A 288,358-nucleotide genomic window follows, 5' to 3' on the forward strand; every position below is an offset into this window, starting at 1 on the left:
CCTACCTGGAGATTTTGGCCAAGAACCTCCGCTCCTCCATCAAGGATCTTAAGATGGGTCGTCATTTCATCTTCCAACAAGACAACGACCCAAAGCACACAGCCAAGAAAACCAAAGCCTGGTTCAAGAGGCAAAAAATCAAGGTGTTGCAGTGGCCTAGTCAGTCTCCTGACCTTAACCCAATTGAAAACTTGTGGAAGGAGTTCAAGATTAAAGTCCACATGAGACACCCAAATAACCTAGATAACTTGGAGAAGATCTGCATGGAGGAGTGGGCCAAGATAACTCCAGAGACCTGTGCCGGCCTGATCAGGTCTTATAAAAGACGATTATTAGCTGTAATTGCAAACAAAGGTTATTCCACAAAATATTAAACCTAGGGGTTGAATAATAATTGACCCACACTTTTATGTTTAAAATTTATAAAAATTTAACTGAGCAACAAAACTTTTTGGTTTGTAAGATTTATGCATCTGTTAATAAATCCTGCTCTTGTTTGAAGTTTGAAGGCTCTAACTTATTTGCATCTTATTAAACCTGCTAAATCTGCAGGGGGTTGAATACTACTTGTAGGCACTGTATATATATATATATATATATATATATATATACAGTGCCTAAAAGTAGTATTCAACCCCCTGCAGATTTAGTAGGTTTAATAAGATGCAAATAAGTTAGAGCCTTCAAACTTCAAACAAGAGCAGGATTTATTAACAGATGCATAAATCTTACAAACCAAAAAGTTTTGTTGCTCAGTTAAATTTTTATAAATTTTAAACATAAAAGTGTGGGTCAATTATTATTCAACCCCTAGGTTTAATATTCTGTGAAATAACCTTTGTTTGCAATTACAGCTAATAATCGTCTTTTATAAGACCTGATCAGGCCGGCACAGGTCTCTGGAGTTATCTTGGCCCACTCCTCCATGCAGATCTTCTCCAAGTTATCTAGGTTCTTTGGGTGTCTCATGTGGACTTTAATCTTGAGATCCTTCCACAAGTTTTCAATTGGGTTAAGGTCAGGAGACTGACTAGGCCACTGCAACACCTTGATTTTTTGCCTCTTGAACCAGGCCTTGGTTTTCTTGGCTGTGTGCTTTGGGTCGTTGTCTTGTTGGAAGATGAAATGACGACCCATCTTAAGACCCTTGATGGAGGAGCGGAGGTTCTTGGCCAAAATCTCCAGGTAGGCCGTGCTATCCATCTTCCCATGAATGCGGACCAGATGGCCAGGCCCCTTGGCTGAGAAACAGCCCCACAGCATGATGCTGCCACCACCATGCTTGACTGTAGGGATGGTATTCTTGGGGTCGTATGCAGTGCCATCCAGTCTCCAAACGTCACGTGTGTGGTTGGCACCAAAGATCTCGATCTTGGTCTCATCAGACCAGAGAACCTTGAACCAGTCAGTCTCAGAGTCCTCCAAGTGATCATGAGCAAACTGTAGATGAGCCTTGACATGACGCTTTGAAAGTAAAGGTACCTTACAGGCTCGTCTGGAACGGAGACCATTGCGGTGGAGTACGTTACTTATGGTATTGACTGAAACCAATGTCCCCACTGCCATGAGATCTTCCCGGAGCTCATTCCTTGTTGTCCTTGGGTTAGCCTTGACTCTTTGGACAAGCCTGGCCTCGGCACGGGAGGAAACTTTCAAAGGCTGTCCAGGCCGTGGAAGGCTAACAGTATTTCCATAAGCCTTCCACTTCTGGATGATGCTCCCAACAGAGGAGACAGGTAGGCCCAACTCCTTGGAAAGGGTTTTGTAACCCTTGCCAGCCTTGTGACCCTCCACGATCTTGTCTCTGATGGCCTTGGAATGCTCCTTTGTCATTCCCATGTTGACCATGTATGAGTGCTGTTCACAAGTTTGGGGAGGGTCTTAAATAGTCAGAAAAGGCTGGAAAAAGAGATAATTAATCCAAACATGTGAAGCTCATTGTTCTTTGTGCCTGAACTACTTCTTAATACTTTAGGGGAACCAAACAGAATTCTAGTGGGTTGAGGGGTTGAATAATAAATGACGCTCTAAAAAAACTTTTCACAATTTAAAAAAAAATAAACAAAGAAATAACATTCTTTTTTGCTGCAGTGCATTTCACACTTCCAGGCTGATCTACAGTCCAAATGTCACAATGCCAAGTTAATTCCAAATGTGTAAACCTGCTAAATCTGCAGGGGGTTGAACACTACTTGTAGGCACTGTATATTGATGGCTTCAAGCTAGTAAAAGCTTAGCAATAGCTACATACATTACAGCATGTCAACAAGTCTTCTTCCTGTGTTGGAAAGTTCTCAAAAAACAAAAAACATTTTAGAACTTATGTTTTTGTGAAAATGGTACTTCAAGTGACAGAGAGAAATTAATTTTAATACTTACCTCTCCTCAGCTTTACCATAGCACTTCCATTGTTACGTAGCCGAGACAGCTTATCTATCTTTTCTCTCTTCTGTCCTCTCTCTACTGTCTTCTTCTATGTTATTCTACCACCAGATCTCCTGCACTGCTATTTTCACTTAGTCCTCCATTACGTAGGGTTGTAGGTAAGATAAACAACTTCGCTCTCACGATATCTTGAATTTTAGATCAATAAGTGAGTTTTATTCATGCAATAGGCACAAAACAAGAGACGTAAAATGTCAAGGCAAATACGATGACACAGGGAACATTTTGACCCTTCACGAGTCTTTGTCACAAAGTCACCGGAGAAAACAGTTAAAAAAATACATATAAAATTGCTGTTCAGGACTTGCTGTGACTGACAGATACTTACTTCTTTGCCCTTATACTGGATATTGCTTGCAATATTTTCTGGACAGTATATACAGTGTACAAGAGTATATTGCAGTATTCAAAAAAATACAATATACCATAGAAGTGTAAAGAACTAAGCATCTGACAGCCACAGCATGTCCTGTACAGCAATTTTATATGTATTTTTCCCTGTGTTGTTGCATTTACCTTCACGTTCTACGTCACGTATTTTGTGCCTATTGTATGAATAAAAATCACATTGATCTAAAATTCAAGATATTGTGAGAGTGCGGTTGTTTATCTCCTCCCTAATATTTGGGATAACCACACAGTCTGACCAGCACCTCCCAAGAATACCATGTGCACACCATATTATTTTTGCTATTATGTGGATTTGGACACACATCATTGAATTCAATGACAATCGGCATATCACATGAGCTGGCATGTGGTGCGACTTTGCGTCATTAATGTGTCACAATGCACATGACAGCGTGGGGCATAGTGACGAATGGCAGCATCAGAGACATGGAGAGCGACAGTAGAGGAGCCTGTTGGAGGATCAGAGGACATGGAGATATGCATTTTTTTTAACCTCTACCCATCCCTTACAATCTATCAAAATTGTGACTAGCTGGCTGCACAATTTGTACAAATTGTGAAAAGTTTTTTTGGGGAAATTCTAAGAAAATTAATTGTGTTAAGAATCGTTTAGCTCATCTCTAGTAATAAGATATGAAATTAACCTCATTATTAGCATTCTTTACTTCTGAACTACATTTGTACTCCAGACCTGCATTATTAGCCAAATTGTATCTACCACTTTAATAACAGTACAGCCGGATATAAGACAATGGATCAAGTGACGCAAAAGGAACTTGATATTTGCTTCTTTTTGAAGCACTAGTTATCATACAGACAGCAAGAACTATGAATTAAGAACTGTCCCAAATAAATAAATGTTATATTGGAAGGAAGTTATTAATTTATTAGCAGAGTATCTCGTTCACTTACAGACCTCATCAAGTATAGATACCCCCTTACTACTCAGGTCTTTCAACAATGAGCAGATTGCAGAAGATCTTAAAACAGTTCTTTTAATTTATGCAATAGAGTTGTGATTATTTATGTATTATTGATTTTGTATGATAATATATATATATATATTACTTTGATTTGTAAAAATTGGTTATTGTATTTATTTTGCTATAACTTGCTATGAAAAATATATAAATTATATAATAATCTATCATAAAAATCTTTTTCCTAATTTTATGTAGCTGAATGCTCCAAAGTAGCTCCAAGTTGCAGCTTTACCTAACAAGTTGCATTGTGCTTTCATGAGTAGAGCTTTGAAAGGCTTATTTTTCTTTTTACATAATTGCAATAAAATAAATTATGCAGAACTACCAGTTTTACTGAAACATTTTCATCCCAGTAGAATCTGTATTTGCGCTGTTTAAACGTTACAGAGAAGCTGGCATAATCAGGAAGTACAGATGACTAAATGACATTAGGAGATGTCACTACTGTACCCTGTTCTTTTATTGACACTACGGAAAATGACTCACTTTGAAAGCTTATTGTGCACTTCTGATTTGTCTTTTATACCTACACTTACAGCTTGCACTTATTTGAAATGACCTTATTGAGACTCATCTCTGCCTAGTCACTGTAGAAACACTTGTTTTCTGTCCATTATGCCATTACTACACTAGAGAGATTCTTAAATCAAACAATCTCTCATTTTACAATAGTTAAATGTGCTCTAAAGGGCATTGTAATCGATAAGACCATTAAGTATCAGACAAATATTCATTATAATCTAGAAACACACAAATAGTCATATTGCATTTATGATCGTAGTATCTATGTAAGTAGTGTCTTTAAATTCATCATTCAATACATTAACCAAAATAGGAATATGCTTCCGGTTAAGAAATAATGTAGTTGATGTAAAGTTTAAATTTTGATATGGTACCCATAGTATTTTTCTTATTTGTAAATTAGTGTTATCATCTTAGTTATAAAATAATAATAATCACAATAGTTAACCTGTTTATAAGAGCCAAGTACATTTCTGAAAACGTTTCACTGTACGGGTTAAAAAAATAAATAAATAAAATAAATAAATATATATATATATATATATATATATACTTATAGACAGCCAATAAACATAGAGTGATAGCCATATTGACTACTGGCATTACTGTGGCCTGCCACATTGCGTCATCAGATCTTATATGCTGATCATACGCACCTCTGGAAGAAGTTCAGGGAAGCATGATCTAAGAGGGAGTGACTAGATTAAAGCTGGCATAAAGGCAGTGTTTAATTGCTATTGCAGTGCTTGTATACCACTGTTGCATGATTAAAGCAAAAGACTACAGTGGGTACGGAAAGTATTCAGACCCCTTTAAAATTTTCACTCTTTGTTTCATTGCAACCATTTGGTAAATTCAAATAAGTTCATTTTTTTTCTCATTTATGTACACTCTGCACCCCATCTTTGCTGAAAAAAAACAGAAATGTAGAAATTTTTGCAAATTTATTGATAACGAAAAACTGAAATATCACTTGGTCATAAGTATTTAGAACCTTTGTTCAGTATTGAGTAAAAGCACCTTTTTGAGCTAGTTACAGCCATGAGTCTTCTTGGGAATCATACAACAAGCTTTTCACACCTGGATTTGGAGAGCCTCTGCCATTCTTCCTTACATATTCTCTCCAGTATCGGCAGGTTGAATGGTGAACGTTGGCAGACAGCCATTTTCAGATCTCTCCAGAGATGCTCAATTGGGTTTAGCTCAGGGCTCTGGCTGGGCCAGTCAAGAATGGTCACAGAGTTGTTCTGAAACCACTCCTTTGTTATGTTAGCTGTATGCTTAGGGTCATTTTCTTGTTGGAAGGTGAATTTTCGGCCAAGTCTGAAGTCCAGAGCACTCTGGAAGAGGTTTTCATCCAGGTTCTCTTTATATTTCTGTTCAGGATGCAGGCCTGGATGCCTCCTGCCCTCCACCTGTCATTGAACATTCGTAAGCACCATTAGCAACCATATCCAATTCTGTGTCCCTACCCCAGGCCTTGGAATGCAAAAGCAAATACCAATTCACTCACCCACAGTCCCAAACACTAAACAGGCATATTTACAGACTGCTTGACCTGGAAATATTGCTGTTTAGGCTTGTGGACACTGAGGCTTTTGCAACTTCATGGCGGCGGCCTCCCTCGGTACTCAGTCCCCAACCGCTACTATTTTTCTCCCTTGTGCCATCCCACCTTATACCCATAACATCACCCATACCCTGACCAATGCAGTTTCTTTGAAGGTACACTTAATGGCTGACCCATGGACAAGTTCTTGTGACCAGGGACGCTACATCTCCCTGATTGCACACTGGGTGAACCTTGTGATGACTGGGACCGAGTCAGTCCCTGGGATGGCACACATGATATCGATGTCAAGGATCATGGGCCTTAGTTCCATCAGGGTTTCCTCCTCCTCCTTCACCAGTTCCTGCATCCCCTCCTCCTTCTCATTATCTATCTCCACGTCATCCATATCAGTTGCAAGCTGGAAGTGCAGCAGCAAAAGGCTGTGCTGAAACTAATTTGCTTTGATGACAAACACCAAACTGACACAGAATTGTGAAAAAGTATAACAGAACAGGCAGATCTGTGGCTGTCACAGCTGAACCTACAACAAGGCATGGTCATGTGTGATAATGCCTGTTCCCTGAAAGTGTCTCTAAAGCTTGGTAAGCTTGCACATGCACCATGCCTGGCCCACGTGCTGAACTTGTTGGTTCAGCATTTTCTGAAAACCTACCCAGATTTGCCTGAGCTACTTGTGAAGGTATGCCGAGTGTCAGCCCATTTCTGCAAGTCAGCTACAGCTGCCACTGGTCTGGCAGTGCTGCAGCAGTGCTTGCAAGTGCCACCTCACCAACTGGTGTGTGTCATGACCATGCACTGAGATTCCACAATACACATGTTAGCAAGGCATTTTGAGCACCAGAGGGCAGTAGTTGAATACCAGCCACAACATGCCTATCAGTATTCTGGTCAGCCTCTGCACATAACAACTGATGAGTGGGCATGGATGTCTGACATCTGTGAGGTTCTACAACACTTTGAGTAATCAACCAAGATAGTGAGCTGCGATGACACCATAATCAATGTAACAATTAAAGAGGAAGCTTTGCATGCGGACCACGTGGAGATGGAGGAATAAAATACACAGGGTGATACTATCCATCCCAGCCTCAGGTGGATATCCTTTCCATCTTATAAGATACTGAAGACAATTTCTGTGGATCCTTGAATCAATGATTTCCTCTACCAAGAATTGTTCTTGCCCATCAACCAGTACGGGTCGTGGAGGGAGCACAATGCATCCCTGAAAGCTATTGGGAGAAATATGCTTCAATAGAGAGACATGAAATACTGGGTGTACCTTCATAGTCTTTGTCAGCTTTAGACGGCAGGCCACAGAACTCACGATACCGTTGATCTTGAAAGGACCAATGAACTTCTGTCCCAGTTTCTGTGAAGGAACATTCAGTCTTAGATTCTTAGTAGATAACCATACTGAATCTCCTACCTTGAACATGGGCGCTGGTTTTCGGAATATATCTGCTGACCTCTTGTAACGTTCCCTGAACTGAAGTTAAGGATTCCTTAAGGACTTCTAGATTTTCCCTCAAAGCAGTGAACTTCTCCTCAACTGCCGGAACTGGAACATCCATAGGAGATCTAGGAAAGATGGTTGGGTGATAACCTAGATTAGCGAATAAAGGTGTCACCATTAGTGTTGAGCATTCCGATACCGCAAGTATCGGGTATCGGCCGATACTTAGCGGTATCGGAATTCCGATACCGAGATCCGATACTTGCCGCGTATCGGATACCGGAATCGGAAGTTCCCAGATTCAAACTGCACAAATTCAGCCAATGAGAATGATTCCAAGTGTGGGCACATCCTGTTCAGCATGGAGGGCATGAAACTACTGGCATGGCTGTGATTGGCTGCTGAAATGATGTCATGATGCAGTTTAAAAGTCGCTGGCGCCATTTTGCGCTCACTCTGCTGTGAATTCAGTTAGTGACAGGACGCTGTTTGCTGACTGAGGGCCAGTTTAGAGATAGCGATTTGCTTCTTTGTGCTTTTCAAAGGCTAATTTAGCAACCGCTGTGCTTGCTTTTGCCTTGTAGGGCTGTTTTCACAGCGATCTGCAAGGTCTGTGTGTGTGTGTGTGAGTGCAGCCCACTCTCTAGTCTGAGTGCAGCCATAGGCCATCTATAGCTGGTTGTATTCAGTTCAGGGAGGGTGGTTCATTGCCTCATACTGTTTTTTTTTTTTTTTTTTTTTTTCAAGTAGTGTAGTCTGCTGCTCATTTTTTCCAAAAATTCCTATTAGTGTCTTTCCACCCGTCTCCAGCTAACTTGTGGAAAAACACTACATAGGATAAAGTAGAGGAGGGTTTTTGGGCCTTGCAGCGCCGTTTACGGCTGTCTGCACGGTCTCCGTGTGACTGCAGCTCGCCCTGTAGTCTGTGAGCAGCCATAGCCTGGTTGCCTCCAGCTCAGGGTTCTTCACTGCGTCACACCGTAAAATCAATTTTCCTTTTGTTTTAAGTAGTGCAGGCTGCTGCACATTTTTTCAAAAAATTCCTATTAGTGTCTTTCCACCCGTCTCCAGCTAACTTGTGGAAAAACACTACATAGGATAAAGTAGAGGAGGGTTTTTGGGCCTTGCAGCGCCATTTACGGCTGTCTGCACGGTCTCCGTGTGACTGCAGCTCGCCCTGTAGTCTGTGAGCAGCCATAGCCTGGTTGTCTCCAGCTCAGGGTTCTTCACTGCGTCATACCGTAAAATAAATTTTCCTTTTGTTTTAAGTAGTGCAGGCTGCTGCACATTTTTTCAAAAAATTCCTATTAGTGTCTTTCCACCCGTCTCCAGCTAACTTGTGGAAAAACACTACATAGGATAACGTAGAGGAGGGTTTTTGGGCCTTGCAGCGCCGTTTACGGCTGTCTGCACGGTCTCCGTGTGACTGCAGCTCTCTCTGTTGTCAGTTCAGTCCCCAAAAAATAAATAAATAATAAAGTTCACCAAACACACCAGTGACACCACTTAACATTTGTGTAGGCCACATTAGCTCATATTAAAGTCTAGTCCACACTTTATAAAATTAGTGTTTCTTATACCTGTTAGGAGGAGTTGTTCAGGAATAAGCACACAAAGCCGTTAGTACTTTTCTGCTTATCTTTATCAGTCAACCAAGATGAAGAAGGCAGTGAGTAAGGCACGTGGGCGTGGGCGCGGAGCAGGGAGAGGACGTGGGGATTCTGTGCCTGCTGCGGGCACCGGTGACTCATCAGCACCCACTTTCACCAGGGAACAGTCCTTCATGCGCAGCTTTGTCGCAGAGCGCCGTACACCGCTGCTGCGTGAAGAACAAATTGAAGCCGTTGTCGGATGGATGGCAGCTAATGCATCAACTTCAATTAGTGCCACATCCTCTCAGACACAGAGCACTGGAGAGCAGCCATCTGTCTCTTCACCACCTGCCAAATTGCCCAGGCAGACAGAGAGCCCAGGACAGGAGCCGTCTCTACTTCTGTTCTCTGAATCTCTTGGCTTGGAAACAGGGGGCCAGCCAAGCAGCATTGGAGAAATGGAAGAAGAGGCAGGGTGCAGTGATGCCCAACAGCTTTTTCTCTCTTCCTCTGAAGAGGCGGGTGGGCCAGTGCTTCCGGTCACCACATCGCAGGCCGCATCCGCTGATGATGACACTCAGGTGCCACTTTCTGGTGCGTGCTCTGCTGCTGAGACTACCCAGGAGGAGCAGTTGGGGGCAGAGGGTAGTGTAGATGATGAGGTCCTTGACCCATCTTGGCGTGAGGGACAGGAAGGTGGTGGGAGCAGCTCTGAGGAAGAGATTCCCCGTACGGCCCTAAGAGGGAGAGGGAGGGGGAAGACTGCGGATCCTGCAGCCTCCGCTTTGGCACCCGTTAGGAGCATGTCTCTTCCAAAAGCCAAAAAGGGCGCTCCCAAGACTTGCAGTGCCTGGGCCTTTTTTGACACAGTTGCAGATGACATTTGCTATGTCAAATGCAAGGTGTGTCATCACAAAGTCAAAAGAGGTCGAAATGTCAGCAGCCTCAATACCTCCAACATGTGGAAACATGTGCGGACCAGGCACGCGGCGTTGTTAGAAAAACACACTGAAGAGCTAGGCCAACCAACAGCGGCAGCTACCACCTCTTCAGCTCGTGTTGCCTCTTCCTCCAGCTCACACGCAGCTGGTTCGGCTTCCTCCCAGGATCGCCGTGGAAGAACCTCTGGCCTGTTGTCCAGAGACCCGCTGTAATTCCACCCGCAGCACCACTTTCCCAGTCATCCACACACTCCCAGCCCAGTCTACAGCCATCGGTAGTACAGGCATGGGAGAAAAGGCGGCCTTTCTCGTCAAACCACCCACGAGCACAGGCTCTGACTGCAGGCATTGCCAAACTTCTGTCACTGGAAATGCTGTCATTCAGGCTGGTGGAGACTGACAGCTTCCGTGACTTGATGTCATTGGCAGTCCCACAGTACAATGTGCCCAGCCGCTTTTACTTCAACAGGCAAGCCGTCCCTGCCCTGCACAAGCATGTGGAGGGACACATAAAACACGCGCTACTGAATGCCGTCAGTAGCAAGGTCCACCTCACCACCGATGTGTGGACCAGTCAACATGGACAGGGGCGATACCTTTCCCTCACTGCCCATTGGGTTAATGTCGTTGAGCCGGGTACAGATCGTGCGAGTGGCGCAGGACGTGTCCTGCCCACTCCAAGGATTGCAGGAATCCATTCTGTACGCATTGACTCCTCTTACACCAGTTCCTCAGAATCATCGCTGCAGGAGCCGTCACAGTTCACCTCCACATGGACCCGTGATGAACGTTTACCTGTTACGACCGACATGAGCACAGCCGTGGCCAAATGTCAACAGGCCGTCTTGAAATTAATTTCTTTTGGGAATCGAAGCCACACAGCGCAGGAGCTCTGGAATGCCATCAAGCAGGAGAGCGATGTGTGGTTTGTGCCAGCGAATCTCCAGCCAGGCATGGTAGTGTGTGATAATGGCCGAAATCTGGTGGCAGCTCTGGGCCTCGGCAACCTCACTCACATCCCATGTCTGGCACATGTGCTCAATTTGGTCGTGCAGAGTTTTTTGAGGGACTATCCGGATCTTGATGCACTGCTGCACAAGGTCCGCCTAGAGTGTGCTCACTTGCGGCGTTCCAGCACGGCAAAAGCGCGCATTGCGGCTCTGCAGCGCCGACACCACCTGCCGGAACATCGCATCATATGTGACCTACCTACCAGGTGGAATTCGACATTACATATGTTGGAGCGGTTGTGTGAGCAGCAGCAAGCTGTAATGGAGTACCAGCTGCATCAGGCGCAAAGAAGTCGCACTCCGCGCCGTTCAGACTTCACAACCACAGAGTGGGCCACTATGAATGACGTCTGCCAGGTTTTGCGTCCCTTCGATTATTCCACGCGGAAGGCGAGTGCAGATGATGCACTAGTCAGCATGACTGTCCCCCTTATCTGCCTGCTTGAAAAATCACTGCAAGCGCTAAGGGATGATGTTGTGGAAGAGGTGGAGGATGAGGATTCAACATTTCCACCATCTTCTGGACAGTCAGCTCCACGTGGTTCCTCACAAACGCGTAGGCAGGGGACAGTTTGTGAGGAGGATGAGGAGGAGTCAATGGAGGAGGAAGACATCCATCCAGAGGAGGGAGTTACACAATTGTCCAGTACTCAGTGTGTACAGCGAGGGTGGGGTGATGACGAGCGGGCAGAGATCACGCCTCCAGCAGGGGACAGCATTTCTTGGGCAGTTGGCAGTCTGCAGCACATGGTGGATTACATGCTGCAGTGCCTGAGAAACGACCGCCGCATCGCCCACATTCTCAACATGTCTGAATATTGGGTGTTCACCCTCCTCGATCCTCGCTACCGGGACAACGTAGAAAGCCTCATCACACCGTTGAACCGGGAGTGAAAAATGCGGGAGTACCAAGACACACTGGTGAATTCCATCATCTTCTCCATTCCAACTGAGAGAAGTGCTGCTAGTGCATTACAAAGCAGCTCAGTGCGTCCAGGCAGTGGTGGAGGCTCTGCACAAACAGGGAACAGAAGCAGTGCCTCTGCCCAAGGCAAGAGCAGTATGGCCCAACTGTGGCATAGTTTTCTGTGCCCGCCACAAAAGTCAACACCATCACAGACGGCTCCAGTCAGCAGGAGGCAACGGTTCCGTCAGATGGTGACAGACTACATGTCTTGCCCTCTTGCAGTACTCCCAGACGGCTCTTCACCTTTCAAGTTTTGGGTCTCAAAGCTGGATACATGGCCAGAGCTAAGCCAGTATGCATTGGAGGTGCTGGCTTGCCCTGCGGCTAGTGTATTATCGGAACGCGTCTTTAGTGCTGCAGGTGGTGTACTAACTGACCGTCGTGTCATGGTTCCCAATGGCAAGGGAACGTAAGAAACATATAAGTAACGAACGAGCTCTCGGGTGATGGAAACTCGAGTTGACCGTGAGCTAAATCTACCACACAACTAACAGTAGCCAGGGAGCATACCTACGGCTTCCTAGATGCCACGCGCCAGCCGGAGGACTAACTACGCCTGGTAGAGGAAGAAACAGACCTGGCTTACCTCTAGGGAAATACCCCAAAAGATGATAGCAGCCCCCCACATGTAATAACGGTGAATTAAGAGGAAAAGACATACACAGTATGAAAGTAGATTTAGCAAAGAGAGGTCCACTTACTAGATAGCAGAAGGATAAAAAAGAGGACTTCACGGTCAACTGAAAACCCTTTCAAAAACCATCCTGAAATTACTTTAAGACTCCTGTGTCAACTCATGACACAGGAGTGGCAATTTCAGCCCGCAAGAGCTTCCAGCTACAGAGAATTACAAAAACTGCAAACTGGACAAAAGGTACAAAACAAAAGGACAAAGTCCACTTAGCTGATCAGCAGACTAGTAGCAGGAACATGCAACCGAAGGCTCTGGTTACAATGATGACCGGCAAGGAAATGACTGGAGAGCAAGGCTAAATAGGAAACTCCCAAACACTGATGGAAGCAGGTGAACAGAAGAAGCAAAGTGCAAACAAGTCACCAGTACCACCAGCAACCACCAGGGGAGCCCAAAAAGCGGATACACAACAGTACCCTCCCCTTAAGGAGGGGGTACCGAACCCTCACAAGAACCGCCAGGGCGATCTGGATGAGCCCTATGAAAGGCACGAACCAAATCCGAGGCATGAACATCAGAGGCAGTTACCCAAGAATTATCTTCCTGACCATAGCCTTTCCATTTAACCAGATATTGAAGTCTCCGTCTGGAAATACGGGAGTCCAAGATCTTCTCTACGACGTACTCCAATTCACCCTCCACCAGCACAGGAGCAGGAGGTTCAGTAGAAGGAACCACCGGTACCTCATATCTCCGCAACAACGACCGATGGAACACATTATGGATAGCGAAAGATGCCGGGAGGTCCAAACGAAAGGAAACAGGGTTAAGAATCTCCAAAATCCTATAAGGACCGATGAACCGAGGCTTAAATTTGGGAGAAGAAACCCTCATAGGGACAAAACGGGAAGACAACCACACCAAGTCCCCAACGCGAAGGTGGGGACCAACACGACGACGACTGTTAGCAAACTGCTGAGTCCTCTCCTGGGACAATTCCAAATTATCCACCACTTGTCCCCAAATCCGATGCAACCGATCCACCACTGCATCCACTCCAGGACAATCCGAAGATTCAACCTGACCAGATGAAAAACGCGGATGAAACCCTGAATTGCAAAAGAAAGGAGAAACCAAAGTGGCAGAACTAGCCCGATTATTAAGAGCAAACTCCGCCAACGGCAGAAAGGCAACCCAATCATCCTGATCTGCAGACACAAAACACCTCAAATAAGTCTCCAAAGTTTGATTAGTTCGCTCTGTCTGGCCATTGGTCTGAGGATGGAATGCAGACGAAAAGGACAAATCAATGCCCAACCTGGCACAGACTGCCCGCCAAAATCTAGACACGAACTGGGTACCCCTGTCAGAAACGATGTTTTCCGGAATACCATGCAAGCGAACCACATTTTGAAAAAACAGAGGGACCAACTCAGATGAGGAAGGCAACTTAGGCAATGGCACCAAATGAACCATTTTAGAAAAACGGTCACACACCACCCAGATGACAGACATCTTCTGAGAAACAGGGAGATCCGAGATAAAGTCCATAGAGATGTGCGTCCAAGGCCTCTTCGGAATAGGCAAGGGCAACAACAACCCACTAGCCCTAGAACAACAAGGCTTGGCCCGAGCACACACATCGCAAGACTGCACAAAAACACGCACATCTCGAGACAGGGAAGGCCACCAGAAGGATCTAGCCACCAAATCTCTGGTGCCAAAAATTCCCGGATGACCTGCCAGAGTAGAAGAATGAACTTCCGAGATAACTCTAGTGGTTCACTCGTCAGGAACAAACAGTCTACCAGACGGACAACGATCAGGTCTATCCGCCTGAAATTCTTGCAAAGCACGTCGCAAATCTGGAGAGACAGCAGACAAAACCACTCCATCCTTAAGGACACCAGCAGGTTCAGAATTCCCAGGAGAGTCAGGCTCAAAACTCCTAGAAAGAGCATCTGCTTTCACATTCCTAGAACCCGGTAAGTACGAGACCACAAAATTAAACCGGGAAAAGAACAACGACCAACGTGTCTGTCTAGGATTCAGGCGCCTGGCAGACTCCAAATAAATTAAATTCTTGTGATCAGTCAAAACTACCACCTGATGTCTGGCACCCTCAAGCCAATGACGCCACTCCTCAAATGCCCACTTCATGGCCAAAAGCTCCCGATTACCAACATCATAGTTTCGCTCGGCGGCCGAAAATTTTCGCGAAAAGAACGCACAAGGTCTCATCACTGAGCAGTCGGAACTTTTCTGCGACAAAACCGCCCCCGCTCCGATCTCGGAAGCATCGACCTCAACCTGAAAGGGAAGAGAAACATCAGGCTGGCGCAACACAGGGGCAGACAAAAAGCGGCGCTTAAGCTCCCGAAAGGCCTCCATGGCAGCAGGGGACCAATTGGCAACATCAGCACCCTTTTTAGTCAAATCCGTCAGAGGTTTAGCAACGCCAGAAAAACCAGCTATAAATCGACGATAAAAATTAGCAAAGCCCAAGAATTTCTGGAGACTCTTCAGAGAAGTAGGCTGCGTCCAGTCGTAAATAGCCCGAACCTTGACAGGGTCCATCTCAATAGAAGAAGGGGAAAAAATATACCCCAAAAATGAAATTTTTTGAACCCCAAAAACACACTTTGAACCCTTTACACACAAAGAATTCTCCCGCAAAACCTGAAAAACCCTCCTGACCTGCTGAACATGAGACTCCCAGTCATCAGAAAAAATCAAAATATCATCCAAGTACACAATCATAAATTTATCCAAATATTCACGGAAAATATCATGCATTAAGGACTGAAAGACAGAAGGTGCATTAGAAAGGCCGAAAGGCATTACCAAATACTCAAAATGGCCCTCAGGCATATTAAATGCGGTCTTCCACTCATCCCCCTGCTTAATTCGCACCAAATTATACGCCCCACGAAGATCAATCTTAGAGAACCACTTAGCCCCCCTTATGCGAGCAAACAAATCAGTCAGCAAAGGCAACGGATACTGATATTTGACTGTAATTTTATTCAGGAGACGATAATCAATACAAGGCCTCAGAGAGCCATCCTTTTTAGAGACAAAGAAAAAACCGGCTCCTAAAGGTGATGAAGAAGGACGAATATGTCCCTTTTCCAGGGACTCCTTAATATACTCGCGCATAGCAGCATGTTCAGGTACAGATAGGTTAAACAAACGACCCTTTGGAAATTTACTGCCAGGAATCAGATCTATGGCGCAATCACAATCCCTGTGAGGAGGGAGTGAACCAATCTTAGGCTCTTCAAAAATATCACGATAATCAGACAAAAATGCCGGAATCTCAGATGGAATAGATGACGAAATGGACACCATAGGAGTGTCCCCATGAGCCCCCCGACATCCCCAGCTTAACACAGACATAGCCTTCCAGTCAAGGACTGGGTTATGAGACTGTAGCCATGGTAATCCAAGCACCAAAACATCATGTAAATTGTACAACACAAGGAAGCGAATCACCTCCTGATGGTCTGGAGTCATACGCATAGTCACTTGCGTCCAGAACTGTGGTTTATTACAAGCCAAAGGTGTAGAATCAATACCCTTCAGAGGTATAGGGACTTCCAGAGGCTCTAAATCAAACCCACAGCGCCTGGCAAAGGACCAGTCCATAAGACTCAGAGCGGTGCCAGAGTCCACATAGGCATCCACGGTAATAACTGATAATGAACAAATCAAGGTTACAGACAAAATAAATTTGGACTGTAAAGTGCCAATTGAAATGGACTTGTCAACCTTCCTAGTACGCTTAGAGCATGCCGATATAACATGAGCAGAATCACCACAATAGAAACATAACCCATTTTTACGCCTATAATTCTGCCGCTTGCTTCTGGACATAACTCTGTCACATTGCATTTTCTCTGGCGTCTCTTCAGAAGATACCGCCAAATGGTGCACGGGTTTGCGCTCCCACAAACACCGATCAATCTGAATTGCCATTGTCATGGACTCATTCAGACCTGTAGGCGCAGGGAACCCGACCATAACATCTTTAACGGCATCAGAAAGGCCCTCTCTGAAATTTGCCGCTAAGGCGCACTCATTCCACTGAGTAAGCACAGACCACCTACGAAATTTTTGGCAGTATATCTCCGCTTCATCTTGCCCTTGAGATAGGGCTATCAAAGCTTTTTCAGCTTGAATCTCCAAATTAGGTTCCTCATAAAGCAACCCTAATGCCAGGAAAAACGCATCCACATTGAGCAACGCAGGATCCCCTGGTGCCAATGAAAATGCCCAATTTTGAGGGTCACCTCGCAGCAAAGAGATTACAATCTTAACCTGCTGGACAGGATCTCCTGAGGAGTGAGGTCTGAGAGAAAGGAATAATTTACAATTATATTTGAAATTCAAAAACCGAGATCTATCTCCGGAAAACACCTCTGTTGTAGGGATTTTAGGTTCAGAAATAGGAGCATGTATAACAAAATCTTGTAAATTTTGAACCTTCGTAGCAAGATTATTTAAACCTGCAGCCAAACTCTGAGGATCCATCTTTAAACAGGTGAGCTCAGAGCCATTCAAGGATTATAAGGAGAGAAAGGCAAAGGCTGTAATTAAAGCTGAAATACAACAGATCCAACTATGGAACAAGCATAGAGGAAAAAGGGAAAAAAAAAAAAAATTACAGACTTCTTTTTTCTCTCCTTTCTTCTGCCAATAAGTTTAACACATGGCCGGTCATACTGTCATGGTTCCCAATGGCAAGGGAACGTAAGAAACATATAAGTAACGAACGAGCTCTCGGGTGATGGAAACTCGAGTTGACCGTGAGCTAAATCTACCACACAACTAACAGTAGCCAGGGAGCATACCTACGGCTTCCTATATGCCACGCGCCAGCCGGAGGACTAACTACGCCTGGTAGAGGAAGAAACAGACCTGGCTTACCTCTAGGGAAATACCCCAAAAGATGATAGCAGCCCCCCACATGTAATAACGGTGAATTAAGAGGAAAAGACATACACAGTATGAAAGTAGATTTAGCAAAGAGAGGTCCACTTACTAGATAGCAGAAGGATAAAAAAGAGGACTTCACGGTCAACTGAAAACCCTTTCAAAAACCATCCTGAAATTACTTTAAGACTCCTGTGTCAACTCATGACACAGGAGTGGCAATTTCAGCCCGCAAGAGCTTCCAGCTACAGAGAATTACAAAAACTGCAAACTGGACAAAAGGTACAAAAGAAAAGGACAAAGTCCACTTAGCTGATCAGCAGACTAGTAGCAGGAACATGCAACCGAAGGCTCTGGTTACAATGATGACCGGCAAGGAAATGACTGGAGAGCAAGGCTAAATAGGAAACTCCCAAACACTGATGGAAGCAGGTGAACAGAAGAAGCAAAGTGCAAACAAGTCACCAGTACCACCAGCAACCACCAGGGGAGCCCAAAAAGCGGATACACAACACCGTCGCATGCGACTATCCTCCGATAACGTTGACCGGCTTACTTTCATGAAAATGAACAAGGCCTGGATCTCGCAGGAATTTGCCACTCCTCTTCCTGATAAAATAATTAGGTGACTGTCTACGTTATCCAGGTCTCCTGTTGTGTTCATCTTTCTACCACCTGAACTTAAATTCCTGGGCTCCAACACCGCCAGTTGAGGCTCAGAAGTGCCGTCTGCACAGTCAAAACATACGACCCAGTGTTATTGGGTTTCAGTAACGTCAGCTGATCCCCAGCTGTGCAGCCGGCAATGTGTCCTGCGACCACCACGCTGACACAACAACTGAAATGTAAGGGAACCTGTCCCCCCCCAAGGCGTTTGTTACTGAAAGAGCCACCCTGTGCAGCAGTAATGCTGCACAAGGAAAATGTAGCTATTTTTGTTTAGCTCCTTGCACACGCAGAACTTAACACTTATAAAATGTGTCCACTGATACCGTAAAACCATCCCGGAGGTGGGACTTTCCTTCGTAATATGACGCAGCACAGCTGTCATTCCTACCCCCTTGGCACCGTGACCCGGCTCCTCAGCTTTGTTTAAATCTGTCCCGGAGCCTGCGCTGTTATGTTATCCCTTGGCCAGGCACACATTTTGCGCTGCCCATCTTCTGACATCATTTGGTGTCAGGCTGGCTGCGCCTGTGTGGCCGCGCTGGCCGAGAGCCCGCCTCGCATTGTCTTCTGATTTCATCCCACTGGGGGCCTGAGATCCATGGACATGCGCAGTGCATATCTGAACCTCCGCCTCTCACTCATCTCCCTACGCCTTCTTCAGACTGTGCGCCGTCAGCTGATCCCTAATAGCATGCCACAGCCGTGACGCCGCACAGTCTGAAGAAGCCATAGGGAGGGGAGTGAAAGGCGAGGATATGCACTGCGCATGGCCACGGATCCCAGGCCCGCGGTGGGATTACATTAGACGACACTGCGAGGCGGGATCTCATCCAGCGCGGCCGCACAGGCGCAGCCAGCCTGACACCAAATGATGTCAGAAGATGGTCAGCGCTAAGTGTGCCTGGCCAAGGGATAACATAACAGCGCAGGCTTCGTGACAGATTCAAACAACGCTGAGGAGCCGGGGCACGGCGCCAAGGGGGTAGGAATGACAGCTGTGCTGCGTCATATTACGAAGGAAAGTCCCACCTCCGGGACGGTCTCACAGTTTCAGGGGACACATTTTATAAGTGTTTAGTTCTGTGTTTGCAAGGAGCATAATGAAAAGAGCCACCTTTTCCTTTTGCATCTTTTGTGCTGCACAAGCTGGCTCTTTCAGCTATAAACGCCTTGGGGGGGGGGTTAAAGGTTCCCTTTTCGACTTTCTCCAATCAGGCTTCGGCCTACATTGTGTTCCTCTGCTTCTCCTGCTGTCCCTGGGCTCCATCACCGCTAGTTGTTGCCTGGTAGTGCTGTAAGTACATTCCCAACAGTCCTTCCTCTGTTATTGGGGTTCAGTAATGTCAGCTGTTCCCCAGCTGTGTGTGTGGCAATCCCTCCTATCTCCTCCACCTCCTTCTCCTCCTCCTGTCCCTGGGCTCCAACACCGCTAGTTGTTGCCTGGTAGTGCTGTACGCACAGTCCCAACAGTCCCTCCTCTGTTATTGGGGTTCAGTAACGTCAGTTGTTCCCCTGCTGTGTGTGTGGCAATCCCTCCTATCTCCTCCATCTCCTCCTCCTCCTCCTGTCCCTGGGCTCCAACACCGCTAGTTGTTGCCTGGTAGTGCTGTACGCACAGTCCCAACAGTCCCTCCTCTGTTATTGGGGTTCAGTAACGTCAGCTGTTCCCCTGCTGTGTGTGTGGCAATCCCTCCTATCTCCTCCACCTCCTCCTCCTCCTCCTGTCCCTGGGCTCCAACACCGCTAGTTGTTGCCTGGTAGTGCTGTACGCACAGTCCCAACAGTCCCTCCTCTGTTATTGGGGTTCAGTAACGTCAGCTGTTCCCCTGCTGTGTGTGTGGCAATCCCTCCTATCTCCTCCACCTCCTCCTCCTCCTGTCCCTGGGCTCCAACACCGCTAGTTGTTGCCTGGTAGTGCTGTACGCACAGTCCCAACAGTCCCTGCTCTGTTATTGGGGTTCAGTAACGTCAGCTGTTCCCCTGCTGTGTGTGTGGCAATCCCTCCTATCTCCCCCACCTCCTCCTCCTCCTGTCCCTGGGCTCCAACACCACTAGTTGTTGCCTGGTAGTGCTGTACGCACAGTCCCAACAGTCCCTCCTCTGTTATTGGGGTTCAGTAATGTCAGCTGTTCCCCTGCTGTGTGTGTGGCAATCCCTCCTATCTCCTCCACCTCCTCCTCCTCCTGTCCCTGGGCTCCAACACAGCTAGTTGTTGCCTGGTAGTGCTGTACGCACAGTCCCAACAGTCCCTCCACTGTTATTGGGGTTCAGTAACGTCAGATGTTCCCCAGCTGTGTGTGTGGCAATCCCTCCTATCTCCTCCACCTCCTCCTCCTCCTCCTGTCCCTGGGCTCCAACACCGCTAGTTGCTGTCCAGAAGTGATGTCCGCACAGAGCCAAACACCTCGCCAATGTGTTAGTGGGGTTCAGCACTGCCAGCTGTTCCCCTGCTGTGTATACGGCAACGTGTATTGCGACCGCCACGCAGGCACAACAAGTTAATTTTAAGGGAACCTGTCCCCCCCCCCAGGCATTTGTTACTGAAGGAGCCACCTTGTGCAGCAGTAATGATGCAAAGGGAAAAAGTGCCTCTTTTCGTGGTGCTCCTTGCACATGCTGAACCTAACACTTATGAAATGTGTCCCCTCCTACCGTGATACCGTCCGGTAGGTGGAACTTTCCTTTGTGATGTGACGCAGCACAGCCGTCATTCTTACCCCCTTGGCGCCGTGCGCCGCCTCCTCAGCGTTGTTTGAATCAGTCCCGGAGCCTGCGCTGTTAGGTTAGCCCTTGGCCATGCACACATTTTGCGCTGCCCGTCTTCTGACATCATTTGGTGTCAGGCTGGCTGAGCCTGTGCGGCCGCGCTGGACAAGATCCCGCCTCGTAGTGTCTTCTGATTTAATCCCACTGGGGGCCTGAGATCCATGGACATGCGCAGTGCATATCTGAACCTCCACCTCTCACTCATCTCCCTACGGCTTCTTCAGACTGTGCGGTGTCAGCTGGTCCCTAATAGCATGCCACGGCCGTGACACCGCACAGTCTGAAGAAGCCGTAGGGAGGGGAGTGAGAGGCGAGGATATGCACTGCGCATGGCCATGGATCCCAGGCCCGCGTTGGGATTACATTAGACGACACTGCAAGGCGGGATCTCGGCCAGCGCAGCCGCACAGGCGCAGCCAGTCTGACAACAAATGATTTCAGAAGACGGGCAGCGCAAAATGTGTGCATGGCCAAGGGCTAACCTAACAGCGCAGGCTCCGGGACTGATTCAAACAACGCTGAGGAGGCGGCGCACGGCGCCAAGGGGGTGAGAATGACGGCTGTGCTGCTTCACATCACAAAGGAAAGTTCCACCTACCGGACAGTATCATGGTAGGAGGGGACACTTTTCATAAGTGTTAGGTTCAGCATGTGCAAGGACCATAATTAAAAGAGCTAAGTTTACCTTTTCCAGCATTAGTTCTGTACACGATGGCTCTTTCAGCTACAAACGCCTGGGGGGGGGTTAAAGGTTCCCTTTCAACTTGCTCCAGTGCAGGCTTCGGCCTACACTCTGCTCCCTCTCCTCCTCCTGCTGACCCTGGGCTCTGACACCGCCAGTTGGGGCCCAGATGTGCTGGCTGCACAGAGAAAAACACCAGCCAAAGTGTCAGTGGGGTTCAGCACCGCCAGCTGTTCCCCTGCTGTGTAGCCGGCAACGTGTCCTGCAACAGTCACGCAGACACAAGAACTGAAATTGAAGGGAACCTGTCCCCCCTCCCCCAGGCGTTTGTATGTTTCACAGCCACCTTGTACAGCAGTAATGCTGCATGTGTGCAAGGTGGCTCATAAACTTACTCCCCTTGCACACGTGGAACTGAACACGTCTAAAATGTGTCCTCTGTGACCATTAAACCGTCCCTGAGGTGTGACTTTCCTTTGTAATGACACGCTGCCACCCCCTTGGTAGCGCTGACCATCTTCTGGCATCATTGTTTGGCTGCCTGCGCCTCTGCGGCCGCCCTGACCCACACAACGCCCCTCGGAGTCTTATTTATTTTGACTGCGAGGGTGTGATTGACGGGCATGAGCAGTGCATATCTTCGCCAGGCTGTCACTCATCTCCTTCCGCCTTCTTCAGACTGTGCGGCTTCATGGCCGTGGCATGCGATAAGGGATCAGCTGACACCACACAGTCTGTAGCAGGTGTAAGGACACGAGCGATAGGCGAACATATGTACTGCGCCAGGCCATGAATCCCAGCCCCGCAGTGTGAAACACTGTAAAGACACTGCGGGGCTGGGATTCATGGTCAACGCGAACCGCACCGGCCGACATGAAATGGTCAGAAGACGGGCAGCGCTAACAGCGTAAGGCCAAGGGATAACACGACAGCGCAGACTCCTGTACAGCAAATAACGACGCTCAGGAGGCCGCGCCAAGCACCAAGGTCGGATTTTTGCCAGCTGTGCTGCGTCTCATTACGAAGGGAACTCACGCCTCCAAAACAGTTTGACTGCTTAAGGGCCTAAATGTTATACGTGTTTCTTTCTGCGTGTGAAAGGAGCATAATTAAAAGAGCAACCTTAGACTTGTGCAGCATTACTGCTGCCCAAGCTGTGGCTCTTGTAGTTTGTAACCCCTGAGGGGAGGTTAAAGGTTACTTTGAAATCGGTTCAATTAGGCTTCGGCCTACACTCTGCTCCACCTGCAGAGCCCGGGCTCCAACACCGCTAGTTGCTGTCCGGAAGTGCTGGCTGCACAGAGCCAAACACCTTGCCAATGTGTCAGTGGGGTTCAGCACCGCCAGCTGTTCCCCTGCTGTGTAGCCTGCAACGTGTCCTGCAACAGCCACGCAGACACAACAGACCTAAAGCTGCCGCCAGTGCAGGCTTCGGCCTACACTCTGCTCCCTCTCCTTCTGCTGACCCTGGGCTCTAACACCGCCAGTTGGTGCCCGGTACTGCTAGCTGCACAGAGAAAAACACCAGCCAAAGTGTCAGTGGGGTTCAGCACCGCCAGCTGTTCCCCTGCTGTGTAGCCGGCAACGTGTCCTGCAACAGCCACGCAGACACAAGAACTGAAATTGAAGGGAACCTGTCCCCCCTCCCCCAGGTGTTTCTATGTTTTACAGCCACCTTGTACAGCAGTAATTCTGCATGTGTGCAAGGTGGCTCAGAAACTTATTCTCCTTGCCCATGTTGAACTGAACACGTCTAAAATGAGTCCTCTGCGACCATTAAAACGTCCCTCAGGTGTGATTTTCCTTTGTATTGACACGCAACAAGATCCTTGGTAGCACTGCCCGTCTTCTGGCATCATTGTTTGGCTGCCTGCGCCTCTGCGGCCGCCTTGCCCCACACAACGTCCCTCGGTGTCTTATTGATTTTGACTGCGAGGGTGTGATTGACGGGCATGAACCGTGCATTTCTTCGCCTGTCCCTCATCTCCTTCCGCCTTCTTCGGACTCTGCGTCTTCATGGCCGTGGCATGCGATAAGGGATCAGCTGATGCCGCATAGTCTGAAGCGGGTGTAAGAACCCAAGAGAGAGGCAAACATATGTACTGCGCCAGGCCATGAATCCCAGCCCCGCAGTGTTTTAACAATGTTAAGACACTGCGGGGCTGGGATTCATGGTCATCGCAAACCGCAACGGCCGACATTAAATGATGTTAGAAGATGGGCAGCGCTAACAGCGCAAGGCCAAGGGATAACACGACAGCGCAGACTCCTGTGCAACAAATAATGATGTTCAGGAGGCTGCGCAAAGCACCAAGGTGGCATTTTTGCCAGCTGTACTGCGTCTCTTTACGAAGGGAAGTCACGCCTCAAAATCAGTTTGACTGTGTAAGGGCCTAAATGTTATACGTGTTCCTTTCAGCATGTGCAAGGAGCAAAATTAAAAGAGCAACCTTTGACTTGTGCAGCACTACTGCTGCATAAGCTGTGGCTCTTCTAGTTTGGAACACCTGAGGGGGGGTTAAAGGTTACCTTTGAAATTGGTTCAATTAGGCTTCGGCCTACACTCCGCTCCCCCTGTCCTCCTCCTGCTGACCCTGGGCTCTAACACCGCCAGTTGGGGCCCAGATGTGCTAGCTGCACAGAGAAAAACACCAGCCAAAGTGTCAGTGGGGTTCAGCAACGCCAGCTGTTCCCCTGCTGTGCAGCCGGCAACGTGTCCTGCAACAGCCGCGCAGGCACAACAGACCCAAAGCTGCCACCAGTGCAGGCTTCGGCCTACACTCCGCTCCCCCTGTCCTCCTCCTGCTGACCCTGGGCTCTAACACCGCCAGTTGGTGCCCGGTACTGCTAGCTGCACAGAGAAAAACACCAGCCAAAGTGTCAGTGGGGTTCAGCACTGCCAGCTGTTCCCCTGCTGTGCAGCCAGCAACGTGTCCTGCAACAGCCACGCAGACACAAGAACTGAAATTGAAGGGAACCTGTCCCCCCTCCCCCAGGTGTTTCTACGTTTTACAGCCACCTTGTACGACAGTAATGCTGCATGTGTGCAAGGTGGCTCAGAAACTTATTCTCCTTGCCCATGTTGAACTGAACACGTCTAAAATGAGTCCTCTGCGACCATTAAAACGTCCCTCAGGTGTGATTTTCCTTTGTATTGACACGCAACAAGCTCCTTGGTAGCGCTGCCCGTCTTCTGGCATCATTGTTTGGCTGCCTGCGCCTCTGCGGCTGCCTTGCCCCACACAACGCCCTTCGGTGTCTTATTTATTTTGACTGCGAGGGTGTGATTGACGGGCATGAACCGTGCATTTCTTCGCCTGTCCCTCATCTCCTTCCGCCTTCTTCGGACTGTGCGTCTTCATGGCCGTGGCATGTGATAAGGGATCAGCTGACGCCGCATGGTTTGAAGCGGGTGTAAGAACCCAAGAGAGAGGCGAACATATGTACTGCGCCAGGCCATGAATCCCAGTCCCGCAGTGTTTTAACAATGTTAAGACACTGCGGGGCTGGGATTCATGGTCATCGCAAACCGCAACGGCCGACATTAAATGATGTTAGAAGATGGGCAGCGCTAACAGCGCAAGGCCAAGGGATAACACGACAGCACAGACTCCTGTGCAACAAATAACGATGTTCAGGAGGCCGCGCAAAGCACCAAGGTGGCATTTTTGCCAGCTGTACTGCGTCTCTTTACGAAGGGAACTCACGCCTCAAAATCAGTTTGACTGTGTAAGGGCCTAAATGTTATACGTGTTCCTTTCAGCATGTGCAAGGAGCAAAATTAAAAGAGCAACCTTTGACTTGTGCAGCACTACTGCTGCATAAGCTGTGGCTCTTCTAGTTTGGAACACCTGAGGGGGGGTTAAAGGTTACCTTTGAAATTGGTTCAATTAGGCTTCGGCCTACACTCCGCTCCCCCTGTCCTCCTCCTGCTGACCCTGGGCTCTAACACCGCCAGTTGGGGCCCAGATGTGCTAGCTGCACAGAGAAAAACACCAGCCAAAGTGTCAGTGGGGTTTAGCAACGCCAGCTGTTCCCCTGCTGTGCAGCTGGCAACGTGTCCTGCAACAGCCACGCAGGCACAACAGACCCAAAGCTGCCGCCAGTGCAGGCTTCGGCCTACACTCTGCTCCCTCTCCTCCTGCTGACCCTGGGCTCTAACACCGCCAGTTGGTGCCCGGTACTGCTAGCTGCACAGAGAAAAACACCAGCCAAAGTGTCAGTGGGGTTCAGCACTGCCAGCTGTTCCCCTGCTGTGCAGCCAGCAACGTGTCCTGCAACAGCCATGCAGACACAAGAACTGAAATTGAAGGGAACCTGTCCCCCCTCCCCCAGGTGTTTCTACGTTTTACAGCCACCTTGTACGACAGTAATGCTGCATGTGTGCAAGGTGGCTCAGAAACTTATTCTCCTTGCCCATGTTGAACTGAACACGTCTAAAATGAGTTCTCTGCGACCATTAAAACGTCCCTCAGGTGTGATTTTCCTTTGTATTGACACGCAACAAGCTCCTTGGTAGCGCTGACCATCTTCTGGCATCATTGTTTGGCTGCCTGCGCCTCTGCGGCCGCCTTGCCCCACACAACGCCCCTCGGTGTCTTATTGATTTTGACTGCGAGGGTGTGATTGACGGGCATGAACCGTGCATTTCTTCGCCTGTCCCTCATCTCCTTCCGCCTTCTTCAGACTGTGCGGCTTCATGGCCGTGGCATGCGATAAGGGATCAGCTGACGCCGCACAGTCTGTAGCAGGTGTAAGGACACGAGCGAGAGGCGAACATATGTACTGCGCCAGGCCATGAATCCCAGCCCCGCAGTGTGAAACACTGTAAAGACACTGCGGGGCTGGGATTCATGGGCATCGCGAACCGCACCAGCCGACATGAAATGATGTCAGAAGACGGGCAGCGCATGGCCAAGGGATAACGCAACAACGCAGACTCCTGTACTTCAAAATGCGATGCTCAGGAGGCCGCACCAAGGTGGTATTTTTGCCAGCTGTGCTGCATCTCATTACGAAGGGAACTCCCGCCTCCAAGACAGATTGACTGTATAAGGGCCAAAATGTTGTACGTGTTTCCTTCAGCTTGTGCAAGGAACAAAATTAAAAGAGCAACCTTTGACTTGTGCAGCACTACTGCTGCATAAGGCGTGGCTCTTCTAGTTTGTAACACCTGAGGGGGGGTTAAAGGTTACCTTTAAAATTGGTTCAATTAGGCTTCGGCCTACACTCTGCTCCCCCTGCAGAGCCTGGGCTCCAACACCGCCAGTTGGTGCCCCGAAGTGCTGGCTGCACAGAGAAAAACACCTCGCCAATGTGTCAGTGGGGTTCAGCACCGCCAGCTGTTCCCCTGCTGTGTAGCCGGCAACGTGTCCTGCAACCGCCACGCAGACACAAAGCTGCCGCCAGTGCAGGCTTCGACCTACACTCTGCTCCCTCTCCTCCTGCTGACCCTGGGCTCTAACACCGCCAGTTGGTGCCCGGTACTGCTAGCTGCACAGAGAAAAACACCAGCCAATGTGTCAGTGGGGTTCAGCACCGCCTGCTGTTCCCCTGCTGTGTAGCCGGCATCGTGTCCTGCAAAAGCCACGCAGACACAAGAACTGAAATTGAAGGGATGCTGTCGCCCCACCCCCAGGTGTTTGTATGTTTTACTGCCACCTTGTACAGCAGTAATGCTGCATGTGTGCAAGGTGGCTCATAAACTTATTCTCCTTGCACACGTGTAACAGAATACGTCTACAATGTGTCCCCTGAGACCATTAAAACGTCCCTGAGGTGTGACTTTCCTTTGTAATGACACGCAACGACCCCCTTGGTAGCACAGCCCTTCTTCTGACATCATTGTTTGGCTGGCTGCGCCTCTGCGGCCGCCCTGCCCGACACAACGCCCCTCGGTGTCTTATTTATTTTGACTGCGAGGGTGTGATTGACGGGCATGAGCAGTGCATATCTTCGCCAGGCTATCACTCATCTCCTTCCGCCTTCTTCAGACTGTGCGGTTTCATGGCCGTGGCATGCGATAAGGGATCAGCTGACGCCGCACAGTCTGTAGCAGGTGTAAGGACACAAGCGAGAGGCGAACATATGTACTGCGCCAGGCCATGAATCCCAGCCCCGCAGTGTGAAACACTGTAAAGACACTGCGGGGCTGGGATTCATGGGCATCGCGAACCGCACCAGCCGACATGAAATGATGTCAGAAGACGGGCAGCGCATGGCCAAGGGATAACGCAACAACGCAGACTCCTGTACTTCAAAATGCGATGCTCAGGAGGCCGCACCAAGGTGGTATTTTTGCCAGCTGTGCTGCGTCTCATTACGAAGGGAACTCACGCCTCCAAGACAGATTGACTGTATAAGGGCCAAAATGTTGTACGTGTTTCCTTCAGCTTGTGCAAGGAACAAAATTAAAAGAGCAACCTTTGACTTGTGCAGCACTACTGCTGCATAAGGCGTGGCTCTTCCAGTTTGTAACACCTGAGGGGGGGTTAAAGGTTACCTTTAAAATTGGTTCAATTAGGCTTCGGCCTTCACTCTGCTCCCCCTGCAGAGCCTGGGCTCCAACACCACCAGTTGGTGCCCCGAAGTGCTGGCTGCACAGAGAAAAACACCTCACCAATGTGTCAGTGGGGTTCAGCACCGCCAGCTGTTCCCCTGCTGTGTAGCCGGCAACGTGTCCTGCAACAGCCACTGTTATGGTTCTCAATGGCAAGAGAACATAGCCCAGCAAACATAAGAACTAGCTCTTGGAAGGATGGAAACTAAACTGTCCATGAACTAAACCTGCCGCACAACTAACAGTAGCCGGGTAGCGTAGCCTGCGTTTTATCCCTAGACGCCCAGCGCCGGCCGGAGGACTAACTAATCCTGGCAGAGGAAAATATAGTCCTGGCTCACCTCTAGAGAAATTTCCCCGAAAGGCAGACAGAGGCCCCCACAAATATTGGCGGTGATTTTAGATGAAATGACAAACGTAGTATGAAAATAGGTTTAGCAAAATTGAGGTCCGCTTACTAGATAGCAGGAAGACAGAAAGGGCACTGTCATGGTCAGCTGAAAACACTATCAAAACGCCATCCTGAAATTACTTTAAGACTCTAGTATTAACTCATAACATCAGAGTGGCAATTTCAGATCACAAGAGCTTTCCAGACACAGAAACGAAACTACAGCTGTGAACTGGAACAAAATGCAAAAACAAACAAGGACAAAAGTCCAACTTAGCTGGGAGTTGTCTAGCAGCAGGAACATGCACAGAAAGGCTTCTGATTACAATGTTGACCGGCATGGAAGTGACAGAGGAGCAAGGCTAAATAGCGACTCCCACATCCTGATGGAAACAGGTGAACAGAGAGGATGATGCACACCAGTTCAATTCCACCAGTGGCCACCGGGGGAGCCCAAAATCCAATTTCACAACAGTACCCCCCCTCAAGGAGGGGGCACCGAACCCTCACCAGAACCACCAGGGCGATCAGGATGAGCCCTATGAAAGGCACGGACCAAATCGGAGGCATGAACATCAGAGGCAGTCACCCAAGAATTATCCTCCTGACCGTATCCCTTCCATTTGACCAGATACTGGAGTTTCCGTCTGGAAACACGGGAGTCCAAGATTTTTTCCACAAAGTACTCCAACTCGCCCTCAACCAACACCGGAGCAGGAGGCTCAACGGAAGGCACAACCGGTACCTCATACCTGCGCAATAATGACCGATGAAAAACATTATGAATAGAAAAAGATGCAGGGAGGTCCAAATGGAAGGACACAGGGTTAAGAATCTCCAATATCTTGTACGGGCCGATGAACCGAGGCTTAAACTTGGGAGAAGAAACCCTCATAGGGACAAAACAAGAAGACAACCACACCAAGTCCCCAACACAAAGCCGAGGACCAACCCGACGCCGGCGGTTGGCAAAAAGCTGAGTCCTCTCCTGGGACAACTTCAAATTGTCCACTACCTGCCCCCAAATCTGATGCAACCTCTCCACCACAGCATCCACTCCAGGACAATCCGAAGATTCCACCTGACCAGAAGAAAATCGAGGATGAAACCCCGAATTACAGAAAAAGGGAGACACCAAGGTGGCAGAGCTGGCCCGATTATTGAGGGCAAACTCCGCTAAAGGCAAAAAAGCAACCCAATCATCCTGATCTGCAGACACAAAACACCTCAAATATGTCTCCAAGGTCTGATTCGTCCGCTCGGTCTGGCCATTAGTCTGAGGATGGAAAGCAGACGAGAAAGACAAATCTATGCCCATCCTAGCACAGAATGCTCGCCAAAATCTAGACACGAATTGGGTACCTCTGTCAGAAACGATATTCTCCGGAATACCATGCAAACGGACCACATTTTGAAAAAACAGAGGAACCAACTCGGAAGAAGAAGGCAACTTAGGCAGGGGAACCAAATGGACCATCTTAGAGAAACGATCACACACCACCCAGATGACAGACATCTTCTGAGAAACAGGAAGATCCGAAATAAAACCCATCGAGATGTGCGTCCAGGGCCTCTTCGGGATAGGCAAGGGCAACAACAATCCACTAGCCCGAGAACAACAAGGCTTGGCCCGAGCACAAACGTCACAAGACTGCACGAAGCCTCGCACATCTCGAGACAGGGAAGGCCACCAGAAGGACCTTGCCACCAAATCCCTGGTACCAAAGATTCCAGGATGACCTGCCAACGCAGAAGAATGAACCTCAGAAATGACTTTACTGGTCCAATCATCAGGAACAAACAGTCTACCAGGTGGGCAACGATCAGGTCTATCCGCCTGAAACTCCTGCAAGGCCCGCCGCAGGTCTGGAGAAACGGCAGACAATATCACTCCATCCTTAAGGATACCTGTAGGTTCAGAATTACCAGGGGAGTCAGGCTCAAAACTCCTAGAAAGGGCATCTGCCTTAACATTCTTAGAACCCGGCAGGTAGGACACCACAAAATTAAACCGAGAGAAAAACAACGACCAGCGCGCCTGTCTAGGATTCAGGCGTCTGGCGGACTCAAGATAAATTAGATTTTTGTGGTCAGTCAATACCACCACCTGATGTCTAGCCCCCTCAAGCCAATGACGCCACTCCTCAAAAGCCCACTTCATGGCCAAAAGCTCCCGATTCCCAACATCATAATTCCGCTCGGCGGGCGAAAATTTACGTGAGAAAAAAGCACAAGGTCTCATCACGGAGCAATCGGAACTTCTCTGCGACAAAACCGCCCCAGCTCCAATTTCAGAAGCGTCGACCTCAACCTGAAAAGGAAGAGCAACATCAGGCTGACGCAGCACAGGGGCGGAAGAAAAGCGGCGCTTAAGCTCCCGAAAGGCCTCCACAGCAGCAGGGGACCAATCAGCAACATCAGCACCCTTCTTAGTCAAATCAGTCAATGGTTTAACAACATCAGAAAAACCAGCAATAAATCGACGATAAAAGTTAGCAAAGCCCAAAAACTTCTGAAGACTCTTAAGAGAAGAGGGTTGCGTCCAATCACAAATAGCCTGAACCTTGACAGGATCCATCTCGATGGAAGAGGGGGAAAAAATATATCCCAAAAAGGAAATCTTTTGAACCCCAAAAACGCACTTAGAACCCTTCACACACAAGGAATTAGACCGCAAAACCTGAAAAACCCTCCTGACCTGCTGGACATGAGAGTCCCAGTCATCCGAAAAAATCAAAATATCATCCAGATACACAATCATAAATTTATCCAAATAATCACGGAAAATGTCATGCATAAAGGACTGAAAGACTGAAGGGGCATTTGAAAGACCAAAAGGCATCACCAAATACTCAAAGTGGCCCTCGGGCGTATTAAATGCGGTTTTCCACTCATCCCCCTGCTTAATTCGCACCAAATTATACGCCCCACGGAGATCTATCTTAGAGAACCACTTGGCCCCCTTTATGCGAGCAAACAAATCAGTCAGCAGTGGCAACGGATATTGATATTTAACCGTGATCTTATTCAAAAGCCGATAATCAATGCACGGCCTCAAAGAGCCATCTTTCTTAGCCACAAAGAAAAAAACGGCTCCTAAGGGAGATGACGAAGGACGAATATGTCCCTTTTCCAAGGACTCCTTTATATATTCTCGCATAGCAGCATGTTCAGGCACAGACAGATTAAATAAACGACCCTTAGGGTATTTACTACCCGGAATCAAATCTATGGCACAATCGCACTCCCGGTGCGGAGGTAATGAACCAAGCTTAGGTTCTTCAAAAACGTCACGATATTCAGTCAAGAATTCAGGAATCTCAGAGGGAATAGATGATGAAATGGAAACCACAGGTACGTCCCCATGCGTCCCCTTACATCCCCAGCTTAACACAGACATAGCTTTCCAGTCAAGGACTGGGTTATGAGATTGCAGCCATGGCAATCCAAGCACCAACACATCATGCAGGTTATACAGCACAAGAAAGCGAATAATCTCCTGGTGATCCGGATTAATCCGCATAGTTACTTGTGTCCAGTATTGTGGTTTATTGCTAGCCAATGGGGTGGAGTCAATCCCCTTCAGGGGTATAGGAGTTTCAAGAGGCTCCAAATCATACCCACAGCGTTTGGCAAAGGACCAATCCATAAGACTCAAAGCGGCGCCAGAGTCGACATAGGCATCCGCGGTAATAGATGATAAAGAACAAATCAGGGTCACAGATAGAATAAACTTAGACTGTAAAGTGCCAATTGAAACAGACTTATCAAGCTTCTTAGTACGCTTAGAGCAAGCTGATATAACATGAGTTGAATCACCGCAATAGAAGCACAACCCATTTTTTCGTCTAAAATTCTGCCGTTCACTTCTGGACAGAATTCTATCACATTGCATATTCTCTGGCGTCTTCTCAGTAGACACCGCCAAATGGTGCACAGGTTTGCGCTCCCGCAGACGCCTATCGATCTGGATAGCCATTGTCATGGACTCATTCAGACCCGCAGGCACAGGGAACCCCACCATAACATCCTTAATGGCATCAGAGAGACCCTCTCTGAAATTCGCCGCCTGGGCGCACTCATTCCACTGAGTAAGCACAGCCCATTTACGGAATTTCTGGCAGTATATTTCAGCTTCGTCTTGCCCCTGAGATAGGGACATCAAGGCCTTTTCCGCCTGAAGTTCTAACTGAGGTTCCTCATAAAGCAACCCCAAGGCCAGAAAAAACGCATCCACATTGAGCAACGCAGGATCCCCTGGAGCCAATGCAAAAGCCCAATCCTGAGGGTCGCCCCGGAGCAAGGAAATCACAATCCTGACCTGCTGAGCAGGATCTCCAGCAGAGCGAGATTTCAGGGACAAAAACAACTTGCAATTATTTTTGAAATTTTGAAAGCAAGATCTATTCCCCGAGAAAAATTCAGGCAAAGGAATTCTAGGTTCAGATATAGGAACATGAACAACAAAATCTTGTAAATTTTGAACTTTCGTGGTGAGATTATTCAAACCTGCAGCTAAACTCTGAATATCCATTTTAAACAGGTGAACACAGAGCCATTCCAGGATTAGAAGGAGAGAGAGAGAGAAAGGCTGCAATATAGGCAGACTTGCAAGAGATTCAATTACAAGCACACTCAGAACTGAAGGAAAAAAAAAATAAAAAATCTTCAGCAGACTTCTCTTTTCTCTCCTTTCTCTGTCAATTAATTTAACCCTTTGGGGCCGGTCAAACTGTTATGGTTCTCAATGGCAAGAGAACATAGCCCAGCAAACATAAGAACTAGCTCTTGGAAGGATGGAAACTAAACTGTCCATGAACTAAACCTGCCGCACAACTAACAGTAGCCGGGTAGCGTAGCCTGCGTTTTATCCCTAGATGCCCAGCGCCGGCCGGAGGACTAACTAATCCTGGCAGAGGAAAATATAGTCCTGGCTCACCTCTAGAGAAATTTCCCCGAAAGGCAGACAGAGGCCCCCACAAATATTGGCGGTGATTTTAGATGAAATGACAAACGTAGTATGAAAATAGGTTTAGCAAAATTGAGGTCCGCTTACTAGATAGCAGGAAGACAGAAAGGGCACTTTCATGGTCAGCTGAAAACACTATCAAAACGCCATCCTGAAATTACTTTAAGACTCTAGTATTAACTCATAACATCAGAGTGGCAATTTCAGATCACAAGAGCTTTCCAGACACAGAAACGAAACTACAGCTGTGAACTGGAACAAAATGCAAAAACAAACAAGGACAAAAGTCCAACTTAGCTGGGAGTTGTCTAGCAGCAGGAACATGCACAGAAAGGCTTCTGATTACAATGTTGACCGGCATGGAAGTGACAGAGGAGCAAGGCTAAATAGCGACTCCCACATCCTGATGGAAACAGGTGAACAGAGAGGATGATGCACACCAGTTCAATTCCACCAGTGGCCACCGGGGGAGCCCAAAATCCAATTTCACAACAAGCCACGCAGACACAAAGCTGCCGCCAGTGCAGGCTTCGGCCTACACTCTGCTCCCCCTGCTGACCCTTTGCTCCAACACCGCTAGTTGGGGCTCTAGGAAGATAAGCTTGAATAGGTCCCCATCCTGGTTCCAGCACCGTCAGCTGGTTCCGGGCAGAGCCTTTGGCTTAGGTGCCTCCTTCTGGGTATCCGAGTTCCACCAATGTCAGGTGGTCCTTGGTAGTGCTTTCAGGCACGGGTACCTCCTGCTTAGTAACCGGGTTCCAGTAACTTCAGCTGGTCCTCGGTAGTTCCATTGGCTCTTGGACCTTCGGCTACCCATCCGGGTTCCAGTACCGTCAACTGGTTCTCGGCAGTGTCTTTTGCTCTTGTACCTTCTGCTCCCCATCCTGGTTCCAGCACCGTCAGCTGTTTCCGGGCAGAGCCTTTGGCTTAGGTGCCTCCCTCTGGGTATCCGAGTTCCACCAACGTCAGGTGGTCCTTGGTAGTGCTTTCAGGCACGGGTACCTCCTGCTTAGTAACCGGGTTCCAGTAACGTCAGCTGGTCCTTGGTAGTTCCATTGGCTCTTGGACCTTCGGCTACCCATCCGGGTTCCAGTACCGTCAGCTGGTTCTCGGCAGTGTCTTTTGCTCTTGTACCTTCTGCTCCCCATCCTGGTTCCAGTACCGTCAGCTGGTTCCGGGCAGAGCCTTTGGCTTAGGTGCCTCCTTCTGGGTATCCGAGTTCCACCAACGTCAGGTGGTCCTTGGTAGTGCTTTCAGGCACGGGTACCTCCTGCTTAGTAACCGGGTTCCAGTAACGTCAGCTGGTCCTCGGTAGTTCCATTGGCTCTTGGACCTTCGGGTAGCCATCCGAGTTCCAGTTCCATCAGCTGTTTCTAGGCATTTTCTCAGCCTTCTTGTACCTTAAGCTACATTTCCAAGTTCAAGACCCTAAAGACGACGACCCGGAAGACCACCCCTAAGATGACGATGACACCAGAGACGACGACCACTGAGATGACGACGACCCTGGAGACGATGACCCTGAAGACCACCCCGATGACGACGACCCCGGAGACGACGACCCTGGAGACGATGACCCTGGAGACGACGACGACATGGGAGACCGAGAAGCAGAAGAACAAGAGGCTGCAGAACAAAGAGCAGAAGAACATTAAGCATAACACTAAATATCAGAGCAAAAGATATTATCTAAATTATAAGCAGAAGAAGACTAAGCAGTGTATGGGGGTGAGTCCATTCCTCCTCGTGGTGCCCCTGGATAAAGCCTGATGCTGCAGGCCAAACTGAACGCGGACAAATGTAACTCTTTTGTGACAGGCAGAACGGAAGGCGTAATCTTCAAACTTTTATAGATAACAACTACGGGAATGCCTGTCACAAATAAGAATATGATGAAGAAGTTGAATATGAAGAAGATGATAGTTAAATAAAAAGAATATGAACAATGTAAAAAAAAAAATTAGAGGTAGAAGAAGAAGAAGATGAATAAGGTGAAGATAGTTGATGTCAAAGAAGCTGATGATGAGGATAATGAAGAAGAAAGTGTGGGAGAAGTAAAAAAGAAGGTGAAGGGCGTGGAAGTAGTGAAACATCAATATCTGACAAAATAAAAAAAAAAATAACATAGTCAAAATCTTTCTAACGCCGAACGTCATAAAAAAAAAGAAAATCCTGCTATTCTATTTGTTTGGGCTAAACCTCTGTGCCTTTAATGTCTCCGCCACCTCCCCCAATACATCCTAACCTACAAGGAAAGAAAGAGTTTATTTTAATTCCGATATTTTCGTCCCATTGACTTGCATTGGGATCGGGTATCGGTATCGGATTAGATCCGATACTTTGACGGTATCGGCCGATACTTTCCGATACCGATACTTTCCGATATTGGAAGGTATCGCTCAACACTAGTCACCATAGTGGAGGCATTCTGAGAATTATTGTAGGAGAATTCCACTAAAGGAAGCAGTTCCATCCAGTCATCCTGAAGATGGCAGACGTAGCATCGTAGATATTGCTCCAGAGTCTGATTGGTTCGCTCAGTCTGACCCTTCGTCTGAGGGTCATATGCGGAAGAAAGACGAACATCAATATTAAGCGCAGAACAAAACCCCTTCCAGAATCTTGAAGTGAACTGTACTCCATGATCAGAAATAACTTCATCTGGGACCCCATGCAGCCAAAAAATATTCTGTAATACTTAGTTTACAGTCTCTTTAGCTGAGGGGAGGCCGGCACAAAGAACAAAATGAGCAGCCTTAGTCAGACGATCAACTACCACTAGAATAGTGTTCATGCCACCAGAAGTAGGAAGATCCTGTTATGACCCCAATGGCGAGGGTCTCAGAGGAACGTGGAAGTCTGCAGAATACAAAAATCCAGCTCATAGGGCAGTGGTAACTGGGTTGACCATATATCTACTCCTAACGCCAACACTAGAAGTAGCCGGGGATCATTCCTACGTTGATTCTAGATGACACGCGCCAGCCGGAGAATCTAGCTACCCCTAGTAGAGGAAAACAAAGACCTTTCTTGCCTCCAGAGAAGGGGACCCCAAAGCTGGATAGAAGCCCCCCACAAATAATGACGGTGAGGTAAGAGGAAATGACAAACACAGAAATGAACCAGGTTTAGCACAGAGAGGCCCGCTTACTGATAGCAGAATAAAGAAAGGTAACTTATATGGTCAACAAAAACCCTATCAAAATCCACACTGGAAATTCAAGAACCCCCGAACCGTCTAACGGTCCGGGGGGAGAACACCAGCCCCCTAGAGTTTCCAGCAAAGGTCAGGATATAGATTTGGAACAGGCTGGACAAAAATACAAAACCAAAACAAATAGCAAAAAGCAAAAGGCAGACTTAGCTGATATAACTGGAACCAGGATCAGTAGACAAGAGCACAGCAGACTAGCTATGATAACCACGTTGCCAGGCATTGAACTGAAGGTCCAGGGAGCTTATATAGCAACACCCCTAACTAACGACCCAGGTGCGGATAAAAGGAATGACAGAAAAACCAGAGTCAAAAAAACTAGTAACCACTAGAGGGAGCAAAAAGCAAATTCACAACAGTACCCCCCCCTTAGTGAGGGGTCACCGAACCCTCACCACGACCACCAGGGCAATCAGGATGAGCGGCATGAAAGGCACGAACTAAATCGGCCGCATGAACATCAGAGGCGACCACCCAGGAATTATCCTCCTGACCATAGCCCTTCCACTTGACCAGGTACTGAAGCCTCCGCCTGGAGAGGCGAGAATCCAAGATCTTCTCCACCACGTACTCCAACTCGCCCTCAACCAACACCGGAGCAGGAGGCTCAGCAGAAGGAACTACAGGCAGAATGTACCGCCGCAACAAGGACCTATGAAATACATTGTGAATAGCAAACGACACAGGAAGATCCAGACGAAAAGATACAGGATTAAGGATTTCCAATATCTTGTAAGGCCCAATAAAACGAGGTTTAAATTTGGGAGAGGAGACCTTCATAGGAACAAAGCGGGAAGAAAGCCATACCAAATCCCCAACGCGTAGTCGGGGACCCACACCGCGGCGGCGGTTGGCAAAGCGCTGAGCCTTCTCCTGTGACAACTTCAAGTTGTCCACCACATGATTCCAGATCTGCTGCAACCTATCCACCACAGAATCCACCCCAGGACAGTCAGAAGGCTCCACATGACCCGAAGAAAAGCGAGGATGGAAACCAGAGTTGCAGAAAAAAGGCGAAACCAAGGTGGCGGAACTAGCCCGATTATTAAGGGCAAACTCAGCCAACGGCAAGAATGTCACCCAATCGTCCTGATCAGCAGAGACAAAACACCTCAAATAAGCCTCCAAAGTCTGATTGGTTCGCTCCGTCTGTCCATTAGTCTGAGGATGGAAAGCAGACGAAAACGACAAATCAATGCCCATCCTACTACAAAAGGATCGCCAGAACCTGGAAACGAACTGGGATCCTCTGTCTGACACAATATTCTCAGGGATGCCGTGCAAACGAACCACATTCTGGAAAAACACAGGAACCAGATCGGAAGAGGAAGGCAGCTTAGGCAAAGGAACCAAATGGACCATCTTGGAGAAGCGATCACATATCACCCAGATAACGGACATGCCCTGAGATAGCGGAAGATCAGAAATGAAATCCATGGAGATATGTGTCCAAGGTCTCTTCGGGACAGGCAAGGGCAAGAGCAAACCGCTGGCACGAGAACAGCAAGGCTTAGCTCGAGCACAAGTCCCACAGGACTGCACAAATGACCGCACATCCCTTGACAAGGAAGGCCACCAAAAGGACCTGGCCACCAGATCTCTGGTGCCAAAAATTCCCGGGTGACCTGCCAACACCGAGGAATGAACCTCGGAAATGACTCTGCTGGTCCACTTATCCGGGACAAACAGTCTGTCAGGTGGACAAGACTCAGGCCTATCAGCCTGAAATCTCTGCAACACACGTCGCAGATCCGGAGAAATAGCTGACAAGATAACTCCATCTTTAAGAATACCAACAGGATCAGCGACTCCAGGAGCATCAGGCACAAAGCTCCTAGAAAGAGCATCGGCCTTCACATTCTTTGAACCTGGTAAATACGAGACAACAAAATCAAAGCGGGAGAAAAACAATGACCAGCGGGCCTGTCTAGGATTCAGGCGTTTAGCAGACTCGAGATACATCAGATTTTGGTGATCAGTCAAGACCACCACACGATGCTTAGCACCCTCGAGCCAATGACGCCACTCCTCAAATGCCCATTTCATGGCCAACAACTCCCGATTGCCCACATCATAATTTCGCTCGGCAGGCGAAAACTTCCTAGAGAAAAAGGCACAAGGTTTCATAACAGAGCAACCAGGGCCTCTCTGCGACAAAACGGCCCCTGCCCCAATCTCCGAAGCATCCACCTCAACCTGAAAGGGAAGTGAGACGTCAGGCTGGCACAAAACAGGCGCCGAAGTAAACCGGCGTTTCAACTCCTGGAAAGCCTCCACGGCAGCAGGAGCCCAGTTAGCTACATCGGAGCCCTTCTTGGTCATATCCGTCAAAGGTTTCACAATGCTAGAAAAATTAGCGATAAAACGACGGTAGAAGTTAGCGAAGCCCAAGAACTTCTGAAGACTCTTAACTGACGAGGGCTGAGTCCAATCAAGAATAGCTCGGACCTTGACTGGGTCCATCTCCACAGCAGAAGGGGAAAAAATGAACCCCAAAAAGGGAACCTTCTGTACACCAAAGAGACACTTTGAGCCCTTGACAAACAAAGAATTTTCACGCAAAATTTTAAAGACCAACCTGACCTGCTCCACATGCGAATCCCAATTATCAGAAAAAACCAAAATATCATCCAGATAAACAATCAAAAATTTATCCAGATACTTCCGGAAAATGTCATGCATAAAGGACTGAAAAACTGAAGGCGCATTGGAGAGCCCAAAAGGCATCACCAAGTACTCAAAATGACCTTCGGGCGTATTGAATGCGGTTTTCCATTCATCACCTTGCTTAATGCGCACAAGGTTGTACGCACCACGAAGGTCTATCTTGGTGAACCACTTGGCACCCTTAATCCGGGCAAACAAGTCAGACAACAGCGGTAAAGGATACTGAAATTTGACAGTGATCTTATTTAAAAGCCGATAATCAATACAAGGTCTCAAAGATCCGTCCTTTTTTGCCACAAAAAAGAATCCCGCACCAAGAGGGGAAGAAGACGGACGAATATGTCCTTTCTCCAGAGACTCCTTGATATATGAACGCATAGCGGTATGTTCAGGTACCGACAGATTAAACAGTCTTCCCTTAGGAAATTTACTGCCTGGGATCAAATCTATAGCACAGTCACAGTCCCTATGAGGAGGCAGTGCACTGGACTCAGACTCACTGAAGACATCCTGATAATCAGACAAATACTCCGGAACTTCCGAAGGCGTAGAAGAAGCAATAGACACAGGCAGGGAATCCCCATGAATACCACGACAGCCCCAACTTGAGACTGACATAGCCTTCCAGTCCAGGACTGGATTATGGGTCTGTAACCATGGCAGCCCTAAAACAACCAAATCATGCATTTTATGTAAAACCAGGAAACGTATCACCTCGCGGTGTTCAGGAGTCATGCACATGGTAACCTGTGTCCAATACTGCGGTTTATTTGCTGCCAATGGTGTAGCATCAATACCCCTAAGAGGAATAGGATTTTCTAATGGTTCAAGAGTAAAACCACAGCGCTTAGCAAATGAGAGATCCATGAGACTCAGGGCAGCACCTGAATCTACAAACGCCATGACAGGATAAGATGACAGTGAGCAAATCAAAGTTACAGACAGAATAAATTTAGGTTGCAAATTACCAACGGTGACAGGACTAACAACCTTAGCTATACGTTTAGAGCATGCTGAGATAACATGTGTAGAATCACCACAGTAGTAGCACAAGCCATTCCGGCGTCTATGAATTTTCCGCTCATTTCTAGTCAGGATTCTATCACATTGCATTAAATCAGGTGTCTGTTCAAACAACACCATGAGGGAATTTGCGGTTTTTCTATCACATTGCACCGAATTAGGTGTCTGTTCAGACAACACCATGAGGGAATTTGCGGTTTTGCGCTCCCGCAACCGCCGGTCAATTTGAATAGCCAGTGCCATAGTATCATTCAGACCTGTGGGAATGGGAAAACCCACCATAACATTCTTAATGGCTTCAGAAAGGCCATTTCTAAAATTAGCGGCCAGTGCACACTCGTTCCAATGTGTCAGCACGGACCATTTCCGAAATTTTTGGCAATACACTTCAGCCTCGTCCTGCCCCTGAGACATAGCCAGCAAGGCCTTTTCTGCCTGAATCTCAAGATTGGGTTCCTCATAAAGTAAACCGAGCGCCAGAAAAAACGCATCAAGATCAGCCAATGCCGGATCTCCTGGCGCCAGCGAAAAAGCCCAATCCTGAGGGTCGCCCCGTAAGAACGAAATAACCATTTTTACTTGCTGAGCAGAATCTCCAGATGAACAGGGTCTCAGGGACAAAAACAATTTACAATTATTCACGAAATTCCTAAACTTAAACCTGTCTCCGGAAAACAGTTCAGGAATCGGTATTTTAGGTTCTGACCTAGGATTTCTGATAACATAGTCTTGTATGCCCTGCACACGAGTAGCCAGCTGGTCCACACTTGTAATCAAGGTCTGGACATTCATGTCTGCAGCAAGCATAGCCACTCTGAGGTAAAGGGGAAGAAGAAAAAAAAAAAAAACTCAGAATCTTCTTTCTTATAATCCCTCTTCTGCAATGCATTAAACATTTAATACTGGCCTGGCAAACTGTTATGACCCCAATGGCGAGGGTCTCAGAGGAACGTGGAAGTCTGCAGAATACAAAAATCCAGCTCATAGGGCAGTGGTAACTGGGTTGACCATATATCTACTCCTAACGCCAACACTAGAAGTAGCCGGGGATCATTCCTACGTTGATTCTAGATGACACGCGCCAGCCGGAGAATCTAGCTACCCCTAGTAGAGGAAAACAAAGACCTTTCTTGCCTCCAGAGAAGGGGACCCCAAAGCTGGATAGAAGCCCCCCACAAATAATGACGGTGAGGTAAGAGGAAATGACAAACACAGAAATGAACCAGGTTTAGCACAGAGAGGCCCGCTTACTGATAGCAGAATAAAGAAAGGTAACTTATATGGTCAACAAAAACCCTATCAAAATCCACACTGGAAATTCAAGAACCCCCGAACCGTCTAACGGTCCGGGGGGAGAACACCAGCCCCCTAGAGTTTCCAGCAAAGGTCAGGATATAGATTTGGAACAGGCTGGACAAAAATACAAAACCAAAACAAATAGCAAAAAGCAAAAGGCAGACTTAGCTGATATAACTGGAACCAGGATCAGTAGACAAGAGCACAGCAGACTAGCTCTGATAACTACGTTGCCAGGCATTGAACTGAAGGTCCAGGGAGCTTATATAGCAACACCCCTAACTAACGACCCAGATGCGGATAAAAGGAATGACAGAAAAACCAGAGTCAAAAAAACTAGTAACCACTAGAGGGAGCAAAAAGCAAATTCACAACAGATCCACAATGAAGTCCATAGAGATTGAGCCCCACGGACGAGATGGAATAGGTAGTGGTTGAAGTAGACCCGTAGGAGAAGCACGAGGAGTCTTATAACGAGCACATACCTCACAAGAGAGCACATAGTCCTTAGTATCCTTCAGGCAAGTTGGCCACCTGAAAAATCGGCTCAGGAACTCTTGCGTCTTCTGTACCCCCCTATGACCAGCCAACTTGGAGTCATGTACCAACTTGAGGATCTGCAGACGTGCAGCCTCAGGAATGTAGATGCGTCAGTCACGGAACCACAAGCCTCCCTTAAGGGCAAGATTGATATCCACAGGTGGGTTAGCAAGAAATACATCATCATCATAGGCCTCCTTGATCCTTGTCCATAGATCTGAATCATGGATTACTCCGATGAATTTGGCATCCGAAAGAATGGTCTTGAACGGGGCTCCAGATACGGAATCCGCAGAATGGATTCAGGACAAGGCATCAGCCTTCCCATTACGTGAACCTGGACGGTATGAAATAATAAAGTTAAATTGGTTTAAAAATAAGTTCCACCGAGCCTGACGTGGAGACAGACATTTAGCAGATCTGAGGAACTCTAAATTGCGATGATCGGTGAGCACTACGATCTATTGTGCGGCCCCTTGCAGATGGTGTCTCCATTCCTTAAAGGCTGCAATAATCGCTAGGAGTTCCTTATCTCCCACGTCATAGCTCCTTTCTGCAGGGGTAAGTCTATGAGAAAAGAAAGCACAAGGATGTAATAGAGCCTTCTCTCCAGTTCTCTGAGAGAGAATGGCTCCCAGTGCCCAATCAGGAGCATCCACCTCCACGATGAAAGGAAGTGCTGGGTCTGGATGAATCAAAACCAGAGCTGAGGTAAAACAAGACTTAAGCCGATCAAAGGCCTCCTGAGCATGTGAAGACCACTTAAAGGATCTTTCCTTCTTAGGCACAGAAGTGATGGGATGGGCAATCTCTGAAAAATTTCTTATGAAACGTCTATAAAAATTTTCAAAGCCGATAAAGCGTTGAACCTCCTTAATTTTCTTAGGCACTGGCCAATCCAGGATTGCTTGAATCTTACTGGATTCCATGTTTATCCCCTGAGGAGAGATGACATAACCTAAGAACTAAATTTCAGAACGATGAAACTCACATTTCTCCGGCTTGATATAAAGATGGTTCTCTTGCAAATGCTTCAAAACCATTTTGACGTGTTCTTGATGCTCCTGTAGAGAGTCAGAAAAAATTAGAATGTCATCCAGATAGATTACAACAAACTGGTCCAGTAAATCTCTAAAAATATCATTGGTGAGATGTTGAAACGTTGCTGGGGAATTGCACAGCCCAAAAGGCATACCAAGTACTCAAAATGTCCATACCGACATCTGAATGCCGGCTTCCATTCATCACCTGGTCGGATACGTATCAGATTATGCGCCCCGCAAAGATCCAATTTAGAGAATACCTTGGCATGACGGATTCTTTCCAACAGTTCTGGGATCAAAGGCAAGGGATAACGATTCCGGATGGTCACCTTATTGAGTTCCCGATAGTTGATGCAGGGTCTTAGGGTCCCATCCTTCTTATTTACAAAAAAAATAGGTGCCCCTGCTGGTGAGGAAGAAGGACGTATAAAGCCTTTAGCCAAATTTTTGTCAATATACTCTTTCAAAGCTTGGAGCTCAGGAGCTGCCAAAGGGTAGACATTACTGAAAGGAATAGCTGCCACTGGAAGCAGTTCAATGGGACAATCATAATCCCTATGTGGAGGAAGCTGCTCTGCCTTTGTCTTATCACAGATGTCAGAGTATTCCTTATATACAGCAGGTAAAGTAAATACCGGTTCAGGGGGTTCCGAATCAAGAGACTTCGGAACAGTTTCCGTTATGGCTGAATCACTCCTGGTTGGCAATGTAATCTCCTTGGTCTCCCTGTTGATTGTTGGATTCTGTGAGCGCAGCCAAGGAATGCCTAGAATCACAGGAAAATGAGGAGAAGAAATTACTAAAAATGAGAGTTGCTCCTGATGGTCCGGTTCCAACAAAATGGCAAGCGGCACAGTCTCCTGATCAACAGGCCCAGAAATTAAAGGTGAGCCATCTACCGTCTCCATAGCAATTGGAGAAGCTCTCTGCTGGATCTCTATGCCGTGTTTCTTGGCAAATGAAATGTCCATAAAATTACCCCCTGCACCGGAATCAATCATGGCTGAGTGTTATGATCCTAGTGGTAGAGGATCTCAGAAGTTGTAGCTAAGTCCGCAAACACAAAAACCAGCTCATAGGGAGGTGGTAACTTGGCTGACCGCATACCTGATCCTAGCACAACAACTAGAAGTAGCCGGGGAACGTACCTACATTGATTCTAGACGTCTCGCACCAGCCGGAGAACTAACTAACCCTTTCAGAGAAAATAAGACCTTACTTGCCTCAAGAGAAAGGACCCCAAAGTTAATATACAAGCCCCCAACAAATAATAACGTTGAGGTAAGAAGAAAAGACAAACGTAAGAATGAACTAGATTTAGCAAAGAGAGGCCCACTAATTAATAGCAGAAAATAGGAAGCGGACTTATGCGGTCAGCAAAAACCCTACAAAAATATCCACGCTGATTATCCAAGAACCCCCGCACCGACTAACGGTGTGGGGGGAGAATATCAGCCCCCTAGAGCTTCCAGCAAAAATCAGGAATCACATTATGAACTAGCTGGATCAAAATAGAAGCAATGCGAAATAACAAAAATAAGAAAGCAGGACTTAGCTTATCTTGCAAAGAACTGGAGACCAGGAGTCAGGAGCAAACAGACATAGACTGACTACATCGCTTCCAGGCACTAGACTGAGTTTCCAGGAAGCTCCACATATGTTCTATGCCAATCAATTGGGCACTTCACAATATCATACACAACTAATCCCACCTATATTCAAGTGAGAGACAAGAAGCGATCCCATATATAAAATCAATATTTATTAATGTTAATTAAAAGAATTCACAAAAGATAAAAAAGCAAAATAACCGTAGGGGACACCATGACACCAGGCAATACATAAAATACAAATGGTTAGCTACTCCAGGACAGCAATTCAATTTATCAATCAATGCCCAGTGACATCATAACACAGGAAGGTGGTCTACCAGTACAGACAATTCCTCACACTTATGTGCTTTCAAACAAGGCATAAATTGATTTAGCACAATGGCTTGTATAAACAGTACCTCATCCAGGAATATCTAGAGACCACCCTGCACAGCCGCCAAGGAACAGTATACACATCCATCCATGAGCATATTAAACATATTAAGCATGTTACCTCGTGACAATGGCATCCCCTCACCCCGACGCGCGTTTCGCCTCCTGCTTCTTCCTGATGCTTAATATGTTTAATGATGTCACTGGGCATTGATTGATAAATTGAATTGCTGTCCTGGAGTAGCTAACCATTTGTATTTTATGTATTGCCTGGTGTCATGGTGTCCCCTACGGTTATTTTGCTTTTTTATCTTTTGTGAATTCTTTTAATTAACATTAATAAAAATTGATTTTATATATGGGATCGCTTCTTTCTCTCACTTGAATATAGGTGGGATTAGTTGTGTATGAGTTTCCAGGAAGTCTAAATAGGAACACCCAAGGCCTAACGAACCAGGTGGGTACCAACCTGGAGAAAGATAATCCAAGTGTCATACCGCTAGTGACCACAAGAGGGAGCCAAGAAATATAGTTCACAACAGCTGAGCTAGAGATCCACTGTCCAGAACATAAGATTTTAATAGGGAGTGAGCAGTGAGAGTCTTTTTCCTTCTGCTCCCTGGAAGGAGTAGTCATAGAGAGAGAATGTAAAACAGCATTCAATGGTAGGCTAAATTCAGAGACATCAGATTCATCGTCATCATTATTGTATTCCCTACCTCTGCTAACACATTGTTAGGCTGCTTCGGACAGTTGATTAAGAAGTGATCAGATTGGCCGCAATAAAAGCAAAGACTCTCCCAGAGGCGGTGCTCCCGACGTGCATTACTCTCACGTCTCTACACTGAGTCAATTTCCATAAGCACTATCTCTGTCTCCTGAGTGGTTTTACCTGCAGGTTCTTTGGGAACAAGGGAATAATTAGACATACGATTAAATACCGCCAATTTCTCCTGTCTACGTTCAGTGAGGTGAATATCAATGCGTACACAATGTTGGATAAATGTTTCTAGCTCTTGTGGTGACTCAGAGCGGGCTAGTTCATCCTTTATAACACTAGACCAGGGGTCCCCAACCTGTAGCTAGGGAGCCACATGTGGCTCGTGGTCCCATGTATTGTGGTTCGCGGCTGTCTGTCAGCTTGGTGAATTTGCTCCAGTTCTAGCAAACAGGTATGAAGAGCAAATCTGAAAATGGTGAATTTTGTGAGGAGCCCTGCACAGAAGAGCAGATTTGGATGCACATATCCTGGTCTTAGGGGTTTTGAGATGATTTAAGTATGGTACGCTGGAGACAAGATGACACCACTTGTCAGAGGAGGTGTTTGAAGCTGGATGTGACAGTGTCTTGGGAGTGCCTTATAGGAGAATACTGAATGGGGGTATTGTGGGAACCCCTGGATCTTGGTATACTGCTTTGGCGTAATTTTTGTGGAAAAGCTTTGGTTAACCATTATGCCTGTAATGGGGGCTTTGGTTGCCACTATTGTGAGGGGGGCGGGAGCTGAATGTGGCTCGCAACCGTATCTCAAGGCTGGATGTGGCTCCCAACCCTCTCTCAGGGCTGACTGTGGCTCTCAAGGTCAGAAACGTTGGGGACCTCTGCACTAGACAGACCTCTCCTAAAAATAGTCAATTGTGCATAAGAATCCCAGTTAGTATCCACAGCTAGCCTTCTAAAATCAGTGGCATATTCAATAACTGAACGTTTAACCTGACGCAAGGACAGTAAGGCGGTCTCAGCAGAGGCGCGAAGGTTAGGGTCATCAAACATTAATGCCATGGCAGCCAAAAAATCATCCAATACATTTAAATGTGGATCACGAGACTCGATCATCGGATTCGCCCAGGCGTGTTCTCATGATGTCAATAGCATAATAATTCATTAACACTTTAGATCGATCTGTGTGAAAGCAGTCGGCATGCACATCAAAATATAACAAACATTGATTTACAAAACCACGAAATTTATCACGATCACCATTGTATCGGAATGGCGGCAGCTTAGGAGGACTGACTGCCTGCAGCTGTCCCGGGGGTAAGACCACTTGTGTGGCCATCTGAGCACTTAAGGCCTGAAAAGCCTGTCCATACTGGGACTCCATGTTTTTTAATTTATTTTCCTGAGCGTCCATTCGAGTACTCAGATCCTACAGAGACTGTCCAAACAACTGTTGATTATGTTCCAAGCCTCCAACCTTACTCTGCTGACTACCCATTTCTTTTTGCAGAGATCTCATCATAGAAAACAGTTGTTCAATCTTCAGTAGCCATTGTCTCAGCAGATTCCTTATTTGGCTTGTGTATCCTGTAACAATTACAGTGGAACACTCAGGAATCTCTTGGCTTGAGACAAATAAGCAGCAGAACCAAATATAGTGATAAGTCTGTATTATTCAAACAAACACTGGTGCAAATCATCAGCAAGTTCAAAACACAGCAAATAAGGTGAAATCAGGATAAGTTCCTTGCAGCTCGGCTGCTGGCAAAGTCTTATGGGTGTAGCACTTTCTGTGGAAATGCAGATGATAAGACACAGTTCAAACCAGGGCTGGCAGTATTAGCAACGAGTCCAGAAGCAGTGCAGAGCTTCAAGTCAAAAACAGTCAAATAAACTAGCAGTGAAAATCAAACAAGCTTAGCTGTAGCAGGATGAGCTTACATGTCCCAGCAGGCAGGAGAAGAATGCAGAGAAATGCAAGAGAACCTCTGAGAGCTGAGAAGGTTAGCTGAATAGGCGGAGCCAGAGAATCTGGAGAGAGGAAGTCTCTTGCAGCACAATTCAGGGATTCAGGCAGAATACACAAGCAAGGAAAATGAAGCAAGCCAGGCTTATAAAGACAGGGAAGTCAGATCATATGAGCAGATTTGAGACAGCAGATGCCATCTTAGAAAATGGCAATAAAACACCACAGATAAACAAGGAATCCAGAGTCCTTACACTGACGTGGTTCTTAGGTTTCACTAGCCTTGACATTACTTGTTGTATGTACTTTTTTATCTTTTTTGAACTATTTATTAAAATGAATATATCTAATAAGAACTTTGCTCTTTGATTCATTTTTTCTTTTTTTGGGTAATATAAAAGTAGGGTCCAAGCAGAATACAAACCCTCATCACCAGACGTTAACCCCCAGGGGTGGAGGTGATCCTGATGAGAGTCAGATACCCTGGGATGATAATGAGGTTGTCGATCCCACTTGGTGTGAACCCAGAGGCAAGCAGCTGAGGAGGTATAGGAGGAGAAAGATGAGGAGGTTATGTTGCAGGTTGCCACACAAACAAGGTGTGATGCAACCACGACAAGCTCTGCATCCTCATACACAACTCTATCTGTGGCCAGCAGTGATCACGGATCTGTAGTTCACAGGGGTGGCAAGGGTTGCCTAGCCTGGGCCTTTTTTAAGACCTCAAGGAATTGACTCAACTCATGTTATCTGCCAACTTTGCAAAAAACTATCCAGTAGAGTTAAAAAATTGCAATAATTTAACTACTACATGCATGCACAGGCATATAGGTGATTAACATGCCTTAGCCTGGGAACCTCGCTGCCCTAAAATGAGGACTAGCGGCCATCCCATCAACTGCTTCTGCTGCTACTTCCTCATCTGTCACCGTGGCAACTGTTCTCACACAGGTCTCCGGTTACAGAACCTCCACTTGTTTACCTGCTACAGTCGAGGTGAGTGAGAGCCCATCAGCTGTTATGGAAGTGGAAATGCCTGTTGTTTTTATTTCACCAAGCACCCCACATTTTTTTCAATCCACCACAACATCTCTACCTGCACTGCACCGCCATCATTTTGTAGTGTTCATCCTAATCCACCCTCTCTCAGCATAGCAGCCAGCCCTTTGTCATGCAGTTTTGATCACGTAAAAGAATGTTTCCTCCTACACATGATGATACTAAAGGCTTGAACTCCATCATTTCCAAACTGTTTTCCACAGAAATGCTGCCTTTCTGCCTAGTGAACACAGATGGTTTCCAAAACCTGATGGCTTTCACAGTCTCCCAGTACCAGTTGCCCAGTCGCCATTACTTCTCTAATAAAGCTGAGCCTGCACTACACCAGCATTTCACAGACAACATCATCTGTTCCTTGAAAAATCTGTGTCTGCCAGTGTGCATTTCATCACTGACACCTGGACGAGCAAAAATAGCCAAGGACAATTATCCAGGCCAAGTTTGAGCAAAATCTGTCTCTACTAAACCTGAAGCAAGGGAAGGTTGTGTGCGATAATGATGTGAACCTGGTGGTGGCCCTACTCTGGAGCAACCTCACACACTTGCCTTGCATGGCTCATGTCCTCAACCTGGTGGTACAGTAAATTCTCTGTCACTATCCTGGCCAGGATGCGCTGCTGGAGAAAGCAGTCGCTGTGTTCTTACCTCTGCTGTTTGCACCCTGTGGGTAATTGACTTGTATTGCTACAGAGGTGTTTTGGCCTACCGGTTAACCGTTTGATACATGGTGAAATTCCATGCTGCACATATTGCGGCAACTGTGTCAGCAGAGATGAACCCTGTGCAGTATGTCCTTTTGCATAGTCTGGATCAACACAGTACGGATGTGGTGCAAATCATGCTAGCAGAGTGGTCACAGATGATGGACATCTGCACCCTTCTGCACAGTTTTGAAATGGTTACATAGATAGTTAGCACTTATGATGCATTCATCAGCATCACTATTCTGGTCATGTAAGTGCTGGAGCACACTTTGAATAGTCTGTGGGAGGAGGTGGTGGTTCCAGAGGAAGAGGTGTAAGCAGAAGAGGATGCGGAAGGGATAACAATATCTCAAAGGTTTGGACTGTCGTCACACAGGTAGGTGCCATGGGAGGGTTGATTACAGCAAGGTGGAGCTCATGGCACTAGATAAACTATTAGTGAAGTTGGAGGAGCTGAGAAACTAATGGAGAAAGACAATTAGGAAGAGGTGATGGGTGCACAACAGTCAGAATATAAAAAGAATAATGATTCCCCTCTCTGTTGCCCATGGTTGTCAGGGGGATGGAGGAAGCAAGCTTGAGTGTTACTTCTCCACCATTACACCATGGACTTGGACCTCATAGAAGCGCCCAACTCATGAACACCTTCTAGCTGCTCTATCTGCAACATGATGCCTGTATTTTTAGGGTTAGAAGTAGTGCTGACTACTTGGTTGCCACTTTGTTAGATCCATGGTTCAAGAGTAAATATTGCTGATGCTTCACCCCTGGAAAGGGACGCATACATGTTGCAGTATTGAAACACACTTGTAGGCAATCTAAGGGGTAGTTTTCCCCAAAACAGCAGTGAGGAACACAGAGTGCGAAAACATTAGCAGCTGCAGCAGTGTATGTAGCAGTAGCAATTTCTGTGAGTAGCTTCACACATTTACAAGTACAAGTCTGACATGATGTGAACGACTGGAGAGGATGGTGCAGGAGTATCTCTAGCTCAATATTATTGCTATCAAGATGAGTTGAACCCTTTTGCATTTTGGCCTTCAAAAATTGAAGCGTGGCCTGTACCCCCTTGCCTGTCACACCTTGGAGGTTTTGTCATGCTCTGCAGCCAGCGTTCTCTCAGAATGTGTCTACAGCACTGCTGGTGGTGTCCTGATGGATATGCACATTATTATTATTATTATTATTATTTATTGTTATAGCGCCATTTATTCCATGGCGCTTTACAAGTGAGGAGGGGTATACATAATAAAAACAAGTACAATAATCTTGAACAATACAAGTCATAACTGGTACAGTAGGAGAGAGGACCCTGCCCGTGAAGGCTCACAATCTACAAGGGATGGGTGAGAATACAGTAGGTGAGGGTAGAGCTGGTCATGCAGCGGTTTGGTCGATCGGTGGTTACTGCAGGTTGTAGGCTTGTCGGAAGAGGTGGGTCTTCAGATTCTTTTTGAAGGTTTCGATGGTGGGCGAGAGTCTGATGTGTTGTGGTAGAGGGTTCCAGAGTAGGGGTGATACGCGAGAGAAATCTTGTATACGATTGTGGGAAGAGGAAATAAGAGGAGAGTAGAGAAGGAGATCTTGTGAGGATCGGAGGTTGCGTGTAGGAAAGTACCGGGAGATGAGGTCACAGATGTAAGGAGGAGACAGGTTGTGGATGGCTTTGTACGTCATGGTTAGGGTTTTGTACTGGAGTCTCTGGGCAATGGGGAGCCAGTGAAGGGATTGACAGAGGGGAGAGGCCGGAGAATAGTGGGGGGACAGGTGGATTAGTCGGGCAGCAGAGTTTAGAATAGATTGGAGGGGTGGTGCGAGAGTGTTTGAGGGGAGGCCACAGAGCAGGAGGTTGCAGTAGTCGAGGCGAGAGATGATGAGGGCATGGACTAGGGTTTTTGCAGATTCTTGGTTGAGGAATGAACGGATTCGTGCAATATTTTTGAGTTGAAGTCGGCAGGAAGTGGAAAGGGCGTTGATATGTGGTTTGAAGGAGAGATCAGCGTCAAGGATAACCCCGAGGCAGCGAGCTTGTGGGACTGGGGAGAGTGGGCAGCCATTTACTGTAATGGATAGGTTCGTTGGGGGGGTCACGTGAGATGGGGGAAAGATGATGAATTCTGTTTTGTCCATGTTAAGTTTCAGAAATCTAGCGGAGAAGAAGGATGAAATAGTGGACAGACATTGAGAGATTCTGGTTAGTAGGGAGGTGATATCTGGTCCAGAGATGTAGATCTCTGTGTCATCAGCATAGAGGTGATACTGAAAGCCATGAGATTCTATGAGCTGTCCCAGGCCAAAGGTGTAAATGGAGAAGAGCAGGGGCCCAAGGACTGAACCTTGTGGGACTCCGACAGATAGGAGGCGAGGTGAGGAGGCGGTGTGTGAGTGGGAGACGCTGAATGTCCGGTCTGTTAGGTATGATGAGATCCAGGATAGGGCCAAGTCTGTGATGCCAAGGGATGAGAGGGTCTGTAATAATAGGGAATGGTCCACTGTGTCAAAGGCAGCCGACAGGTCGAGGAGGAGGAGAACAGAGTAGTGTTGCTTGCTCTTGGCGGTTAAGAGGTCATTGGTGACCTTAGTTAGGGCAGTTTCAGTGGAATGGTGTGACCGGAAGCCAGATTGTAAGCGGTCAAAGAGGGAGCAAGAAGATAGATGGGAGGACAGTTCAAGGTAGACGTGTTGTTCCAGTAGTTTTGAGGCATAGGGGAGAAGTGATATAGGGCGATAGCTAGATACAGAGGATGGGTCAAGAGAGGGCTTTTTGAGGATAGGTGTGATGGAGGCATGTTTAAAGCTTGAGGGGAAAACACCAGTTGTTAGTGATAGGTTGAAGAGATGGGTTAGGGTTGGGATGAAGATTGTGGTGAGGTTTGGGATGAGGTGGGATGGGAGCGGGTCAAGTGCACAGGTGGTGAGATGCGATCTTGAGAGTAGAGTGGCGAGTTGATCTTCTGTAATGGTGGAGTAGTTGGTTTTGGAGGTGGAGGGTAGGGAAGTTGGGAGGAAGGGCTCTGGGGCTTGTTGACCAAAACTGTCTCTGATGTTATCAATCTTCTGCTTGAAGAATGAGGCAAAGTCTTCAGCAGAGATAAGGCTTTCCCCACATCTGGCTTTCCCCTGAAATTGTAGACTGCCAAAATTTTATCAAGATGAACAAGTCATGGATCTCCAATGGCTTTTCCACCCCAGTTTCAAACTGGGCAGACAAAGCAATGGTGTGGTGTAGTGTGATGCCTTGATCTCGCATTATTGCAGTCTGTGACACTTTATCGTGGCTTCTGTGCCTGCTAAAGCTACTGAAGATGATCTTACAAACAATTTTTTTGAAATGTAGTGACTCAAAATTGAGTCTTTATCTGTTGGGTTGCCTGCAGTGGAAGGGGTGTCAGAGCCCCATTATACTATTTATACTCTTTGGAAATTGATGCTACTTTAGTGGTGAGTGCTAATTATTATTTAAAGCATGAAGATTGCAAGTTGGTTCTCCTTCATGTGTGTTGCCAGTAGCAGTAGGACTCCCAAACCGCCAAGCCTGCACTTACTTTTAATCAACTACCTGTGTTTCTAACAATAGTAGTCTAGTATATGAAGCTCATATTTTTGGCACCTGAGAGTGGCGAGCAGAAAAGCAGTTTCAGCTATTGCATGAGTTATCAGGGCTCCCAGCACAGCAGGCTTACATCAGTCCCTCAACCACCTCGTCTTATTTTAATCTTAAATGCAAAACTGTAAATGCTGTCCTAGACCCTGATACCTCATGCATGACCCATGGTTGAATGCTTCTGTGCCATTATCACATTTATACTATGTGTAAAGTGATTAGTCAACAACCTGTGTAACTATCCTTAAATTGTTCTAAAATTAGTGGTCTAACAAGCTGATATTTGTTACCTCTGAGTGTGGCTGATTAAAAAACAGTTTGAGCTGTGGTATGAGGTATCAGTCCTACCAGCACAACAGGCTCATACCAGTCCCTCACCCACTGTTAGGGTTGGCGGATTGCACTAAGTACAATAAATAATAAAGTGCAATCGCAACCCTGGTCCACAATGCAGTGATGTTAAACTGCTGCTAGTGAGCAATGACAGAACACACGGCGAGTGTTTACTTGTACACACGGAGTTTATGCCACTCAGTGTAAACAGGATGCTGAGTTCCAAGCTCAGTTACTCCACAAGAAAGAACAGTACAAATGAGTACTAAGTGCTATGTCCTGTTAAACGTCACAGGGCAAGCACATGAACTGAACTCGCACTGCAGCTGAACCTTGTCAACCGTACACAGGAACGAAATAGATGCTGAGTATAATACCCTGACTACAGGTTGAGTTTGCTCTGAAACTCTACTGTGCTAACCGCCCACATGTAGGTAAAAGATGCTAAGCCAAACAGCTAATTGCCCCCACTGATGCTAGTTGCCTACCTACGTTTACAGTCCCAAAGCTAGGAAGACATACAGCAAATGCAAGAGAAAAAGTCAAATCACCGCACTCATCATGTTGATTTTTGCTAACGTGAACAGTTTATTCAAGATGAAGACGAAAACAACAGGGCAATAGTATTTTTTAACATTTCGGCCACTCAGTGGCCTTGGTCACAAAATAAGTGCCTTTGTGGTTGTTTGTATTCCGTCATGTGATATTTAGATATTCTACTGAATTCATAGGTGGAGATGGCCCCGTATTTCCCAAGGTTGAGAGAATAAGGCCTTTAGTCCAATAAGCGGTTATCAGGGACAGTGTATATATGGTTCTAGTACCTCTGTCAAATGTTAGTTTGGCTTAGTATTAGTCTATATGTCTCATTTTGACTGTAGGATCCGGGACAAACGCAGTAAGAGTTCTGTTTTTAGGAGCAAAAAAGCTCTGAGTTGTGTAGATCCACTTAAACAGAGTGGAGGTGTCCGCTCAGATATCCAGTGTCAGGGGGAGCGCGATCCGAGAGCCTGAAATCTGCGTTGATGGTAAGGTGGGAGACGCCGACACAGGCTGTGTTTTGGCCGTCTTCACTTTTCCTAGAGTCTGCCCGTAACTTTTGGACATGTTTGGACTCCAAGTTGGTTCTCCTTCATGTGCGTTGCCTGAATTCTCTTTTTCTTTTTTATTAAATTTGCAAAAATTTCTACATTTCTGTTTTTTTCCAGTCAAGATGGGATGCAGAGTGTACATTAACGTGAAAAAAATGAACTTTTTTGAATTTACCAAATGGCTGCAATGAAACAAAGAGTGAAAAATGTAAAGGGGTCTGAATACTTTCCGTACCTCCTATATGTTCGATGTACTGTTCAGCGAACATCGAGACATTTACCGATCTGAATCAAGCCTTGAAAGGTTCGCTCATCTCCACTTAAGAACCCTGTGTAATGATGTCATACATGTGCAACCTGATGTGCAAGAGAGGTAGCTGGACAAGTAGAAGCAAGATAGTGCTCAACGTACATTTGAAGTATCAATGGAATTGGTATAATTGAACAGAGCACAAAGGTAAGAAAATAGACTGCAGCAATGCTAACATTCTTTCTCAAGAGTGAAAGTATAAATGTTATAATATTATTCTTGATATCGCAAGAGTGAAGTAACGTGTTTGTTCGCCTTGCACTCAAATCTTGAAAGCAAACTCTTTATGATCATGACATGAGCCCATAAAAAATATAATAACTTCATTACTAGAGATAAGCGAGTATACTCGTTGCTCAGGTTTTCCCGAGAATGCTCGGGTGGTCTCCGAGTATTTGTGACTGCTCAGAGATTTAGTTTTCCTAGCCGCAGCTGCATGATTTGCAGCTAATAGACAGCTTGATTACATGTGGCTATTCCCTAGCAACCAGGCCACCCCCACATGTACGCAGGCTGGCTAGCAGCTGTAAATCATGCAGCTGCAGCAAGGAAAACTAAATCATGAGCAGTCACAAATACTCGGAGACCACCCAAGTGGAGCGCCCCGTCAGGGCAGTGGGGTACTCGGTACCGGGTCCTTCGGTTCACAGGGGGATGTCACGGTGTCTGACCCGGTCCGTGACCCTGGGACGTCCGTATTAAAAGGGAAAGGTCTTTAAAGGGGAAATGTTCGTAATGCCGCCTGTGGTATTCGGTCAGGGTGACCGACGCTGTTTTAAGGGGTCCGCTGGGGTGATGTTATGGCTGCTAGATGGTATACCTTCCCACAGGTGAAGTATGTCCCCAGGGCATCCCAGTGTGTAGATGGTGGATGGTGAGAGGCGCAGTGAAGAACGAGGACACAAGGTTGCAGTCTCTTTACCTTTATTGAAGACTTCAGCATCCACAGTCCAGGGCACCAGATCACAGTACAGGCAGAGTCTGGCCGGTTTGGAGGCAAGTCCAGAGTCCCCTTGTCCAGGTGGAAATCAGTAGCCTTCCTCTAGCACTGCAGTGTTGTAGTCCCTTACTGCTAAGCTTCTCATAAGGTCCTCACAGATATTATAGATGTTATGTCTCTCTCTCTCTGTCCCCCGGATAGGATATGACAAATCCGTGTGACTGGTGGCTTGAAGCTGTTTGTATGGACTCTAGCACGCCCCGGTCTCTGAGGGGTGCCACCGTGCCTCCTGGGTGTAGGTGCGGACAGGTAACCTGCAATTAGCTGTCCTGCCAGTCTCTGAAGTAAAGCATAAAGGTCCTTACTCCCTCGGTGTGCTGGCTACCGGATTTCTGCACCTCAGAAGGAGGCAGCCTGCTCCTGGCTGGTCTCCCTCTGATATCCTCTCCTTTGCTCTGACTTTCTTTACGCTTGCTGCAATATGTTCTGCTTTCTATCCATCTGTTTCCTAGGAGCTGCAGCACTTCAGGCCACAGGATTCCTATGCTTCCTCTTCCTCTGTCTTACTGACAGGAACTGAACCTTTTCCCTCCAGATCAGGATGTTCTTTTAGGGGAGTTCACCTTAAACAGGCTTAGAGCTCTGTTGTGAATTCCATTCTTGGGCTCCCTCCGGTGGTTGTAAATGGCACTCTTGTGAATTCTGCCCTTGGGCTCCCTCTGGTGGTTTTGAGTGGAACTGCTGCTCCTTGGGTTTAGCATTAGCAGCTGCTTCCACTGATCGTCTCTCCTGGCTCTGCTATTTAACCTGGCTCTGGGCTTCAGCCAGTGCCAGCTGTCAATGTTTCTTGGTTGGATTCAGATCTCTCCTTGGATTTCTCTGATTGCCTGTCCATTTCAGCAAAAGATAAGTCCTTGCTTGTTCTTTTGTTGTCCACCTGCTGTGGACTTAATCGCTCAGCTCATGTTATGTTTTTTCTTGTCCAGCTTTTCAGTATGATATATTCAACTTAGCTGGAAGCTCTAAGGAAGCAGATTTGCCCTCCACACCGTGAGTCGGTGTGGAGATTATTTTTGTAAACTCTGCGTGGATTTTTTAGCTTTTAATACTGACCGCACAGTATCCTTTTCTGTTCTGTCTATTTAGGTAGTTTTGGCCTCCTTTGCTAAATCCTGTTTTCATTCTGTGTATGTCATTTCCCTCTCCACTCACAGTCAATATTTGTGGGGGGCTATCTTTCCTTTGGGGGTTTTCTCTGAGGCAAGATAGCTTTCTGTTTCCATCTTTAGGGGTAGTTAGTTCTCAGGCTGTGACGAGGTGTCTAGAGAGTGACAGGAACATCCCACGGCTACTTCTAGTGTTGGTGTTAGGATTAGGAACTGCGGTCAGTACAGATACCACCTCCTCAGAGCTTGTCCCATGTTGCTTCTTAACCACCAGGTCATAACAGAGCTCCCACTTCTGGTCTGGAGTGTGAACATGTTGCATGCATTGTATTACCTAACAAAGAGTTCTCCTTCATTGCCTCCAAACGTAGCATCACTCTCCCCGAGAGGAAAGCAATACCACTGCAACGACCAGGACCCTGGGGCGCCGCACGAGCGTGCTCAGGAAAACCCGAACAACGAGTATACTCGCTGATCACTATTCATTACCAGTACATCTGTCTCAACCTTTCTTAATTGTAAATCAACCAAATCCTAGTAAAAAAACAACAAAATTATTGTGATTCTTACTAAAAGTGCTAAATGAGTGGATTCTAATTATCCTCAAAAGACATGACTTGGGTTTCAGTATCGCAAAAAAATTCAAAAAGAAAATATCGATTTTTCAGCTTTTTTATTCTATTACCAAAACTACAAGTTTGTTATATTTTTAGCCACAGAATTTAAGAACACATTGCATGCATAATATATTTATCTCAGTAGAATATTCAAAAATAAAAACTGAAGACAGTTTTTTGGCATAGATTAATCCTCTTCACTTGAGAAGCAAACATTGTGTCGTTCTAAACTTTCATGGTTGGTTCATTAAAATAGACCAATATGTTAATTTGTGATAACTGCAGTAGCTGTGATACCATTTCTACACATTTGTTTTCTTCTCAGTATATTCCCTAAAGAAAAAAAAATGTTTTGTAGATAAAACTTATGATAAAAAACCTATTATCTTGGAAGCATATTTATGCTCATGATTTGTATGCATCTGCAAAGAGTTATTTTATGTCCACTCACTCAATTTTCCACTTGGTCGTGACTGGGTTCACATATCACAGTTTTCTTCAAAAATCCAAATCAAAACTAAAGTTGGAACTGATCCCATTGTTTTAAATAGGATTGTTCACGCCTGACCAGCCCATAATTTGTTACACGGGACAGGTGCAGGGATCAGAATATGAAATGCAACATTTTTGATCTGGTGCCTATTCAATGCAGTATTTTTCTATACTTGATCTATCTGTGTTATTCACAGAAAAAATATCGATTATAGTCTCTGGTGCTGTTCATGTGTCCATGTATGCTGTGGACTGTTTGTTGCCCCCCCCAAAAAATAATAAAGACATGTCAGGTTTTGATCAGAGTCACAGATCAAAATGACCCATACATGTCTTTGAGACTTTGAAAATCTTGGAAACCATTAGGATTAGGGATGAGTGAGCATGCTTGGTGATCCTCGATTATCACAGGAGTATCCAGGTGCTCGGATGTGCTCGGTACTCGATGAGCATTGTTTTGTGCTTGGATGTAACGCTCGAATCTCTAGCCTGCATGTTTGGTGCCTTTTACACAGTCATTGAACATGCAGGGATTACCTGCGAGACCCTGTAAGGCTGTGGCCATCTTGGTATTGGAAATATTGTGATTATCTGGCCATATGACATAGTCAGGTATTATAAAAGGATAGGCGCCACCACTCTTGGCACACTGATGCCATTGCACAACTCAGTGACAGTTGTTATTGGAGGGAGAGAGTGCTTGACCAGGCATGTGTTTGCACAGTATAACAAATCAGAGTCCTGTAGTGTTGCTACTGGTGCTAAAGCTGAAAAATCATACTAGAAGTCCTTGTAAGGTCTAATCTGTTGCTTAGTTGTTTGAATCACATACATTCTGCATTTAGACTAGGAAGGGAGAGACAGTTTTAGGAACAGTGAGAGTGTCTGAATACAGTCTGTAGGTAAGTGTTAGGGCATTTCAGTCCATTGCTAAATATATAGCTGTGACAGTTGCTTTTTTCTTTTGTGGGAAAAATTGAATGTTTTGTGATCCATCGAGTATGACGTGCTTTGTGGTATATTTTGGTGTTATATAACACTCCAGAAAAGTGTTAAACTTTTTTTGGGAATAAATTACTCACCCATAGAGTATTCCGTGCTCCGGGGTACATTTCTGTGACATACAACATTCCAAAAAGCATTGAAAATTTTTCCTGTATTAAATTTCTCACCTATAGAGTATTCCATGTTCTGGGATACATTTCTATGATATTCAACAGGTCAAAAAGCTTTACATTTCTTGCTGGCTTAAATTACTCACCCATACACTATTCTGTGCTATTGGGTGCTATATAACACTCCAAAAAATGCGTTAACATTTTTTGCTGGATTATATTAATAACCCATACAGTATTCTGTGCTCTGGGGTAGATTTCTATGATATATAGCACTCCAAAAGCATTAATACATTTTGCTGGATTAAATTACTCACCCATGCAGTATTTAGTGCTCTGGGGTACATTTCCATGATATAAAACACTCTAGAAAAGTGATACAATTTATTGCATGGTCACTTACTCATTCATAGAGTAAACGTGCTCTGTAGTAGATTTCTGTGATATAGAATACTCAAAAAAAGCATTAACTTTTTTTCTATATTCAATCCATCCATACAGTGTAACAAACTTAGTGGGCGACATAGATGGCAGAATTAAGTGAGACTCCCAAAGGGAGTGACCATAGGAAGATTGGAATTAGTGGAAGCTGGTGAGACAGCAAAGGTGGTAGGAGCCTGTGGTCCAGATAAGGCCGCTTTCCTGGAACCACCAAGACCTGAGCCAAGACCGCAACCAGCAACAGGAGAACTAAAATCCAGGAACTGGTGAGTAGACAGCGAGGCTCTAGATAAGCCAGAATAAGGGCTAGAAAAATGCTATTGGGCCCTCTGGACGCAAAGGACGAAGAGTTGGCATCCCAAAAGGAGGTCGTTACGTTCAACCGGCAGCGGAGAAAGGGGTCCATCAAAGAGTTTGGGTCCCAACATCACATTTCGTTCAACCAGTGGGTAGTAAAGACTGAATCCTTGTCTCAGAGGCTGAAAGACCTGATGGCTGGAACCAGGGTCTCGTTCCTCAAAATAGAGGGTCAACATCGCTGGTATGTAGTGTGATCCCAGAAGGAAGCAAAATATATTGTTGAGTGCCACGGTGTAGTGCAGAGGAAGAGGGGTGCTGCATGTCGATTCCTGCGCCCGACGAGCGCCGTTTCGCTGATATGCATCTTCAAGCATATCAGAGAAACAGCGCTCGTCGGGCGCAGGAAGCATATCAGCGAAACGGCACTCTTCAGGTACAGGAAATGGCACACAGCACCCCTCTTCCTATGCAACACACCACAGCAATCAAAAATTTATTTCTGCCAGGTAATATTTATTTATACCAGTTTTCATTTTTTCATTTGTTGTGTGCATTGTTGTAATCCATTAGAATCTGGCCGCAATTGATTTATTTATTTGTATTACTCTGACATTGAGATTCCCCTTCATTGGGTGTTACTAAAAATCTTTCTGTTAATTCAGAGATTCAATTTGCTATTACCAGGCTATAGGGATCCCACTCTAACTTTAGCGGTTATTGCTTCAAAATTTCTTCACCATATGTGGTGGCTTATTGTGCCTTTCTCCTGAAATTTTTCTTGGAGGTTCTTTTTCTTCCCCTGTCTTTTTAAATGTAATATTGAATTTTATCATTGCTATTTAATAAAGAATTCTTTTTATTTTACCTCAACCCCTCTTTTCAGTCACTTTTTCACTGTGATGAAAAACTCATACAGTTTTGTGTTATTAACTAGTACTAAAGTGATGGCCAAAATTTTAATAGCATTATGGGATTAATAGATTTAAATCAAGTAGTATGTTGTTTTGCTGCTGAAAAAAACAGGTGAAATGCTTTTTAGCAATTTCCTACTGTTTGCCACTTAATTTCAATACCGTTTTTGTTTTTTATTTGTTTGTTTTTCATGGCTCCTAGGTTCCATTATTCTACATGGCCCTATTGGGTCATTGTGTTTCATCAGTATTACAAACCCAACCTGGAGCTAATTCAAAACACAGAAAGGGGACAACAAATGCTGATGTGATGTGATGCTGCAAGCCATTTTGTAGTTTCTTCTTATTTTGCACTTTTATAAATGTTCTGTGCTAATGCTTTCCAATATTTACTTTAAAATATTTTCTATTTCATATTCAATGTGTGCAGTTTTTTCTTTGCAGTGAGCTCAGCTGAGAATAAAATGCTGACTGGAACTGAGGGAGGGGTTGGGTAACAAGAATTGGTACATAAGGGGTTGGCTTGCATAAATCCCCTCTGATATATGGTATTGCAGAATTTACAATAGAACTCACTCATGTAATGTAAGAAGTAAGTGAAATATTTGGCATTGTACTATACCTATATTCCTCTGCCATATCTGTGCATCATGAATCATGGTATGTGTAAAAAAAACTAAAGGGAACACTAAAATACCACATCTTAGACTTAACTGAATGAACTATTCCAGTTGCAAATATTTATTCATTATATAGTGGAATGCAATGAGAACAATAAACATAAAAGTGGTCAATGTACAGTACATCACAATTAATATCCCATGAAGGTCTGGATTTGGAATGATACTCAAAATCAAAGTGGAAAATCAAATTACAGGCTGATACATCTTCAGTGGATATGACTCAAGACAAGGAAATGATACTGAGCAGTGTGTGTGGCCTCCACATGCCTGTAAGACCTCCCTACAATGCTTGGGCATGCTCCTAATGAGGCGGCGGATGTTCTCCTGAGGGATCTGCTCCCAGACCTGGATTAAAGCATCAGTCAACTCCTGGACACTCTGTGGTGCAACGTGATGATGGTGGATGGAAGGAGACATGATGTCCCAGATGTGCTCGATTGGAATCAGGTCTGGGGAATGGGCAGGCCAGTCCATAGCATCATTGCCTTCATCATGCAGGAACTGCTGACACACTCCAGCCCTTTGAGGCCTGGCATTGTCATGCATTATAAGTAACTCAGTGTCCACTGCACCTGCATGTGGTCTCACAATGGGTCTGAGGATCTCATCCTGGTACCTAACTGCAGTAAGGGTACCTCTGGCTAGCCAATAGTGGGCTGTGGGGTTCTCCATAGAAATGTTTCCCTTCGCCATTACTGACCCACTGCTAAACCGGTCATGCTGGAGGATGTTGCAGGCAGCAGAAAGTTCTCCACGGCATCTCCAGACTCTGTCACATCTGTCACATGTGCTCAGTGTGAATCTGCTCTCATCCATGAAGAGCACAGGGCATCAATATCAGATCTGTCAATCTTGGTGTTCTCTGGCAAATGCTAATCACCCTGCACGATGTTGAGATGTAAGCTCAACATTCACTTGTGGACGTTGGTCCCTCATACCACCCTCAAGTAGTCTATTTCTCACAGTTTAAGCAGACACATGGATGTTAGTGGCCTATTCTAGTTCATTTTTCAGGACTCTGGCATTGCTCATCCTGTTCCTCCTTGTACAAAAGAGGAGGTAGTGGAAATGTTGCTTAATTGTTGCCCTCCTATGGCCCCTTACACATCTCCTGGTGTACTGGCCTGTCTCCTGGTATCTGCTCTATGCTCTGGATACTGTGACGACAGACACAGCTAGCCTTCTTGCCACAGTTCGCATTGATGTGCCTGTCATGTCAGACGCTGTTCAGACCAGGTCGTTCGACAGACAGCGGTAATTCCGCTTTTGACCACTATGTGCTCATTGGCGTCGGCTAGATTTTATCTAGCTGGTCCGGGGTTAATTTACCTGATGCTAGGATTGGAAGCTGGGCCATGCCCAATGCCTTTAAATAGTTCTCCTGAACATTGGGATTCGCCGATTATAGCTTCTGTCTTGTGCGTTGTTATCTCGGTCTGGAGTGGTGAGCTAGTAGCTGGATTATCGTTGCTGGTGGTGTATTTCCCTTTGTCTTATTTACTCCTTCCTATATTTGTATTTATTTTGCCCTGCGCATTTATAGTGTATTCCTGAGTGACTGCGGCATGGTGTATATTTTCCTTTATCCTTGTCTGTGCTAACTGTGGGTATTGGTGTATGATCTTTTCACTGGGTGGTGGGAGGTGGTTTCAGCCTAGGGTTGAAACAGGAGACAGGGCGAGGGTCGAGGCCTAGACATGCACACCATCAGTGTAAACTTCAGGTAGAGGGTCAGTCAGGATTTCCCTAGTCTGAGGGAAATTGCAGGGGCCCGGGTTATTAGCTCTTGCCCACCTAGTCTCCCCGTGACAGTGCCATCATGGATGAGCTGCACAACCTGATCAACTTCTGTGGGTTGTAGACACTGCGTCATGCTGCAGTACAGTACCTCTACGGGTGAGAGCAATGACAAAATGCAAAAGTGACCAATACAACAGCAAAAAAGGATGAAAACAGATAAATTGTCTGTGATCACCAACTGCAGAACTAGTCCTTTATAGGGGTTGTCTTGCTAATTGCCTATCATTTTCTAATTGTTGTTGGTTAAGGTTATCCAACTGATGGATAACAAAAAGAAAGAGACATTTACATGGGCTATTTTGGGACACCATTTATTCAATGTGCACGAATAAGCAATGTAGTCAAACATTATTCTTTTAAAACAAAAAAAATCAGTTTTATTAGATTTAGCGAAATGTTATGTACTTGACATTAATACAATATAGTAATTAGCAATAATAGTAAAATGAAGGTATCTATTTAGTTAAAGAATATTTAAATTACATTTACAGCTAAAATTGTTTGAGATACCACCAACTATATGTTACTTTTCTCTGCATCTGACCCTCAAATATAGCATAATGCTTTGATTTAGTGAGAAAAAACAACTCTACTCTGAATGAAATTGTTGGCTTATAGAGCAAGGGTCCACAAGTTCTCTGCTTCCCAGACAATCATTCAATACAACATATAACTGTAAAATATTCTAACACTGTGCATGAGCCCTAACAGATAAACTCATACTTCTCTTTTTATTACTCCTGTACTATTGATGCTGCATATGCAGCAGTATGCAGCATCAATAGTAATGTAAAAAATAATAAAAATTGGCTATACTCACCCTCTGACGTCGCGATCTCCTCGGCGCTGCAAGCGGCTGTGCCAACAAGGACCTTCGTGACGTCATGGTCATGTGACCGCGGCGTCATCACGGTCATGTGATCGCGACGTCACCACAGGTCCTGTTCGGCACAGCAACTGAGACCGGACGCCGCGGGCAGTGCAGAGAGGTGAGTATAGCATTATTTTTTATTTTAATTCTTTTTTTTACACCAAAATATGGTTCCCAGGGCCTGGAGGAGAGTCTCTTCTCCTCCACCCCGGGTACCATCGGCACATTATCCGCTTAACTTCCCGCAACGTGGGCACAGCCCCATGCGGGAAGTTAGCGGATCAATGCATTCCTATGGGTGCAGAATCGCTGCGATTCTGCACCAAGAAGTGACATGCTCCTTCTTTTTTTCCGCAGAAAAGCCGCGCGGCTTTTTCCGCGGAAATCCGCAGCATGTGCACAGCGGGTTTTGTTTTCCATAGGGTAACATTGTACTTTACCCTGCATGGAAAACTGCTGCGGATCTGCAGTGTCAAATCCGCTGCGGATCCGCGGCAAAACCCGCAAAGTGTGAACATAGCCTTAGGCTCTCTTATTATACTGTAAGTGAGTTATTCTTCCCCCATGGCCAGGAGCTGTGGTATGTGATGACCATGACCTAGAGGAGCACTGCATGGTCAGACACGGCCATTACACAGTACACAGCAGGGGCACATTTATGAGATTATCTCAGCACAAGAAAATTTTTAACACGTCCAATTGTGGAACTTATTATTATTCCAAGATCTATTAGCTAAAATGTACTTTGTTCATATAACATCCTCTTTAAACATATTTTTGGTAAAAATGAAAGCAAGGAACTAAACATGATGCTCAAATAGTGAAATATGATTGTAATTTGGGTTAGGTATCACATAAATATGAAAACTTTTTCATAAGTTATATTTCACTGTGACTAGGAATTCATTAAGCTTTCAGAAACATTTCCTCGTGGGACAGCAGTTTTCTTCTGTGCTCTGCAAGACCTGTAAGAAAAAGAAAGTCAATAACTGTATATGATTGGTGTTTACTAGGGTTGAGCGACTTTCATTTTTTTAAGATCGAGTAGGGTTTTGGGAAACCCGATTTTGTCCAGAGTCGAGTCGAGTGCAGTCGGCCGATTATCGCTAAAAGTCGGGGATCGACCGAAACACGAAACCCAATGCAAGTCAATGGGGAAGCATAGTCGGCAGTGAGTGGAGGCCAGGAAAACACCTACAGTGCCCATTTTAATGCCAAAAACATCCATTCTTGTTTCTGAAGCTTGCCAATCTTAATTAACTGTATAATAATAGTTGGGCATAGGGAATTGGGGGAAAGTTGTGGGGGGAGTAGGGCTGGCTCAAGTTTTTCGTGGGCCCAGGAAATGCGGACTACGTCACGGCGGTGTTGCAGGGAAAGGTAAGTATTTAAAAGTTGCAAGTGCTGTGATCCTGAGCAAGCAGGGGGGGGCCCACTCGTTCGCATTGGCACTGGCACAGGGCCCCTCAAAGTACGGCGGTGTGTTTGCATGGCGGGGGCGCCTCCCACCAGCAGCGACACTTTTGCGTACTCTGAGGGGCCCTGTGCCAGTGACGTCGCCAACGAGTATGCCCCCCCACCTGATGAAGGAACCTGCACTTTCATCTGCACCTTCCTCTTTGTCCTTGTGTAAGGTGGTATAACATGCGGGAAGGGGAACCTTACTTTCAGCAGGGTCAGATTCTGGCTGTGTAGAGTACAAGGGGAATGTAGTGGTCTAGGTCAATGTACCAGCAGACTCATTTAGCAGTGGCTGGGCAATGGGCAGGATGAGGAGGAAACAGATATAGGGCCAAAGAATAAAGTAGGCTAAATGCAGTTCAAAATTGGTAACAGGACTAAACAGGCGGCATTGCTTTGTTCAGTGGAGTAGCAAACCCAAGAGCAGCAGACACTGTTTCAAGGGCCTAACCACACTAGTAGGCCAAATGCAGTTTAATATCTGATAGTATAGGGCGAAAGCCAGAATGTGGAAGCTCAGCTTTGTTCAGTTGAGGACAACACCAGGGAGGGGCAGACACCTTTAGTAGGCCGGAAAAGCCTATTGCATTTTTTAAAATGGTAATTTGGAGCAGAAGGTTGAAGCTCAGCTTTATTTAGTTGAGGACAACACCAGGCAGGGGCACACAGACAGACACCTTTAGTAGGCCGGAAAAGCCTATTGCATTTTTTAAAATGGTAATTTGGAGCAGAAGGTTGAAGCTCAGCTTTATTTAGTTGAGGACAACACCAGGCAGGGGCACACAGACAGACACCTTTAGTAGGCCGGAAAAGCCTATTGCATTTTTTAAAATGGTAATTTGGAGCAGAAGGTTGAAGCTCAGCTTTATTTAGTTGAGGACAACACCAGGGAGGGGCAGAAGCCGTTAGTAGGCCCTAACCACCATTTTTTTTTTAAAAAACCACTTAATGAGAGCCGGAAGGTTGAAGCTCAGCTTTATTTAGTTGAGGACAACACCAGGCAGGGGCACACAGACAGACACCTTTAGTAGGCCGGAAAAGCCTATTGCATTTTTTAAAATGGTAATTTGGAGCAGAAGGTTGAAGCTCAGCTTTATTTAGTTGAGGGCAACACCAGGGAGGGGCAGAAGCCGTTAGTAGGCCCTAACCACCATTTTTTTTTTTAAAAACCACTTAATGAGAGCCGGAAGGTTGAAGCTCAGCTTTATTTAGTTGAGGACAACACCAGGCAGGGGCACACAGACAGACACCTTTAGTAGGCCGGAAAAGCCTATTGCATTTTTTAAAATGGTAATTTGGAGCAGAAGGTTGAAGCTCAGCTTTATTTAGTTGAGGGCAACACCAGGGAGGGGCAGAAGCCGTTAGTAGGCCCTAACCACCATTTTTTTTTTTAAAAACCACTTAATGAGAGCCGGAAGGTTGAAGCTCAGCTTTATTTAGTTGAGGACAACACCAGGCAGGGGCACACAGACAGACACCTTTAGTAGGCCGGAAAAGCCTATTGCATTTTTTAAAATGGTAATTTGGAGCAGAAGGTTGAAGCTCAGCTTTATTTAGTTGAGGGCAACACCAGGCAGGGGCACACAGACAGACACCTTTAGTAGGCCGGAAAAGCCTATTGCATTTTTTAAAATGGTAATTTGGAGCAGAAGGTTGAAGCTCAGCTTTATTTAGTTGAGGACAACACCAGGCAGGGGCACACAGACAGACACCTTTAGTAGGCCGGAAAAGCCTATTGCATTTTTTAAAATGGTAATTTGGAGCAGAAGCTTGAAGCTCAGCTTTATTTAGTTGAGGGCAACACCAGGGAGGGGCAGAAGCCGTTAGTAGGCCCTAACCAAAGTTGAAGGCCAAATGAAGTTTAATTTCTGATACTATAGGCCGAAAGCCAGAAGGTGGAAGCTCCGATTTAGACAGTGGAGGACAATTTGAATTAGGGACTGCAGACAGACTTAGTAGGCTGTCCCCTGTGGACCATGCATCCACCACATTAACCCATTGCGCCGTAATGGACACGTAATCTTCCGTGGCCATGCCTACAGGTCCATGCGTCTGTTGTCAGGTGCACCTTTGTACTCACAGATTGCCAGAGTGCATGGACAATGCGGTCTTCTACATGCTGGTGGAGGGTTGGGATGGCTTTTCTCGCAAAAGAAGTGTCGACTGGTTAGCTTGTAGCGTGGTACAGCGTAGTCCATCATGGCCTTATTAATAGTAAATAAAATATATAACTAGGCTCTATGAACTTTTAAATAGGTTCCAGGGGTACACGGGCAGCATTGGTGTGGTCAGTGGAGGAGTATTGCAAGTAGGGGCCGCAGACAGGCTATCAAAGGCCTAAAATAACAAACAGTAGGCAGTCATGGCAGTTTTACATCGGTTACATGGATACACAGGCAGGCACTCCAGGCAGCATTGTGGTCAGTGGAGGAGTATTGCAAGTAGGGGCCGCAGACAGGCTATCAAAGGCCTAAAATAACAAACAGTAGGCAGTCATGGCAGTTTTACATCGGTTACATGGATATACAGGCAGGCACTCCAGGCAGCATTGTGGTCAGTGGAGGAGTATTGCAAGTAGGGGCCGCAGACAGGCTATCAAAGGCCTAAAATAACAAACAGTAGGCAGTCATGGCAGTTTTACATCGGTTACATGGATACACAGGCAGGCACTCCAGGCAGCATTGTGGTCAGTGGAGGAGTATTGCAAGTAGGGGCCGCAGACAGGCTATCAAAGGCCTAAAATAACAAACAATAGGCTCATTGCAGTTTTACAGCGGTTACATGGATACACAGGCAGCTAGGTGGTGAGTGGAGGAGTATTTAAAGTAAGGACCGCAGACAGGCTATCAAAGGCCTAACATAACAAACAATAGGCTCATGGCAGTTTTACAGCGGTTACATGGATAGACGGGCAGGCAGCTTGGTGGTGAGTGGAGGAGTATTTAACCCTTATCCGGCTGAATAGGTACAATTGTAACTATTCCGTTTTAAAATTGCAATAACTTTTTTTTGAAAAGACGTAGAGGGCTGAAATTTCGTGACATCTCTACATTTTTGGTCCAGAATATATTGGCCAAATTTCAATAAAATATCTCCACCCGCTTCCGAGATAAGGGGTCGAGATCTTTTTGCATCCATAACAAGCTGCATAGGTACAAATGTACCTCATATATTTTGAATGAAGATAATGCAAGGGAAAAAGCATACATTTTTTTTTAATGATAATGCTATTTAACTATTATAAACAAGTAAAAAACTGTTCATTTACATTATAAAAGAAAATGTAAGAAACTTTTTTTTATTGATTTTCTTTGCAAGTAATGCATGTTGGCTTTGCTACAGAGTGTTCATCGCAAATGGGTTTCACACAAACCACACAAGACTTTCTAGTCTTGCGTTGTTTTCGCCTCAGGTCTCTGCAGACATAGCAACTACCAACAACAGGGGAGGGTCCACGACTACCATGAGGTATGTTGGGGCCAGCTGCTGGCTGCGATGCTACCACAATGCATCGTCCAAGCACCATTTCTACTGCACCTCGAAGAAAATGGTTTCTCATTATCATTTTGTTTGTACTACGATCTTCAATTGCAATCATACACAGCTGATTTGCGAGATCTTTCAGGAACTTTCTTCGTTGATCCTTTGCCCTGAAGCTTGGATTGTGTTCTCTGTAGATGATGTAGGATGCTAACCCACTGACATCAATCATATTGTAGAAAAATGCCAAAGTCCAACGTGATGTTCGTCGTTTCACAGTGTACTCTCCCAACATTTTATCCATAACATCAACGCCACCTTTTGTTATGTTGTAGTATTTTATTATCTCTGGCTTGGCTGCTAGTGTCTCTTCAACTTCTCCCGTCATGTGCATAGATGATAGAAGCACGACTGATTTGTTCTTCTTTGGTACATATGAACAGACTGTTGCATCATGATTGTAGGCAAAATTTGTCGAGTTTACAGGCCTTTCTTTGGCAGGCTGCATGTTGTTAGGTAGGAACCTTTTGTTTTTTCTCACTGTACCAACTAGTGTCATGTTCCAGGAGTTCAATACCTTAGCTAGTTCCATGGTTGTAAAGAAGTTATCGGTGGTGACATTTCTTCCAGAGCCTTTATACGAGCTCACTAGGTCCAATACTGTTCGTTCTCCAATGTTTACTTGTCGAGGACCATCAGTTGGTTTCCCAGTGTAGAGCTGACCTTGTAAAGGGTAGGCATTTGATGAGTCACAAGCCCAGAAAATCTTTATGCCATATTTAGCTGGTTTTGAAGGTATATACTGGGTAAATTTAGTATGACCTCTAAATGGAAATAATTGCTCGTCGACGGTGATACAATGATATGGCTTGTAGGCTCTCTCCAGATTACTGTTCAGCATTGTCCAGATGTCCCGTATTGGTGCAGCTTTATCTGTTTGCACACGTTCTGCATGTGTATTTTCGTTGTCAAACCTGATAAATCTGAGTATCATCTTGAAGCGGTCACGAGACATGGCTGCACGTATAAGAGGCAGAGCAGCAACATTCCACATTTCCTCCAGATTCTCTTTGTTGGCTCTGTGCACACCAGCAGCAATCAGTATGCCCAAAAATGCATGAAGTTCAGTTTCAGTAAATTGCTTGAATGTTTTTTGTGGTGGCCGTTTGGAAGAATCAGGAAAACGTTGTACCAGTTCGTTGTTGTAAGCATCACAAACTCTCTTGGCCTTTCGATTCGTTTCCCGTAATATGATGTCACACATCTCGGGAGTCATGATGGACTTGAATAGCTCTTTTGCTGTATATAGGTTGCTGATTGCTGCAGGGCCACCTCTTTGTCGTAGGACATTACGAGATTTTGTTTGTGCATTTGGCAGTGGATTACTGCACCATTGAGTTTCATCCTTAGCAGTCCAAATGTCGCCTGCACTTTGAGGCACAGAATCATCCTCAACACTTTCGTCTGATTCGTATTCATTTTCATGCTCTATGACCATTTCTTGTTCAATGTCTGAATCTTCTTCAGTAACATCCACTTGTGGTACATAGTTTTCATCATCAGATGCAACATATGGTTCATCCTCATGCTCAGAATCAGATTCTTCTAGCATTCGCATTATTTCGTCAGACGTAAATCTGTAAATATGAAAAAATGTAAAATAAATAATTTTCCGAAATACTACATTATTGGCTTTTCACAAAATTATACTAACCTGCAAACACGTTTTCTTGGATTATGGCGGAAACTAGATCCAGCATTACTATCACTCATGATGACTTGCTAGATGAATTTTGGCTTCGTATTTTATGCTGAATATAAATAAAACATCGTAAAACAATATGTAGATACTAATTATTATCCATTTTTCGTATAAAAATTATACCTATAGTGATAAGTTTCATACAAAATATATGTAAGCCAAGTCCAGGCTGAAAGACAATTTGACTGTTCTGTCCCCACATAATGAGAATAAAGGTATAACTGGCTGTTAGATGCTGTGAGACTTTCCTACCTTCGTTTCCAAGAAATTGAAGACTTCACAAGCCTAGAAATGTGTGCTCACAGCAATGAGATGAACAGCAAAATGGCTAATGAGAGGAGGGAGGCAGGAAGACAAGTAGAAGCCACTCCCAGTTTGAATTAACTTAATTGACAGCAACATAAGTGACCAGTAACAACACTGAACAATAGATATCAGCATAACATTTGTAGCTGAATGAACTTTAGTTTCTGAAACCAAGTAAAGTCTTCCCACAGTGGAGGTATATGTGAAGGTACAATTGTACCTATGCAGCCTGTTAAGGTTGTAAAATTATGCAGCCTGACAAGGGTTAAAGTAGGGACCGCAGACAGGCTGTCAAAGGCCTAACATAACAAACAATAGGCTCATGGCAGTTTTACAGCGGTTACATGGATACACGGGCAGGCAGCTTGGTGGTCAGTGGAGGAGTATTTAAAGTAGGGACCGCAGACAGGCTTCAAAGGCCTAACATAAGAAAATGGGCTGGCTGTAGGCACTTTATAATTGGTTCCAGGGGTACACGGGCAGCAGTGGTCTGGCCAGTGGAGGACTAGTGGAAGGAGGGACCGCAGACAGGCTTCAAAGGCCTAACATAAAAAAATGGGCTGGCTGTAGGCACTTTATAATTGGTTCCAGGGGTACACGGGCAGCAGTGGTCTGGCCAGTGGAGGACTAGTGGAAGGAGGGACCGCAGACAGGCTTCAAAGGCCTAACATAAAAAAATGGGCTGGCTGTAGGCACTTTATAATTGGTTCCAGGGGTACACGGGCAGCAGTGGTCTGGCCAGTGGAGGACTAGTGGAAGGAGGGACCGCAGACAGGCTTCAAAGGCCTAACATAAAAAAATGGGCTGGCTGTAGGCACTTTATAATTGGTTCCAGGGGTACACAGGCAGCAGTGGTCTGGCCAGTGGAGGACTAGTGGAAGGAGGGACCGCAGACAGGCTTCAAAGGCCTAACATAAAAAAATGGGCTGGCTGTAGGCACTTTATAATTGGTTCCAGGGGTACACGGGCAGCAGTGGTCTGGCCAGTGGAGGACTAGTGGAAGGAGGGACCGCAGACAGGCTTCAAAGGCCTAAAATAACAAACAATAGGCTCATGGCAGTTTTACAGCGGTTACATGGATACACGGGCAGCTTGGTGGTGAGTGGAGGAGTAGTGCAAGGAGTGTCTGTCCCAGTACTCCCAAAATATAAATAGATGTTAATGTCTCGCAAAACAACCAAAACAAAAAAAAAGGTGGCATACTTAGGTACAGGGGTGGGCTCATCTGCTGAGTTTCTGACATAGTAATTTGGCAGTAACTATTTAATGGTGCCAATATAGGACACAGACACAGACTACTTTAAGTTGCATCATAGATGTCTACAAATTTGTATTGTCAGTGCCAGACATTGAATGATGTCAGCGAATAGACTAAAGATTGGTGGAGCTGTGCGACATAATTTTGCACGTGGTAGAGCACATTTTGAGCTGGGGTAGGGGGGAACTCTCTTGAGGCCGGCGGGACCGCCCCAGGGCCCCTCATGTTACAACGGTGTGTCTGACGTTGGGTGCGTCACCACCACCGCCAGAGACACTACATTGTACTATGAGGGACCCAGTAGCAATGCCGTCAACCAAAAGCGAGCACACCCACCTCTTCAGACAAACAGCAGTCTCACGGGTGCTTGCGCCAAGTCGCGATACCACGGCCCCGTGTGGGGAGTTTGGCCATTTAGGGAGGTGTAAACATGTCGTATGCTGTACAATCAGCTGCAGCAAATTAGACATTAGAAAAGTAATTCACAGGCAAGAGCTTTTCATAGGAAAGCTAGGTGTCGGCCGGGCAAGGTGGGGCAAAAGATTTCGAAATCCAGTTGTGGTTCATTTTAATGAATGTTAGATCGTCAACATTTTGGGTAGCCAGACGAGTCCTTTTTTCGGTTAATATTGAACCTGCAGCACTGAATACTCTTTCTGATAGGACACTTGCTGCCGGGCAAGCAAGCTCCTGCAATGCATATTCTGCCAATTCTGGCCAGGTGTCTAATTTGGAGGCCCAGTAATCAAATGGGAATGACGGTTGAGGGAGAACATCGATAAGGGATGAAAAATAGTTAGTAACCATACTGGACAAATGTTGTCTCCTGTCACTTTCAATTGATGCAGCAGTACCTGTCCTGTCTGTGGTCATAGCAAAATCACTCCACAACCTGGTCAGAAAACCCCTCTGTCCAACGCCACTTCTGATGTGTGCACCCCTAACACTCCTAGTCTGCTGCCCCCTGGAGCTCGTGTGAGAACGATCACGTGCGCTGTGTGCTGGGAATGCCTGAAGCAAACGGTCAACAAGAGTTGATTGTTTGGTTGCTAATATTAGTTCCAAGTTCTCATGTGGCATAATATTTTGCAATTTGCCTTTATAGCGTGGATCAAGGAGGCAGGCCAACCAGTAATCGTCATCGTTCATCATTTTCGTAATGCGTGTGTCCCTTTTTAGGATACGTAAGGCATAATCCGCCATGTGGGCCAAAGTTCCAGTTGTCAAATCTCCGGTTGTGATTGGTTGAGGGGCAGTTGCAGGCAAATCTACGTCACTTGTGTCCCTCAAAAAACCAGAACCCGGCCGTGACACGCAACCAATTTCCTGTGCCCCCGGGAAAGGTTCGGCATTAAAAATATACTCATCCCCATCATCCTCCTCATCCTCCACCTCCTCTTCGCCCGCTACCTCGTCCTGTACACTGCCCTGACCAGACAATGGCTGACTGTCATCAAGGCTTTCCTCTTCCTCTGGTGCAGACGCCTGCTCCTTTATGTGCGTCAAACTTTGCATCAGCAGACGCATTAGGGGGATGCTCATGCTTATTACGGCGTTGTCTGCACTAACCAGCCGTGTGCATTCCTCAAAACACTGAAGGACTTGACACATGTCTTGTATCTTAGACCACTGCACACCTGACAACTCCATGTCTGCCATCCTACTGCCTGCCCGTGTATCCTCCCACAAATAAATAACAGCACGCCTCTGTTCGCACAGTCTCTGAAGCATGTGCAGTGTTGAGTTCCACCTTGTTGCAACGTCTATGATTAGGCGATGCTGGGGAAGGTTCAAAGACCGCTGATAGGTCTGCATACGGCTGGCGTGTACAGGCGAACGTCGGATATGTGAGCAAAGTGCACGCACTTTGAGGAGCAGGTCGGAGAACCCAGGATAAGTTTTCAATAAGCACTGCACCACCAGGTTTAAGGTGTGAGCCAGGCAAGGAATGTGTTTCAGTTGGGAAAGGGAGATGGCAGCCATGAAATTCCTTCCGTTATCACTCACTACCTTGCCTGCCTCAAGATCTACTGTGCCCAGCCACGACTGCGTTTCTTGTTGCAAGAACTCGGATAAAACTTCCGCGGTGTGTCTGTTGTCGCCCAAACACTTCATAGCCAATACAGCCTGCTGACGCTTGGCAGTAGCTGGCCCATAATGGGACAACTGGTGTGCAACAGTGTCATCTGCCGATGGAGTGGTTGGCAGACTGCGTTCTGTGGAAGAGCTGTAGCTTCTGCAGGAGGACGAGGAGGAGGAGGAGGAGGGGGTGCGAACGCCTACAGCCAACTGTTTCCTAGACCGTGGGCTAGGCACAACTGTCCCTAAATTGATGTCGCCTGTGGACCCTGCATCCACCACATTCACCCAGTGTGCCGTGATGGACACATAACGTCCCTGGCCATGCCTACTGGTCCATGCATCTGTAGTCAGGTGCACCTTTGTACTCACAGATTGCCTGAGTGTATGGACGATGCGCTGTTTAACATGCTGGTGCAGGGCTGGGATGGCTTTTCTGGAAAAAAAGTGTCGACTGGGTAGCTCGTATCGTGGTTCAGCGTACTCCATCAGGGCTTTGAAAGCTTCGCTTTCAACTAACCGGTAGGGCATCATCTCTAACGAGATTAGTCTAGCTATGTGGGCGTTAAAACCCTGTGTACGCGGATGCGAGGATAAGTACTTCCTTTTTCTAACCAGAGTCTCATGTAGGGTGAGCTGGACTGGAGAGCTGGAGATCGTGGAACTTTCGGGTGTGCCGGTGTACATGGCAGACTGAGAGACGGTTGGAGACGGTATTGTTTCCGCCGGTGCCCTAGATGCAATATTTCCTCCTACAAAACTGGTGGTTCCCTGACCCTGACTGCTTTTGGCTGGCAAAGAAACCTGCACAGATACTGCCGGTGGTGCGGAAAATGGTGGCCTTACAGTGACGGAAGGGATGTTGCGTTGCTGACTAGCTTCATTGGCCGAGGGTGCTACAACCTTAAGGGACGTTTGGTAGTTAGTCCAGGCTTGAAAATGCATGGTGGTTAAGTGTCTATGCATGCAACTAGTATTTAGACTTTTCAGATTCTGACCTCTGCTTAAGCTAGTTGAACATTTTTGACAGATGACTTTGCGCTGATCAGTTGGATGTTGTTTAAAAAAATGCCAGACTGCACTCTTCCTAGACTCGGATCCCTTTTCAGGGATTGCAGACTGAGCTTTAACCGGATGGCCACGCTGTCCTCCAACAGGTTTTGGCTTTGACACGCGTTTTGGGCCAGATACGGGCCCGGCAGATGGAACCTGTTGCGATGTTGATGCCTGCTGCGGCCCCTCCTCCACCTCCGCTTCTGAACTACTGCCGCCTGCACCCTGTTCCCCCAATGGCTGCCAATAAGAAAAAAAATAAATAAATAAATAGGCTTTCTATAGCCCACTGAATGAGAGATAGCACACACAGCAGTGGCACCCAAGCCCTGACTGAGGCCAATATTTTTCTCCCACTGATTGATGTAGTGTTTTTGTGTTGAGGTAGATTTTAGAACACAAATCAAGGAAAAAAAAAAAAATGCTTTCTATGGCCCACTGAATGAGAGAGAGGTGGCACACCCAGGAGTCAAGACTGGCACACAAGCTGAAAGGGCAATATTACTCTCCCACTGTTTTTTTATGTATTTTTTGTTTTTTAAGGGAGACTTTAGAAACCCAATAATATAAAAAAAAAAAATAAATAGGCTTTCTATGGCCCACTGAATGAGAGGGAGAGAGGTGGCACACCCAGGAGTCAAGACTGGCACACAAGCTGAAAGGGCAATATTACTCTCCCACTGTTTTTTTATGTATTTTTTGTTTTTTAAGGGAGACTTTAGAAACCCAATAATATTTAAAAAAAAAAATAAATAGGCTTTCTATGGCCCACTGAATGAGAGGGAGAGAGGTGGCACACCCAGGAGTCAAGACTGGCACACAAGCTGAAAGGGCAATATTACTCTCCCACTGTTTTTTTATGTATTTTTTGTTTTTTAAGGGAGACTTTAGAAACCCAATAATATTTTTTTAAAAAAATAAATAGGCTTTCTATGGCCCACTGAATGAGAGGGAGAGAGGTGGCACACCCAGGAGTCAAGACTGGCACACAAGCTGAAAGGGCAATATTACTCTCCCACTGTTTTTTTATGTATTTTTTGTTTTTTAAGGGAGACTTTAGAAACCCAATAATATTAAAAAAAATAAATAAATAGGCTTTCTATGGCCCACTGAATGAGAGGGAGAGAGGTGGCACACCCAGGAGTCAAGACTGGCACACAAGCTGAAAGGGCAATATTACTCTCCCACTGTTTTTTTAGGTTTTTTTTTTTTTTTCAGGGAGACTTTAGAAACCAAATAATATAAAAAAAAAATAAAAAAAAAAAATAGGCTTTCTATAGCCCACTGAATGAGAGATAGCACACACAGCAGTGGCACACAAGCCCTGACTGAGGCCAATATTTTTCTCCCACTGATTGATGTAGTGTTTTTGTGTTGAGGTAGAATTTAGAACACAAATCACGGAAAAAATAAATAGGCTTTCTATGGCCCACTCAGTGAGAGATGGCACACACAGGGATGGCACTGTAGCAGAAATGCCAATCTTAATCTCCCACAAAAAAAACAAAAAAAAAACAGGGACTGTCCTACAATTACTATCTCCCTGCAGTAATCTAAGCCAGGTATGGCAGGCAGCAATAGGAGTGGACTGATGCACAAATTAAATAAAAAGTGTGGACAAACAAAAAAGATAGCTGTGCAGAAAGGAAGGAACAAGAGGATATGTGCTTTGAAAAAAGCAGTTGGTTTCCACAGTGGCGTACACACAGCAATACAGCTATCACGGAGCCTTCTAGGGCAGCCCAATGAGCTACAGCGCTGAGGGGAAAAAAAAAAAAAATAGCTTCCACAGTCCCTGCACACCGAAGGTGGTGTTGGACAGTGGAAATCGCTGCAGCACAAGCGGTTTGGTGGTTAGTGGACCCTGCCTAACGCTCTCCCTGCTTCTGACGAAGCGGCAGCAACCTGTCCCTAAGCTCAGATCAGCAGCAGTAAGATGGCGGTCGGCGGGAACGCCCCTTTATAGCCCCTGTGACGCCGCAGACAGCAAGCCAATCACTGCAATGCCCTTCTCTAAGATGGTGGGGACCAGGATCTATGTCATCACGCTGCCCACACTCTGCGTTCACCTTCATTGGCTGAGAAATGGCGCTTTTTGCGTCATTGAAACGCGACTTTGGCGCGAAAGTCGCGTACCGCATGGCCGACAAGCACAGGGGTCGGATCGGGTTTCATGAGACGCCGACTTAGCCAAAAGTCGGCGACTTTTGAAAATGATCGACCCGTTTCGCTCAACCCTAGTGTTTACACAATGAAGACAACTGTACATATAATGTAAAGTTCACAGAAAGGCTACATGAATACATATAGATTTGTTTCCAAAAACAAAAATCAATGTATCTCTTAATATTCCAATAAATATGTATGCATATATTCTACTTAAATATTATAATCCATATGATTCTATGAAAGTTGAGTGATGGCAATATTGGTCCATTGCTTTTCCAAAATATTTTTTTAACTGATCTTTAAAAATAGCAAGCAAGTTGATTTTCCAAAGCTTTCATGATACATTATTTTGAGCTATTCTCCATAGCGGAAATATTTTAATTAAAGTAATAATAAAAAGGATTTAGGAGTGACAGTATATTTGTGCTATATTGGTAAGAATAAAATTACTGAAGTTTTCAGTTGGTTGTACAAAGAATTTAAATGCCCAATTAGGAAGTTTATTCAAAAGAGTGAATGATTATTTCAGGTAATTAAAACCAGGTCTTATCACAACAAATTAGTTGATTGACCTGTTTCAGTTGTAGTTCCAAGATACGTATCATAATTATGTTTCTCCTAATTTCTAAAGCAAAGTTGAACATGATCTTAATAAAAATATTCTATTATTTTAAAGGAGGACATACATTGATGCAACTGACATGCCCAAGATGTAAAGGGACCCACTACCATTTCAAAAGCAGCAAGCATCTTCCATCACAAACATATAAAGAGGAAAATTATCACGAGCTTTTGCACTGTAAGGCTATGTTCCCACAATGAGCTTTTGGTGAGTTTTTGATGTTGTATAACAGCAAGGATTAGACATAATAGATCAATAAAACATAACTTTTAATTATATCAATTACAGTAACTAGTGCAATTAATAAAATGGTTAAACCTCATCTTTAATGATATCAGAGGAGGCGATTCATTGATTTAGGAGGGAACGGTGGCCATGCAGGTATCCCTAGATTCCCTGTCGTGCCCCAAGTTAGGTTTTATTGATCTGTTATATATATATATATATATATATATATATATAATTCTTGCTGTTATACAAATATATACAAATATATGATGATAGGATAATAATGATAATCTTTATTTATATAGCGCCAACAGATTCCGCAGCGCTTTACAGTTAAAATGTTTCAAACACAACAGTCATAAGTAACAGCGTTAAGAATAATATAATGATTAAAGCGAAATAAAACAACCCTGCTCATGAGAGCTTACAATCTACCATACACCCCTAAATTGGGGATATTGCTCATTTGAGTTTTTGATGTTACAGATTTTCTGCAGCATTTCTGCAACTATTAAGTAAAAGAGGTTACTTGTATTTTTCGAAAATATGCAGCATAAAAATCTCATCTTTGGAACCTAGAATCAAGGGCCCATGTCCTTTTCTTGCACAGCGTTTGTTTTGTCTGTGTCCTCCCCTGTATAACTTTGTGTATACCACTACTACTTAGATTTATTTGCACAAGCAGTTGCATATGTATTGATGCATACAAAAAACACTCCACTTAATGTAAACTTATCCTGCAGTCATATATAGCTTCTGTGAATTTTCTTTCTTGTTCTTAATATTTGCTGATCACTATAAATGCATTTGAAGATACTTCTGAGCTCATACCCATGATAGAGATACAGTATCATGCGCATGACCATTTTATGGATTATTGTTTTTCAAATCTATAATACTATATACAGTATAGTAACATCCATAGAAATGTATACACTCACAGTATTCCTTAAAACAAAAGGAATGGCAACATGTTTCACTGCATTCAATGTAGTGATGATTGAATATGCCTAACTACGTAGCTTGTCTCTTCAGAGAGGAAGAGGACTAGAACTCTAGTGCCACCTATTGGAAGTAGCAATCCTAACAGTCAGTGTCGACCCTTTAACGAGCCTTGTCACATGACATAGGATAAGAGCCAAACAAGATCTCAATTTGCAGACACTGTGTTTCAGAGTACTGCCCCTCATCAGTGCAATGTGGAGATCTGGTTTGGCTGATTGAGAGGCGTCTGACCAGGATCCAAGAAGTATAATTTCTCCTTGCGGAGAGTGACATGTTAAGCATGTCGTGGTGAGGAGACTTAACTATGTATCAGCAGACTCCCTCAATATCAGCCTAGAAAATTGATTCAGATCAAATATGTTCTATACAAATCGAATGATCCCCAATTGCTGATAAAAATGCAGTGTATTAAGCACTAAGGTCTTCCAACTCCAATGCATAATAAATGGATAGGCTGGTAAGGGGCTTAAAAATACATTATCATACGCATCTAACCCCTCACCTGACCCTGTTGATGTTGCGCTTTGTGAACACTATGTGCTGAATTTCTAAGCCACTTGTTTCACTCCATCCAGCACCACTCTCCTTGTCAGTCTTTGCTGACAATTCCTATGCTGGCTACGTCTTTACCCATATGCTGATGTCATGATGAACATAATGGAATCAAATGTAAACTTCGGCACTCAAAAAATGTTGCCATGAAAAAGTTTATTAGCAGAAAAAATGACCCAGATGAATTCCAGATAATCAAAATCCCCGTTTCGGCCTAACAACTGTCCTTTATCAAGAGATATCTGTGGGGAAAAGGGTCTCATGAATTGAAATACAGAGGCACCAGAGGTTAATCCAAGTAACAAAAGGATAGACCAAATACTGGTGAGACTACGATGTCCATTGAAGTCATGCTATGAAATGGCGCTGTGACTAATTGGGGCTCATTCAATTTGTATAGAACATATTTGATCTGAATCAATTTTCTAGGCCAAAATTGAGGGAGTCTGTGACCACAGCGCCATTTCATAGCATGACTTCATTGAACATTGTAATCTCACCAGTATTTGGTGTATCCTTTTGTTACTTGGATTAACCTCTGGCGCCTCTAAATTGTAATTCATGAGACCCCTTTTCCCACAGATGTCTCTTGATAAAGGCCGGTTGTTAGGCCGAAATGTTGATTTTAAATATCTGGAATTCAACTGGGTAATTTTTTCTGTTAATAAACTTTTTAATTGCAAATTTTTTTTCGAGTGCCGAAGTTTACATTTGATTCTATTATATCTATTTTACTTCTGAGCACCACCTATTAGGCGGTCGAGAGCCCATTCTCTATTATAGTATCGATGAGCATATCATGAGGAGATGCCTATTCTGATGTCATGACATCAGAATGTACTTTGAGTACTTTGCCAAAGAAAAAAACTGGAACCAGAAGAAAGTCAAAGCCTGAGTGGAATGGTCACCTGAGAAAATCAGTGGAGAACTGTTATGGATTGAAGGTAGCAGGGCCAGATGAGTGGCTAAATGAGTATGATAATTTATTGCTTTTCAAGGCTTTTCTGGACTTATATGGATCTAAAAACTATTTGCGACCGGCTGCCATTTTCCTGGATTTATGAAAATCATTTTCCCATAAATTCGGATTCACTCGAATCTGTAAGGTTTGAGGAATTCTAAAACAATATTATTAGTGAAAATCAATTAGCTTAACTCTAATTCTGTTTTATAAAAGCATTTTGTTTAAGTTCAGTTGGTAAGTGAGAATATAGCCCCTTACAACCTCTTAGGTACATATTATACCACCACACAAGCGTACTTACAGTTTATATGCTGGATAAAAAGGAATAGGAGAAAATGTATTTCAGTGAGAACATCTATTGAGGTATTATCTTTCAAAAGCAGGCATGTCATAAAAAGTAGTAAAGCACAGACCCTTCTAGGTTTGTTGAGTATTGATAATTAATAATTAAAAAAAAAGACCCCTTTCTTCCAATTAAAACAGATTGGGCAGATAAAGTACAAATTAGTAATGATTGTTTAAGTTAGTTTGTCAAAAAATAAATTTTTTGACAGATGTATAAGAAATTAGTAAATATTGTACAGCATAAATAGAAATCTAAAATTCCAAAATGCAACTTATATTGAATCTGTAAAAAAAATGTGGACTGGTCTATTTTATTGGGTATTATGAACTTATGTAATTTGCATTAAAGTAATTTGCTATTTACCTGCAGATTATTACTATATATGCAGGTAAATGGTGTTTTTTGAGGTGCCATGTTTCATTAAGCACCTTTTAAGACTCTATTCATATTATCTTAACCCCTTAGTGACCGAGCAAATTTTGTACTTAATGTCCAAGCCAATTTTTACAATTCTGACCACTGTCAATTTATAAGGTTATAGCTCTTGAAGGCTTCAACTGATTCCACTGATTCTGAAACGGTTTTTTCATGACATATTGTACTTCATGATAGTGGTAAAATTTATTTGATATGACTTGCGTTTATTTATCAAAAAATGGAAATTTGGCAATAATTTTGAAAATTTAGCAATTTTCAAACTTTTAATTTTTGTGCCCTTAAATCAGGGAGTCATGTCACACAAAATAGTTAATAAATAACATTTTCTACATGTCACCTTTACATCACCACAATTTTGGAAACATATTTTTTTTGTTAGGACGTTATAAGGGTTTAAAGTTGACCAGCGATTTCTCACTTTTCAAACAAAATGTATAAAGCCATTATCTTTATGGACAACCTCACATTTGAAGTGAGTTTGTGGGTCAATATGACAGAAAACACCCAAAAATGACACTATTCTAAAAACTTCACCCCTCAGGGTGCTCAAAACCACACTTAAGAAGTTTATTAAAACTTCAGTTGCATCATGAGTACAAAAGCAATGTGGTAGGAAAAAATGAACATTTTTCTTTTTTTACCTTAAAATTTATTTTAGACCCATTTTTTATTTTCACAAGGGCAACAGGAAAAAATGGATCACAAAATTTGTGTGCAATTTCTCCTGAGTACACTGATACCCCGTATGTGGGGGAAAGCAACTGTGTGGGCGCATGGCAGGGCTCAGAAGGGAGGGCGCACCATTTGACTTTTTGAACTCAAAATTGGCTGGAATCAATGGTGGGCACCATGTCACGATTGGAGACCCCCTGAACAGTGGAACCTCCCCCATTCTAAGTCCAATCCTAACACAGCCCTAATCCCAACCCTAACCTCAACACATCCCTAAACCTAATCCCAACCCTAACCACAACCATAGCTCTAACCACAACCTTAACCACAACACCACCCTATCCTCAACATAACCCCAACCATAGCCGCAATTCTAACCCTATCCCCAACTCTAACTCTAACCCAACCCTAACCCTAGCCCAACCCTAACACTAACCCTAGCCCAACCATAAACCTAATGTAAAAAAATACATTTCTTTTATTTTATTATTTATTACCTAACTAAGGGGGTGATAAAGGGGGGTTTGATTTATTATTATTTTTTTTAATCACTGTAGTAGGGTCTATCACAATGATTAAAATTAACCAATAGGAAAAATCTATTGTTCCTGGGTGCCAGCCGGCAGATATCGGTCAGCGCACTGCACATGCACCCACCATTTTCTTCTGGGAAGATGACATGGACGGTCAAGGGTCAGAGCTGGAAGTACCAGGGGGCCTCAGGAGACCCCATTTATCTCTCCTCTGGTATGATAGATCATATCAGAGAAGAGAGAAATAAACAGGAAATCTGACTTTATTTTGCGGTCGCCATTATTCGGTGAATTGTGGCAATTGTAACACTGGGGATGGTTGAAACTGACCTGAATCATTAGAATCATGTTCTGCGTGGTCTCAGCTGCCCCTGTAGCCAAGACTCCAGAGTTTTTATGATGCTGGGGGAGCTGAGGAATAAGGACCCTTAACAGCCACCGTTAAAAGGCATATCGGCGGTCGTTAAGGGGTTAAGTCAGTTTAACCTAATATTCTACGGACTCAATAATATAATGTATAACGTATTTTTCTGATGCTGCCATGACAGATGATATAAGAATAGGTAAAAGTAATCCTATCATTTTGTTCTCCAGGAGATATCATACCACAGAAGCTTTTCTTGCTCTCTTCTTTAAAAACTGTATTAAAATATTATATGAAAAGAATAGTGCTCACACATATTTATTACTATTGGGAACAAGAAATGGAAACTAACAACTGACTCATTTTTGTATCCTATATATACTGTTCTTACCGTGTTTGGAGTAAAGTCAAGAGAATAATCCCAGAAATAAGTATTATCCCAGAAGTGTAAGCAATTATATAAATCACTGCATCTAAAAGACAAAACATCACTGACTGGTTAATAAACACATGTATTATTTAGAATTGTCACTAAAATATTGCTTTTTAATTGTTTAATTTACGTACAGTGAAATTTAACAGAAATTTACACAAACAATCTTTATTCCTGAGACATTATCTTCCATTCTACATGCAGTAAAGTCATCTTTGATTTCTCTTATTTTTCAAGTATCCTTATGAGGTTTTGTAAACAGCAATCTCTGCATGTAATAATAATGTACGTAACTCCCTAATATACTGAGCAGTGACTGAAGCTGCGCCAGCCGCAACTCTATGAGTGAAAGCCAGAGGCTGGAGGAAGGATTAAAATTCATTTAGTCCTGTTAGCTGGGCTTTCAGTGCAGAGGCCAGGAAGCTTTGGAATCCTATTAACCTGCAGATTAACCCTTTAAGGACCAGGGGTATTTCTGTTTTTTTGTTTCCATTATTGCTCCCCTTCCTCCCACGGCCATAACTTTTTTATTTTAACATCAATATGGCCATGTGAGGGCTTGTTTTTTGTGAGACGAGTTGTACTTTTGAATGGATTCATTGATTTTACCATATTATGTATTGTAAAATGGGAAAAAATCCAAATGTGGTGAAATTGCAAAAAAAGTGCAATTCCACCATTGTTTTTTGTATGAAGAGGAACTCCATGCAAATTTAGAGCAAAACATCTTAGCATTTCTTAAATATATCCAAATCCAAGGAAAAACTATTTAAAAAGAGTAATTACATTTCTCAAATATAAATTATTAAAAATAAAAATACAGTATAACACATTTAGGCTGCTATTTTCACTATTCATCCTTCATCGGGTAACAAAAAAACTATATTGACATATTACCATATATATTCGAGTATAAGCTGACCCAAGTATAAGCCGAGGCACCTAATTTTGCCACAAAATACTGGGTAAGCTTATTGACTTGAGTATAAGCCGGGTATGCATTGTCCCTTCATCCCCATCCTGTTATGCATGGTTCCACCGTTCCTGTCATTGTATGCATGGCTCCCCATCCCTGTCATTAAATCCATGGCTCCCCCTTCCCTCTCATTGTATGCATGGCACCCCCTTCCCTGTCCTGGTATGCATGGCTCCTTATACCCTATCCTTGTATGCATGATTCCTGTTAAAAAAAATTCCTATTTACCCAACTGTGCCCCCTTGATGGCAATGCATCTTGTTCGCTCCGGCGTCAGCAGGTCTTCCGGCTGAGCGATCACGTAGGCGCGCTCATTAAGGTAATGTATATCCACTCAACACCTATGAGAGTGGAGAGATGTGCATATTCATTACCTTAATGAGCGGGGCCACATAACTGCTCAGCCAGAAGAGCTGCTGGCGCCGGAACGAGCGAGATGCAGTACTAGCGATGGTGCGCCGGAAGGTGAGTAGATTGTGTGCTGGAAGCCGGTGGCTGCAGCTGGCACTGTGTGCTATTATAGCAGCGGCACAGGCTTTAGTCACAGCCGCCGGCTCCTGCCTCTGTGACCCGCTGCTCCATCACTCCCTCGCCTCCGCTGGCCCTCTGGGAAAATTGGCTCGTGTATAAGCTGAGGGGGCCATTTTCAGTGCAAAAAAAGTGCTGAAAAACTCGGCTTATAAGTGAGTATATATGGTATTTCATTAAGAAAACTAAGTCTCTTTAGACGTAATTATGTAGACATTTGACAGGGAGGAGATTTTGGGTCCCGCCCTGCTAATCCCTGCTGGGAACCTTCATAAACAAGAAAGCTTTGAGGTTTTAATACCACTTTATAGTGCTTTTACATGTTGTTTGTTTTTTTTTTTTTACCTGATGAAGGCTGCATAGTGAAAATAACAGCCGAAACGTGTTGTACTGTATAGGGTGGGTCATTTATATGGATACACCTAAATAAAATGGGAATGGTTGGTGATATCAGCTTCCTGCTTGTGGCACATTAGTATATGGGAGGGGAAAAACCTTTCAAGATGGGTGGTGACCATGGCGGCCATTTTGAAGTCGGACATTTTGGATCCAACTTTATTTTTTCCTACGGAAAGAGGGTCATGTGACACATGAAACTTATTGAGAATTTCACAAGAAAAACAATGGTGTGCTTGGTTTTAATGTAACTTTATTCTGTCATGAGTTAATTACAAGTTTATGACCACTCATAGCAACACTGCAGAAAAAATGCTAGCACAGGCTTCCAGTATCCATTGTTTCAGATGCTTTGGGGTCATCTGAAGGCAATTGTCTATGCTGTAAAGATACGAGATGTGCAGCGTCTGAAACAACGGATACTGGAAACCTGTGCTAGCATTTCTTCTGCGGTGCTGCTATCAGTGTGTCACGAGTGGGAGAAGAGGTTGCATTGACAATCCAACACAATGGGCAGCACTTTGAACACATTTTATAAGTGGTCATAAACTTGTAAATAACTCATGAAAGAAAAAAGTTAGGATAAAACCAATCACACCTCTGTTTTTCTTGTGAAATTCTCAATAAATTTGATGTGTCACATGACCCCCTTCCCATAGGAAAACATAAAGTTGGATCCAAAATGGCCGACTTCAAAATGGCCACCATGGTCACCACTCATATTGAAATGTTTTCCCCTCCCATATACTAATGTGCCTCCAACCAATCCCATTTTATTTAGGTGTATCCATATAAGTGGCCCACCCTGTTCAATATACTGACTGTAGGGGGATGAATAGCTATGCACATCAAAGTTTTCAGTTATTTTGTCCTATTTGATGTTTGCTTCACAATAAAAAGATAACCAAATGTTCAGAGTTGTAGGCATGTGAACTGATGCACTCGCTTCATAAAAAAAGAAAAGTAAAATTCCAAATTGTGAGGTAGCGAAACACGAAAAATGACAATGGGAGTGAATACTTTCCCAAGCCTCTGTAAATAGATACAGATGAAAGACCTAATCTGCCACAAAATCCGCCATTACTCACCAGCATGAAATGTATGTGGACTGGTGCTTATAATTTGCTCCCCTTGTGAATCACTGTATGATGCATGAATGTTTATTGAAGTAAGTCTTTCTGGATAAAGAGATTAGATAAAACAATCAGTAAAGCGTCTCTCTGGTGATTGCATTCTGCTACAAACTCTTCATACAATTAATATTAAAATATAAATAAAAACATAAAATATATATTTTATATAAGCAAAAGGGTAATGATGTTTTGAAATTTTGACTTCAGGCTCCATACTGTACGAGAGACTACCATCATTTTATAAACAATCATCTTGGCTATCTCATACATAAATGTGACTTGCAACTATTTAGCACATGATTACTTATGCAGATTCTTTTCATGCCATTGTAATGACAATTGAATGTTCTGCTCCTAGTGGTGGAAAACATTTTCTTGCTGTATTCTACAAATTACCACCTGTTCTCACATTTCCTAATAGCTCAGTGTGTTTTTAGGTTGACTCCCAAGTGAAAGGTCACTGGTTCGAATCAAGGAGCAGCCATGAAGAAGATTTCTCAAGAAAAGCGAAACCGCGTCATCCAAGTTATTAGCCAAGAAAATAGCAAAACTGCATCATGTGAGTGCCATGACATTTGGAAAAATACAAAATGAGGTCCATTTATCCATTCAAAAGCCAAAAACATGGATGTTCAGGCAAAATATCGGCATCAACAAGTCAGCTCATCATAAGGTCGATCAGTTCTGGTGCGACAGTTGACATGGCTCATATGCTTTGTAATACTGATATCACAGACGTCCCTGCAAGCACTCTCCGATGCATGTTACACAAGTCTGGAATAGTGGCCCGAAAAAAGGTGAAGCTGCCTCGACTACATTATCATCATAAGAAGTGTTGGCTCAAGTTTACAAAAAAAATAGGAATAATTGACAATAGAAGTCTGGAAAAGGGTTATTTGGAATGATGAGTGATGAAATGAGTCTGGAAGAAACAAGGGAAAAATTAGTAAAATGGATTGAGAAATTTAAGGAACTGTCAAGTTCGGTGGAGGAAGCCTCTTGATATGGGGTTGCATCAGAAACAAAGGTGTTGGATACTTGACCAGTATCAATGGTGGCCTCAATTATGATCTATATGTTAGTATGCTACAAGATGAGTTGCTTCATGCACTCGAGTATTATGGGTATGAAAAGGACAACATAGTGTTTCAGCTGAACAATGACCCATAGCATACAAGTATAGTTAAAAATGGTTCAATGACAATGAAGTAGCGGTGCTGGATTGGCCTCCACAGTCCCCAGACCTCAACCCAATCAAATACTTGTGGGTAGAGTTATAGCAAAAGCTGCATACATACCCAAGTGAGTCGATCAGCATGCACCAACTTTGGAAAAGGTTAGAATAGGCCTGTTATCAGATTTCAGTCAAGACATTGCTTAAATTTGATTGAGAGCATGTCCATAAGGATTCAGGCAATGTTTAAAGACAAGGGTAGATTTAGAAAATAACAAAAAATTAACTTAAAATTTAAACATGACACAAAAGAATCTGCAGATCTAATCATGGGCTAAATGGTTGCAAGTTAAAGTTAGGAATGAGATAGCTAAGATTTTTGTCTATAAATTGATGGTAGTCCCACGTGCCTACCTGTATACTAGCCGTACCTGCCTGCACATGCCAGTGCCTGCCTCTATACCAGATGTACCTGCCTGCACCTGTCAGTGTCTACATGTATACCAGCCATATTTGTCATACCTGCCTGCAGTTGCAGTGCCCACCTGTATAACAGCCTTACCTGCCTGCACCTGCCAGTGACTGCCTGTATACCAGTCATACTTGCCTGCGCATACCAGTGACTTCCTGTATACCAGCTGTACCTGCCAGTGTCTGTTTATATACCAGCCATCCCGCCAACACCTGCTATTCCTGTGTTCTTGCTGTGTCAGCCTATACCAACTGAACTTTCCTTTTGGGTCGTTGCAGCTTCTTGCCCCATTGGGGTCAGCTGCTATTAGTCGAGCTTTGTCCTGGTCTAGCACCTGGTGTCTATCTGGAGCCATATCTAACCCCACCATCAGGGGCTCTAGTGAAAAGTCAAGTGTACACCTAGTTACACCTATCCAGGCTCTCTTTGGATCACGGCACAGTGGTTCCACCACTCCCGTTACAAAAAGTGTCATGTGATTACCTCTGATTGCTGAGCACAGCACTAGAATAACTCCAAAACAAAGATTAAAGACCTATTCACTAAAAATCCCTATCCTTTGGATAAAGGATAGCTTAGTGACCATTCATGATCTGATCGCTGGAACCTCCATTGATTCCCAGAACTTAGCATTGGAATTCAAAGAATGAGGCTTTGCAGGCCCATCTTGAATGTAATAGAGGTGCACATGTTCAACCTCCACTTATATGGCACTGCATTAGGCAGTACCATAGGCAATGAATATAGTGGCGGCCAAGCATACGAACATGTGCACATGTGCTCCATTCAGGATTGAACTGCAAAGCCTAGTTTTCACCCCAGCAATCAGGAAGCTATTCACTACCTTGTTTAATAGAGATACTGTGTTAGTTGGGTAACATCATTTGAAAGGGATTGTCTCCATTTAACAAACGTTTGTCCATAGACCGATTGACATGTTAAAAAATCAAGCAGCATTGCCCAAAAAATGTCTACCACTGTTATTCACAAAGCAGTCAATTTCATCACTAAGAAAATGCTCACATGATCTTGGGCATGGCCACAATGGCTTTAATGTACTGAACTGTCGCTATTACATTACATTGTATAGTACAATCAATCAGGAAGAACAACAATAGCCTGCATAAAAGCAGAAGTAGAGAATTGAGCAGCGATTTTGTGATGAATCTGAATAGCTCACAGCTTAGCAATAGAGATAATGAGAAACAAAACATTAAACACTAAATAAATATTACAAATAGTGTGTTTGACAGGACAGCAGGGAAAAACAGCTATCATCTGTTCTCACAAGCAATATACCGTATATACTCGAGTATAAGCCGAGATTTTCAGCCCACTTTTTTGGGCTGAAAGTCCCCCTCTCGGCTTATACTCGAGTCATACCCAGGGGTCGGCAGGGGAGGGGGAGCGGGGGCCTTTCTAATCATACTCACCTACTCCTGGAGCAGTCCCTGCAGGTCCTTGCTTCCCGGCGCTGTATTTTCTTCCTGTAGTGAGCGGTCACCGTTACTGCTCATTACAGTAATTAATATGCGGCTCCACCTCCCATAGGGGTGGAGCCACATATTAATTACTGTAATGAGCGGTAACAGTGACCGCTCACTACAGAAAGAAAATGCGGTGCCGGGGAACAGACGTGCAGCGACGACATCAGGAGCAGGTAAGTATGACAGGGGACAGTGCACGATAGTCACCTGGTCCTCGTTCCACCTTCGGCACTGCTGTGTCAGGGGGCGCGGTGATGCGATTAGTGCGCGCCGCCCTCTGCCCGATCGTTGGTGCAGAGGATGGGAAGACAGCAGCGGTCAGCGGTGGAACGGGGACCAGGTGACTATAGCAAGTGCCGGGGACCTGAGAGGTGAGTATGTGATTTTTATTTTTTTAATCGCAGCAACAGCATATGGGGCAAATACCTGTATGGAACATATTATGGGGCCATGTGCAGTGTATATATGGGGGCAATTATCTGTATGGGGCATCTTATTGGGCCATGTGCAGTGTATATATGGGGGCAAATACCTGTATGGAGCATCTGATGGGGCCATGTGCAGTGTATATATGGGGCAAATACCTGTATGGAGCATCTTATGGGGCCATGTGCAGTGTATATATGGGGAAAATACCTGTATGGAGCATCTTAAGTGGCCATGTGCAGTGTATATATGGGGGCAAATACCTGTATGGGGCATCTTATGGGGCCATGTGCAGTGTATATATGGGGGCAAATACCTATATGGGGCATCTTATGGGGCCATGTGCAGTGTATATATGGGGGCAAATATCTGTATGGAGCATCTTATGGGGGCAAATATCTGTATGGAGCATCTTATGGGGCCAAGTGCAGCATTATATGGGGCAAATATCTGTATGTGGCCATGTGCAGCATTATGTGGGGCAAATATCTGTATGCAGCAACTGTATGTGGCCATGTGCAGCATTATATGGGGCAAATATCTGTATGGAGCATCTTATGTGGCCATGTGCAGCATTATATGGGGCAAATATCTGTATGGAGCATCTTATGGGGCAATAATCCACATTTGTGGAGCATTATACGGGGCAAATGTCTCTATGGAGCATCTTATGGGGTCATAATCAACATTTGTGCAGCATTATATGGGGCATATTTTAATATGGATTATCTTATGGAGCCCATCATAAACTGTATGGAGCATCTTATGGGGCCCATGATGAACTGTATAGAGCATTATATGGGGCTCCTGATTCAATATGGATATTCAAAAACACTTAAACTACTGATGTCTCAAATAATTTTACTTTTATTAGCATCTATTTTTATTTTTGAAATTTACCAGTAGCTGCTGCACTTTCCACCCTAGGCTTATACTCGAGTCATTACGTTTTCCCAGTTTTTGTGACAAAATTAGGGGGGTCAGCTTAAACTCGGGTCGGCTTATACTCGAGTATATACGGTAGGTTCAGGTTACTTTGACATTACTATGGATGCATTTGTGTTAAAGCTTTTGAAAGGAGTTAGATATAATCCTAGAAGAGCAACATACATGTTATGTCATACATGTCACATTTAAGACTTTAAAATATAGTGCTCTCAGTGTGAAAAACAAGATAATCTTGTACTTATAATACATTTTAATGGCTAACAAAAATAAAATAAATGAGGTTACAAAGCAAGCTTTTAGGACTTTTTAGGTCCCTTCCTCAGGTATGGTATAACAAAGTGTCTGAAGAAACACAAATATATGTACAAACAGCAAAAAAAGAGGGGCATGGTATAATAAATTAGCAAACAAACTGAAACTCAGAGACTGAATCCTTAATTGGATTAGATTAGTGGTGGGAAAGTTTTATAGTCCCAATATCCAAGTGAGGCCCGGTGCCCTGAACTTCTTTAGAGCAGATTCCTCAGATTCTGTAGTGAGTCATACACCTGATACATGTTTTCTACAGCACCAAGAAAAAGGTCCAAATGAAAAAACAAACTTTGAGTACACTTACTGAAAACGTACAGCAGAAATTGCAGCATTTCAATACAATACTGCAGTCATACCTAATAGTCAAACTGGGGTGTCAAGGGCCCACCAGTAACACTGACTTTGGAGGGTCCACTTTTAACCTGCAAACAAATATTACACTACCCTCATTCACAAATGTATCTAGATCTCTATGCAACAATAAACTGGGTAGTTTGGTTAATGAATGATGAGATGCTTCTTTTTTCTGCATAGAGTTTATCAAGTGAATTATGCCAAGGACTGTCCATACAGTGGGGTTGGGAACCCAGATCTGCACAGAGACCCATTGGGGGATTCCCCTGTTACCCTATAGGCTAGTCCGAGCCTGCCTAATAGACAACAAAAAAAAATCCACAGACTTCGACTGAAAGCAGGATTCTATTCCTGCACCAGTGAAGTTTCTCATAATCACAACAGCATGAAGTGCCAGAAGTACACAGGTACAGTCAACTGTGTTATGAATTTGTCATCTCACATATCCACCAAACTAGAACTCAGTGTGCTTTCCAGAGGTCTCACATTTTGTCCTATGAAACCTCTAGACAAAACAAAACTTTGTAGTGACATGGAGCAATATTTTGGGAGACTGAGACTTAAGGAGTTATTTGATGTTAAAGAAGACTTGAGGCTTCCAAGCAGTCAAACATGTCACACTAAAGGACAAGAAAAAGTCTGACTGGACACCTCCTTCTGGCCGCAACACCATTTTGTACCAATATATCGACTCATTTAGACATTTGGTGCAGTCCATGATATTGGACAAAGAAAGAAAGGATACTCCTAACATGAGTGTGTGGGAGAGAAGGGTAAATGACAGCCTAAAAAACTACAAGGACATCACTATTAAGCCTGCAGATAAAGGTGGTGCCATAGTACTTCTGAATACCACTGACTACATTAAAGAAGCACACAGACAGCTGACGGACATACAGTACTACACCAAACTGGAAGATGACCCAACTCCAAAATATATGAGGGAGTTGAAAAGAGTCATGAGAAATCTGTGTACAGATTCCACATACCTTCTGGACTTTAGCCCTGAGAATCCCAGGACAGGAATGTTCTACATGCTTCCCAAAATTCATAAGCTAGGTAACCCAGGAAGGCCAATCATCTCAGGGGTGGAAAAACCCACTGAAAAAATCTTAGGATGGGTAGAAAATGTCATAAAACCGCTGGTAAGGAAGACAGCCAGCTATTTACAGGACACCAAAGACCTTTTTTAAAAAGTTATCTACAATCGGCCCTCTCCCTAAGAATACCATCTTAGCCATCATAGATGTGAAATCTCTATATTCAAGCATCTCACATGAAGATGGACTATCCCCCTGCCAAATGTTTCTTGAAGCTAATGGGATACCTTCTGAATCTGTATTAAGACTCACCAGATTTATCCTCACACACAACTTTTTTCTTTCGGACAGGAGTTATATTTGCAGCACACCACAACTACTATGGGCAGCAAAATGGCACCACAGTACACCAACCTTTACAAACTGGAAAATGACTTTTTAGCATCCTGCTCCATCAAACCCTTGGCTTATTTCCATTATATCAATGACATCTTAATAATCTGGACTGAGTCTGAACAAGAACTTCTGAAATTCCATGACAAATTAAATACATTTCACCCCACAATAAACCTGACATTGGACCACTCAAAAATGTAAATCAACTTTCTGGATACCAACATAAAAATTCAAAATGGTTCAATCCAGACATCGGTGTTTCGGAAACCAATTGACTGTCCCAATTTCCGTCAATGACAGAATCACAGACTGGGTCGATAAGGGAAATGCTGTAGATATAGTATATTTTGGCTTCAGCAAAGCATTTTGACAAAGTATCTCACACAATCCTTATTGAAAAAATGACTAAGTATGGAATAGACAAGCCAACTATTAGGTGGATTCATAACTGGCTTAGTGATCGGACCCAAAGAGTGGTCGTACATGGTTGCACATCCAGTTGGAAGCATGTCACAAGTGGGGTACCACAGGGCTCTGTTCTGGGCCCTGTACTGTTCAACATCTTTATCAATGATTTAGATGAAGGAATTGAGAGTAAACTGATTAAATTTGCTGATGACACAAAACCAGGAGGGATAGCTAATACTAGAGAAGAGAGAGAGAGGATTCATAAATAAACTGGAGCAGTGGGCAGCAACTAACAGAATGATTTTTAACAGGGAAAAATGCAAAGTACTACATCTTGGCAATAAAAATGAAAAAAACATATACAGAATGGGAGGAATAGGGCTAAGCAACAGCACTTGTGAAAAAGACTTGGGTATACTGATAGAGCACAGACTGAACATGAGACAACAGTGTGATGCAGCAGCAAAAAGGGCAAATACAATTCTGGGATGTATTAACAGCAGCATACAGTCTAGATCTTGTGAAGTCATTATTGCCCTTTTCTCCTCTTTGGTAAAACCTCATCTGAAATACTGTGTCCAGTTTTGGGCACCACATTTAAAAAAAGACATCAACAAACTGGAGCAAGTTCAGAGAAGAGTGACAAAATGGTGACTAGTCTGCAAACCATGTCCTGTGAGGAACGTTTACAGGATTTGGGAAAGTTTAGCTTGCAAAAAAGAAGACTGAGAGGAGACTTAAAACCTGTTTACAAATATCTCAAGGGCTGTCACATTGTAGAAGGATCATCTTTATTCTCAATTTTATTGCACAAGGAAAGACTAGAAGCAATGGAATGAAACTGAATGTGAGGAGACACAGATTAGACATTAGAAAAAACTTTTCGACAGGGTTATCAATGAGTGGAACAGGCTGCCACGAGAGGTGGGGAGTCTCCTTCAATGGAGGTCTTCAAACAGAGGCTGGACAGACATCTGTCTGGGATGATTTAGTGAATCCTGCTTTGAGCCGAGGGTTGGACCAGATGACCCAGGAGGTCCCTTCCAACTCTAACATTCTATGATTCTATGATTCTATACCTCAGATGGGACAGTTTCCACCCAAACACATTAACAAACACATTAAAATGTCCATCGTCTACAGTCAGGCTCTTAGATATAATTGCATCTGTTCCAGCCCAAAGGGACAGGAGGAACATTTAACACATCTTAAAAAGACATTTTTAAATTGAGGCTACCATCCCACGTCCATTAATGATCAGATCATTACAGCCACAAGGATCCCTAGAAATCAATTACTTCAATATGGAGAAGATGTGGAAAATAATTGTGTGCCTCTGGAACCCACAGCTTGAAGTACTGAGAAAAACTGCTAAAAAACTTCACCAAATCTTACACAAGGATGATTGGCTAAAGACGATATTCAAAGATCCTCCCTTGCTTTGCTACAGGCAACCTCCAAATTTAAGAAACTTCATGATCCAAAGTTCAATACCCTCAGCTACACTGAGAGGAACTTATCTGTGCAATGTGAAGAGCTGCAATACCTGCACTCATGTAGAGCTGGACTATAAGATTCCCTGGATATTTATATGTTCTTCTTCCAATGTGATGTACTTAATAATGTGCACTATATGTCCTGTTGTGGGCCTCTACTGTATATGGGAGGAACAGGACAGAAACTGAGAGCAAGGATGAGGTCTCATCGCCACACAATTGCAGATAAAAAAAAACCCTTTACAGGTGGCCAAACATTTCTGTGGTCCAGGACACAAAATAAACAATATAAAAGTTGACATATTAAAAGGCAATTTTAAATCACAAAAACATCAGAGGGTTTGGGAATACAAACATATTAAAGTCTTTGCTTCCATCCACACAGGACTTAGGCCATGTTCACACTTTGCGGTTTTTACCGCGGAAGCGTGGCGATTTTGATGCTGCGGGTCCGCAGCAGTTTCCATAGCGTTTCCATTTACATGTAAACCCTATGGAAACCGCAAACCGCTGTGCACATGCTGTGGGAAAAACCGCGCAGAAACGCAGCGGTTTAAAACCCGCAGCATGTCACTTCTTTGTGCAGAATCGCTGCGATTCTGCACCCATAGGAATGCATTGAACCGCTTACTTCCTGCATGGGGCTGTGCCCACGTTGCGGGAAGTAAGCGGCTAATGTGCGGGTGGTACCCGGGGTGGAGGAGAGGAGACTCTCCTCCAGGCCCTGGGAACCATATTTGGGGTAAAAAAAAAGAATAAAAATAAAAAATCATGTTATACTCACCTCTCAGCGCTGCACGCGGCCGGTCAGAGTTGCTGTGCGAACAGGACCTGCGGTGACATCGCGATCACATGACCGTGACGTCGCGGTCACATGACCGTGATGTCACGAAGGGTCCTTCTCGCACATCATCTTTGGAACCGGACCGCCGGGTGCAGCGCCGAGAAGATCCGGACATCAGAGGGTGAGTATAACCAATTTTTATTATTTTTAACATTACTATTGATGCTGCATATTGCTGCATATGCAGCATCAATAGTATAGGCGGAAACCAGCAGCGGAAACCACGGAACAAACCGCGATAAATCTGCAGGGATAACCGCAGCGGTTTTGCCCTGCAGATTTATCAAATCCGCTGCGGGAGAACCCGCAGAGGGACGCCGCAAAGTGTGAACATGGCCTAAATCTGTCAGAAAAATTTATAACTCACTGCAGAATCTGAGGAAGTTGAGGGCACCAGGCTTCTGATCTCACTTGGATATTGGGACTATAACACTTTCACACCACTAATCTTATCCAATTAAGGATTCAGTCTCTAAAGCCCCCGTCACACTAAGCGAGGTCGCTAGCGAGATCGCTGCTGAGTCACAAGTTTTGTGATGCAACAGCGACCTCAGTAGCGATCTCGCTATGTGTGACACGTAGCAGCGACCAGGCCCCTGCTGTGAGATCGCTGGTCGTGTCGGAATGGCCTGGACCTTTTTTTGATCGTTGAGGTCCCACTGGGTAGCACACATCGCTGTGTTTGACACCTTACCAACGACCTCGTTGACTACAACGTCACACAGGACGTCCCTCATCGAGGTCTGAATCGTCACAATAGCTGCCATGTGACAGGGTCACAACGACCAATGACATCGTTGTACAGGTCGCTACAGGTCGCCGCATCGCTGCTGCGTCGTTGGGAAGATCTCACTGTTTGACATCTCACCAGCGACCACATAGCGACGCAGCAATGATCCCTGACAGGTCGTATCGTTGTCGGGATCGCTTTAGCGTCGCTAAGTGTGACGGGGCCTTAAGCTCAGTTTGTTTGTTTATTTAAAGGTTCATTTATTATACCATGCCTCTCTTTTTTTTGCTGCTTCTTTCTGCAAATATTTGTGTTTCTCCAGAAAATTTATTATACCATGCCTGAGGAAGGGACATAAGAAGTCCCAAAAGCTTCCTATCTAACATCATTTATTTTATTTTTGTTAGCCATTAAAAGGTATCGTAACTACAAGATTATCTTGTTTTTCACACTGAGAGCATTATTTTTTTCAACTGGCTAACACGGTACCAGGCCCCTTTTTTCTTTTACCATTTAAGGCTTTGTAATACTTACAGTTTTAGGCAAATTGGTTCACTGTGGATTGCATTTTTGGGAAAAATGTGTTAAAGATGGCAAACTCGAATTTCAATAGATTCACTCATCTCTAGTTGCCATTAGTTACAGAATAAATTGATTATGTTTGGATTTCAAGCTAGAAATTGGGTTGATAAGTGTATTTGTTGCATGCTAAATGTTAGGGCTAGTAGAACGCACCAAATAATTAGAGAGATGGTATAAGGTGCGTTCGCAGCCCGGGGTCCACCATGCAGAGATGGAACCTGCTGCTGAGTAATGACGGACTGTATGGCGGAACAATGAGGATACACATGCACGGGTTAGCTTCACCCTGTATGCAAGAAGCAAACCCTGTTGCGTCACAGGGCCGCGGTACCGCACCAAGAGCGCAAGCAAGGAGTCACAGAACTCAATTCCAGGACTCAGGATTAGAGTTCGTCTAGACCACTTGTGCTCGACACCGCTACTAGGTGTCAGAGTATAACTTAAATAATAATTTTTATGCAGAAGAGGGCGTGCAGTGCCGCTCTGGCGGATGCCACTAACCACCCAGACTTGGGTCAGGAAAGCGCCCTAATAGCGCATGGCGCCACACTGGCGGTCACAGCAATTGACGCTGTATCATGTGTTAAGTACTGATGGCTCTGTCGGGCGCTAGATATCAATCATCCTCCTTACACGAGCAGTCATACACAAGGGAGGGGATGATTAATGAGCAACTTTCACACATCCACACACACATGTTTTCAAGTATACACTAGCGCATGGCCAAGCGGCCATGCAAACCTTTCATAGCAGCAGTGCTACAAGACCTTCCAGATGGTCCAATAGGAGCCACAATAGGACCTGAGCATGTGACCCCTGACCTCCAATGGGAGGTCGTCCCATGGACATGCTCAGTATGGGAAAAGCAGGACTTAGTCCCTGAAAGACCTGCTCGCTGCTGAACTTTGCTGGCTACAAGGACAGAGCCTGGAAGGGCAGCAGTAACCAGTCACCCAGTGTCAGCCTGAGCCAGACGCTGGGACCAACGTCTCCACTGAGCAGACTCCACTGCGGCTGGAGAAGAATGGGAGACTGCAGCGGAGATGGTTTGAGATTCTCCCTGTGCAGAGGTGGGAGCTTGACACCTAACACTGTACTTCAAAACTGTTTTTATATTCTAGTTGATTAATAATACTATTAACCACCGCGCTAAACCGAAACTGGAATATCAATGTACTTACTTTTGATATGGCTATTACTATGTTGTCTGGGGTCCCTTGTGAGTGAAGGGTTACACCTGGTTACAGTGGTTTGCTGAAAGGTAAAGTGTGTTGGTTATATGTTCACATCCCAAGTGTAAACTGTACAACCTTATATAAGGAGTAAGTGCACCCAGCTAATACCCTTGATACTTTGTGTGTACAATATAAACAATATACCGAGGTTTTACACACTTTGCCTTCCAGTATCGGTTCACTACACTGTGGAAAGAGAAACTATTAACCCCACATTGAAACACCACAGGTGCAACCTATACAGCCTCATAAAAAGAGTAAGTGTTTGTAACCAACCCCTTTTTTTTTTTTTTTTTTTTATTTGTAAGGTCCAAATCAAATAATATATCACTCTGCTGCACACTTTACCTTTCAGCAAACCACTGTAACCAGGTGTAACCCTTCACTCACAAGGGACCCCAGACAACATAGTAATAGCCATATCAAAAGTAAGTACATTGATATTCCAGTTTCGGTTTAGCGCGGTGGTTAATAGTATTATTAATCAACTGGTTTAATTTTTAACAGAGTTTTGCACAGAACCTGTTTTAACCACCTGCAGCTTCCGTAGCTTCCTACCTCATCCTTCCAGGTGAATAAGCGCCAGTGTATATACGTTTTTATTTTTGTTTTTATATTCTCTTATTAACACAGTCTATTTTTTTTCTTTTACTGTGACAGAAAATTTTCTGTCTACTTTTTTATTAAAACAGTGTGGTAACTTTTGCATTTCATTGTAGGATAAATTACACTTTATATGGGCTTTATGTGCCCTGTGATAAAACAATTCTTCAAAGCAATCTGCTTTCCAACTTACTTAAACAGGATTTGCTGTGCAAAATGTAAGAGAACAATTCACACAAATGGTGTTCCTCATTGTAAAGTCCACTGTTGCACGTGCATGGGATTTGAAGCTTTGTCCCCAGAGTACGGATATATGCAGCACGGCATTCATCACTTCCAGAACAAGTCATGTCTTCTTTGTGTAACCCAAGCAAACAGCTCTTATCATTGCGACATCTGCTTACAGGTTCCCAACATTTCGATTGATATATCCCATATCGTTCTCTGTAGAAATAAAATGAAATATTACATTCAAAAGCATGCTAATTTAGCACACTAATAAAAGCTGCTGAAAGCAAAAGTACATACTATTTGATATATTTTTACAACGAAGTGTAATCAGTAGAATTTATAAAAATTATCTTACTTCACTGCATTTTATCATGTTGGAAATGTTAATAGAAGTACAGCAAGATGAAACAAAATATTCTACATATACAGCTCTGGCAAAAATTAAGAGACCACTGCAAAATGTTCAGTTTGTCTGATTTTTCTCTTTATAGGTATATTTTTGATTAAAATGTAAATGGTTCATTTATTCTATAAACTTCTGACAACGTCTTCAAATTTCCAAGCAATAAATTTTGTATTTTTTTCTGACAAAGAAAAATGGTCAAAATTTAAAAATAACCAGTGCTTTCAGACGTCAAATAATGCAAAGAAAACAAGTTTATAATCATTTACAATAGAAACCACAATATTAATGTTTTAACTCAGAAAGAGTTCAGAAATCAATATTTTGTGGAATAACCATGATTTTTAATCACATCTTTCATGTGTCTTGGCATGCTTTCCACCAGTCTTTCACACTGCTTCTGGTGCAAAAATGTAAGCAGTTCTTCTTTGTTCGATTGCTTGTGACTATCCATCATCCTCTTGATTACGTTACAGAGGTTTTCAATGGGGTTCAGGTCTGGAGTTTGGGCTGCCCATGACAGAGTTTTAATTTGGTGGTCTCTTAATTTTTGCCAGAGCTGTATATTAGCATACTCAAAAAAAGAAACAAAAACAATGGCTACATAAACAAAGTTTTATTCCCTTTTCTTGATCTTACATTATATATTTTTTCTGTAAGCAGTTGAAACTGAACCTTAGATTAAAGAAGTTGTCCACTAATTAGATTAACTCTTTAGAAGCTCTATGTTTCCCTCCCAGTAAAATAAAAACACATATACTCACTTCCAGTGTTAGCGCCATTCCAGTGGTATCGGCACTGGCTCTCGTGGGGATTTATGAGATTCCTATGTCATGCGATCTCTGCGACAATTCAGTGCTGGCTTCACTCTCACCTCATACAGATATAACTGACAGATGGAGGAAGTGAGAAGGCAGCAGTGGCTCTCAGTTCCACCAGATGTCTGTATTTCCCTGAAGGAGGGGAGAGTGATTGTTTTATCATGCGGCCCCTGCAGCCAATGTCAAGAAAGCCATGGGAGAGCCAGTGCCAACACCACTGGAATGGTACCTGAACCAGAGGTGAGAATAAGTATTATTATTATTTTGGGAAAAATAAGAATTTATAAGAAGTTTCCCAAGTAGTGGGCAACCCCTATAATTTATTTCCTATTGCTTATATGCAGTCAGCTTACTCTACAGTGCTATATAGACCTATAGAGACATTTTCAACATTTACTATATATCAGTCTCTGTGCTCCGTTGGGTCGACTATCTAGTACATTCACTTCTAGGGCCAATTGTTTAGGAAATCAATTAACGTATTATTATGAATTTTCAGAAATCTGGAAGGATGGTTCAATCTACTCCTCTCTGCATGGGACCCAAATGCAGAAATTGAAAAATGTTAAGCACTGAACATTATCATGCGACGTTAGTCACATAAAGTAGCCTATAGCTTCTTTCTCTCCTCCCTTCTTTACAATCTGTTTTGAGACAATTCTGGATCGAAATGTCAATGACTTGTGAAATTATACTACTTCATTGAAAACTACAGTTTTGAAGTGCCAAGTTCTTCTTTACAAGAGCTGCTAAGTAATGCTTTCTTATATAAAATGCAAATATTCTTTCTGAAAGGAAGAGGACGGGAACTATAGTGCCACGTATTGGGGGTTGCAATCCAAAATTTCATTATTAACCCTTTAAAGGCTCTTGCTACATAACTTTAGATAAGAAGCAAAACCAGAGACTTAATTTGCCGATGTGTTTAAGGGTGTTTGCCCCTCATCAGTCAAAAGAATGAGGATTGCTTTGGCTGTGTGACAGAGCGCCAAAAGGATGAATCATCTACTTGTGGAGAATGACAAGTCATCACATAGAAATTTATTGGTCATTTTCCTCTGTAAATTTAACTATGCACTCTTCGGAGAGGAAGACAGCGGTAACTCCAGTGTCACTTATTGAAAGAATCAATTCCGAAAATCATTATTGACCCTTTAAAGAGCTTTGTCACATGATAAAAATAGAATAAGAAGCCTAACCAGAAACATCATTTGCAGATACATGTTTCAGAGTGTTTGCCAATCATCAGAGCTAACTAGGATGACTGATTGGGATATGTCTCTCTTTTCACCGGGGATGGTGGTAGATAGGTTCATGTCCAAAAAGCAAGCACCTGGAACAGGTCACTATATTTAGGTGGCATGTATGGTGCTAATATTGGATTATCACAACAAAGAAGTTTGTAAGAAAATATTATTTATAACATGAACACTTTGTAAACAGCTGTGTTTAGATTTCGGGATTAAGGTGACTTTTCTTAATCTGTTTAAAAAAAAGTTAATAAATTATGTATTACCTGTTTCACAAGTCAGATAGCACATTTTCTGTAACACACAAACCTTACTTTCAGGATTTTTGTTTAGTAGCAAAATTAGACCCATAGATATAAACTGCCCTCTTTGTTTGCAGTGTGTGAAGAATAAAAAAAATGATGCCAATCCAGTATATCACATAACAATCAATTCACAACCACACTGACTCTGCAGGAACCGAACATCCCTATCATTTGCAACTTTGGATTATTATTTACAGACTGAAACTACACTTTAATTTCAACGTGGTTCAGCATTGCAGTAGTACACCACAATGAAGCTAGGCCTTCTTATATCCTCATGTGGAATGAATAGTGAACTCTCACCTCCTATTCATATGCTGTAAAATGCTAAACTGGCACTCCCTAGCTGGCTCTCATCTTTTATCATCCCTGTCGTGGTCCCTCCTGAATTAGAGCATGTTATGTGATAGATGCAAACATTATGGTATAACCATAAATACTATAATTAATGCTGCTAGCCAACTCTTTGAGCCTTCAGCAGTGTGTGAAATTGTGGCAGGCATTTAAGTGATTAATTTCAGTGATTAAGAGTTTTAATAATTTAAAAAAATATATCTTGCAACCTTTTTGTATATTCTTGCATCAGACTTTTTCTCAGTCATTACTCTTAGAATTTTATGAATAAATTGACTAATGGTTGTTACTGATTGTAGGTTTAGTCAGACATAGTAGAGTTAGCGCCTCAGATCCCAAACTGTGTACTTTGTAAGACACATCACCATGATAAGGGGAACATCAATATGATAATTAAGGGAATAACAATGAAAAATGCACAATTCAAAATTCTTAGAAGTATTTACTAAAACCGACATGTCGGAATAGGACCTCTTTAAATATTCGAAAAATAATAAAGTAATACTACCAACCTGCATAATTCATTATCAAGGCAGCTTGATATCACATGAAGACAAGACACAGGAACATCAGAATGAGATGTGCATGATTTGCTATGCAGGACATCTCCAGCATGATGACATGTTTCATGAGATTCATTGCAATCACAAAAAGCCAGCATTTGAGACATATTGAAAGGCATAGTTTCATAAAATGACCGTATGGTTCTCTTGCAGTCTTTCACATTACATGCAGTGCCATTGACTTGACAAGCTGTCATTAGGGCAGCCAAGTGTCTATTGCACACGGAATCTATAACACACAATGCGGCAACTTCCAAGCATGATTTGCGACCTCCAAATTCTGTAAAGAAAATAAGCAATGCATGATGTGCATTGTGATTAATTGGAAAGCAAAAGACTGGCACACTGTCCTTTTAAAAGAATTGTGTGCTCAAAGAAAGCAGTCATGGTCCAGACTAATAGAGGTAGGAACCTCAGCACCACAAAAGAAAACAAGACTGTAGGACTTGCTGCAGTCTAAATTTATTTTGATCTGGCAAGGAGTCAAAAAGAGATGTGGTCTAGAGATGAGCAAACCTTTCAAGGTTCCGTTAGGTTCAGACTGGCGAAAGTCCCGATTCTCAAATTAGGGGCAGACACCAGGAAAAGTGGTATCAATTGACCCAGAGTACAAATGGTATAATTGTGCAGCATGGATGCCTCGGACAGGGTCTTGGACAGAGTTTTTGTTCCAGCATTTCTAGCATTAACATTGATCAGTCACAAGTGGATGAGTAAATTAAAAAGAAATGTCCCATATAAGAGAAGGCACTTCATTCACAATGAAACAAAAAAAAAAACCCATACATAAGGTGGAATGGGAAAATAAAAAGAATACCCCAAAATGCAGTAAAATATTACATTTTTATTAAATTGTTTAAAACCACAATGTAAACAAGCAGAGGCAGAAATGCCAAAAGGGGGATGCCAGGCAAAAGAAGATAGGGTATACTAAGTGAGGAGAGAGGGTAAATAAAAGTAAAATGACTTGCTCTAGCCAATTAATTAAACACCATATATCCGTATAAATCCACTTAAAATACCTATGTTATGGTGGCAGACATGCAGGCAAATCTAATGACAATAACACATGAAGATGAAAAAATGCATAATATAACTTCTGATATCGTAGACAGGTGAAGACTGCATCAGAGGTAAGTGTATACACAAATGCAATATTATCAGCTAGATACAGGGCTCATCAGATAAATTGTATAAGATAATTATTACATGTGTGATAAAAAGCCTGCCACTGGAGGTCTGCTCTTTTGTCCCCTCACCCAGATGCGTGATTTGCAGCCAGCTTCTTCCGGGGGCGTCCCCCTTTTTCAGCATTTCTGCTGCTGCTTGCTTACATTGTGGCTTTAAACAATTTAATACAAAAATATTATTTTCCTGCATTTTTTGGTTGTCTTCTTGTTCTTCCATTCCACTTAATGTGTGGGGGTTTTGCTGTTTCATAAGTGGACGAGTGACAGGTGTAGGCCTGATGCTCTGAGAGCCCTGACAAATTTAGGCAACATACATGAAGGAGACCCAACTTGGAGTCCAAACATTTCTAAAAATTATGGACAGACACCAGGAAAAGCGGCATCAATTGACCTACAGTATAAATTTGATAATGGCACAGCAGCAGTCAGCCACAGATCATGCATTAGGTAACATGGTCTGGGACAGCATTTACAGCTTTAAATTTAAGTTTAAATTACGATGAGGTGAGTGAGTGATCAGTGTAAGGCTGTTGTGCTGTAAGCACTGATACCTCATGCAACAGCTTAAACATTTTTTTTGCTCAGCCACACTCAGGTGGCCCAAATATCAGCTTCGTAGACTACTATTGATAGGGCTCATACTCATGTGAGGAAAATGGACAAGTGCAATCAGATAAAAAAAAAATCGGATAGCACGCTGACCAATGCTAAGCTGTGAGTCACAGCTCATCTGCAATTTTTTTCCCAGCTAAAATTGGACTGAGAAAAATATCACAGCATGCTGTGATTATTCTCGCATCTTAGAGACTCGCTAATGCAAGTAAATGGGTGCGAGAAAAAAAATCACATGGCACTTGGACCATGCGAGTGCTGTCCTATTTTTACACACCATTGTCCTTTTAAAAGCTGGCAATTCATCTGTCGCATACAGTAAAATCATAGCGTGATCCAACAAAATAGGACAGAATACATATATTTATATCTATCTGTTCTATGTACATATGTCAGTCACATATACAATTATTACAGTGCTTGTGTAGCCCAGCTTTCTGCCCAGTAATGGTGATTGGGCAACTGGCACTTGGGGACTACGAAGGCAATACACTTTTGCAAACCATCTGTATCCACTAGTCGGAAAGGCAGCATTGCTGTGGACAACAGATTGAACTTAGTTGAGCTCTAAGCTCTTGGTTTTTCCATGGGTAGGAGGAAACATACTTTCATGTGACAACAACTGTGGGACTGAGGGCTGGCTGCTGTGCTAAGAGTGGGTGGAGTATGGTGAACAACCACAAACTGCTGGACTGTGAATGACATGTAGGCAGAGCTATTATGCTGGATTGAGAAAGATATGCTGTGCTTGGTGAAACAAAAACAGTAGGCATCTCCACTTCCAAAACAGCTGACAGGCTCTCACTCACATCAACTGTAGGGGGGTAAACAAGAGGAGGTTTTGCAGCTGTAGACCTGTGTAAGAACACTTGTCATGGTGACAGATGAGTAAGAAGCAGCAGATGTGGTTGATGGGATAGCAAGTTGGTGGCAAGGCCCGCTAGTCAGTATTTTAGCGCAGTGAGATTCCCAGACTATGGCTTGTTGATCGCGCATGTTCTAGTTTATGCATGTAATAGTCAAATTATTGTAATTTTTGCCTCTACTGAGTTGTGTTTTTGCAAAGTTGGCCGTCATCCTCTGCAGTCTCAAAAAAGGCCCAGGCTAAGCAATTCTTGGCACCCTTGTGAACTGCAGACCCATGAACCCTGCTGGCCACTGCCAGAGTTGCGGCTGTGTATGCAAGGCTTGTCATGTTTGTTTCACTCCATGTCTATGCGGTATGCAGCAATGTAACCTGCTCATCTTCCTCCTCCTCCACCTCCACTGCTGAGCTACTCAGCTGCGTGCCTCTGGGTTCACACCAAATTGGATCTACAACCTCGTTGTCATCCACTCTGTTCTCCCACTTTTCGCCCTGAGTCACCCTCCTCTTTTTCCTGCCCTGACAGCACAGTACAGTCCACGTGTGCCTCAAGTATCTGAGTCTCATCAGGATAACCTCCACCTCTGGGGTTAATGTCTGGCAATGAAGGTCTGGATTCTTCTTGGACCCTACTTCCTCCATCCCCGGATCCAACTGAAAAAAAAATTGGACATCGGTGCAGATGCTTTTCTCCTTTTGATTCTGTGAGCAGATCTCATGGAATAGAATGTGTGACGATCTCTGCAGACTCGCTTATCTGTGGTTCCCCACTGTCAGTTGGGTGGTTGGAGAGTTGTGACGCAGGGAGGGAACAAGGGTAATTGGGGTGCCACCTCTGAGGATTGTACTGTGTGTGATGTTAAGTTGGAGGAAGTGGAGGAGATGCCACTTGATGCAGTGCTTGCCATCCACTGGAGCACATGCTCTTTCTGGCCCTTATCTACAAGGTGTACTGCTGTGTGGCAGCCAAAGAAAGGGAGTCGGGTAGCCCGTCTAGTAACAGATTTTGTCTGTTGTCTTTGGATAGGATGATATGGTGTTTGTTCAGTAGAGTTTTCAGTAACATTTCCACCTAACCCATGTACACCCTAAACACCAAGCTTCTTCCCCTTTCCTCTATAACCTCACTTTTTCCCACTCATGTTGGATGCACCCTTCCCTTCTTTTAACCAGCTATTTCACAAGGCCTAGGCCCAGACCTGTCAGCTACCTGTCTCTAAAATAACAAATTTGCTGAAATAGTGTGTCTGGAATACATTATTAGCAGAAAGGATTTAAATTTAGAAATGTGGGCTAGTGTCTGGAACCCACTATTAGCAGAAAGGATTTAGATTTTGAAATGTGGCCTAGTGTCTGGCCTACACTATTAGCACAAACAATTTAAATTCCTAAATATGGCCTGGTGTCTGGCTCAAACTATTAACAGAAAGGATTTAGATCCTGAAGTCTGGACTCCTTCCTGGACCACACTATTAGCACAAATGATTTAGATTCTGAAATATGATCTGGTGTATGGGCCACACTATTACCAGAAAAGATTTAGATTCTGAAGTGTGGTCTGGTGTCTGGCCCACACTATTAGCACAAAAGATTTAGATTCTGAAATGTTGTTTGGTCTCTGGCCCACACTATTAGCACAAATAATTTTGGCTCTGAAATGCAGCCAGGTGTATGGCACACACTATTAGTACAAACAGTTTAGATTCTGAAATGCACCCTGGGCTCTGGCCCACACTATTAGCAGAAAGAATTTGATTCTGAAATGTGGACTCCTGGCTGGACACACTACTTGCAGAAAGGATTTAGATTCAGAAATGTGGCCTGGGGTCTGGCCCACACTATTAGCAGAAAGGATTTAGATTCTGAAATATGGCCTGGTGTCTGGCCCACACTATTAGCACAAACTATTTAAATTCTGAAATGTGAACTGATGTATGGGCCACACTATTAGATGAAAGGATATATATTATGAAATGTGGCCTGGTGTCTGTCCCAAACTACTAGCAGAAACGATTTAGATTCTGAAATGCAGCCTGGTCTCTGGCCCACACTATTAGCACAAAATGTGAATGTGATTGATAGTCAGACGTGTTGGGACACAGAATTCCACAGGATTGGGGATATTCAGAAGAAGTCTTGGAGGCGATTAGATGAGGAGTGAATAAGTGTGGGGAGATAAGGAGGTCTTGCGAGGATTGGAGATTACGTGAGGGAAGATATCGGGAGATTAGGTTAGAGATATATGGAGGAGACAGGTTATAGATGGCTTTGTAGGTTAGTATTAGCAATTTGAACTGGATACTCTGAGGGAATGGGAGCCAGTGAAGAGATTTGCAGAGGGGAGAAGTGGAGGAGTAGTGAGGAGAGAGATGAATTAGTCGGGCAGCAGAGTTAAGAATGGACTGGAGAGAGGCGAGAGTGTTAGCAGGGAGGCCACAGAAAAGGATGTTGTAGTAGTCGAGGCGGGAGATGATGAGGGCATGCACAAGCATTTTAGTAGATTGAGGGTTGAGGAAAGGATGTATTCTGAAGATATTTTTGAGCTGGAGGTGACAGGAGGTGGAAAGAGCTTGGATGTGCAGTTTGAAGGACATGGCAGAGTTAAGGGTTACTCCGAGGCAGCGGACTTCCTGTACAGGGGAAAGCGTGATGTCATTAATTGTGATAAATAGGTCAGGTAAGGAAGATCTGTGAGATGGAGGAAAGATGATGAGTTCAGATTTGTCCATATTGAGTTTAAGGAAGCGAGAGGAGAAGAAGGATTATGAAATGTGGCTTGGTGTCTGACCCACACAATTAGCACAAACAATTTAGATTATGAAATGTGGCCTGGTTTCTGGCCCACACTATTAGCACAAACTATTTAGATTATGAAATGTGGCTTGGCCTCTGGACCACACTATTAGCACAAATAATTTAGACTCTGAAATTTGACCTGGTGTATGGCCCACACTATTAGCAGAAAGGATTTAGATTCTGAAGTATGGATTCCTGACAGGACCACACATTATCATGACTAAGGGTGCTTTGTCACCAGAAACGCGTTGATACTGTTTTTATTCCTGTTGTTGCTGATGTTTTTATCCTCCACATATATTATTGAAGTGAATAAAGGAACAACACGTTTTTTCACTATCTCGTTGAGCTGGATGTTTCCTTCTTCCTTCACACTATTAGCACAAATAATTTAGATTCTAAAATACGACCTGATGTAAAGCACACTCCATTAGTAGAAAGGATTTAGATTGTGAATTGTAGCCTGGTGTATGACCCACACTACTAGCAGAAAGGATTTAGATTCTAAAATGTGGCCTGTTATCAGGCCCACCCTATTAGCACAAATAATTTAGATTTTAAAATGTGGCCTGCTGTAAAGCCTACACTATTGGCAGAAAGGATTTAGATTCTGAAATGTCACCTGGCCTGGTGCTCACACTATTAGTACAAACAATTTAAGGTACCGTCTCACAAAACGAATTACCAACGATCACGACCAGCGATACGACCTGGCCGTGATCGTTGGTAAGTCGTTGTGTGGTCGCTGGGGAGCTGTCACACAGACAGCTCTCTCCAGCGACCAACGATCAGGGGAACGACTTCGGCATCGTTGAAACTGTCTTCAACGATGCCGAAGTCCCCCTGCAGCACCCGGGTAACCAGGGTAAACATCGGGTTACTAAGTGCAGGGCCGCGCTTAGTAACCCGATATTTACCCTGGTTACCAAAAAAAACAAACAGTACATACTCACCATCTGATGTCCGTCAGGTCCCTCGCCGTCCGCTTCCTGCTCTGACTGAGTGCCGCCGTACAGTGAGAGCAGAGCGCAGCGGTGACGTCACCGCTGCGCTCTGCTCTCACTGTACGGCGGCACTCAGTCAGAGCAGGAAGCGGACGGCGAGGGACCTGACGGACATCAGATGGTGAGTATGTACTGTTTGTTATTTTTTACATTTATGATGGTAACCAGGGTAAACATCGGGTTACTAAGCGCGGCCCTGCGCTTAGTAACCCGATGTTTACCCTGGTTACCAGCGAAGACATCGCTGAATCCGTGTCACACACACCGATTCAGCGATGTCAGCGGGACCTCAACGACCAAAAAAAGGTCCAGGCCATTCCGACATGACCAGCGATCTCACAGCAGGGGCCTGGTCGCTGGAACATGTCAAACATAGCGAGATCGCTACTGAGGTCGCTGTTGCGTCACAAAACTTGTGACTCAGCAGCGATCTCGCTAGCGACCTCGCTATGGGAGACGGGGGCTTTAGAAGCTGGAAGGTCAATTTCACACATGATCCTATCTATCTGAACTATCTGACTATTTGGAGCAGCAGCAGGAGCAGCCTCTCTGCGCTGTTACACTGACAAAATGGTGCAAAAACAACATGTTCACTTTTTAAATGGAGCGGGACATGTGACAGGCAGCTAATGACAAAGCCCTTCTGTCTGGAAGTTGTGGATGGCTTCCGCACCTTGATTGATTGACGGAATCTCCACACATTAAGTTAATTTTTAAATAAATACAGTCCGCCGCTACTCTGACCTCTCCCCATCCTCTCTCCTCATCACACACTTCTCCTCTGCTCATCATATAGCACCACTATCTTAGCCAAAGTTCTAATGAAAGCATTAATGAAAACTCGATGATTTACAGAGCTTTGGTAATTTTTTGACAAGTTTGAGGAAAAATGCTTCCAGTATCCAAACACGGATAGGAATGTACAACGGTACAATGTTCGTGCCGAATTTGAGACTGCCAAACATTTTCCAAACAATCTCTAATGTGGTCCACTCCATGCTGGATCAAAATAAAATTTACACTGCAGCAAGACATACAGTCTCATTTTCTTTTGTGGTGGTGAGGTTCCTACATCTGAACATTATGATTAACTCAGTAAAAATACTACAGTAAATGTTGACAAGAAATAAAAATTATTTTATGTAGCATTGCACACAATACTGATTTAAGAGAAAAAATATAGAGAAATATAACAATAAAACATGTTGTATAGCATTGCATAAGTATACAGTTAGTCCTCGGGTTACAACGGTCTCGAGTTACATCGTCTCGTGGTTACAACGCTTTATACGAGGCCTCGTTCCGACTTACACGGTTTGCGTCGTAAATCGAACTACATGCAACTACGTGCAGTGGCAGAAGAATAGAGTCCAGTACTGTACACTGTACCCGGTTACACGAGGAAAACGTTATTATGTAGGGTACTGTGTTAGGATAGGTGTTTGGATAGGCTAAGTGTTTGCAGTACTGTACTGTTATTATGGTACAGTACTGTATGAATGTATGGTCCGACTTACATCGAAATTCGGTTTACGACGCCGTGTAAGAACGGATCAACGTCGTAAGTCGAGGACTACCTGTATTTGATTGAGTTTCATGGCGCTCATTAAGTTTGTGGGTGGGTTAAACAGCATTATTATCACCATGTTGTAGGCACTTTTTTTATACTTTAAATCATTTTTTTACCAAAAGATCAGTTTTAATGACAGTCAAATCTTCTGGCATCCAAGCTTTTAGCCGTTATGCTGCATATAATAATTTGCCTTTTGTATCTGCAGCCATTAAGTTATGGATTGTTGAGTAGTTGATGAACAGATATATTCAGTATTTACCAATGTCTGAGAACATAACTTTACATTTCAATTTTATAGGCTAAAATATAGATATAAAATTTAATCTTTTTAAGTTAACATTAGATAAAAGAAGGTTAAACAGCCACAAATTTAATGATCTATTGATAAAAGATAGTTTTGCTGATGCAACCGTACACATTTTAGTTAATATTGGCACTTATAGTCACTTGAACTGAACAAAATCACCAGGCAAAGGATGAACAATTATTCTGGATATGCTTTTTCAAAGAAAGATCATCCTTGACAGATGTTTCATTATCAGATAAAATAAACTTAACATGACCAATTTGGTTCAAAATGACAACAAAGTGTCATTGATAGGCTAAAACAGTGTAAAATGTCAACTTTAGTATAATGTGTGCAAACACTTTTACTCGTTACAGATAGAGGGACCCAAAAATGTGTTTACCAAAGGATAATATCCAGGTTTTTGCTGAAACTGTGGATAAGAAACCTTACATTTACCGTAGTTAAACTTTTCATAAGAGTATACAATTAAATTTAACTGAATCTGGCATAAAATGTAAGACCTATTGTTGCTGTAAAAGGACTCGATACAGTTAGATGATTTTATAACTCGGTCCTTTTCATAATTATTGCTTTTTTTGTTAAGAAAAAATAAGTTATTTGTGAGATACATTACCCATATTTTTCAACGAGCTCATATCCCAATCTAAATTCATTGTCCCTTGAGAAGAATCTGAAAAAAAAGAAAAATACTATCTATGATAAAATGATTAATATAATACAATTCATGTTTATTCCATTTTTTCAATGTTTTAATCAATTTGTGACCTGTGATTCTGGGGGGTTTTTAACATAGTTTTTTCAGGCCAGTTATAGACTTTGCTGTGCTTTTGAGTTCACAGTGAATTGATTTGCTGCCAATTACATTTTTGAAGAAAATTCAGCAGAGATGGCAAATTTAAATTTCAAAAGATTTGCTCATTTTGAATTACTGCATATTGTCGAAGTAGTTTTATTTAAAATTTGATTACAGAATAAAGGATTGCTCACATTTCATTTTCAGTATGTACCAAGCTGAGCCAGATTAATCAGCGTGCTGTAGTGCACTATAATCAAAAGTTGATGCCTTCATAATGTATGTTTTATTTTCATTGTATGTAAGACTCCACAAGGTCAGAGGCCAGAGCCAGAGGTATGTATAACACATACATACTCTCAGTTCCCAGGTCTGAAACCAGTGAATCCCCACAGCGTACAGTGCTTGTGCTAGGGAAATTCAGAAGTCTGAAGTCACACAGAGTGACTGCAGACTTATCAGTTTTTACTGGACAACCCCTTTAAAGATGGGTGTTTGTAATACAACTATAGTAAAAGTAAAGGGAGAGTATTTTATTTTGTACTGACACATGAATAATACATTTCATTATTCCTATTATAGAAAGCCCATCATTGTCTTCTTTTACTGAAGCATTTGAAGCTTTATACTTTTCTCATTTTAGATGTTCTCTAAGCAATGAAGTCTACTGTAAAATCTATTAGCTACTATAGATGGGCGAACCTGCAGAGTAAAGTTCGGGATCTGTACCGAACACCTAGTGTTCAGACATGGACCCCAAACACAAATTTCTCCAGGACGTCCATATTACTGTTTGGGTTCAGCACCCTGAACACTGAGGGTTTCCCATGATGTCATCTGCACGACAGAGTGAGAAACTCCAGCGGATCTGATAGGTGGTAAGATTGGTAAGATCATTATTGCTGGTCAGAGAGCTGCAGTTCTCACACTGTCAGATGAACATGAGGGGGATCCACTCAATGTTTTTAAATTACTTAAATAAAGAATGAGTGTGGAGTCCCCCCTTTTTTGACACCCAGCCTAGTTAAAGCAGACAGCTGGGGGCTAGTGCTCTCAGGTTTGTTAAGGGCCATGGATATTGGCCCTCCCAGACTAAAAATAGCATCTTGCAGCCTCCCCAGACAGAAAAAGGCGCATCTATTATATGCACAAATTCTGGCGCTTTGTCCGGCTCTTACCACTTGCCCAAGTGGGATAATATTTGAGGGGTTGATGTCAGCTGTTTTATGCCTGCTGACATCAAGCGCACAGGTTAGTAATGGAGAGGAGTCTACAAGACACCTATCCATCACTAAACTCATAGTTAGATTGTAAAAAAGACAGCCAGAATAAAATTCTTTATTTGAATGAAACACACTGACACCCTTATTTTAAATAAAAATAAAAAAGCACAATTATGCTCACCTTACTCCCATTCCATTGAAACCCTTGTCCCCTGCAAAAAAGTAAAAATAATAAACAACCATATCTCTTACCTGTCTGAAGTTAAATTAGCAATAATGTCCCACGCCATAATCCATGTCTGTGATATATGGTTTGCAACCTGAATGGTGCCATGATGCAACTATCCAGGCTACAAAACAATGGTAGAATGAGGTGCTGTGAACGAAGCCTCAGTGACCAGCGGTGATGTCATCAAGGTTACCGCAGGGCACTAAGGCTTCGTTCCAACCGGCACTTCACTGTCAATGTCACCTCAATGAGATCACCATGAGCACCGTGAGCTTCTTATCCTATTCTTATCATGTTCTGGTACCCGGGTTCGCCCATTACTATTAGCTACTAATCAAAAACTGAAAGTCTGTACATTTTCTATAGATTTTCTACAACACATGTAGAGAGATACAGAAGAAAATATACTGTTAATAATTGGTTATCATATTATTTTTTGAAAGCGTAACCATTTTTGCAATTGCCAATAATTACATTGTGTTCAGAGTAAACTGTTAGCGATGAGTGAACGTGTTAGGTGATACTTGGATATTACCCGAGTATCTGAGTGCTCGGATGTGCTTGGCACACTTTCAGCATTATCTGGTGCTAGGATTAAATACTAGCCAAATTAGTTCGCACTGACGAGGGCCAACAGCCTGAAACATCGTGTCTGCGAGTTGAAATACTGATTTGGCTTTTATCCTAAGTCATATTGTGCAGCGCCCCAGAGTCCTGGTCGTTGCAGTACTGTGGCTCCGCCACTATGGGGAGCTATGGTGCGTCTGATGGCACTGAAGGAGTTCATCGGATCAGGTATCACAGACACCAATACATTTCACAGCCGGGCCTCCGGGGGGAGCTAAGGGTGCTATTCATTAGGCCACTCCCCACCATAGTGGGTAAACTGGGGGTCAGGCAGGAAGTTAGATCAGAAAGCTGACTGGGTTGGAACCAGGCAACACCTTGTGGCAGAGGGTGTTGTGGGGGAAGATACAGTAGGGTCTCTGTCAGGGGTGGGATCCTGACAGAGGCTTGGCAACAAGAAAGAACGTAACGGGACCAGGCCTGCTCCGGGTAGCGGCGGTACCCAAGGAAGGATTAGAAGCGAGATAGATTGTGCTGAGTGAGAAACGAGATCACGCAAAGGAGAAACACCAGTAGGAGTCGTGCTGTAAGACCGAAGCAACATCCTACTGAGGCGCACTACCGGTGGCCGGAACGCCGAGGGAGTATCATAACATTCAGCTTCAAGCAATACTCCAAACAGCGGCAGGACAGTCAGTCTAAGGCGGGCTGTCTAACATATATCACCTATGCAGTCTTGGGGGGCAACTTGTGGAGAGGGGCGACTCTAAGGTCATCAGGGAGGGACGGAGGATTAGCAGAACATCATCTAATCGAGTTGTGAGGGAACTTAAGAAACAGACACAACAGTTGTGGGGGACTTTCCGTAAGCACAGCAGGGAAGGACCACAACACATAGCGCTAGAAGGAAGGCACCGATTTCCACCTGTGAAGAGAACTCTGGAGGTGCCATTGGACCGGCCGGACTTGCGCAGCCTGGTGAACCGCATTCCGGACTGAGGACTCAGAGATCTTCAGTAAAGAGGTAAAGAGACTGCAACCTGGTGTCCTCGTTATTTACTGCACTGCACCACTACAGCGTCACCACCATCACCCATATCTATTATTTACTGTGCGCCCCACGGCAGGGTCATGGACCGGGGCCTAGCCGCCGTGACAACCCCAGAGCAGAGACTCTGTCAGGCCCGGTACCGGGTACCCCTCGGCCCTGCGGTGGTGGGGGCGCCGCAATTGCATGACTCGTTAAAGGGTTGATTGTGACTTCTAGGATTGCTACTTCCAACAGGTGGCGCTATAGAGTTTAAATCCTCTTTTTCTCTGAAGAGGCAATTTGCGGATTAAATACTGGAATAGCGCCCCATCAATTTAATACCTGTTACACAATCAATATACATGCATGGATAGCCTGCCAGTCACTGTAATACCGTAACAATCTTGGTATTGGCATTACTCTGATTGGCTGACTGCATTACCTCATCAGAAGTTATGAAAGGACTGAGGCCATCACACTCGGCTCACTAATGCCATTGCACCACTCAGGGACAAATCTGACATGGAGAAGGACTTGGGGATCCTAGTTAATGATAAACTTACCTGGAGCAGCCAGTGCCAGGCAGCAGCTGCCAAGGCAAACAGGATCATGGGGTGCATTAAAAGAGGTCTGGATACACATGATGAGAGCATTATACTGCCTCTGTACAAATCCCTAGTTAGACCGCACATGGAGTACTGTGTCCAGTTTTGGGCACCGGTGCTCAAGAAGGATATAATGGAACTAGAGAGAGTACAAAGGAGGGCAACAAAATTAATAAAGGGGATGGGAGAACTACAATACCCAGATAGATTAGCGAAATTAGGATTATTTAGTCTAGAAAAAAGATGACTGAGGGGCGATCTAATAACCATGTATAAGTATATAAGGGGACAATACAAATACAGGTCCTTCTCAAAAAATTAGCATATAGTGTTAAATTTCATTATTTACCATAATGTAATGATTACAATTAAACTTTCATATATTATAGATTCATTATCCACCAACTGAAATTTGTCAGGTCTTTTATTGTTTTAATACTGATGATTTTGGCATACAACTCCTGATAACCCAAAAAACCTGTCTCAATAAATTAGCATATTTCACCCGTCCAATCAAATAAAAGTGTTTTTTAATAACAAACAAAAAAACCATCAAATAATAATGTTCAGTTATGCACTCAATACTTGGTCGGGAATCCTTTGGCAGAAATGACTGCTTCAATGCGGTGTGGCATGGAGGCAATCAGCCTGTGACACTGCTGAGATGTTATGGAGGCCCAGGATGCTTCAATAGCGGCCTTAAGCTCATCCAGAGTGTTGGGTCTTGCGTCTCTCAACTTTCTCTTCACAATATCCCACAGATTCTCTATGGGGTTCAGGTCAGGAGAGTTGGCAGGCCAATTGAGCACAGTAATACCATGGTCAGTAAACCATTTACCAGTGGTTTTGGCACTGTGAGCAGGTGCCAGGTCGTGCTGGAAAATGAAATCTTCATCTCCATAAAGCATTTCAGCTGCATTGACCCTGCCCTTGATGAAACACAGTGGACCAACACCAGCAGCTGACATGGCACCCCACACCATCACTGACTGTGGGTACTTGACACTGGACTTCAGGCATTTTGGCATTTCCTTCTCCCCAGTCTTCCTGCAGACTCTGGCACCTTGATTTCCGAATGACGTGCAAAATTTGCTTTCATCAGAAAAAAGTACTTGGGACCACTTAGCAACAGTCCAGTGCTGCTTCTCTGTAGCCCAGGTCAGGCGCTTCTGCCGCTGTTTATGGTTCAAAAGTGGCTTTATCTGGGGAATGCGGCACCTGTAGCCCATTTCCTGCACACGCCTGTGCACGGTGGCTCTGGATGTTTCCACACCAGACTCAGTCCACTGCTTCCTCAGGTTCCCCAAGGTCTGGAATCGGTCCTTCTCCACAATCTTCCTCAGGGTCCGGTCACCTCTTCTCGTTGTACAACGTTTTCTGCCACATTTTTGCCTTCCAACAGACTTACCATTGAGGTGCCTTGATACAGCACTCTGGGAACAGCCTATTTGTTGAGAAATTTCTTTCTGGGTCTTACCCTCTTGCTTGAGGGTGTCAATGATGGCCTTCTTGACATCTGTCAGGTCGCTAGTCTTACCCATGATGGGGGTTTTGAGTAATGAACCAGGCAGGGAGTTTTTAAAAGCCTCAGGTATCTTTTGCATGTGTTTAGAGTTAATTAGTTGATTCAGAAGATTAGGGTAATAGGTAGTTTAGAGAACCTTTTCTTGATATGCTAATTTATTGAGACAGGTTTTTTGGGTTTTCAGGAGTTGTATGCCAAAATCATCAGTATTAAAACAATAAAAGACCTGACAAATTTCAGTTGGTGGATAATGAATCTATAATATATGAAAGTTTAATTGTAATCATTACATTATGGTAAATAATGAAATTTAACACTATATGCTAATTTTTTGAGAAGGACCTGTATCTCGCTGAGGATCTGTTTATACCAAGGAAGGTGACGGGCACAAGGGGGCATTCTTTGCGTCTGGAGGAGAGAAGGTTTTTCCACCAAAATAGAAGAGGATTCTTTACTGTTAGGGCAGTGAGAATCTGGAATTGCTTGCCTGAGGAGGTGGTGATGGCGAACTCAGTTGAGGGGTTCAAGAGAGGCCTGGATGTCTTCCTGGAGCAGAACAATATTGTATCATACAATTATTAGGTTCTGTAGAAGGACGTAGATCTGGGGATTTATTATGATGGAATATAGGCTGAACTGGATGGACAAATGTCTTTTTTCGGCCTTACTAACTATGTAACTATGAAAGAGTAGTTGTCCAAGCCTGTGTACATAGCTTTAGGAATCAGAGTCCTCGAGTGGTGATACTTTGCTGAACCATTATACTAAAAGTCCTTCTTAGGGCTACCTTGTGCTTTGCTGTTTCTCTGTGATACATTCTGAATTAAGCCAAGGGACAGCCACTGGAGCAGGGAGAGTGAGGAATTTAGCCTCTAGGCACTGGTGACCACATTTTATTTTGGAGGGGGTGAAAAAATTGACTATATTGTCATCCATACAGTATAACCTTATTTGTGTGAAATTAAGGTGATTTGAAATTTATAAAAACCATTTGACCTGCTACAGGTGACAAAAAAAATTTTATTAAATTTTTTAGTTTCAACTAATTAAAGAAACTTGGTTTCCAGAGACCTAGCAAGTGAAAGTGCTGATGATGGTGTACGCAGACGGCGAGGACGTGGGACATGTGTGACTGCACCTCTTACTGGAGCACAAGAAACACACCCATGCACTACACATAAATTAATTCCCACTTTGCAGAGAGGCATAGGACACCACTTCAGAGGCCACACCAGTGCGAAACAGGTGGTTAGTTGGATAGCACATAACAAGTTGTACTCCTGTGCGGTCGGCGGGCTTGTCAAAACAATGCATCTGCATACATCCGCATACATCCGCATACATCCACATGTCCTGCGTGTTAGGAGGTCTTCCCGTGGGCATGCTCAGTATGAGAAAAGTTGCACTTAGTTCCAGAAAGGCTGGCTTGCTGCTGATCAGTACTGGCTACAAAGACAGAGCCTGGAAAGGCAACAGTAACCAGTTGCACAATGTCAGCTTGAGCCAGATGCTGTGACCGACGTCTCTGCTGAGCAGGTTCCACTGTGGCTGGAGAAGAATGGGAGACTTCAGCGGACATGGTTTGAGATTCCTCCTGTGCAGTGGTGGGAACACAATACTGCGTACCCAATGTTAAAGATAGGTACGCAGTACGCATGCAGGAGTAGCTGGACCTAAAGTATGGAAGTGGGCGGAGATTAACAGAGGAAGTATGCAGCCATCCGCAAAGCACCCGAGCACAAATGTGAACTTAGGCTTACTGCATATACAATAAAACACTTTCCAAAAGATATGTATACACTAAAAATAGCTCTAGTAATTTTCCACAACACTTTTTAACTCTTTTACATCTTATGTCCATCAGTCCTCCTCTTTGTAGTCTACAATATAGAAAACTATTTCATTCTGTTATAGATTCAACCTCGACAGAAGGTGTAAAGTACAGAAGTGGCTGTAAACTAAGCACCATCTGTTGCTTTGGATATATAGTGTATTATAATAGCTTTCAACAGGTTATGTCAAGCCTTTTCCCTTAAAGAGCTGTGCTCATCTTCATTATCTATAGAGGGTAGAGCTTGTAAATGCAAGCAGTTTTGCTATTTACTTCTTATTAAAAAAAATGTAGCTGTTCTAGTGATATTAATCTACTATATAATTGTCTAAGGGGCACTTCTGTCTTTCTGTCTGTCCTTTTGTCTGTCTGTCTGCAACTTCCGTCACGGAAATTCCGCGTCGCTGATTGGTCTCGCCAGCTGCCTGTCCTGGCTGCCGTGACCAATCAGCGATGGGCACAGCCCGGCCGAGAATTAGTCCCTCCCTACTCGCGTCCAGTCAGCGTCTGGCACCCGCTCCATACTCTCCTCCATTCCGCGCTCACACAGTGCTAATGACAGCTTTAACGGACTGCGTTTTGCCATGGGTAACACACTTCGTTAACACTGCTATTAACCCTGTCTGACCAATTTTAACTACTGCTCCTGCCTATACAGCATCAATAGTAAAAAGATCTAATGTTAAAAATATTAAAAAAAACAAAAAACCTGCTATTCTCACCTTCCATCGTCCGCCGAGGCGCGCGCGGCTGCCGCCAGCTTCCGTTCCCAGAGATGCATTGCGAAATTATCCAGAAGACTTAGCGGTCTCGCGAAACAGCTACATCATCTGGGTAATTTCGCAATGCATCCTGGGAATGGAAGCTGGTGGCAGCCGTGCGAGCATCGACAGAGCTTTGCTGGACGCCGGAGGGTGAGTATATAACTATTTTTTATTTTATTTTAATTATTTTTTTAACAGGGATATGGTGCATACACTGCTAAATACTACGTGGGATGTGTTATATACTGCATGGGCTGCGTTATATACTACATGGCTGCTATATACTACGTGAGCAGTGTTATATATTACTGGGCTGTGCTATATACTACAAGGCTGCTATATACTACGTGGCCAGTGTTATATACTACATGGGCTGCGTTATATACTACATGGCTGCTATATACTATGTGGGCAGTGTTATAAACTATGTGGGCTGTGTTATATACTGCGTGGGCTGCGTTATGTACTACATGGCTGGTATATACTACATGGGCAGTGTTATATACTATGTGGGCAATGTTATATACTGCGTGGGCTGTGTTATATACTGTTTGGGATGTGTTATATACTACGTGGCTGCTATATACAATGTGGGCAATGTTATATACTACGTGGGCAGTGTTATATACTGTTTGGGCTGTGTTATATACTGCGTGGCCACTGTTATATACTGTGTGGCCTGTATTAATGCATCAGGTATTCTAGAATATGTCGTGGCCTGTGCTATATACTATGTGGCTGCTATATACATACATACATACATACATATTCTAGAATACCCAATGCGTTAGAATCAGGCCACCATCTAGTAATATTAATATACACTCACCGGCCACTTTATTAGGTACACCTGTCCAACTTCTTGTTAACACTTAATTTCTAATCAGCCAATCACATGGCGGCAACTCAGTGCATTTAGGCATGTAGACATGGTCAAGACAATCTCCTGCAGTTCAAACCGAGCATCAGTATGGGGAAGAAAGGTGATTTGAGTGCCTTTGAACGTGGCATGGTTGTTGGTGCCAGAAGGGCTGGTCTGAGTATTTCAGAAACTGCTGATCTACTGGGATTTTCACGCACAACCATCTCTAGGGTTTACAGAGAATGGTCCGAAAAAGAAAAAAAATCCAGTGAGCGGCAGTTCTGTGGGCGGAAATGCCTTGTTGATGCCAGAGGTCAGAGGAGAATGGGCAGACTGGTTCGAGCTGATAGAAAGGCAACAGTGACTCAAATCGCCACCCGTTACAACCAAGGTAGGCCTAAGAGCATCTCTGAACGCACAGTGCGTCGAACTTTGAGGCAGATGGGCTACAGCAGCAGAAGACCACACCGGGTACCACTCCTTTCAGCTAAGAACAGGAAACTGAGGCTACAATTTGTACAAGCTCATCGGAATTGGACAGTAGAAGATTGGAAAAACGTTGCTTGGTCTGATGAGTCTCGATTTCTGCTGCGACATTCGGATGGTAGGGTCAGAATTTGGCGTAAACAACATGAAAGCATGGTTCCATCCTGCCTTGTATGGAGCATCTTTGGGATGTGCAGCCGACAAATCTGCGGCAACTGTGTGATGCCATCATGTCAATATGGACCAAAATCTCTGAGGAATGCTTCCAGCACCTTGTTGAATCTATGCCACGAAGAATTGAGGCAGTTCTGAAGGCAAAAGGGGGTCCAACCCGTTACTAGCATGGTGTACCTAATAAAGTGGCCGGTGAGTGTATAACAATTTTTATATCTATTGTGCCAACATATTTCGTAACACTTTACATTACAGACGCACTTTTTCCCCAAAAAGTTGTTGCGGCAGAGGTATGGCGATGCTGCGGCGGTGCAGAGTGCACCTGAGCAGGGTCCCTTCTTCAGGATGCCGGCGGCAGAAATGTGGTGGTGCCATGACCCGGTATCCACAGTGAGGAGAGTGCATCAGATTTCCTCAGCTTCAGGAAAATGGCTGCCGAAATCTCAATCTGCGCATGCACGGCCTTCAGCGGCCATTTTCGTGAAGCCTCCGGTGGCCCTGCCACTGGCAGCCTGAAGAAAGGACTTTGCTCAGGTGCACTCCGCATCACCCACTGCAGCAGCATAGCCACACCTCTGCCACCACCGGCATCCTGATGATGGGTCCCTGCTACAGCTCTGCCTCACTGCTAACACCAGACCTGCAGCATCGCACCCCGCGACTGCAGCATTGCCTCACTTCTGCCACTGCCAGCTTCCTGAGGAAGGGACTCTGCCTTCTGTGACCCCGCTGTAACACTGCTGGCTTTCAGGTGAAATACCTTAAATTTGGACAAGAAGACGGACCCCATCTTATAAAAATAAAAAACTTTTTCTACTATTTTCCACCCCAAATTGGGGTGCATCTTATAGTCTGAAAAATACGGTAATAGAGTAGAAACATAATTCAGTAGATACCAAGAGGAATGAGGACCCTGCTCACAAGCGTTCAATCTATGAGGAAATAGGAGAGACACGAAATGTAAGTGGTAAAAAGTGCTTTTATTGAATGGTCCACCCATTAATATAATAAATAGGGAATTCAAATAACGTAGCATGAACCAGTGACCAGCCAGTATGTGTATAAGCATAGATACAAAGTGGTCTTAAAGGGAACCTGTCACCCCCCTCAGGCGTTTGTAACTAAAAGAGCCATCTTGTGCAGCACTAATGCTGCATTCTGACAAGGTGGCTCTTTTACTTATGCGTCCTTCACACACTGAAATAAACGCTTATAAAATGTGCCCCTTCATACCGTGAAATCATCCCGGGGCCAGCCTCGCCTCCTCTTGCTTCATTAGCATCCCTGGCGCATGTGTGACAGCTGTGCTGCATCTGATTAGGGGGGAAAGACCTGCCCCGGGACGATTTTATGGTATGAGGGGACACATTTTATAAGCGTTTATTTCAGCGTGTGCATGGAGCATAACTGAAAAAGCCACTAATGGCTCAGAACGAGCCACAGAATGCTGCATTAGCACTGCACAAGATGACTCTTTTAGTTACAAACGCCTGTGGGGGGTGACAGGTTCCCTTTAAGTGCATGGAGGGTGTGTAAAAGAATGATATGAGGAATCAGATTTGAAAGAAAATTTTTGAAGGGGAAAACTGGAATAGTTACATTAGTGTGGTGAGGTGATACATCAGTGATAAGTTTATATTAGACTCTGTAGCGGATTGACAACTTTTTTTTGTTCACAGCTAATTTCCTTAGAGACCAACCACCACTGCTAACAGCAGAACATGTGCAGCACTTATAAGCTTTCTTATATTGTGCTTGTAAGCACTGATTGGAAGCTAGCCAGGATTACACTCACACCCTAGTGTAAATAAATAAGTGTGTGCATAGCCGTTTAAGGGAGGTGCCAGAGTAGGATCCCACACCATAAGATATATAGCAAAGAAACTGGGCACTCAACTTAACGTGATCGAATGAGGTTTTAATGGTGTCCACAAGGTAGTAACAGAAATGTTTCGGTCCTGATAATGGACCTACATCAGTCACTGTTATAGTATATGTAAAGATATGGGTGGATCCATGAGATCACTTATTGCAAGAGGTAGTCAATCCAGGCTATTTGTGAAATTACTGCCTTTATTGAGGTGTGAGTGGTCAGGATAGGGGCTGACAGATCAGACCATATAGTAGAGCGCTGCCTGTATATAGAGGAGGAATGACCTGTATGAGCGCTAGCCGGTCTCCAGAAAGCCCGGGTAGTGTGCTCCTGCCTGGATGGCATAGGCCCCTATCCTGACCTGGTGTGAGTACACCTCAATAAAGGCAGTAATTTCACAAATAGCCTGAACTGACTACCTCTAGCAATAAGTGATCTCATGGGTCCACCCATATCTCTACATATACTATAACGGTGACTGATGAAGGTCCATTATCAGGACCAAAATGTTTCTATTACTAACTTGTGGACACCATTAAAACCTCACTTCATCACATTAAGTTGAGTGCCGAGTTTCTTTGCTATACACTCACACCCTAGATCTGCTACACCCCCCAAAGAAGCACTATGTGAAACGGCGCTCTTCGGGCGTGAAGGGAAGAAAGCAGAGCCATATTGCCACTGAAATCTGCACCATTGTCCTCCAGGTGCAAACAACACTTGTATATATATATATAAGTTTAATATTTTGTGCAACTATGCCACCATATGGAGTGTTCATGCAAGTGTGAATTTTAGGCAACATTGGAGAATTGTTTTTAATGGGGACTGTACCATTTCCACCTCTATGAACTAACGTCTATTGTCCCTATGTATATATATGTTAAACTTTTGTGCAATTATGCTGCTATAGGGAGTGTTCATGCAAGTGTGAATTTCAGGCAACATACAGTAGGAGGAAAACTATTTTTAAAGGGGTCTGTACCATTTCCACCTCTTATGAACTAACCCCTATTGTCCCTATATTAACAAATGACAGTATTAGCCACACTGATCTAAAATCACCATTTAGGTATATTTCTACCTCAATTGGGAATACTTTTATCCACTGATGTTTCTAATATCGTTTTACTTCTTTAGCAGTGTCTGTGTAATATCCTAATTACACCCCCTTTTTTTCCTCACTTTATTATTTTTCTCACCTCACTTTCCCAACAGCTGTCTTTTTAATGTTTTTTCTTAACGTAAATGTTATTTAATAAAGATATTTATTTTTAATTTAGCTTATAAACACTTCTTGTCTTTATGGTATCCACCCATAATAGATTACTATTTTCACTTTCCAATACAGGCCAACTTCAGCGCAGTGCTTTCAAACTAAACAGCAGAAGTAGTAATCTGTCTCCTAAGCAATGAGCTGTAAAAAATGGAAAATCATTAGTTTTTCAATGGCAATTGCAAATTTTAAGCAGCAAATTAGAAAAGAGACTGTTTTCACAAGCACTATTCAACAATGTCCATATAAGATGATGAGAATAACCATTTAAGCTGAGTAGCCCATCTAACCACAATAACATAGCTGACCATATGTGACTGAATTGACTTTTCTGCAGCAAATACGCTGCAAAAAAGTCAACCTGTATTTTTGCAGCGTTGTTTTACCATCTATTCAAGTCAATGGATGAAAAATGCTGCAAAAACACTGAATGAAGTGACATGCTCTGTGTCAAAAAGACACAGCAAAGCACAAAATCCTGATGACAAAAAAACAAAGCGTGTGCATGATATTTCAGAAATCTCATAAGTTTGCTGGTACTGTAAAAATTGTCTGAAAATTAGCATTAAAAATGCAGCAAAAATGCCCAGTGTGAACATACCATTATATTGGAGTTCCTGTCTAAGGCTACTTTCACACTAGCGTCGTACTCGGCCCGTCGCAGTGCGTCGGGCCGACGTACCGACGCTAGCAGTGAATGCGCCGCACAACGGGGCAGCGGATGCTGTTTTTCCACGCATCCGCTGCCCCATTGTGAGATGCGGGGAGGTGGGGGCGGAGTTCTGGCCACGCATGCGCGGTCGGAAATGGCGGTCCGTCGGCAGCAAAAAACGTTACATGTAACGTTTTTTGCAGCCGACGGTCCGCCACAACACGGCGCAACCGTCGCACGACGGTTGCGACGTGTGACAAAGCATCGCAATGCGATGCTAATGCAAATCAATGGTGAAAAAACGCATCCTGCAAGCACTTTTGCAGGATGTGTTTTTTCAACCAAACGACGCATAGCGACGTGCAGTGCACGAGGCTAGTGTGAACGTAGCCTTAGTCTCAAAAAAATGTGATTCAGACAGAACCCCTGATGGTACTAATCACTGTAATGAGAGAGGTCAAGTCACTTTTTCAGGGTGGTGTCCCAAATTTTTGACATGCAGACAGCGCATTCGACACAGTTTTATGCACCTATAAAAATGGGCATCAGCATTATCAAAACCATATGCAATCCAAAGTGACCCTGTCTGCCAGACATTCTTTGAAGATTTTGATAAAAACAATGCACTCAAACAGTAGATTATGACTACAAATGGGGTATAGGTGTACTCATTAGAAATTGTACAACAAATTATTTGGTCCATTTTGTTATGTTTTTTCTACTGCTATCTTTAAGAAATTTAAAAATGTGGGGTTAAAGCAACATTTTCATTAAAAGAATGTAATTATATATTTTTTATACATTTTGCATTTCTGTGAAACAGTTGAAGGAGAAAGAAAAAATGGTTTGGTACCGTGTTTACCAGTTTAAAATATAATGCCCTCAGTGTGAAATCAAGATACGGTAATCTTGTAGTTCTGGTAACTCTTGTTTTTCACACTGAGAACATCTGAAGGATTAACAAATTTCCTACATAAGGTTTTGAATCCTTTGAGAAATACAATTCTTACAATTGTGTCTTGTTTTGGGATTTTCTGACATACATGTGCCTCTTAAAGTAACTTTGAAAGTAAAGCGGTCTATAAAAAATAGGTTTTGTAAATTTTGTTGAAATGAAAAAATACTTCTAAAATTTCAATCTGTCTAGCATTCTAACAAAGAAAACACATTAAAAAAATTATGATTCAAAAAATATATAATACATTTTATTTTTTAACTATTTTGGGCAGCAATATAACTTTTTATTTTTCCAGCCATATAGCTGTATGAGGACTTGTTATTTTGCAGGACAAGTTGTACTTTTGAATGGCATCATTCAAACTGAAAAATGAGAAAAAATTCCAAGTTACAGTAGTTGAAATTGCAAAAAAAGTTTTATTTTGTTATTATTATTTATTACTGCAAGCAAGTATAGTATTAAACAACTGATTGTTGATTTTGAAGCAAAATCCAAATTTTGAATTCAAGGCTTGCTCTGGTTTGTAAATGAAAGTATGATCTCTTTAATTTGGCAACACACCATTTACAGTGGGTACTGAAAGTATTCATACCCCTTTATTTTTTCACTCTTTGTTTCATTGCAGCCATTTGTTAAATTTAAAAAAAGTTCATTTTTTTTTCATTAATGTACATTCTGCACCCACCTTGACTGAAAAAAACAAGAAATGTAGTAACTTTTGCAAATTTATTAAAAAAGAAAAACTTAAATATCAAATGATCATAAGTATTCAGACCCTTTGCTCAGTATTGAGTAGAAGCACCCTTTTGAGCTAGTACAGCCATGAGTCTTCTTGGGAATGATGCAACAAGTTTTTCACACCTGGATTTGGGGATCCTCTGCCATTCTTCTTTGCAGATCCTCTCCAGTTCCATCAGGTTGGATGGTGAACATTGGCAGACAGCCATTTTCAGGTCTCTCCAGAAATGCTCAGTTGGGTTTAGGTCAGGGCTCTGGCTGGGCCAGTCAAGAATGGTCACAGAGTTGTTCTGAAGCTACTCCTTTGTTACTTAAGCTGTGTGCTTAGGCTCATTATCTAGTTGGAAGGTGAACCATCAGCCAAGTCTGATGTCCAGAGCACTCTGAAAGAGGTTTTCATCCAGGATATCTCTGTACTTGGCCGCATTCATGTTTCCTTCAATGACAACCAGTCATCCTGTCCCTACAGCTTAAAAACACCCCCATAGCATTATGCTGCCACCACCATTTGTCACTGTTGGGATTGTATTGTGCAGGTGATGAATGGTGCCTGGTGTTCTCCACACATACCATTTAGAATTATCACCAAAAGATCTATCTTCACCTCATCAGAGAAGAGAATCTTATTTCTCATAGTCTGGGAGTCCATCATGTGTTTTTTAGCAAACGCAGGCTTTCATATGTTTTGCACTGAGGAGAGGCTTCGGTAGGGCCACTCTGCCATAAAGGCCAGACTGGTGGAGGGCTGCAGTAATAGTTGACTATGTGGAACTTTCTCCCATCTCCCTACTGCATCTCTGGAGCTCAGCCACAGTGATCTTGGGGTTCTTCTTTACCTCTTTCACCAAAGCTCTTCTCCCACGATTCCTCAGTTTGGCTGGATGGCCAGGTCTAGGAAGATATCTTGTGATCCCAAACTTCTTCCATTTAAGGATTATGGAAGTCACTGTGCTCTTAGGAATCTTGAGTACTGCAGAAATTCTGTTGTAACTTTAGCCAGATCTGTGCCTTGCCACAATTCTGTCTCTGAGCTCTATGGCCAGTTCCTTTGACCTCATGATTCCCATGATTCTCATTTAGTCTGACATGCATTGTGAGCTGTGAGGTCTTATATAGACAGGTGCGGGCTGTTGTGAAATTGGATTTTGGGCTCCCCCGGTGGCCACTGGTGGAATTGAACTTGTGTGCATCATCCTCTCTGTTCACCTGTTCCCATCAGGATGTGGGAGTCGCTATTTAACCTTGCTCCTCTGTCACTTCCATGCCGGTCAACATTGTAATCAGAAGCCTTTCTGTGCATGTTCCTGCTACCAGACAACTTCCAGCTAAGTCGGACTTTTGTCCTTGTTTGTTTTTTGCATTTTGTTCCAGTTCACAGCTGCAGTTTCGTTTCTGTGTCTGGAAAGCTCTTGTGATCTGAAATTGCCACTCTGATGTTATGAGTTAATACTAGAGTCTTAAAGTAATTTCAGGATGGTGTATTGATAGGGTTTTCAGCTGACCATGAAAGTACCCTTTCTGTCTTCCTGCTATCTAGTAAGCGGACCTCGATTTTGCTAAACCTATTTTCATACTATGTTTGTCATTTTCATCTTAAATCACCGCCAATATATGTGGGGGCCTCTGTCTGCCTTTCGGGGAAATTTCTCTAGAGGTGAGCCAGGACTATATTTTCCTCTGCCAGGATTAGTTAGTCCTCCGGCCGGCGCTGGGCGTCTAGGGATAAAACGCAGGCTACGCTACCCGGCTACTGTTAGTTGTGCGGCAGGTTTAGTTCATGGTCAGTTTAAGTTTCCATCCTTCCAAGAGCTAGTTCCTATGTATGCTGGGCTATGTTCTCTTGCCATTGAGAACCATAACAGTTTGACCGGACCACAAAGGGTTAAATTAATTGGCAGAGAAAGGAGAGAAAAAAGAAGTCTGCTGAAAAATTTTTTTTTTTTTTTCCCTTCAGTTCTGAGTGTGCTTTCAATTGAATCACTTGCAAGTCTGCCTATATTGCAGCCTTCCTCTCTCTCTCTCCTTCTAATCCTGGAATGGCTCTGTGTTCACCTGTTTAAAATGGATATTCAGAGTTTAGCTGCAGGTTTGAATAATCTCACCACGAAAGTTCAAAATTTACAAGATTTTGTTGTTCATGTTCCTATATCTGAACCTAGAATTCCTTTGCCTGAATTTTTCTCGGGGAATAGATCTTGCTTTCAAAATTTCAAAAATAATTGCAAGTTGTTTTTGTCCCTGAAATCTCGCTCTGCTGGAGATCCTGCTCAGCAGGTCAGGATTGTGATTTCCTTGCTCCGGGGCGACCCTCAAGATTGGGCTTTTGCATTGGCTCCAGGGGATCCTGCGTTGCTCAATGTGGATGCGTTTTTTCTGGCCTTGGGGTTGCTTTATGAGGAACCTCATTTAGAGCTTCAGGCGGAAAAAGCCTTGATGTCCCTATCTCAGGGGCAAGATGAAGTTGAAATATACTGCCAAAAATTCCGTAAATGGTCTGTGCTTACTCAGTGGAATGAGTGCGCCCTGGCGGCGAATTTCAGAGAGGGTCTCTCTGATGCCGTTAAGGATGTTATGGTGGGGTTCCCTGTGCCTGCGGGTCTGAATGAGTCCATGACAATGGCTATCCAGATCGATAGACGTCTGCGGGAGCGCAAACCTGTGCACCATTTGGCGGTGTCTACTGAGAAGACGCCAGAGAATATGCAATGTGATAGAATTCTGTCCAGAAGCGAACGGCAGAATTTTAGACGAAAAAATGGGTTGTGCTTTTATTGTGGTGATTCAACTCATGTTATATCAGCATGCTCTAAGCGTACTAAGAAGCTTGATAAGTCAGTTTCAATTGGCACTTTTCAGTCTAAGTTTATTCTATCTGTGACCCTGATTTGTTCTTTATCATCTATTACCGCGGATGCCTATGTCGACTCTGGCGCCGCTTTGAGTCTTATGGATTGGTCCTTTGCCAAACGCTGTGGGTATGATTTAGAGCCTCTTGAAACTCCTATACCTCTGAAGGGGATTGACTCCACCCCATTGGCTAGTAATAAACCACAATACTGGACACAAGTAACTATGCGAATTAATCCGGATCATCAGGAGATTATTCGCTTTCTTGTGCTGTATAATCTACATGATGTGTTGGTGCTTGGATTGCCATGGCTGCAATCTCATAACCCAGTCCTCGACTGGAACGCTATGTCTGTGTTAAGCTGGGGATGTAAGGGGATGCATGGGGACGTACCTTTGGTATCCATTTCGTCATCTATTCCCTCTGAGATTCCTGAATTCTTGTCTGACTATCGTGACGTTTTTGAAGAACCTAAGCTTGGTTCATTACCTCCGCACCGGGAGTGCGATTGTGCCATAGATTTGATTCCGGGTAGTAAATACCCTAAGGGTCGTTTATTTAATCTGTCTGTGCCTGAACATGCTGCTATGCGAGAATATATAAAGGAGTCCTTGGAAAAGGGACATATTCGTCCTTCGTCATCTCCCTTAGGAGCCGGTTTTTTCTTTGTGTCTAAGAAAGATGGCTCTTTGAGGCCGTGTATTGATTATCGGCTTTTGAATAAAATCACGGTTAAATATCAATATCCGTTGCCACTGCTGACTGATTTGTTTGCTCGCATAAAGGGGGCCAAGTGGTTCTCTAAGATAGATCTCCGTGGGGCGTATAATTTGGTGCGAATTAAGCAGGGGGATGAGTGGAAAACCGCATTTAATACGCCCGAGGGCCACTTTGAGCATTTGGTGATGCCTTTTGGCCTTTCAAATGCCCCTTCAGTCTTTCAGTCCTTTATGCATGACATTTTCCGTGATTATTTGGATAAATTTATGATCGTGTATCTGGATGATATTCTGATTTTTTCGGATGACTGGGACTCTCATGTCCAGCAGGTCAGGAGGGTTTTTCAGGTTTTGCGGTCTAATTCCTTGTGTGTGAAGGGTTCTAAGTGCGTTTTTGGGGTTCAAAAGATTTCCTTCTTGGGATACATTTTTTCCCCCTCTTCCATCGAGATGGATCCTGTCAAGGTTCAGGCTATTTGTGATTGGACGCAACCCTCTTCTCTTAAGAGCCTTCAGAAATTTTTGGGCTTTGCTAACTTTTATCGTCGATTTATTGCTGGTTTTTCTGATGTTGTTAAACCATTGACTGATTTGACTAAGAAGGGTGCTGATGTTGCTGATTGGTCCCCTGCTGCTGTGGAGGCCTTTCGGGAGCTTAAGCGCCGCTTTTCTTCCGCCCCTGTGTTGCGTCAGCCTGATGTTGCTCTTCCTTTTCAGGTTGAGGTCGACGCTTCTGAAATCGGAGCTGGGGCGGTTTTGTCGCAAAGAAGTTCCGACTGCTCCGTGATGAAACCTTGTGCTTTTTTTTCTCGTAAATTTTCGCCCGCCGAGCGGAATTATGATATTGGGAATTGAGAGCTTTTGGCCATGAAGTGGGCTTTTGAGGAGTGGCGTCATTGGCTTGAGGGGGCTAGACATCAGGTGGTGGTATTGACCGACCACAAAAATTTAATTTATCTTGAGTCCGCCAGACGCCTGAATCCTAGACAGGCGCGCTGGTCGTTGTTTTTCTCTCGGTTTAATTTTGTGGTGTCATACCTACCGGGTTCTAAGAATGTTAAGGCGGATGCCCTTTCTAGGAGTTTTGAGCCTGACTCCCCTGGTAATTCTGAACCTACAGGTATCCTTAAGGATGGAGTGATATTGTCTGCCGTTTCTCCAGACCTGCGGCAGGCCTTGCAGGATTTTCAGGCGGATAGACCTGATCGTTGCCCACCTGGTAGACTGTTTGTTCCTGATGATTGGACCAGTAAAGTCATTTCTGAGGTTCATTCTTCTGCGTTGGCAGGTCATCCTGGAATCTTTGGTACCAGGGATTTGGTGGCAAGGTCCTTCTGGTGGCCTTCCCTGTCACGAGATGTAGGAGGCTTTGTGCAGTCTTGTGACGTTTGTGCTCGGGCCAAGCCTTGTTGTTCTCGGGCTAGTGGATTGTTGTTGCCCTTGCCTATCCCGAAGAGGCCTTGGACGCACATCTCGATGGATTTTATTTCGGATCTTCCTGTTTCTCAGAAGATGTCTGTCATCTGGGTGGTGTGTGACCGTTTCTCTAAGATGGTCCATTTGGTTCCCCTGCCTAAGTTGCCTTCTTCTTCCGAGTTGGTTCCTCTGTTTTTTCAAAATGTGGTTCGTTTGCATGGTATTCCGGAGAATATCGTTTCTGACAGAGGAACCCAATTCGTGTCTAGATTTTGGCGGGCATTCTGTGCTAGGATGGGCATAGATTTGTCTTTCTCGTCTGCTTTCCATCCTCAGACTAATGGCCAGACCGAGCGGACGAATCAGACTTTGGAGACATATTTGAGGTGTTTTGTGTCTGCAGATCAGGATGATTGGGTTGCTTTTTTGCCTTTAGCGGAGTTTGCCCTCAATAATCGGGCCAGCTCTGCCACCTTGGTGTCTCCTTTTTTCTGTAATTCGGGGTTTCATCCTCGATTTTCCTCCGGTCAGATGGAATCTTCGGATTGTCCTGGAGTGGATGCTGTGGTGGAGAGGTTGCATCAGATTTGGGGGCAGGTGGTGGACAATTTGAAGTTGTCCCAGGAGAAGACTCAGCTTTTTGCCAACCGCCGGCGTCGGGTTGGTCCTCGGCTTTGTGTCGGGGACTTGGTGTGGTTGTCTTCTCGTTTTGTCCCTTTGAGGGTTTCTTCTCCTAAGTTTAAGCCTCGGTTCATCGGCCCGTACAAGATATTGGAGATTCTTAACCCTGTGTCCTTCCGTTTGGACCTCCCTGCATCTTTTTCTATTCATAATGTTTTTCATCGGTCATTGTTGCGCAGGTATGAGGTACCGGTTGTGCCTTCCGTTGAGCCTCCTGCTCCGGTGTTGGTTGAGGGCGAGTTGGAGTACGTTGTGGAAAAAATCTTGGACTCCCATGTTTCCAGACGGAAACTCCAGTATCTGGTCAAATGGAAGGGATACGGTCAGGAGGATAATTCTTGGGTGACTGCCTCTGATGTTCATGCCTCCGATCTGGTCCGTGCCTTTCATAGGGCTCATCCTGATCGCCCTGGTGGTTCTGGTGAGGGTTCGGTGCCCCCTCCTTGAGGGGGGGGTACTGTTGTGAAATTGGATTTTGGGCTCCCCCGGTGGCCACTGGTGGAATTGAACTTGTGTGCATCATCCTCTCTGTTCACCTGTTCCCATCAGGATGTGGGAGTCGCTATTTAACCTTGCTCCTCTGTCACTTCCATGCCGGTCAACATTGTAATCAGAAGCCTTTCTGTGCATGTTCCTGCTACCAGACAACTTCCAGCTAAGTCGGACTTTTGTCCTTGTTTGTTTTTTGCATTTTGTTCCAGTTCACAGCTGCAGTTTCGTTTCTGTGTCTGGAAAGCTCTTGTGATCTGAAATTGCCACTCTGATGTTATGAGTTAATACTAGAGTCTTAAAGTAATTTCAGGATGGTGTATTGATAGGGTTTTCAGCTGACCATGAAAGTACCCTTTCTGTCTTCCTGCTATCTAGTAAGCGGACCTCGATTTTGCTAAACCTATTTTCATACTACGTTTGTCATTTTCATCTTAAATCACCGCCAATATATGTGGGGGCCTCTGTCTGCCTTTCGGGGAAATTTCTCTAGAGGTGAGCCAGGACTATATTTTCCTCTGCCAGGATTAGTTAGTCCTCCGGCCGGTGCTGGGCGTCTAGCGATAAAACGCAGGCTACGCTACCCGGCTACTGTTAGTTGTGCGGCAGGTTTAGTTCATGGTCAGTTTAAGTTTCCATCCTTCCAAGAGCTAGTTCCTATGTATGCTGGGCTATGTTCTCTTGCCATTGAGAACCATAACAGCGGGCCTTTCCAAATCAAGTTCTATCAGTTTTATTAAACATAGCTGGACTCCAATGAAAGAGTAGAACCATCTCAAGAAGGATCACAAGTAGTGATGAGCGAATATACTCATTACTTGAGATTTTTCGAGCATGCTCGGGGGTCCTATTTCTTAGTGCTCGGAGATTTAGTTTTCCTTGCCGCAGCTGAATGATTTACATCTGTTAGCCAGCATAAGTACATGTGGGGGTTGCCTGGTTACTAGGGAATACCCACATGTGCTTATGCTGGCTAACAGATGTAAATCATTCAGCTGCGGCAAGAAAAACTAAATCTCCGAGCACTAAAAAATACTCGAGCATGCTCGAGAAATCTCGAGTAACGAGTATATTCGCTCATCACTAATCACAAGGAAATGGACAGCATGTGACTTAAATATGAATGTCTGAGCAAAGGGTTTGAATACTTATGACCATGTGATATTTCAGTTTGTTTTTTTTTAATTGCAAAAATTACTACATTTATGTACATTAATGTGACAAAAATGAACTTTTTTGAATTTACCAAATGGCTGCAATGAAACAAAGAGGGAAAAATTTAAAGGGGTCTGAATACTTTCCGTACCCACTGTATTTTTCAAATAAATTGTCCTTATTCTAAAACTTAAACACAAATGTTTACCTACCAAAGTCTGCAAATTGCTTAAAATAATTTTTCTATCCTGCGACGTTTCTTTAGTAATCTAATATTAGATATGTACACATGCCATCTAAATACAGCAAATAGTTGAATGTTCTTGTTGTTGGGTTGTGATTTCACCTAAATTTTCTGGTCTCATTTTATTTTGTAAATGCATGTGACCTTTTTTTTCTAACATTTAGCAAAAGAAAGCCTTTCCTTATTTTTGGAATGCCTTAACAGACTGTCATTTTAGGTTTCATTAAATTAATTTTCATTTTGGATGAATGTCATTACTTAAATAAAGAAAAATAAAAATGAATAAAAAATGTAAGACAATAAAAAAAAGATAACAATAAGAGGTAAATGTTTAGCAACTGTTTGACTAGTCGCATTGAACTATCGTAATAATCACAACAATACTGCTAGCTATCGCTGCAAATTATTCTTCAAATCATTACTCTTTAGTTTGGATTATGTTTTTTGACAATTGAGGAAAAATGTAAAACAAAAATTGGTTGCTTGCTAACAAAGTTTATAAACATTATGCTTTTGTCCAAAATGTGTGCTAAACCAAACTATGGTATTGACGACAGATGTGGCAGTATAATAGAAAAAAAATAATATCACGGATAAAAATGTGGCTGCCACTACCAACATCTCTAACAGCGCCATCCTGGCATTAATAGTAGTGTCAAATGCAGGTTATATTTGGCCTCCTTTGCTTCTGGCAAACACATTAGTGGAGAGTAAGTGGTGGGCATATGATATAGTATATGTCCCGTCCATCAACTCAATCACTGCAGGATGATGTAGCCTCTGACAGGCACACCACTAGCTGTAGTCATATTTCTGCTTAGTCTATTCCCCCCCACCATAATAGTTGAATCCTCTGCAAGCCAAGGTGATAGGGACCCTGTCCGTAATTGTAGCACTTTGTTGAGTCAGGAATTCCAGGGTGGGAATCAGGCCGGGTAAGAGAAGTGCTGATCATTTACCACACAGAAGCGCCTGTCACTGGAAACGAGATAGGGTGGCCAGGAGTTGCTGAAATCAGAGGAGGAGGTTGCTGGCAGGCAGGGCCGGACTGGGACTAAAATTCAGCCCTGGCATTTGAAGGTACACAGGCCCACTTGTCACATGGTGACTGTATAATATCTTTGTACACTTGTAGGTTACAAGAAATGAGAGGAGTGTAACACGACTATATAACATATAGTCAGATATTCCGGGTCTTGTGCTGAGCTCAGCGACTGTGAAGAGCAGTGCTGTTGCTACCGTCACCGCTCTTCAGAGTCACTGGGTCTCGTCAGGTCTGTGCTAGTAGTGGGAGTGTCTGATAGACACCTCTCCATTACTTACACCAGGGATTGATAGCAGCTGACATTACGCAGCTGACATCAACCCTAAAAATCATTACGCATACCAGAATTAAATGCTCTGGTGGCTGGGAAAAGCAGTAGAGTTAGCTCTATTCCCAGGCGCCGGGTGCTAACTACAAATGTCATCATCCTTGCCTGGTCTCCCTGTGAAGCATTTCTGTTGTATTTACATGCGCTGATCTTAGGCCACTAAATGAGTGTGATCGACAATAGTGAGGTTGTTTGCTTGTTTCTCGGCCTCTTCAGGGTACGTGTCCACGTTCAGGATGGCCGGCGCGGAAAACCCGCTCCGCCTAAAGCTCCGCCCCTTCTGTAGACGCGATGATGCCGGATGTGTTCATTGCACACATCCGAAATCATCGCACCCCACACATAGGGCCCTGTGTTTTACCTTGCGGCGGCGCAGCGTCGCCACAAGGTAAACGGACATGATGCGTTCTAAAAAGACGCGCCGCATGTCCGGAATCACAGGGCCGCCGGGTGCGTGTTACCATGCATAGTGGAGATGGGATTTCATAAAATTCCCTCCACTATGCTGTAACTTCTGGACTCTTCGTGTTTGACGCTGTGGCTCTACGCAGCGTAAAACACGCAACGTTTCCTGTTGTGATCCGCTTTTTGGGCTCCCCTAGTGGTGGCTGGTGGTACTGGAGACTTGTGTGTTCTTTTCTGCCTCAGCTCACCTGCTTCCATCAGTTTTGGGAGTTCCCTATTTAGCCTTGCTCTCCAGTCACTTCCTTGCCGGTCATCATTGTAACCTGAGTCTTTCAGTTGCATGTTCCTGCTACCAGTCTGCTGATCAGCTAAGTGGACTCTTGTCCTTTTTGTTTTGTATTTTTTGTCCAGTTTACAGTTTGTCATTTCCTGTTACTGGAAGCTCTTGTGGACTGAAATTGCCACTCCTGTGTCATGAGTTGACACAGGAGTCTTAAAGTAATTTCAGGATGGGTTTTTGAAAGGGTTTTTCAGCTGACCGTGAAGTCCTCTTTTGTATCCTTCCTCTATCTAGTAAGTGGACCTCGCTTTGCTAAATCTACCTTCATGCTGTGTATGTCTTTTCCTCTGAACTCACCGTTAATATATGTGGGGGCTACTATCATCTTTGGGGAATTTCACTAGAGGTAAGCCAGGTCTGTTCCTTCCTCTTCCAGGTGTAGTTAGTTCTCCGGCTGGCGCATGGCATCTAGGCAGCCGTAGGAATGCTTCCTGGCTACTGTTAGTTGTGTGGTAGATTTAGGTCACGGTCAGCTTGAGTTTCCATCACCCGAGGGCTAGTCTGTTATTTTGTGTTTCTGATGTTCCCATGCCATTGGGGAATCATGACAGTATGACCGGCCGCTGTTAAAGTAATTGGCAGAAGAAAGGAGAGTAAAAGAAGTCTGTAGATTTTTTATTTTTTTTTTCCTCACATGTTTGCTACTTAGTTGGCTCAGTTGTATTTCTGCTCTATTTACAGCCTTGCCTTTCTCTCCTTCTAATCCTTGAATGGCTCTGATCTCTCCGGTTTAAGGATCGACTCTCAGAGTTTGGCTGCAGGTTTAAATAATCTTGCTACGAAGGTTCAGAATTTACAAGATTATGTTATACGTACTCCTATTTCTGAACCTAAGATTCCTACACCAGAGGTATTTTCCGGAGATAGATCTCGGTTTCAGAATTTCAAATGTAATTGTAAATTATTCCTTTCTCTCAGACCTCACTCCTCTGGAGATCCTGTTCAGCAGGTTAAGATTGTGATTTCTTTGCTGCGAGGTGACCCTCAAAATTGGGCATTTTCATTGACACCAGGGGATCCTGCGTTGCTCAATGTGGATGCGTTTTTTCTGGCTTTAGGGTTGCTGTATGAGGAACCTAATTTGGAGATTCAAGCTGAAAAAGCTTTAATAGCCCTGTCTCAAGGGCAAGATGAAGCTGAGATATACTGCCAAAAATTTCGTAAATGGTCTGTGCTTACTCAGTGGAATGAGTGTGCCCTAGCGGCAATTTTCAGAGAAGGCCTTTCTGATGCAGTTAAGGATGTCATGGTGGGGTTTCCTACGCCCACAGGTCTGAATGAGTCCATCACAATGGCGATTCAGATTGATCGGCGTTTGCGGGAGCGCAAACCCGTGCACCATTTGGCGGTATCTTCTGAAGGGACGCCAGAGAAAATGCAATGTGACAGAATTCTGTCAAGAAGCGAGCGGCAGAATTATAGGCGCAAAAATGGCTTGTGCTTCTACTGTGGTGATTCCGCGCATGTTATATCAGCATGCTCTAAATGTACTAGGAAGGTTGACAAGTCTGTTTCTATTGGCACTTTACAGTCTAAATTTCTTCTGTCTGTAACTCTGATTTGTTCATTATCAGTTATTACCGTGGATGCCTATGTGGACTCTGGCGCCGCTCTGAGTCTCATGGATTGGTCCTTCGCCAGGCGCTGTGGGTTTGATTTGGAGCCTCTGGAAGTTCCTATACCTCTGAAGGGTATTGATTCTACACCTCTGGCTTGTAATAGACCACAGTTCTGGACGCAAGTGACTATGCGTATGACTCCAGACCATCAGGAGATGATTCGCTTCCTCGTGTTGCATAATTTACATGATGTGTTAGTGCTTGGATTACCATGGTTGCAATCTCATAACCCAGTACTGGACTGGAAAGCTATGTCTGTGTTAAGCTGGGGATGTCGGGGGGCTCATGGGGACATACCTTTGGTTTCTATCTCGTCATCTATTCCCTCTGAGGTTCCGGCATTTTTGTCGGATTTTGGGGATATTTTTGAAGAGCCTAAAATTGGTTCTCTCCCTCCCCACAGAGAGTGTGATTGCGCCATAGATCTGATTCCAGGCAGTAAATTTCCAAAGGGTCGTTTGTTTAACCTATCTGTACCTGAGCATGCTGCCATGCGAGAGTATGTTAAGGAGTCCCTGGAAAAGGGACATATTCGTCCTTCTTCATCACCTTTAGGAGCTGGGTTTTTCTTTGTCTCTAAAAAGGATGGCTCGCTGAGGCCTTGTATTGATTATCGACTCCTGAATAAAATTACTGTCAAATATCAGTATCCGTTGCCGCTGCTTACTGATTTGTTTGCTCGCATAAGGGGGGCTAAGTGGTTCTCCAAGATTGATCTCCGTGGGGCGTATAATTTGGTGCGAATTAAGCAAGGGGATGAGTGGAAAACCGCATTTAATACGCCTGAGGGCCACTTTGAGTATTTAGTAATGCCTTTCGGCCTTTCTAATGCACCTTCAGTTTTTCAGTCCTTTATGCATGATATTTTCCGTGAATATCTGGATAAATTTATGATTGTGTATTTGGACGATATTTTGATTTTTTCTGAGGACTGGGAGTCTCATGTTCAGCAGGTCAGGAGGGTTTTTCAGGTCTTGCGGGAGAATTCTCTGTGTGTAAAGGGTTCTAAGTGTGTTTTTGGGGTTCAAAAGATTTCCTTTTTGGGGTACATTTTTTCCCCTTCTTCTGTTGAGATGGACCCTGTCAAGGTTCGGGCTATTTGTGACTGGACGCAGCCTACTTCTCTAAAGGGTCTTCAGAAGTTCTTGGGCTTTGCTAATTTTTATCGTCGATTTATAACTGGTTTTTCTGGTGTTGCTAAGCCTCTTACGGATTTGACTAAGAAGGGTGCTGATGTTGCCAATTGGTCCTCTGCCGCTGTGGAGGCTTTTCGGGAACTTAAGCGCCGCTTTTCCTCTGCCCCTGTATTGCGCCAGCCTGATGTCTCTCTCCCCTTTCAGGTTGAGGTCGATGCTTCCGAGATCGGAGCGGGGGCGGTTTTGTCTCAGAAAAGTTCCGATTGCTCAGTGATGAGACCTTGTGCGTTCTTTTCTCGAAAATTTTCTGCCGCCGAAAGAAATTATGATGTTGGTAATCGGGAGCTTTTGGCCATGAAGTGGGCATTTGAGGAGTGGCATCATTGGCTTGAGGGTGCTAGACATCAGGTGGTGGTTTTGACTGATCACAAGAATCTGATTTATCTTGAGTCTGCCAGGCGCCTGAATCCTAGACAGGCGCGCTGGTCGTTGTTTTTCTCTCGGTTTAATTTTGTGGTCTCATATCTACCAGGTTCTAAGAATGTGAAGGCAGATGCCCTTTCTAGGAGTTTTGAGCCTGATTCCCCTGGTGATTCGGAACCTACAGGTATCCTTAAGGATGGGGTGATATTATCCGCTATTTCCCCAGATCTGCGACGTGCTTTGCAAGAGTTTCAGGCGGATAGACCTGATCGCTGTCCACCTGGTAGACTGTTTGTTCCTGATGATTGGACCAGTAGAGTCATCTCGGAGGTTCATTCTTCTACGCTGGTGGGTCATCCTGGAATTTTTGGTACCAGGGATTTGGTGGCTAGATCCTTCTGGTGGCCATCTCTGTCTCGAGATGTGCGTGTTTTTGTGCAGTCTTGTGATGTGTGTGCTCGGGCCAAGCCTTGTTGTTCTAGGGCTAGCGGGTTGTTGTTGCCCTTGCCTATTCCGAAGAGGCCTTGGACGCACATCTCGATGGACTTTATTTCTGATCTTCCTGTCTCTCAGAGGATGTCTGTTATCTGGGTGGTGTGTGACCGTTTTTCTAAGATGGTTCATTTGGTGCCATTGCCGAAGTTGCCTTCCTCGTCTGAGTTGGTTCCTTTGTTTTTTCAAAATGTGGTTCGCTTGCATGGTATTCCTGAAAATATCGTTTCTGATAGGGGTACCCAGTTCGTTTCTAGATTTTGGCGGGCATTCTGTGCCAGGTTTGGCATTGATTTGTCTTTTTCGTCTGCCTTCCATCCTCAGACTAATGGCCAGACGGAGCGAACTAATCAGACTTTGGAGACGTATTTGAGGTGTTTTGTGTCTGCGGATCAGGATGATTGGGTTGCCTTTTTGCCGTTGGCGGAGTTTGCTCTTAATAATCGGGCTAGTTTGGCCACTTTGGTTTCCCCTTTCTTTTGCAATTCGGGGTTTCATCCCCGTTTTTCTTCTGGTCAGGCGGAGTCTTCGGATTGTCCTGGAGTAGATGCTGTGGTGGATCGGTTGTATCGGATTTGGGAACAAGTGGTGGACAATTTGAATTTGTCCCAGGAGAGGACTCAGCGGTTTGCTAACCGCCAGCGTCGGGTTGGTCCTCGCCTTCGTGTTGGGGACTTGGTGTGGTTGTCTTCCCGTTTTGTCCCAATGAGGGTTTCTTCTCCTAAATTTAAGCCTCGGTTCATCGGTCCCTATAGGATTTTGGAGATTATTAACCCTGTTTCCTTTCGTTTGGACCTCCCGGCATCTTTCGCTATCCATAATGTGTTCCATCGGTCGTTGTTGCGGAGATACGAGGTGCCGGTGGTTCCTTCTGCTGAGCCTCCTGCTCCTGTGCTGGTTGAGGGTGAATTGGAGTACGTTATAGAGAAGATCTTGGACTCCCGTATTTCCAGGCGGAGACTCCAGTATCTGGTTAAATGGAAGGGCTATGGTCAGGAAGATAATTCTTGGGTAACTGCCTCTGATGTTCATGCCTCGGATTTGGTTCGTGCCTTTCATAGGGCTCATCCAGGTCGCCCTGGCGGTTCTTGTGAGGGTTCGGTGCCCCCTCCTTCAGGGGGGGGTACTGTTGTGATCCGATTAGTTGTGTGGTAGATTTAGGTCACGGTCAGCTTGAGTTTCCATCACCTGAGGGCTAGTCTGTTATTTTGTGTTTCTGATGTTCCCATGCCATTGGGGAATCATGACAGTTTCCTGAATGTGGAAACATACCCTCACACCAACTGAGAAAGAATGAAGGGAACAGAACAATCACAATTAGATCAATCTGTCCCCATACAGTATCATGTTATCAGCAGCACATCTACAGTTTACACCGGCGATGTGCTGCTGAGAACAAGGAATTCTGTTCCCACATAAATAATCCAATCACTCTATAAATAGGCAGCATTTTGCTTGTTTAGTATAATACATTGATAGAAAACCAAAAAAGAAAAATAGCCCTTAAAAGATACCTTTATTTCTACTCTTAAAATTCCATAAATAAAAAAGTCAGATATATGAACTAACACCAAAAAAGAATAGGGCTGGGTGTTGGTGGGCTAGTGCAGTGGACAAAAAAACAGGGGGAAAAAGAAAAAAGGATGACAAATTCCTCATACGACCCTGATGTGATCCTAAATGACCTGTGCCCTACCTAACAGTGGAGATTGGCACCCTAACACGCGATATGGCGCCCCCACTCCCTGTCAATTGTCCCTTATGTCCCTACACCGCCCTAGCCACTACCCAAACCTAAATCCCTCCATATCATGCACACAGAAAAACCAGATCTAGCTGAGTGATCTAACCTTAAAAAGTTTTCTGCCTAAAAAATGGGCCAGAAAAAAGGCTTGCCAATCAAATATGGCACTAGTTGTTTAGCAATGTATCAACCAGATGTAAACCACAAATGCATATATTTATGCTCAAAAAGATGATAATATAGAAATGGAGGTATAAGCCAGGGTATTCTATAGATTGATGGTGTCTGTCGACTATTATATAATGTGTGTATAAATAACCAAATTATGATGAACTGCATTCATTCTCAGCAGCTGCAGTCTACCCGCAGTGTCAGCGCCAGGCAGAGTGGGGAATGATGGGAGAGGGGGCATCAGCAGATGCTCTCTCCACCATGATTGCATTCAACTGTACCGGCATCATAGACACCGGTATAGTTGAATGCGGCGGCACTGGCGGGGGGGTGAGTCGGCGGCAGAGGAGGGTGAGTCGGGGGGGAGTCGGCGCTGGTAAGCTGCCCACGACTGCCACCGGCCCTTCTGGCATTTGCCAGAACTGCCTGAAGGCCAGTCCGGCCCTGCTGGCAGGTGATGTTCATAACCAAAACTCTACAGTGCCTGAAAGGTCTGGTTGCTCATGTCTTGAATTTAATAGTAAAAAGAATAAAAAAAACAAATATCGGATATCAAGGAAATATAATTAAAAATAGAATAAACATATAATTAAACAAAACATACTGAGATGATACAATAAAAGTATGCCTTTATAATATATTATTTGGCAAATGGTAGCACTGATACAACGTGCCCGTAGTTGGAAAGCAAATACAAGAATAATTTAAAAATACATATGTATTATTATGCAAATGCAAAAGATAGCAATGGGGCGGATCAAAAAAGGGGATGCAAAAATAGAGTATAAAATCATACAAAATATTCTATAACATCAGAAAAAATTGGGCTATTGTGTGTGCAATAATCTATCTGAGAATATATATATTAATATAATATATGCATGTGCAATAGACACCAATCAGTATTTACTAAGTGTACTCAAACAATGTGCATTGTGCAATATAAAAAAATGTATATTTGAAATAAAATAAACAGAAAAAAGGTCAAAATATGATGACAATATAGTCCTAAACTGAGAAATTATTCCTTTCCTGCCCCATCTTAACTTTCCACTGTGCTGCTCCTACCACATCCACTGCACAGCCACACCAGCCATGCCAGTGGCTGCCCATTTTGTTTCATACTGATAGACAGTACTGCTGGGGCTGCCATTGCTGGACCTAAACTGTTAAGTATCTACTTGCCTGCCTCTTCTTAACTCTTTGCCATTCTGCTGATACCACAGCCATTGCACAGCCATGCCAATCACACATCTCCTGGCTATCCACTGTGTTTCACAATGCTAGCCAGTACTATTTATGATGACAAATATACTCTCATATTTTTTAACCCTCAAAAAGTAGCTCTGAAAATAAGTCAAACTTTGAAAATGCTTGATGCTGCAAGCCATAACTTCTTGACGCTCAAAACAGTAATCCCGTTTTGATTCCAGAAAAAAAGAACAGTTTTGAAAGGCTTGAAAAAAATATTTGTACTGACTAATCATTTTGTAATTAGCAGGCCAGTGTTGGACGCTAAAAGGAGATAATTTTGTCAGTTCTACTTGACAGCCCATTACTTATTTGCAATTAAAACAGTACAGCGCAACTTTTTTATCCATAATAACAAATGTAATTTTTGAACGGCTTATGAAAAAGCTATTGTTTCTTCATTTATCAAGGTACAGTGCATAGCTCTTTATACTCCCCAAACAGGGATAACTGTTGCATCCAACAGTGTGAAAATGTCATGACATTTTCTTCCATCTGAATATGTATGATCAGTAGCAATGCATACATCTTCCCTCCCTAAAGAGTTCATTTTTAGTCCAGATTTATAATTTAAGTAGCATAAAAAGTCTGATTCTGCAATTCTGTTATGCTGTTCTTTACCTCTAGTTACCATCTGTTTTCTCCTAGCCAGATGGATTGAAGTAATTTGGAAATTGAAAAGGCTCTATTTGACTTATGGAGCTGAATAAATGTTCAATTGACTGCAAGGGGAGCTCACAACTTTCTACACATATTGCCAGGCAATTTCAGGCTTTTTGTCTATGCGATTCTAGCAAATTTATTCACCGCACACCAAATCACATGTAGAAATCGGCAAAGCCTGCAAATTCAAATTTCAAAAGAATCACTCATCTGTAATATTGACTTAAATTTACTACAAACAGAAAATACAATGGGTCATGAGAAGACATTCTCAGAATCACTGGGTTATTAGCACATATAGTTGAACATCAGATTTGATAAATTTGGCTTTTTTATTAGGATGAAAACTATCTGTTAGAAGGATAAAACCTCATAAGCTCTCTATATGGACATGCAGGTCATAATAATTTGAATACAGTAATATTTTGATATCTTGGTTCCAATGTTTTATTCCAGAGAAATCCATGTTTTTATTATATGTATATGAACTGGTAACATCTATGGGTCACACAAAGATCTCCCCTAGAGTCATCCTCCAGATCTTTATTCTGCCATCATAGGAATACAACGTTTCTGCCAAAATGGCCTTTGTCAAGTATACAATGCATCACATATGGCCACCTTAAATAGTGTGGAGCCTACGTGGGCACCAATCACCACCAAGGGGCGGCCTTTATTAAATATATAAAAAAACAACACAATACGCGCTCACACCGAATCTATAGTAAAACATAGACAAAATAACACTTAATCCCTTATACATCATATAAATACTATGTACAAAATACAAAAGAGAACATGAAAACAACATGACCCCAAATCGCTGCCCAAATCGTAGCCTTGCTGTTCCGTTGTCATGGTAATATTTCCACCAATCCCCGGCTGTTGATTTCGTAAACAATTCCACTATCCAATCGCAGACTGCTAAAAAAAGAAGCGCATAAAATGTCTACGGCCAATCATCACATACCTATGACGTGGTGTCCGTCAAACCGCGAAAGCCGGCGCATGCGCACGATGCACACCCAATGCAGGCGATCATGTGACCACCACAAAGGTGCGACATACAGCGCATGCGCCGATCATCACGGGCCGAACGTCATCGCCGGAGTCATCAGGTATGCCGAATAGTCACATGAGCCGCTAGGAGACGAGTAAACGCCCACACTCCCGGCCAGCCCACTTGACGCCCTGGGCCTGCGCTCACAGGGAGGATGCGGACTCAGCCAATTCCATGGCAACAAACCACATATAGCCATAGAACAAATGCAATACATGGTGATTTGGCAGGTAAGGATCTAAAGGAGGGAATTATATCAAAGCATTAGAATAAGGCAAGGGGAGAAGGAAAAATCCTCCATATCCTCCACATGTCCCTTGGATGTCAAATCCCAGATGTACTGCAAAAAAACAAAAAAAGAGAAAAAGAAAAATGTTTTATTTACATCAGCACATAATTAAAAATACACAGATGTAGACCACCCATAAAGAACAGGGGAATCAGGACATACATATTTGGAGATTGTAGTCCACATTAAACCACTTGGGTTGTAGAGTCTCCAATATCAAGATCCACCTTAACTCCTTCTGCTTCAGTCTCCGTGTCCTATCACCCCCTCTCCTCAGAATAGGGACCCCATCGATAACCCTAAATCGCAATTGATTAATAGAATGCCTGCAGTCACTGAAATGTTTTGGAATCGGTAATTCAAATAATTTTGTTCTTATAGTACTCTTGTGTTTGCTTATTCGTGCTCTAACCTCCATAGTGGTCTCGCCGACATACATAAGTCCACACGGACACACTATTAGGTAGATAACAAATTTAGAAGAGCACGTATAACGCTCTCTGATCATAAATTTTTTTCCGGTCCGAGGATGATTGAAGCTATCGCCCTTTAACATGTTGCCACAACAAGCACAGTTGAGACAGAGAAAGTTGCCCATCTGAGGTGGACACAAGGTCCTCTGGATGGCAACCTTGCCTGTGCCAACATCCGACCTCACCAGTCTATCTCTTAAGTTCCGCCCCCGTCTGTATGAAAGAATGGGACGTGAACAGAAATCCTGAATATGAGGCATACCTTTATTTAGTATCCCCCAATGCCTGTTCAAAATATTGGCAATACCATTACTGGCAGGACAATACGTAGAAACAAATGGTATACGTTTTTGTTTGACCTTACCTTTATGAGTTTGCAAATCTCCATCAGATAATTTCATTACTTTATCCCTATGGCCCATCACTTTCAACTTAGGATAATCTCTATGCATGAATTTCTTACACATTTCCTCCAATCTTTTATCACAAACTTCATTATCTGAAACAATCCTTCATACCCAGACCAATTGGTAGTGAATCCATCATCTTTCTTGGGTGATAACTGTCATAGCATAAGAGGCTATTCCTATGAGTCACTTTCATGAACAAATCAGTGCATAGGCTGTCACCTTGTTTGTAGACCATAGTGTCCAAAAATTGTACCCTATCCGCTGAATATGTCATAGTAAATTTCAGTTCAGGATGTATATTATTCAATTCAGACAGAAAATCAAAAAGGTCCTCATCCGTCCCCTCCCATATACAAAAAATGTCGTCGATATAGCGCCACCAGGCCCGGACGTGGCGCCAGAAGATGGACCTGTACACAGGTTGGTCCTCGAGTACCGCCATATAGATGTTAGCATAAGTGGGGGCCACATTGGACCCCATGGCGGTACCCCGTAACTGCTGGTAGTAATCATCCCCAAAGAGGAAAAAATTCCTCCTGAGGATGAACTCCAGCAGTGTGAGGACCAACTGTGCACAATCCAGGGACACATCCGAGCCTGACAGCGCCACACCGATGGCATGTAGACCCCTTTCATGCTCGATACATGTGTACAACGACACAACATCAAAAGATACCAGAATAGTAGAGATTAGGGTTGAGCGAAACGGGTCGGCCATTTTCAGAAGTCGCCGACTTTTGGCAAAGTTGGGTTTCATGAAACCCGACCCAACCCCTGTGTGGGGTCGGCCATGAGGTCAGCGATCTTCTGAATCTGGTATCTGAATTCCGATACCGAGTTCTGATAAGTTTGCGATATCGGAAATCGGTATCGGAATCCACATTTAAGTGTAAAATAAAGAATTAAAATAAAAAATATTGATATACTCACCTCTCCGATGCAGCCTGGACCTTACCGTTGGTAACCGGCAGCCTTCTTTGCTTAAAATGAGCGCGTGAATGGCCTTAGATGACGTCACGGCATCTGATTGGTCGTGGCCGCCCATGTGACCGCCACGCGACCAATCACAAGCCGCGACATCATCCCTCAGGTCCTAAATTCCCTTCTAGGAATTTAGGACCTGAGGGATGACGTCACGGCTTGTGATTGGTCGAGTGGCGGTCACATTGGCGGCCGCGACCAATCACAAGCCGTGACGTCATCTAAGGCCCTGAACGCGCTCATTCTTAAGAAGGAAGGCTGCCGGAAAGAAGCAGGGCGCGTCCGAGGGTGAGTATATACCTAATAGGAATATACTCACCCTCGGCTTCTTTCCGGCAGCCTTCCTTCCTAAGAATGAGCGTGTTCAGGGCCTTAGATGACGTCATCCCTCCTAGAAGGGAATTTAGGACCTGAGGGATGACGTCGCGGCTTGTGATTGGTCGCGTGGCGGTCACATGGGCGGCCGCGACCAATCAGAAGCCGTGACGTCATCTAAGGCCATTCACGCGCGCATTTTAAGTAAAGAAGGCTGATGGTTCCCTCAGTAAGGTGCAGGCTGCGTCGGAGAGGTGAGTATATCAATATTTTTTATTTTAATTCTTTATTTTACACATTAATATGGATCCCAGGGCCTGAAGGAGACTTTCCTCTCCTTCAGACCCTGGGAACCATAGTATCCCATTGCACTGCATTGGGTTTCGTGTTTCGGCTGACCCCGACCCCGACTTTTTTATAGGATTGGCCGATTTCACTCGACCCGACTTTTGAGAAAGTCGGGTTTCGTGAAACCCGATCCTATAAAAATAAAAGTCGCTCAACCCTGGTAGAGATACTTATTGGAATCCCACTCAATTTCTCCAAAAAATCATTTGTGTCTCTAATATAAGAGCGAGCAGAGGTAGAAAAACAATGTAAGATTTTGTCTAGAAAGATTGCCACCTTATTACACATAGACCCCCTGCCTGACACAATAGGGCGCCCGGGGGATTAAACAAATCTTTGTGTATCTTTGGCAACATATACAGGAATGGGGTAATTGGCGCATTTACAAATAAAAATTCAGACAGCTTCTGATCGATGAGTCCATTTTCAAAGGCGTCCTCGAACAGAAGCTGTAACTCCCCTTGAAAGGCAGCAGTAGGATCGCATTTCAATTTCTTATAAACCGCAGTATCTGACAGCTGTTCCATAATCTCTGCTTTATATTTTACTGTGTCCATGATCACCACAGTCCCGCCTTTATCGGCTGGCTTTATAGTAATTTCAACATTGCCTGGCAAACGATCAAGAGCCTGTTTCTCAACACTGGACAGATTGTTATATCCGGCATTACGGAATCCATCCTTCAGTAGTTTAATATCCCTCTCCACCAGTTCGATATAAGACTCAACAAAATGTTTATTAACATGGGGTTGAAAGGAGCTTTTGTTAAATAGACCCGCCCCTCTAGGGGTAAACCCGCCCACGGTTACATCTGTGGGCTCATCAATTTTCTGATGTGTCTCGGAGAAATATGAGGTTAACCGTAACCTTCTGAAGAATGCATATAGATCACATTCAATCTAGAACCAGTCAGGAAAATTTTTAGGACAAAAAGAAAGTCCTTTAGACAAAATATCACATTCAACTTTTGACAACTGTACAGATGATATATTTACCACCAGTTCATTGCGATTCATTTCACTTTTCGTCGCTCGTCCCTGTTCCGAGTTCTCATAGGGGACTTGTGAAACTTCCTCCAATCTTGATTTGTGCCGACTCCTCCTGTGCTTCCTCCCACCTCTGCGGTTCCTCCTTTTGTGGTTGTTATGTCCGATTTCTTGGCTCCTAAAAAACTAGAAGAGGAAGAAGAAGCTCCCAAATTAGAGTCATCAGTAGAGTCAGACTCTGCTGTGGTGAAACCAAATCTCTGTGGATCCCTGTCTTGTGGTCTCCTCTTTTTCTTTTGTTGAAAGGCTCTAGGTCTTCGATTGTTAAAGGATGACTGTGAACCGGGATGTCACGAAAAAATTCAACCCAATCTATAATTCTCCATGTCACGGAACCATTTAGACCTCTTTGTCTTTTCAATGTCACTACGGAATTTAACAAGGTTTTCCTCCAGTCGAGTATTATAAGATTCAAACTCCTGTGTTGTCATCAGACTAATCAATTGCTGCTCTAAATCCACCACAGTTGATTTAATTAGCTCCATCTCCTTCCGGAGAAATTCAATATTAAGGAGCATCAAATCAAAGGAGAATTTGTTAGTGATGGATTCAAACTTGTTGCAAAATTGTACATTGTCCGCCATCAAAGTAGGGCGTAGATGTGGAAGTTTGCCCCGTGGTATCCTTCGGGCCTTGTAGTATTCAGTGAGTGTTGTCACATGCAGTTCAAAAGAGATAAATCTCCTTTTCTCGCTTTCATGTCTCTTAGAAAGCATATCTGCAGTAGGTTTACTTAAGAAAGCGTTATCACTAGGGGTACCAGACAGAATTCCTCTTTGGGGATGATTACTACCAGCAGTTAAGGGGTACCGCCATGGGGTCCAATGTGGCCCCCACTTATGCTAACATCTATATGGTGGTACTCGAGGACCAACTTGTGTTCAGTTCCACCTTCTGGCGCCACGTCTGGGCCTGGTGGCGCTATATCGACGACATTTTTTGTATATGGGAGGGGACGGATGAGGACCTTTTTGATTTTCTGTCTGAATTGAATAATATACATCCTGAACTGAAATTTACTATGACATATTCAGCGGATAGGGTACAATTTTTGGACACTATGGTCTACAAACAAGGTGACAGTCTATGCACTGATTTGTTCACGAAAGTGACTGATAGGAATAGCCTCTTATGCTATGACAGTTATCACCCAAGAAAGATGATGGATTCACTACCTTGGAGCCAATTGGTCCGGGTACGAAGGATTGTTTCAGATAATGAAGTTTGTGATAAAAGATTGGAGGAAATGTGTAAGAAATTCATGCATAGAGGTTATCCTAAGTTGAAAGTGATGGGCCATAGGGATAAAGTAATGAAATTATCTGATGGAGATTTGCAAACTCATGAAATTATCTGATGGAGATTTGCAAACTCATAGAGGTAAGGTCAAACAAAAATGTATACCATTTGTTTCTACGTATTGTCCTGCCAGTAATGGTATTGCCAATATTTTGAACAGGCATTGGGGGATACTAAATAAAGGTATGCCTCATATTCAGGATTTCTGTTCACGTCCCATTCTTTCATACAAACGGGGCGGAACTTAAGAAATAGACTGGTGAGGTCGGATGTTGGCACAGGCAAGGTTGCCATCCAGAGGACCTTGTGTCCACCTCAGATGGGCAACTTTCCCTGTCTCATCTGTGCTTGTTGTGGCAACATGTTAAATGGTGATAGCTTCAATCATCCTTGGACCGGAAAAAAATTTATGATCAGAGAGCGTTATACGTGCTCTTCTAAATTTGTTATCTACCTAATAGTGTGTCCGTGTGGACTTATGTATGTCGGCGAGACCACTATGGAGGTTAGAGCACAAATAAGCAAACACAAGAGTACTATAAGAACAAAATTATTTGAATTACCGATTCCAAAACATTTCAGTGACTGCAGGCATTCTATTAATCAATTGCGATTTAGGGTTATCGATGGGGTCCCTATTCTGAGGAGAGGGGGTGATAGGACACGGAGACTGAAACAGAAGGAGTTAAGGTGGATCTCGATATTGGAGACTCTACAACCCAAGGGGTTAAATGTTGACTACAATCTCCAAATATGTATGTCCTGATTCCCCTGTTCTTTATGGGTGGTCTGCTTCTGTGTATTTTTAATTATGTGCTGATGTAAATAAAAAAAATTTCTTTTTCTTTTTTTTGTTTTTTTGCAGTACATCTGGGATTTGACATCCAAGGGACATGTGAAGGATATGGAGAATTTTTCCTTCTCCCCTTGCCTTATTCTAATGCTTTGATATAATTCCCTCCTTTAGATCCCTGCCTGCCAAATCACCATGTATTGCATTTGTTCTATGGCTATATGTGGTTTATTGCCATGGAATTGGCTGAGTGCGCAGGCCCGGGGCGTCACGTGGGCTGGCCGGGAGTGTGAGCGTTTACTCGCCTCCTGGCGGCTCACGTGACTACCCGGCATACCTGATGACTCCAGCGATGACATTCGGCCCGTGATGATCGGCGCGTGCGCTGTATGTCGCACCTTTGTGGTGGTCACATGATCGCCTGCATCGGGTGTGCGTCGTGCGCATGCGCCGGCGTTCGTGGTCTGATTGACACCACCTCATAGGTATGATTGGCCGTAGACATTTTATGCGCTTCTTTTTTTAGCAGTCTGCGATTGGATAGTGGAATTGTTTATGAAATCAACAGCCGGGGATTGGTGGAAATATCACCATGACAACAGAACAGCAAGGCTATGATTTTGGCAGCGATTTGGGGTCATGTTGTTTTCATGTTCTCTTTTGTATTTTTTACATAGTATTTATATAATGTATAAGGGATTAAGTGTTATTTTGTCTATGTTTTACTATAGATTCGGTGTGAGCACGTATTGTGTTGTTTTTTTATATATTTAATAAAGGCCACCCCTTGGTGGTGATTGGTGCCCACGTAGGCTCCACACTATTTAAGGTGGCCATATGTGATACATTGTATACTTGACAAAGGCCATTTTGGCCGAAAAATTCTCCTGTGATGGCAGAATAAAGATCTTTGTGAATACTCTTCACCTGGAATGGATGCTGCTCCTTCTTTTTCTTAAACTAGAAGAAGAGGGGACGGGAAGAAAAACATTAGACTCGAACAAAGAAGACCCAGGAAAACATACTCAGAAGGGAGGTAAGAACATTTCTAAAAGAATCCACAGCGAGGAGATTGAAACAAAACAAAATCCTCTAAACTGCATGCTCGCAAACGCCAGAAGCCTGACAAACAAGATGGAAGAACTAGAAGCAGAAATATCTACAGGTAACTTTGACATAGTGGGAATAACCGAGACATGGTTAGATGAAAGCTATGACTGGGCAGTTAACTTACAGGGTTACAATCTGTTTAGAAAGGATCGTAAAAATCGGAGAGGAGGAGGGGTTTGTCTCTATGTAAAGTCTTGTCTAAAGACCACTTTAAGGGAGGATATTAGCGAAGGGAATGAGGATGTCGAGTCCATATGGGTCGAAATTCATGGAGGGAAAAATGGTAACAAAATTCTCATTGGGGTCTGTTACAAACCCCCAAATATAACAGAAATCATGGAAAGTCTACTTCTAAAGTAGATAGATGAAGCTGCAACCCATAATGAGGTCCTGGTTATGGGGGACTTTAACTACCCGGATATTAACTGGGAAACAGAAACCTGTGAAACCCATAAAGGCAACAGGTTTCTGCTAATAACCAAGAAAACTTATCTTTCACAATTGGTGCAGAATCCAACCAGAGGAGCAGCACTTTTAGACCTAATACTATCTAATAGACCTGACAGAATAACAAATCTGCAGGTGGTTGGGCATCTAGGAAATAGCGACCACAATATTGTACAGTTTCACCTGTCTTTCACTAGGGGGACTTGTCAGGGAGTCACAAAACACTGAACTTTAGGAAGGCAAAGTTTGACCAGCTTAGAGATGCCCTTAATCTGGTAGACTGGGACAATATCCTCAGAAATAAGAAAACAGATAATAAATGGAAAATGTTTAAGAACATCCTAAATAGGCACTGTAAGCGGTTTATACCTTGTGGGAATAAAAGGAATAGAAATAGGAAAAACCCAATGTGGCTAAACAAAGAAGTAAGACAGGCAATTAACAGTAAAAAGAAAGCATTTGCACTACTAAAGCAGGATGGCACCATTGAAGCTCTAAAAAACTATAAGGAGAAAAATACTTTATCTAAAAAACTAATTAAAGCTGCCAAAAAGGAAACAGAGAAGCACATTGCTAAGGAGAGTAAAACTAATCCCAAATTGTTCTTCAACTATATCAATAGTAAAAGAATAAAAACTGAAAATGTAGGCCCCTTAAAAAATAGTGAGGAAAGAATGGTTGTAGATGACGAGGAAAAGGCTAACATATTAAACACCTTCTTCTCCACGGTATTCACGGTGGAAAATGAAATGCTAGGTGAAATCCCAAGGAACAATGAAAACCCTATATTAAGGGTCACCAACCTAACCCAAGAAGAGGTGCGAAACCGGCTAAATAAGATTAAAATAGATAAATCTCCGGGTCCGGATGGCATACACCCACGAGTACTAAGAGAACTAAGTAATGTAATAGATAAACCATTATTTCTTATTTTTAGGGACTCTATAGCGACGGGGTCTGTTCCGCAGGACTGGCGCATAGCAAATGTGGTGCCAATATTCAAAAAGGGCTCTAAAAGTGAACCTGGAAATTATAGGCCAGTAAGTCTAACCTCTACTGTTGGTAAAATATTTGAAGGGTTTCTGAAGGATGTTATTCTGGATTATCTCAATGAGAATAACTGTTTAACTCCATATCAGCATGGGTTTATGAGAAATCGCTCCTGTCAAACCAATCTAATCAGTTTTTATGAAGAGGTAAGCTATAGGCTGGACCACAGTGAGTCATTGGACGTGGTATATCTCGATTTTTCCAAAGCGTTTGATACCGTGCCGCACAAGAGGTTGGTACACAAAATGAGAATGCTTGGTCTGGGGGAAAATGTGTGTAAATGGGTTAGTAACTGGCTTAGTGATAGAAAGCAGAGGGTGGTTATAAATGGTATAGTCTCTAACTGGGTCGCTGTGACCAGTGGGGTACCGCAGGGGTCGGTATTGGGACCTGTTCTCTTCAACATATTCATTAATGATCTGGTAGAAGGTTTACACAGTAAAATATTGATATTTGCAGATGATACAAAACTATGTAAAGCAGTTAATACAAGAGAAGATAGTATTCTGCTACAGATGGATCTGGATAAGTTGGAAACTTGGGCTGAAAGGTGGCAGATGAGGTTTAACAATGATAAATGTAAGGTTATACACATGGGAAGAAGGAATCAATATCACCATTACACACTGAACGGGAAACCACTGGGTAAATCTGACAGGGAGAAGGACTTGGGGATCCTAGTTAATGATAAACTTACCTGGAGCAGCCAGTGCCAGGCAGCAGCTGCCAAGGCAAACAGGATCATGGGGTGCATTAAAAGAGGTCTGGATACACATGATGAGAGCATTATACTGCCTCTGTACAAATCCCTAGTTAGACCGCACATGGAGTACTGTGTCCAGTTTTGGGCACCGGTGCTCAGGAAGGATATAATGGAACTAGAGAGAGTACAAAGGAGGGCAACAAAGTTAATAAAGGGGATGGGAGAACTACAATACCCAGATAGATTAGCAAAAGTAGGATTAGGCTAGGTTCAGATTGCGTTAGTGCAATCCGTTTAGCGCGAGCGCTAGCGGATTGCACTAACACAATGTCTTTTTCGGGGCCGCGTTCAGGGGTCGCGTTAACATCCCCGCTCTCGCAGATCCCCGATCTGCGAGAGAGGGGAACGGACCTCTGGCGCGCCGCGGACGCTGCAAGCAGCATCCGAGGCACGCTACAAAAGACCGGCACATCGCTAGCGCGTGCCGAAAATGACACGTGCTAGCAATGCGCTCTAACATTGCCGGCAATGGGAGCGCTAACGGACGCGGTGCACGGCGTTAATTTCGCCGTGCAACGCTGTCCGTTAGCGCTATCCCATTAACGCAATGGGAACCTAGCCTTATTTAGTCTCGAAAAAAGACGACTGAGGGGCGATCTAATAACCATGTATAAGTATATAAGGGGACAATACAAATATCTCGCTGAGGATCTGTTTATACCAAGGAAGGTGACGGGCACAAGGGGGCATTCTTTGCGTCTGGAGGAGAGAAGGTTTTTCCACCAACATAGAAGAGGATTCTTTACTGTTAGGGCAGTGAGAATCTGGAATTGCTTGCCTGAGGAGGTGGTGATGGCGAACTCAGTCGAGGGGTTCAAGAGAGGCCTGGATGTCTTCCTGGAGCAGAACAATATTGTATCATACAATTATTAGGTTCTGTAGAAGGAGGTAGATCTGGGGATTTATTATGATGGAATATAGGCTGAACTGGATGGACAAATTTCTTTTTTCGGCCTTACTAACTATGTTACTATGTTACTAGTTTACTATGACTTACAGTCTCCTCTACTGATCTCACTGCAGAACTGCTTGTGATTAAAACATACAGTACAACAAAGCTGAATTCTATCTCATTACAAACATAATTGCATGAGCAGCTTTCCTGTCATGGTGATTCAGCTTCCAACTCACAGTTTGCCAACATGGGTTGGAGAACAGCACAGCAAATCTGATAGCACTGTTGGAAGACAAACGAAGCTGCTAATTTGTTTGGACAGATGACAACGTTTTCCTCTGCTGTACTGTGTTAATTATAATCAGGCACAACTCAGCAGCAGAGTAGACAGTATTAGAATGATCTCATACTGGTAATACCCCATTTCATTTAAAATAATCTCTGAAAAAAGATTTTCTGGAGATATTTGTCTGGCTCATTTTTCTTAACAGGTTATTTACTTATTAGGAAAAATGTAGATTTCTCTGGAATAATATATATGTTTACAGATATCAATGCATCATTTTAAACAAATTTCTATGACCTTCATGCCCATATAGACCGTTAACGATGGTTGATCAAACTAATAGGCTCCCTTTAATATAGGCATAAAATACAGCCATGTGCATACATTGAATGCGTTACAAAAAATGCTAAATTTATATTAAATCCTTCTTGTCTAAGACAGTTTTCACTTATCTGAAGTCTTAGGTTGATTGATACTACTTACACATTCCCTTTAACAAAGTATTTATATATATATATATATATATATATATATATATATATTCATGATACTAAAGCTGTATATACAAATATTAACATAATGTTATTGTATTACTTACAAGAATCCAAATCAGTAAAATCAGTTTTGTCTTCAGAATATGTGGAAAATTGCCTTTCTTTTGCCTGTTGTAAACAAGTATTATTATAAATGCTATTCCAAACTTTTAGACATTTTCTTTTTGTTGAACTGATGCATACACAATTTCCCATGATGGTCTTTTTAAGCTCACTCCAAGCTGTCAAGCAACTTTGTATTGCATCATTGAGTATGCATTCATGTGGGTGATTGCAATGAGTTTTGAAATTTTCATATAAAGAAAGGCAATTATGGTTCTCTTTACAGAATTGTTTCGCCAAGATGCAGTCGTTTGGTTTTTCTGATGAAATACCCACAGATGCTTTAGAAATTTGCATGTATCCTTTTTGTATAATGGAGTATTCTTGCTTAATGGGTCCTGCAGGAATGGTGGTTTCTGCATGTAAATGAGAGAGATAATATTAACATCATAGTACAACAATATAATCCATCTACTATATAATTGTCTAAGGGTCACTTCCAGCTGTCTGTCTGTCCTTCTGTCTGTCACAAATATTCATTGGTCGCGGCCTCTGTCTGTCATGGAAATCCAAGTCGCTGATTGGTTGCGGCAAAACGGCCACGACCAATCAGTGATGGGCACAGTCCAGAGGCAAAATGGCCGCTCCTTACTCCCCGCAGTCAGTGCCCGGCGCCCGCTCCATACTCCCCTCCAGTCAGCGCTCACACAGGGTTAATGGCAGCGGTAACAGACCACGTTATGCCGCTGGTAACACACTCCGTTACCGCTGCTATTAACCCAGTGTGTCCCCAACTTTTTACTATTGATGCTGCCTATGCAGCATCAATAGTAAAAAAATGTAATGTTAAAAATAATAATAAAAAAAAAAACCTGCTATTCTCACCCTCCGTAGTCCATCGAGCCGCACGTGGCTGCCGCCATCTTCCGATCCCAGAGATGCATTGCGAAATTACCCAAAAGATTTAGCGTTCTCGTGAGACCGCTAAGTCTTCTGGGTAATTTTGCAATGCATCCTGGGAATGGAAGATGGTGGCAGCCGCGCGAGCATCCCCAGAGCTTCGGTGGATCCCGGTGGGTAAGTATATCACTATTTTTTATTTTAATTATTTTTTTTAACAGGGATATTGTGCCCACACTGTGTGGGCTGTGTGATATACTGCGGGGGCTGTGCTATACACTACATGGGCAGTGTGATATACTGCGTGGGTTGTGTGAGTGATGTACTGTGGGGGCTGTGCTATATACTACATGGGCAGTGTTATATACTGCGTGGGCTGTGCTATATACTACGTGCACTGTGTTATATACTGCATGGCCTGTGTTATATACTACGTCGCCTGTGTTATATACTGCGTGGCTGCTATATACTGTTTGGGCTGTGTTATATAGTACGTGGGCTGTGTTATGTACTGCGTGGCCTGTATTAACGCATCGGGTATTCTAGAATATGTATGTATGTATATAGCAGCCACATAGTATATAGCACAGGCCACGTAGTATTTGTCTGCTATATACTACATGCCTCCTATATACTACGTGGCCTGTGCTTTATACTATGTGGCTGCTCTATACATACATACATACATATTCTAGAATACTCGATGCGTTAGAATCGGGCCACCATCTAGTGTTACATATTTGGCTACCCAATACAGCCAATTGAGCTAAAATCTCTTTTTAAACAACTTTTAAGTATATTTCAGACTGCTGCATCAAAACAAATTCCTTACTAGAATGAAATTAGCAGGTACTATATACACTGTGTGCTGAATTATTAGGCAAGTTGTATTTTAGAGGATTATTTTTATTATTGATCAACAACTATGTTCTCAATCAACCCAAAAGACTCATACATATCAAAGCTTAATATTTTTGGAAGTTGGAGTGGTTTTTTTTATAGATTTGGCTATCTTAGGAGGATATATCTGTTTGTGCAGGTAACTATTACTGTGCAGAATTATTAAGCAACTTAATAAAAACCAAATATATTCCCATCTCACTTGTTTATTTTCACCAGGTAAACCAATATCACTGCACTAAATTTGGAAATAAACATTTCTGACATGCAAAAACAAAACCCCCCAAAATTAGTGACCAATATAGCCACCTTTCTTTATGATGACACTCAACAGCCTTCCATCCATAGATTCTGTCAGTTGCTTGATCTGTTTACAATCAACATTGCGTGCAGCAGCCACCATAGCCTCCCAGACACTGTTCCGAGAGATGTACTGTTTTCCCTCTCTGTAGATCTCACATTTTATGAGGGACCACAGGTTCTCTATGGGGTTCAGATCAGGTGAACAAGGGGGCCATGTCATTTTTTTTTCTTCTTTGAGACCTTTACTGGCCAGCAACGCTGTGGAATAGTTGGAGGCATGTGATGGAGAATTGTCCTGCATGAAAATCATGTTTTTCTTGAACGATACTGACTTCTTCCTGCACTACTGCTTGAATAAGTTGTCTTCCAGAAAATGGCAGTAGGTCTGGGAGTTGAGCTTCACTCCATCCTCAACCCGAAAAGGTCCCACAAGTTCATCTTTGATGATACCCACACCAGTACCCCACCTCCACCTTGCTGGCGTCTGGGTCGGAGTCGTGCTCTCTGCCCGCACGGCAACAATGGTGGTCAACCGCAAACCAATATCAAAGTAAAAAAGGGGGAGAAGCCAGCACTGCTTGTGGTCAGAACGCAAAACACAAAATGCACATGCACATATTGATTTCTAACTGAGTTTAAAAAATGAGGTCTAAGGGGTAACGTTTCTCCTTATGGAGAGTGACATACCATCTCTAGCTTGTCAAGGTAGGGAGGCTTATTTGCCGTGCAATGCTCCTCTGGGAATTTAAATATGCAAATTGCCTCTTCTGAGAAAAAGAGGACTTTACTCTATAGCGCCACCTATTGGAAGTAGCGATCCTACAAGTCACAATCAACCCTTTAACGAGTCGTGCAATATGACTTAGGATAAAAGCCAAATCAGTATCTCAATTCGCATACACGGTGTTTCGGGCTATTGGCCCTCGTCAGTGCGAAGCATGAGAACTGATTTGGCTAGGTGAGAGGCTCTGGAGTGGGGTCTAAGGGGTAACGTTTCTCCTTATGGAGAGTGACATACCATCTCTGGCTTGTCAAGGTAAGGAGGCTTATTCGCTGTGCAATGCTCCTCTGGGAACTTAAATATGCAAATTGCCTCTTCTGAGAAAAAGAGGACTTTACTCTATAGCGCCACCTATTGGAAGTAGCGATCCTACAAGTCACAATCAACCCTTTAACGAGTTGTGCAATATGACTTAGGATAAAAGCCAAATCAGTATCTCAATTCGCAGACACGGTGTTTCGGGCTATTGGCCCTCGTCAGTGCAAAGCATGAGAACTGATTTGGCTAGGTGAGAGGCTCTGGAGTGGGTTCTAAGGGGTAACGTTTCTCCTTATGGAGAGTGACATACCATCTCTGGCTTGTCAAGGTACCCCACTCCAGAGCCTCTCACCTAGCCAAATCAGTTCTCATTCTTCGCACTGACGAGGGCCAATAGCCCGAAACTCCGTGTCTGCGAATTGAGATACTGATTTGGCTTTTATCCTAAGTCATATTGCACGACTCGTTAAAGGGTTGATTGTGACTTATAGGATCGCTACTTCCAATAGGTGGCGCTATAGAGTAAAGTCCTCTTTTTCTCAGAAGAGGCAATTTGCATATTTAAATTCCCAGAGGAGCATTGCACGGCGAATAAGCCTCCTTACCTTGACAAGCCAGAGATGGTATGTCACTCCCCATAAGGAGAAACGTTACCCCTTAGACCCCACTCCAGAGCCTCTCACCTAGCCAAATCAGTTCTCATGCTTCGCACTGACGAGGGCCAATAGCCCGAAACACCGTGTCTGCGAATTGAGATACTGATTTGGCTTTTATCCTAAGTCATATTGCACGACTCATTAAAGGGTTGATTGTGACTTGTAGGATCGCTACTTCCAATAGGTGGCGCTATAGAGTAAAGTCCTCTTTTTCTCAGAAGAGGCAATTTGCATATTTAAATTCCCAGAGGAGCATTGCACGGCGAATAAGCCTCCTTACCTTGACAAGCCAGAGATGGTATGTCACTCTCCATAAGGAGAAACGTTACCCCTTAGACCCCACTCCAGAGCCTCTCACCTAGCCAAATCAGTTCTCATGCTTCGCACTGACGAGGGCCAATAGCCCGAAACACCGTGTCTGCGAATTGAGATACTGATTTGGCTTTTATCCTAAGTCATATTGCACGACTCGTTAAAGGGTTGATTGTGACTTGTAGGATCGCTACTTCCAATAGGTGGCGCTATAGAGTAAAGTCCTCTTTTTCTCAGAAGAGGCAATTTAAAAAATGAGACATTTAGCAAACAATTGATCAATTCTTTGAGCCACCCCACCACTTCACGGCATTCTCATAATGGGGCAGTCCTACTCTACGTTTTTTATATTCGCTGTGCCATTACGGCCTCTAAAAAGCAATACCACATTAAATGCAAGCTGTACCTGAAGCATTTCTGAATCATTCCCATGGCGCCAGAGAGGACAGCACGGATAAAGGTTGACCAGGTCTGGACATAGACTCTCAAGCCTGAACAGCTTGGAGTAGGACAACATGTATAAAAAGTATCATGTGATCAAAATACAACTTGCCTAATAATTCTGCACACAGTGTATATATATACAGTGGGGCAAAAAAGTATTTAGTCAGTCAGCAATAGTGCAAGTTTCACCACTTAAAAAGATGAGAGGCGTCTGTAATTTACATCATAGGTAGACCTCAACTATGGGAGACAAACTGAAAAAAAAATCCAGAAAATCACATTGTCTGTTTTTTTATCATTTTATTTGCATATTATGGTGGAAAATAAGTATTTGGTCAGAAACAAAATTTCATCTCAATACTTTGTAATATATCCTTTGTTGGCAATGACAGAGGTCAAACGTTTTCTGTAAGTCTTCACAAGGTTGCCACACACTGTTGTTGGTATGTTGGCCCATTCCTCCATGCAGATCTCCTCTAGAGCAGTGATGTTTTTGGCTTTTCGCTTGGCAACACGGACTTTCAACTCCCTCCAAAGGTTTTCTATAGGGTTGAGATCTGGATACTGGCTAGGCCACTCCAGGACCTTGAAATGCTTCTTACGAAGCCACTCCTTCGTTGCCCTGGCGGTGTGCTTTGGATCATTGTCATGTTGAAAGACCCAGCCACGTTTCATCTTCAATGCCCTTGCTGATGGAAGGAGGTTTGCACTCAAAATCTCACGATACATGGCCCCATTCATTCTTTCATGTACCCGGATCAGTTGTCCTGGCCCCTTTGCAGAGAAACAGCCCCAAAGCATGATGTTTCCACCACCATGCTTTACAGTAGGTATGGTGTTTGATGGATGCAACTCAGTATTCTTTTTCCTCCAAACACAACAAGTTGTGTTTCTACCAAACAGTTCCAGTTTGGTTTCATCAGACCATAGGACATTCTCCCAAAACTCCTCTGGATCATCCAAATGCTCTCTAGCAAACTTCAGACTGGCCCGGACATGTACTGGCTTAAGCAGTGGGACACGTCTGGCACTGCAGGATCTGAGTCCATGGTGGCATAGTGTGTTACTTATGGTAGGCCTTGTTACATTGGTCCCAGCTCTCTGCAGTTCATTCACTAGGTTCCCCCGCATGGTTCTGGGATTTTTGCTCACCGTTCTTGTGATCATTCTGACCCCACGGGGTGGGATTTTGCGTGGAGCCCCAGATCGAGGGAGATTATCAGTGGTCTTGAATGTCTTCCATTTTCTAATTATTGCTCCCACTGTTGATTTCTTCACTCCAAGCTGGTTGGCTATTGCAGATTCAGTCTTCCCAGCCTGGTGCAGGGCTACAATTTTGTTTCTGGTGTCCTTTGACAGCTCTTTGGTCTTCACCATAGTGGAGTTTGGAGTCAGACTGTTTGAGGGTGTGCACAGGTGTCTTTTTATACTGATAACAAGTTTAAACAGGTGCCATTACTACAGGTAATGAGTGGAGGAAAGAGGAGACTCTTAAAGAAGAAGTTACAGGTCTGTGAGAGCCAGAAATCTTGATTGTTTGTTTCTGACCAAATACTTATTTTCCACCATAATATGCAAATAAAATGATAAAAAAACAGACAATGTGATTTTCTGGATTTTTTTTTCTCAGTTTGTCTCCCATAGTTGAGGTCTACCTATGATGTAAATTACAGACGCCTCTCATCTTTTTAAGTGGTGGAACTTGCACTATTGCTGTCTGACTAAATACTTTTTTGCCCCACTGTATATACTGTAAATATACAGAGTGGGCCATGTATAAGGATACACCTACATAAAATGGGAGTGGTTGGTGATATCAACTTCCTGTTTGTGGCACATTAGAACATGGGAGGGGGAAAACTTTTCAAGATGGGTGGTGACCATGGCAGCCATTTTGAAGTCGGCCATTTTGCATCCAACTTTATTTTTTCCAATGGGAAGAGGGTCATGTGCCACATTTCACAAGAAAAACAATGGTGTGCTTGGTTTTAACAATTCTTTCATGGGTTGATTACAAGTTTGACCACTTATAAAATGTGTTCCAAGTGTTGTCCATTGTGATGGATTGTCAATGCAACCCTCTTCTCCCACTCTTCACACACTGTATCCGTTGTTTCAGATGCTGCACATCTCGTATCCTCACAGCATAGACAATTGCCTTCAGATGACCCCAAAGATAAAAGGCTAAGGGGGTCAGATCGGGAGACCATGCTGGCCATTCAACTGGCCCATGACGACCAATCCACTTTCCAGGAAATTGTTCATGTAGGAATGCTCACTAGTGTTGAGCGATACCGTCCGATACTTGAAAGTATCGGTATCGGATAGTATCGGCCGATACCCGAAAAGTATCGGATATCGCCGATACCGATACCCGATACCAATACAAGTCAATGGGACACCAAGTATCGGAAGGTATCCTGATGGTTCCCAGGGTCTGAAGGAGAGGAAACTCTCCTTCAGGCCCTGGGATCCATATTACTGTGTAAAATAAAGAATTAAAATAAAAAATATTGATATACTCACCTCTCCGGAGGCCCCTGGACATCACCGCTGGTAACCGGCAGCCTTCTTTGCTTAAAATGAGCGCGTTTAGGGCCTTCCATGACGTCACAGCTTCTGATTGGTCGCGTGCCGCTCATGTGACCGCCATGCGACCAATCACAAGCCGCGACGTCATTCTCAGGTCCTAAATTCCTAGAATGAGGAGTTTAGGGCCTGAGAATGACGTCACGGCTTGTGATTGGTCGCGTGGCGGTCACATGAGCGGCACGCGTCCAATCAGAAGCCGTGACGTCATGGAAGGCCCTAAACGCGCTCATTTTAAGCAAAGAAGGCTGCCAGTTACCAGCGGTGATGTCCAGGGGCCTCCGGAGAGGTGAGTATATCAATATTTTTTATTTTAATTCTTTATTTTACACAGTAATATGGATCCGATACCGATTCCCGATACCACAAAAGTATCGGATCTCGGTATCGGAATTCCGATACCGCAAGTATCGGCCGATACCCGATACTTGCGGTATCGGAATGCTCAACACTAATGCTCACACCTGACATCCATAATGTAGTGGTGCACTCTCGTTAGTCTTCAGCAGTTTGTGACCTGCAGCATCACTCCAGTGTTTGCTGGAGCAAACCTGAGGTCACATTTCAATGCAAGTCTATGTGAGCCTCATTCTGGCTCTCATAGACATGCATTGAGAGCTTGTGAGAGTTAATCCTAACTTCTGGCCAATCAGAAGTTGAGTTCCCAAGAGGGACCAGAGAATCGCCGATAAAAGGTGACGATGCCACAGAGTAGGTATAAGCCTACAGGCAGGGATTTTGGATAAGAAGCAACACTCTAGTACTGAAAAAAAAACTGTGGAAACGTTTATTGGTCATGAATCCTTTTTCAAGGCACTGTAGGAAGTGCAAAACTAGTATTTTCTCCAGGTAACAGAATCGGGGGGTCAAAAGGCCCCTCTGTCACGTTATAAAACACAAACCAGTATTATAAATGGCCATGGTAGGCAAGGGGCCCATTGGCAAATTTTATATTGGAGCCCCGCAACTTAATATTGGTTGCAAGAAATATCTCTTTATCTTTTTCTAATTTGCTTTCTTTAATTTTAATTACAGTATATTATTTTACAATAAAATAAAACCATATGTTATGCCTAGACTGCTTCAAGATTTATTAGAAGTGAATTTAAAAGAGTAATTCCTAGAGCACATTAAATAAATTAGGTTAATTAAAATGACTTCCATCGAATTAGTAATAGTAAGTACAAAATCCAGGACAGAGAGGATAGGTTGTATCAAGACAAGGAGTTTGAGATTAATTTGAGCCTGCCCCCCCCCCCCACCTTTCTATCCCCACTGTTAGACATCAAGGAGATAAAATACCAAAAACAGCCTTGACGAAGTGAGATGGTCTACATATCATAGCCAAGATAAAAGAGAGAACAAACAAACAGATAATAAGGATAGTTTGGATGAGGCTGGTGAAGATGGCTTTTTTTTTACAGAAACAGAGCAGCACTTATATGAACTCTGTCACAAAACTAAACCCTTCTACAGTTTGCATCTTGTTCTTCTTCTTTACCACTTAAAGAGAATGCATCATATTTTTAATTATTAATAATTAATAATTAAATAAACATTTATTTTTAAAACAATACAAAATTTACTGTACAACTATATATATATATAGTTTTTTTGTCTTTTACTGGGGCTGCCACTTATATATACTGTATATATTATGTGTGTCAGAGCACAAAACATACAAATCTCAAATACAGCAGACATAGGCCATAAGAGATGGCAGTTGCCATATTGGCTCTTGGAATGCCCTTGGAATGAACAATTGACATTTGTGGGGGAGCATGTGGCCACCTTATTCTATTCCAGTGCTGAGCTGCAATATCCCCTCACATTTTATGGAGGTGACACGAGGTCTGGGCAGCAGTGACAGGAGGTAATGACTAAAGATCAGCTGAACGGTCCTAGGTTTTCCGAACGGTCCGACAAACGTACCTGAACCCCATTAGATTCAATGGGATGCAAAATCAAATGCATAGACAACACCTTAAGGGGTGACAAAAAGCTTCCCAATCAGCTACAATTAGGGTACGACACCAGAAAAAGTGGCATCAATTGACCCACAGTAGAAATTTGTAAATGGCACAGCAGCAAGCCATGGTCCATGCATGAGGTATTAGGGCTTGGCCAAGCATTTACAGCTTGGAATTGAAGTTTCTGGTGGTTAGGAGAGCAGTATAAGCCTTCTTATCTGGGTCACCTCATACCTCATGCAGCAACTAAAATTTATTTATTTTTTATTCCAGCCACACTCAGATGACACAAACATTAGTTTCATACAGTAATATTGGTTGTGAAAAATGAAAGGACATTAACACAGGTAGTTGACTGAAAGTAAGTTTCAGGCCTGCCTGTCTGGGAGACCTACTTACATGGGCAACCCACCAGATGGAGACCAAAGTTGGAGTCTCCACATTTCAAAAAATAATTGTTACACACCACTAAACTGGTAGAAATAATGTAATAGGCCTCTGACAAACCTTCCACCACAGGCAACCCACAATATAGAGACCCAACTTGGAGTCTCCACATTTCAAAAAATATTTGTCACATACCAATAAAGTGGCATCAATTTCCACAGAGTAGAAATATTATGATAGGCCTTTATTGCAAAACAATGGGGAGACAGCGCAATAGGGTCTTATCCACGTTACACAGAGGAGAATATACACCAAATTTGCTCACCTGGTTAGGATGAGATTAGAGCATATAGATAGCGGCTGCTGCAGATCCACAGGTCTTCACGACCAGAGAAAATAATGTCTTCAAAGGGAGATTTGTAGTTAAAATTCTGCGCTGTCGCTAAGATGAATTTCAGGAGAGTATAGTTGATTCACAGTGGTTTTATTCAACGTGTTTCAGGGGTCTCATGCCCCCTTCATTAGGAAATACCACATGATAGGCCTTTGACACTCCTTCCACCACAGGCAACCCACCAGATGGATAGACAACTTGGAGTCTCCACATTTCAAAAATGTGTTTGTAACAACAGCAGCAGTAGCAACAGCAGGCACAGAGGACACCACAAAGATGGCACAGACTGCAATAACGCAAGATCAATGCATGACACTAAAAACTACACCATTGCCTAGTCTGCACAATCTGCGACTGGTGTGCAAAAGTAATCAGAGATTCATGACTTATTTTAATGAAAGTTAGGCGGTCTAAGCTTTGAGGGGACAGCTGGATGCGCTTATCTGTCAGGACACCACCAACAGCACTGAAGACACATTCTGAGAGAACGCTGGCTGCTGGGCATGACAAAACCTCCAAGGCGTGAAAGGCAAGTGCAGCGCCCCAGAGTCCTGGTCGTTGCAGTACTGATGCTCCACCGCTAAGGGGGGCTATGGTACGTTTGATGGCACTGAAGGAGTTCACCTGACCAGGTATCACAGACACCAATACACTTCACAGTCTGGCCTCCAGGGGGAGCTAAGGGTGCTATGTATTAGGCCACTCCTCACAATCTGGTAAAACTGGGGGTTGGATAGGAAGTTAGTCAGAAGCTGACTGGGTTGGAACCAGGCAACATCCTGTGGCAGAGGGTGTTGCAGGGGAAGATTCACGGGGGTCCCTGTCAGGGGTGGGATCCTGACAGAGGCCTAGCGAACAGAAAGAACGTTACGGGACCGCGCCTGCACTTCGTTGCGGCGGTACCCCAAGAAAGGACAAGAAGCGAGGTTTATTGTGCTGAGTGAGAAACGAGATCAACGCAATAAGGAGAAACACCAGTAGGAGTTGTGCTGTAAGTCGAGGCAACATCCTACTGAGGCGCGCAGCCGGTGGCCGGAACGCCGAGGAAGTATTAAGCTCCAGGCCTTACTTCAAACCTACGGCAGGACAGTCAGTTATAGGTGGGCTGTCTCACTCAAATCACCTAAGAAGACATAGGGGGCAGCATTTGGAGAGGGGCGACTCTAGGGTCCCGGAAGAACTTCGAGCCTACCCATCATACGGGTGCGTCCTAGCCATATCATCTGGGGGACAAAGCAGAACATCATAATCCAGTTGTGAGGGAACTTCAGAAACAGACACAACAGTTGTGGGGACTATCCCGTAAGCACAGCAGGGGAGGACCACAACACACAAGCGCTAGAAGGTAGGCACAGATTTCCACCTGCAAAGGGAACCCTGGAGGTGCCATTGGACCGGCCGGACTTGCGCAGCCCGGTTAACCGTATTCTGGACTGAGGATCCTGAAGCCTTCAGTAAAGAAGTAAAGAGACTGCAACCTGGTGTCCTCGTTATTTACTGCAATCTGCACCGCACCACCACAACATCACCACCATCCACACCTTTCATTGGACGCCCCTCAGCAGGGTCACGGACCGGGTCTAGCCACCATGACAACCCCAGAACAGAGACTCAGGCCCGGTACCGGGTACCCCTCGGCCCTGCGGCAATGGGGGCGCTCCAACTTGGCATCACAAACAGGATCTACTTAAGCCTGCAGAATCAGGTCATGTGTGCCTTGGAACTGTGATTTATTGTGCTTGGACTGTGACTTATTGTGAAGACTGTGTATTGCCACTTGCCGCCAAAAGTTCCCACCAAAACCCGCCGCCATTGCAGTGCCACAGGGAGAGCCGAGGAAGAAGAAGGGTGTGCCATGGGAGGAGACCACCAAAGCGGCGCCAAAAGTAGCGACCGCCCCCTCCGACTTCTGCTGCGAGATGACGACCTGCCCAGCAGCAGAGGAGAACTGCCCCCTGATTTGCAGCGGCGGGAACGAGGTGAAGAGGGAGCCCGACTTTGGAGAAATGGCAGAGCCAGGTGCATGCGTTGCCACCGAATGCCGGACAGCGATGATGATCAGCAAGTGCCCGAGTGACGGCGAAGTGATCCTGACTTACCCTCACCCGCCAGAGGCGGAACCGCATCCACCGCAGCTGAAGGATCTGAACTCTTTGGAGCCGCCGGCGGAGGATCCGAGCCCGCCTATCCCGACCACGGAGCCATGGCGGGCGGAGCCACATCGGGAGGCCGCCTTGGAGGAGCCGCGGTCCGGGCTGCAGCCGACTCCAGTGTCCTTGTCAACGGAACAGATCGATATCGGTGGAATCACATCAGGCGCAGGTATGGAAGGCACCCCTACTCCCCCGACCGATCCTGCTCCCCCGACTGATCCTGCTCCCCTGACCGGTCCCGCTCCCGCGACCGCTCCGCACCCCAACAATAACCATTTCCTCTCGGTGGAGCGGGTGATCCTCACCCCTGACACGATGGGGAAGCTGGTACCTCCACTACCGACCAAGATGGGAGAACCCATAGACGTGAGCTCAGACGGGGTGATCCTCCAGTGGGACACCCCCTGGATCAGGCCGGATGGAGCTCAAGAGGAAGGCCTCACCCTTGCTGTGCTCACTTGGGAACAGTATAAACAATGCCTGATCCTACATTGGAAAAACCGAAAAGAGACCGAACAGACTTATACGCCAAAAGTACGACACCCAAAGCCTGCGCACGGCAGGAAAGACGTGGAAAAGCGGGGAACTGTGCTGGCCTTTCACCCAAAGCGGGGTTGGGGCTCCATACAGGAACCGGGACTACCGACTGACGTCTTCGTTACTAGTCACGATGTGAAGACTCCTTTTTGCAACCAATATGGTGACCCACTATTGCAAAGGGGGGATCAGGTGACCTACACCCGCCACCGGAGTGCACAAGGATGGTGCGCTCGGAACGTCCAACGATGTGGGCCTGAGGGGGTGTCACCTGTTACCTCGACCACTATTGAACCAGACTTGACAGACCTTGCTACTATCGCCACCGTACGCCTTGTTGCGGCTACTGAGCTCGCAGCTAGGGTTAGCCTTCAAATCCAGACACCGGGTGACCTGATTGCACCTGAGAGACCAACCACCGATACTGATACTGCATCAGCCAGAGACCAGGGACCGAAGCCGTTACGGTCAGGAGATGTCCATTACCGGCTGATGTGTTGTAACATACTATGAAGCCCTAACGTTCGACAAAGCTGTATATAGTTAACTGTTCATCCTTTTATATGTTTCTCTGCTGCTACAACCCGACCAGGGTTACTCTTAAAGGGATCCCTTTGTTTACCCAGGATCCCTATTTTTGCCTTTTTGCTTTTGTTTTTGGTTTCTTGTTCATCACTGTTGCAAAGAACTGCTGGATCATGAACACTGCATGATTACAAACTTATTGTAAATAGTTTGCACCTTCTTAAAGGTGCCCTCTACTGGTTTTACAAAGAAAAGGACTCTTTGCGAAGAAACTGTTCCTGGAAACAGTACCGGAGTCCTTGCTGCATACGGACTTGCAGCTTGAGAAGTTGCACTACCTCATAGAGACTTGGTCCCTTCTTAAAGGGGACGTTTGCCAATAGCACTTAAAGTCGAATGATGCTCACATATAAAAGTTATATGTAGTTAACTAGTTAATTGTAAGAAATGTTTAATAATGTGTTAGAGAATGAGGACAGGAAGTGAACCCGTACGGTGTTAGTCGGTGAGTCCTCCTAGGAGCCATACCGAGATGGCTCAGTGATCTTGAACTGAGAGAACGTTGATAAGTTATAAACTGTGTATAGTAGCAGAAAGGCAGTAGGCCCGGGCGGAAAGGGGCGGTCCTGCAACAGAACGAAAGGCAGTAGGCCTGGGGCAGATAGACAGGCGGTCCTGCAGATGTAAAGATGGAAAATGAAGAAAAGTTGATTAGCCTTATAGTGTTTTATAAGAAGGTCTTTAGTGGATTCAGTGTGTACGTCCTTAAAGGCAATGTTAAATTATTGTTCAAAAATTTGCACTTAGTAGAATACCCGGTTGGGTAAGAAAAGTTATTTATAGTATGTTATTTAAAGTATTTAACCATGTTTGTAACGTTCAAGTGTCCTCACCTCCCATAAAGGGAAGCCCTGTTCAAATTTACTTATTGTTATTGCATTTCAAAATTGTATGTCTTTTTGCTGACATGTATTGTTGTTTTCTTCCCAGTCCAGGAGTACTGGATTTAACCGGGGGGGAGTGCAGCGCCCCAGAGTCCTGGTCGTTGCAGTACTGATGCTCCACTGCTAAGGGGGGCTATGGTACGTTTGATGGCACTGAAGGAGTTCACCTGACCAGGTATCACAGACACCAATACACTTCACAGTCTGGCCTCCAGGGGGAGCTAAGGGTGCTATGTATTAGGCCACTCCTCACAATCTGGTAAAACTGGGGGTTGGATAGGAAGTTAGTCAGAAGCTGACTGGGTTGGAACCAGGCAACATCCTGTGGCAGAGGGTGTTGCAGGGGAAGATTCAGGGGGGTCCCTGTCAGCGGTGGGATCCTGACAGAGGCCTAGCGAACAGAAAGAACGTTACGGGACCGCGCCTGCACTTCGTTGCGGCGGTACCCCAAGAAAGGACAAGAAGCGAGGTTTATTGTGCTGAGTGAGAAACGAGATCAACGCAACAAGGAGAAACACCAGTAGGAGTTGTGCTGTAAGTCGAGGCAACATCCTACTGAGGCGCACAGCCGGTGGCCGGAACGCCGAGGAAGTATTAAGCTCCAGGCCTTACTTCAAACCTACGGCAGGACAGTCAGTTATAGGCGGGCTGTCTCACTCAAATCACCTAAGAAGACATAGGGGGCAACATTTGGAGAGGGGCGACTCTAGGGTCCCGGAAGAACTTTGAGCCTACCCGTCATACGGGTGCGTCCTAGCCATATCATCTGGGGGACGAAGCAGAACATCATAATCGAGTTGTGAGGGAACTTCAGAAACAGACACAACAGTTGTGGGGACTATCCTGTAAGCACAGCAGGGGAGGACCAAGCGCTAGAAGGTAGGCACAGATTTCCACCTGCAAAGGGAACCCTGGAGGTGCCATTGGACCGGCCGGACTTGCGCAGCCCGGTTAACCGTATTCTGCACTGAGGATCCTGAAGCCTTCAGTAAAGAGGTAAAGAGACTGCAACCTGGTGTCCTCGTTATTTACTGCGATCTGCATCGCACCACCACAACATCACCATCCACACCTTTCATTGGACGCCCCTCAGCAGGGTCACGGACCGGGTCTAGCCACCGTGACAACCCCAGAACAGAGACTCAGAGGCCCGGTACCGGGTACCCCTCGGCCCTGCGGCAGTGGGGGAGCTCCACAAGCTCAGGCCACTCTTCCATTTTTGGAGACCAAAATAAGGGGGCAGAAAACCACCCCAGATGGCATTGATATTGAGCTTCAGGTACTCCTGCACCATCCTCTCCAGTAGTTCACAACGTGACAGACTTGTACTCTGTTCTGCTGATGCATGGGCTGGTCTAAAAAATGTGTTAAACGACTCATAGAAATTGCTTACGCCACTTGCACTGCTGCTGCTGCTGGTAATAATGTTTTGGTGATGAGGCCTTGATGTTCCCAGGGTTGGACATCTATAACTGGGATGCACACTGTGTGCCTCACCGCTGTCTTGGGGAAAACCACTTTTAAGATTGTCTACAAGCATATTTCGATACCCCAGCATGCACGCATCCATTTCCAAGTTGGGAAGCATCTGGCTAAATTTACTTTTGTACCGTGGATCTAACAGAGTGACAACCCAGTTGTCATCACTATTTCTAACCTTAAGAATACGGGCATCATGTTGCAGACAGTGTAGCAAGAAGGCGCTCATGTGTCAAGTGCTTCCATGAGGTCCAAGTCCATGCTGTGTTGGTGGCAGGGTAACATTCAAGGTTGCTTCCGTTATACCCTGCCACCAATCATGGACAACAGAGAGCTTATCATTATCCTCTTCATCTCCTGACTGTTGCACGTCCATCACCTTATCCTCCTCCATTTGTTCCTCGGATCACGCATGTTTACTAACAGTTTGTCTGGTACCATGAGCCCCACTCGATTGCTGTAAGCCACCCTCCCATGGCACCCACCTGTGAAACGACTGTTCAGAAATTTGAGATACTGTTATCCCTTCTGCATCCTCCTCTGCTTCCATCTCTTCCTCTGGGACCATCACCTCCTCACGTGGACTATTCAAAGTGTGCTTCAGCATGTAGATGACCGGAATTGTGATACTGATGATAGCATCATCAGCGCTAACCATCTTTGTAGCCATTTCAAAACTGTGCAGAAGGGTGTTGAGGTTCTTCACCATCATCATCATGATTTGTACCATGTCTGGACTGCATTGGCCCAGGCTATGCAAAAGGACATACTGCACCAGGGCTCATTGCTGCTGCCACAGCAAAATTTGCAGAGTGGAATTCCACTGTGTTGGAACATCGCTAATCAAATGGTTAGCCAGTAGGCCGAAAGACCTCTGTGGTGATGCAAGTTGATGACCTGCATGGTGCAATCATTAGAAGTGAGCACACAGAAACCATGCTTTCTGCATCTGCACATCTAGGCTGGCATAGTGGAGGAAAAATTGCTTTACCACCAGATTGAGGATGTGAGCCATGTAAGATGTGTGTGAGGTTTCCACGGCATAGGGCCGCCACCAGATTTGCACTGTTATCACACATGGCCTTCTGTGGCTCCAGGTTTAGTGGAGAAAGCCATTTCCCTAACTCAGCCTGCATACCTGTCCACAATGCTTGAGCTGTGTGATTGCGATCTCCAAGGCATATTAATTTAAACACTGCCTGTTTGCGGTGAGCCATCTCTGTGCAGTACGGAAGTGGGGAAGATTCAATCTGCACTGTTGAAAGCATGTCAGATTAAGGGAGAGGTTGAGAGCACAATTGATGCCCTAGAGGAAGGGGAGGCAGAAGCAGTGGAGGAACTGTTAGATACAGAAGTTTGTCCCACAAGCCTTGGAGATTCAAAGGCTTGTTGAGAAGTCCCTTGACCACCTGCCCCCATAGCCACAAGAGTCACCCAGTACCCAGTCAGTGAGATGTAATGCCCCTTTGCTGTAGTAGTGGGCCCCTGCCCATGTTTGCTGATCCTGGAGTCAGTGGTTAATTGCACCCTGGCAGACATAGATTTTTTTAGGGAAATGTCGGCAACATGTTGGTGCAGCATAGGCACAGTTCTTTGAGAAGTAATGGTGACTGGGCAACTGGTACTGGGGGACTATGATGGCCAACAATTTTTGGAAAGCGTCTGTATCTACCAGGTGGAAAGGCAGCATTTCACTGCCCAACAGATTGGAGATGGTGGAGTTCAAGCTCTAAGCTTTGCCATGTGTAGGAGTAGACATTCTTTTGCGTGACCACAACTGCCAAACCGAGAGCTGGCTACTGTGAAGAGAGAGGGTGGAGTACAGAGAACAGGACAAACTGCTGGACTGTGAATGAGGTGCAGGTGGAAATGTTATGTCAACTGTGCTGGGTAAACAATTGCAGTTTCTGCGGCTGAAGACCTGTGTGTGGAAACTTGGAATGGTAATGGAGGAGGAAGAAGCAGCAGATGGGGTTGATGGGATGACTCGTGGTTAACGAGGCCCACTAGTCTGTATTTTAGCGCAGTGAGATTCCCACAGTAAGGCATGTTGATCGTGTATGTGATGGTTCATACACGTAGTTGTCAAATTATTGCAATTTTTGCCTCTACTGAGTTTTTTTTGCAAATTTGACAGATAACATGTGTCGGGTCATACTTTCCTGTCTCAAAAAAAAGGCCCAGGCTAGGCAACCCTTGCCGCCACTATAAACTGCACACTCGCATACGGTGCTGGCCACAGGCAGAGTTGGGGCTGAGGATGCAGTGCTTGTCGTAGTTGTATCACTTTGTTTCTTTGTGGGAATCCAAAACATACAACAAACTCCTCATCTTCCTCCATCTCCTCTGTTGAGCTACTCAGCTGCATATCTGTGGATTCACACCAAGTTGGATCTACACCCTCATCGTCATCCTCTCTATTTTCACAACCCTCACCCTGAGAGCCCCCCTTCTCTTCTTCCTTCCCTGACACCACAGTACACTCCGTGTGCACCTCTGGAATCTGAGTCTCATCAGGATCACTTTGGTGGTTAACGTCTTGTGATGAAGGCCTGGATTCAGCTCAGATTCCACTTCGTCCGGCCCCGGATCCAACATGAAAAAATGTTGGGCATCGGTGCAGATGCTTTCTTCCTCTGGATTCTGTAATTCTTCAGAGCAGACATCTGATGCCCATGGGATACAATGTGTTAACACCTCTTCAGAATGGCCCATGTGAGGTTCCTCACAGTCAATTGGGCTTTGGAAATTTTTGAGGCGGGGGAAACAAGGGTTATTGGGGTGCAGCCTCTGAGTATTGTACTGCGTGTGATGTTAAGATGGAGGAAGAGGAGGAGAATCCACTTGATGCAGTGCTTGCCATCCACTCAAGCACATGCTCTTTCTCAGCCTTATCTACAAGGTGTACCACTGTGCGGCTGCCAAAGAAAGGGAGTTGGGTAAGCTGGCCAGTAACAGATGAGGTCAGTGGTCTTTGGATAGGACGACATTATGTTTCTTCACTTGAGTTTTCAATCACATTAACACCTAACCCACGCCAAACATGTCGAACACCAAGCCTATTCCCCCTTCCACCACGACCTTGCTTTTTCCCACTCATGTTGTAAGTAGCCTTCCCCTCTGTACCCTGATGATTCACAACCTAAGGCCCACAGCTGTCACTCACCTGTCACTAAATGAACAATCACTATTTATTTTCTTAAATAGTGTGCCTGAACAACACTGTTATGCCATATGATTTTTAAGTGGAAATATAGTCTTTCTGATTTGCTACTGAAACATGGTTTTAGCAGAAATGATTTGGAGTAACTAACTGCACCTAGTGGCTGCACCACTATATTAGGCCTAACAATTTTTAAGTGGAAAACCAGCCTTCTGATTTGACACAGAAAGACAGTTTTAGCAAAAACGATTTGAAGTAGCTAATTGGGCCTCATAGCTGCACCACTGTAGAAGGCCTAATAATTATAAGTGGAAATCTGGCCTTCTGATTTGCCACTGAAACAGTTTTTTAACAAATGATTTGGAGTAGCTAATTGGGCCTCGTGGCTGCAGCACTGTAGAAGGCCTAATAATTATAAGTGGAAATCTGGCCTTCTCATTTGCCACTGAAACAGTTTTACAACAAATGATTTGGAGTAGCTAATTGGGCCTCATGGCTGCAGCACTATAGTAGGCCTAATGAATTTGATGTGGAAATCTGGCCTCCTGATTGGCCACTGAAACACCATGTTAGCACAAACGATTTGGAGTAGCTAATGGGGTTTCTGTAGACTGCTACACAGTTTTTGCACATTCGACTTCGATGCTGGAAGATCAATTTCACACAGGATAAGTTCACATTCAGCATCAGCTGTAGCGCAGGAGCGACCTCTCTGCACTGTGACACTGAGCAAGCGGTGCCCGCAAAACATGATGTCCACTTTTTAAATTGCCAAGGATATGTGACTTCAGCAACCAATCACAGAAGACCTTGTGTCATGACGTTGTGGATGGTTTCTGTGCCCCGATTGGTTGCCTTAAACAACATACGTAAAGTTAAGGGAAGAAAAAAAAATGACCGTGTGCCCCTGCTGTAGCCTCTCCACCTGCTTCTCTGATCTATACACACCCCCTCCCCTCATGAAACTCGTCCCCACGCCTCCCCAGCTCATCATACAGCACCACTATCATAGCCAAAGTAATAACAAAAGCATTAGTGTAAATGCAATGATTTACTGAACTGTGACTGACTTTTGCTGTCTTTGAGTAAATATGCTTATAAAAGTGAATAGTAATCCAAATGTGCTATGTTTGTGTCGAATTTGCGATTGGCGCACATTTTCCGAACACGTTAGCTCATCTCTAGTCATGAATGGTTTATTAATCTATCATGTATTTGTTCTATTGTTTTTCTGTATATGGGCAAAGAATGATATTTTAAAAGTTTTTGATACACATTCAATGTGAGAGGGCCCATTTTGTCCAGCACGAAGAAATAACATATTGACATGATGGATGTATGCCATATTATAGTATTTTTTTTCTAAAAACACTGCTTATAGTAGTCAATACAATGTCAAAGTTACTTTACAGTGGCAAAATATTTATTTTTTCGAGGGATGAATGTAAGAGTTTATAAAATTTTAATTGTATAACATGATTTGCATGTGATGCATGTGTACCCCCCAGAGTGTTTGTAACTGCAATAGCTTCAGTATCATGTCCTCGACAGCATGCAGAACATTGCTTTTCACCAAGCGGGTGCTTTTCTACAGTCTAAATTGATGGGAATCTAAATTCCAGCATTCAGCAAATGTCTGTCTTTTTAATCCTCAGCCAAGCACACATTTTATGATTTTGAAAACTGCATTAACCTGACAATGAACTTTTGGTTTTACTGAATATTTTGTGTTGTAAAATAAAAAAAATACAACTACTGTAACTCTTACTGAAATCTGGGCATATATAGTGTACATCAACGAAATAGGCCGAGGTGATAAATCGGACTCATTTGGTTTCAGCGTGCCATAAACAGTTGTTTTCCTCCAGCATGGTGTTTCAGAATTTGCAGTGTAATACGAGTAAATTTATAATTTGATAGTTTTAAAATTATATATATATATATATATATATATATATATATATATATATATATAAATATATATATATACCGTATATATATATATATATATATATATATATATATATATATATATATATATATATATACATATATACAGTGCCTTGCAAAAGTATTCGGCTCCCTGGAACTTTCCAACCTTTTCCCACATATCTTGCTTCAAACATAAAGATACCAATTGTAAATTTTTGGTGAAGAATCAGCAACAAGTGGAACACAATTGTGAAGTTGAACGGGATTTATTGGTTATTTTTAATTTTTGTGGAAAGTCAGAAACTGAAAAGTGGGGCATGCAATATTATTCGGCCCCTTTAACTTAATACTTTGTTGCCCACCTTTTGCTGTGATTACAGCTGCAAGTCACTTGGGGTATGTCTCTATCAGTTTTGTACATAGAGAGACTGAAATTCTTGCCCATTCTTCCTTGGCAAACAGCTCGAGCTCAGTGAGGTTTGATGGAGATCGTTTGTGAACAGCAGTTTTCAGCTCTTTCCACAGATTCTCGATTGGATTGAGGTCTGGACTCTGACTTGGCCATTCTAACACCTGGATATGTTTATTTGTGAACCATTCCATTGTAGATTTTGCTTAATGTTTGGGATTATTGTTTTGTTGGAAGACAAATCTCTGTCCCAGTCTCAGGTCTTTTGCAGACTCCAACAGGTTTTCTTCAAGAATGGTCCTGTATTTGGCTCCATCCATCTTCCCATCAATTTTAACCATCTTCCCTGTCCCTGCTGAAGAAAAGCAGGCCCAAACCATGATGTTGCCACCACCATGTTTGACAGTGGGGATGGTGTGTTCAAGGTGTTGAGCTGTGTTGCCTTTACGCCAAACATATAGTTTGGCATTGTTGCCAAAAAGTTCAATTTTGGTTTCATCTGACCAGAGCACCTTCTTCCACATGTTGGTTGTGTCTCCCAGGTGGCTTGTTGCAAACTTTAAACAGCACTTTTTATGGATATCTTTGAGAAATGGCTTTCTTCTTACCACTCTTCCATAAAGGCCAGATTTATGCAGTGTACAACTGATTGTTGTCCTATGGACAGACTGTCCCACCTCAGCTGTAGATCTCTGCAGTTCATCCAGAGTGATCATGGGCCTCTTGGCTGCATCTCCAATCAGTCTTCTCCTTGTTTCAGATGAAAGCTTAGAGGGACGGCCGGGTCTTGGTAGATTTGCAATGGTATGATACTCTTTCCATTTTAATATGATCGCTTGCACAGTGCTCCTTGGGATGTTTAAAGTTTTGGAAATAATTTTGTATACAAATCCGGCTTTAAACTTCTCCACAACAGTATAACGGACCTGCCTGTTGTGTTCCTTGGTCTTCATGATGCTCTATGTGCTTCAAACAGAACCCTGAGACTATCACAGAGCAGGTGCATTTATACGGAGACTTAATTACACACAGTTGGATTATATTTATCATCATTATGCATTTATGACAACATTGGATCAATCATAGATTCACAATGAACTTCTGGAGTGAATTTGCTGTGCTGAAAGTAAAGGGGCCGAATAATATTGCACGCCCCACTTTTCAGTTTTTGAATTTCTACAAAAATTTAAAATAACCAATAAATTTCGTTCAACTTCACAATTGTGTTCCTATTGAAAAATGCAGTCTTTGCAGGATATTTTTTTTACTTCTTCCTCTAATAAAACAGGCTAATTGCATTTGAATGTCAGTGGAGGTATAACATATTTGTCAGACATATACGTCAAAACCCATGCAAGCGTGTGCAATGTGTTGAACTACATCTGTCTGAGTATTGACGTCTTCTGTTTCCAATCCATTGATGTCCATCTATGTCTATATATTTTTTTAATTGTTTTCTCAAATAGCTTTTAATGTCGCTGACAGCAATTTGTATATGTTTTAGAGTTATGGAACTATACTACTATGTCTTTCATTACATCTCCCATTGAGAATAATGGAGAAAAAGCTGTATACAATTTTCATACTTTTCTAGGACCAAAAAACCTGGTCAACTATGCTATTTTTTGTATGTGTAAAAACACACAACAAGAAATAACTCTAACAAAACATAAACCCCTACAGACACAATCTATGTAGGCTATGTTCACATGTCCAGTAATCATCAGATAGAATGGATCCAGCAGCAAACTGTTGACAAAAAAGTGGTGCAGACACTACTTTTTTGTCCGCCTGAAAAAAATATATTTAAACTGGATCCATCTTTTAAACATTTAACTCTAAGGAAAACAAATCCATTAAATAACTATTGCACATTTCCATTAGTATATGTTAAATATTTATTTTTCCACATCCAGTAAGCAAAAAACAGATCCTTTTCAAATGGGAGAAAATGGATGGCTATTAGGGATGAGCGAGTGCTAAAGCGCTCATTACTCGAATCAAGCACAATTCTTAATGCTTGAATGCTCATTTCGAGTAACGAGTATAATGGTAGTCAATGGGAAATCTGAGCATTTTTCCATCTCACCATCAAAGGAGGTATGAGGGACAGTGAAAATCTTGAAATGGATAAAGAAAGTGCTGAATGGAAGGTTAATAGCATGGGGAAGACCCCTGGAAGCATCTGTGACTCCAAGAATGTTGCTGAAAACCATTGTGTCACAATTTTAGTCCACTTTAAGGACTGATGCAACGCCCCCAGGGCCATGGGGTACTCGGAACCAGGTTGGACAGTTCTTTGGGGAAGTCACAGGGCCATGACCCGACTCCGTGGCACTGGCCGTGCAATAAAAATGATGCAAGGGGGAAAAGTTTATAGGGGGATTGATTCATGACGCCACCCGTGGTGTTCAGCAAGAGATGGCCAATGCTGCAGTTTAGGTTCACTGGGGCTGATGGTGATGCAGCAAAGATGTTTTAGCTCTCCACGGGTAGAGCGGGGCCCTAGGTCAGATATAGGGTTAATGATGGTAACTATTGTAGTACTGGGCAAGTGACGCAGTAAATAATTCTGAGGACACAGCGGGGTGCAGTCTTCACACTTTACTTATAGTTATTAGGTTACAGTCTCCAGCCAGGTGCTGTGTCCTGGGTTGTGGTCCAGCCAGCTCTCAGGTAGATGGGTGCCCTTTTCTGGGACCCTCTTTTGTGTACCTTTCCAGGTCATATCTCTCTGCGCTGGCTCACTCTCTCCTGCCCTTTGTCTTACACACAGTGTCCCAAGCCAGCAGCCTCAGGTCCTGTCAGGCGACATCTGCATGGTCCCCTTGACCTTATGTGGCTGCCTTTTCAGCGAGTGTGTGTAGATTTGGCTGTGGCACATACAGACACCACAGCCTCCGGTTTGCTAGCTGAGTCCTATAGTCTCTCCACTAGTCTGCGGCCGGTCCCCACTGTGACCTGGTCCCTCCACCCGACTACGGTCAGCGTGGATTCGGGCACGACGGATCCATTCTTCACTTCCCTGGCCCCTAGGACCCCTTTTCTCTGGAGCTCTTCTTCTCACACCTCCGTACTCCTCACTCCTCTCTCTCCAACCAACTGCCCAACTCCTCCTACCGTTTTCATGACATCACTTCACTCCCACCTTCACTCCACCTTTTCTACTTCTTCCACCCACACTCTCTACCTAGTTCCCCTTCCAGCCTGAGATTGGACCATCCCTAAATATGGTCCGCCCAGATCCCCTGGCCTGGAGTGGTGTGGTGTTGGATGCTAGTGTGCGTATACCGGATAGTGCCCTCTCCTTACCCGAGAGTGGGATACCACACCTCTGGATGAGATGCAGTACCTCTGTGGTGACTGGACCCACAGGGGTGCCACACTAACAATAAAACTTTCAAAATTAAAGAGAAATTGGAGTTTACAGGAAAAAATTATATCCTGTATAATGGCCACTATAGCCGGCAAATTCTAAGGCCGTTATTTAGCCATGAATTGCCATGGTAAACATCAGGACCACAGGGCCAAGATCTCAGAATGCCAATGGGGTTAAAAATATTAATTTTATAATAATTTTATTTCTATAGCACCAACATATTCCGCATCTCTTTATACTTTGGAGGGGACTTGTACAGACAAAAGACATTACAGAATAACAATAATCACTAGTGTTGAGCGATACCGTCCGATACTTGAAAGTATCGGTATCGGAAAGTATCGGCCGATACCAGCAAAGTATCGGATCTAATCCGATACCGATACCCGATACCAATACAAGTCAATGGGACTCAAGTATCGGACGGTATCCCTGATGGTTCCCAGGGTCTGAAGGAGAGCAAACTCTCCTTCAGGCCCTGGGATCCATATTAATGTGTAAAAGAAAGAATTAAAATAAAAAATATTGCTATACTCACCTCTCCGACGCAGCCTGGACCTCACCGAGGGAACCGGCAGCGTTCGTTGCTTAAAATGCGTGCGTTTACTTCCTTCCGTGACGTCACGGCTTGTGATTGGTCGCGTGCCGCCCATGTGGCCGCGACGCGACCAGTCACAGCAAGCCGTGACGTAATTTTCAGGTCCTGAATGCCTAATTCTACACTGTGTTCCAAATTATTATGCAAATAATATTTCCTCAGATTTTCTCTAAATTACCTATCTGAATTGCAGTCATTGTTATTTTCCAGTCATCTACATAGTTACATAGTTACATAGTTATTAAGGTTGAAGGAAGACTTTAAGTCCATCTAGTTCAACCCATAGCCTAGCATGCCCTAACATGTTGATCCAGGGGAAGGCAAAAAAACCCCATGTGGTAAGAGTAAGCTCCATCATGGGGAAAAAAATTCCTTCCCGACCCCACATACGGCAATCAGACTAGTTCCCTGGATCAATGCCTTATCAAGGAATCTAATATATATACCCTGTAATATTATACTTTTCCAGAAAGGTATCCAGTCCCCTCTTAAATTGAAGCAATGAGTCACTCATTACAACATCATACGGCAGAGAGTTCCATAGTCTCACTGTTCTTACAGTAAAGAATCCGCGTCTGTTATTATGCTTAAACCTTTTTTCCTCCAGACGTAGAGGATGCCCCCTTGTCCCTGTCACCGGTCTATTATTAAAAAGATCAGCAAAAAGGTCTTTGTACTGTCCCCTCATATATTTATACATTAACATAAGATCACCCCTTAGTCTTCGTTTTTCCAAACTAAATAGCCCCAAGTGTAATAACCTATCTTGGTATGGCAGACCCCCCAGTCCTCTAATAACCTTGGTCGCTCTTCTCTGCACCCGCTCTAGTTCAGCTATGTCTTTCTTATACACCGGAGACCAGAACTGTGCACAGTATTCTAAGTGTGGTCGCACTAGTGACTTGTATAGAGGTAAAAATATGTTCTCCTCATGAGCATCTATGCCTCTTTTAATGCATCCCATTATTTTATTTGCCTTTGTAGCAGCTGCCTGACACTGGCCACTGAATATGAGTTTGTCATCCACCCATACACCCAGGTCTTTTTCATTGACGGTTTTGCCCAGAGTTTTAGAATTAAGCACATAGTTATACATCTTATTACTTCTACCCAAGTGCATGACCTTACATTTATCCCCATTAAAGCTCATTTGCCATTTATCAGCCCAAGCTTCTAGTTTACATAAATCAGCCTGTAATATAAAATTGTCCTCCCCTGTATTGATTACCCTGCAGAGTTTAGAGTCATCTGCAAATATAGAAATTCTACTCTGAATGCCCCCTACAAGGTCATTAATAAATATGTTAAAAAGAAGAGGGCCCAATACTGACCCCTGTGGTACCCCACTACTAACCGTGACCCAGTCCGAGTGTGCTCCATTAATAACCACCCTTTGTTTCCTATCCCTGAGCCAGCTCTCAACCCACTTGCACATATTTTCCCCTATCCCCATTATTCTCATTTTATGTATCAACCTTTTGTGTGGCACCGTATCAAAAGCTTTTGAAAAGTCCATATACACTACATCTACTGGGTTCCCTTGGTCCAGACCGGAACTTACCTCTTCATAGAAGCTGATCAAATTAGTCTGACATGATCGGTCCCTAGTAAACCCGTGCTGATACTGGGTCATGAGGTTATTCCTCTTCAGATACTCCAGCATAGCATCCCTTAGAATGCCCTCCAGGATTTTACCCACAGTAGAGGTTAAACTTACTGGCCTATAATTTCCGAGTTCAGTTTTTGTCCCCTTTTTGAATATTGGCACCACATTTGCTATACGCCAGTCCTGTGGTACAGACCCTGTTATTATGGACTCTTTAAAGATTAAAAATAATGGTCTATCAATGACTGTACTTAATTCCTGCAGTACTCGGGGGTGTATCCCATCCGGGCCCGGAGATTTGTCAATTTTTGTGATTTTTAGACGCCGCCGTACTTCCTGCTGGGTTAAGCAGGTAACATTAAATTGGGAATTATTATCACTAGTCATATTGGCTGCCATGGGATTTTCTTTTGTAAATACTGATGAAAAAAAGTCATTTAGCATATTGGCTTTTTCCTCATCCTCATCCACCATTTCACCCAGACTATTTTTAAGGGGGCCAACACTATCATTTTTTAGTTTCTTACTATTTATGTAGTTAAAGAATATTTTGGGATTATTTTTACTCTCTCTGGCAATGAGTCTCTCTGTCTCAATCTTTGCTGCCTTGATTTGCTTTTTACATAATTTATTTAATTTTTTGTATTTATTTAATGCCTCCTCACTACCTACTTCCTTTAATTCTCTAAATGCTTTCTTTTTGTCACTTCTACTATTCTACTATAATCTACTATTCTAGTATAATTGCAATGTTTTGGAACAAACTGCCTATGAAAACAGAATCTTTTTAAAAAAAATAAACACTCAAAATGCATGTTCCAAATTATTATGCACAGCAGAGTTTTCAACCTTTTTTTGTTATCCTGAACAAAAAAATGGTCAATTGTGAAGTTATAAGCATTATCAGCTTATTACAAAATGAAATCAAACAGTTCCCAAGTGAAAACTTTATTCTAGGTGATGTTACATTTGCACATAGGACCCCTTGTTCGAAAGAAGCTTCTGAACTCTCTCGTCCATTGAATTTGTCAGTTTTTGGATGGTTTCTGCTTCAATTGTTTTGCATGTGGACAGAATACCCTCCCAGAGCTGTTGCTTAGATGTGAACTGCCTCCCGCCATCATAGACACTCCTTTTGATCATGCTCTAGAGGTTCTCAATGGGGTTGAGGTCTGTGAAAGATGGTGGCCACACCATAAGTTTGTCCTCTTTTATGCCCATAGCAGCCAGAGATGCAGATGTGTTTTTTGCAGAATGAGACAGTGCATTATCATGCATGAAAATGATCTTGCTGCGGAAAGCACGGTTCTTCCTCTTGAACCATGGCAGGAAGTGTTTTAGAAACTCCACATAGATTATGGAGTTCATCTTTACCCCTTCAGGGATCATAAAGGGGCCGACAATCTCTCTCCCCATGATTCCAGCCCAAAACATTACTCCACCTCCTCCTTGTTGGCGCCTTAGCCGAGTTTTCATGGGGTGTCCATCAACCAGCCATCCTCCACTCCATCTATCTGGACCATCGAGTGTTGAACGGCACTCAGCGGTGAACAAAATAGTTTGGAAGTCAGTCTTCATGTATCGTTTGGCCGTTTCTGCTTGTGTGCAGTGGATAGAGGTGGTCGACAGGAGGGCTTACGCACCTCTGAAGGACCCTGCATCTTGTTGTTCTGGGGACTTTGGAGGCACCAGCAGCTTCAAAAACTTGTCTGCTGCTATGGCAAGGCATTTTTGTAGCTGCTCTTTTGACCTTATGCAATTGCCTGTTGGAAAGAGTCCTCAATTTTTCCTTATCAGCACGCACACGTGTGTGCTGGGAATCAGCTACATACTTCTTGATTGTGCGATGATCACGATGAAGTGTCTTGGCAATGTTGATTGTAGTCATGCCTTGACCTAAATACTCCACAATTTGTTGCTTCTCAGCAGCCGACACATCTTTTTTCTTTCCCATTTTGGCAAAAAATGTAGGCTGCTTAATAATGTGGAACAGCCTTCTTAAGTAGTCTTGCCTTTATTTGGACACACCTGCCAAACTAATTTGCACAGGTATCTGCAATTGCTTTCAGTGATATAAAGAGCCCTGACACACATCACCATCAATGAGTTTAAATGACAAACAAAAAAATTCTAACCTTATCACTCCTAAACTCTTTGTGCATAATAATTTGGAACACAGTGTAGGCATTCAGGATTTTAAAATTACGTTCCGGCTTGTGATTGGTCGCGTCGCGGTCACATGGGCGACGCGACCAATCACAAGCCGTGATGTCACGGGAGGCAGGAAACGCACGCATTTTAAAATTACGTCACGGCTTGTGATTGGTTGCGTGCCGCCCATGTGACCGCGACGCGACCAATCACAGCAAGCCGTGACGTAATTTCAGGTCCTGAATGCCTAATTCTGCATTCAGGACCTGAAAATTACGTCACGGCTTGCTGTGATTGGTCGCGTCGCGGTCACATTGGCGGCACGCAACCACTCACAAGCCGTGACGTAATTTTAAAATGCGCGCATTTTCTGCCTCCCGTGACGTCACGGCTTGTGATTGGTCGCGTCGTTCATGTGACCGCGACGCGACCAATCACAAGCCGGAACGTAATTTTAAAATCCTGAATGCCTAGAATTAGGCATTCAGGACCTGAAAATTACGTCACGGCTTGCTGTGATTGGTCGCATCGCGGCCACATGGGCGGCATGCGACCAATCACAAGCCGTGACGTCACGGAAGGAAGTAAACGTGCGCAATTTAAGCAAAGAATGCTGCCGGTTCCCTCGGTGAGGTCCAGGCTGCGTCGGAGAGGTGAGTATAGCAATATTTTTTATTTTAATTCTTTCTTTTACACATTAATGTTGTTTCGATACCGATACCCGATACCACAAAAGTATCGGATCTCGGTATCGGAATTCCGATACCCGCAAGTATCGGCCGATACCCGATACTTGCAGTATCGGTATGCTCAACACTAATAATCACATAAATCAACAGATACCAAGAGGAATGAGGGCCTTGACTTATGAGGAAATAGGGGAGACAAATGTGAATGGTAAAGAAGGCGCCCCCACACTATTGATAGCAGCGGGTATAAAACTCATCAAATATTCAACGTATGAACATGGCCTAGCGCTGTCATGCTATCTTTCACAAAAAAGAAGTAACAAAAGGATAACAAAATGCTACTTACCACTTTTGGGGATGCAATTCTTTCCAAGTAACTTTTTTATAGTGCAGTAAATATTTTCCGTGCAAGTACAAGCTTTGAAATCTGGGTATCTTTGAGTGAAGTAAAATATAGTCAAATTGCAATTCATCAGACTTTTCAGTTGACAGTTGACGCCTAAAACAAAAAAAGTTTTCAATTACTACATTACAATAAGTAAAGTAAAAAACACATATTGTGAACAGAATTTAATTTAGCACAGAAAAAACACATACAGTGAATTATGACAAAATCATTCAATGAAGATGCTGGGGGAGATTTATAAAATTAAAAGAAAAGCTACTTTTGTTGTCCATAGCAAACAATAAAATTTATGTTTTAATTCCCATAGTGCTCTTGAAAAATGAGAAAAGTGCTGTGATTTGTTTCTGTGGGCAACAAAGAAAATATTTCTAACTGCACAGTTTTAATAAATATCTCCAATTTTGGATGGCCACTAAAACATTGATTTATACGGTTCACTCTCTTCATAATTAATAGGACATGGTTTTGAAAATTTAGTATAAAATAATGAAAGCAATATGAATGTATGAGACATGCTGACTTTAATAATCTGCTTCTCATTTAAGCTGTGTTCCCGGAGGTGACAAAATAGGGTGAACCATTTAAGTCTATAAGAGTTCTCCTCATATACTCATGAAGCAGTATATCCATTCAGTATGTGGTTTGACAAAAAGAGTGAGTTCCCCCTGCTGATGCATTTTCATGGCAAAAACTAATGAAATGGCTGCTACCTAAGTCCTTTTATTAGACTCAATCAGAGGATGCAATATAGAACCATTATGAATGCATTACGCTGACAAGTTTCACAAACTCAAAGACAGGGCAGCTGAAGTGGAGCAAGTATATTTTAATTATAAAAAGTCCCTACCACTACCTCTCTACTCTAACTGCTTTTTGTTACCATCTTCCTGTTTGATGATGCTTAATTTGAGAATCCCCAGTCCATGCTGGGATACTCAAATGAGCGTCATCATGGGGCAGAGGCAGTGGACACTGATGCTGTCCCCATCCATAAACAAAGCGTCATCCGTGAAATCCATATCAGGTGCTGGGCTAGTGCCTTCTCTACTCTGTATGCAGAGGTTGCCAGTTCCGACATATGCACAGAAGGATTTTGTCACTGTGCAATATTATTTCTAATGCACAGTGACAGTATGCTCTATAGCCGGTTCTAATGAGAACTGACCAGCCAGCAAGAGTGTGCAGTGTGCATTGTAAAGAGAGAACTCTGTGAGCAAGAAAAGAAGGGATCAGATCTGCCCCTGAAACTGATGTCACAATCAGAAGCATTGCAATCCCTGAGTGGAGTTTAAGCTAACTGAACAGGTTCTGGCTGGACAAAGTAATTTTGAATTGGGTAGAGATTGTCAAGATCAGGACAAAGAGGTCAGTAGCTGAGTACACAGTAGAACGCATCAGAGAAAAGTGCCTGGCACACCCTAGAAGATATCCCTGTTTGGTCAATATCAGGGATGCCTGTATAGGATGTCTAGGACTAGCTTCACTATAGGAGGACATTGTACTTATGAATGGCTAACTCAGGATGGTGGTAAAAAGGGGTGCAGTAAAGGCTAGACAGATGTTAAAGTGAACCTGTCAGCAGGATTGTGCACAGTAACCTACACACAATGTCAGGTTAGCACCGTTATACTGATTAAAACGATACCTCGGTTGATGAAATCCGTTTTGTGGTTGTTTCTTAATCTTTATTTTCAGTTTTGTGTTATTGAGATTCTTGTGCCCTAAGGTGGGGCTGTTGTATGTGGTGCTCTGATTAGATATTCATAATACAGTCTGCGGACAGGTCACTGATCCCTCACTGACCTGCCCCTTAGTTTACCTAATGAATATATGTATATATTCCTCCTCCTAGATGGCGCCGCCTGCGCAGTAGTAGCTCGGAGATCGCCAACAGCTGCTATTGCAAATGCGTGGGCGGCGCCATCTTGTTGGAGGACTTTTTTTTCTTCTCCAGCAAGATGGCGCCACCGATGTCTGCGCAACAGCAGCTATTGGATCTATGCAAACCGATAGCTGCAACTGGGCAGGCGCCCGGGCGCTATTTTCAAAATGAATGTTTTTTCCTCGCTCAAGTAAATCTGTAAAAGGGATTATTAAACGCACAGTAAACATGCATGGCGGGCACCTGCCTTCAGAAGCCTTTTTGTTTAGTTCAGTATGTGATGGACTTTTCACTTATCTTTTTTTAATTTATATTGAGAATGAGAGATGAGCGAGCACTAAAATGCTCGTTTCAAGTAACCCCTTGAGGAAGGCATTTTCCGAAGTGCGCGTCGGGGTGGATGGGTGTGGGGTGTCTGCACACTTGTGCCTTTACATCGACCGGTATGTATATTGGATATATTTGTTCTAATTGCTGATAATGATTATTAGCACTGAAATGCAAACAGTTGTACTGATCCATTGATATGCATTGTATACGGTCTTCACTTATGTTATTGGTATTTATATAAATGCACACACCCACTCCTGTCCTTTTTGTATGTGTTGAGGGTGGCACGGAGAACCTCCCTATCTGCTGTGTTTTACATGTTGTGATTAATAAAGATTTTTGTAATTTGCATTTATCCGGACTTATGACTGTGTTTTATGAGTAGGTTGTTCTCGTTTCAAGTAAAGAGTATAATGGGAGTCATTAGGAAAGCTGAGCATTTTTCCAGCAGACCCTACAAGGTGGTTGAAATGTTGAAATAATAGAAAAAGTGCTGAATGGAAGGAGAATAGCATGGGGAAGACCCTTGAAAGTATCTCTGACTCCCAGATCCCTGCTGAGAACAATAGTATCATACTTTTACTCCACTTTAACCCATTACTTGCCAAATTAAAATTTTTACAAGTACGGATTTTTCAGAAAAGGGCGTCCCAATATTCAATTAAAAATGACAATGACATGATTTCCTATTTTGAAAACATTCATTTTACAAACACAACACAAAAAATTGGACCTAATTATAAAAATTGTAAAATCTTAGTTGCTAGAAGCTAAAGATTAGGCGTCCCATAAAAAGGACATTGGTAGATAATGGGTTGGACTGACAAAGAAACTTTCACAAATAGACAAGGAATTGAAGTTTACTGGAAAAAAAAAATGTTAAGAAGCATTCTTTCCTGTACAATGACTTGGCAGTGGGCACACTTTTAAAGAGGATTTATTAAAAATAACAATTTAAGTAAACCAAAATTGAAATTTTTATTAACACATTGGAGTGAATATTTCAGTGAAATTTATGCAGGAAGCCAAAAATGTAACAGAAGAGGGACTCAGATAAGCTCTGTATAAGGCATAAAGGAGAGCATCATACATATTATGTTCAAGTTGTCATGTAGTGGTACTTCCAGACTCATAAAGGCTTTGCACTAAGTGCAAAACCTTCAAAAATTACAAGCATAATCATCCATACACCCTTGAAGGCACCAACTATGGCACTTCATTCAAATATTCAGAACAAAGTGCAGTTGTGATAGAGTCATAAAGGGTCTGCACAGTGTAATGCCTGCCAAAAAATACAAGCAGGGTCATCCATACACCCTTGAAGGCACCAACTGTAGAACCTCATTCAAATGTTTTGAACAAAGTGTAGGTCTCCAACCGCAAAACCTCTGGTTCTTTACCTGCTCTAGTCAGGCTGAGTCAGAGCCTGTCAGCTGTAATGGAAGCGAACATGCCTGCTGTTATTGACTGATCACAGAGAACAAGCACGCCACAATCCACCATAATATCTCTGCCTGCACCTCAATCATGGTTCAGCAGTTTGTCCGGTTCATTGTACTCCACCCTCTCAGCACTGCAGCCATCCCTCTGTCCCATAGTTGTGGTCATGTAAAATATTGTTTCTTTTTACACATTGTGGTGCAGTGGCATCCACGTTGTGCAGTAATGAGGCAGTGACCCAGGAAAAGTTCAAAGTAAAGTCTCTTTTTATATTTGGCGTACTCACAAATAGAAAATAACTTGAATCTTCCGAATCACAGCCGGGAACACAAAGATAGTCCATGACCTGTTGCCGAGGGCGACTGCACAGCCATGTACGCTGAGTGTGCCAAATCCATTGGCTCTGCTTGGCTCTATTTTGCCTCACAGAGGTAATACTCTGCTGAGCTGTCTGCTCTGCCTGCTTCCAAGCCCCAAACTGACACACCCAACCCTCTGCTGCAGGGGTCTTTCACAAACAAACCTGTGGCCGAAGGCCACATAGAAAACCTGGGGCTGGGGAAGGACATGGACCACCCCACTACCATCCTGTAGTCCATTTAAAAAAGAAAAGCCCATGGAGGGGTTTCTTAAATCTGGATTGGACTAATAGCTTGCCCAAGACTGTTATTTACTTCTATTCTGCCTTGCAATCACAGCTATGCCTGTGACTACAGTGCATTCCCCCAGCCTCCATATGCTTCTTTGCACATCCTGGGTGACATATAGCGACCCTCACATATAACACCGGTCACTGCCTCAAAACATGACAAAGCTAAGAGGTTGAACTCAACCATTTCCAATCTATTGGCCACGAAAATGCTGCCTTTCCATCTGGTAGATACAGACGGTTTCTGAAAGCTGAAGGTGTTGCAGTCCCAATTGTCCAGTTGCCATTACTTCTCTAAGAAAGCTGTGCCTGCTCTACACCAGCATATCACATACAACATCACTCTTTCCTTGACTAAATCTATGTCTGCCAAGGTGGATTTTACCACAGACATTTGGATGAGAAAGCATGGCCAAGAGCGTAAAATCTTGCTGACTGGGCACTGGGTGACTAGAGGGCAGGTGGGGAAGGGACTGCTCCACAAGTCATTGATTCCCCAAGACTTGCGGGAAAAACCTTTTTATCTAGCAGTTCCTCCACTGCTTCTGCCTACTCCACCTCCTCTAGTGACTACACCTGTGCCCTCAACCTCTCCCATAATCAGACACGCGTTCCAACAGTGCAGAGAGAATCTCCCCTCTGTACTGCACAGCCATGGCTCACCAAAATCAGACAGCGTTTAAATTAATGTGCCTTGAAGATCACAGTCACACAGCTCAAGAATTATAGACAGGTAACCAGGCTGACTTAGAGCAAGGGTTGTTTCCGCTGAACTTGGATCCAGGGAAGGCCATATTCAATAATGGTGCGAATCTGGTGATGATGCCATCATCATCATCACTATTCCGGTCATCTACATGTTGGTGCAGACTTTGAATAGCTTGTGGGATGAGGTGGTGGTTCCAGATCAATAGGAGGATGTGGAAGGGATTACATTGCCTCAAAGTTCCAGACTGTCGTCACACAGGCGGGTGCAAAGGTAGTGTGGATTACTGCAATTGAGGGGGGCTGGTGATACTAGACAAACTGTTAGTGAAGATGCAAACTACAAATGTAGGAGGAAGTGGTGATGGGGGAGCAACTATCAGGAGATGAGGAGGATAATCATCCTCTCTTTCTTGTTCATGGTTGGCATGAGTGGACGGAGAAAACAATCATCAGTGTTACCCAGCCAACAACACAGCATGGTCTTGTACCTCATGGAAGTGCCCAACATATGAGTGCCTTCTTGTTGCACTATTTGCAATATTATCCCCATATAGCTATGATTCGAAATAATGCTGACAACTGTTTTGCCACTCTATTAGATCATGTTATAAGACTAAATTTTACCAGATGTTTTCCACCCTGGAAAGAGACTCGTGAATGCTGGATTATTGAAACACGCTTTTATACAACCTTAAGAAAGGTTTTCTACAAGACAGCAGTGAGGCACACAGTATGCCTCACAGCCCTAGACTTCCAACCTCTGGCACATCAATTCATCAGTGCCAAAACATTAGCAGCAGTAGTAGTGTAGGTGGCAGAAGCAATTTCTGTGAGTCCTTTGACACATTTTTTACACTAGATCGTGCACCAGCACAACAGACTCCAAGTCTTAAATGTGGTTAATATCTGGAGAGGATAGTGCAGGAGTATCTAGAACTCAATATCAATACCATCACAGAGAGTTTTGACCCTTTTACATTTTGGTCTTCAAAAATGGTTGAGTGGCCTGAGCTCACCTGTCATGCCTTGGAAGTTTTATCGTGCCCAGCAGCCAGCGTTCTCTCAGAATATGTCTTCAGTGCTGCTGGTGGTGTCCTGATGGATAAGTGCATCCAGCTGTCCCCTGAAAGTGTAGACCACCCAACTTTCATCATGATGAACAAGTCATGGATCTCCATGGACTCCCAATTGCATAGTGTACAGACTATGAGATGTTGTAGTTTTTAGTGTGTTGCATTGATCTCACGTAATTGCATTCTGTGATTTCTTTAGTGGGGCTTCTGTGCTTGCTGTTGCTGCTGCAGACATTAGCACAAATTTGTGGAAATGTGAACACTACTGGTTGGATCTCCATCTGCTGGGTTGGCTTTAGTGGAAGAGATGTTGCTCCCCATTATACTATTTCTCCTCTTTTGAAATTAATGCCACTTTGGTGGTGTCTGCCAAAAATTGTTTTAAAATTGAAGACTCCTGATTGGGTCTCGATCAGCTGGGATGGCTGTAGTGGAAGATGTGATGGTTCATATTATACTATTGCTACTCTCATAAAATTGATGCCACTTTGTAGGTGTCTGCCACTAACTTTCAGAAATGTGTACAGTCCTGGCTGGGTCACCATCTGCTAGGTTGGCTGTAGTGGAAGAGGTGTCGGTCCCCATTTTACTAGTTATACTCTATTAAAATTGATGCCTTTTGGTGATGTCTGCCACTAATTTTCGGAACTGTAGAAACTCCTGATTGGGTCTCTCCATCTTCTGGGTTGGCTGTAGTGAAATAGGTGTCGGTCCCCATTATACTAGTTATACTGTATTAAAATTGATTCCACTTTGGTAGTGTCTGTCACTATTTTTTGGAAATGTGTAACATGTATGTTGCCTGTAGCAGTAGACCTCTGAGACCGGCAGGCTTCCATTTTCTTTGAGTCAGCTCCGTGTGTACATTTTTCTGACAATACTAGTCTACGAAACTGATATTTTTCCCACCTGAGTGTTGCTGAGCATCAAAGCAGGTTGAGCTGCTTCATGTGGTATCAGGGCTCCCAGCAGAGCAGGCTTACACTGATGCCTCAACCACCTCATCCTAATTTGAAGTTCAATTCAAAGCTGTAAATGCTGGCTCAGACCCTGATACCTAATGCATGGCTGATTGCTGCCGTGCCATTCTAAAATTTGTACTGTGGGTCAATTGAGGTCACTTTCGTGGCATCTACCCCTAATTTGATGTGTTTTGGCAGCTTTTGGGTCCGTTTGAAGGTGCTGTGTATGCATTTTTTGGCCTTCTATTGACTCCAATGGCGTTTGGCTATGTTCGGCGGATATTCGACAAACAATTTGATGGACATTGCAAAATGGGCAATTGCAATCTGAACGGAACATTGAAATATTCGCTCATCTCCACTAGTGTTGTCTAATGGGAATTTTTCCAACATATGTTTCTCAATGGCCTTTTGCTACGGCACAATTTTAGTAGACCTCTGCACCTCAGGAAGGTGAGATGCGTGGGTCTAGCAGGGTGAACAACCAGTGTTTTTTTTGGCAAAGATGAATGTAATGCAAGGGCCACAGGAAATGCAGCTGTACATAAAGGGTGTCATATGTGACAAGGTCGCCAACACGTAACATTTCCCTGTCTCCACCATGATGACTACTCTCCATATCCTCTCCCTCCTCCATGTCTTCCTCATCAGCCCATCCACATAGGAGAGACAGGGCAAAGCTTGTTTGGGTACTAGCGTTTATTGCTAGGGTACTATTGCTTGTGTGGTTACTTATCTTAATCAGCCAGCTCCTGTACCTCCTCCTCCTCAGCTCCATGTTCTCATTGTTACCAAATCTGCACTGAACAGATGAGATGAGGCTGGGTTGGGTAGTATCTTCCTGTCTCATGTCTTCCACCGTCTCCACATGGTCAAATGCAAAGCTTCATGTTTAATTGTCAGCAGCCACTGTTTAAGTAGGCACAAAGTGGGATCATTGTGCTGATGATGGTATCATTACTGCTCACCATCTTTATGTAGTCCTCAAAGTCTTGGAGAATTACACAATTGTTAGACATCCATGCCCACTCTTCAGTTATTATGTGCAGAGGCTGACCAGAATAAGGGCGGGACTGTTGGAGCTGGTGTTCCACAACTGGACTCTGCTGCTCACAAAGCCTTGCCAGCATGTGCAGTGGGGAGATTCAGAGCATAATAACATCGCACACCAGTCAGTGAGCTGGCACTTGTGCTGCTGCAGCACTAACAGTGGCGGCAGCAGTAGCTGACTTTCAGAAATGGACAACGTGGCATACCTTGATCAGAAGCTCTGGCAAAAATAGGTATGTTTTCAAAAACTGCTGAATTACCAAGTTTAATATGTGGGCCAAGCATGGTAAGTCACCGCTGCCACAAGATTACGCCCTTTATCACCTACGACCATGCTTGGTTGTTTGTAAAGTGAAGAGAGCGACATATCTGTCTTGTCTGTTATTGCTTTCAATAACTGTTCAATGCAGTTTGTCTCCTAGACCTACACCTACAAGGCACAAAATATGATGAGGATGAGTAATTGAATAAAGATTAATTTTTCAAGGTTTATTTGGAGTGGTATATGCCATCAAAATTTCATAGAGCACACCTAATGCTCTATGGATGACAAACTGAATGCAGACAAATTTTTAAACTTTTTTTGGAGTGTAGTATACCACCGAAATGTAATAGAAAACACCTAATGCTCTATGGATGACTAATTCATACAAGACAAGACAATCCAGACAAGTTTTTCAGCGTTCTTTTGAAGTTTTATATAACACCGAAATGTACCACAGGACACGTAATAGTATATGGATGAGTAATTGGAGATAGAAAAATGTTTCAATCCTTTTTTGGTCTGCTATATAGCACTGAAATGTACCACAGAGCAAGAAATAGTATATGGATGAGCAATTGAATACATAAAAATGTTTCACTGCTTTTTGGGAGTGTTATATAACACCAAAATGTACTACAGAGGTTGTCATACTATATTGATGAGTAATTGAATGTAGAAACATTTTTCAACACTTTTTGGACTGTTATTTAACACTGAAATGTACCACAGACCACATAATAATATATGGATGAGTAACTGAATACAGAAAAAAATTTTCAACACTTTTTGCAAGTGTTATACTGCACCGAAATGTACCACAGAAAACGTTACAGTATATGGATGAGAAATTGAATATAGAAACATTTTTCAAAGCTTTTTTGAACTGTTATATAACACCAAAATGTCCCACAGACTGTATAATAGTATAATGATGAGTCAATGAATATAGAAAAATGTTTCAACATTTTTGGGAGTGTTATATAACTCCAAAATGTAACACGAAGCATGTAGTACTGTATGGGTGAGTAACTGAATCCAGAAAAATGCATTTTTGGAATGTTACATTGCACAGAAATATATGATAAAGGACCTAATACTCTATGGCTGGCAATATACTTAATTTTTTCACCTAAAAAATAAAAATGTGGTCAACTGCCGCAGCTCTTTAGTTAGCAACGGAACTGCAAAGCCCCTGCCTAGAGACTGTATTCTCTTTTTCTGCTCCTGCAATTCAGTCTCTTTCACTAGGCAAAATGTATCTGATGCAGACAGCAAAGCACAAAATTAGCCCTTTCAAGGACTATTAGTATGATGGTTCAGCTTCAGCTCCAGTATCAACACTATAGGACTCTTACTCATTAAACTGTACACACATATGCCTGGACAAGCACTATCTCCCAACAATTACACCTGTCACAGAGCTGTGCAATGGCGTCAGTGTGCCAAGTCTGGTGGTGCCTGTCCTTTTATAATCCCTGATGATGTCACACAACTAGCCAATTACAGTAATGCCATTACCAAGATGGCTACGGCATTACAACGACTCAAAGGGCAATCCCCATATGCTTATTGGCTGCATGACAGGTACCATATCTGCGAGTTCGGGATTCAAGTTTGAATTTGGGGCACCAGCTAATGCTTGTGGAGTGCCAAGCATATCCGAGCTCCCAGATACTCGAGTGATATCTGAGTATCACCAAGAACGTTTGCTTATCCCTATTAAGGACTTACATTAATTGCTAATGTTTCAGTGATTATAGGACAATTTTTCTTTCTTTTACTTGCCCCTTCTTTTTAAAGTTTTTCCCTTTTTGTAATAAACAAGCATATTTTGCCTTGAACAAATGGGCATATACCTTAGAATTTATGTCATAGAGTTAGAAAAACAAATGCCACAGAGAAGTTCAGGTTTTTGCTAAAATCACTGTTTTCTAGCAAACAGTTCTCTGAATGTTGAGCTCTGTATAATGGTTAGAATTGGGTTTAGTACAGTGGGAGGCACTGTAAATTAGGAAGTTACATAAGTTCAGGACGAAAGTAATTAAGGATATGAGGGATTTCCAAGTTGGTAAAGGTAGTAGTAAGTGTAGTTGGGTCACTTCCTAGTTTAGTGCAGTTAGTGAGTTGGATGGAAATCTGTGAGGTTGATCCAGAAACGAGTTCAAGGAAGAACCAACAGTTCAGAGCCATAGGACTGAAAGTGCAGGTACGATGAAACAGGAGCAGCATGAGATTAGGTTCAGTGGACATATTGGAATGTCCGAGACCTACGATCTGGAAGAAGTATGGAAGAACCATCTTTTATTTCGCCTCCGGAGGGGAAACAGGCGGTCATCCCAAGCAAAAACTAGTTCGGAAAGTTGGTAAGCTGCAGTACCGGATGGTACATTTCAGGGATAGTGATTGCCAGGAGAGCAAGGAGCAGCACAGCTGGAAGGAACTGTAACTAATGAGAATTACTATGAAGAGAAGATATAGTCCAGCGAAATCCAGCAGGAATAATGTGTCTTTATTTAATATTAAAATATAGCTTTTAATGAGCCATTTAAAAAATTGACATCATACAAAAGTATTCCATCAAAGTAATATTGCACCTAACAGCATTGTACACACAGTGCTGCATTTGCAGCCAACGAGTTTCGTTTTTTTTTCGGATGCAGTGTTAAACGATATATTGCTTGTCACAATGTACATAAAACCAATCAGTAATAGTCCCTACACAATTCTACTGTTTATCATATTAATGGTTTTATAAATTGTAACGATACATTCGTCATCTATCTTATAGAATGTATTATTTGTAAACTACAATATGTAGGATGTACCATATGTTCTCTTAAGACAAGAATCAGACGGCATATCTCGGATGCCGTTAATCCTCAGGTTATTTCCTCTTTTGCAGTATATAAACATTCTGGCAAAGTCCATAAAATTGATGTAAGTGGATTAAAATTCTGTGGTATTGAAAAAGTATACAGACCGTGCAGAGGTGGGGATCACAGAAAAAAACTCCTCAATAGAGAATCATTTTGGATATTTACACTAGTAGTCCAGTCAAAATACGAAAAAAAAATACTTTACCCTGAACAAATTCCAAGAAAGCGTTTTATAGATTTTTTTTGTAGTATTACATGTAGGGAAAAACATACTAAAAGTGTACCAAGATAAGGTTACCACAAAGGGTCCAAATATGACGTCAAAGAATATGGCCGCCAAAGCTGTAAAATGTTAAATGCGACTCGCCTTTCAGTGTCTATCATATTTATTTTACAATTGCTACTATTATTATATTTATTATTTAATGATTTATTTATCTTCTTTTACAGAGCTGAGAATGATGGAAAGTAAAGAAACTTGCCCCTTATGCAGCCATGTGTGAACATATAATCCCTTAAAAATACTTTTATTAAATATATCTTTAAAATTTCAAAAATCCCAGTGACATAAAGCAAAAAAAGGGTCAAAAACAGGATCAAAAAAGGTGCACCTAACCTCACAATATCCCTACACTTTGCTGCTCTCCCTACCTTACAGTGGAGGTTGGCACCCTGATAGAGTCGATTTTGGCGCCCCCACTCAACGGCGGCTGTCCACTGCTCACCCTATCAACCACCTATAACACTACAGGTGGGAAAACAATGGATTATAATAAAGAGATGAAATATAGTGTGGAGAGAACAGCAACAAAAATTAGGTGCACAGAACAACTATATAAACATCCCCAATCTTGTCCAAAGTATTTTGATACAAATGGGACAGATAATAACAAGGGGAGTAATAGTCCAATATACAATGGTTCAAGATGTATATACCAAGATCATACATAGGCAGCCTATCTCAGCCATAGGTAAAAAAAGCCCATTGTGAGCCTCAGTAGCATAGTTCCATAGACAATAAATAATTGGCAATGGCAAATGGCCAATAGTGTATAGTCTGGTATCAAAAATGAAGCTATAGCGGATAGCAAGCAGAGGATAACATCCTCAGATTGAAACACTTAGCTTCCCGGCTTCCCAGTAGTCGCCTCGACGCGTTTCCCCGAACTACGGTTCGTCAGGAGGCAGTCAGGATAGGAACCATTTCTCAAGAGATGCAGGTGCTGTGATGTTCAGCATCGGTCTGCTGAACATCACAGCACCTGCATCGCTTGAGAAGTGGTTTCCCCGTAGTTCGGGGAAACGCGTCGAGGCGACTACTGGGAAGCCGGGAAGCTAAGTGTTTCAATCTGAGGATGTTATCCCCTGCTTGCTATCCGCTATAGCTTCATTTTTGATACCAGACTATACACTATTGGCCATTTGCCATTGCCAATTATTTATTGTCTATGGAACTATGCTACTGAGGCTCACAATGGGCTTTTTTTACCTATGGCTGAGATAGGCTGCCTATGTATGATCTTGGTAAATACATCTTGAACCATTGTATATTGGACTATTACTCCCCTTGTTATTATCTGTCCCATTTGTATCAAAATACTTTGGACAAGATTGGGGATGTTTATATAGTTGTTCTGTGCACCTAATTTTTGTTGCTGTTCTCTCCACACTATATTTCATCTCTTTATTATAATCCATTGTTTTCCCACCTGTAGTGTTATAGGTGGTTGATAGGGTGAGCAGTGGACAGCCGCCGTTGAGTGGGGGCGCCAAAATCGACTCTATCAGGGTGCCAACCTCCACTGTAAGGTAGGGAGAGCAGCAAAGTGTAGGGATATTGTGAGGTTAGGTGCACCTTTTTTGATCCTGTTTTTGACCCTTTTTTTTGCTTTATGTCACTGGGATTTTTGAAATTTTAAAGATATATTTAATAAAAGTATTTTTAAGGGATTATATGTTCACACAGTCAAAAATATTCCCTAAATTTAGATATTTATTTGGAGATATCCCTTATGCAGCCATGAAGTAGAAAATGACGGAGAAAGAGTGGTGATTGGTGCGAAAGGAGCTGAAGGGATCAATAAAGCCAGTATTGAGAGGGGCGTTAGTACTGTGGTAGCTGCTGGAGCAGTGGTGCACAAGAGATGTCGTATGAACTACATAAACAAGAAGCAAATAGACTTGCATAAGAAAGCTACTTCCGTTCATCGTTCACCTGCCAAGAGAGGTACACGGGTGTCTACTGGATCCTATGATAGCATGATGCAGTGTTTGTTCTGTGGACATGAAGTGGTGAAGACAAGATCTAGTAGTGCTTTTGATGACTATAGCTTTGTTAAAACGGATGGATTTGTAAGTTCCATCATGTCACATTGCAAACAGCATAATGATGACTGGGCAATCAACATTCAAGGGAGAATCGCGAACTTTGGGAAGGACTTACATGCTGCAAACTGTCTGTATCATCGTTCATGTGACATTAACTTTCGGACAAATTATGGAATTCCTATGCGTCATGGTGGTGGATCTACTACAAAGAAACCGCGGAAGGTAGGGAGGCCGATGAATATGGACCAAGAGCAAGCGTTCTTGAGAATGTGTGCATTTCTTGAGGACAACGATGAAGAGCAACTGACTGTCACAGATCTTGCAAAGAAAATGACGGAGTATCTTGTAGAAGGAGACAGTGCTGCCTATTGTAATAAATGGCTGAGGAATAGGCTGGAGGAGAGGTATGGCGATTCGCTATTCATAGCAGAGTGTGAAGGGTTGCCTAACATTGTAACGTTCCGTGAAAAGACCAGAATAATCCTGAGGGACTATTTCCATAGTCAGGAACTGGATGAAGAAGCCCAGAGGAGAGCCATCATAGAGACTGCGGCCAAACTAATCAAGAGCGATATCAAGTCTAAGATCCCATCTTCAACCGATGAATTTACAAAGACTTCTTCTCTTGAATGTCAGTCAGCCTTAAATGATCTCCCCCTGAGTTTGCTTTGCTTGCTTGAAACCCTCTTCATTGGAAAGGACATTCACAGGAAGGTCGCAAGCATTGGACAATCAGTTTTTCAGGCTGTACATCCCAGGGCTGTAGTAGCTCCATTGCAGCTTGGGTTAGTAGTCCATCTCATCATCATTTCAGGTCTCAATTTCTTGTAGACAGTCTCTCAGCCATGGGATATTGTTCATCATATTCGGAAGTTCAGCGATTCGAGGAAAACGCTGCCGCTTCTGTTGGCCAGGATGTACTCGGTGGTACCATAGACAAACTGAATATGGCACTGCTGTTCGCTGCAGACAACGTTGATCATAATATCATCACGTTAGATGGGAAGGGGACTTTCTATGGCATGGGGATGGTAGCTACTGTGACTCCAGGAAGGAAGGTCAGTTGCACTGTTCTCAGACGGAATACTGCGGACTTGGAGATAGTTGAATAAAGCGAGTTGATGTAAGGGAATACCATTTCGCAAAACACACTCACCGAGACATAAAATTCAAGCCCTTGCCATTTGACCATCGTGTTGATGTATTGTGGGAGATGTCTACATAAAGACTGTGATCATGCGGGGTCGTCTTTGGTAATCTTCCTGCCCATCATTGACATGTATTCCGGAGACAAGTCATGCATCTTCTCTACTCTTGAGTATCTGTGTAACCTTGCTGATACACACCGATCCACTGCAGTTGTTACATTTGATCAGCTACTCTACTGGAAAGCATCAGAAATCAAACACGAGGTGCCTGAAGACAGGCCGGTTCGAGATGTTGTCCTGATGCTCGGGAGCTTCCACACATTGATGAATCCTATGGGTGCCATAGGAACGTTGATGGATGGGAATGGAATCAAAGAGATCTTGGGAACAATTTACGGTGACAATGCTGTGCAACACATCATGACTGGAAAGGCAGTTCAGTGTGCAGTTCGTGGCCATCTCCTCCTTGATCAGTGTCTTACTCAGCAAGTTGCAGACAAAGTACTTTGTGGCCATCCTGGTTTTGCAGATCTGTTGCAAGAACTTGAGCAGTTGTATACTCGGACACTGACAGGGGAGAATGACTTGAATTCGGTCATCACTTCCACCTGCCTTGTCCACCTCTTGTCCACCAAAAGAAATGGATTATCCGCTCATTCTCACACCAGTAAACTATGGCTGAATTACCAACAGATGGTTGGAATTGCAAGGGAGCTTATTGAGGCCGATCATACAGGATCCTGGCTGATGCACCTTCATGCTGTAGCTGAATGTTTGCCCATTCTTGCAGCTGCTGGGCATGCGAACTATGTGAAGGCCGCCTACCTTTACCTCCAGTCTATGACCACTCTGGAAGATGATATGCCATCAGTCTTCCATAGATTTATGAATAGCTTGCATGTTGTAAGGCGGACTGATCAGTACTGGGCAGGCCTGGGTTGCGACCTAGTCATCGAGCAAGCTCTGATGGTCTCCCTAAAAATGCAGGAGGACTCACCAGAGGAAGTGGAATGTCCAAACATCAGATGGCCTTGTGGACTCTGTCTGTGCCAGTGTCCTCTTCCTACAGTGAGGCAATGCAGGGTTTCACTCACCAGAGCTTTGTCACCAGTGAACAACACAAGGAGGCAAGAACGTCAAGGACGAGTAGAGATTGTGAAGACCTGGAAAAAATTGCAGATAAACTCAAGACCTTTTCACCTTTCTCTGATGATCTTTAGGAATCGAAAAAAAAACTCGGTCTACACAAGGTTTTTAAGGGAGACTCGGTCTTAAATAGCTGTGCTAAAATCTTTTCCACACCTAACAAAAACAGAGCTGAGATTGAAGACACTGGGTGTAAAGCGATGGTGGCATTGTTCGGGGGCAAACCTGGAGACAATCTGTCTGCAATGAGGTATTCTACTCTCTGCAAAAAAGTTGGATCAGCCAAAATCTTTGTTACACCTGAACCACTGCTACCTACCTCCTCTGCAACGAAGTATCATGCCCTTCGGAGTTACCTCCAAGTGATGCTTTGGATGGACAATGGTGAGGCCATGGACACTACTGAATGCGGATGGGAATTGCAGAACAACAGTCTAGTTCCAGTGATGATGGATACTTCACCCGCACCAGAAACACTTCTGAAAATAATTCACTGCAATTGTTCTCATGGTTGTAGTACACTTTGGTGCACTTGCAAAAGACACGGACTTACCTGTTCACGGGTATGTGGACCATGTCAAGAAGGGCATTGTGACAATATGAGTGAGGAAGCAGTGTCTGATGATGAAAATAGTGACTATTGACCTGACACCCTTATTCAGTGATGAAGTAGGTCTTAAAATGCACTGTGTATTAATTCTATAATTTCTAGAAATGTACATATATGTCATGACATCATTGATGACGTTATGACCTCGCCTGTCCATGTAGTTAGTATAAAACTTTGTATAAAAATTGTTATATGAAAATATATAGTGTACAAAATGCAAACTCTTCTGTAACCTAAAGCTACAGCTTTGAAATAGGGAAATATTCGTTATTTTTAGTGCGATGGCTGTCAACGTCTTATGATGTCATAGTTAGGACCTTTGTGGTGATCAATTTTTGGAAAACTTTTAATATGTTGTTCCCCACATATAATAGTAATAAAAAAAATCATAAAACGCTTTCTTGGAATTTGTTCCGGGTCAAACTGTATTTTGACTAGACTATAGAAACCAGAATACCGTACGGTCTGAACAGGATTTTATACTACAATATTAGACAATTTGATATAGGTAATATTTTTTCTCCTTTAGGAATTTATTGTTCTTATATGTTTATTTCACCATGAATCTTATTTTATTGTTTGTATTTACGTTGTGTGCTATCATAAGATTAGCTTTCTCTAATTTTATGCAGCTGTTTGTTCTTTCTGAGAGCTCTCAGGATGTTTTCATTTTTGTACTATCTGGAGCAGTTTGTTGGGAGACTATATAAACTCTGCTAGTGCTCCCACATACTGTACATACCATATTTAAGACTAAAAGTTTAAACACGTTGGCTGCAAACTCTGCACTGTGTGTACAATGCTGTTAGGTGCAATATAACTTTGGTGGAATATTTTTGTATAATGTCAATTTTTTAAATGGCTCATTAAAGGGAACCTGAAGCCCTGAACGGCAGTGGCCGTATCTTATATCAGCCAAAACTGCTGACAGGTTCATTTTAAATGCTATATTTCAATATTAAAGACACAATATTCCTGCTGGATTTCGATGGACTGTATCCACTCTTCATAGTGTCTATACCGACTACTCAGCCCTCTCCATGCGAGATCTGGATATTGGGATACCTACCTAAAGGGTGAGCTGACTGTTTTTTGCACTTTTATCACTAATGAGAATTACTGTGAGGCATCTGGGACTGAACTGAACTTGTTGTGTAAAATTAATATGTTAAAAATGGACTCGAAGTCTGTCAGTCAACCAATCTCCGATCCAAAAGTGATTAATACACACAAACCAAACAGATAGGATGCTATGTTTTCTTTGCAGGGTGCCAGGGTGGGCTGGAACAGCAGCCCCTCGCCATAACTGCCACCCTGACGACCTCACACATGCACAGGAATGTAAATTGAGTTCAGGTAGGGTTGGCTCTGAGCAAGTGAGTGCTGTTAATTAAGAACAAGGAAACTGATCAAAAAGCGAAAGGTGTGATGTTTCTCAGAGCCCTTGGCCAATGGTGAACTGAACTGTTCTCATTTATGTGCGAAATAAAAGTCGATTACTCTGTCACTAAAACAGTAAAATGTATACAGCTGGTAGGATTTCTATAGAATTTAAGTCCCCACTAAAAAATGTTGAAATAGTTTAATTTCCATTTTTAAGCTGTTTTTGGTAATATGACATGTTAGATCATAGCAATTTGAAGCAGGATTTTGAGCATGTAAATAATTATTTTGTTCCTCTCTGAAAATAATTATATTTCATTTTTTAACTTTTTTTGTGCATGGTACATTAACACCAAAATATTTAAACAGTATTAAAAAAATTACGTGTAAAGTAAAGGTAGTCACAAAATAGCACAGATTTTTTTTTTATGTGAAAATGTGTTTGCCCCTTGCTGAATTCATATTCTTTTGCATGTTTGTCACACTTAAATGTTTTAGATCACAGAACAAGTTTAAATATTAGACAAAGATTACACAAGTAAGCACAAAAATGCAATTTTTAAAATGAGATCTTTATTTTTAAGATAAAATAAAATCCAAACCTACAGGGCCCTGTGTGAAAAAGTGATAGCCCCTTCCCCCATTGTTAAAATATAAATTGACTGTGGTTTATCACATCTTTGGGAAGTTCAGTTCATATTCCCTAGCCACATGCAGACCTGATTACTGCCACATCTATTCTCAATGAAAAAAAATCACTTAAATAGGATCTCCATAACAAAGTGATGTAGATCAAAAGATCCTCAAAAGCTAGACATCATGTTACTATCCAAAAAAATTCTGGAACGATGGAAAACAAAGTAATAGAGATCTATCAGGCTGTAAAAGGATATAAAGCCATTTTTCAAGCTTAGCGACTCCAGAGAATCAGAGCCTTGAGCCAGTATCCACATATGGCAAAAACATGGAACAGTCTTGATCCTTCCCAGGAGTGGCCAGCTAAGCAAAATTATCCCAAGAGCACAGTAGCAATTCATCCAAGAGGTCACAAAGACCCTACAACAACATTCAAACAACTGCAGGCCTCACTTACCTCAAGCTGAAGCGCACTTTTGTTGTGAAGCAGGATAATGATCCAAAACACACAAGCAATTCCTCTTCTGAATGGCTTAAGAAAAACAAAAATAAAACTTTGGAGTGGCCTAGTCAAAGTCCTGACCTTACTCTGATTGAGATGCTGTTGCACAACCTTAAAAAGACGGTTCATGCTCAGAAACATTCCAATGTGGCTGAATTGCAACAATTCTGCAAAGATGAGTGGGCCAAAATTCCTCCACAGCATTGTAAAAGACTCATTGCCAGTTATCGCAAACGCTTGATTGCAGTTATTGCTGCTAAGAGTAGCCCAATCAGTTATTAGGTTTAGGGGACAATCACTTTTTCACTCAGGACCCTGTAGGTTTGGATTTCTTTTTCCCTTAATAATAAAGACATTCATTTAAAAATTGCATTTTATGTGTACTTGTGTTATCTTTGTCTAATATTTAAATTTGTTTGGTGATCTGAAATATTTAAGTGTGATAAACATGCAAAAGGATAGGAAATCAATTTTTTCACACAACTGTATGTGCTGCTTTGGTTTATTTCTTATAATTTAAATTTGTTTGAAATTTTAAGTGTTAGTGACTGCTTATCATCCAAGAACCATGATGTTATAAAACATTATATACGAAAATAACAGTTTATATGCTTTATTTCATGCAGATGTAAATATGATATTTCTTTTTATTCTAACTATTGAAGCAGCTTTCTATTATAAAGCCTTGTACCAAATAAAATAATGATAATGGATGAACACCAATATTGTTCTCTTCAGACAGCTGAATAAATATCAAAAGCAAACACCAATTATTGATAAAAAGGGATTGATGCCTGCGCTGAAGCATAAAATCAACAAAACACAGTCCTCTGCAAGACATTTATATTACAACATATACAGCTAGTTTTAACATTCGTTGCACTGAAGATATTAATGCAATAAATAATGCCAACTGTGTAAATCAGGTACACCTCATATAAAGTAGAGACAATCATGCTTTAAAGGATTTTTTTTTGTCTTACAATCCAGCACAACTATAATAAAATAAAAATAATAAACAAATAAAATATAAAAGCAGCATTGCAGTAGATCAATGTAAATAAATAAAAAAAATCTCCTGTTTTGTTTATATAGATTCTATGCTAACCTTTGCATTTTCATGGTAATAATAAGTTAAGGAGGTCTGCGTAGTGTGAGGCAGTGAAGGGAATCATATACGAGGGTCGTTATGTGTCCCCCAGGATGCACATAGAAGCATACTAAACCCACTGGAGTACATTGCAATTACAATTACAATGAAAAATAAAGGAGAGTGTGGATTTGGTCAAACTATTTGACCAAGTTAGATTTAAGAAAACCTGACATGGGTTTATATTTTTGGAGAGATCTGCAGGATGGTAGTTAGGCGGGTCTCTCCCTCCACTCTGAGTCTTGGGTGTGGCCCATGTCCACGAATCCCATTCAAACTTTGCAAGCATCAGAGCAGGAGGCTCTCTGCAGGACAGGTTTGTGTGAGTCTGAACACAGGCCAGAGAAGACAAAGACATTGACGCACCCACAAGTAATACGGTGGAACAGTTGCCAACAGCAACGGATTTGATACAGACTGTCATGGACGATCCGGCTGCAAGCCGGAAGATAGTGGTTGAGTTATTTTTGTAAGTTGCAAAAGACATTTAAGTTGGACTAATCTGGGTCATGGTTTCTTTACTGTACTGTCATGAAAACCTCTGCATTACAGTAGTTTAATCGTACAGTATCATACTTTCATGTGTTCCCATCTACTTTCCCACTTTCATATGCTAAAATTAGTGGACAAATAACATGAAGTATGAATGCAGAATCCGGCTTCATATCATTTGCTGTCTTTGACTATGGAGTCTGAAATCGGCATATGACTTGCAAAAGCAAAATGGTAGAAAATGTTTGTTAAAGGGATCTGTCACCAGTTTTGTGACAAAGCAGCTAAAAATATCACCTTATTCAGCATCTGTGCTGCATTCCCTAAATCCTTATATAACCCCCTGACTCCACTTGTATACTCCCGAAAACCTTTCTAATTTCTCCCGCGCTGTATGGTAATCATCTCAGTCTGGTCTGATGGGCGTGGTTTTGAACCTATCAATCCCTCACATTGGCTGTTGCTCACGTCCTACTTCGTGAGTGATGCCTCTTGTGTCATCCACATCGCCATGCGACAACTTGTGCCTGCTCAGAAATATTGCTTTTCGCACCTGTGCAGTATGCTTTGCCCAACTGTGGGCAAAGCCGAAAAACAGGAGTGTCATGTGTCAGCACACATACTTCCGGCTCATGTACCAAAACTATGTTTGCCAGCGCATGCACACTTCTGTTTTTCAGCTTTGCCAGCAGTTGGGCAAAAGCGTACTGCGCAGGCCCAAAATGCCATATTGCTGAGCAGGCACGATATGTTGCATGGTGATGTGGATTATTATCCATGTCAGGAGGATGGCGACCAGAAGCTGGGAGGAGGTATGCAAAGGCCCGAAGCCACACCCATCGGAACGGACTGAGACAAATACCATACAGCGCGGGAGAAATTAAAAAAGGTTTAGGGAAAATACAAGGGAAGTCGGGGGTTAAGTAAGGATTCAGGGAATGCAGCGCAGACTCTGAATAGGGTGATATTTTTAGCTGCTATGTCACAAAACCGGTGACAGGTTCCCTTTAATATCTATTGCAAAGTTGCTGCATTTTCATTTTATTTGCACTGAAAGAATTTTAAATATGTTTGCAAAGGTAGACAGGGTCTTTAAAGGGTTGGTCACATAGATAAGCTCTTATAAATACTTTCTTTCCCAAATCCTTCTGCTACCTGAGCTTCCCTCCTGATGATGATTTCTGGCTGAGAATCGTCTGACTTCTGATGACACATCAATTTCTCTCTGAGTTCCTGGCTCTAGATGGGTTGATGGAGATCTATTCAGCAGAGATTAATTACTGCTCCTCAGCATGTAGCTGCAGACATTGATCTCCTATCCCCCTGCACATTTCCTGCTCCAGAACATTCTCTATTATATATATATATGTATATATATATATATATATATATATATATACTAGACTGTGGCCCGATTCTAGGTATTCTAGAATATGCATGTCCCTGCAGTATATGGACAATGATGATTCCAGAATTCGCGGCAGACTGTGCCCGTCGCTGATTGGTCGAGGCAACCTTTATGACATCATCGTCGCCATGGCAACCATTATGACATCTACGTCGATACTCTGCCCGTCGCTGATTGGTCGAGGCCTGGCGGCCTCGACCAATCAGAGACGCGGGATTTCCAGGACAAACAGACAGACAGACAGACAGACAGACGGAAAAACCCTTAGACAATTATATATATATATATATGTATATATATATATATATATATATATATATATATATACATACAGTGGGTACGGAAAGTATTCAGACCCCTTTAAGTTTTTCACTCTTTGCTTCATTGCAGCCATTTGGTAAATTTAGAAGGATAATTTTTTTCACAATAATATACACTCTGCACCCCATCTTGACTGAAAAATAATCAGAAATGTAGTAATTTTGGCAAGTTTATTTTTAAAAGAAATATCACATGGTCATAAGTATTCAGACCCTTTGCTCAGTATTGAGTAGAAGCACCCTTTTGCGCTAGCAGACCCATGAGTCTTCTTGGGAGTGATGCAGCAAGTTTTTCACACCTGGATTTGGGGTTCCTCTGCCATTCATCCTTGCAGATTCTCTCCAGTTCAGTCAGGTTGGATGGTGAACATTGGTAGACAGCTGTTTTCAGGTCTCTCCAGAGATGATTAATTGGGTTTACGTCAGGGCTCTGGCTGGGCCAGTCAAGAATGGTCACAGAGTTGTTCTGAAGCCACTCCTTGTTATTATAGCTGTGTGCTTAGGGTCATTGTCTTGTTGGAAGGTGAACCTTCGGCCAAATCTGAGGTCCAGAGCACTCTGGAAGAGGTTTTCATCCAGGATATCTCTGTACTTGCCGCATTCATGTTTCCTTCAATAACAACCCGTCGTCCTGTCCCTGCAGCTGAAAAACACCCCCCAAAGCATGATGCCACCACCATGTTTCACTGTTGGGATTGTATTGGGCAGGTGAACATGCCTGGTTTTCTTCACACATACTGCTTAGAATTATCACCAAAAATGTCTATTTTTGTCTCATCAGACCAGATATTCCTATTTCTCATAGTCTGGGAGTCCTTCATGTGTTTTTTGGCAAATTCTATGCGGGCTTTCATATGTCCTGAACTGAGGTGAGGCTTCCGTCGGGCCACTCTGCCATAAATGCTTGACTGGTAAAGGGCTGCAGTGATAGTTGACTTTTGTAAACATTCTCCCATCTCCCTACTGCATCTCTGGCGCTCACCACAGTGATCTTAGGGTTCTTCTTTACCTCTCTCATCAAGACTCTTCTCCCACGATACCTTTTATAGCTGCAGAAGCTTCAAAACCTTCCTAGGGAACCAATGGAAGATGCTACAGTACCTGAGCAACTTCAAGACCTTCCTAGAGGACCAATGATAGCTGCTGCAGTACCTGAGCATGTGACCCCTGACCTCCAATGAGAGGTCTTACTTTGGGCATACTTAGTGTGTGCAAGGCAGGTCTTAGTCCCAGAAAAGCCTGCTCGCCGCTGACCAGTGTAGGCTACCACAGCATAGCCTGGAAAGGCAGCAGTAACCCTTTGCACAGTATCAGACTGAGTGAGACACTGGGACCAACGTCTCCGCTGAGCAGGCTCCACTGCGGTCAATGTAGAATGGGAGACCACAGCAGACATGGTTCGAGATTCCCCCTGTGCAGCGGCGGGAACTCGACTCCCAACATACAGTCTGCACAAATACTTAATTGTTGTGAATTTGGATTCTGGGCTCCCCCGGTGGCTACTGGTGGAATTGGGCTGGTGTCTTCATCTTCTCTGTTCACCTGTTCCCATCAAGATGTGGGAGTCGCTATATAACCTTGCTGCTCTGTTAGTTGCTTGCCGGTCAACAATGTTATCAGAAGCCTCTCTGTGCTTGTTCCTGCTCCTAGACAACTACTAGATAAGTTGGACTCTTGTCCATGTTTGTTTTTGCATTTTTGTTCCAGTTCACAGCTGTAGTTTCGTTACTGTGTCTGGAAAGCTCTTGTGAACAGGAATTGCCACTCTGGTGTTATGAGTTAATGCCAGAGTTTTAAAGTAATTTCTGGATGGTGTTTTTGATAGGGTTTTCAGCTGACCATGAAAGTGTCTTTTCTGTCTTCTGCTATGTAGTAAGTGGACCTCAAATTTGCTAAACCTATTTTCATACTACGTTTGTTATTTCATCTCAACTCACCGCCAATACATGTGGGGGGCCTCTGTCTCCTTTCGGGGTATTTCTCTAGAGGTGAGCTAGGACTAATATTTTCCTCTGCTAGCTTTATTTAGTCCTCCGGCTGGTGCTGGGCATCTAGAATCAACGTAGGCATGCTACCCGGCCACTGCTAGTTGTGCGTTAGGTTTAGTTCATGGTCAGCTCAGTTCCCATCTTCCAAGAGCTAGTTCCTATATATGCTTATGCTATGTTCTCTTGCCATTGAGATCATGACAGTTTGACCGGCCCACAAAGTGTTAATTGTTTGGGCTGAAGCAGGAGAAAAAGAAGTGTTGAAGGGAAATTTTTTTTTTTTTTCTTCTCAGAGTTTTGCTGCCTAGCCCTTAATTGCTGTCTAGCTGCTTCTTACCTCCTCTTAACCCTTGAATGGCTCTGTGTCCACCTGTTTGTAATGGATCTTCAGAGTGTAACTGCAGGTTTGAATAATCTCGCCACGAAGGTACAAAATTTGCAAGATTTTGTTTGTCATGCACCTGTATCTGAGCCGAGAATTCCTTTGCCAGAATTTTTCTCGGGGAATAGATCCGGGTTTCAGAATTTTCGAAATAATTGCAAATTATTTTTGTCCCTGAAATCTCGCTCTGCCGGAGACCCGGCACAGCAGGTCAGGATTGTGATTTCCTTGCTCCGGGGCGACCCTCAAGACTGGGCTTTTTCATTGACACCAGGGGATCCTGCGTTGTTCAATGTGGATGCGTTTTTTCTGGCCTTGGGGTTGCTTTATGACAAACCTCATTTGGAGCTTCAGGCAGAAAAAACTTTGATGTCCCTATCTCAGGGGCAAGATGAAGCGGAAATTTACTGCCAAAGATTCCGTAAATGGCCTGTGCTTACTCAGTGGAATGAGTGCGCCCTGGCGGCGACTTTCAGAGAGGGTCTCTCTGATGCCATTAAGGATGTTATGGTGGGGTTCCCTGTGCCTGCGGGTCTGAATGAGTCCATGACAATGGCTATTCAGATCGATAGGCGTTTGCGGGAGCGCAAACCAGTGCACCATCTGGCGGTGTCCACTGAGAAGTCGCCAGAGAGTATGCAGTGTGATAGAATTCTGTCCCGAAGCGAGCGGCAGAATTTTAGACGGAAAAATGGGTTGTGTTTCTATTGTGGTGATTCTACTCATGTTATATCAGCATGCTCTAAGCGCACTAAAAAGCTTGGTAAATCTGTTTCCATTTGCACCTTACCGTCTAAATTTATTCTATCTGTGACCCTGATTTGCTCTTTGTCATCTATTACCACGGACGCCTATGTCGACTCTGGCGCCGCTTTGAGTCTTATGGATTGGTCCTTTGCCAAACGCTGTGGGTATGATTTAGAGCCTTTGGAGACTCCTATTCCTCTGAAGGGGATTGACTCCACCCCATTGGCTAATAATAAACCACAATACTGGACACAAGTAACTATGCGTATTAATCCGGATCACCAGGAGATTATTCGCTTTCTGGTGCTGTATAATCTACATGATGATTTGGTGCTAGGATTGCCTTGGCTGCAATCTCACAACCCAGTCCTCGACTGGAGAGCTAGGTCTGTGTTGAGCTGGGGATGTAAGGGGGCTCATGGGGATGTACCTGTGGTTTCCATTTCATCATCCATTCCCTCTGAAATTCCTGAGTTCCTGTCTGACTATCGTGACGTCTTTGAAGAATCCAAGCTTGGTTCGTTACCTCCGCACCGAGAGTGCGATTGTGCCATAGATTTAATCCCGGGTAGTAAATACCCAAAGGGTCGTTTATTTAATCTGTCTGTGCCTGAACATGCTGCTATGCGAGAATATATAAAGGAGTCCTTGGAAAAGGGACATATTCGTCCATCGTCATCTCCCTTAGGAGCCGGTTTTTTCTTTGTGTCAAAAAAAGACGGCTCTTTGAGACCATGTATTGATTATCGGCTTTTGAATAAAATCACTGTTAAATATCAATACCCATTGCCGTTGCTGACTGATTTGTTTGCTCGCATAAAGGGGGCCAAGTGGTTCTCTAAGATTGACCTTCGTGGGGCGTATAATTTGGTGCGAATCAGGCAGGGGGATGAGTGGAAAACCGCATTTAATACGCCCGAGGGCCACTTTGAGTATTTAGTGATGCCTTTTGGTCTTTCTAATGCTCCGTCAGTTTTCCAGTCCTTTATGCATGATATTTTTCGCGATTATTTGGATAAATTTATGATTGTGTATCTGGATGATATTCTGATTTTTTCGGATGACTGGGACTCTCATGTCCAGCAAGTCAGGAGGGTTTTTCAGGTTTTGCGGTCTAATTCTTTGTGTGTGAAGGGTTCTAAGTGTGTTTTTGGGGTACAGAGGATTTCCTTTTTGGGATATATTTTTTCCCCCTCTTCCATTGAAATGGATCCTGTCAAGGTTCAAGCTATTTGTGATTGGACGCAGCCCTCTTCTCTTAAGAGTCTTCAGAAATTTTTGGGCTTTGCTAACTTTTATCGTCGATTTATTGCTGGTTTTTCGGATATTGCTAAGCCATTGACCGATTTGACTAAGAAGGGTGCTGATGTTGCTGATTGGTCCCCTGATGCTGTGGAGGCCTTTCGGGAGCTTAAGCGCCGTTTTTCCTCTGCCCCTGTGTTGCGTCAGCCTGATGTTGCTCTACCTTTTCAGGTTGAGGTCGACGCTTCTGAGATCGGAGCTGGGGCAGTGTTGTCGCAGAAAAGTTCTGACTGCTCCGTGATGAGGCCTTGTGCCTTCTTTTCCCGTAAATTTTCGCCCGCTGAGCGGAATTATGATGTTGGGAATCGGGAGCTTTTGGCCATGAAGTGGGCTTTTGAGGAGTGGCGCCATTGGCTTGAGGGGGCCAGACATCAGGTGGTGGTATTGACTGACCACAAAAATTTGATTTATCTTGAGACCGCCAGGCGCCTGAATCCTAGACAGGCGCGCTGGTCATTATTTTTCTCTCGGTTTAATTTTGTGGTGTCATACCTACCGGGTTCTAAGAATGTTAAGGCGGATGCCCTTTCTAGGAGTTTTGAGCCTGACTCGCCTGGTAACTCTGAGCCCACAGGTATCCTTAAGGATGGAGTGGTATTGTCAGCCGTTTCTCCAGACCTGCGGCGGGCCTTGCAGGAGTTTCAGGCGGATAGACCTGATCGTTGCCCACCTGATAAACTGTTTGTTCCTGATGATTGGACCAGTAGAGTCATCTCTGAGGTTCATTCTTCTGCGTTGGCAGGTCATCCTGGCATTTTTGGTACCAGGGATTTGGTGGCAAGATCCTTCTGGTGGCCTTCCCTGTCACGAGATGTGCGAGGCTTTGTGCAGTCTTGTGACGTTTGTGCTCGGGCCAAGCCTTGTTGTTCTCGGGCTAGTGGATTATTGTTGCCCTTGCCTATTCCTAAGAGGCCTTGGACGCACATCTCGATGGATTTTATTTCAGATCTGCCTGTTTCTCAGAAGATGTCTGTCATCTGGGTGGTGTGTGACCGTTTTTCTAAGATGGTCCATTTGGTTCCTCTGCCCAAGTTACCTTCTTCTTCCGAGTTGGTTCCTCTGTTTTTTCAAAATGTTGTTCGTTTGCATGGTATTCCTGAGAATATCGTTTCTGACAGAGGGACCCAATTCGTGTCTAGATTTTGGCGGGCATTCTGTGCTAGGATGGGCATAGATTTATCTTTTTCGTCCGCTTTCCATCCTCAGACGAATGGCCAGACCGAGCGGATTAATCAGACCCTGGAGACATATCTGAGGTGTTTTGTGTCTGCTGACCAGGATGATTGGGTTGCTTTTTTGCCATTGGCAGAGTTCGCTCTCAATAATCGGGCCAGCTCTGCCACTTTGGTGTCCCCGTTTTTCTGTAATTCGGGGTTTCATCCTCGATTTTCCTCTGGTCAGGTGGAATCTTCGGATTGTCCTGGAGTGGATGCTGTGGTGGAGAGATTGCATCAGATCTGGGGGCAGGTGGTGGACAATTTGAGGTTGTCCCAGGAGAAGACTCAGCTTTTTGCCAACCGCCACCGTCGTGTTGGTCCTCGGCTTTCTGTTGGGGATTTGGTGTGGTTGTCTTCTCGTTTTGTCCCTATGAGGGTCTCTTCTCCTAAGTTTAAGCCTCGGTTTATCGGCCCATATAAGATATTGGAGATTCTTAACCCTGTTTCCTTCCGTTTGGACCTCCCTGCATCCTTTTCTATTCATAACGTTTTTCATCGGTCATTATTGCGCAGGTATGAGGTACCGGTTGTGCCTTCCGTTGAGCCTCCTGCTCCGGTGTTGGTTGAGGGTGAGTTGGAGTACGTTGTGGAGAAAATCTTGGACTCTCGTGTTTCCAGACGGAGACTCCAGTATCTGGTCAAGTGGAAGGGATACGGCCAGGAGGATAATTCTTGGGTGAATGCATCTGATGTTCATGCCTCCGATCTGGTTCGTGCCTTTCATAGGGCCCATCCTGATCGCCCTGGTGGTTCTGGTGAGGGTTCGGTGCCCCCTCCTTGAGGGGGGGGTACTGTTGTGAATTTGGATTCTGGGCTCCCCCGGTGGCTACTGGTGGAATTGGGCTGGTGTCTTCATCTTCTCTGTTCACCTGTTCCCATCAAGATGTGGGAGTCGCTATATAACCTTGCTGCTCTGTTAGTTGCTTGCCGGTCAACAATGTTATCAGAAGCCTCTCTGTGCTTGTTCCTGCTCCTAGACAACTACTAGATAAGTTGGACTCTTGTCCATGTTTGTTTTTGCATTTTTGTTCCAGTTCACAGCTGTAGTTTCGTTACTGTGTCTGGAAAGCTCTTGTGAACAGGAATTGCCACTCTGGTGTTATGAGTTAATGCCAGAGTTTTAAAGTAATTTCTGGATGGTGTTTTTGATAGGGTTTTCAGCTGACCATGAAAGTGTCTTTTCTGTCTTCTGCTATGTAGTAAGTGGACCTCAAATTTGCTAAACCTATTTTCATACTACGTTTGTTATTTCATCTCAACTCACCGCCAATACATGTGGGGGGCCTCTGTCTCCTTTCGGGGTATTTCTCTAGAGGTGAGCTAGGACTAATATTTTCCTCTGCTAGCTTTATTTAGTCCTCCGGCTGGTGCTGGGCATCTAGAATCAACGTAGGCATGCTACCCGGCCACTGCTAGTTGTGCGTTAGGTTTAGTTCATGGTCAGCTCAGTTCCCATCTTCCAAGAGCTAGTTCCTATATATGCTTATGCTATGTTCTCTTGCCATTGAGATCATGACACTTAATCCACGACTGGCCAGGTGGTCCTTGTTCTTCACATGTTTCAAATTTACTCTTCATTTCCAGCCAGCGGAGAATAACATCAAGGCAGATGCACTCTCCAGTGTTTTTGAATTCTGATCTAGAGGAAGAACCTCAACACATTATTGAGCCCTCCAAAATAATTACAGTTGCTCCATTGGATTTGTCTCATCTTTCCTCTGGTAAGACTTAATTTGCTGAACCAGACAGGAAGTAGGTTTTTCTCTGGGGTCACTCATCTAAGCTGGTGGGCCATGCCGGACAGACAAAGATGGCTCTCCTCATTTCCCAATACTATTGGTGGCCGACCCTGCACAGAGATGTTAGGGATTTTGTCTCTGTCTGTCTCTCATGTGCCAAAAACAAAACCCCCAAACAGCTTTCTACCGGTTGGTTAGTTTACTTCCCCATACCATTCACTCCCTGGTGGCATATTGCTATGGATTTCATCATTAACCTGCCAGTTTTGGATGGGTCTAACTTAATCTGGGTGGTTGTGGATCGCTTCTTCCAGATGGCTCACTTCACTCTACTACCTGGTTTGCCATCTGCACCAGTGCGGGTAAAATAATTTATTCTACATATTTTATGCCTCCATTATCTATTGCTCCACATTGTCTCAGATAGAGGCGTCCAATTTACCTCTTATTTCTGGAGGGGAACCTGTAAGCTATTGAATGTTATTTTGGATTTCTCATCGGTCTACCATCCTCAGTCCAATGGCCAAGTGGAACTGGGCAATCAGATCCTGACTAATTTTCTCCAGCACTTTGTCAATGCCCACCACAGTGACTGGGTCGAACTCCTGCCTTGTTTCGAATTCTCATACAGTAACCATGTAAGCAAATCTTCTGCCAAATCTCCATTTTTTGTGGTCTATGGTCAACAACCCAATATTCTGTTCCATGTGTCTACAACCTCCAATATTCCTGCTGCTGATTCCTTTGACAAGAGTTTTTCATAAATCAGGGAAGGCACCAAGTCTGCCTTATTAAGATCCTCTGATATTGGTCCCTTTCAGGTGTTGAAACAAATTAACCCGGTAGCCTAAAAACCCTAGCCTCCTTATGAATTCCCAATTCCTTTTATGCATTTATTCTCAAACTTGTCATCCTCAGTTCTTTTTTCAAGATCCCTGGAACCACTCCTGCTCCAATCAGCACTGGAGATGTTTTTGAGATAGAGGACATTCTGGCCACCAAGATGGTAAGAGGAAATACCTTTTTATTGTGAATTGGAAGGGGTTTGATCTTGAGGAGAGGTCTTGGGAGCCCAGGGATAACAGTCATGCCCCTCTCCTCCTGGAGAGATTTCTTGCGGGCTTGAAAAGGAGAGGGCATAAAAGGCGGATATTGTAGCACTGGTGTCTCTACCTTCTGCCTCCTTGCCCTGGCAGAGATGCCGGCTTACTCATCACTGCAGCCCTCATCCCACGCTGTCTCCTCCTTCTTGGTTAGTAGCGTCCTGGGGTGCCCGCCAGCCTGTCTATAGCTGTACCCACCTGCCTGTCTATCAGCTGTGCCCACCTGCCTGTCTATCAGCCATGCCCGCCTGCTCTAACCTACCAGAAAATCTGTTGTGTTCTCCAGTACCAGCGTGTGTGTTCATCGTGTCAGCCACTGTATCTGCTATACCTGTCAGTATTTGCCCAATCCACCATCCCTGCCTCCAGTCTCATGAGGATCAGCTGCTATCCACCCGAGGTCAGTCCTGGTATAGCACTTGGTCCTACCTCCTTCATCTCTCTTTGGATCATAGTATTGTCAGCTGCCTTGTATCTGAGGTTGGACTTGGTGAGGCACCTAGTTATGCCCCTCTAGGCTTTCCTTGGGCCACAGCACAGTGGTTCTACCACCCAGCCAGTTACATTTAGTATGAAAGTAATTTCAAAATTAACCTTTTAAAAGGGTTGTCCAGTCTGACACAAAAAGGCTGCAGTCACTTAATTTGACTGCAGACTAATGAATCCCCCAGCATACTTCCAGTTTCTGACCAGGGACCGGAGGGTATGTCTGAGTTATACATACTCCTGGCCAGTGGGCGCACCCTTTCTCTCCATACACTCGTATGGAGTGAGGCAGCGTCCTCTAGTGTGGCACACCCACTGGCCGCTCTCATCACTGGTCAGGGCATGGCATCTGCTCAATTAAAGTGTAAAAGTGTATGAAGTGAGGTCACACTCACTGGCCAAGAGAATATATAACTCATATATACCCTACAGTGCCAGGTCGGAAGCAGGCAAATCCTCGCAGACCACAGCAACAGGACAATGACCCCAAACACACTTCCAGGCTGTGTAAGGTCTATTTGACCAAGAAGGAGAGTGATGGCCTGGCCTCCACAGTCACCAGACCTGAACCCAATGAGATGGTTTGGGGTGAGGTGGACCGCTGAGTGAAGGCAAAAGGGCCAACAAGTGCTAAGCATCTCTGGGAACTCCTTCAAGATTGTTGGAAGACCATTCCCGGTGACTACCTCTTGAAGCTCATCAAGAGAATGCCAAGAGTGTGCAAAGCAGTCATCAAAGCAAAAGGTGGCTACTTTGAAGAACCTAGAATATAAGACATATTTTCAGTTGTTTCACACTTTTTTGTTAAGTATATAATTCCACATGTGTTAATTCATAGTTTTGTTGCTTTCAGTGTGAATGTACAATTTTCATAGTCATGAAAATACAGAAAAATCTTTAAATGAGGTGTGTCCAAACTCTTGGTCTGTACTGTACTGTATATATATATATATATATATATATATATATATATATATATATATATATATATATATATATATATTAGCAGCTTAAAAATAAATTTTATTTTGTAAAAAAAACAGATTTGTTTTGCTATTCTGTTACCCTTGATTTTTTTCATTTTTTTTTTCTTTATAGCATTAAATGGGGACTAGCTTTTACATGTCCATTATGCATCGCATACTGGCATCTGCCACATGTGGAGTTGGCTCCGCTATTGAGCCTTTTCCACACACCTCAAACTAATATATGATGGACACATCCATAATACAGTGTTATGTAGTTAAACAAGATCATCTCCATTAACAAGACCATCATTTTTCATGCCAGTCTTGATGTGGAGACATGCTGGAGTAAGACACTCCTGATTCATTAAGAGGCACACACCTCTTAAAGGGAACCTGTCACCAGGTTTGGCCGATACGAGTTATGGCCATGCCCTTTCAGGGCTTATATACATAATTCTATAATGCTGTAGATAAGCCCTCAACCCGACCTGCAAGAGAAGAAAAATTACTTATATTATACTCACTTCCGGGGCGGTCCGGTCCTCTATGACCTTTCCCAGTGCCTGAGCACTGTAGTACTTTGCTCTGCCCTCAACAGGGCAGAAAAGCACACCTGCACAGGAGAGCGATGTCGAGCAGACTGTGTGGATGATGCATGCATGAGTCATCCACATGTACAAAGAAGGAGAACTGCATTGCAAGAAAATGGGAGGCACCGGACCAGACAATTCCACAGGTGAGTATAGTGAAAGTTGTTTTTCCTGGTTGGGTTGGGGCAGATATAGAGCATTATAGAAAGGTGTGGCGCATCTCATAGCGGCCCAACCTGGTGACAGGTTCCCTTTAATGAATCAGGAGTCTTGGACAAGTGTTGTACATCTCCGTGTACCTCATCACAAAATCTTACTCCAGTCACATACTGAAGTAAGATTTGTTTCATGAGGTGTTGCCATGCTTTTGTCCCTCCCCAGCTCTGCCCAATTTGTCAGATGAAATAGACATGAGAATGAAATAAACTGCATAATTGCAGTGCAGCCTCGTAATGCATCAAAACTTTGCAACTTTTCAAACTTTGTTTGCAAGGACTCTGGTGTAAAAGCTTTGATGCATTGGGTCCAAAGTTTTTTCAATATGGAAGGAAACCGGATTACCAGAAATTGTCAAGTAAAACTATATGCACTTCAATTAAGTTACTGGTAAAAATTGTAAGTTTATTTCAAGCATATTCAGAACTGATTAAAGTAATCATGTGAAACTCTTGTCACTTATTGTACCTGAAAGATCACACATTCGTTCTGTAGTATTCCAAAGTCCGGCACATTCATCTTCAGACATTCTGCATTTCTCTTTCATGTGAAGACAATTGATAGCTTGTAATCTTGGCAAGTATAAAGTAATTAACCAAAGAGCTAAAACACACAAAAACAAAAACAATTAACACAAATAATAAATATCTATTATTTTGCTGTTCCATTAAGTACAATTTTTGACACATAACAGTGATATTACTTTAACTCATGATCAGATTGCAAAATTGTATGAAGGTTTCAATAATGTTTCAGTTACTCATTATACAGTATCAAAAATTCACTGCACACTCAATTTTAGTATACACATATCTCACTCAAATCTATTAAAAACATTCTGAATTGTGAGGATATGATTTTTGACAATTCAATGTTTCCAACAGATATGTTTAACCAAAGTATAACTGAGACCAAGCATGTGCAGTGTGATGTTATGCATATGTAAAGTTCAAAACAATCAGTTACATGTTATACAAATGTAAACACAACATTATTACTCATAGTAGTCAGATCAGCTTCAATAAACTGAGTAATACCAGTACATTCAAAATGACAACAATGACCAAAGTACTATTACCATATGTCACATTATGGTTTATAAACCATAATAAACTGACATAAACCAAATCAAAAACAAGAATGATAAGAAAATTAAAGGAGAAGAAAAATAACATATCTCGACATAGATCATGTTGATATCAACCAAACATCATTGCTTCATTCTAAAGATTTATCTGTAAGACAATCCCAACTGTCCTGAGGTGTAAAAAGTATTGCAACATAAATATAACTACATTTTGGAAGATAATTGTTCCAGCATGTGTTTAATGTTTTAATCTGCTGTTATAGATTGCTAACATATGTTCATCAATTAAAGGCAAACTGAATTTATGTTGAAATCTAGGACATTTTCAGGTTCAGGCAAATTCCTGTAAATTCACTTTGTATGAAACCTCAACAAAATGCACTGCGTGTGTGTGAGCGAAGATTGCATTGCGCATGCGCAAACTATGGAGGACAAATACTCTAATTCTCGAACATATTGCGGACAACATGGTCGGATGGGATGAAGAAATGAAGACGAAACGCCTCCCATCCGACCGGAAAAAAGGCATTTACATATCCAACCAATTTGAAGTGACAGGTTCCCTTTAAGTATCAAAATTGTCATATTGTTAGAAGGGGACATTATGTTATTGTTAGGAGGACCCATTGTACCAAACCGCACAGTATGGGGGCATTTAAAAGGTACTTTTTAGGCTATCAAGAGGGGGTCCCGAGATATAACTTTTTTATTTTTCAATATGGCAATGTGAGGCATTGTTTTTTGCGGGACGAGTTGTACTTTTGAACAATATTATTTTTTTGCCATATAGTGTACTGGAAAATGGGAAAAAATTCAAAGTACAGTGAAATTGCAAAAAATTTTAGAATTGAGAGTCCTCAGTGGTTGATAACTTTTAATGGCTAACTGAAAAGATGGTAACAAATTGCAAGCTTTCGAGACTACTCAGGCCTCTTCATCAGGACTGGTCCAATATTTATGGACATAACTGTTTATCACCCATGGTAATTCTGCTTCATGTCACCTGTCTTATCCATGTTTTTTTTTTGTTTTTTTTCTGTGATGTTTTGTGCATAAATATGTGATTCTCCAGAATTTCTTTCAGTCTATGCCTGATGAAGAGGCCTGAGTAGTCTCGAAAGCTTACACTTTGTTACCATCTTTTCAGTTAGCCATTAAAAGGTATCAACCACTGAGGACTTTCAATTTGAAATATTTTTCTATCTACTGGCTAACACGGTACCAAGATATATATCTTTCCTGTATCAAAATGGAGGATACCAGAATGTACCGCATCTTTATGGAACTAAAACCACTTCTGAAGAAACGTGCACAAATGGACAGCGGCATTTTTTTCCTATCTAAATGCAAAAAGGAGAATCTAATTCCCAAAGAACTCTGGATTACAAACCCAATTCTTCATACCTACAATACCCATTATGCACAATACCTGTGTCACAAGACTTTTGAGAGATTACGGAATCACCTTTGGCATGTCTGCTACAGGATAAAGAGAAAAGTCCAAGGGCAATTTGAAACTCTGAGGAAAACACTTACAGAAGACACAGCGCAAAAATGACAACAATATTACAACAAACTACGGGCCCTTCTGATTCATAACAAGGAAAGGAAACTTCACAGATTGTGCCTCAATTCAGGACTCTATACAGACAGATGCAAAACAAAGCCAAAACCTGACAACTTGGACAACCACTCCATTCCAGACACAAAAGCATCTAACTGTGTCATTAATCTCTCAGATTATAAAGCCAACAAAGTGGAGCTGGCTGTGCTTTCCAGAGGACTCTCATTTTGTTCTACTAAGGCCCTGGATAAATCTGAACTCTGCAGTGATATGGAACATTTTTTCAGGAGACTGCACCTGAGGGAATATTTCAATGATACAGAAGATTCTGAACCCACCAGGACTGAAGGAAAAGGTATCCTAACAACAAAGAAGAGGTCAGACTGGACACCTCCACCTGGACACAACCCTCATTTGATAAATATATAGACTCCTTCAGACATTTGATAAAATCCACCATCATAGATGCTAACAGGAGACAAGCATCCAACATCAGTGCTCAGGAGAGAAAGGCCATACAATCTCTGAAAACCAACAAAGAAACCATCATCAAACCTGCTGATAAGGGAGGTGCAATAGTCATGATGAACACATCAGACTATATGAAGGAAGCAAACAGACAACTTATGGACACACGCTACTATAAAAAATTGGATTCGGATCCTACACAGGACTATTACAATGAACTAAACAAGTTAGTATCTTCTCTGCCTGACAAATCCACAAGAATAGATGACCTGATACCAGAAAGTCCAAAAACAGGGACATTCTACATGCTTCCCAAAATCCACAAATCTGGAAATCCAGGAAGACCAATTACCTCATGTGTGGGCACCCTTACTGAGCAGGTATCTGGATGGGTAGAGGGTATTCTTAAACCCCTGGTAAAGGATACACCCAGCTTCATTCAGGACACAACTGACCTATTGAACAAACTATCAGCAATATGTCCTCTACCAGAAGGAACCATCCTGGCCACCATGGATGTGGAATCTTTGTACTCCAATATCCCACACCAGGATGGATTAAATGCCTGCAAATTCTTCCTGGAAAACACAGGGACTGATTCGGATTCTGTGGTCAAACTTATAAAATTCATCCTCACCCACAATTACTTTGAATATGACAACAAGATCTATCTACAGGAGACTGGCACAGCAATGGGAAGTAAAATGGCTCCACAGTTTGCAAATCTTTTCATGGCCCAGCTTGAAAGTGACTTTTTGTCCTCATGTCCTATCAGGCCTCTGGCCTACTACCGCTACATTGATAACATTTTAATCATCTGGACAGAGTCTGAGCAACAGCTAAAGACGTTCCATGAATAGTTTAATCAATTTCATCCCACCATCAACTTGGCACTCAACTACTCCTGTACTGTAATTAACTTTTTGGACACCATCATTAAGCTGCAGAAAAATAAAATAGAGACATCTCTGTATCAGAAGCCAATCGAATGTCCAACATACCTTAAATGGGACAGTTTCCATCCAAAACACATAAAAAACTCTATTGTGTACAGCCAAGCCATCAGATACAATCGTATATGTTCCAACCCAATGGATAGGGATAAACACCTTGGTCACCTCAGAAAAACCTTTTTGAATCAGGGCTACCATCCAAGAACAATTGAAAACCAGATTACAAGAGCCACCAGAATATCAAGGGATCACCTGCTACATTACAAAGCTAAAGAAGAAAATAACTGGGTGCCTCTAGTAGTCACCTACAATCCAAATCTGGAGGTGCTAAGGGGAGCTTCATGGAAATTACAACCTTTACTACAAAAAGATGCCCGATTACAATCCATTTTCCCAGACCCCCTACTACTGTGTTTCAGGCAGCCACCAAATCTAAGAAGCATCATTGTCAAAAGCTCCCTGTCCTCTCCAACAGCTGCAGGCGCCTTTCCTTGCAATCAGAAAAAATGTAAAACCTGTCCATTTATAATGACCACGGACAAGATAAAGATCCCCAATTCACATCAGGACTACAAGATACCAGGTACTTTCAGCTGCGTCACTTCTAATGTAGTGTATCTAATTATTTGTACCAAATGTCCAACTGGGGGTCTGTATGTAGGGGAGACAGGGCAAAAACTGAGGACAAGGATGAATTCTCACCACCATACAATAAGAGAAAAAATAATGGATCTACCTGTGGCAATACATTTTTGTCTCCCGGATCATAACATTATGGACATGAAATTACTTGTTTTAAAAGAAAACTTCAAATCTCAAAGAGACAGAAGAATATGGGAATATAAACTAATGATAACCTTTGACAGTCTTAGTGCAGGAATGAATGTGTCACATGGATTTATGTATTTTTACATCAACTAAGTAACTAAGGAATTTGCCCTTCAGACCATGTGGGGTCATCACAACAGAACCAGACCCCAATCAGAGGACAATAAAACATTCCCTTTCTAAGAACTGGTCGAATATTTATGGACATAACTGTTTATCACCCATGGTAATTCTACTTCATGTCACCTGTCTTATCCATGTTTTTTTCTCCGTGATGTTATGTGCATAAATATGTGATTCTCCAGAATTTCTTTTAGTCTATGCCTGATGAAGAGGCCTGAGTAGTCTCGAAAGCTTGCAATTTGTTACCATCTTAACTTTTTGATTGTTTTATTTTGAATGAAGCAAATGGGGGTGATTTAAATTTTTATATTTTAAAATGTTAAAAATATTTTTAAACATTTTGTAACTTTTCACTAACTTTAATAGTAAAATGATCACTGCTATGAGCAGCAGTCACTTGATGGGGCTCATAGCTATCTGACAATGACAACCACAGGGGTCTCGTGCAGACCCGGGTTGTCATGCCAACCCATCAGTGACCCACAGTCATATGACATGGGTGCCAACGGGGGTGGGGTTGTGATGTGTTTCTGGTGCGATCATGTTAAACGTTGTCGTAAGAGATTGACAGCAGAAATTAGCATACTAACAGTCGTAAGTGGATCGCAATTCCACCCACAGATGTTAGCGAAACATATCAGATGAAGAAATCAGCTGCCATGTGCTGGAAAAGTTGTAGGCTGATCACCGGAGCCCACATAAGACCGGAGGAGGTGACTTTGTATGTTAGGTATGTCCAAGGTCGTGAAGAGATTAAAAGTGGTAACCGTAATTTATATAGTGAATACCTGGTGAAAGGTTCCCTTTAATAAAATGGGGATAATGAGTGCTGACAAGGCATAAGGTAGTACGCTCACTTTGAAGAGACGTGCAAATACCAGGCACAAAATTGTTTGAAATCCAGAGTTGGAATGAATCAGCTCTAGCTTCCCCCAGTGTTGGTATGGTGCAGGAGCCAACAGTTTAAAATTAAAAAAGAAAAGGGGGCGATAAAAGCACTGCTGAGTGTGACAGACAAGCAGGTAATATCTACATATAAGTTTTTTAAATGAATACAGGGTTAAGTGTTTGAGCATTGCACAGATGTCTTCCCCAGGCTAGAAGTGTATGTTAGCAGTACTACAAATGGATTTAAATAGACAAAAAGGTGGGAAAGGAAAATAAAATGACATCATGGGGTTAAGGGTTAGTGCCCATAAACAAATAAGATAAAGAAAAAATTACATAATACATAGGAGGGGAGTGTGCAATCTAAAATAGGAATATAATAAAATAAACAACAAATGTTAAAATGAGAGCACTGAAAAAAGGTTATACACTGACATCATGAGGTCAGGGGTCAACACAAATAAGTAAATGAAACATGGGTAAAAAGTACATTGTAGATAATAACAAGCAACATAGCAAATGACATAAACTAGGAATAATGAGTAAAAACTTAAAATCTCTAGCGTGTCTAGCAATGACATGAGTAAAATCCGATATTTTAAATATCAGTGTTAAAAAGAAAAAAATACTAAAAACAAGAACATGTACCGGTACTTCTGATACCTCATAAGCAGTAAGAAAAAGAAAAAAAACACAGTCCTAAGGTCCCAAATAGTGTATAAAAATTACAAAAATCTTTATTAATATTCAAAAAAAGTAAAGGGGGCAAAAATGTGCACACGAAACCAGCATCCATGCAAGGAGCTTGTAGACCACACTATAAATATGTAGAAAATACAACCTGATAAAGTTACAATAAATGGTTCCTATGTATACAGTAAATAGTAATACAGGCAGGAGTCCCAGATTCACAAGCAGTGTTACAGAGTAATTACGAAGTTCACATGAATAATTTACAATCTGCGGCACCAGCAACCCACGTGGTCCACCAGCCCAACCCGATGCACGTTTCGGAGAAAACTCCTTCCCCCTGTCTTTTTTATAGTGTATGTAAACTTCTAGTTTCAACTGTACAGTATCAGCATAGATATACAATGTACAATGTTATGCCTGACATTGGGTTAGGATCGTAGATGTGATATATGTCTTGTCATCCATTGCACATTTGAATATGATTATTGATAGACTTTGAGACACATTTTCAAGTGCAAGACTAACCAATGTAGATTATGATGACCAACACTTAATGTTAGGCATTATTATCTAGGGCTAATTAGGGACTTTTAGGGTAAGCCTACATTGAGTGGGGAAGCCAATTGCAATCTTAGGGTGCCAACCTCCGCAGTAAGTTTGAAACAAGATAGGTCGATACCAGGGTCACTTCAGCCCCCCTTTTTATGTTTGTTTTTTGTCGGAGGGGGCGCTCAGGCATATATAGATTGGATGGCCATACTTTTTCTGATTTTATAATAAACTTTTTGATATTACTTCTTATTTTAAGGATATTAATAAAAGGGGAGTTTTAATATATGCTTTCCATAGAGTGCATATTCTGTTATTTGAAAAAAAAATTTATACACTGTTAACAAAAAATTGTATGGAAAAAGGTAGAGGGAAACCAGCTCACCTAAAGCAGTATTTGGCTTGTTGAAACACGGAACTCATTTGCCACACATATGAGTAATCCAAAGTAGAGAGGGGATATGGTTTCAGCTTCATAAAATCCATTTTAATTTTAACAAGGTAAAATCAATCAGGTTATAAAGTCACATCACAATCCATAGTAGCAACACATTTCAAACCCCAACAAGCATCCTTTGTCAAGCTGATATTTCACCTTGTTAAAATAAAAATGGATTTTATGAAGCTGGAACCATTTCCCCTCTTTGCCTTGGAGAACAAACATTTGTCAGTGAAATACCCATCTGTTGTATGGCTAACATACAGGGGTTGGACAAAATAATGGAAACACCTGCAAACATCAACAAAAGTTAGTTTAATTTGGTGTAGGTCCACCTTTTGTAGAGATTACAGCCTCAATTCTCCGAGGTATGGATTCATACAAGGTGTGAATTGTTTCCAAAGGAATTTAGCCCATTCTGCAGTTAAAACGCCCTCCAGTTCTTTGAGCGACGATGGCAGCGGAAATCGACGTCTAACTTGAATCTCGAAAATCGACCATAAATGCTCAATAATATTGAAGTCTGGGGATTGTGAGGGTCAGATGAGATGCTCAACTTCATTAGAATGTTCCTCGTGCCATGCTTTAACGATTCTATTTGTATGAATTGGTGCATTATCATCTTGAAAGATGGCGTTCCCCTCCAGGAACAGTGCTTGAACCATTGGATGCACTTGGTCACCCAAAATGCCTAAATAATTTTGCTGTTAATTCTTCCATGAAGGGATATCATTGGCCAGACTGATCTCCACAAAATAGCACCCCAGATCATCACAGAACCTTCACCATGTTTTACGGTTGGGAGAAGGCAGTCTGGATTTCTTTCTTCTTGCCTACACAATGTCACTATTAGATAAATTATACAGCTATCCAGAGTCAGTTTCTAGTGTGAATCATTGAGAGACATGTACAAGAAGTGAATATGATTGGTAAATGATGCCATTCAGTTATCTTAGCTCAATTCAAATTTATAATGGACTATGCTTTCAATACCTCTATATATTTTTGCATGGTATATGTACGTATAGTGCAGCATGGTTACTCATTGGTTGGCACTTTAGCCTTGCAGCGCTGGGGTCCTGGGTTCAAATCCCATCAAGCAGTTTGTTGTTCTCCCTTTGTCTGCGTGGTCTTCCTACGGGTACGCTAGTTTCCACCTACATTCCAAACACATACTGATAGGGAATTTTGATCGTGAGCCCTAATTGGGACAGTGATAATGATGTCTTTAAAATGCTGTGGAATTAATGGCGCTATGTATGTGATTATAATTTTAATAAAAGCTTCCTTTTAACTTTATATTGATTGTATTCATTATCTACTATAAATAATGTTCTAATACTTTGTTAAATTGTAACATGTAACCATACATAATCTCTCTGTCTCCTTTTTTGTTATTGAATGTTTTACATATTTATGTTTTTACAGTCCTGCATCCAAACTATTACATTTTTAGACATTTATACTATATTTCTTATGACAATTCTATGCACAGTCATAAAGATAATGGGTCACGGCAACGTAATTAGTGGGTATTATTATCACGCATGATGATAACTTTGAAGTCATAATACACAAAATTTATCTTTCGTGGATATAAAGTCAGCAGACTAAAAATACATAAACAATCTACAAAGGATTTAAAATAGTTGATTATATATATATATATATATATATATATATATATATATTATATTCTATAATGTGTTGTATATGATCTTACAATCTCTTTAACAATTAATATACATCATTTGTCGTTGCTTATATTTGTCCATCAAGCCTTTGTATTTGCAGAGTTTAACCTATCACCGTGTGATGGTCTAAATATACTTGTTCAATAGTGGATTATCAGCTGGAGAATAATAGCAGGCAATGCACTCAGAAGCTGAAAGAGCACCTGTTAGGGCATACTCCTCTGGTCTCATAAGCTGGCAAAATAAATAGTGCTTTGGACATGCAGGAGAAACAAAAAAATGAGTAATAAGTAATACATAATTCTCTGAATGTAAAATAAAAGTAACCAGGAAAGCTAATCCGATTTCACTTTATGGCGATTGCTTAAATGTTTAGATTACATGTAAGTTAAAGTAAAAATAAGTGACAGCAATAAATTAAGTTATCCTGTAATAAAACATCCTAAAATGGTAAACCAAATTTATACATAGAACAACTTAAACTCTCATCTTTTAAAATGATAAATGTTTCATCCATGTAAAATATATATGGCTCTGTTACCTGCGAACCAGATGTACTTCATTGCAGTAAAGAGTGAATCCAGAGTTACTGAAGTGCATGGATCTAATGAGCGCGAGCAAATAACCATCAGCTAGGATTTCAGCACTACTCTTACAGAACAGCTCCAGCCCACAGGACCTTGAGCTATTTGCCTGTCATTAGTAGTTTGTCACGTATGTCTAGTATTCCAATTTTAAACAGATAGGGAGGATTTGTTTTTGGATAGCTTGTTACATTACTAGTGACAGATAGATGAGGGAGAAGATATAAATGTATCTCAGCCTGTTTAGAACTAATCTTCACAATCGTGATTCGATAAAATAAAGAAAACCTCTAAAAGATACATGCTGCGAGTCAGCCACGTGTTATACAACACTATAGGAAAGATTCATTTCAAAGGGTCATCATTAACTACAAACAATTGATGAATTCCTTTTTTTTTTTGTTTTGAGTAATGTGATGGAGGGTTTGGAGGCAGTGTTCCTTTTTAGCTGTGCTTTCTGGAAAGAAAAGAGGCAAACCAATATTCAAATTATAACAACCATTATTTATAATTTTATGAAAGGGATTGTCCAGGATTAAAGATTTGATAGTAGGCACGACAGGTCATCATTATGAGATTGATGTGGGTTCAACACCTAGTATCATCATGATCAGCTGAAAACTGCACTGACTGTAGTGGAAATAGTCAAAGTATGGGGAGAAACAGAGCAGCCACATATATTACTTAGTGGCCTCTACCAAGTAATAATAATAATCTTTATTTTTATATAGCGCTAACATATTCTGCAGCACTTTACAGACATTATCATCGCTGTCCCCAATGGGGCTCACAATCTAAATTCCCTATCAGTATGTCTTTGGAATGTGGAAGGAAACCGGAGTGCCCAGAGGAAACCCACGCAAACATGGGGAGAACATACAAACTCTTTGCAGATGTTGTCCTTGGTGGGATTTGAAACCAGGACTCCAGCGCTGCAAGACTGCAGTGCTATCCACTGCGCCACCGTGCTGCCCAGTACTAATCTTTATCTTTCATTCCAGTAAATAGAATAGTTCATTACCTTAAAGGGTATTCCCAGCTATAAAATACTATCCCAATATGTACTATGTGTAGTAATGATAATATTAGCAAATACCTCCAATTAGAAATGTAGTATAGTTCTTCTGATTCGCTATGTCACCTACACTGTGTGCAGGGCATTGCTGTAACTTGTTTCCATTGTCACGACCACTCGCATAGTAACAGTTATTTAGTCAGTGGTCGTAACCATGGATACCTGAGGTCCTGCAATGCCTGCACATGGGTAAGCGGGATATCGAATCAGACGCACTATACTACATTTATAATTGGATATACTGTATTTGCTAATATTAATATTACATCTACTACTTATATGATATTAGAGATGCAACTATTCCTTTAAGTCTTGGAGAAACTTTTTAAGAAAAGGAATTATAGCTGAAATATGATAAGAAAATCATGAAACTTCTATTGATCTTTCTTAGCAGTCTGATAAATATGAGCTTTATAATAAAGAACATCAGCTTCTCCTACACATACAGTACCTACAGATTCTTTCCTTTCGACAAATGTAATTATTGATTGAATTTCTTAGAATACAAACACAATACATTATTGCAACATTTGAGCAAAAGATGAAATGCAAATAACAACCACTGAGTGGCCACAAATAGACACATATCGCACTCCACAAAGAGTTTTGCTAAATCAGGTTTCATTTCAAAGTTGGTCATCTCAGGATATGCTGGGCTAAGTAGAAACGTAAGGAAGGACATATTTATATTACTAGTTATTGCCCGAAATTCTTATAAACATTGAGAAAGTACTGTTTCTTGAAGAACCAGGAGCAGTGATATATGCTATAGGTTTTCCATGTAATTTCAAGATATCATTTATTAGAAATGTTGAAAAGAGTATTTGACTTCCAAAGCTCCAAGTGAAGGTATCACAGGCACTACGATTAGACATGTCCACATGAGTTTTGAACAAGTCATTTTGTGTTGGGTGTAATTGAATACAAGCCAGTGGAGAATTACTTTTAGAATAATTAAATTGTAAAAGCTGCAATGAAGTTTACGCTAGAGGCAGTACAAGACATTTTCAGTGATGTTGTGAACACATTTAACAAATTTAATTAACTTATCGATGTAATGATTGCAACAAACAACAGTACAATTCAGCCACATGATAGATGTGGCAAAAAAACAGGTATCTAATACAAGTAAGATTCTCCTTAAAATAAACAAGACTTATTTGTATTCAGCTTAGTAGCCCAAGGTGGCTGAATCATACATGCTGAAAGAGACCGTGATGGGAACCTCACAATACATTTTGCAGTTTTTACAATATTTAGAGATGGGGAGTACAAGTTTCACCATTGCACAATGTGCAAAGTTTTCAAAAAATTACCCAATGGGTCTGTATCATACATGCTGTAAAAGACTGTGATGGGGACCTTACAATACATTTTGCAGTTATTAGAATAGGTAGAGATAGGTAGTACAAGTTTCACCATTGCGCAATGTGCATAGGTTTAAATAAATTAGACGAGGGTTTTCTTTCAGACCAGCTGAAAGACAACGTGATGGGGACATCACAATACACTTAGCAGTTATTACAAGAGGTAGAGATCGAGGGTACAAGTTTCACCGTTGCACAATGTGCAAAGGTTTAAAAAAATTAGCCAAGGGTTCTCTCTCAGATTAGATGCAAGATGTCATGATGGGGACATCACAATACAGTTATTACAAGAGGTAGAAATATAGAGTACACATTTTACCATTGCACAATGTGCATAGGTTTCAAAAAGTACAAAACAATACCCATGTGTAGTATATGTAAGGCAACCAGGGTGGTAGTCGTGGCAACAGGCTGTACTGTTCCCACACCCTGGCTCCCCACAAATGAACCACAATGTCCATTCGTGCGCAGCCGTACGCTCACATTTACTGTCAGAGTTCCCTCAGTTTCTGTCACTCCGGCTCCAGATCCACAAGCTTCACAAACTACTTAAGAGACAATGTCCTTTTCAACAAGTTAACTTTACTGAGCAGTAGGGCTTTCGCCACATGTGCAGCACAATATACACCAAGTGACATTTCCTCAGCTTTCCCTATTTCTCCTTCAGTCTCTTTCTCCTTCCTGCAATCCCTGCCTTGCTTCGGGACAATCTCGGTCCCACTTCTGAACAATCCCGTTCCGTCTGTGCTCCAGGCCCACCAGCTTCCCACCATTACCTGTTCTGGCTTCAGTAGGAAAAGGTGCTAGGTTCACCATCTCAGCACCATCTGCCTCGGTCGTAGACCCCGCATCCTTTTCGGGTTGGTCTCTGGTCTAGCTGATGACCGCCTGCACGTTCCTCAGCCTGGGGCCCATTCCTGCCATAGCAGCTTCATCCCCACGGCTGGCAGACTGTCCTTTCCCTCTTTTCACTGCTACATCCTGACTGCACTGAGCCCTAACCAGAAAGTGCCCTCCTATATCTCACTGCCCTGTGCTACACTGCTCTGTAACTCTTCCCAACAGGAAAACACATATGCTAACTAAACCTATGATACTAATCTTACTCCGTATCTCTAATATGCCCCCTCTATTCTAATCCCCACTATTGTCCTATACTACTTCTACTGCTAGTTCCTATTCTATCCCTAATCCTGTACATGACACAGATCAAAGACATTCACATTACAGCAACATTAGATGAACACATTTACATTGATAAATATTAGAGAACCGCACACAATTAGTAGCCCAAGGAAGGGGAAAGCATAGGAGGGTCCCCGTCATCTCCTTGCACTCGTCCCTCCTAAAATATGGTAGTCTCCGACCATGGCAGCACCTGTAAACTTTAAAACGGCATGTCTAAAACATTTAACAATTTTTAAGAAATGAGTTCATTTAATACATCCTTAGTTCAATGCTTGTTATGGGTCACCTGTGACCTCAGCTCCACTCAGTTTGAGCCCCGGAACAAAGAGTCCAAGATCTGTTAAAATAGGTCTGGCTGACCCAGTCACTTTGCTGCTAGGACCCATACACATAAGTTGCTCACTAATAGTCCAGGCTTGTGAGACAGTCCCTTCCTGTTCCAGGTATCCAAACGCAGGAAGCCACTACAAACAAACACACTGGCCCGACAGCCAACTCAACAACAGTCCATCTACTCCTGACCTAGCTCACTGCTCAGGTCCTCCTGGTCAGTCGCTCCCCCCTCCCTCTTTATAAGAGTATGGTCCCTTCAAAAACAAGTGTGCTGCTTTTATACTCTCAGGGGACAGTTCAGAGTTAAAACAGTAAAAGTTCAGGGTTAAAACAGTTCACTACTTTAATCAACCATGCACAGTACATCCTTTTTTCAAGGGTGATTAACCCCTTCAGGGTTTTAGTCCCATAATCCAGCAGGGGATGCGCAAACGTGCGTAAGAAAACTTGGAAGAGGGGAAAACAAACCAAAAGTACTTTAACTGTGACCGTATCAATCACCACTCTCACCCAGTCCTAGTGCGGTTCAGGGCTCCTTGTCCTTCAGGAGAGGCAAAACAGTCTATCACACATTTTCCACTCGGTGCAAAAAGCAACTTAAGGGGTCCTCTTTAGTCAATGCAGGGCTGCCAACCAACGAAGTGGGCCACACTTTGCCCCTAGATGATGATAAATGTATGGCCTGAAGACCCGCTGGAGGACGACTCATCACTACTCCTCTGACTTCTTTCCTACTCCAGCAGCCGGCTCTGCAAACTTGGAGCCTCCTGCTCCTGTGACCCGACTGCGACCACCGATTCCTTTAAGGACGCAACTGCCCTCTGGCTTGCTGTGGGGGTAGCAACCGTTGCAGCTGACCTCCCACAATACTGCACCTCCCGCACCTGTCTCTCCTCAGTGCTAGAGAACAGTTTCACTGCCACAGCATATGGTCCCCTGGATCCATCTTCCCTGATAAAAGTCACTCGGATCCCCTCGTGCATTGGACCCCTGAACATGATGGACCCAACATTGACATATATCTTGTCTCCAATCCCGGCCTCTCAAATAAACCTGTACCACTGGTAGAGTTAAAATATTTGATCAGGCTGCGAGTCATCCAGCTGGGCATGATTTCTCCACCTGGCCGCCACAGCTCTTCCACAATTCAGTGCTCCTGACACTTCTTCTCTACAATGACACCCGACACACCTGGCCACCTGGCTTTTTCTGCCATGGAAACCCGTGGCTCTTCCAGGTAAACACGCTGATGGGATACTGAGACCGGGGAAGGTGACAGGGCAGGAGTCAGTGCAGAAGCTGAAGCGAGGGCAGAAGATGCACTCTCCGGGGCTGCTTCCGGCCACGACAGTCATCTACTGCAACCACGTGAACTTGGGATCAAGGCTGCGATGGTCCCTCTCTCCTCGACTTCCGATTTCTTTATTATTTCTTCCGGCTCCAGCTTCTTGGCTCTCCGGTGTCCTCACTATCGGCAATCTTCTTTTCCAGCCGACCAAAGGGGAACCAATTCACCAGTTCTCATGTCCACCAGCCTTCGGGGCGTGAATCCAACCTTGCCTAGGCCACGGACCGCTCCCAGTCCTATCGGCCGATGCATCTGCTGAACGACAATCTCTTTCACTGGATCTGCACAGGTATCTCATTTCGCAATGGCTTCTCTCTTCCAGGCCCGCCATCATGCTCCTCTGGGCCCCACCTTTTTCATGGGTGGAGCTACTTCTGGCTGCTCCATCCTTTCAGCTTCAGGCCCCCGTTCCTCAGGGTATCTGCTGCAGGGGTCAGGGCTTCTTCTTTCGCTGCACCCATTTTGGGCGGGCACCAGTCACTAGGAGATGTGGCCTTGGCTCAGGCCACTACTTCTGCCAACCTTGTCTTCACGCCCTTTTCCATTTAGGACGTCCACGATGGGTGGCACAACTCCCAACTTTCGCACCACTAACCGCTATCTTCATGTCAGAATTCAGTGCCATTTTGAAGTCTCTAACGGACACCATCTTTGCCGTTTTCAAGGCTCCTGCGCTTTCTGCATATAAGGCATCTCAATCCTGCTGACTACACCAATTCTGTAAAGCAGCCAGGGTGGTAGTCGTGGCAATGGTCTGTACTGTTCCCACATTCTTGTGCCCCACAGATGAACCACAATGTCCCTTCCGCTGCATGTGCAGCGTGTGCAGCCAGAAAATCATGTTTACTGTCAGAGTCCCCTCAGTTTCTCTCACTCTGGCTCCCGATCCACGAGCTTCACAAACTACTTCAGAGGCAATGTTCTTTTTCAACAAGTTATCTTTACTGAGCAGTAGGGCTTTCATCACACGTGCAGCATAATATACACCAAATATAATTTCCTCAGCTTTCACTGTTTCTCCTGCAGTCTCTTTCGCCTTCCGGCAATCCCTGCCTTGCTTCGAGAGAATCTCGGTCCCACCCCTGGACAATCCCTGTTCTGCTTTTGAACAATCCATGTTCCGTCTGTGCTCCAGGCACACCAGCTTCCTACTTTTCCCTGGTCTTGCTTTAGTAGGAAAAGGTGCCAGGTTCACCATCTCAGCTCCACCAGCCCCGGTCGTAGACCCCAGATCCTTTTTAGGTTGGTCTCTGGTCTATCTGATTACCGCCTGCACATTCCTCAGAATGGGGCCCTTCCTGCCATAGCAGCTTTAATCCCATGTCTGGCAGACTGTCCCTTCCCTCTGTTCACTGATACATTCTGACTGCACTGAGCCCTAACCAGGAAGTACTACTATTCTACTGCTAGTGTTTGTGGACCTCCCTTGTAATCCTTATGGGCAAAAAGACCTGGTACCTCTGCCACCAGCGTTGTCTGAGGGTTAACTTTTGAGCAATTCTTCCACTACCTCCCTCAGGCATGCATGCACTGAGAATGGCACATCTGCCTCCGACATTAGAGAAGCAAATTTTTCCTTGTACCGTGGGTCAAGAAAGTTGCACAGCCAGTATTTTATGGTGGAAAAAATGTCTTTCACGCAAGGGTCTTTGAAAAGGCATCTGGACATGAACTTTGCCATGTGTGGCAGACTATAAGGAGTCAAATGTTCAGTGTCCTCACCAAGAAGAACACTAACCATCCTCTCCTCCTTACGACGCATAGCCTCTCCCTCCACCTCCTCTTCAGACCATCCATGCTGGGCAGGCATGAAGCTGGAATTGGGAGTCCTCTCCTGTTCCTCCTTCTCATCATCACCCAATGTGGCCTGAGAATACTGTGTCAGGCTGGGCTGTGTAGTATTAGTCACTGTACAATGTTGCTCCACAGCCCCCTGCTTGACATTCAAAGCTTCCTCTTTCAGATTCTGCAGCAAATGTTTTAATAGACAGAGAAGTGGGATGGTTATGCTCACCATCTTGTTGCAGTACTCAAAGTTTTGAAGAACCTCAAATAGCTCAGCGATCCACACCCACTCAGCAGTTGTTATGTGTGGGGTCTGAGTGTTACTCTGACTGGCATTCGGAAGCTGGAATTCAGAGACTGCCCTCTAATGCTCACCAAACCTTGCCAACATATGGAAGTTTGACTTCCAGTGGGTGGGCATGTCACAAATCAGTCAGTGATGAGGCAAATAAAAGCGCTGATGCAATGAAGCTAGACCGGCGAAAGCCTGAGATGGCTTTCATAAATGTGCACTGACACAGCGTACCAGGCCAGTAGGTCAGGCCAGTCAGGGAATGTTTATAAAAACTACCCATGTAACCAAGTTCACTACGTGGGCCATGCTTGGAACCAGTTTGCCGAGCTTTAAAGCCACCACCAAGTTACGCCCATTATCACACACAACCAGACCTGGTTGGAGGTTCAGCGTGGAGAGCCACTGATTGGTCTGTTCTTTTATCCCTCTCAACAGCTCAACAGCAATGTAAGTTTTATCACCTAAACAAATGAGCTGCAACAGAGTGTGCTGCCGCTTCGCCAAGGCAGTGCTGCGATTTCCCACCTGGGCGGTGATGGGGAGGCTAGTTCCACTGAGGATGAGGGGAAGGAGAGACAGGAATAGGAATTCAAGGAGACTGAAACCCTGATTGAAGTTGGGCTCGCTATTCTTGGAGTGGGTAAGATGTATGATGTCCCAGCCTCTGAGTCTGTCCCAGACTCTACCAGGTTAACCCAGTGTGCCCTCAAGGAAATGTGTCATCCCTGTCCACAAGAACTTGTCCACATGTCTGTGGTTATGTTGAACTTCCATGTGACTGCGTTGGCCAGAGCACGGCTGATTTTGTGTAACACGTGTGTTAGCACCATGCTGGATCCCTGGTCTGACAGGCAGGGCCTCCAGCATGTCTCTTCACTCACCCATGCTGTGGTCAGTTCTCCCCTTTCTCATGCTCCGCATGATTCCAGCAGAGCTTCCAGCTGGGCCTCTAGCCATGTTCATAGAGCAAGTGCGCACACCCTCCTGTGTGCACTTGCCATTTCCTCCAGCCAATGGCTGTGGGGCAGTATGTATATATTGCTTCCTCCCCACTGGGGAGGTGCCTGAGCAACCTTCCTGTTTTGCAGTCTATGTTGTGTAAGGTTGCATACCAGTCCCTGCTGCAATCTGGCAATGTGGGTGTTTAGCTTTTGGGCATGTGGGTCGGTGGCTGGATATTTCTTCTTTGTAGTATACGTCTGGGGCAGGGACAATTGAACGCTATGCTGGGACAATGAAGTGGACATGGTTGCTGACTGTTGTGTGTGTTCAACCGCATCAGCGCCTGCTTCATGGTCAGCAGATTTGGAAAGCTGTAACACAGGAGAAGGGGTAGTGGTTTGACCCTCAGACACAGATTTGTTACCCAGGCGTTCCACCCACCTACTGGGGTGCTTGGCTGCCATGTGCTTTTGCATGCTGGGGGTGCTCAGGTTGGCAGTGTTTTTGCTTCTTCTTAGCTTGGTTTGGCAGGTGTTGCAAATTACAGTTGTTTTATCTGAAGGACTTTCAGAAAAAAACTGCCATACAGGGGAACAATGCACCCTTGGCCTGTAATCTAGCCAAGTAGGGGGCACTGTGGCACAGTTGACCGAGTCTTACCTCCGGAAAAACCACTACCTCTTCTTGCCTGATTTTCTATGCTCGCTAGGTGTGCCACCGTGCCAGGTTGGATCAGTGGCCTCATCATTGACCACGTCTGATCCTCCTTCTGAGCTGCAATTTAATGCTAAACTGATGGCAACTGTGACATCAATTGACCTCCCCAACATGCCTTTCTCCTGGCCGTGGGTGCTCAAATGTTAGGGTATCATTGAACTAAACCTACTCATGACCCTCTTTAATGGTGCACGTTGAGAGGCCTGACAAATTATAGGGGAACATATCAGTTCCTCAGAGTGGCCAGCATTGGGGTCATATGTCTCCTGGGACTCTTGATGGTGGGAGGAAGAAGGACCAGGTTTAGGATTCAGAGGCCTAGCCTCTTGGCTACTGAGACTTGACTGTGTGGAAAACTTTGTGGTGCTGCTTGTCAAACCACTTGAGCCATTATCTGCCATCCAACCCACAACATCCTCGCACTTGTCTGGGTTCGTTAGTGCTGTAGCACGCTGACCAAATTTTGACAGGAACCTAGAATGAGATACAGTCACTTTCAGATCAGTCACAAGGCCTTGGCAGGCACCACTACGTCCACATACCTTAATGTCACCCTTTCTCATCTTGAACGCATTATGCTTATGAAACAAAAAAATACTGGCTTTATACCCTTCCAATGTCTTATGTACAAATTCACTGTATCTAGCAATGTGTGACAATTTTTTGGGAGATTGTCTTGTTGACACACTCCAAATGTGGAGTAATGAAGATTGTTGCCCCCGCTATATTGTCATGTTAGATTTTCTGTACCCAGGTTGCACCAGTCACACAACTGCTAGATAAAGATACGCTACTTTTAAAACAATATAAAATTATCATTTTTTTCAATTATTTTTATGCCATACTACAAATGTGGAGTAATGAAGATTATTGCCCTGCTAAATTGTCACGTATGATTAATTGTACATACATTGCGCCAGTTGCACAACTGCTATACAAATATTAAGTATTTTTAGTGGAAAATAGCAGAGAGCTGCAGCATGTACCTGCAATGATGAGAACACCCAGCAGCCTGCCTTTCACCCTCCCTGCTATCAAATCTCACCCTACTTAAATGCCCACCTAACAAACAAGTAATCTCTTGACAATCTTCAACTCTTAAAAGAACATTTTGGAATAAATAACACTCACTATAGCCTCCTATCACTACTACTATGCTACTTTAAGTCTCTCTACGCTGAAACTACTCTCTCCCCACACTGCAGTGTGTTCAAGATGGTGCCGGCTGCCTTTAAATAGTCCCTGTGATGCTGGAAGGCCAACCAAGTCACAGTATTGCCACACCAAAGATGACACCGATTTACTGAGATTGGCAAGCCAGCCCAGCATGTTCATTGGCTGCAAATAAAGCGCCAAACATGCTGGGCGGGTCACTTGAATATACCAAGAAGAATGCCTAACTACTCGCCGAGTAACGAATAGCTCGGATACCGTATGTGCGACTAATAGTGACGAATGTATTCACTCATCACTACTCCAGACCTGTAGACTTTCGACACCTAATTGTTATGTTTCCAAGAAAACTGTCTATACTCATTAGTTGATACCTTTCAAAATTCTACCGAATCGGTCGACCATCTATGCAAGTGTATGGAGGTTTCTAGATATGGGGAGATAAATTAGGCACATTGGTGTCTAGAAGTGTTTTTTTTTCCTTTTCCCCACTGAATATATATGTACGCTTGTCCAAAACAAGCTTACATGTCTGTGGGGAAGTAAGGAGGAGTAGCCGCTGGATGTGCATGAGCACCATTAGTGTACCACATTTAACCTACTAATTTACTATTATAAATAGTAGCATAGCTACCAGGGGGGCAGGGGGGGAGGTCGCCCCAGGCCCTGCACTCTGAGGGGGCCCACCCAGAGCTACGCTACTGTCAGAGCCGGCATTATTTCCCCTGCGTTTGTACTGCAAATGTGTCTAAAGTAACACGCACGGTACAAAAATGATCACAGGGAGTCAACAGAGAGAAGGAATGACAGGCCTCCAATCAGAGTGCAGGAATGAGTCATATGACCGCTTGTCTGCAGTCTATGGATGAGAGGGGGAAGGGAGGTCGCTCACCCAATCCTGGCTGAGTGCGCTCTCCTTCAAACTGCTCCCTGCTGCAGAGAAGCGATCAGCTCCAGCAGGGACGCAGCGGTGCTCTGCCTCTGACTGTGGGCTGAGCTCACTGTCTGCACTCGTCTGCATCTGACTAGGAGAAGCCTGATAGCCGAGGAGCAGAACCCATGACTAGAGGCCACACTCCACATGAGTATCTTGGCACATGTAATTTACTGTTTGATATGTCTAATTTGTTGGTTTGAATGTATGCTTACAGGTATATAAAGCAATGAAAGTTCTTAAACTTGTATGTCTTGTTTATCCCTCAAGGTGGACAGAGACTGAAAACTGACATGTGATCAATAAGTATCTTGGCACATATAATTTATTTCATGAGTTTACAATAGCACAAAGGTAGATCAGATCTGTAGGTGTGAATATACACATGCTGGGTTTTGGAAAGTTTCTTACCTGACATGATAAAACTGAAAGACTGACATGTGGATTGACAAGTATATTGGCAAATGACATTTATTATATGTAGGCAGACCAAAGCATAAAAAGATTTATCTGATCTGTGTATAGGCATATAAGTTCAAGAAAACATCTTGCTTTATAGTTTTATAGGTTTTGCCTATCAGGCAAGCCCCATCTGGTTCATTATGTTATATATACATCCACTAACTTATATTAATATGGAGATCCTCTTTGGCTGTGGCCATTGCATTGATCATGGGGACGAGATGGCCACATGTTAGACCAGTAACTCAGGATTAATGATTGTACTGGCTGTGGTATGGACTTGGTGTAATAATATTTCTCTTTTTGCACATTTTCTCACAGTTGCTTTCGGTGGAGTTTTTGTTTGGACATTTTAAAAGTATCTTAATTAATTTTATATCTAAAGGATGTTTATGTTAGAAGTTAGTCCTGTACCCTTGTAAAACTATATATTCTGTAATCTGAAGTATCTAAATGGCCAATATGGCAGGAAATGAGAAGCTGATAACAGAGAGCACTAGTAAAGAGAAAGAGGGTCTGAGCCAGCTCCCCGGATATAGGGGTTGTGTGGTCAGCCGTTGCTCACTATGGGCCTGATTCTCCGTCTCTCCTGCCTTGATTGTCATGGCTGACGTCTCCTATGTCATCCACTGTCTGTCCATGTCTCGCACCTGCACAGGAGGAAACAGAAGCTGCGCAGCGCAATAGACTGGATGACATAGGAGACATCAGCCACATCAGTAAAGGCAGGAAGATGGCAATTGTGGGGTCAGAGGAGGCACTGTGCCGGGACCATAGACACTCATCCGATTGGATGATTAGCGAGAAGGAGAATGATTATTTTTTTAAGTTTGCGAGTGGCTGGAATCTTGCAGGACGGCTTTTACATGTGGCTAAAAGACGGTGGCTACAGGTCTTACAGATTAAAGGGAGGCTGTCCTCATATAAGGTCCGGCTAGCATCTGTATGCCCTCACATACAGTGTTCTAGAATGCTCTCTATATGCCCCCAATCCTCTATGCAAGGCACAAAAAAGAGCTTTTATTATACTCACAGACAGCGCGGTCCGGGCGTCTCTAGTCTTGATCCGGCGCCTACCCTCTTCTTGTGATCGCTGTCCCGCTTCGTGTGAAAGATGCGTCCTACATCATGCATTCAGTGTCCTCTACCGCATTCCTGTGCAGGCACACTTCTCTTTGCCCTGCTGAAGGTAGAGCACAATATTGCAGTGCGCATGCGCCGGCTTTACTTCCAGATCATCAGCGCCCTTTGTGTTGTGAATTTGTTCTTGGGCTCCCTCTGGTGGCCTTTAGCTATATGGCTGGTCTTGGCTGGGTTCAGCTGTTTCATTTTGCTGCTAAGCGGGGCCTATTTAAGCCAGCTGGACCTTTACTTGTTGCCTGCTGTCGGTGTATTCAGTCCTGATTCATTGCTCTCCTGAATATTCCTTGTTACCAGTCTTCTGCTAGGATAAGCTAAGTTTTGCTTATTTATTTTGCTCACGATTTCCTTGAAAACGTTTCTCAGTATATTATGAGTTCAGTCCGGCTTGCTTTTATGTGATTTTTTGCTCGCTGGTTAGTTCTGGGGTGCTGAGGTGCTCCCCTCACATCGTTAGTTGGTGTGGGGGTTCATGCATCCTCAGCGTGGATATTTTTGGATAGGGTTTTGTACTGACCACATAGATTCTTTGCTGTCCTCTGTCTATCTAGTGATTAGTGGGCCTCCTTTGCTGAATCTGTTTTCATAACTGCGTTTGTGCTTTCTCCTTTACTCACCGTTATTATTTGTGGGGGGCTGTTCTATACTTTGGAATTATTTCTCTGAGGCAAGTGAGGCTTTGTTTCCCTCTAGGGGTAGTTAGTTTCTCAGGCTGTGAAGAGACGTCTAGGATTTCTAGGTACGTTCCCACGGCTGCCTGTAGTGTGTGCGGTTAGGATCAGGATTGCGGTCAGTCCAGTTACCACATCCCCAGAGCTCGTCCTATGTTCTTACTTAGCTGGTCAGATTTGTGATCCTAAGCCACTAAGGATCATAAAAGTACAGCAGGCCTGAAAGTGTTAATGCAGCAAAAGAGGGAGAAGAGAAATCCTAAGGTCATTTTTTTTTTTTTTCCTCTGCACTGTGTTTAGCTTCTCTCCTCCCCTTAATCTCTGGGTGGTTCTGAATGCAGCTACTGATATGGACATTCAGAGTCTGTCTTCTAGCGTGGATCATCTCACTGCAAGGGTACAGGGCATTCAGGATTATGTAATCCGCAGTCCTATGTCAGAGCCTAAAATACCTATTCCTGAGCTGTTCTCCGGAGATAGATCTAGGTTTTTGAACTTTAAGAATAATTGTAAGTTATTCCTTTCTTTGAGACCTCGCTCATCTGGTGACTCTGTTCAGCAAGTTAAAATTGTTATTTCTTTGTTACGTGGCGACCCTCAAGATTGGGCATTCTCTCTGGCGCCAGGAGATCCTGCACTGCTAAATGTTGATGCGTTTTTTCTGGCACTTGGATTGCTTTATGAGGAACCTAATCTAGTAGACCAGGCAGAAAAGGTTTTGCTGGCTCTCTCTCAAGGTCAGGATGAAGCAGAGGTTTATTGCCAGAAGTTCAGGAAGTGGTCAGTGCTCACTCAGTGGAATGAGTGCGCCCTGGCGGCGATTTTCAGAAAGGGTCTTTCTGAAGCCCTTAAAGATGTTATGGTGGGGTTCCCCACGCCTGCGGGTCTGAATGAGTCACTGTCTTTGGCCATTCAGATTGATCGGCGTTTGCGGGAGCGCAAACCTGTGCACAATCTGGCGGTATTTTCTGAACAGAAACCTGAGCCTATGCAATGTGACAGGATTCTGACCAGAGTTGAACGGCAAAACTACAGACGTCAGAACAGGTTGTGCTTTTACTGTGGTGATTCTGCTCATGTTATCTCAGCATGCTCTAAGCGCACAAAAAACTTCGCTAAGTCTGTCACCATTGGTACTGTACAACCTAAATTCATTTTGTCTGTTACTTTGATTTGCTCTCTGTCATCCTACTCAGTTATGGCTTTTGTGGATTCAGGTGCTGCCCTGAATTTGATGGATTTGTCATTTGCCAGGCGCTGTGGTTTTATCTTGGAGCCTTTACAATTCCCTATTCCACTAAAGGGAATTGACGCTACACCATTGGCCAAGAATAAACCTCAGTACTGGACTCAATTGACCATGTGCATGGCTCCTGCACATCAGGAGGTGATTCGCTTTCTGGTGCTACATAATTTGCATGATGTTGTTGTATTGGGCCTGCCATGGCTGCAGGCTCATAACCCAGTTCTGGATTGGAAAGCAATGTCTGTGTCAAGTTGGGGTTGCCAGGGAATTCATGGCGATACTCCTTTGGTATCAATTGCTTCTTCTACTCCTTCTGAAGTCCCTGAATTTTTGTCGGACTACCAGGATGTATTTGATGAGCCCAAATCCAGTGCCCTACCTCCTCATAGGGATTGTGATTGTGCCATAAACCTGATTCCTGGTAGTAAGTTCCCTAAGGGACGACTTTTTAATTTATCTGTACCAGAACATGCCGCTATGTGGAGTTATATTAAGGAGTCCTGGAAGAAGGGACATATTCGCCCGTCCTCGTCTCCTTTGGGTGCGGGGTTCTTTTTTGTGGCCAAGAAGGATGGTTCTCTGAGACCCTGTATAGATTATCACCTTCTAAAAAACATCACGGTCAAATTTCAGTACCCCTTGCCACTGTTGTCCAATCTGTTTGCCCGGATTAGGGGGGCCAGTTGGTTCACCAAGATAGATCTTCGTGGTGCGTATAATCTTGTGCGCATAAAGCAGGGCGATGAATGGAAAACAGCATTTAATACGCCCGAAGGCCATTTTGAGTACTTGGTGATGCCTTTTGGGCTTTCTAATGCCCCCTCTGTGTTTCAGTCCTTCATGCACGACATCTTCCGAGAGTATCTGGATAGATTTATGATTGTGTACCTGGATGATATTTTGGTCTTCTCTGATGATTGGGAGTCTCATGTGAAGCAGGTCAGGATGGTATTTCAGGTCCTGCATGCCAATGCCTTGTTTGTGAAGGGCTCTAAATGTCTCTTCGGAGTCCAGAAGGTTTCCTTTATGGGCTTTATTTTTTCTCCTTCTGCTATTGAGATGGATCCAGTCAAGGTCCAGGCTATTCATGACTGGACTCAACCTACATCTGTGAAGAGTCTTCAGAAGTTATTGGGTTTTGCTAATGTCTACCGTCGCTTCATCACTAATTTTTCTAGTGTGGTTAAGCCTTTGACGGATTTGACCAAGAAGGGTTCTGATGTGACGAATTGGACTCCTGCGGCCGTGGAGGCCTTTCAGGAGCTGAAACGTTGGTTTTCTTCGGCTGCTGTCTTGCGCCAGCCCGATGTCTCTCTTCCCTTTCAGGTTGAGGTTGATGCTTCTGAGATTGGAGCAGGGGCTGTCTTGTCGCAGAAAAGCTCTGATAGCTCTGTGATGAGACCATGTGCTTTCTTTTCAAGAAAGTTTTCGCCTGCCGAGCGGAATTATGATGTTGGTAATCGAGAGTTGTTGGCAATGAAGTGGGCATTTGAGGAGTGGCGACATTGGCTTGAGGGAGCCAAGCATCGTGTGGTGGTCTTGACGGATCACAAGAATTTGACTTATCTCGAGTCTGCCAAACGTTTGAATCCGAGACAGGCTTGATGGTCGCTGTTTTTCTCTCGTTTCAATTTCGTGGTTTCATATCTTCCGGGTTCGAAAAACGTGAAGGCTGATGCCCTTTCTAGGAGTTTTGTACCTGACTCCCCGGAAGTTTCTGAACCGACTGGTGTCCTCAAAGAGGGGGTGATTTTTTCTGCCATCTCTCCTGATCTGTGACGGGTGTTGCAGGAGTTTCAGGCCAATAGACCTGACCGTTGTCCACCGGAGAGACTGTTTGTTCCGGACAGATGGACCAGTAGAGTTATTTCTGAGGTGCATTCTTCGGTGTTGGGGGGTCATCCTGGGATTTTTGGTACCAGGGATTTGGTGGTGAGGTCCTTTTGGTGGCCTTCCTTGTCGCGGGATGTGCGTTCCTTTGTGCAGTCCTGTGGGATTTGTGCTTGGGCCAAGCCTTCCTGTTCTCGTGCCAGTGGATTGCTTTTGCCTTTGCCTGTCCCGAAGAGGCCTTGGACGCATATTTCCATGGATTTTATTTCGGATCTTCCTGTCTCTCAGAAGATGTCTGTCATCTGGGTGGTTTGTGATCGTTTTTCTAAAATGGTCCATTTGGTACCCTTGCCTAAACTGCCTTCCTCTTCCGATTTGGTGCCACTGTTTTTTCAGAATGTGGTTCGTTTACATGGTATTCCGGAGAACATTGTGTCTGACAGAGGATCCCAGTTTGTGTCTAGATTTTGGCGGTCCTTTTGTGCTAAAATGGGCATTGAATTGTCTTTTTTGTCGGCCTTCCATCCTCAGACGAATGGTCAAACCGAACAAACTAATCAGACCTTGGAGGCTTATTTGAGATGTTTTGTTTCTGCTGATCAGGATGATTGGGTGACCTTTTTGCCATTGGCTGAGTTCGCCCTCAATAATCGGGCTAGTTCTGCTACTTTGGTTTCACCTTTCTTTTGCAATTCTGGTTTTCATCCTCATTTTTCCTCGGGTCAGGTTGAGCCTTCTGACTGCCCTGGGGTGGATTCTGTGGTGGATAGGTTGCAGCAGATTTGGAACCATGTGGTGGACAATTTGACCTTGTCCCAAGAGAAGGCTCAGCGCTTTGCTAACCGCCGTCGCTGTGTGGGTCCCCGACTTTGTGTGGGGGATTTGGTATGGTTGTCTTCTCATTATGTCCCGATGAAGGTTTCCTCTCCTAAGTTCAAGCCTCGTTTCATCGGTCCTTATAAGATTTTGGAAATCCTCAACCCTGTGTCATTTCATTTGGACCTTCCTACATCGTTTGCCATTCATAATGTGTTCCATCGGTCATTGTTGCGGAGATATGTGGTGCCTGTGGTCCCTTCTGTTGATCCTCCTGCTCTGGTCTTGGTCGAGGGGGAGTTGGAGTATGTGGTGGAGAAGGTCTTGGATTCTCGTATTTCGAGACGGAAGCTTCAGTACTTGGTTAACCCTAGAACGCGTACCTGGGGCCTCGCAGGCCTGCTAGGTTACTTGTTTTCTATTATCTGTAAAACTACATTAGTTAGAATTTTGAAACTCAAGGTAATCCTCAGGTATATAGTTGTTAGTAATATCCAGTTGTTCATATATTTTTATGTTATAGACATCTCGTATAGCAACGCTTTTTTTGTGACTACCCCAGATTCACGTACCAGGGGCCTTTGAGGCCTGCTTTGGTTTACATGTACTCCTCAGTCTTTTTGTCTGTACTGTTGTTGGGGAAGAACTTATGACTCAGTCTTTATGACTATTGGTCGATGGCTGTTGCTGGGAAGAGTGTGGATTCTGCCTGACATGGTAATGTGATCCTGGAAGGGAGTTTCCCCTCACAAAGTAACGTGATTATGATGTCAGTACAGGTCCTTTAGTCCTAAATCCTAGTTGCTGGAGAGACTTTGGAGGAAGAAGTCAGCTTTCTTTGGTCTGTAACAAAGAACCTTTCTGAGCTCCAAAACCAGAGGCTTCTACTGCACTTACAAGAAAGTGATCTGTTGAAGGTAAGAGTAGGGGGGCTGTACTTTACCCTAAGCACACAAACACTAACAAAGTCTTAGCACACACAGTGTATAGTGCACAAGCCTGATTGTAATCTTTATTTTTTACTTTTCATTTTAGTTTACTCACATCCAAGATTGCAATGGCACAGTCTACATCAAGGGGTTTGACTGTCCAAGAAATTGAGGTGATTATTTTCAATAGTGATGAAGACAGTGACATTTCTTTGTCGGATGAAGAGTATATTCCACCAGCTAATGTATCAACTTCATCGTCCAGCGATTCCTCAGATGATGAAGAAGTAATGGATCCAGAAGAATGTGCAAGTAGAACATCTAAAACAAATGTTTTTTGGAACAGTACTGCTGTGGCTCATGCACGCACCCCATCACATAACATTATTAGAGTTCCTCAAGGAGCTGTCGGAATTTCCCAATTCATGTCCAAAAAAGATGTTTTCAGTAAATTTGTTTCAGATGATATTGCAGATGAGGTAGTTTTGTGTACGAATGTGGAAGGTAAACGTATTGCTTTGGAAAAAAAAAAAACTTGGAAAAATTTAACTAAAGAGGAACTATATGCCTATATTTGCCTTACTCTTCTGGCAGGGTCGACTAAATCATATGATGTGCCAATCAGAGAGTTATTTCTGAACCCATTTGCAGATCCACATTACAAAGCCACTATGTCCGTAGATAGATTTGAGGCTATTCGGAGATGCATTCGTTTTGATGAAAAGAGAACTCGGCCTGTGAGTTTGGCAACCGATAAATTAGCGTCTATTAGCTATATATGGAATCTTTTTATCAAGAACTGTTATAAACTTTACAATTCTATCGAATATGTGACAGTGGACGAACAACTTCTTGCCTTTAGGGGACGTTGCAAATTTATCCAATATATGCCCAGTAAGCCAGCTAAATACGGCATAAAAATTTTCTGGATGTGCGATTCAGCAACTTATTATGGGATGAATGGCATGATTTACTGTGGAAAAGAAGCTGACGCTCCAGTCCAGAAAGATCTATGTTCCAACATAGTGAAAACACTAGCTTTACCAATTTTCCATTCTGGAAAAAATATCACTATGGATAATTATTTTACTAATTTAGAACTGGCCAATTTTTTGCTTCAGAAACAACTAACACTTGTTGGTACAATGAGACCAAACCGCCGCAAAATTCCACCAATAATGAAGCACAATGCACAGCGACCAATCTACGAGAGTGTATTCGGTTTCTGCAATGAGGCAACAATGGTGTCCTATAAAGCCAAGAAAGAAAAATCTGTGATATTACTGAGCACAATGCATCACGATGAAAGTATTGACACCAATGACAGGAAACAAAAACCTGAAATTATACTTCATTATAATAAGACAAAAGGAGGTGTCGACAAGATGGACGAAATGATTACTGAATATTCGTGTAAAAGGCAGACTAAACGTTGGCCTGTTGCCCTTTTTTCCAATATCCTTGATGTGTCATCCCTCAATAGCTATATTGTTTATTGTCAAACTAATCCAGAATTCCATGCCAACAGGAAGGACAATAGACGTATATTTTTGACAGAACTTTGTTATGAACTTTTGATACCTACTATGCTAGAGAGAAGCAGCACAAAATGCTTATCAAGGCAAATTACAGAGGCAATGATCCGATGTGGAATATGCTTTCAGGAACAGCCAGAGCAAAGAGAAAAAAAGAAAGCGCTGCTATATTTGTCCAGCAAAGAAAGAAAGAAAATCGGAGCGTTTCTGTTCTACTTGCAGACAAAATGTATGCAGGGAACATTCTGAAGAAAAAATAATATGCAAGAATTGTTGGGGGAATATGTAAAGTGGAAAATAAATATTCCTGCACCAAGTTTGCTACAGACTTTATGTAAAAACTTTTTATAAGAAAAAATGTATCCATCATAAAAAATTGTACTGAGTGAATATATTGGGCGTGCCTGTTTAGTTACATTTTTGTTGTTTTATGTACATAATTTTTTTTTGGAATTATACACATCTTAGGCTGTGTTCCAAGTAGCGCTGGGGTTCACCAGAATGGGATCCATAATGGATCTGACCTCCTGGTAACTCCAGCTAAGGCTGATGGAATGCCGGGATTCCACCAGCCTTAGCTGAGGTCACCAGGAGGTCAGATCCATTACGGATCCCCTCCTGGTGGACCCCAGCGCTAGTGGGAATGCATCCTTACTTTGCAAATTTAAAATAAACTTTGAAAAGTATTTTTATTTGAGTTATTCCATGTTATTTGCACACAGGCCTAAAAGGCCCCAGGTATGTGAATATGGAGTAGTCACAAAAAAAGCGTTGCTATACGAAATGCCAATAACATAAAAATATACGAACAACTGGAAATTACTAACAACTATATAGCTGAGGAATACCTAGAGTTTCAAAATTGTAACTAAAGTAGTTTTACAGAAAATAATAAAAAAGTAACCTGACAGGCCTGCGAGGCCCCAGGTACGCGTTCTACCAGCCTTAGCCGGGGTCACCAGGAGGTCAGATCCATTACGAAATCCCGTCCAGGCGGACCCCAGAGCTAGTGGGAATGCATGCTTACTTTCAAATAACTTTGAAAAAAAAATTTTTTTGAGTTATTCCATGTTATTTGAAAACAGGCCTCAAGGGCCCCAGGTACGTAATAGTGTAGATTTCTATGGTCACGCATTCTAGAGCTAAGTGGAAGGGCTATGGTCAGGAGGATAATTCCTGGGTTGTCGCCTCCGATGTCCATGCGGCCGATTTGGTTCGTGCCTTTCATTTGGCTCGTCCTGATCGGCCTGGGAGCCCTGGTGAGGGTTTGGTGACCCCTCCTTAAGGGGGGGGTACTGTTGTGAATTTGTTCTTGGGCTCCCTCTTGTGGCCTTTAGCTATATGGCTGGTCTTGGCTAGGTTCAGCTGTTTCATTTTGCTGCTAAGCGGGGCCTATTTAAGCCAGCTGGACCTTTACTTGTTGCCTGCTGTCGGTGTATTCAGTCCTGATTCATTGCTCTCCTGAATATTCCTTGTGACCAGTCTTCTACTAGGATAAGCTAAGTTTTGCTTGATTATTTTGCTCACGATTTCCTTGAAAACGTTTCTCAGTATATTATGAGTTCAGTCCGGCTTGCTTTTATGTGATTTTTTGCTCGCTGGTTAGTTCTGGGGTGCTGAGGTGCTCCCCTCACATCGTTAGTTGGTGTGGGGGTTCTTGCATCCTCAGCGTGGATATTTTTGGATAGGGTTTTGTACTGACCACATAAACTCTTTGCTGTCCTCTGTCTATCTAGTGATTAGCGGGCCTCCTTTGCTGAATCTGTTTTCATAACTGCATTTGTGCTTTCTCCTTTACTCACCGTTATTATTTGTGGGGGGCTGTTCTATACTTTGGAATTATTTCTCTGAGGCAAGTGAGGCTTTGTTTCCCTCTAGGGGTAGTTAGTTTCTCAGGCTGTGAAGAGACGTCTAGGATTTCTAGGTACGTTCCACGGCTGCCTATAGTGTGTGCGGTTAGGATCAGGATTGCGGTCAGTCCAGTTACCACATCCCCAGAGCTCGTCCTATGTTCTTACTTAGCTGGTCAGATTTGTGATCCTAAGCCACTAAGGATCATAACACCTTTGGCCTTTCCCAGCACCTATACACTACAGTACTTAGCTCTGCTTTTAGCAGCCCAGAGAGAAGTGCACCTGCACAGGAGCGCAATGGGTGACACTGTGTGGATGACGTAGGATGTGAAGCAGTAATGGAGGATGGCGATCTTAAGTAAAGACCAGCTATGACTTGGTGAGCGCCGTTGGTGAGTTAATGAGAGGTAATTTTTATGCCTTGCAGAGGGTTTGGGGACAGATTTACAGCCTTCCATATAGAGGCTGTCTATGGGGATGCATTACACTATAGAGGCTGCCTATGGGGCTGCATTATACTATATAGTCTTCCGATGGGAAGTGCATTATACTATATAGGGTTGAGTGAAATGGATCAGACAAATTGAAAAATCGCCGACTTTCGGCAAAGTTGGTTTTCGTGTGACGCTTTCAGTGCCATTTCTCAGCCAATAAAGGAGGACGCAGAGTGTGGGCAGCATAATGACATAGGTCTCGGTCCCCACCATCTTAGAGAAGGGCATGACAGTGATTGGCTTGCTTTCTGCAGCGTCACAGGGGCTATAAAGGGGCATGCACGCCGACCTCCATCTTACTTCAGCCGATCTGAGCATAGGGAGAGGTTGCCGCAGCTTCGTCAGAAGCAGGGATATTGTTAGGGAGGAAAGATTAACCCCCAAACCGCTTGTGCTGTAGCGATTTCCACTGTCCAACACCACCTTTTCTTTGCAGGGACAGTGAAGGCTAGATTTATGTGCATCAGCTCTGTAGCTTTTAAGGCTCCCTGATAGCAGTATTGCTGTTGGTACGCGCTGTGCAAACCAACTGCTTTTTTAAAAGCAAAAATCCTGTTGCACAGTTCTATTGTTTATTTGTCCACACTTTTGTGTGCAGCAGTCCTTTTTATTGCTGCCATACTTGTCCTGAGATCATTGTAGGGAGATTGTTATTGTAGTACCGTCCCACATTCTGCCACTTACATTGTGTAGTGTAATACAGCGGGCCTGATTTTTGCAGCAGTCTCCCACACAAAAAAGGGAGATTTAAATTGCCACTAAGTGGATCTGCGTCAGTTCTGTTTGTCGTATATCTGCCTGCCACGCTCTGCCACTTACATTGTGTAGTGTAATACAGTGGGCCTGGTTTTGGCAGCAGTCTCCCACACAAAAGAGGGAGATTTAAATTGCCACTAAAGTGGATCTTCGTCAGTTCTGTTTGTCGTATATATCTGCCTGCCACTTTCTGCCACTTACATTGTGTAGTGTAATACAGTGGGCCTGTTTTTTTGCAGCAGTCTCCCACATAATAAAGGGAGATTTAAATTGCCCCTAAGTGGATCTGCGTCAGTTCTGTTTGTCGTATATATCTGCCTGCCACTTTCTGCCACTTACATTGTGTAGTGTAATACAGCGGGCCTGGTTTTTGCAGCAGTCTCTCACACAAAAAAAGGGAGATTTAAATTCTCAACAAGTGTATATACACCTTCTACCTTGTTTTATAGTACCATATCATGGTTGTTAGTTTGGTTACATTTTCCCAAAAATGAGGAAGTCTCGTGGAAGAGGCCGTGGGAGGTCATTGCCAGATGGTATTGATGGTGTTGGTGGTGGTGGAGCATCTGGTCTTAGTGGGAAAAGCAAAATAGCACCTAAGGCTTGAGTTGTTCAGACAGCGTCATCACACAAGGCCTCGAAGGCTCCCTTAACTGGGAGTAGGAAAACCGCTTTTAAAGCCGGAGCAGCAGGAACAAGTTTTGACTTTCATTGCTGACTCAGCCTCTAGCTCTTTCGCCTCCTCTTCCGAAAGTTTGAAATATAAAAGCAGCGATTAGTCAGTGGATGCTCCCGGTCAGGAACAAGTCGCTTCTTTGTGTCCTTCACCCAAAGCAAAAGTGAAGGATGCGGCAGGCGACACTACAGTTTACTCCATGGAGCTCTTTACACATACCATGCCAGGGTTAGAAAGTGAAATAGTTAACAGCCCATTACAAGATGAATCGGACATGGAGTGCACAGATGCACAGCCACAGCTAGATTATTATGCTGTTCAATTGATTCAGATCACTGTTGTGAATTCCGTTCTCGGGCTCCCTCCTGTGGTCATTAGTGGTACTGTGTGAGTTTGTTCTTGGGCTCCCTCTGGTGGCCTTTTGCGATATGGCTGGTCTTGGCTGGGTTCAGCTGCTTCATTTCCTGCTATGCTTGGCCTATTTAATTCAGCTGGACCTTCACTTGTTGCCTGCTGTCGGTGTATTCAGTCCTGATTCTGTGCTCTCCTGAATATTCCTTGTGACCAGTCTCCTGCTGGAGAAGCTAAGTTTGCTTGTTCATTTTGCTCATTATTTCCTTGAAAACGTTTCTCAGTATATTATGAGTTCAGTCCAGCTTGCTTTTATGTGATTTTTTGCTTGCTGGTTAGTTCTGGGGTGCAGAGTGCGCCCCTCACATCGTGAGTCGGTGTGGGGGTTCTTATATTCTCTGCGTGGTTTATTTTTGATAGTTTTTGTACTGACCGCACAGACCCCTATCCTATTTTCTGTCTATCTAGTGTTAGCGGGCCTCATTTGCTAAACCTGTTTCATTTCTACGTTTGAGTTTTCCCCTTAACTCACCGTTATTATTTGTGGGGGGCTATCTAAAACTTTGGGGATATTTCTCTGAGGCAAGTGAGGTCTTTGCTTTCTCTCTAGGAATAGTCAGTTTCTCAGGCTGTGAAGAGGCATCTAGGTTTTCAGGTAACGCTCCACGGCTGCCTTTAGTGTGTGTGGATAGGATCAGGATTGCGGTCAGTATAGCTTCCACATCCCCAGAACTTGTCCTAATATTCAGGTTATATGTGTCAGGTCAGTTTTGAGATCCTACCACCGGATCACAACAGTACAGCAGGCCACAAAGTGTTAATGCAGCAGAAGAGGGAGAAGAGAAATCCTAAGGTCATTTTTTTTTTCCTCTGCACTGTGTTTAGCCTCTCTCCTCCCCTTAATCTCTGGGTGATTCTGAATGCAGCTGCTGATATGGACATTCAGAGTCTGTCTTCTAGTTTGGATCATCTCACTGCAAGGGTACAGGGCATTCAGGATTATGTAGTCCGCAGTCCTATGTCAGAGCCTAAAATACCTATTCCTGAGCTGTTCTCCGGAGATAGATCTAGGTTTTTGAACTTTAAGAATAATTGTAAGTTATTCCTTTCTCTGAGACCTCACTCATCTGGTGACTCTGTTCAGCAAGTTAAAATTGTTATTTCTTTGTTACGTGGTGACCCTCAAGATTGGGCATTCTCTCTGGCGCCAGGAGATCCTGCACTGCTAAATGTGGATGAGTTTTTTCTGGCGCTTGGAGTGCTTTATGAGGAACCAAATCTGGTAGACCAAGCAGAGAAGGTTTTGCTGGATCTCTCTCAGGGTCAGGATGAAGCAGAGGTTTATTGTCAGAAGTTTAGGAAGTGATCAGTGCTCACTCAATGGAATGAGTGCGCCCTGGTGGCGATTTTCAGAAAGGGTCTTTCTGAAGCCCTTAAAGATGTTATGGTGGGGTTCCCCACGCCTGCGGGTCTGAATGAGTCAATGTCTTTGGCCATTCAGATTGATCGGCGTTTGTGGGAGCGCAAACCTGTGCACCATCTGGCGGTATTTTCTGAACAGAAACCTGAGCCTATGCAATGCGACAGGATTCTGACCAGAGTTGAACGGCAAAACCACAGACGTCAGAATGGGTTGTGCTTTTACTGTGGTGATTCTGCTCATGTTATCTCAGAGTGTTCTAAGCGCACAAAAAGGTTCGCCAAGTCTGTCACCATTGGTACTGTACAACCTAAATTCATTTTGTCTGTTACTTTGATTTGCTCTCTGTCATCCTACCCAGTTATGGCTTTTGTGGATTTAGGTGGTGCCCTGAATTTGATGGACTTGTCATTTGCCAGGTGCTGTGGTTTTATCTTGGAGCCTTTACAATTCCCTATCCCACTAAAGGGAATTGATGCTACACCATTGGCCAAGAATAAACCTCAGTACTGGACTCAAGTGACCATGTGCATGGCTCCTGCACATCAGGAGGTGATTCGCTTTCTGGTGCTACATAATTTGCATGATGTTGTCGTGTTGGGTCTGCCATGGCTGCAGGCTCATAATCCAGTCCTGGATTGGAAAGCAATGTCTGTGTCAAGTTGGGGTTGCCAGGGAATTCATGGCAATGCTCCTTTGGTGTCAATTGCTTCTTCTACTCCTTCTGAAGTCCCTGAATTTTTGTCGGACTACCAGGATGTATTTGATGAGCCCAAATCCAGTGCCCTACCTCCTCATAGGGATTGTGATTGTGCTATAAATCTGATTCCTGGTAGTAAGTTCCCTAAGGAACGACTTTTTAATTTATCTGTACCAGAACATGCCGCTATGCGGAGTTATATAAAGGAGTCCTTGGAGAAGGGGCATATTCGCCCGTCCTCGTCCCCTTTGGGTGCGGGGTTCTTTTTTGTGGCCAAGAAGGATGGTTCTCTGAGACCCTGTATAGATTATCGCCTGCTAAATAACATCACGGTCAAATTTCAGTACCCCTTGCCACTGTTGTCCGATCTGTTTGCCCGGATTAGGGGGGCCAGTTGGTTCACCAAGATAGATCTTCGAGGAGCATATAATCTTGTGCGCATAAAGCAGGGCAATGAATGGAAAACAGCATTTAATACGCCCAAAGGCCATTTTGAGTACTTGGTGATGCCTTTTGGGCTTTCTAATGCCCCCTCTGTGTTTCAGTCCTTAATGCACGACATCTTCCGAGAGTATCTGGATAGATTTATGATTGTGTACCTGGATGATATTTTGGTCTTTTCTGATGATTGGGAGTACCATGTGAAGCAGGTCAGGATGGTATTTCAGGTCCTGCGTGCCAATGCCTTGTTTGTGAAGGGCTCTAAATGTCTCTTCGGTGTCCAGAAGGTTTCCGTTTTGGGCTTTATTTTTTCTCCTTCTACTATTGAGATGGATCCAGTCAAGGTCCAAGCTATTCATGACTGGACTCAACCTACATCTGTGAAGAGTCTTCAGAAGTTCTTGGGTTTTGCAAATTTTTACAGTCGCTTTATCACTAATTTTTCTAGTGTGGTTAAGCCTTTGACGGATTTGACCAAGAAGGGTTCTGATGTGACGAATTGGTCTCCTGCGGCCGTGGAGGCCTTTCAGGAGCTGAAACGTCGGTTTTCTTCAGCTCCTGTCTTGCGCCAGCCCGATGTCTCGCTTCCCTTTCAGGTCGAGGTTGATGCTTCTGAGATTGGAGCAGGGGCTGTCTTGTCGCAGAGAAGCTCTGATGGCTCTGTGATGAGACCATGTGCTTTCTTTTCAAGAAAGTTTTCGCCTGCCGAGCGGAATTATGATGTTGGTAATCGAGAGTTGTTGGCAATGAAGTGGGCATTTGAGGAGTGGCGACATTGGCTTGAGGGAGCCAAGCATCGTGTGGTGGTCTTGACAGATCACAAGAATTTGACTTATCTCGAGTCTGCCAAACGGTTGAATCCGAGACAGGCTCGATGGTCGCTGTTTTTCTCTCGTTTCAATTTCGTGGTTTCATATCTTCCGGGTTCGAAAAATGTGAAGGCTGATGCCCTTTCTAGGAGTTTTTATACCTGACTCCCCGGAAGTTTCTGAACCGACTGGTGTCCTCAAAGAGGGGGTGATTTTGTCTGCCATCTCTCCTGATCTGCGACGGGTGTTGCAGGAGTTTCAGGCCAATAGACCTGACCGTTGTCCACCGGAGAGACTGTTTGTCCCGGACAGATGGACCAGTAGAGTTATTTCCGAGGTTCATTCTTCGGTGCTGGCAGGTCATCTGTTGTGAAATTGGATTCTGGGCTCCCCCGGTGGCCACTTGTGGAATTGTACTTGTGTGCATCATCCTCTCTGTTCACCTGCTCCTATCAGGATGTGGGAGTCGCTATATAACCTTGCTCCTCTGTCAGTTTCATGCCGGTCAACAATGTAATCAGAAGCCTTTCTGTGCATGTTCCTGCTACTAGACAACTCCCAGCTAAGTTGGACTTTTGTCCTTGTGTGTTTTTGCATTTTGTTCCTGTTCACAGCTGCTGTTTCGTTACTGTGTCTGGAAAGCTCTTGTGAGCGGAAATTGCCACTCTGGTGTTATGAGTTAATGCTAGAGTCTTAAAGTAATTTCTGGATGGTGTTTTGATAGAGTTTTCTGCTGACCATGAAAGTGCCCTTTCTGTCTTCTTGCTATCTAGTAAGCGGACCTCGATTTTTGCTAAACCTATTTTCATACTACGTTTGTCATTTCATCTAAAATCACCGCCAATATATGTGGGGGCCTCTGTCTGCCTTTTGGGAAAATTTCTCTAGAGGTGAGCCAGGACTGTCTTTTCCTCTGCTAGGATTAGGTAGTTCTCCGGCTGGCGCTGGGCATCTAGGGATAAAAAAACGTAGGCATGCTACCCGGCCACTTCTAGTTGTGCGGCAGGTTTAGTTCATGGTCAGTATAGTTTCCATCTTCCAAGAGCTAGTTCTCATATATGCTGGGCTATGTTCTCTCGCCATTGAGAATCATGACAGTCATCCTGGGATTTTTGGTACCAGGGATTTGGTGGCGAGGTCCTTTTGGTGGCCTTCCTTGTCGCGGGATGTGCGTTCTTTTGTGCAGTCCTGTGGGATTTGTGCTCGGGCCAAGCCTTGCTGTTCTCATGCCAGTGGATTGCTTTTGCCTTTGCCTGTCCCGAAGAGGCCTTGGACGCATATTTCCATGGATTTTATTTCGGATCTTCCTGTCTCTCAGAGGATGTCTGTCATCTGGGTGGTTTGTGATCGTTTTTCTAAAATGGTCCATTTGGTACCCTTGCCTAAGCTGCCTTCCTCCTCCGACTTGGTTCCACTGTTTTTTCAGAATGTGGTTCGTTTACATGGTATTCCGGAGAACATTGTGTCTGACAGAGGATCCCAGTTTGTGTCCAGATTTTGGCGGTCCTTTTGTGCTAAGATGGGCATTGAATTGTCTTTTTCGTCGGCCTTCCATCCTCAGACAAATGGTCAAACCGAACGAACTAATCAGACCTTGGAAACTTATTTGAGATGTTTTGTTTCTGCTGATCAGGATGATTGGGTGACCTTTTTGCCATTGGCTGAGTTCGCCCTCAATAATCGGGCTAGTTCTGCTACTTTGGTTTCACCTTTCTTTTGCAATTCTGGTTTTCATCCTCGTTTTTCCTCGGGTCAGGTTGAGCCCTCTGACTGTCCTGGGGTGGATTCTGTGGTGGATAGGTTGCAGCAGATTTGGAACCATGTGGTGGACAATTTGACCTTGTCCCAAGAGAAGGCTCAGCGCTTTGCTAACCGCCGTCGCTGTGTGGGTCCCCGACTTCGTGTGGGGGATTTGGTATGGTTGTCTTCTCATTATGTCCCGATGAAGGTTTCCTCTCCTAAGTTCAAGCCTCGTTTCATCGGTCCTTATAAGATTTTGGAAATCCTCAACCCTGTGTCATTTCGTTTGGACCTCCCAACATCGTTTGCCATTCATAATGTGTTCCATAGGTCATTGTTGCAGAGATATGTGGTGCCTGTGGTCCCTTCTGTTGATCCTCCTGCTCCGGTCTTGGTCGAGGGGGAGTTGGAGTATGTGGTGGAGAAGATCTTGGATTCTCGTATTTTGAGACGGAAGCTTCAGTACTTAGTTAAATGGAAGGGCTATGGTCAGGAGGATAATTCCTGGGTTGTCGCCTCCGATGTCCATGCGGCCGATTTGGTTCGTGCCTTTCATTCGGCTCGTCCTGATCGGCCTGGGAGCTCTGGTGAGGGTTCGGTGACCCCTCCTTAAGGGGGGGTACTGTTGTGAATTCCGTTCTCGGGCTCCCTCCTGTGGTCATTAGTGGTACTGTGTGAGTTTGTTCTTGGGCTCCCTCTGGTGGCCTTTTGCAATATGGCTGGTCTTGGCTGGGTTCAGCTGCTTCATTTCCTGCTATGCTGGGCCTATTTAATTCAGCTGGACCTTCACTTGTTGCCTGCTGTCGGTGTATTCAGTCCTGATTCTGTGCTCTCCTGAATATTCCTTGTGACCAGTCTCCTGCTGGAGAAGCTAAGTTTGCTTGTTCATTTTGCTCATTATTTCCTTGAAAACATTTCTCAGTATATTATGAGTTCAGTCCAGCTTGCTTTTATGTGATTTTTCGCTTGCTGGTTAGTTCTGGGGTGCAGAGTGCGCCCCTCACATCGTGAGTCGGTGTGGGGGTTCTTGTATTCTCTGCGTGGTTTATTTTTGATAGTTTTTGTACTGACCGCACAGACCCCTATCCTATTTTCTGTCTATCTAGTGTTAGCGGGCCTCATTTGCTAAACCTGTTTCATTTTTACGTTTGTGTTTTCCCCTTAACTCACCGTTATTATTTGTGGGGGGCTATCTAAAACTTTGGGGATATTTCTCTGAGGCAAGTGAGGTCTTTGCTTTCTCTCTAGGGGTAGTCAGTTTCTCAGGCTGTGAAGAGGCGTCTAGGTTTTCAGGTAACGCTCCACGGCTGCCTTTAGTGTGTGTGGATAGGATCAGGATTGCGGTCAGTATAGCTTCCACATCCCCAGAACTTGTCCTAATATGCAGGTTATATGTGTCAGGTCAGTTTTTAGATCCTACCACCGGATCACAACAGATCACTACATTGCCCTCACAGTGTACTGTGCCAGAATATTTCCCTGATGAGACTATGGTGCCCCATCCCGAATTCTATAGCACCTTACACGGTGTCACAGAGGACGGTGCACAGCACATTGAAGAAGAAGTGATAGATGACCCAGTTGTTGACCCAGATTGGCAGCCATTGGGGGAACAGGGTGCCGCTGGCAGTAGCTCTGAAGCGGAGGAGGATGATCCACAGCAGGCATCAACATCGCAACAGCTTTCATCTGGCAGGCCCGTATCAGGCCCAAAACGTGTGTCTAAAACAAAAACAGTTTTAGGACAGAGTGGCCATCCGTTGAAAGTAGCACAGTGTGCAATGCCTGAAAAGGTATGCGATAGTAGGAAGAGTGCAGTGTGGCAATTTTTTAACCAAGATCCGAATGATCAGTGCAAAGTTATCTGTAAGAAATGCTCAAAGACCTTTAGCAGAGGGAAGAATCCCCTAAATTTAAATACAACGTGCATGCGTAGACATTTAACCAGCATGCACTTGCAAGCCTGGACTAACTACCAAACGTCCCGTAACGTTGGTGCACCCGCTCAGAATGAAGGTAGTCAGCAACATTACATTGCTTCCCTCACTGTAAGCCCACCGTTTAGGACACCACCTGCAGCAAATGTGGAGGTATCGTCGCAAGGCCAAAGCAGTCAGGGAATCACAAGGTTCTTGGTAGGAAACACTGTATATAGGCCAACATCAAGAGTACCATCACCAACCCTCTCTCAATCTGCCATGTCCACCACCACCCCTGCTAGTTCCACCATATGCAGCTCTCCAGTCCAGCTCACCCTGCAAGAGACTCTCATTAGGAAAAGGAGGTACTCATCCTCTCATCCGCGTACACAGGGTTTGAACGCTCACATTGCTAGATTAATCTCGATAGAGATGATGCCCTACCGGTTGGTTGAAAGCAAAGCTTTCAAAGCCCTGATGGCCTATGCAGTAACACGCTATGACCTATCCAGTCGACACTTTTTTGCGAGAAAAGCCATCACAGCCCTACACCAGCATGTCAAAGACCACATTGTCCATGCACTCAGGCAATCAGTCAGTAGAAAGGTGCACCTCACAACAGATGCATGGACCAGTAGGCATGGCCAGGGACATTATGTGTCCATCACGGTGCACTGGGTTAATGTGTTGGAAGCAGGGTCCACAGGGGACCGCCATAGAGGGACAGTTCTGCCTAGCCCACAGTCTAGGAAACAGTTGGCTGTAGGCGTTCGCCACCCCTCCTCCTCCTCCTCCATAAGCGAAAGCTCATCCACAGAGCGCAGTCGCACAACCACTCCATCCGCAGCTGCTAGTGTTGCACACGAGGTGTCCCATTATCGAACAGTTAGTGGTAAGCGTCAGCAGGTTGTGTTACAAATTAAGTGTTTGGGCAACAACAGACACACCGCGTAAGTACTGGCCGAGTTCTTGCAGCAAGAAACTCAGTCATGGCTGGGCAGTGTACATCTTGAGGCAGGCAAGGTAGTCAGTGATAACGGAAGGAATTTTATGGCTGCCATAGCCCTTTCAGAACTGAAACACATACCTTGCCTGGCTCACACCTTGAACCTTTTGGTGCAGTGCTTCCTGAAAAATTATCTGGGGTTACCAGCCCTGCTCCTGAAGGTGCAAAGACTTTGCTCGCACATCCGCCGGTTGCCCGCACACACCAGCCGTATGTTGAAACAACAGCGATCGCTGAATCTTCCCCAGCACCGCCTAATAATCAACATTGCAACAAGGTGGAACTCCACACGGCACATGCTTCAGAGGCTGTGCGAGCAGAGGCGTGCTGTAATTTATTTGTGGGAGGATACACATACACAGGCAGGCACTTGGATGGCAGACATGGAGTTGTCTGGTGTGTAGTGGTCGAAGTTACAAGACCTCTGACAAGTCCTTCAGTGTTTTGAGGAATGCACACAGCTGGCAAGTGCAGACGACGCCATCATAAGCATGAGCATCCCACTAATGCGTCTGCTGATGCAAAGTTTGATGCACATTAAGGAGCAGGCGTCTGCAGCCGAGGCGGAGCGAAGCCTTGATGACAGTCAGCCATTGTCTGCTCAGCGAACTCTCCTGGACGAGGTGGCGGACGAAGAGGAGGAGGAGGAGGATGATGGGGATGAATATTTATGGGAGGAGGATGCTTCTCAGGGGGCAATAGAAACTGGTGGCATTGCAAGGTCAGGTACAGTGTTTTTGTGGGACACAAGGAAAGTTGGTTTGCAATAAAGTGCTCCTTAACCCAGCACAAGCAGTGAATTGACACCTGGAACATTGGCCCACATGGCTGAGTATGCCTTGTGTATCCTAAAAAGGGACCCCCGCATTATCAAAATGATGACCGATGACGATTACTGGTTGGCCTGCCTCCTGGATCCACGATATAAAGGAAAATGACAAAATATCATGCCACATGAGAACCTTGAGCAAATATTGGCTACCAAATAAGCAACTCTTGTAGACCGTTTGGTTCAGGCATTCCCAGCACACAGCGGCGGTGATGGTTCTCACACGAGCCATAGTGGGCAACATGGCAGAGGTGTTAGAGGTGCACAAATCCGAAGTGGCATTGGACAGCGTGGTTTTATGACCAGGTTGTGGAGTGATTTCGCAACGACTGCTGACACGACAGGTACTGCTGCATCGATTCAAAGTGACAGGACACAGCATTTTTCCAGTATGGTTACAAACTACTTTTCCGCCCTTATCGATGTTCTCCCTCACAGGTCATTCCCCTTTGATTACTGGGCATCTAAAATAGACACCTGGCCTGAATTGGCAGAATATGCATTACAGGAGCTTGCATGCCCTGCTGCTTGTGTGCTATCAGAAAGAGTATTCAGTGCTGCTGGTTCAATTCTGACCGAAAAAAGGACACGTCTGACTACCCAAAATGTTGATGATCTAACCTTCATTAAAATGAACCAATCATGGATTTCAAATTATTTTGTCCCACCTTCCCCTGTTGACACGTAGCTCATCTGAAAAATGTCTTGCTTTTGGCCTCCTCTTACTGACTTCTCAAATTCCTCCATTTGCAGCTGCTGAATGTCCACCATAGGCCATTTATATACCTCGCTAAATGGGCTGACTACCCCCACAGGGCCGTGGTCACCACCTGCCGCAAGCACCCGTGTGAGTGCCATTTGACTGGACAGGTGGGTGTGCCCACTCTTGGGCGACGGCACTGGCACAGGGTCCCTCATAGTGCAATGAAGTGTCTCTGAGGGTGGTGGTGCACAACCAACGTCAGACACACCATTGTAATATGAGGGGCCAGTACCGCAGCCCACGAGAGAGTGTTCCCCCCAGCTCGAACAGTGCTCAACCACTTGCAATACTTACCTCTCCCTGCTCCACCACTGTGTAGTCTGTGCTGTTAAATCCTTCAATGGCACTGCCAATACAAATTTGTTGAAATGATAGATGATAGTTAAAATATACAGGGGCCCTGGCCTCCATTTAGACCAGTTAATACATTGCACCTACTACCACTGTCTGCTACTCAGCAGAGGAGCCCACCCCTGTACCTAGCTATGCCACCTGGTTATTTCTGAAATAATTTTTGGCAGAGATTTAGCCTACTTTATTATTAGGGCCTACACACTGTGTCAGCCACTCCTTACAATTGTCCTCCGCTGAACAAAGCAATGCCGCCTGGTTATTCCTTTTACCAATTTTGAACTGCTTTTAGCCTACTTACTTATTTGGGCCTACTCACTGTGTCAGCCACTCCTTACAATTGTCCTCCGCTGAACCAAGCAATGCTGCCTGGTTATTCCTGTTACCAATTTTGAACAGCTTTTAGCCTACTTGCTTATTTGGGCCTACTCACTGTGTCAGCCACTCCTTACAATTGTCCTCCGCTGAACCAAGCAATGCTGCCTGGTTATTCCTGTTACCAATTTTGAACTGCTTTTGGCCTACTTGCTTATTTGGGCCTACTCACTGTGTCAGCCAGTCATTACAATTGTCCTCCGCTGAACAAAGCAATGCCGCCTGGTTATTCATGTTACCAATTTTGAACTGCATTTAGCCCACTTTATTATTTGGGCCCACTAACTGTGTCTGCCGCTCATAACAGTTGTCCTCCACTGAACAAAGCAATGCCGCCTGTTTAGTCCTGTTACCTATATCTGTGTTTCCTCCTCATCCTTCCCATTGCCCAGCCACTGCTAGATGAGTCTGCTGGTACATTGACCCATACCACTACATTCCCCTTGCACTCTACACAGCCAGAATCTGACCCTGCTGAAAGTCAGGTTCCCCTTCCCGCATGCTATACCACCTTACACGGGGACAAAGAGGAAGGTGCAGATGAAAGTGCAGGTTCCTTCATCAGGTGGGGGGCATACTCGTTGGCGACATCACTGGCACAGGGCCCCTTATAGTACGCAAAAGTGTCTCTGCCGGTGGGAGGCGTCACCCGCCATCAAACACACCACCATACTATGAGGGGCCCTGTGCCAGTGCCAATGCCAACGAGTGGGCCCCCACTGCTTGCTCAGGATCAGAGCACTTCCAAAGTTGAAATACTTACCTCTCCCTGCTCCACCACCGTGATGTATTCCGCGTTTCCTGGGCCCACGAAAATCTTGAGCCAGCCCTACCCCCCAACAACTTTAGCCAAATGACATCCAGTTTTCAATGCCTAACTATTATTACAAAGTAAATTAAGATTGACAAGCTTAAGTAACAAGAATTGATGTTTTGGGCATTAAAAGAGGGGAGCGAAAAACGAAAACGCAAAACCGAAAACAGCTCCGGTCATGAAGGGGTTAACCTGTTAACAGCCATAGGTGGATCTCGATTCCACCTGTGGCTGTTAGAGTCACATGACAGTTGATCAAATCAGCTATCATGTGCCAAGAAGGAAGCGGGCTCAGGGTCAGAGCCTGCATCAAATTGCAGGGACATGACCATGATGTATCCATTCTACTCCTTCATTGGAGTCCAGCTGTGTTAAATTAAACTGATAAGACTTGATTTTTAAAGGCACAGAACTGTCTACATAAGATGCAACTTATAAGTAGGCTTTATCCTGTCATTAGCCATAAGTAAGTGTTCACATTAGGCATTCAGCTCAGATACCATAGGTAAGTGTTCCCACCAGATAGTCAGTGTAGTTACCCATTCGATCTGAGATTACCTTGACGTTTTGGTGAATGGGCTCACAACGTTTGCAAATCTTGTGCTAAAAATCTCATGTGTTTGTTCATAAAGTTCATAAGCCAGTATGCTATTCACATTTCACATATTTCACATTTCCTTGTTTTTTAGCACAGATAAGTTTGGCCATTGATCTATTTGTATTTGACTTTTTTTGGCTACAAACTATTTATATATATATATATATATATTGTTCGGTCAGTTGATCTATTTTATTATATACTATTTTCTGACTTGAACGCCCTGCCCTTCTCCATGTTTTAATTACATCTCAACACAATTGGTTCTGAGCCTCCTATACAGTGGGGCAAAAAAGTATTTAGTCAGTCAGCAATAGTGCAAGTTCCACCACTTAAAAAGATGAGAGGCGTCTGTAATTTACATCATAGGTAGACCTCAACTATGGGAGACAAACTGAGAAAAAAAAATCCAGAAAATCACATTTTCTGTTTTTTTATCATTTTATTTGCATATTATGGTGGAAAATAAGTATTTGGTCAGAAACAAAATTTCATCTCAATACTTTGTAATATATCCTTTGTTGGCAATGACAGAGGTCAAACGTTTTCTGTAAGTCTTCACAAGGTTGCCACACACTGTTGTTGGTATGTTGGCCCATTCCTCCATGCAGATCTCCTCTAGAGCAGTGATGTTTTTGGCTTTTCGCTTGGCAACACGGACTTTCAACTCCCTCCAAAGGTTTTCTATAGGGTTGAGATCTGGAGACTGGCTAGGCCACTCCAGGACCTTGAAATGCTTCTTACGAAGCCACTCCTTCGTTGCCCTGGCGGTGTGCTTTGGATCATTGTCATGTTGAAAGACCCAGCCACGTTTCATCTTCAATGCCCTTGCTGATGGAAGGAGGTTTGCACTCAAAATCTCACGATACATGGCCCCATTCATTCTTTCATGTACCCGGATCAGTCGTCCTGGCCCCTTTGCAGAGAAACAGCCCCAAAGCATGATGTTTCCACCACCATGCTTTACAGTAGGTATGGTGTTGGATGGATGCAACTCGGTATTCTTTTTCCTCCAAACACAACAAGTTGTGTTTCTACCAAACAGTTCCAGTTTGGTTTCATCAGACCATAGGACATTCTCCCAAAACTCCTCTGGATCATCCAAATGCTCTCTAGCAAACTTCAGACGGGCCCGGACATGTACTGGCTTAAACTAAAACCAAACCAATTCAGTAGGGATCAAAAAGGACCAAATGAGATATCAAGACGTGGATATATTGAAATAAACTTTTATTATAAATGTGTGTGACTATGATTACAAAGTATAATAGAATTACATAGATCCATAAATATAAAATCATGTATAAACGTTAAAAACACAACATGCGCTGCACCAGGAAGATCAGGATGAAAGAGTGAATTATCACTCTTCACCACAGCCCCACTGTAATATCAGGATATCTTAAATTATGCTGGCACCATATAATTAAAATTATCTCTGCCAAATCCAACACCAAAAGAACAATAAAAATTATATATTTGAAAAAGTGCCCCAATACCGAATCAACTTTAAAACAGCATTGCTAAATTTAGCTCAATAACACAATTGAAAAGTGCATCCGTGCCAAATCAGATAAAAATGACCACTCATGATTATAATGGATACAAGTCACTGCATAAAGTGACAGTGCAAAAATGTGAATACCACAAGAGTTACACCCACAAAAGTGTCTAGTGTGGTGTTGGGAATAGCAATTTATGAGACAGTGGTGTCAGCAGTTGTATATTAATTTATACCTGCGGGGGCTGGATCCTGGACCTGCGCTTCTCCCGACGCGCGTTTCGGATTAAATATATATCCTTCTTCAGGGGGATAATAAGATGGTAATATGGGGGGCTTTTTATAGTGTCTTTATTCTGACCGCCGCGGCCCAGTTATGTGCGGCGCATGCGCAGTCCGGAGGACCGGAAGCTCCGGCCCCCACGTCACATGATCGGTTGCATGGGGCCGGAGTACCCAGCGTTACCTAGATACATGGACGCAGGAAGTCGGAGCCCCAGGACACAGACCGCGCAAGCGCTCTAACAGGGGCGCGGTGTGAGAACGGCAACATAATGAAACGAATTCTCTACTCTGTGGTAGTTGATGGCTAAATAGCTAGAAGGTGTTGTAAAAATTATATATATGTGGGGGAATAAATCAAAACAGTGCATATAGTGATGAAATATAAGTGATAATACTAAAAGAAGTGCCAAATATATATAATATACCCAAATTAATTCTATGTTAATGTATCATGACTTAAAAACTTTTATATAGCGAAATATAATAATATATATATATATATATAATGAATAAACATATAAATATATAAATAGGGAAAAAAATGATATATACCATATCAAAAAACAACAACACCTAAGTTAATCATATCAGATATTCCACATCTACAGCAGCATATAATATATAAATCATTAATTAATTAATTATTTAACCAATTATTTTTTCAATTCTATATATATCCATACATAAACAACACTCTATAAGGCTAATCATGACAATATCAATTTATACAATATCAGTTTATACAAAGTATAATATACATATATTTCTTTGCTTCTCATCTATAGGTATGAATTATTTCTTCCAGACTCTCCAGTGTGGTATCCTCATCTGGTAAGTTCATCATATAAGTGAATCATGGATCCATCCTCATAGTGTCATAGAGTAACGCTACTATACAAGAAAATATAATAAAAATCATTAATATTTAAAATTATTAATATAACAGCCAAATAACTACCAAAAAAACTTATATTGATTAAATTAGGGCCCCTTAAAACAGGTATAAAATATTTTAAAATGATTCTAAAACCGAAATAAAACAATTAAAAACTAACTATAAAAAATTACTAATCACTAATATACTGATGGTTATTACAAAAATGGCACAAAGCTCAGATTTTCGTTAAGGCCCTTTGGTGATACAGTATCAAGAGTCCATATCCATTTAGTTTCTTTCTTAGCTAAAGCTGTGCTTATTTTACCCCCTCTCTCATTGGTCCTTATCATATCTATACCAGTTATCTTTAATAGAGACTCATCACATCCATGGTATAGTTTGAAGTGTTTTGGGATAGTCTTCAACACTGATAGGTCATCTATTTCTTTGGCAGCTATAATGCCCCGAATATGTTCCCTGGCACGCACCTTTAGCTGTCTTGTTGTCATGCCCACATATACAAGGGAACAGGGACATGTGGCGTGATAGATTACATTTTTCGTTGTACATGTTATAGCGTGCTTAATTTTATATTGGGTTGTCCCATTATAATTGCAAAACGAATCAGTTCTTATAATGTTGGGGCATGCAACGCATTGACCACATGATTTGCAACCCAGTGTCGCCCTAGCTGCCGTTAAAAAGGAGGGGATAACTGAATTATAGCTATAATGGCTCTTAACTAATTCGTCCTTCAGGTTCCGTGATCTACGATAAGTAATATTGGGTCTCTCCCCAATATATTGGGATAGAACCGGATCGGCCCTCAAAATGGCCCATGACTTTGTTAGATAGGTTCTCATTAGTTCAGTTTGCCCATGGTATTGTGTAATGTATCTAATTACTCGATCTGATTTTTCTGTTTTATTACCATATAGGGCTTCATGTCTTGATATGTGTCTCGCCCGATTATATCCTCTCTTGATCGAGCGTTTACTGTACCCACGTTCCTCAAATCGTTTTTTCATATCCAGAGCTTGTTTTTCAAAATCTGTTTCGTTAGTGCAGATCCTACGTAGCCGCAAAAATTGGCCTATTGGTATGGATCTGATCATAGTTGGGGGGTGTGATGAAGATGCATGGAGAAGAGCATTCACTGCCGTTGATTTGCGAAAGATGTCAGTGTATAGGCAACCACTGTCATCTTTATAAATACCCACATCCAGAAACTCCATGAATTTAGTGTCACACTTATAAGTCAGATGGATATTTAGGGAATTTGAATTAAGCTGTTCCATGAATATATGGAGAGATTCAACAGACCCCTGCCATATGAAAAATATGTCGTCAATGAACCGCACCCAAAGAAGGATGCGGTCCATTGGCGACACTGACTCAGTGTGAAACAGGTCACTCTCCCACAGCCCCAGGAACAAATTAGCATAAGCGGGCGCAAAAGATGCGCCCATTGCAGTGCCCTGGAGCTGCAGGTAGAGTGACCCCTTAAAAAGAAAGAAATTTTTTGTTAAAGAAAATTCAAGTAGTTGTAACACAAATTTCTTCATGGATACGGGTATGGATGATGCACCCAAAAAATACTCTGCTGCTCGTAGCCCATCATGGTGTCGGATCTTAGTATACAAGCTCTCAACATCGCAGGATACCAGAAGGGTCTCTCTATCCACATGTAGGCCATCAATTTTCTTTAAAAGATCATTCGTATCCTTTATGAAGGACGGCAAATTTTCAACCAACGGTTGTAGCCTTGAATCAATAAATTTGTTGATGTTTTCAAGGTAATTACCACAACCGGATATGATGGGTCTACCCGGTGGGCTCCTTTGATTCTTATGGACCTTTGGTAGTAAATAGAATGTTGACACCGTTGGCTCAGAAATTTGGAGGGCTGAAAATAAATCTTTATTAATGATGTCAGCATCAAGGGCTTCCCTTAAAGTCGCTAGGAGCTCAGTTCTAAATTTATCCAAGGGGTTAAATGTTAATTTTTTATATGCTGTACCATCCTTCAACTGACAAAATACCTCATGTTCGTACATTTGTTTCGGCCATATCACTATGTTTCCCCCCTTGTCAGCAGGTTTAATAACAACATCAGACATATTGCTTAATTTCATAATAGCTAATCTCTCATCTTTATTTAAATTGTCGTCAATAGGAAACCGTGGAATCTTATCAAATTCCCTACTGACGGTTTTTACAAAAATGTCAATGATGGGACATGCCGACAAGGGGGGAAATCTACGAGATTTAGGCCGAATGGAAATTGGGATCTTACCTCCCACGGGTTCGTTGTGTTCTTGTGCCAATTCGTCCAGGATCTCTAATGCCTCCTGCTCCGCCTCTGTAGGGAACAATTGTGATACCTCTTCATTATGAAAATGCTTTTTAAACAAAAGCTTCCTAGCAAATAAGTGTAGGTCTTTTATAGCTCCAAATTTATCAAATTGAGCTGTAGGACAGAATGTCAGACCTTTCTTTAAAACATTAATCTCCACTTCAGATAACGTATGTGTACTCAAATTAATCACCTTTAAATTACTCCTTTGATTTTCTGGTGAATATCTGAAATTACGTTTCATCGGTGCGTAACGTGGTTCCCGTTTTCTCTTTGGAGTAGAGTCAATGGAGGCCAAAGTGGATACAGAGGCGGAGGAGGAGGCACCAGAGACATCCACCAATGCTTGATTTGACGAGGCTGAATTAATACGACCACGTGTAGTTTCATTAAGGTGTTGTTTATGCCACCTATAGATCCTGCCTTTGGCCAAATCTTCCTGATCCCTCGCCAGTTTATTCTTCTGAGTATTCTGGATGTTCTTTATCCACTGATCCATCTGTTTTTCCAACAAATTATCCATTGATGCGAGCTGTTCAGCGGTCAAAAGGGACTTCGCCTTTATATATGCTTCATCCAGAGATCTATCAATGGTGTCTATGTTATTCGAATTGTATTTTATTAATAGTTCCATAAGCTGTTTCGAAGCCATATTGCATGTCTCCTCCCAATTTTTTATGAAGATCTCATCATTAACGGGAAAGGTAGGAGTAACATTCATCCGCAGCCCCCTTGGAATTAATTGGAGCTGAATGTAATTCTCTAGAAAAGCCTTGCTCCACCATGCTCTAGTCCTCTTGTACATTAAATTTTTAATTAATTTTAATAATTCGTCATATTGACAACCATCACTAACCATATTCGTCACATTCCCATTTGAAAATACTGCATTTACTTGACCCTGCCAAGATATTTCCCTGGCCTTAAAATCCATTCCTGATTGTGAGGAAATGACCTGTGCAGAACACAGTAATATATAGATAATGTAAGTCACACAGTACACATAGAATAAATTTCAAAATTAACTCACATTCCTATTCATATATCTGTGAAGAAAGAAATTTTATATACATCACCCCAGTGCACTGTGTAGCAATTCGCTGTGGAAACCACAGCAGTAACCAAACTAAAACCAAACCAATTCAGTAGGGATCAAAAAGGACCAAATGAGATATCAAGACGTGGATATATTGAAATAAACTTTTATTATAAATGTGTGTGACTATGATTACAAAGTATAATAGAATTACATAGATCCATAAATATAAAATCATGTATAAACGTTAAAAACACAACATGCGCTGCACCAGGAAGATCAGGATGAAAGAGTGAATTATCACTCTTCACCACAGCCCCACTGTAATATCAGGATATCTTAAATTATGCTGGCACCATATAATTAAAATTATCTCTGCCAAATCCAACACCAAAAGAACAATAAAAATTATATATTTGAAAAAGTGCCCCAATACCGAATCAACTTTAAAACAGCATTGCTAAATTTAGCTCAATAACACAATTGAAAAGTGCATCCGTGCCAAATCAGATAAAAATGACCACTCATGATTATAATGGATACAAGTCACTGCATAAAGTGACAGTGCAAAAATGTGAATACCACAAGAGTTACACCCACAAAAGTGTCTAGTGTGGTGTTGGGAATAGCAATTTATGAGACAGTGGTGTCAGCAGTTGTATATTAATTTATACCTGCGGGGGCTGGATCCTGGACCTGCGCTTCTCCCGACGCGCGTTTCGGATTAAATATATATCCTTCTTCAGGGGGATAATAAGATGGTAATATGGGGGGCTTTTTATAGTGTCTTTATTCTGACCGCCGCGGCCCAGTTATGTGCGGCGCATGCGCAGTCCGGAGGACCGGAAGCTCCGGCCCCCACGTCACATGATCGGTTGCATGGGGCCGGAGTACCCAGCGTTACCTAGATACATGGACGCAGGAAGTCGGAGCCCCAGGACACAGACCGCGCAAGCGCTCTAACAGGGGCGCGGTGTGAGAACGGCAACATAATGAAACGAATTCTCTACTCTGTGGTAGTTGATGGCTAAATAGCTAGAAGGTGTTGTAAAAATTATATATATGTGGGGGAATAAATCAAAACAGTGCATATAGTGATGAAATATAAGTGATAATACTAAAAGAAGTGCCAAATATATATAATATACCCAAATTAATTCTATGTTAATGTATCATGACTTAAAAACTTTTATATAGCGAAATATAATAATATATATATATATATATAATGAATAAACATATAAATATATAAATAGGGAAAAAAATGATATATACCATATCAAAAAACAACAACACCTAAGTTAATCATATCAGATATTCCACATCTACAGCAGCATATAATATATAAATCATTAATTAATTAATTATTTAACCAATTATTTTTTCAATTCTATATATATCCATACATAAACAACACTCTATAAGGCTAATCATGACAATATCAATTTATACAATATCAGTTTATACAAAGTATAATATACATATATTTCTTTGCTTCTCATCTATAGGTATGAATTATTTCTTCCAGACTCTCCAGTGTGGTATCCTCATCTGGTAAGTTCATCATATAAGTGAATCATGGATCCATCCTCATAGTGTCATAGAGTAACGCTACTATACAAGAAAATATAATAAAAATCATTAATATTTAAAATTATTAATATAACAGCCAAATAACTACCAAAAAAACTTATATTGATTAAATTAGGGCCCCTTAAAACAGGTATAAAATATTTTAAAATGATTCTAAAACCGAAATAAAACAATTAAAAACTAACTATAAAAAATTACTAATCACTAATATACTGATGGTTATTACAAAAATGGCACAAAGCTCAGATTTTCGTTAAGGCCCTTTGGTGATACAGTATCAAGAGTCCATATCCATTTAGTTTCTTTCTTAGCTAAAGCTGTGCTTATTTTACCCCCTCTCTCATTGGTCCTTATCATATCTATACCAGTTATCTTTAATAGAGACTCATCACATCCATGGTATAGTTTGAAGTGTTTTGGGATAGTCTTCAACACTGATAGGTCATCTATTTCTTTGGCAGCTATAATGCCCCGAATATGTTCCCTGGCACGCACCTTTAGCTGTCTTGTTGTCATGCCCACATATACAAGGGAACAGGGACATGTGGCGTGATAGATTACATTTTTCGTTGTACATGTTATAGCGTGCTTAATTTTATATTGGGTTGTCCCATTATAATTGCAAAACGAATCAGTTCTTATAATGTTGGGGCATGCAACGCATTGACCACATGATTTGCAACCCAGTGTCGCCCTAGCTGCCGTTAAAAAGGAGGGGATAACTGAATTATAGCTATAATGGCTCTTAACTAATTCGTCCTTCAGGTTCCGTGATCTACGATAAGTAATATTGGGTCTCTCCCCAATATATTGGGATAGAACCGGATCGGCCCTCAAAATGGCCCATGACTTTGTTAGATAGGTTCTCATTAGTTCAGTTTGCCCATGGTATTGTGTAATGTATCTAATTACTCGATCTGATTTTTCTGTTTTATTACCATATAGGGCTTCATGTCTTGATATGTGTCTCGCCCGATTATATCCTCTCTTGATCGAGCGTTTACTGTACCCACGTTCCTCAAATCGTTTTTTCATATCCAGAGCTTGTTTTTCAAAATCTGTTTCGTTAGTGCAGATCCTACGTAGCCGCAAAAATTGGCCTATTGGTATGGATCTGATCATAGTTGGGGGGTGTGATGAAGATGCATGGAGAAGAGCATTCACTGCCGTTGATTTGCGAAAGATGTCAGTGTATAGGCAACCACTGTCATCTTTATAAATACCCACATCCAGAAACTCCATGAATTTAGTGTCACACTTATAAGTCAGATGGATATTTAGGGAATTTGAATTAAGCTGTTCCATGAATATATGGAGAGATTCAACAGACCCCTGCCATATGAAAAATATGTCGTCAATGAACCGCACCCAAAGAAGGATGCGGTCCATTGGCGACACTGACTCAGTGTGAAACAGGTCACTCTCCCACAGCCCCAGGAACAAATTAGCATAAGCGGGCGCAAAAGATGCGCCCATTGCAGTGCCCTGGAGCTGCAGGTAGAGTGACCCCTTAAAAAGAAAGAAATTTTTTGTTAAAGAAAATTCAAGTAGTTGTAACACAAATTTCTTCATGGATACGGGTATGGATGATGCACCCAAAAAATACTCTGCTGCTCGTAGCCCATCATGGTGTCGGATCTTAGTATACAAGCTCTCAACATCGCAGGATACCAGAAGGGTCTCTCTATCCACATGTAGGCCATCAATTTTCTTTAAAAGATCATTCGTATCCTTTATGAAGGACGGCAAATTTTCAACCAACGGTTGTAGCCTTGAATCAATAAATTTGTTGATGTTTTCAAGGTAATTACCACAACCGGATATGATGGGTCTACCCGGTGGGCTCCTTTGATTCTTATGGACCTTTGGTAGTAAATAGAATGTTGACACCGTTGGCTCAGAAATTTGGAGGGCTGAAAATAAATCTTTATTAATGATGTCAGCATCAAGGGCTTCCCTTAAAGTCGCTAGGAGCTCAGTTCTAAATTTATCCAAGGGGTTAAATGTTAATTTTTTATATGCTGTACCATCCTTCAACTGACGAAATACCTCATGTTCGTACATTTGTTTCGGCCATATCACTATGTTTCCCCCCTTGTCAGCAGGTTTAATAACAACATCAGACATATTGCTTAATTTCATAATAGCTAATCTCTCATCTTTATTTAAATTGTCGTCAATAGGAAACCGTGGAATCTTATCAAATTCCCTACTGACGGTTTTTACAAAAATGTCAATGATGGGACATGCCGACAAGGGGGGAAATCTACGAGATTTAGGCCGAATGGAAATTGGGATCTTACCTCCCACGGGTTCGTTGTGTTCTTGTGCCAATTCGTCCAGGATCTCTAATGCCTCCTGCTCCGCCTCTGTAGGGAACAATTGTGATACCTCTTCATTATGAAAATGCTTTTTAAACAAAAGCTTCCTAGCAAATAAGTGTAGGTCTTTTATAGCTCCAAATTTATCAAATTGAGCTGTAGGACAGAATGTCAGACCTTTCTTTAAAACATTAATCTCCACTTCAGATAACGTATGTGTACTCAAATTAATCACCTTTAAATTACTCCTTTGATTTTCTGGTGAATATCTGAAATTACGTTTCATCGGTGCGTAACGTGGTTCCCGTTTTCTCTTTGGAGTAGAGTCAATGGAGGCCAAAGTGGATACAGAGGCGGAGGAGGAGGCACCAGAGACATCCACCAATGCTTGATTTGACGAGGCTGAATTAATACGACCACGTGTAGTTTCATTAAGGTGTTGTTTATGCCACCTATAGATCCTGCCTTTGGCCAAATCTTCCTGATCCCTCGCCAGTTTATTCTTCTGAGTATTCTGGATGTTCTTTATCCACTGATCCATCTGTTTTTCCAACAAATTATCCATTGATGCGAGCTGTTCAGCGGTCAAAAGGGACTTCGCCTTTATATATGCTTCATCCAGAGATCTATCAATGGTGTCTATGTTATTCGAATTGTATTTTATTAATAGTTCCATAAGCTGTTTCGAAGCCATATTGCATGTCTCCTCCCAATTTTTTATGAAGATCTCATCATTAACGGGAAAGGTAGGAGTAACATTCATCCGCAGCCCCCTTGGAATTAATTGGAGCTGAATGTAATTCTCTAGAAAAGCCTTGCTCCACCATGCTCTAGTCCTCTTGTACATTAAATTTTTAATTAATTTTAATAATTCGTCATATTGACAACCATCACTAACCATATTCGTCACATTCCCATTTGAAAATACTGCATTTACTTGACCCTGCCAAGATATTTCCCTGGCCTTAAAATCCATTCCTGATTGTGAGGAAATGACCTGTGCAGAACACAGTAATATATAGATAATGTAAGTCACACAGTACACATAGAATAAATTTCAAAATTAACTCACATTCCTATTCATATATCTGTGAAGAAAGAAATTTTATATACATCACCCCAGTGCACTGTGTAGCAATTCGCTGTGGAAACCACAGCAGTAACCAAACTAAAACCAAACCAATTCAGTAGGGATCAAAAAGGACCAAATGAGATATCAAGACGTGGATATATTGAAATAAACTTTTATTATAAATGTGTGTGACTATGATTACAAAGTATAATAGAATTACATAGATCCATAAATATAAAATCATGTATAAACGTTAAAAACACAACATGCGCTGCACCAGGAAGATCAGGATGAAAGAGTGAATTATCACTCTTCACCACAGCCCCACTGTAATATCAGGATATCTTAAATTATGCTGGCACCATATAATTAAAATTATCTCTGCCAAATCCAACACCAAAAGAACAATAAAAATTATATATTTGAAAAAGTGCCCCAATACCGAATCAATTTGATAAGATTCCACGGTTTCCTATTGACGACAATTTAAATAAAGATGAGAGATTAGCTATTATGAAATTAAGCAATATGTCTGATGTTGTTATTAAACCTGCTGACAAGGGGGGAAACATAGTGATATGGCCGAAACAAATGTACGAACATGAGGTATTTCGTCAGTTGAAGGATGGTACAGCATATAAAAAATTAACATTTAACCCCTTGGATAAATTTAGAACTGAGCTCCTAGCGACTTTAAGGGAAGCCCTTGATGCTGACATCATTAATAAAGATTTATTTTCAGCCCTCCAAATTTCTGAGCCAACGGTGTCAACATTCTATTTACTACCAAAGGTCCATAAGAATCAAAGGAGCCCACCGGGTAGACCCATCATATCCGGTTGTGGTAATTACCTTGAAAACATCAACAAATTTATTGATTCAAGGCTACAACCGTTGGTTGAAAATTTGCCGTCCTTCATAAAGGATACGAATGATCTTTTAAAGAAAATTGATGGCCTACATGTGGATAGAGAGACCCTTCTGGTATCCTGCGATGTTGAGAGCTTGTATACTAAGATCCGACACCATGATGGGCTACGAGCAGCAGAGTATTTTTTGGGTGCATCATCCATACCCGTATCCATGAAGAAATTTGTGTTACAACTACTTGAATTTTCTTTAACAAAAAATTTCTTTCTTTTTAAGGGGTCACTCTACCTGCAGCTCCAGGGCACTGCAATGGGCGCATCTTTTGCGCCCGCTTATGCTAATTTGTTCCTGGGGCTGTGGGAGAGTGACCTGTTTCACACTGAGTCAGTGTCGCCAATGGACCGCATCCTTCTTTGGGTGCGGTTCATTGACGACATATTTTTCATATGGCAGGGGTCTGTTGAATCTCTCCATATATTCATGGAACAGCTTAATTCAAATTCCCTAAATATCCATCTGACTTATAAGTGTGACACTAAATTCATGGAGTTTCTGGATGTGGGTATTTATAAAGATGACAGTGGTTGCCTATACACTGACATCTTTCGCAAATCAACGGCAGTGAATGCTCTTCTCCATGCATCTTCATCACACCCCCCAACTATGATCAGATCCATACCAATAGGCCAATTTTTGCGGCTACGTAGGATCTGCACTAACGAAACAGATTTTGAAAAACAAGCTCTGGATATGAAAAAACGATTTGAGGAACGTGGGTACAGTAAACGCTCGATCAAGAGAGGATATAATCGGGCGAGACACATATCAAGACATGAAGCCCTATATGGTAATAAAACAGAAAAATCAGATCGAGTAATTAGATACATTACACAATACCATGGGCAAACTGAACTAATGAGAACCTATCTAACAAAGTCATGGGCCATTTTGAGGGCCGATCCGGTTCTATCCCAATATATTGGGGAGAGACCCAATATTACTTATCGTAGATCACGGAACCTGAAGGACGAATTAGTTAAGAGCCATTATAGCTATAATTCAGTTATCCCCTCCTTTTTAACGGCAGCTAGGGCGACACTGGGTTGCAAATCATGTGGTCAATGCGTTGCATGCCCCAACATTATAAGAACTGATTCGTTTTGCAATTATAATGGGACAACCCAATATAAAATTAAGCACGCTATAACATGTACAACGAAAAATGTAATCTATCACGCCACATGTCCCTGTTCCCTTGTATATGTGGGCATGACAACAAGACAGCTAAAGGTGCGTGCCAGGGAACATATTCGGGGCATTATAGCTGCCAAAGAAATAGATGACCTATCAGTGTTGAAGACTATCCCAAAACACTTCAAACTATACCATGGATGTGATGAGTCTCTATTAAAGATAACTGGTATAGATATGATAAGGACCAATGAGAGAGGGGGTAAAATAAGCACAGCTTTAGCTAAGAAAGAAACTAAATGGATATGGACTCTTGATACTGTATCACCAAAGGGCCTTAACGAAAATCTGAGCTTTGTGCCATTTTTGTAATAACCATCAGTATATTAGTGATTAGTAATTTTTTATAGTTAGTTTTTAATTGTTTTATTTCGGTTTTAGAATCATTTTAAAATATTTTATACCTGTTTTAAGGGGCCCTAATTTAATCAATATAAGTTTTTTTGGTAGTTATTTGGCTGTTATATTAATAATTTTAAATATTAATGATTTTTATTATATTTTCTTGTATAGTAGCGTTACTCTATGACACTATGAGGATGGATCCATGATTCACTTATATGATGAACTTACCAGATGAGGATACCACACTGGAGAGTCTGGAAGAAATAATTCATACCTATAGATGAGAAGCAAAGAAATATATGTATATTATACTTTGTATAAACTGATATTGTATAAATTGATATTGTCATGATTAGCCTTATAGAGTGTTGTTTATGTATGGATATATATAGAATTGAAAAAATAATTGGTTAAATAATTAATTAATTAATGATTTATATATTATATGCTGCTGTAGATGTGGAATATCTGATATGATTAACTTAGGTGTTGTTGTTTTTTGATATGGTATATATCATTTTTTTCCCTATTTATATATTTATATGTTTATTCATTATATATATATATATATATTATTATATTTCGCTATATAAAAGTTTTTAAGTCATGATACATTAACATAGAATTAATTTGGGTATATTATATATATTTGGCACTTCTTTTAGTATTATCACTTATATTTCATCACTATATGCACTGTTTTGATTTATTCCCCCACATATATATAATTTTTACAACACCTTCTAGCTATTTAGCCATCAACTACCACAGAGTAGAGAATTCGTTTCATTATGTTGCCGTTCTCACACCGCGCCCCTGTTAGAGCGCTTGCGCGGTCTGTGTCCTGGGGCTCCGACTTCCTGCGTCCATGTATCTAGGTAACGCTGGGTACTCCGGCCCCATGCAACCGATCATGTGACGTGGGGGCCGGAGCTTCCGGTCCTCCGGACTGCGCATGCGCCGCACATAACTGGGCCGCGGCGGTCAGAATAAAGACACTATAAAAAGCCCCCCATATTACCATCTTATTATCCCCCTGAAGAAGGATATATATTTAATCCGAAACGCGCGTCGGGAGAAGCGCAGGTCCAGGATCCAGCCCCCGCAGGTATAAATTAATATACAACTGCTGACACCACTGTCTCATAAATTGCTATTCCCAACACCACACTAGACACTTTTGTGGGTGTAACTCTTGTGGTATTCACATTTTTGCACTGTCACTTTATGCAGTGACTTGTATCCATTATAATCATGAGTGGTCATTTTTATCTGATTTGGCACGGATGCACTTTTCAATTGTGTTATTGAGCTAAATTTAGCAATGCTGTTTTAAAGTTGATTCGGTATTGGGGCACTTTTTCAAATATATAATTTTTATTGTTCTTTTGGTGTTGGATTTGGCAGAGATAATTTTAATTATATGGTGCCAGCATAATTTAAGATATCCTGATATTACAGTGGGGCTGTGGTGAAGAGTGATAATTCACTCTTTCATCCTGATCTTCCTGGTGCAGCGCATGTTGTGTTTTTAACGTTTATACATGATTTTATATTTATGGATCTATGTAATTCTATTATACTTTGTAATCATAGTCACACACATTTATAATAAAAGTTTATTTCAATATATCCACGTCTTGATATCTCATTTGGTCCTTTTTGATCCCTACTGAATTGGTTTGGTTTTAGTTTGGTTACTGCTGTGGTTTCCACAGCGAATTGCTACACAGTGCACTGGGGTGATGTATATAAAATTTCTTTCTTCACAGATATATGAATAGGAATGTGAGTTAATTTTGAAATTTATTCTATGTGTACGATGTACTGGCTTAAGCAGTGGGACACGTCTGGCACTGCAGGATCTGAGTCCATGGTGGCGTAGTGTTTACTTATGGTAGGCCTTGTTACATTGGTCCCAGCTCTCTGCAGTTCATTCACTAGGTCCCCCCACGTGGTTCTGGCATTTTTGCTCACCGTTCTTGTGATCATTCTGACCCCACGGGGTGGGATTTTGCGTGGAGCCCCAGATCAAGGGAGATTATCAGTGGTCTTGAATGTCTTCCATTTTCTAATTATTGCTCCCACTGTTGATTTCTTCACTCCAAGCTGGTTGGCTATTGCAGATTCAGTCTTCCCAGCCTAGTGCAGGGCTACAATTTTGTTTCTGGTGTCCTTTGACAGCTCTTTGGTTTTCACCATAGTGGAGTTTGGAGTCAGACTGTTTGAGGGTGTGCACAGGTGTCTTTTTATACTGATAACAAGTTTAAACAGGTGCCATTACTACAGGTAATGAGTGGAGGAAAGAGGAGACTCTTAAAGAAGAAGTTACAGGTCTGTGAGAGCCAGAAATCTTGATTGTTTGTTTCTGACCAAATACTTATTTGCCACCATAATATGCAAATAAAATGATAAAAAAACAGACAATGTGATTTTCTGGAATTTTTTTTCTCAGTTTGTCTCCCATAGTTGAGGTCTACCTATGATGTAAATTACAGACGCCTCTCATCTTTTTAAGTGGTGGAACTTGCACTATTGCTGACTGACTAAATACTTTTTTGCCCCACTGTATAAGTAGGCTTTATCCTGTCATTAGCCATAAGTAAGTGTTCACATTAGGCATTCAGCTCAGATACCATAGGTAAGTGTTCACACCAGATAGTCAGTGTAGTTACCCATTCGATCTGAGATTACCTTGACGTTTTGGTGAATGGGCTCACAACGTTTGCAAATCTTGTGCTAAAAATCTCATGTGTTTGTTCATAAAGTTCATAAGCCAGTATGCTATTCACATTTCACATATTTCACATTTCCTTGTTTTTTAGCACAGATAAGTTTGGCCATTGATCTATTTGTATTTGACTTTTTTTGGCTACAAACTATATATATATATATATATATATATATATATATATATATATATATATATATATATATATATATATTGTTCGGTCAGTTGATCTATTTTATTATATACTATTTTCTGACTTGAACGCCCTGCCCTTCTCCATGTTTTAATTACATCTCAACACAATTGGTTCTGAGCCTCCTATATAAGTAGGCTTTATCCTGTCATTAGCCATAAGTAAGTGTTCACATTAGGCATTCAGCTCAGATACCATAGGTAAGTGTTCACACCAGATAGTCAGTGTAGTTACCCATTCGATCTGAGATTACCTTGACGTTTTGGTGAATGGGCTCACAACGTTTGCAAATCTTGTGCTAAAAATCTCATGTGTTTGTTCATAAAGTTCATAAGCCAGTATGCTATTCACATTTCACATATTTCACATTTCCTTGTTTTTTAGCACAGATAAGTTTGGCCATTGATCTATTTGTATTTGACTTTTTTTGGCTACAAACTATTTATATATATATATATATATATATATTGTTCGGTCAGTTGATCTATTTTATTTTTTACATAAGATGCAACTTCACAGGAAAAGAATGCAGCACTCACCAATCAGAAAACATTCCTATGTCCTTTTATTTCACCATATGTGGTGTAGACAAGATTATGGACATGCAAGGTTAACGACTCATGCAAGGGAAAGGAGGACGATGGCCATTTCACGTCTGTGCGCTTCAATAAGATCTGAACTCGTTGAAGTGCACAGACGCGAAGAGGCCATCGTCCTCCTTTCCCCCGCATGCCTCATTAATCTGGCATTTCCGTAACCTTGTTTACACCACGTATGGTGAAATAAAAGGACATTGGAATGTTTTCTGACTGGTGAGAGCTGCATTCTTTTCCTGTGAAGTTGCATCTATATATTTGACTTGCTTTCATGCCCTGCGCCAAAAACCAGTAGAATCTCACCGCATAGTTCTGTGAACAGTGATCTATAGTCTGAAAAAGTGTTGAACTAGTACCCTTGTTGCCATTAATTTTTTTTCTTGAATTGGATATATTATACATACTTGTCTATATAAGACCTAACAGCTCACAGTGCATATCAGACCAAATGAGAATCATGAGGTCAAAGGAAATGGCCAAGGAGCTCAGAGACAGAATTGTGAAAAGGCACAGATTTGGCCAAGGTTACAACAGAATTTCTGCAGAACTCAAGGTTATCAAGAGCACAGTGGCCTCCATAATCCTTAAATGGAAGAAGTTGGGGACTACCAGAAGTCTTCTTAGACCTGACCATCCAGCCAAACTGAGCAATTGTAGAAGAAGAGCCTTGGTGAGAGAGGTAAAGAAGAAGCCCAAGATCTCTGTGGCTGAGCTCCAGAGATGCAGTAGGGAGATGGGAAAAAGTTTCACAAAGTCAACTATCACTACAGCTCTCCACCAGTCCGGCCTTTATGGCGGAGTGGCCCAACGGAAGCCTCTCCTCAGTGCAAGACATATGAAAGCCCACATAATGTTTGCTAAAAAACACATGAAGGACTCCCAGACTATGAGAAATAAGGTTCTTTGGTCTGATGAGACTAAGATAGACCTTTTTGGTGATAATTCTAAGCGGTACGTGTGGAAAAAAATCAGGCACTGCTCATCAACTGCCAATACAATCCCAACAGTGAAACATGGTAATAGCAGCATCATGCTATGGGGGTGTTTTTTCAGCTGCAGAGACAGGACAACTGGTTAAAATTGAAGGAAACATGAATGCGGCCAAGTACAAAGATATCCTGGATAAAAACCTCTTCCAGAGTACTCTGGACCTCAGACTTGGCCAAAGGTTCACCTTCCAAGACAATGACCGTAAGCATACAGCTAAAATAACAAAGGAGTGGCTTGAGAACTAGGGTTGAGCGACTTTTCATTTTTTGAGATCGAGTCGGGTTTCACGAAACCCGACTTTCTCAAAAGTCGGGTCGAGTGAAATCGGCCGATCTTATTGAAAAGTCGGGGTCGGGGATCGGCCAAAACACAAAACCCAATGCATTTCAATGGGGAAGCATACTTTTTTAATATTTGCTTCAGCGCGATAATGTTGAAAAGCCGGTAATTCAATTGCCGGCTTTTCATTTCTCCTGCCTCAACCCGACATGATATGAGACATGGTTTACATACAGTAAACCATCTCATATCCCCCTTTTTTTGCATATTCCACACTACTAATGTTAGTCGTGTGTATGTGCAAAATTTCGGCGCTGTAGCTATTAAATTTAAGGGTTAAATCGCGGAAAACATTGGCGTGGGCTCCCGCGCAATTTTCTCCGCCAGAGCGGTAAAGCCAGTGACTGACGGCAGATATTAATAGCCAGAAGAGGGTCCATGGTTATTGGCTCCCCCCCCCCGTGGCTAAAAACATCTGCCCCCAGCCACCCCAGAAAAGGCACATCTGTAAGATGCGCCTGTTCTGGCACTTGGCCACTCTCTTCCCACTCCCGTGTAGTGGTGCAATATGGGGTAATGAAGGGTTAATGCCACCTTGCTATTGTAAGGTGACATTAAGCCAGATTAGTAATTAAGAGGCGTCAATTATGACACCTATCCATTATTAATCCAATTGTTTGAAAGGGTTAAAAAACACACACACACACATGATTAAAAAGTATTTTAATGAAATAAACACACCGGTTGTTTTAATATTTTATTGCTCTCTCAATCCATTTGAAGACCCTCGCTTTGAAAAATAATAAACCCACAATATACATACCCTCTGATGAACTGTCACGTCCCACGAGGTAATCCATCTGAAGGGGTTAAAATATTTTACAGGCAGGAGCCCTGCTAATGCAGCTGTGCTCGTGCCTGTAAGCCCCGGCAAATGAAGGAAATGTAGGTCAATGACCTATAGTTACCTTCAGTCGCGGTGATGCGCCCCCTGGTGGATGTCCTCATATGACCTGGAGCGTGGGAAAAAGTTCCCAGGCTGCAGTTCATTACTCAATACTGAGCAAAGGGTATGAATACTTATGGCCATGTGATATTTCAGTTTTTCTTTTTTAATAAATTTGCAAAAATTTCTACACTTCTGTTTTTTTTTCAGTCAAGATGGGGTGTAGATTGTACATTAATAAGAAAAAAATGAACTTTTTTGAATTTACCAAATGGCTGCAATGAAACAGAGTAAAAATTTAAAGGGGTTTGAATACTTTCTGTACCGACTGTATATATACATACATATATATATACTGTATATGTAATAGAATAAACGCCGCTAATTCATGTGCTGCGAACAGTAAAATCACAGAGTGACAGGTTAGAATAGAATAGATATATATACATAGAATACATCGATATATACATGTCAGTGATACATATATACTGTATACAGGTGCATCTCACAAAATTAGAATATCATCAAAAAGTTACATTATTTCAGTTCTTCAATACAAAAAGTAAAACTCATATATTATACAGAGTCATTACAAACAGAGTGATCAATTTCAAGTGTATTTCTGATAATGCTGATGATTATGGCTTAAAGCCACTGAAAACCCAAAAGTCATTATTAGAATTAGAATAATTCACAAAAAACACCTGCAAAGGCTTCATAAGAGTTTAAAAAGATCACTTAGTCTGTTTCAGTAGGCTCCACAATCATGGGGAAGACTGCTTACTTGACAGATGTTCAGAAGGCAGTCATTGACACACTCCACAAGGAGGGTGTCAAGAACCTTGCTGCAGACTTACAGCAGGAGTCTGTCATTGTGTCACAGAAGGACAGAGAGAGTAAGGAGCGCTGCGGTGAGCTTACCTGCCAGAGCACAGGACCTGAAGCACATGACCTCCGGGGGAGTGGACAGAGGCGAGGCCAGATCCTGAGTAGTGGTGGTGACTGGCGAAGGAGGAGAGTAGTCAGAACATGCCGAGGTCAAGCCGGGAGGTAGGTGAAGTTCCCAAAGAGTGAGACGTAAGCATGGTCGAGACGTAGCAAAAAGGTTGGAGAACTGAATATAGCGGTGCAGTGCAATGGGGGCAGACAGGAGGGAAGTTTGTGTACTAAGCTGAAGGTCAAAGCATGAAACAGACAATAAGCACAGAGTCACAAGGCAAAGCACAGAAAGAGAAAACAGACCGAGTAATACACAAGAAAGCAAATGGACTACACAGTATGCAAGTACACCAGGGGTTCAGACACACAGCCAAGATAGATGTATCACTGGCAAGGATCTGCAGAAGAAGGCGGGGAAATATAGCCCTCCCCAAACCAAAAGGAGGCTATATAAATTAACCCTGAAAGGACATGGAAGGAACCCTGTTCACAACCATGACAGAGAGTAAGCCACAGAAGTTCATTGCTAAAGAAGCTGTCTGTTCACAGAGTGCTGTACCAAGCGTAGTAATGGAAAGTTGAGTGAAGGGAAAAAGTGTGTTAGAAAAATGTTCACAATCAACCGGTATAACCACAACCTTGAAAAGATTGTTAAGAAAATGCCATTCAAAAATTTTGGGGAGATTCACAAGGAGTGAACTGTTGCTGGAGTCATTGCTTCAAGAGCCACCACACACAGACGTATCCAGGACATGGGCTACAAGTGTTGAGTTCCTTGTGTCAAGCCACTCATGACCAATAGACATCACCAGAAGCGTCTTACTTGGGCCAAGGAGGAAAAGAACTGGACTGTTGGTAAGTGGTCCAATGTGTTGTTTTCAGATGAAAGTAAATTTTGCATTTCATTTGGAATTCAAGGTCCCAGAATCTGCAGGAAGAGTGGAGAGGTGCACAATGCTGTTTGGGGTCTTTTGTGAAGTTTCCCCAATTAGTGATGGTTTGGCGAGCCATGTCATTTGCTGGTGTAGGTCCACTGTGTTTTATCAAGACCAAAGTCAGCACAGCCGTCTACCAGGAAATTTTAGAGCACTTCATGCTTCCCTCTGACAACAAGCTTTTTGGAAATGGAAGTTTCTTTCTCCAGCAGGACTTGGCAACTGTCCACACTGCCAAAAGTACCAATACCTGGTTTAAAAATAACAGTATCACTGTGATTGTTTGGCCAGCAAACTCACCTGACTTTAACCCCATAGAGAATCTATGAGGTATTGTCAAGAGTAAGATGAGAGACACCAGACCCGACCATGTAGACGAGCTGAAGGCTGCAACCAAAGCAACCTGGGCCTCCATAACACCTAAGCAGTGCCACAGGCTGATCGCCTCCATGCCACACCACATTGATGCAGTAATTGATGCAAAAGTAGCCCTGACCAACTATTGAGTGCATTTACTGAACCTACGCTTCAGTAGGCCAACATTTTGATTTTAAAATCATTTTTCAAGCTGGAGTTATAAAGTATTCTAATTTACTGAGATAAAGACTTTTGGGATTTTATTGGCTGTAAGCCATAATCATCAACATAAACAGAAATAAACACTTGAAATAGATCACTCTGTTTCTAATGACTCTATATAATATATGAATTCACTTTTTGTATTGAAAAACTGATAAAAATTTTGGATTATATTCTTATTTAGTGAGAAGCACTTGTACTTGAGTGTTTACTGCATTTTGATAAAGTCACTATTTTATCTGCTGTAGATCTAACTGTTATCTGAATGCTGAGTTTTGTATACCCTATGCACACCACTGATTGCCATCTTACTGTGTACACTGTGCATAGGTTGAATGCTGACAATCAATGATGGGGGCAAGGTTATACAGAGCTCATGAACATGGAGGACTACATTGCAGCAGGCTCAGCAGTCCTCTTGTGATAATTTCAAAATGTAAAAGTTATTTTATCTAAACTACAGCAATCAGCACTGTAAGTGATACAAAGTAAGGAATAAAACCTGTAAGATAAAATTTTGAATAAAACCCATTTATAAAAGTGATTTTACATCCAAAATATTTGCATTTAGGAAAAAATTCCTATTGCTTGATTATTTAAGTAAAAATCCATATTGTTGATTGTTTAAGAAAAAATATTGATATTGGTTTGGGAATTTATATTATCCATAGACTGATTACCATTTTTTTTCTTCCTGTTGCTGAAGAGAACAGTGAGTTTCTAATAATTCTAATAAAGCTATTTTTCATATTAGTGGGGCTGTCTTAAATACATAAAAGGGGGTTGGAAATATTGATTTTTAGTGCACATCTTTTAGTAATATTGAGTGTATTATCTCCAAATGTACATTATAGGGGCATCCAATGGTTTTCATATTTCTATTGTGGTTTTCAGAGAGATTAACATCCTGACTTTGACATAACTTCTACAGGATTAATTATATTTTAGAAGAGGAGATTGCAACCCAGATATACATACTTACAACGGACACAAAAACAAAATTCCAACAAATGTACTATATGTCTTCATATGGTTGGTTAGGTATTCAAAGGTATTTCACTATTTTATCTGTGTATTTAATGGTTACAAAGCTATAAGAAATGCAATATTAAATTTGGCCAGAAGATGTCACAAAAGTGCAATTGGTAAATCCACTCCGAAAGTTTATAAAGTTTATACAATGTCTATAAGCTATAAAATTTAGATCAGTAAATATAAGTAATTTAATTTTTTTATTCATTTTTTTATTGTCTTATCTAAAAAAAGAAATGCTTATTAGCAGAGTAAAGCACAATTCTTA

At 43.2% G+C, this 288,358-nt stretch overlaps 1 protein-coding gene across 2 annotated transcripts; it reads right to left on the reverse strand.

Moving 5' to 3' along the window:
- Positions 1-64,254: 64,254 nt before the first annotated feature.
- On the reverse strand, positions 64,255-229,706 carry GFRAL (GDNF family receptor alpha like). 2 transcript variants are annotated; one of them, XM_077290012.1, is made up of 11 exons: positions 229,640-229,706; positions 220,281-220,415; positions 186,657-186,809; positions 156,993-157,267; positions 156,854-156,917; positions 112,549-112,605; positions 103,535-103,865; positions 99,852-100,102; positions 87,107-87,196; positions 84,077-84,158; positions 64,255-65,358 (listed from the first exon to the last, which is right to left on the reverse strand). In XM_077290012.1, the coding sequence occupies exons 1-11, from the start codon at positions 229,659-229,661 to the stop codon at positions 65,289-65,291; spliced, it is 1,530 nt and encodes a 509-aa protein (XP_077146127.1). In that variant the 5' UTR covers positions 229,662-229,706; the 3' UTR covers positions 64,255-65,288. The 2 variants fall into 2 exon arrangements, with proteins under 2 accessions (XP_077146127.1, XP_077146126.1); XM_077290011.1 differs by having other exon boundaries at positions 156,854-157,267.
- Positions 229,707-288,358: the final 58,652 nt, after the last annotated feature.

Source organism: Ranitomeya variabilis, chromosome 2 (genome assembly GCF_051348905.1).
Source record: "Ranitomeya variabilis isolate aRanVar5 chromosome 2, aRanVar5.hap1, whole genome shotgun sequence".
Classification (NCBI taxonomy): domain Eukaryota; kingdom Metazoa; phylum Chordata; class Amphibia; order Anura; family Dendrobatidae; genus Ranitomeya; species Ranitomeya variabilis.

What these genes read in the sequence shown, in the direction of transcription:
- GFRAL (XM_077290011.1), bottom strand. Translation starts at nt 229,661, where the DNA reads ATGAAGTACATCTGGTTCGCAG. An exon ending in GCACAGCAAATCCTGTTTAA is followed by an intron (nt 87,197 to 99,851) that starts GTAAGTTGGAAA and finishes CTCTTTATCCAG; the next exon opens with AAAGACTTACTTCAATAAAC. An exon ending in TCCACATACATTTCATGCTG is followed by an intron (nt 84,159 to 87,106) that starts GTGAGTAATGGC and finishes TTTGTCTTTTAG; the next exon opens with ATGCAGTGATTTATATAATT.